The sequence below is a fragment of the Bacillus rossius genome, chromosome 1, assembly GCF_032445375.1.
Source record: "Bacillus rossius redtenbacheri isolate Brsri chromosome 1, Brsri_v3, whole genome shotgun sequence".
NCBI classification, from domain to species: Eukaryota; Metazoa; Arthropoda; class Insecta; order Phasmatodea; family Bacillidae; genus Bacillus; species Bacillus rossius.
In genome coordinates, this window is record NC_086330.1 from 102950384 (window position 1) to 103238741 (window position 288358).

At 39.7% G+C, this 288358-nt stretch overlaps 7 protein-coding genes across 23 annotated transcripts; 3 read left to right on the forward strand and 4 right to left on the reverse strand.

The window, feature by feature from the left end:
* The first annotated feature begins 67458 nt into the window (after positions 1-67458).
* On the forward strand, positions 67459-132779 carry LOC134541042 (uncharacterized). Its single transcript, XM_063384183.1, has 3 exons — positions 67459-67518; positions 91337-91451; positions 131672-132779. Exons 2-3 carry the CDS (start codon positions 91352-91354, stop codon positions 132343-132345), a joined length of 774 nt encoding a protein of 257 aa, XP_063240253.1. The 5' UTR covers positions 67459-67518; positions 91337-91351; the 3' UTR covers positions 132346-132779.
* Positions 132780-133591: 812 nt separating this feature from the next.
* On the reverse strand, positions 133592-181828 carry LOC134541112 (2-iminobutanoate/2-iminopropanoate deaminase). Of its 2 annotated transcripts, none has more exons than XM_063384286.1 (5): positions 181468-181828; positions 157738-157898; positions 150642-150710; positions 135018-135073; positions 133592-133807 (listed from the first exon to the last, which is right to left on the reverse strand). In XM_063384286.1, exons 1-5 carry the CDS (start codon positions 181530-181532, stop codon positions 133739-133741), a joined length of 420 nt encoding a protein of 139 aa, XP_063240356.1. In that variant the 5' UTR covers positions 181533-181828; the 3' UTR covers positions 133592-133738. The 2 variants fall into 2 exon arrangements, with proteins under 2 accessions (XP_063240356.1, XP_063240364.1); XM_063384294.1 differs by lacking the exon at positions 181468-181828 and adding an exon at positions 169306-169340.
* Positions 181829-182017: 189 nt separating this feature from the next.
* On the forward strand, positions 182018-208634 carry LOC134541059 (dynein axonemal assembly factor 4). Of its 2 annotated transcripts, none has more exons than XM_063384204.1 (7): positions 182018-182228; positions 186042-186273; positions 189139-189339; positions 190893-191065; positions 193881-193981; positions 195650-195803; positions 208107-208634. In XM_063384204.1, the coding sequence occupies exons 1-7, from the start codon at positions 182106-182108 to the stop codon at positions 208341-208343; spliced, it is 1221 nt and encodes a 406-aa protein (XP_063240274.1). In that variant the 5' UTR covers positions 182018-182105; the 3' UTR covers positions 208344-208634. The 2 variants fall into 2 exon arrangements, with proteins under 2 accessions (XP_063240274.1, XP_063240281.1); XM_063384211.1 differs by having other exon boundaries at positions 182025-182228; positions 190899-191065.
* On the reverse strand, positions 193006-205025 carry LOC134541050 (uncharacterized). Its single transcript, XM_063384194.1, has 2 exons — positions 196891-205025; positions 193006-193934 (listed from the first exon to the last, which is right to left on the reverse strand). The coding sequence occupies exon 1, from the start codon at positions 204723-204725 to the stop codon at positions 199566-199568; it is 5160 nt and encodes a 1719-aa protein (XP_063240264.1). The 5' UTR covers positions 204726-205025; the 3' UTR covers positions 193006-193934; positions 196891-199565.
* Positions 208429-233623, reverse strand: LOC134541074 (5'-deoxynucleotidase HDDC2). Of its 7 annotated transcripts, none has more exons than XM_063384240.1 (5): positions 226568-227139; positions 222853-222935; positions 218751-218875; positions 217452-217620; positions 208640-209123 (listed from the first exon to the last, which is right to left on the reverse strand). In XM_063384240.1, the coding sequence occupies exons 2-5, from the start codon at positions 222883-222885 to the stop codon at positions 208890-208892; spliced, it is 561 nt and encodes a 186-aa protein (XP_063240310.1). In that variant the 5' UTR covers positions 222886-222935; positions 226568-227139; the 3' UTR covers positions 208640-208889. The 7 variants fall into 7 exon arrangements, with proteins under 7 accessions (XP_063240292.1, XP_063240310.1, XP_063240302.1 ...); XM_063384232.1 differs by having other exon boundaries at positions 222853-222959; positions 226568-227098; XM_063384222.1 differs by lacking the exons at positions 222853-222935; positions 226568-227139 and adding an exon at positions 227215-227325 and having other exon boundaries at positions 208429-209123.
* A 20319-nt stretch (positions 233624-253942) lies between these two features.
* On the forward strand, positions 253943-269549 carry LOC134541122 (NADH dehydrogenase [ubiquinone] 1 alpha subcomplex assembly factor 3). 7 transcript variants are annotated; one of them, XM_063384324.1, is made up of 4 exons: positions 253943-253960; positions 256800-256980; positions 259509-259653; positions 262243-269549. In XM_063384324.1, the coding sequence occupies exons 1-4, from the start codon at positions 253944-253946 to the stop codon at positions 262509-262511; spliced, it is 612 nt and encodes a 203-aa protein (XP_063240394.1). In that variant the 5' UTR covers position 253943; the 3' UTR covers positions 262512-269549. The 7 variants fall into 7 exon arrangements, 5 of the variants coding, with proteins under 5 accessions (XP_063240394.1, XP_063240404.1, XP_063240414.1 ...); XM_063384334.1 differs by having other exon boundaries at positions 253960-254049; XM_063384344.1 differs by lacking the exon at positions 253943-253960 and adding an exon at positions 253968-254053.
* On the reverse strand, positions 264561-286266 carry LOC134541146 (N-acetyltransferase 9-like protein). Of its 3 annotated transcripts, none has more exons than XM_063384360.1 (7): positions 286059-286259; positions 283021-283130; positions 278664-278720; positions 278232-278375; positions 276969-277063; positions 269880-270071; positions 264561-266716 (listed from the first exon to the last, which is right to left on the reverse strand). In XM_063384360.1, the coding sequence occupies exons 1-6, from the start codon at positions 286133-286135 to the stop codon at positions 269949-269951; spliced, it is 606 nt and encodes a 201-aa protein (XP_063240430.1). In that variant the 5' UTR covers positions 286136-286259; the 3' UTR covers positions 264561-266716; positions 269880-269948. The 3 variants fall into 3 exon arrangements, with proteins under 3 accessions (XP_063240430.1, XP_063240447.1, XP_063240438.1); XM_063384377.1 differs by having other exon boundaries at positions 266550-266716; positions 283021-283104; positions 286059-286150; XM_063384368.1 differs by lacking the exon at positions 264561-266716 and having other exon boundaries at positions 269539-270071; positions 286059-286266.
* Positions 286267-288358: the final 2092 nt, after the last annotated feature.

Below are 288358 nucleotides of genomic sequence, written 5' to 3' on the forward strand. Positions count from 1 at the left end.
GATTAACGATACTTCGGAAGTCCTTATTGTTGCTGCAGACTTGCTTTCTTTTTAGCCTTTCACTCTTCATGACTGCGTGGTCGGGACAGAACTAATAAAGATATAACCAGGGAGAAAGGATCGGTTTTTGGAACATCACACACGAGATCTTCCAGCTTCGACTCCGAACGACTTAACGCCGTCTGAAGCATAACACGAAGCATGTGGAAGAGAATGTGCGAGTGAGATTTTTAAACCTCGATCAAAACTCTTGGATAGAAACTAATATAGTATTAATGACGCTAAATAAAGTGCAAATAAAACTATGCTATTTTATATTTCACCAAATTCACTGAATTGGATCCATCCTTCTGCATGTCTTATCTCTTTACCGTAATTACGCTCAATTAAACACGCACACACCCTCCATTCTCCATAACCCCTTTCCAACCCACTGAATACACGAGTATTTCGAAACCGTCGGGATTAGTTTTCGGACAGACAGGCACCACACGTCACGATCGATGGACGCGATTGCATCAATACAGTGGCAGGCAAGTGAAAGCGTGGCAACAATAGAGCCAGCAGCACCACGCAGCGCTGTGCTGCCTTGGAAACGAGAAGCGTGTCGGTCATCAGCAACCAGTAACTATCGCGGGTCACTTAATTTCATGCAGCTTCAAGGTGACATCTATTGATATTTCCATTAACTTGGTCGACGACAAGGACCGTCGACACTGGGAATGACTTGTAACTGGAGGTGGGGAGTTGTCACCCCACGTGACCGACTGGAGGGGGCGACAGCGAGGTCACAAGAGATGGAACACACAACGATAGTTGGATATTGTGACAGGAATAAGTAAGCCATGACCTACTACGAGGAACCTTTCCCTAGGGTGACAGGATGACTGGACCAGTGTTCGAAGCCAAGTTCTCTGCATCATTTTCATACAGTTGCTTACTTCAAGCGCGCTTCTTAACCACATTGTTTTCAACTGTCTACACTTATTTTTGTCTCATTTCTGTATAGAGGTATCTACCAATGTTTAAAATTTATCTTGTTGTTGCCTCACTTCGCTCTCATCTCTGAACGGCAAAGCTAACTATCTATGTATCTTCAGCAACTCTTTGTTGGTTTTAAATCCTCCCAATTCACAATTTGCTAATATCAATTATATAAATTATTTACACTATCTAATTTTTTTAAAGTTTGGCGTTTGTGACGCTCGTTTATTAAAATGTATTGTAAAAATACATTTTGGACTCTTGAATTAACCCAGATATACGCCTCTGAAAACGACTTATTGTGTAGTGTATTTGATAACGATCTCTCTTTAAACCATACATAGTTATATTGCATACTATACCTTAACGTTTCAGCCGTATTTCGTACATCAAATTCAGGAGTCACATTATGTTTATTACATTTTCCATGTTTCTTAAAGAGGAATCATCTCTCAGTGTTTGTCGGGGTTATTTAAGAACTAGAATCAAAATGAGTCATGCCTAAAAATGTCTGACAACACCACATCGTCTAAATAAGTTGACATAGTATAGGTTATGTTGCAAAAAACCTTACAAAATAATCAAAACTTATGATTAAACAACAGGAAAATGTCAATGTCAAGAGTTTTACATCATACGGTTATGCACGGTTGCTTTACAAATAAGCCGATCAGACTTCCAAGATGAGGGTGGTTACGAACCACTCACATACCAACGTGGTACACATAATTTCGAGTGCTGATGGAGGTTGTCTTTGAGCCCTCGACCCTCGATGCGTACGGACCGAGAGAAAAACAAGCCAAAATCATTTGATGTTGAATGTAAAATGCATACACAGCATATAGAATACCGTTATTAAAAACAAAATCACAGAACAGACGAACGCAAGTGATCTGACAGCAACGACACAGTTGCAACAAGAACAGAAACAAACAAATAAACAAATAAACAACAAATAAACTTGGACTTTTGTCACTGTCTTGCCAAAGGATGTTGTTTGTCTGCATTTACTGTTTTTCTAGCAACCATATAGTCTTTGTCAGACCAGTGTTCTTCTGTATTGTGACATTCTTCAGACTAAAATCTTCCATGGAATTTTTTTTGCCGTCTATGCATTTTACATTTGACATCGACTGATTTTGAGTAGCTTTATTTCCGTGTGTGTGTTTGTGTATTCATCTTTCTTTGTCCATTCTTCAGTAGCGGCCTTAGACTTCGCGGGGCCGTGGGGCATTTGCTGTTACGGGGCACAATATTTTGAAGGGGGCTGATGGCTGTGTGTAATAAACCCCCAGCTCTTCCTCCGGAAAATTTGAAAAATAAACTCTTTAAAACAAAGTTTTTTTTCAAGCCGAACTGAACTAAAATTTCAACAATGGTTTTGCTCATTTATTTCAAGAAATGTTTGTGTTCTTCCCTGATAAATTATCCTTGGGTTGCTTTTATAAATTCTTACGATTAAATTCCGGTAAAATCGCGTTATTATGAGATGCAATAAAATCTACGACAGATCTTATACGAATTCATGAATTGCGAAGTGAATTGACTAGCGCTTGGAATTGCATTCTGAAAAGAATTTCATTTTCCTTTTCCCAATAACGTCCATATTGTTAACAACTAAATTAAAAATGATTTGGGCTGGCGCGGGGCTCGAATAGTAGCGGGTTCCTGGCTGTCCGGTTCGCCTGGCGCTGGAGCCTCTGCCGTTCATCAGGGTTTCCTCAATGACATGAATGGTTCTCAGAAATTTACGAAAATCGTGTCTCCACTTAGTTTTATGTGTTATAAACATTGTGTCGTAAGTTTTGTATTTTTTTGCTAAAACATTATAGCTACTCGAACCATAGCATACATAATTTTAATGTACTCATCTCAAAATAAAATATGGCAGTTGACTGAATACTTTAAATACCAATCCCTCATCGTGTCCCATTCTCAATATTACAATTATATTATATCAGTAATTTATTTTGTTTTATGAAAATATACATTTTGATATCATTAATTTCTTTAAAAATACTGTATTTTACAGTAAATATCCTTTCCGTTATATACCAAGAACAAAATCATTATAAAATTTAATTTTTATCTGGGTCCCCCAAAAAATATAATTCCCTCACTTTTTTTTATTAACACTTGCATTGTACTTTTGAATTAGATAGTATATTGCCGCACTTATAACATTTTGTAGTTTTCAGTACTGCCAATCTAACCAGATCAGCATTGTTTTATGTACATCAAGTTTTGTCCCTTCCCGATTACACCCGAACAATTCACCTTCGGCCAACTTCGGGATTTGTTTTACTTTTGCGCATAATTAAAGCAGGAGTCCCACAAGGCAGCATTTTGGGGCCGGTTTTATTCAATATTTATATCCATGATATGCCTAAGCCCGCACACCGATCAGTTCAGTTTGGCTGCTACGCGGACGATACGGTATTGTTTAGCAGATCTAGTATTCTAGAACTCGCAGCAGACAGATTGCAAACCGCGTTAAATTCAATAGAACAGTGGTGCACAAAATGGCGAATTAAGGTAAACCCTACTAAATCAGAAGCTATAGTTTTTACGCGTAAACATCTCCCGCCACTCGAAGATAGACCACGACTAACACTTTTCAATGAGCAAATTCCTCACAAAAATGTTGTTAAATATTTAGGCGTGCACATGGATAGGAAACTACTATGGCGCGATCACATAGAGGCGAAAAGAAAAACAGCTTTCACTAGGCTCATGGCCCTCTACCCCGTCACGAGCAGACGTTTAGGTAGCTCTGTTAAAAACGGAATAATAATTTATAACGCACTAATAAAACCAATAATCACGTATGCAGCGCCGGTGTGGGCAACAGCAGCGAAATCTCACTTAATCAAGCTTCAGAGAATTCAGAATAAGAGTATTCGTATTGCGACAGATGCGCCTGTGTATTGCCCCGTAAGGGCTATGCACAGAGAGCTCAAACTCGAACTTTTAAAACATTATTATTTCCGAACTGCGCAAAAATTCTATGATAAATGTGCCATAAGCAGAAACCCATATATTTCATCACTGGGCGAACAAGATCCAGAGTTGCATGGAAAATATAAAATGCCAAATTCAATCTTGGCTCACAGACCTCCGTAGTGTGCTGTGGCTGGCTGAGCGATCGGCCAATCAGTCTCCCGCGAGTTGAAACTTAAATTATAGACATTATATGAATAATTAGCTAATTCAAAATGGTCCGAAGCACGCAGGTGTATGTACTAACCGACCTCTGGGTTCACTGCCTGTTGTGTTAGGGCTGACTCCCTATGCACGATGGGCATGGCCCGCCTGGCAGGCTTCACCTCCAGTGCCGGTTGTGTTTCTGAAATACATGGGATTTTGAATTACATGCTTGCAACAATGCCAGAATGCGAATAGGTCTTGACTTAATTCACCTGTAACTTTATACACCGACAGTTCCTCTGTATTTAACTAGTAGTATAGTAGTAGATATTAGAGATTTGTAAATTAGTAATAAGTCCTAGATACTTAGTAATAGTCATAAAAAATATATATTTCTAAAATAATAATAATAAAAAAATATTTTTAGTTCTTATTTTAGTTTTATCTTAAGCACTGCACGTCCATCCCTGAGTTGGGTGTTTGCATATTTCGTAACGAAATGCCTAGTTTGTAAGTCATTTATCTTTTTTCTGTTTTAGTTTCTTAGTTTTTTAGGTGCTGACTGGCGGCGGAGTGAGTGGTCAGTGCAACCACTCACCACCAGGGGCGCTTGCGTCCCTGGTCACTAAATCCAGTACTGAACAACTGGAAAAGCGGACCACGAGTCCAAGTGCCCAACCCCCGCATGGTAGACTCTTTTCTACTCTGTCCAACACTTCATCCAGACCATCCTCTGTCTCCTGTAAATTCCTACACGTAATGCATGCCAATTTGCATCCCGCATGAATGTGCCCAGGGTTTTCCCTGTGTCTATGCAGGTTTTACCTGGGCCCAACCTATCTCTAGTTATAGTCTAGATTTAAGAGTGAGGGGAGTTAGTCATGGCGCCAATCGCTACCATGGCTGGCCAATCCCCTCCTAGCACATGATGCATGCGACCCTCTCCTTGCATGGCTAATCCCAGCATGACTAGGCGTATAGGCTTCGGCCTGAGACGCACCTAGGTCCCTCCCTAACCCGGACCCCTCCAAAATACACTTAGTTTTAGTTAGGTTAGGAAAAAATAAATAAAAATCAATCGCGCAGGAAAAATGAATTCAAATATAAGTGGTCGGTTAGGTTAGCTACATTAAAACACTTGAAAACACTATGGACGGTTAGTTAGGTTAGTATAGCTACATTAAAATAAACAGAGAAATATAAATATTGATAAATAAACCCGAGGTTGGCCGAAGGTGAATTGTTCAGGTGTAATCGGGCAAGGACAGAACTTGATGTACATCTTAGGCGCGGTGCACACCAGAGCGATACGATAGACGATGCGATAAGCGATATGATACGCGTCGCGACGTGAATACGACACGGTTCCATGGAATGTGTGGCAACTATATGGAAGCAACGTAAGTAGGTGCACACTAGCGCGATAGCGATACGATAGCGATACCGATCGGCGTCGTATCGTGGAGGCTACACAGCGTGCTGGTCGCACCAGGCAACAGTATCGCTTCGTGTTTCCTTCACGAAACATGGCGAGTTCGCAGGAGGATGTTGTAACGATGATTGCATTTATCAAACATGTAGAAAACAAGCCTTGTTTGTGGAACTACACCCTCAGAACGTATTCTAGGACAGATGTGACTAGTTTGGCATGGAAAAACATAGCAGAAAAATTAAAGACACAGGCAAATGAAAACATGTTGGTATTTGTATTGTTGTTTTTAACAAATGTCAACTTTCTATTTTCCCCTGCATTGTGCAACATGTGTAACATTTATTTTGCTTAATGCATGTTTCTTGTATGTGGTTGTTTGCAAGTTATTTTAATCTTTTTATAACAATGTAAACAAATAATACTAAAATGAACAAGATAGTTTTAATTTTAAGAATTTGTTAATTATTTCAAATGCTACATATTAAAACATAAACTTATAACCAGGGATCTATTAAGTTAAAAACCTAGTGATCCTAAACTTTCGTTCCCTACTGTATGATGTTTTTGCGTCCATATAAAATTTAGCAACCATAGTAAGATGTTCTACATAATCCATTGTTTGTACTACAGCAGTGTAGGTAGGCAAGGGTTTATTTATTTGTCTATCGCAATCCCACATATTTCCACTGTATCGGGATGTCTCCTTCTGGTCGCATAAAATAGTTCCCCAGTCAATTCCGCATGCGAGCAGCATTTGCTTGCATAGGCGTCTCCTCCATCGTACTTCCATCAGGCATTGCAGGCACGGCACCATTTGAGTAGGAGAAATTCGTTGGTTCTTGAAATCGTCCCTCGAGAAAGCGAATGAAATTGTGAAGTACGCACGCCGCTTTTACAATAGCTACTGCGCAATCTTCATTACAGGCGATAGGTCCTTCAAAAACACGGAATTTGGATGTCAGCATTCCGAACGCACATTCCACACTTTTGCGACCCCTGGAAAGTCTGTAATTAAAAATTCGTCTTGCATCATTTAAAACTCTCTTTGGGAATGGCTGCATTAGGTATGGTAATAAAGGGAAAGCCTCATCACCAACCAAGTAGTAAGGGAACAGCTCCGGATGGGTATCTTTTGAAAAACGTGTGGGATTGGGAACGTGAAGTCTGCCTAGCTTCAGCTTTCCAAACGACGAATGCCTAAATATAGCGCCGTCACTGTTCCTTCCAATATCCCCAACTTATATGAGGATAAACATGCCATCTGCATCAGCTACAGCCATAAGCATAATTGAAAAGAAACCCTTGTAATTGATGTTCCTTGATCCTATGTTACGGAAACATTTAATACGAATATGTTTACCGTCACATGAGCCGATGCAGTTCGGCAAATTACATATCTCCGAAAAGCGTTGTGCTGAGTGTTTCCAAATACCTTCATCCGGGATAGGCATATATATGGGTTGCAAACACGCCCACAGTACTTTACAAGTAGATCGTACAATTTGAGCAACAGTAGATTTGCCTCTGTAAAATTGTAATGCAAGGTCCTGAAAGCTGCTTCATGTAGCCAAGTAACTGAAACAAACGCGAGGGTCCATTACAGGTTAACAATGTGTATACAGCTGTTATTAACATTTCTTCGCTCACAGTTAAGGGCTATGAAAAGGTAACGTAGCGGGTTAACTGAAATAAAGTATTGCGGAAAATTACTGAAATACTAAATACAGTTATGTGCCACGCATTATTAATTTGGAAGTACAAGTACAAGGGTGTATTGTCCAATTAATATGCAGTACCTTTATGCATGTACACTTTGTATAAAGCTCCTGCAACATAAAATAAAGTTTCTAATTTATTTGTAATGTATAATATATTATGTAAGTGTACTTTTCTGGTAGATGTCACGTTTTTATTTTTATTTTTCCAGACCAGAACTGCCGTGATCGGTGGAAGAACCTACGGACGGCATTCGGGAGGTCGTTGAAACCACCACCATCATGTCCAGGAAAAACAAAAACAAAAAAAAACCTATTACCTTGCAGCACATCTAGCTTTCCTCCGTCCCTATATGAAGGGAAATTTTTATAAATGTCAGGGAATGTAACCGTACAAGAAGGGGATCACGACGAGGAATCAGAAAATCGTCATGCATCGCAGATAGACAGTGATTTACAACAATCAACAGAGAGTGTCATGGAAGAATCATTGGGTATGCCAGAGGGTACCTACACATTTAGATGTGGATTCTGAAATTCTTCAACAACCCCACGTGTCAAAGAAGAGGAAAGTGGTAACCCCTACACATTACATGGACAAAGCATTTGTTGAATGGCTTGCCTCGAAGAAAGAAAAAAGAACTAGGAAACTGGAAAACGAAAGCGAACAAAATGATACTACTGACTGGCTGTTTTTAAGGTCGTTGCTGCATGATTTCAAGAAACTGGATGACAGGCGGAAAATAAATCTCAAAGCGAAATATATTCTACAGCTGAACGAACAGTTGAATGATGCTGAGAGAGAAGCATCAGGCATGTTTTCTTCACAATGTGATCCGTTTGCTTACAGTACTCCACATGAGATACATTGTCCTATTACAACCACTGTACTCTCAGCCAACGACGTTCACACAGTTTCACAAAACAGATTGTTTACCCAATAACATCGACACAGTTTCATTAACTGTATTGCGTTAACATTTGTGCAATGCATGTAGTGTTTTTTTCTTTGTTTTCACTGTATTGTATTCTCTTCTTTTGCTATACATAATAAATGAATGTATACACTATATACCGCAACTTACTCTATGACCTCTTAATTGCTAATAACATAGTTTATTTACCTTAATGTAATAAGTAATTTCTCAGCAGGTGAAACAGCAGCCTGTATTTATTGTCTTGGCTTCGCAGTTCCTCTTAAACTAGCTGCTACAGAATGTGAAACGTTTCTGTGCTCATCCTATATAGTTCATGAAATTTTTTTTCGTTTTGTCGGAGTTCTCGGCCAACCACAGCCGAACTATGTTTAATATTCATGACATTATACGGATGTACCCAGTACTTCCTTACCCTTTTCCGTTTACGAATTTTTAGGTACCTGTAAGCCACTACAACATCCTCGTCAGAAGAAAACATAATTACAAATGAGGCCTTTATCGCTTTCTGCATTGCCTATAGCATTGCTCTGGTGTGTACCTGAGAGTTGACAAGATAAAAGTTGCGTCGCGCAAAGCGATCCCACGCTTATCGCATCGCCTATCGTATTGCTCTGGTGTGCACCGCGCCTAGGCTTCCCTTGTTTTACGGCGCAATGAGATGTATTGCAGTCAACTAATTTTCGTTTCATTATTTAAATTTTACATTTTTATGTATCTTTCCTTCACCTCAAATTAGAACAAGTTAATTATTTTATTTTGTAATAATTATTATATTGTTTTACATGTTTCGAGAAGTAAACAACTTGCCTTAAATTGCAATTTAATTTGAGGTTATGCACAACCATTTTTTGTAGGCTATGTTCGAATTTATCATTCCCTCATCAAAATTATTAATGAGGGAATTAGAATTTATGAGTGAATAACAATAAAATATTGAAGTTCTCAGTAAATTTGAAAAAAAAAAGTTATTAAAATGTTAATAAACGAGTTTTTGTAAAAATAAATGCATGATTAAAGAACAAGTTCATTTTTAATTGAATTTAATGTAAATTTATAAATAATATAAACAACCTAATTCCCTTACCTATATAACCATTCCCTCATAATTGATATTTTTCATGTCCATACTATTTTCAATTAAATTGAGAAATGTTGGGGACAACATAGTCAGTTGAGATAAGGCACTTGTGTACTGTGTATTTTATACAAAAGTTGTCAATTAAAGCAAATTATATATTTTTTATTTTTAATATTAATTTTTCTTAATTTCGTGAGAACTAGTGCATACTGAATAAACTAGCAATGGCGTATGTCTGAATAATTTTTTAAGTCAGTCTTCCCCGTTGCGAGGATCATCCAAGGAACGTCACTGCAAGTTAACAAGCGGGAGATTGCTCGAGTGTTCCCACTGCTGTTCGAGACGAGCATTCCTCTCCAAGAGCGCTTCTGCGTGACAACCAACAGCTGGGAAGCACCCAGGTGAACTGGGCGAAGGAAAAATGGAGGGAGAGAGGTCTTATCTGCGGCATCACGCCCCGTTTCACAAGTAGCAGTTCCCCGCCCTGACCGCGACTGACCCTTCTAGGGGTCATAGGTCAGCCGCCGGCTAAGGTGTTCTGACATGCCACCGCAAAATAACATGGACTAACAACTCCCCAGAAAATTAACATGTTAACTCCGCTTGTACTTATACAATAACCTTCAGCATTCCTCTAAACATTTGTCAGTATTGCTTCATACGTTACCTACAAGTTGCGAGACGATAATTAATTATAATTAGTGTCGAATGTGAACTTGTAATCTGACGCCCAATATTAACGTTCAGTTAAAAATAGTATCAAGTTGGTTATTTAAGATTTAAGATGTGATGTGTGGTCAAACTATAAATAAGAGTAAGAAAACGGAGCAAACGTAGATAAAAAAACACACAAACTTTACTTTTAATCTAGGCTTTGAATTTTAATTATATTTTAGGTCAAGCCATATTGTTGCATTGCTTTCAAATTATAGAAGAAATCGAGTTCAGACATCAGCAAGCCAGCTTGAAGCCACAACAGCAAAAAAATATCATTTGGCTTGGTATTAAAATCTCAAAAGTAGTAGATACCTATATATTGAGTGCTCCTGGGGCAGGGTTCAGGGTGTGGAGCCGTGGAGACAACACCATCGGGGATTGTGACGTCACGGAGGCCAACTTGGTGTCAATATTCTCAAAATTTCCTGAAAACTGAATTAAAAATCCTCAAAATTCCTAAAAGTTTCCCTATTTCGAGGGGAAAAAATTCTCGTTTTTAGGAAAAATTTCAATTTTTTCCTTCAAACATTCAGAGGGGCCAAAATTACACAGATAGGGGAAATTTTCCTTAGAGTAGGGCAATTTTAATCAAAAAGGAAGGTCAGAGGTGTTGACCTTGACCATAAAACTTGAAATTCTTTAATTTTTGACAAAAAATTCTGAAATGTTTAGTTACTTAATTTATTTCAGTCCTCGTTTCGATTCCTGGCGTGAATAAACATATAATTAATTAATAAAAAATAAAAAATACATAATTACATTTTAAATAAAATTTTAATATAAGCATGCTTACATCACACCCGGCATCTTGGATTCTAGAACCTTCCGTCTTTAGTAATACTGACATCACGTCCGCAATCTTGAAAATCCGTAATTTTTATCCAAAATAAAGAAAAAAATTTAAAATTTCACAAAAAAAATTATAAAAATTGTAATAATAAATTTGGAGTCCTCGGTTCGAAATCGGCGAAGTTATTCGATTAAAAATGGCGACGGATCCTTCCTTCACGGAAGCCACCAGCAGACTGACCTCCCACCACTAATGCCAAGGAATATATTTCGTCAACCAGTATGACTTCATGATGGTCATCTTGGATCCGTCACTTTATTTTTGTCTACTAGAGGGCGCTGCCACCATATTAGTTTAATTTTTACATGCTAGAGTGCAGTGATAGTATTTATTACCAGACCATTAACTGTCATGACGTCCGCAATCTTGTCGGCCATCTTGGATGCCATCTTGGAAATTCGTAATTATTAAACTAGAATTTCGGAAAATTGGTCAAAATAATAAAATTAATCGCTTATTAAAATAATGATTGATTCGTTTGATTCCTGACCACTGTTTCATACCAGGCAGTAAAGAGTTAATTAAACTGGTTAATTATATTTTAAACAGTCTAGGGTCCGGGATACAATAACTAAAAAACATCAATATCACATGAAACAGCAGGACAGTTGAGAAATGAGTCACTCATGTGGTAAGAACCATGTATTCGATACCCACCTGAGGCATACGACCAACTTTAAATTTTATTTTTGTCTTGCATATAAAATAACTTATAATATATGTGAATTTAAATGTATTCACATACGACTAGTCAAAGTACATAAATTCAAGCATGTTAACCACAAAGCATTAAAAAAATTCACAAGGCTGGAGGCAGAGGTTAAACGAAGAAATTACAAAAATTATAAGAACAAGTTATGACAGTTTGTGAACTTCTCCTTTGTTCTAACACAAGCCAGAATTTTTTTGTAATTATTTTTAGGATAATTTTTCGTGATTCACTGAATTTGACTTAGTAATACTTAGGTTGGTTTTCTCCGTGTGATCCTGATTATACATTACAAAATTTTGTTGGTTTTCTCCATCTGCTCTTGGTTATTCCTAGTGTGACTTCTGCTAATATTCTCCGAGTGCTTCTGGTTATTCCTGAGAATACAATCCTTGCATGTTTTTTCTCTCGTTTGATTGGTGAATTTCTGTTACTAAATCAGCACTTACAATATTTTAATGAGGTGGAATTCACACACACAAAAAAAATTCATTACTCAGCTTAATACTATTCCTTAAACAGCTGAGAAACATTATCATGCAAGACGATTTCCCTTCCCCTTGAGATTTAGCGAAGCCCTCTTCTCGCGATTGCGAGTGAGCATCCCGCATCCCACATAAAAATAAAAAAAAATTTACCTCAACAGGACCCGTGGCGACATCTGTTGACAATATTATGAACTAATTGCAACAAATTTCTTGTATTAAATGAATTAACTCTTGCTAACGAAATATTAAAAATTCTATTTAAGTAATGGTTTCAATTTAACACTTTCAGTAGGTATGCATCTGGTATTAATCACAGAAGCTAAGATGGATACTGGTTCGTTTCATGCAGCTGTATCGAAAGGACACATTTGTAATTACTGCAGCAACGAATTTGTTCTGAGAAAAAAATGAAAGAATGCTAGACGTCACGAGAAGAACGATTGTGTTAAAAACCCACTACGCAAAATGTTACGTTGTGATCGGTGTAGCAGGCTGTTTACACGAATCGATAGCTTAAAAATACATGGCAGGACTTAAAAAGTCGTGCCCACTTTCAAGATTGACATCGATAAAGCCACTTCACTAATGAAAAGTGTGTTGCATGACAGCAATAATTTTCCTTGTCTTGAGCATGATAATGTTCATAGCTCTTCTAATCTTGTCAACGAACTTTATTGAAGGACATAGATGATTAAGTAAGACAAGGTAATGGAAGTATTATTACTATGAAAAATGAGAATGCATTCAAGCCCATCTCAAGTAGATCCACCGTACTTAAAATTAAGATCTTAGATGATGAAGAATCTTTGACGACGATTTCAAATTCTGGCAATAATCCAGGTGAAGATGCTGACTTCTACGATGATGGCGACAGTGACTTTGAAGCTCGTGACAAGACCCAAGACTGTGATGAAGCACCTAAAGCTGGCAAGATCGAATACAGTGATGGAGCATTAAGATCAAAACTATGGATTTATTCTGATCAAGCTTACGATGGTCACTGGGACGATAATGACTATGAGAACGGTGTTAAAATAATATACTTCAGAGATCTTAAAAATATTGATAACAAACATACCAGTAAGATGATGGCAGCAGAAGAGATTGATTATTTGTCATGGGAAAATCCTAACTTGTTGGTCGATCGTTACATAAAACTACTTACTCATAAATGAATTAACCTCCATACTCAAAGAACTGAGGGAAGCTGGCTGTATACAATAATGACGTGTTTTAACTGCATGTATATAAAATTTAAAAAATAATTACATTTTGGATTTCAAAAAAGTTTGTTTTATTTCTCGAAAACTAATTTCTAACTAAGACTAAGTTATCTCGACTGCATGTCCTGGATGTGACCATTTTGTTCAATACATAACCATTGCATGTCCAGTGTGTGCACTGCGTGTCAAGTATGTGGATTGCGTGTCCATCGCATGTCCAGTTTTTGTCCATTGCGTGTCCAGCTTGTGCATTGCATGTCCAGTGTGTGCACTGCGTGTCCAGGGGCCCTATTCTTGACGCTGCTGGAAGAATTCCACTAGCGGAATTACTTGATTCCACCAGAAATTTGCTAAACCCTATTCTTGAACACTCGCTAGCGGAATTATGTATCGGAATTACGTCACAAACTACCGGATATATTCCGCCACCTCGTGAGCTGGCGGAATCACAATTCCGGAAGAGATGTGAGCGTTTTTTGTTCTTTGAAACCATGATTTGTCCAAAATGGAGTCTCTGTTATGGTTCTGAAAGATATTTAAATCGTTTGTATGTTTGGTTAGTTTAGGTTAGCTACATATCTCGTTTAATAATGCGTGTGTTTATATACTTATATTAGATTACTTCATTTAAAACCAGAAATAACTTATTCGCCTCATTATGTTACGTGATTATTCAGATAAAAATACGCCATGTGATGCTTTCAACCTTCAAAATTCGTGTGTGCGTGGCGACAAAACGTTTGTAAGAATTTAACTAATATTTAATGTTTTAAGTATTATTACATTTGTTTGTGTGATTTGCAATGGCAGGTATTTAAATATTACGTTACGAAAGTTATATTTACCATCTTCCATGAAGTACTTAATATGGTACCTACTTAGTATTAAAAACATAGAAATTTTTGCTGTGTATAAATTTGTGGCTTATTTGACGTATATTGTGATAAATACAATACCGGTAACATAGTTTCCATATTACGTAATTCGTTTTTGACACCAAACATTGCAATCGTGTGTCATGTTTTGATGGAACAAAACTATAGTGGTAGTTAGATTATGCACATGTATTCGTTAAAAGTACATCCATCCCGGAATTGAAAAGTACTCGAAATGAGTCCATTTATATATGAATTTCCCACAATGATAAGTGATTGTGAAAATAAAGGTTATTCTATTTACCCTTCCCTATCTTGCAAACAGAGCCAACATTCCTACCCCGCAAATAATATGATTGAAAACAACACACACCGATGAAAACCCACACAATTATTATTAAATAAATGATGAAAGAAGATATAGTTGAAAGATTTTGTTGATAAATTCATAAGATTGTTTTCAAGAAGCCCCTACACCAAAAAATAACAAACTTTGGTAAAAGTTCTGTATTGCTTATCCAGATGTATCCAGATATACCTTTGATTCTAATGGCATAATCCTGTACACCTGATCCTGTGTTATATGATGCTTATCTTTTTTATCAGTGGGAAGGCGTGTAGCCCCGACTTGTTTCGCGCGACAGCGCGAAACCTGATGTAAAAAAATTACATATATGATAAATAACTTCACATTTCGCGCTGTCGCGCGAAATGCGTCGGCGCTACGCGCCTGCCCACTGCTAAAAAAAATAAGCATTATGTACCACAGGATCAGGTGTACAGGATCATGCCAACAGGATCACAGGTTAACTTGGATACGCAATCCGGAACTTTTACCCATTTCCCCCCGCACCATGAGATAATTGCCAGATGATGTTCATAAAATTTTATAATTTTCTATTGACTTGCAGTTATAAAAATCTTAATGTGCACATTCACAATTGTTTGCTGAATCAAGAAACACCGCAAAAAATATATATTCACCTCAAATTTTACACTAACATAAAAAGTTGCGGCAAAATAAGCAGAAACAAACTAAGAAACGATTACTTTTAAGTGATAAGAATTTTAAATTCTATCAAGTAAGCAGAAACAATTAACTAAAAAACGAGTACTTTTAAGGGATAAGAATTGTAAATTTTAATAAAAAAAAACCACATGAATTTGTAAATATTTTCGCAAATATTTGTATGTTTGTAGTACTTTTTCTAACATTAAATAAAGTTGTTCATTTCATAACACTATATATTTCCCCGATTTTTTTTCATATAAGCCATACCATTCATTTTTAATTATTAGTTTTGTATTTATTATACATATTACATAACCTCCACGTCCATCAACTAGAGAAAAGATACGAGTATAATGAAAATATTTAACTTTTATTAATATGGTCCTTCCCTCGTTGTGATTGGCCTTCTACCAGTGACGTCAACACAATATTGAACGTTGCCACACTTCCATAAAGACATTCCATAAACCCGACAATGTTGATTCCAGTAGCAGCAGTAGCAGTTTCAAGAATATACATTTAGCTGTCTAGCGGGTTGAAACTTGCGGATCATTCCGCTACCGGAATTATTCCGGCAGCGTCAAGAATAGGGCCCCAGTATGTGGGTTGCGTGACAAGTATGTGAATTGCGTATCCAGTGTGTGCATCGCATGTCCAATATGTCGGCTGCGTGTCCATTGCATGTCCAGTGAGTGTCCATTGCGTGTCAAGTGTGTGCATTGCGTGTCCAGAATGTGGGTTGCTTGTCCAGTATATGGGTTGCGTGTCCAGTATGTGGGTTGCGTGACAAGTATGTGAATTGCGTATCCAGTGTGTGCATCACATGTCCAATATGTCGGCTGCGTGTCCATTGCATGTCCAGTGAGTGTCCATTGCGTGTCAAGTGTGTGCATTGCGTGTCCAGAATGTGGGTTGCTTGTCCAGTATATGGGTTGCGTGTCCAGTATGTGGGTTGCGTGTCCAGTATGTGCACTGCGTGTCCAGTGTGTGCATTGCATGTCCATTGCATGTCCTTTTCTTTTGTTAAATGTTTATCTTTTCGTTAAACATGCGTAGTCAAGACTGTAGTCAGGCCGCATCTATACACCTGATATAGAACATTACCTGATTAAAAATTTCGCCGAGTATCGTTGAAAAATATCTCTTGGTTCGGATTCGCTTGGCCTGTATGAAGATTGGTTGTTTCTTATTATTCATGGCGCTGTATTTTTTGTGCCATATGGCCTGGGTTTGACTCTATATTAGATCACACGCACTGAAAAAAATTTTCGGGGCGCAAATGTGACTTGTTAAGGCTAGTTTTCTACTCTCGTTCCGTTTTTCGTACTTTGAAGCGATTCCAACAAGTACTTATCATGTGCTGGGTTATTATTTCAACGACGTTTTTACTGTTAGCGAGTCGGCCAGGAAGCAAAGCCTCCTGGCAATTCTGCAAGTTTGCAACTCTCCCCGCGCGCGGGGTCAAAGTGTTTCTGCACGCGCCGGAAGGCGGGACTCTACTCGGCTTCGTCCAGCCTCTGCCTCTAGCCTTATGAAAACTTTTTGGTCAACATGCTTGAATTCGGGTACTTTGCCACTAGTCGTATGTTAATACATTTTACTCACATGTATTGGAAGTTATTTTCTATGTAAGACAAAAAATAAAATTCAAAGTTGGTTCTATGCCTGAAGTTGGTATCGAACACATAGTACTTACCACATGAGTGACTAGCACTTAGTGTGTGCTAACTCATTTATCATCTGTCGTGCTGGTTCATGTGATATTGAATTTTTTATTTATTGTATATATTGTATTAGACTGTTTAATATATTGTCACGGGGATAAAATTTCTTTTTGCGGACAGTTTTCCGACTACGTGGACATCACTGCGCGCGGCCGCGTGGCTGCGTGGCCGACTTGTTTTAATAATTTTTCGTGTTTGGAAACTACACGAAAAAAAAAAAGAAAAAAAAAACAACTTCTTGTCAGAAAGTTTTCGCCATAGGGCTTTTGGGGGCAAGAGAATTGGTTAAAAGGGACGCGAAATGTTCCCTCGCGGCTGTAATTTTGTGACAGACTGTGATGCTGCCCGGCCGTGAGTTGTAAGGTGATGGTTAGGTGAGTGGAATGGCATCTGGATTACGCCGTCGTCTTTATATTCCGCACTTTATTTTTATTTGTAATAAACATTAAATTTTATTTGTGGCGTTGAAGTTGTCCTCAAGGATTTGTGAAAAATGTTAAAAGAAACTTTAAAAAGATCACTAGTTAAGTTTTTTTTTCAATACTCGGAAATTAAATGTAGTATCTGTAGTTTTTTTTCTTATATACCTACTTATATCACAGGACGTTATAAAACAAAACAGTCTAATAATTAAAGTTTTTTTAGCTAATGAATATTCATATTAATTTCGATACTTAATTGCGAAATAACTAACGACGGAATGCATAACAAGATTGCGTTGAAGCTTACTAAAAGAGTAAATTGAAGTTGTAAAATGCCTTCAACTTCATCGCTACAGATCGTCGCTGATTATAATTTTTTGTTTATAAGCTATGTTGTAATCTTAATAACTCCTTGTTTAAGTCACAAAAGCCAAGCTTTTAATTTCCTTTATTACTTTGTTAATATTTTTGATGAGTATTTTTATATCTGTTGAAATGAGATCTTGACTGGGTTTATTTATTTATGTTTATGTATTTAATTATTTATTAATTCATTTCAGAGGATGGTGGAAGGTCCTAATATCTTGTTGTTGTTAAAAATAGTTTATTTTTTTAATAAAGTTACTTGTAATTTTTTTTCAGGGTTATGTTTTTTTTCCAGTATAGGCCTAATTATTTTCAGTACTTGTATAGGGATAATTCTACTAAACGAATTCTAGTACCGATATGTTCTATTGCTATATAAAAAGGTGTTTATTTGTCTGAACTATAATTAAAGAGAAAACTCCCCCTCCCATGACCTCCGACCTTACTTATTTAAAGAAAAAATTCCCCTATATGTGGATATTTGGCCCCTCTGATTTTTTTGAGGAAATAAATGGGAATTTTCCCCTCGAAATAGATAAACTTTTAAGAATTTTAAGGATTATTGAGAAATTTTTGAGGAATTTTGAGGAAATTTGACACCAAGTTGGCCACCGTGATGTAACGATCCAAGATGGTGGTCGGCTCAATGGCTCCACTTTATGAACCCTGTCCCAGGAGCCCCCAATATATACTACTCTCAGATAAATATTAATTATTATAAAGCTGAAGAGTTTGTTTGTTTATTTGAACGCGCTAATCTCAGGAACCACTGGTCCGATTTGAAAAATTCTTTCAGTGTTGGATAGTACATTTATCGAGGAAGGCTATAGGCTATATTATATTATCAATAACATTAGGGATCCTTACTAAAAGTCCAATTTAGAATCAAATGCGTTGGAGGGGGTTAGATACAACATGCAGTACACGTACGAAGTGTGTGTTGACAATGCCGCAGGCGCTAGAAGTTTATTTCCTTTTGCCTATTAACATTGTTGCCACGCACTAGATGCCTTATCATTCTTAATTTTCCCATACAAGTAAAAAACACCTGTGTGATATTAACAACGAAGCAATCAGTACCCTCATAAGAGTTCAATTAGTATTTAAATACTTTTTATCACTTTAAATCGCAAACCTAAACTATTGTTTTTTTCCTCTCTCTGTGTTTAATTTGTTTTTTTCTTTTACTATAATTATTTTTATTATTTTTAATTAATTTTCATTTTTCGGGCCATCAATAATTTTCCTCTCCCGTTACAATTCTGACAAGGACTTGTATGTATGTATATGTATATATATATATATATATATATATATATATATATATATATATAAAAGCGAAATACCACTCATTGACTCACTCATCACGAGATCTCTAAAACTATACACCCGATTGACTTGAAATTAGCATAGTTACTCATTTTGTGATGTAGACGCTCACTAAGAACAGATTCTGCGGAAATCCGATCCCAAGGAGAGTTTCGGGGGCGTAATATATCAAAATTTCCAGTTTTTGGAAGGAAATCACCATGGCAACGGCTGTTGCTTTGTTGATGCTTCATTCGTCTCTATGGCAACGACTATTTCATTGTTAGTGCAGTCCTCATCACCGTTGAAAATTGCGGGGACTTTAAATATAAAAAATTGCCCTTTTTTTCAAGTATATAGGCCTATATTTTACAGACTTGAAACTTCTCAGTAATGTTCCTTAAGTTATGCAGGATGACATTTTCCGAAAATTAGATCCCATGGGTGGTTAAAACCAGGCAACAGTGGGTACTTTGTCTGCATGAGAACAGGATTTTGCATTGTTAATGCCTTCTGCGTCTCCATGGCAACGGGCATCGCGCGGCAGTGGCGTACCCACAAGGAGGGGCATGTATAATGAGCGGCGCAAGAGTGATCTGCCTGTAGACTGCCGTAGCGAAGTACGGGTACATCAGTTGTACGTTGCGTGCACGAGTCGGGAAACCATCGGTGCCATTCATTTTCTCTCCGGTACATTATACAGCATTGTAATAAATTTTCACTGAATTTTTTTTATTTACCATTACTGTAAATGGTAGATGTGGCTTAATTTTTTCCATTAGTATAGCCGTGCGAAGCCGGGTCGGGCAGCTAGTGATTTATAAATGAAGTGAAATGGCTACAGCCTATGTATGTACGTATATGTACAATATAATGCTAAAAAATGTAGTGTCTGAACCAGCATATTGATACAATATATCTGTAACGACCTCCACAAACTCCACAAAGAGACAGAAAGATGTAATAAAAATCATGGCATTGGTAAGGAACCATCCCGGTATTTACCTGGATTGATTTCCGAAATCCATGTAAAATCGAAGTCAGGTTGGCCTAACTGGGTTTATGCCACTGCGCCACCTCATGACTCTTGCAGTTGAAATAATGTTAGCAAAACTTTTAAAACAATAATGGCCAAAATCGGATTGAAGAAATAAATATTGGCATAATTTAATAAACAAAAAAATCTCCTTAGTATTTTTTTTTTCATGCCGCATAAGACTACAGGCAAAACTTCTCACGCCTCTAGTCAACAGGCATTTGGCGCATACAGACAATTATCTGTGCTTTGATTGGCTATTTCGATCCAAACTTTATTTTAGATATGAACTTAATATAGTGTTTATATATATATATATCCTGCCTTCACTTTAATTCTAAATGGGCACCAAACTACCTAGCCACAGCCAGCTTAGTTCAAATCCGAAATAATAATATTGCACTGACTAACTTTGGCCAAAGGAAGGAAAGTACCGCGACCGTGTGGGGTGTTAGGAGATGCCCAGAAGCTGCCATTGTATACGTGGGAAACCTTCCACATGGGCGACGGTGGCGCGCGTCTGTGGCGAGCTGACGCAAGAACTGATGCCTACTTCAATAAAATTTTACGAGAGAAGCTTGGAGTGGAAGGTGTGAGCAATTTTCGTCCCAGATTTTGTTGTCATGGATGCTGTAAGAAATAACAAAGCAGGTATAAACCAATTTCTGTATGCGTATTTTAAAGTAAAACGTTTAAAAAATTACATTCATGAAGAAATCTCAACATTTGTACGAATATAAATTGTTGTTAGATGATAAAATGCTTATTACAAATTTCTTTAAACATAACACAGATAATTTATACAATAATTCTTACCATCGCGTTTTGCTACACATGTTGACTGATTAGTCAGTTTTAGAACACACGTAGGCATAATTGTTACTAAAGTTAGCACTCAGCATACTTAAAATTAGCAGTTTCAGTAATATAAGATCTATAACATAACGATAAAACTCAGATTGTGTTTTTAAAAGAAAAAAAAGTGCGATCTCCTGTCTCCCGTTCTCTCAGGTCTGTTGGCTGTGGCGCACAGTCACCATAGTACGGTCAAGTAATGTCCGGTCAAGTCAGCTCCAGTCCATTCTCTGTGGCGCCTTAGCTTAATTTGTAAGCCAGGGCAAAAAGTTTTTAAATTGCTAAATTGCAGCACAGATAGCAACCTAAAATTTTATAGCATCAGAGACGAAGTTAAATTCATGTTCTGTTCAATAACTGTACAACTACCGCAAAGGTACCTACTCAAGTAAGTTACAGTATAGAAACGTAATAGTAGTATAGGATAGGGGCTTCGGGCGCAGGGTCCAGGGTGTGGTGCCTGTGGTGCCGACCACCAACTTGGATTGTGACGTCACGGCGGCCATCTTGGATGAGTGTGACATTGACCTTTGACCTTGACCTTTGACCTTCAAAATTTTCCAAAATTTGCCCAAAATTCCTCAAAAATCGCCAAAATTTCTATTTTTTTTTGGAAAAAATTCGGCCAAAAAATCTCAAAAAATTTGATAACTCAAAAATTAGGATTTCGAAAAACCTCAAAAGTCTTTTTGCCTTAGACAGAACTCAAAATCCTAAAAGCGGCTTAAAAGTCCTAAGAGCTAGCCGCTTTAAGCTGCCGAGGTCATTACCTTGAAAATTAGGATGCCTTGGCAGCCATTTTGAATTATGACGTCACCGTTGCAAATTATGTTACGTCCGCCATCTTGAAAATTATTTATTTATCATCCGATTTTAATAAAAAAATTTGAAATTTATAAAAAAAATTATTAATTAATTATTACTAAAAAATTTAAAAAAATACGTTTACCTACTACATGGAGCTTGGAGTCCACGGTGCGAACCTGGTGAGGGCAAAAAAATAAAAATGGCGACCGATCCTTCTTCCAAGGAAGCCACCGGCAGACTGACCCCCACCACTATTTCATAGCATATATATCATCAGGCAGTATGACATCATTTCCGCCATTTTGAAAATCCGTAATTTTAATGCTATAAATTCGGGAAAAATTCCGAAATTCATTAAATAAATTTTTATTTAATATTAAGATTGATTCGATCTATTCCCGTCCTTGGTTCGAAACCGGTAAGAGCAAAAAATAAAAAAAACTACAGATCCTTCTCCACAGAAGCCACCTACAGACTGAACTACCACCACCAATACCAAGGTTTATATCATCAAGTAGTACGACATCATGTCCACCATTTTGAAAATCCGTAATTTTAATGCTATAAATTCGGGAAACATTACAAAAATCATTAAATAAATTTTAATTCAATATTCTGATTGATTCGATCGATTCCCGTCCTCGGTTCGAAACCGGTAATAGCAAAAAATAAAAAACTACAGATCCTTCCTCCACAGAAGCCACCTACAGACTGACCTACCACCACCAATAGCAAGGTATATATATCGTCAGCTGGTATGATGTCATGTCCACCACCTTGTCTTCGTCCGATGGAGGCTGCCATCTTGTTTTCGTCTGCTAGAGTGAGCTGGCGACATGTTAGTATAATTTTCATACCTTTAACCCCTACTGTTGGTATTGAACTTTGATCTTGACCTTGAACTTTGACTTAGACCTTGAACTTTGACTTAGACCTTGAACTTTGACCTTGACCTTGAAATTTGACCTTGGCCTTGAAATTTGACCTTGAACTTGAACTTCAACCATGAACTTTGACCTTGACCTTGAACTTAATCCCTGACCTTGAAATTTGACCTTGTCCTTGAAACTTGACTTTGACCTTGATGACCATCATGGAGCCGACATTTTGTGTTCAGTACATGTTACCAGTAGCTACCACCTGCTAGAGGACATTGCCACCATCTTGTTTTCGTCTGCTGGAGGACACCATATTGTGTGTGTACTCGTCTTACCATCATTACCATCATGTTAGTTTTATTATAACTCACTAGAGTGCAGTAATCATTTATTATTACTGAGGTGCCCACCATCTTGAAATTTGGCACCATCTTGGAATCGTGTAATTATTTAGCTAGAAATGCGGGAAAAATTCCAGAATTCGCCGAAAAAAATCACTCATTAATTTACATAAAGAATCGATGGATTCCTGTCCTCAGTTTGATTCTTGAACAGTGACAAGTGTCACTAAATATTAAATAAATTTAATATTCTGTAATACATTACCTTTCATGGAGTTTATAAATAATTCTCTCTTCAAAAAAACTCAAGACAATGCACGACAATGTTCGACGAATTAAATATGTTGCCGATAAGCCTAACATGAAAGTCTAGTTTTTAGTTACTTAGAATAACCTCTAATCCGTTCATGTACAAAGCCATCCACACATATAGACCAAACATCTTCGGACCGTGAGACTGGGTCATAAACAATGTCAGACGTATAGACCAGTTATTTCCGAACCTCACGACCTTCTTCATCGACAGCTAATTATATTCAATTAAACAAACGTATCATGTTTTTATGCTTACAATAGGACCAAGAATCCCATGAAAAAAGCAGCACATTTTGGAAGCACCATAAACAAAAAGGAAGCACCATCAACCAAAAGATAGCACATTTGGAAGCACGATCAAAAAGGCAGCGCATTTTGGAAGCACAATCAAAAAAGGAAGCACATTTTTGAAGCACCATCATCAAAAAGGCAACACATTTTGGAAGCACCATCATCAAAAAGGCAGCACATTTGGAAGCTCAATTAAAAAGGCAGCACAGTTTGGACGCACCGTCAATCAAAAGGAAGCACATTCTACAAAACGAAAACTCATTTAACGAAAAGGAGGTATTTTCTCACGTACATTCAACTCGGTAGGATGTAATCGTCAATGTTAAGTAAGATATAATGTCTCCTTCAGTCTATGAATCCGTCAGTTTTTAGTTCCATAAGTCATTGGCTCCAATAGTAATTGGCTCCATCAGTCATTGACTCCAACAGTCTTTTGGCTCCAAACGTCATTGACTACTACAGTCATTGGCTCCGACTGCATTTTGATTCAACAGCTCCAATGATATTTGGCTTGAATGCTACGAGTCTAAAAGAATATGAGGCTACAAGGCTACGAGTCTACAAGGATATAGCTGGTTACGAGTTATACATGGCTGCGAGACTGCATGGCTAAAAGGCCGCGTGGCTACGAAACTACATGTCTATGAAGCTACAATAATACAAGTCTACTCGGTTCCAAATGACTGCAAGGCTACATGGCTACAAGATCACTTGGCTACAAAGCTTCAATTCTACGAGTCTACAAGACTCCTTCAACTGCCTACGAGTGTATAAAGCTCCAACTACTCCAGCAGCATTATGTTAAAAAATTACAAGACTACTTGTTTACGTAGCTACAAGTCTACGAGGCTACTTGGCTACGTAGCTACAAGTCTACGAGGCTCCAAGACATCATGACTACACGACTAGGAGCCATGAGGTTACGAGACTACGTGACTACGAGTCTTCAAGTTTACGAGACTGCGAGGATACAGGACTACAAGTTTACATGAGTAGCCTACTTGACTACGAGCTACAAGTCTACAAATTTTCAATTGCTGCATCTGTCTTCGGCTGAATTTTCTCTTTGGCTCAATTGCTCCAACAGCTCCAAATGCTCCAAATGCTCCAAGGTTCATAGCTCCATGAGCTCCAACAGCACCAAATGCTCCAATGCTCCAATTCTACAATGCTCCAAATGCTCCAAACGCTCCAACAGCTCCAAAAGCTCCAACAGCTCCAAATGCTCCAACAGCTCCAAATGCTCCAAATACTCCAAAGGTTCATAGCTCCAACAGCTCCAACAGCTCCAACAGCTCCAAATTATTCCAAAGATCCAACATCTCCAAATGCTTCAATAGCTCCAACAGCTCCAAATGCTCCAAAGCTCCAACAGCTCCAAATGCTCCAAAGCTCCAAACCTCCAACAGCTCAAAATCTCCAAAGTTCCATCAGCTACAAATGCCCCAACTGTCTACGGCTCCATCAATCAATGATGTCAAAAGTATTTGTCTCCAAATAGTCTTAGGCCTTGCGCTATTTGACTAAAAGACCAAAAGGCTACGAAGCTACGATACTACAGAACTGCTTGTATACATGAGTGCTTGACTATGAAGCTACACATCTACAAGGCTCCAATTGCCGCATCTTGTCTTCGGCGGAATTTTCTCTTTTGCTCCAACTGCTCCAACAGCATTATGTTATAAGATTACAAAGCTAATTGGCTACGTAGCTACAAGTCTACGAGGCTCCAAGGTATCATGACTACGTGACTACGAGCCATGAGGTTACGAGACTATGCGATTGCGAGTCTAAAGGTTACGTGATCGCGAGGCTATAGGATTACGAAGCTTCCAGAACACAATTTTACGAGACTGCGAGGCTACAGTACTACGTAGCTGACAGGACACGAGGCTACGTGGCTACCAGACTACTTGTCTCTAACTGACTACAATAGCACCATTTAGTGATGTGAGTTAATTAATCTCATGCAAAATAACCTGTTTAAAATAGTGTCGATTATTGTCAACAGATGAAACCACATGTTGCTTACAGGTAAATATTATTTAGTTATTTTATGTGGGATGCGGGATGCGCACTAACGATCGCAAAAGAAGGATGGCTTCGCTAGACACCAAGGAGAAGGAAGTTCGTCTTGCATGTTAGTGCTTCACAGATTCTCATGGTGTATTATTTGACCGAGTAATGGTTTTTTATTTTTTGAATTCCACCTGGTACAAAAATTGCAAGTGCTGATTTACTAGCAGAAATTCACGAATTAAATGTAACTCCAAATAAAATGTCATGACTCATTAGGTAAAAAATCCTTCATGCAGAGAGCGGTTTCTCAGAATAGACAGAAACACTTGAAGAAACCACAGCACACGGAGAAAACCATCATAATATTGACAAGAATAATCGGGAGCACACAGAGAAAACTGACACACGTTTTCTTTGATATCATAAAATTGCAAAAATAAAAATTAATAAATAAAAATTAATTACGTAATAAAAAAAATTAAAATGGAAAAAAAATATTACAAAAAAAAATACAAAAAATTCTGGCTTGGACTAGAACTATATCCTTCTACAACAATCAGAAGTTCACAAGCTAGCAGAATCTGTTTATGTATTTTTTTTGTATTTTTTTTTCATTTTAAATTTTTTATTAATTAATTTTTATTTATTGATATCCATGGAAGAAGAATCTACCGACATTTTATTTTATTTTTGATCTTAACATTTTCGAACCAAGGACTTCAAGACGTAAGTGCGTTTTAAGATAGTATTTTATTAAAATGTGATTATTAAAATTTTATTATAATTTTTGCAAATGTGCTGCCTTTTTGATTTTGCTTCCAAAATGTGCTGCCTTTTTGTTGATGGTGCTTCTAAAATGTGCTGCCTTTTTGATTGTGCTTCCAAATGTGCTATATTTTTGTATGATGGTGCTTCCAAAATGTGCTGCCTTTATGATTGTGCTTCCAAAAATGTGCTTCCTTTTTGATGGGATTCTTGGTCCTCTTGTAAGCGTAAAACATGTTACGTTGGTTTAATTCAATATAATTAGCTGTCTATGAAGAAGGTCGTGAGGTTCGGAAATGACTGGTCTATACATCTGACATTGTTTATGACCCTGTCTCGCGGACCGAAGACGTTTGTTCTATAAGTATGTATGGGTTTGTACATGGAAGTTTTAGAGGTTATTCTAAGTATCGAAAAAATTGACTTTCATGTTAGGCTTATCGGCAACGTATTTAATTCGTCGGACATTGTAGTAAATTGTCTTGAGTTGTTTTTGTTGAGTGAATGATTAATAAACTCCGGGAAAGGTAATGGAAAACAGAATATAAAATTTATTTAATATTTAGTTACACTTGAAACTCGTCAAGAGTCAACCCGAGTACAGGAACCCATCGATTCAATTAGTAAATTAAGGAGTGAATTTTTCGGTGGATTTGGGAATGTTTTCCCAAATTTCTAGGTTAATAAATACAAATTTTCAAGATGGTGGTCATAATGGCTTACTGGAGGCTAGTAGTAGATGATTCTAAGCCTCTTTTAGGATTTTGAACATGTTTTATTGAAGTTATGAATTTTTACATAAAATTATTTTTTTTGTATCGACCAGGGATCGACCCAAGAATAGGATCTGATTGAATCAATAAGTATATTAATTGCAAATTTATTTAATGAATTTGGGAATTTTTCCCGAATTTCTAGCTTAATAATTACAAATTACCAAGATGGCACCCAAATGATAATATGGCGGGTGTCACAGTAATAATAAATGATTACTGTACTCTAGCGTGTAAAACTTAAACAAGTATGATGGTAATGAACTCTATCAGACAAGTACACACACACACACACACACAAGACGGAATCATCCAGCAGATGAAAACAAGATGGTGGCAATGTCCTCTAGCAGGTAATATATGTTAACTTATGTTCCTAGTAGCGAGTACTGAACACAAAATGGCGGATCTAAGATGGTTGTCAAAGGTCACAGTCAAATTTCAAGGTCAAAGTTCATGTTCAAGGTTAAAGTTCAAGGTCAAGGTTCAAGGTCAAGGTCAAAGTTCAATGCCAACAGTCGAGGTCAAAGGTATGGTGAACAAAACATTATATTAACATGGCATCAGCGCACTCTAGTAGCTGAAAACAAAATGGTGGCCTCCAGCAGACAAAAACAATATGGCTGACATGACGTCATACTGGCTGATGATATATACCTTGGTATTAGTGGTGGGAGGCCAGTGGAAAGTTTGCTTCCATGGAAGAAGGATCTATCGACATTTTATTTTTGATCTTACCAGGTTCGAATCAAGGACTTCATGACATAAGTGCGTTTTTAAATAGTATTTTATTAAAATGTGATTGTTACAATTTTATTATTGTTTTTCAAGATGATGGCTGTAACGAAAAGTGCAACAGATTTTGAAAGATTTTTTATTATAATTTAATAAATTTTTTTTGTTAGTTTTTAAAAATTTTCTCAATTTTAAAGCATTAAAATTATAGATTTTAAAGATGGCGGACATGACGTCATACTAGATGACGATATATACTTTGACATAAGTGTTGGGAGGTCAGTCTGCCAGCAGCTTCCGTGGAGGACGGATCGGTCGCCATTTTAATTTTATTTTTGCCCTCACCGGGTTCGAACCGAGGACTCTGAGCTGCATGTCGTAGGTGTATGTTTTAAAAATATTTTTATTTTTGTTATTTAATTTTTTTATAAAATTTAAAATTTTTTCATTAAAATCGGATAATAAATAAAGATTTTCAAGATGGCGGATGTAACGGAAATTGCAACGGTGACATGATATTCCATGATGACATATTCCATGATGACGTCAGAGGCTTTTCGGAGGCTGTAGACATGGACGCATAAGCCTCAATAAGGATATTTCTAGCCGCTGGTATTTTTAAGGACTAAAAATGGTAAATTTTCCTTCGAAACGGAAAATTTTGAGTCATTTAGAGTCGTTTTTGAAGAATTTTGAGGAATTTTTGAGGAATTTTTAAGTCCAAGATGGCTGCGCTGACGTCAGATAGGTCGGTCATTGACCCGGCACCCGGCACCAGCGCCTGGCGCCTGTGCCCGGACCGCCTTTTACATACTACTGACAATAAAGATATAATATACCTTGGTTTGCGTGGGTGGAGCCCAAATATCACCCAGGGTATGTATAAAAGTAGGTTGAAAGCGATGGGTTCCATGGTAGGACAAGCATTGGAGTTAGCCCAGCCAGTCAATAGACGAACCCTGAGATATCTCCACACTGCTCTTTCAGCACCAGTGTGGGCACGAACTTGTTAAATGGTGCCCAACTAGAGTGGCCTGAATCTTCAACGATCTTAAACAGCATGCAATGAAAGGCAAGGAAGCAAGACGGTGGATTATGGCACATTAGGAGAACCACCATTTTTGCACGTGACTGTGGTACAATGGAGAGGGATGAGAAAAATTACCATGTTGAAAAGTTTTAATGGTCATCTAACGTCATTGCAGTGGCACACTCAGAAAATCCAATTCAATAATTTCATTAGATTTTACAGTTAGTATAACTATGATGGGCACTGAAGCCAACGGGGCGTGGCACAATGGCAGTGGATTGACATCCCCACGAACGCGAGTGAGTGTAACATGGACCCATATAATATGGAAACTGCCGACGACCGCGAACAATAGATCTACTTACAACTTTCCACCTAAATGCATCAGTATGTGAATGTGCATTAGCAAAGGTGAGACAAAACACGAAGACAGACGGGAAACCAACAGTGACATGGGATGACACAATGATGATTGAAGTTAGCAACAAAGAGTGCGCGACAGGAGCGGTAGACTAACAGCGATCTGTAGCACCTCTAGACATTTGCGACATGTTAAGTGCATGAAAGTGTTTGATTGGTGTATGTATCGGGAGGGTTTTTTCGACTGCAACTTGTGTGTGCAGCAGGAAACAATAGCATCTGATGTCACAGGAATGGCATTTCAATCGTCTATGATGACAAACGCTCGCGTCACAAAACCGAACACACAGAGTATGCTGACCCTTCTTAAATTTGAGGCAATCAAAAATCCAATAACACCATTCCACAGTATAAGCAATCAGCCAGGTATGAATGTCACCGCGGTTGTGGGCAAACAAATAAGCATTCCATCTACGTTTCAAAGTCTTCAAACTTTCTCCAGACTAGACTATGAGGAGCCGCATGCATTAATTTAATCGGTAACAAGAAAGTTAGCATGGTATGGTGTACTAACTGAGAACTGGGCAGTAAATGTAGGCGAATATTTGTTAGGTGATGCTAGAGTGTGGTGGAACTTCTTACAGCTCTACAATGTCACATGGGATAAGTTTCGTACACAGTTTCAGGGCCAATACTCGGATGTAGCTATCGTGAACATATGCCAGGACAAATTGTACAGTCAGATTTTTTGGAAGTACTGTTAGAATACATGAATGATCTGGTTCATATTTACAAACGACTACACCCGAAATTACCACTTAAAAAAAAGAACTCAAAACAATTACGGAACTAGTGCAGCCGCAATAACGAGGTGTTTTAAGGATTGTTATAAGTGAAGGTGTCATGGTTTGTTTACAAACAGCGATGGAAGCAGAGCGTGATGCGAAGGCAATTGCTGCATCACAAGAGCTGCGAGGGGAAACTACCCGTGGTGTCTCCCACCCCTCCACTGCATCGAGTGCAATGCCTGGAAGGAGAGGGGAGACTCCACCTGAACCCCGCATAACCAGAGCAAGGTCAACGACTGTGCATGCAATGAACCACTTCGCAGTATGCACGCCCACAGATCGCGCGGGGGTTATCACAAGCCACAGCAGCAACAAGACACAGTGGATATTTCTCAACCACACCATGCAGGTACTGTGATGTTCAAAAATATAATTGGCACAGTGAATCTGTCAATAACCTACATAATGGCGGATGAAGGGGGATATCAATCCTACGCCAATGAAAATGGGTAAAACTACAACTAACAATCTTTTAAGCCAATTAAGTGATCGTAAATAAACAGTCAAAAACATCTCTGAATGATACTGCCACATAACAAAACTTTCAGAAATCACATTTAATTTTGCCACAAAAGGTATCAGATCAGCCAAAACTGCCATGTTAACAGCCGAAGGCCAATTGTTTGTAACCTGGAGCAAACAAATACTGAATTATGTGTTAAGGATTTGCAGTTGTCTGTGCCAGTTCTTGTGGGTAAAATGTTACAGGAAGATGTTATTTTACGCATGCCATATTTGTTGGCGATAAATGCAATAATTAAGGTGGCGAGTGGACGAGTACATATCGGTTCACAGGAACATCGTACAGTGTATGGACTTTGTACTAAGACACTGTCACAATGACAATGACACTGATACTAGGAAGATTTTGACCATAATATGCCGCAATAATATAAACAAAAATTCTAGCAGGTTTTAAACAAGCTTAGGCAGGTGTTTGCAAGCGCAGATCCCTTATGGAGGATAACAGTAACGGAACATCGAATACAGCTGGAGCAGGTTCGGCCTATTTACACTCCACCGTGGGTGTACATGCCTCAGCCAATAATCGAACAATAGTTGGTGGAGATGTTGCAATACAACGTGATTGAACCGACAGTGTCCCGGTACAATTCTGCAATAAAGCTAGCACCATATCAAGACGGAAATGGAGGATTTGAGTCGACTTATGGCCAATCAATCTTATCACAATCAGCCAGCCATCACTCCTCATCAGTATCAAAGTTGCACTGAATCTCATATAAAATGCAAAAAAATATCAGTACACTTGACATGAATTCGGAATATTGGCAAATTCTGATATGCAGGGAGGATGGTGAGAAAGCTGCCTTTACCACACCAGATGGACGATGGTTCTATTTTAATGCCATGCCATTCGGTCTCAAATGTGCCGCGGCTACTTTCCAGGCTTTGATGGACTCATACGACATATTGTGCTCACATATTTGAACGATGTAATTGTATGGTCACAATCCTGGGAGGAATGTCTCAACCACCTCGCCGTAGTGTTGGAGTGCATGGAAATCAATAGCTTCACTTTTGCTAACCATAAATGAAAAAATTATGGTAACCGACCTACCCTATATGGATCACTACATAAACGAAGACAGAAACAGACAAAACACAGCAACAAGTGATAGAACAGAACCTAGTGCCAAATACACATAAACAGCTACGTAAATTTTTTGGTTTAGCCAACTGGATAAGGCAATACATTCCACAATTTGCAAATTCAACAGCATTCCTAACAGCATTGTTGTAACTGCAAAAACGTTATCAGTGGACGAATCAGATACAAACCGCTTCTGAGAAATGTAAGTGGAGATTCTGCGAATGGAAGAAACTATCACGATATGATCCATGGTGCAGACTAGTGGTCCAGACATATGCGAGTCAGGAAGGCATAGCTTGTATGTTATACAGTGACATACATATCGGTGATAGAGATGTAATAGAATACTACATCTGTGTTCAAACTTATGGTTGGCACCCTCCACCAGTCCTCCCAAATATGTGCCCTTTAGGGTAGATTGAGAGTCGGCATACAGATAATTTTTTATAAATTCCAGAACAAGTAATATTAAGACAAAGATGACTAGGGATAACTCCCCCTTTGAACAGGAAAATGTTAGTGCTTCAGCATGACCAGGCTAGGACAAACAAGCATAATCATTACCTTAGCCCCCTGCCTCACTCAGCTAACAAGACAGTTGGCTGTGTCCTTAGACCTTAGACTTTGTTAGCACTGCTAGCGCATACCTCGATCTCCCAAATCACACTGGGACCTCTCAAAACACTCAGTGAACCCGTGGTCCAGTTGAGGCCTATCCAAACTCTGCTAGCTGTCCAGGCTAGTACTGGAGCTGTGTCGTCGTCCACCACATCGACTCCGCATAGGGAAAGAGAACCCTTGGAGTCTACTCCAAGCGATCGGAGCACCACTACCAAGTACGAGTCCTACCCAATCAGAATCCTGGGCCTAGAGGAAACCTCAGCGGGACACCATTCAATCTTTCATGGATTCTCGCCGTACTACTACCAACTTGGCATATATACGGCATGAGATCATTCGCCAACAATCTAGCCGACCGCCACTCTTCAGAATCACTCCACTGGATGTGCTCGTCTCCTTGGACTACCCTCAGACCTGCCGTACCTCGGCCCGACAGGTTTAAGCCAGTTAAGGCCCGGACGTGCCTGAACTCATCTGGTGGCGACCTCAGAAAGCCCTGGCTAGACATGACAATCCGGTCGTGAGTGGGCTGGAGAGCCTCGAGGTTACCTTGGTACCTCCCCGACCACTGGACTAGGGGAATGTATCGCACCTATTCAAGCAGTTTACAGCTCTTTTTTAAGCCCGCCCCCAAACACGCCAGTGCCATTCTCATTCGTTTACATTACCATAGGCTTTATCTATTCACTATGGGGCCCTTGGGACCAAAACACCGAGGCTCGGCAGTCGAACCGCCCAGAAAGGTTGCAAACACATCTACTGTTGCCCACAGATTCAGCCCATTCACCATTTCTGGTCCCATACATGCAATTGAGGATGCACTGTGGCAGGGTTATGCCCGGTATGGTCCTCTTTAGTTAAGGCGAGGCTATGACCAGAGGCTGAGGCTACCCATCCCAGCTTAGTCACCACCATCGCCCCCAACAATGGTGCCCATGTGGAGGCAGAGGATTACCACTTGGTGCGGAGAGGCTATGTATTCGCATCCTTGCACCCATTCCGTGAGCCTGTTGGATCATGTCTCGGATACTACAGCCGGCTACAGCTCCGACACGTCAGGCGACAATCACCTTCCCCGCAGGGTCAGGCTTACTCCCACCAATAGAATACTGCAGATTAATCCGACCTACTGCCGGCATTCTCAAGTTTCCCTCCCACATATGCACCCTAATAGGGTAGGGTGGGAGTAACATTTCAGTTCGTCTTAGATTAATTCAGAGCTTATTATTTAAAACAGAACTGTTAGGGATCACTCCCTTTTGTTTGATCGGGAGAGTATTAGAGCATCGGCAATGACCAGCAGCTGGAGCCACCAACCCAGCATAGTCACAGCCTCAGCCCCACACCACACTCAGCTAACCAGACAGTTGGCTAAGTCCTGAGCCCTAAGATGTGATCAGCACTGATGGCGCCTTCCCCGATCTCCCACATCACACTGGGACCCCTCAAAAGACCCAGTGAACCCGTGGTCCGGTGGAGGCCTATCCAACCTCTGCTAGCTGTCCAGGCTAGTACTGGAGCTGTGTCGTCGCTCACCACATTGACTCCGCATCGGGCTAGAGAACCCTTGGGGCCTGCTCCAAGCGATCGGAGCACCACTACTAAGTATGAGTCCTACCCGATCAGATTCCTGGGCCTTGAAGAAAACTTCAGCGGGACACCATTCAATCTTTCATGGATTCATCATGTACTACCACCCACTTGGCATCGATTCGGCAGACCATTCGCCAGAAGACTAACCGACCACCACTCTTCAGAGTTACTCCACTCGATGTCCTCGTCTCCTCGGACTACTCTCCAACCTGCCGTACCTCGGCCCGACAGATTTACAGCCAATTAAGGCCCGGGAGTGCCTGAACTCATCTGGCGGCAACCGTAGGAAGATCTGGCTAGAAATGGCAGACCAACCGTGTGTATGCTGGAGGGTCTCGGGGTTACCTCGTACCTCCCCCGACCACTGGACTATGGGAACACATCACACCTAGGCGAGTAGATTACAGCTCTTTTTTAAGCCTGGGTGCACCCAAAAACATCGGCGCCTTTATCGGTCCATCCATTACCATAGCCCTAATCCATTCACTATGGAGCCCTTTGGGGCCGAGATGCCAAGGCTCGGCAGTCGAATCCTCCAGAAAGGTTTCAAACGCATCTACTGTTGCCTGCAGATTCAGCCTATTCACCATTTCTGGTCCCATACATACAATTGAGAATGCACTGCGGCAGGGTTACGCCCAGCAATGTCCTCTTTAGTTAAGGCAATGCTATGAACAGAGGTTGAGGTTACCCATCCCAACATGTGAACACGATTCGCCCCCAACAGTGGTGCCCACGAAGAGGCAGAGGCCACTTGGTGCAGAGAGGCTATATATTCGCATCCTTGCACCCATTCCGTGAGCCTGTTGGATCATGTCTCGGATACTAGAGCTGGCAACAGCTCCGACACCTTCAGGGGACAATCATCTTCCCCGCAGGGTCAGGTCCACTCCCGTTAAGAATACTGCACTGTTTTCCGGCCCGAAGGCCAGCTCACCCGCCACCTCCCCTCCTATGTCTGCGCCCTTTTAGGGTAGAATAGGAGTCGACTTACAGATCTTATTAATCCAGTATGCAGCATATCAAGTTGCATCATGATTAGATGCGACTTGTGACCGGAGGACTTCATGCCCAACCACAAGTAAGCAGCACTGATCCAGCAGTTGGAACAGGTCTGATACCACCAGAAATGGAAGTACCCGAGCCAGGTGATGGGACAGCAGGCGCAAAGACGAGCTGAGACCAAACCAACAGGAGGAAGTAGATAAAGGGTGTGTACATACCATGAGGGAAAACCACCCGAACTCACACCAAACGACTACAGCAACAGCCTGACCTCAGTATTTCCATGTAGCATGACAGATCACCAGCCGATCATGGACAAGAGTTAATAGGTGAGTCACATTTGCTAGTCTACAGGGATCTACCTACACAACTGATGCAAAAGCGGGCTGACAGGATACCATCCCTGCAATGTTCCTATCGATAGGGTAGGTACTTGAAATTATGGCTGCAGGTGCAAGGGCACTCCTGCACCCACTCAAACCAAGCGAGTCGTCAGACGTTGACAGTGATAAGTCTTGACAGCTGGCTGCAGTGAGGACTCACCCGAAATGGCGAATCCGCCTACCAGCACTATTTCATGACAGTGACAGCGATGTTCGGTGGACAAATACCTTTCTGAACAACACAACCTACAGAAAGCAAGCAGAGGAGCATTCAAGCAACATCAGGCAAAGAGGAGACGCAAGCAAACACGTAGGTTGGTAGTCGCAGTAGCTGGCCGGAGCAAGACACACACACAGCATTGGTCCGCAGTCTACAAAGATGCAGGCGTTGGCAAGGACCTCCTTTGTCGGCACTTAGTCTGCCGCCCATCTGGCTGTGTGACGTCAGCTTTGGAGTAGAGGTTTGGCTTTCAGAGGTCGAAGTGATAGGTCGAGAGAAACTGTTAATGAGAAACGAGAGGTACAAAGGAGTGGACACATGTAGTGCGGTGTGAAATATTTTAAAACTCTCTTAACTCTGAATAACAAAAAGGACAATACATATATTGATGACTCTCGTTAGCGCTCCCTTTGCTTGCTTAGGCGGTTACGATCAGTCGTTGCCACGCAGGGGTATGTGCGCGGCTGTGCATGTGTGCTGAACAAACTCAGTGCCAGGTGAGTGCAACGTGGTGCTGCATGCCGAACTAATGCTGTCGGAAATATATCGATTGCGCGACATTCGATAGAATGTACCGAAATAATATACAGTGTTTTCATTGAAACTAAAGGCATATCTCTAAGAATTACTGACCTGATGCTATTCTGCTCAAACACCCTGACCTCGCCAAATCTGTAGTTGTGCAGGTGTTTTTTTTTTTTTAGTGGGAAGGGATCCCTCGAGGTTGCGGTCATTCGGAGTGAGTAGTATAGCTTGGCCGGTCCGGAAACAGGCCTCAGGCGGTGGATAAAAGATTGTCGGTCCGCCATCTTGGATTGTGACGTCACGGCGACCATCTTGGATGGTTGTGACCTTGACCTTTGACCTTGACCTTGAATTTGATCCTCAAAAATCGCCAAAATCCGCCAAAATTGGGCAAAATTTGCCCAAAATTCCTCAAAATTCGCCAAAATTTCCATTTCTGTGGGAAAAAAGTTCCACCAAAAAATCTCAAAAAATTCCACAAATTAAAAATTTCTCTTTTCGAGGGAAAAAATTTCCCGTTTCGAGGGAAAAATTCTCGTTTTTAGTCCTTAAAAATCCCAGCGGCGGAAAATTCCTAAAACTGGCTTAAGCATCCTTAACTCAAGCCTCAGTTAAGCCATTTCTAGGAATAAGGATACCATGACCGCCATCTTGGATTATGTCGTCACCGTTGCATTTTCCGTTATGGTCGTCATCTTTAACTTTTTTATTTATTATCCAATTTTAATAAAAAAAATTCAAATAATAAAATTTTAATAAAAATATTTCCAAAACATACATTAACGACACGGAGCTCAGAGTCCTCGGTTCGAACCCGACGAATGCAAAAAAATGAAAATGGTGACCGATCCTTCCTCACAGTGGCTGCAGGCAGACTGGCCCCCCCCCCCACCACTTTTTTTTTCAAAGCATATATAACATCATCTAGTATGGCGTCATGTCCGCCATCTTTTCTTCGTCTGCTGGAAGCCATCATCATTGTATCGTCGGCTAGAGTGCGCTGACGCCATGTTAGTTTAATTCTTACCCGCTAGAGTGCAGTAATCATTTACTACTGTGACACCCGCCATCTTGTCATTTGGCCGCCATCTTGAAAATCCGGGATTATTTAGCTAGAAAATCGGGAAAAATTCCAAAATTCATTAAATAAATTTGTAATCTATATACTGATCGATTAGGTCGACTAAGGTCCTTGGTACGATCTAGGACGATGCAAAAAAATTAAATATAACATCAATTTAACATAATAGTAACAGGTTCGAGGAATTAAACACCACAAGTTCTTTTACAAACATAATATTTATTACATAATTTCTATTCTACTACAGGATCATTTGCGAAAGCCAGCAATCTTATAATCATTTAGTTCCGCAGCGGTGTGAAATGACTAATTCTTAGCTCCAATCGGTTTGTACTAGACAGAGTCCAGCCAGAACCTTTACAGACATAGTCCACCTCTTCTTGACAGAGTTTCTGGATACCGTTTTTAACAGTTTGCTTCACATCGTTAGAACTGTAAATTACTGCAGCCGATGTCTTGAATGCACACTTCTTCACTTTGTCATCGAACGGATATGGCTTTCCATATATACAGTCCAACCACAAGTTATATTTCAAAGGTCCGTTTGTTGCTACATCATCAGTAAGCTGATTGATTATGTACTCTCTGATATCATCAAGAAAATTACAAATGTCTTTCGACTCACCTAACGTATTTAAATAATAGTAGTCCTTCAATGTTCCACGAAATGCAGACTGCGCCAAGTAGAAGCCATTATCGTTCACTTGTAATGCGCCGAACACAGTCTTAGGTTTATTTTCCTGTTCAGACGTCATACCAATCGGTTGCTGCACATCGGTTTTCTTGCTTGTACGCTCACGAGCCTTCAACCTAAACCGAGGAGTCGAAATTTCTGCAGGTAGTTCAGCAGTAGGCACACGGACTTCACCTTTACAGTTTTTCGCATGTCATCGCAAATTATCAATTCGAGTAAACCATTCATGACACTCATCACATCGAAACTTCATGCGAGATGGATTCTTCGTGCATTTGCTCCGCTCATGTCTTCGTGCATCATGAGCAAATGCGAACGACGTATCACAGTAGCTGCAAGGATACCGTGGTAATGAAGACGAACCTTTCAGACCCGATCCAGATACTGACGTTGCCGCAGTTGCACCATCTCCAGGCATACTCTTATGAACATCAATGCATCGTTGTTGCACCGAAACCTTTACTTTCTGCCGAACAGCAGGACCTTTGCATGCCTTCATGTGCGTTTTCATATTATCTTTTCTGGCAAACTGCTTATGACATTTCTCACAAACAAACATTTTACGATATAGGTTCTTGGCACATTCTCTATTCTCATGTCGTCGAGCATTGCTGTTGTTTGAGAAAATCTTGTCGCAGTAACAGCACCGATGTTCGTTAGTTGTTGTCGATTCGGCATCCATTGAAGTCTCCATTGATGGCGAACCAGCGTTCGCCGAGTTTCCCTGTGCAGCCAGCACTAGCGGCATTAAAGTCTCTTCTGCTGGCGGTACCACGTCTGTTGAAGTCTCCTCCAGTGTTGACATCGACGTTGCCAACGGGATCTGCTCCACCATCGTCGACGCTGACGTCATGGTTCCCGCAGTCGATGGTACAACCTCCATCGAGTTCGTCGTTAAAGTCGGTAAAGATGCCATCGAGTTCGCAAGAACAGGTAATTACGTGATTAATGCACCAGAAGAAACAAACTAGGTGATCCTTACACCGACGACGTCAGTAACAAACTAAGCATCCTGTTGTCTAGAGCTCGCTTATATATACATGCATCGTATGGAACAATACGCTAGTCATATCAAGAACCATTTACAATAATACTAGAGTCAAAACAACATTAAAAATAGAAGGACCATCAACGAAAAGGCAGCACATTTGGAAGCACCGACAACGAAAAGGCAGCTCATTTGGAAGCACCGACAACGAAAAGGCAGCACATTTGGAAGCACCGACAACGAAACGGCAGCACATTTGGAAGCACCGACTACGAAAAGGCAGCACATTTGGAAGCACCGACAACGAAATGGCAGCACATTTGGAAGCACCGACTACGAAAAGGCAGCACATTTGGAAGCACCGTCATCGAAAAGGCAGCACATTTGGAAGCACCGACAACGTAAAGGCAGCACATTTGGAAGCACCGACTACGAAAAGGCAGCACATTTGGAAGCACCGTCATCGAAAAGGCAGCACATTTGGAAGCACCGACAACGTAAAGGCAGCACATTTGGAAGCACCGACAACGTAAAGGCAGCACATTTGGAAGCACCGACAACGAAAAGGCAGCACATTTGGAAGCACCGACAACGAAAAGGCAGCACATTTGGAAGCACCGACAACGAAAAGGCAGCACATTTGGAAGCACCGACAACGAAAAGGCAGCACATTTGGAAGCACCGACAACGAAAAGGCAGCAAATTTGGAAGCACCGACAACGAAAAGGCAGCACATTTGGAAGCACCGACTACGAAAAGGCAGCACATTTGGAAGCACCGACTACGAAAAGGCAGCACATTTGGAAGCACCGACAACGAAAAGGCAGCACATTTGGAAGCACCGACAACGTAAAGGCAGCACATTTGGAAGCACCGACAACGAAAAGGCAGCACATTTGGAAGCACCGACAACGAAATGGCAGCACATTTGGAAGCACCGACAACGAAAAGGCAGCACATTTGGAAGCACCGACAACGAAAAGGCAGCACATTTGGAAGCACCGCCAACGAAAAGGCAGCACATTTTGGATGCATCATCGAATAAGGAAGCACATTTGGAAGCTCCATCAACTAAAAAAGGCAAAAAGGAAGCACAAGTTACGAGATATAAGTCTTAGTAAGAAATCATAATACAAGAAATAAAAACATTACATTCTTATTATTTAAATTATTTATTTTATTGTTTTACATTATACAAATGCAAGTAAAACAAGTCAATATTGTATGTAGCCAGCATTCCTCAGTTCCTTGAGTATGAAGGATATTTCTTTGATGCACGAATAGTTTCCTGCACAAAGCGAACCATGTAGAAGTCTTAGCCGGTCAACCAATATGTTTGGATCTTTCCATGATGTGTAATCATTCTCTTCTTCCACCATCTTCCTTGCACCTTTATAATAAATATTATGATCTCTGATGTCTTCCGTTTTACCACCAACCTCAGGGTAACTTTCATGTTTGAGACGGTGATCATCACAAGCTTTATCAGATTTATTTAATATATCACGTCGTTTCCATCGTTTCGGTCTCAGGACACCGCCACATTCTTCGATCTTGGCAGCTTTAGGTGCTTCATCATAGTCTATGTCTTTGTCAACAGCCTCAGAGTCACTGTAACAATCACCGTAGAAGGAATCGTCTTCACCCAATTTACCGTAATAATTCGATGTTGATGATGTTGAAGTGTCTTCATCGTCTTCATGCTTCCTTTTTAGGAGTCCATCATTTTTACAAAGTAGGAAAGATCTACTTGAATTCGGCTGGAATATATTCTCACTTTTCACGTTAAGGATTCTTCCATTGTCTTCATTCTTCCGTAAATCATCAACCTTCTTCAATTTAAGTTCTTTGTCGAGATCGGAAGAGCCAAGAAAATTATTGTCGTAATGCAGATCACTCTTCCTTAGGCTAGTAGATTCATCGTTGTCCTCTAGCTTGTACGCAGGCTTGGCGCTACAAGTTCTGCCATGTCTTTTTAGGCTCTCTCTCCGCGTAAACGACTTGCTACATCGAACACAACTTATCATATTGCGCAGTGGATTTTTAACACAGTCATTCTTCTCGTGTTGTCTTTTATTCTTTCTCAAGATAAACTCTTTACTGCAAAACTTACACCTATGTTCTTTCGATACAGCGTCAGATCCCAAATCGGAATTCATATTAGTTACTGAGACTAATGCCAGATACCAATTGAGTGTTTTAAATTAGATTCAATACTTAAATAGAAATTTTTTCATATTTCATCAGCGAGAATTAATATATCTCATGCAAAAGTACTTTATGCATGTAGTTCTGCTTTTCAACAACAGATGTCGCCACATGTTGCTTGCAGGTAAATAATATTTAGTTATTTTATGCGGGATGCGGGATGCTCACTAACGATCGCAAAAGAAGGATGGCTTCGTTAGACTCCAAGGAAAAGGAAGTTCGTCTTGCATGTTGGTGCTCCACAGATGTCTCATGGCGTAATATTAATTTGACTGAGTAATGATATTTGTTAATTCCGCCTGATAAAAATATTGCAAGTTTTGATTTAGTAGCAGAAATTATCGAATTAAATGTAACTCCAAATAAAATGACATGTCTCATTAGAACAAAAAAAAATCCATGCAGAGAGCGGTTTCTCAGAATAGTCAGAAACACTTGAAGAAACCACAGGAATGATTGCAAGAACACGGGAAAAACCATCAAAATATTGTCAAGAATAATCAGGAGCACACTGAGAAAACCACTATAATATTAACAATAATAATCGGAAGCACACGGAGAAAACCATCATAATATTGACCAGATTAATCGGAAGCACACAGAGAAAACCACCACATGTTTTCTTTGATATAATAAAATTACAAGAAAAAATATTTAAAAATAAAAATTAATTAATAAAAAATTAAAAAAATAAAAAAATGCATAAATTTCTGGCTTGTACAAGAACTATCATTGCTCAACAATGATAAGTTTACAAGCTAGCAGAAACTGTTTATGCATTTTTTTTATTTTTTTAATTTTTTATTAATTAATTTTTATTTTTAAATATTTTTTCTTGTAATTTTATTATATCAAAGAAAACATGTGGTGGTTTTCTTTGTGTGCTTCCGATTAATCTGGTCAATGTTATAATGGTTTTCTCCGTGTGCTTCCGATTATTATTGTTAATATTATAGTGGTTTTCTCAGTGTGCTCCTGATTATTCTTGACAATATTTTGATGGTTTTTCCCGTGTTCTTGCAATCATTCCTGTGGTTTCTTCAAGTGTTTCTGACTATTCTGAGAAACCGCTCTCTGCATGGATTTTTTTTTGTTCTAATGAGACATGTCATTTTATTTGGTGTTACATTTAATTCGATAATTACTGCTACTAAATCAAAACTTGCAATATTTTTATCAGGCGGAATTAACAAATATCATTACTCAGTCAAATTAATATTACGCCATGAGACATCTGTGGAGCACCAACATGCAAGACGAACTTCCTTTTCCTTGGAGTCTAACGAAGCCATCCTTCTTTTGCGATCGTTAGTGAGCATCCCGCATCCCGCATAAAATAACTAAATATTATTTACCTGCAAGCAACATGTGGCGACATCTGTTGTTGAAAAGCAGAACTACATGCATAAAGTACTTTTGCATGAGATATATTAATTCTCGCTGATTAAATATGAAAAAATTTCTATTTAAGTATTGAATCTAATTTAAAACACTCAATTGGTATCTGGCATTAGTCTCAGTAACTAATATGAATTCCGATTTGGGATCTGACGCTGTATCGAAAGAACATAGGTGTAAGTTTTGCAGTAAAGAGTTTATCTTGAGAAAGAATAAAAGACAACACGAGAAGAATGACTGTGTTAAAAATCCACTGCGCAATATGATAAGTTGTGTTCGATGCAGCAAGTCGTTTACGCGGAGAGAGAGCCTAAAAAGACATGGCAGAACTTGTAGCGCCAAGCCTGCGTACAAGCTAGAGGACAACGATGAATCTACTAGCCTAAGGAAGAGTGATCTGCATTACGACAATAATTTTCTTGGCTCTTCCGATCTCGACAAAGAACTTAAATTAAAGAAGGTTGATAATTTACGGAAGAATGAAGACAATGGAAGAATCCTTAACGTGAAAAGTGAGAATATATTCCAGCCGAATTCAAGTAGATCTTTCCTACTTTGTAAAAATGATGGACTCCTAAAAAGGAAGCATGAAGACGATGAAGACACTTCAACATCATCAACATCGAATTATTACGGTAAATTGGGTGAAGACGATTCCTTCTACGGTGATTGTTACAGTGACTCTGAGGCTGTTGACAAAGACATAGACTATGATGAAGCACCTAAAGCTGCCAAGATCGAAGAATGTGGCGGTGTCCTGAGACCGAAACGATGGAAACGACGTGATATATTAAATAAATCTGATCAAGCTTGTGATGATCACCGTCTCAAACATGAAAGTTACCCTGAGGTTGGTGGTAAAACGGAAGACATCAGAGATCATAATATTTATTATAAAGGTGCAAGGAAGATGGTGGAAGAAGAGAATGATTACACATCATGGAAAGATCCAAACATATTGGTTGACCGGCTAAGACTTCTACATGGTTCGCTTTGTGCAGGAAACTATTCGTGCATCAAAGAAATATCCTTCATACTCAAGGAACTGAGGAATGCTGGCTACATACAATATTGACTTGTTTTACTTGCATTTGTATAATGTAAAACAATAAAATAAATAATTTAAATAATAAGAATGTAATGTTTTTATTTCTTGTATTATGATTTCTTACTAAGACTTAGATCTCGTAACTTGTGCTTCCTTTTTGCCTTTTTTAGTTGATGGAGCTTCCAAATGTGCTTCCTTATTCGATGATGCATCCAAAATGTGCTGCCTTTTCGTTGGCGGTGCTTCCAAATGTGCTGCCTTTTCGTTGTCGGTGCTTCCAAATGTGCTGCCTTTTCGTTGTCGGTGCTTCCAAATGTGCTGCCTTTTCGTTGTCGGTGCTTCCAAATGTGCTGCCTTTACGTTGTCGGTGCTTCCAAATGTGCTGCCTTTTCGTTGTCGGTGCTTCCAAATGTGCTGCCTTTTCGTAGTCGGTGCTTCCAAATGTGCTGCCTTTTCGTAGTCGGTGCTTCCAAATGTGCTGCCTTTTCGTAGTCGGTGCTTCCAAATGTGCTGCCTTTTCGTTGTCGGTGCTTCCAAATGTGCTGCCTTTTCGTTGTCGGTGCTTCCAAATGTGCTGCCTTTTCGTTGTCGGTGCTTCCAAATGTGCTGCCTTTTCGTTGTCGGTGCTTCCAAATGTGCTGCCTTTTCGTTGTCGGTGCTTCCAAATGTGCTGCCTTTACGTTGTCGGTGCTTCCAAATGTGCTGCCTTTACGTTGTCGGTGCTTCCAAATGTGCTGCCTTTTCGATGACGGTGCTTCCAAATGTGCTGCCTTTTCGTAGTCGGTGCTTCCAAATGTGCTGCCTTTACGTTGTCGGTGCTTCCAAATGTGCTGCCTTTTCGATGACGGTGCTTCCAAATGTGCTGCCTTTTCGTAGTCGGTGCTTCCAAATGTGCTGCCATTTCGTTGTCGGTGCTTCCAAATGTGCTGCCTTTTCGTTGTCGGTGCTTCCAAATGTGCTGCCTTTTCGTAGTCGGTGCTTCCAAATGTGCTGCCGTTTCGTTGTCGGTGCTTCCAAATGTGCTGCCTTTTCGTTGTCGGTGCTTCCAAATGTGCTGCCTTTTCGTTGTCGGTGCTTCAAAATGTGCTGCCTTTTCGTTGATGGTCCTTCTATTTTTAATGTTGTTTTGACTCTAGTATTATTGTAAATGGTTCTTGATATGACTAGCGTATTGTTCCATACGATGCATGTATATATAAGCGAGCTCTAGACAACAGGATGCTTAGTTTGTTACTGACGTCGTCGGTGTAAGGATCACCTAGTTTGTTTCTTCTGGTGCATTAATCACGTAATTACCTGTTCTTGCGAACTCGATGGCATCTTTACCGACTTTAACGACGAACTCGATGGAGGTTGTACCATCGACTGCGGGAACCATGACGTCAGCGTCGACGATGGTGGAGCAGATCCCGTTGGCAACGTCGATGTCAACACTGGAGGAGACTTCAACAGACGTGGTACCGCCAGCAGAAGAGACTTTAATGCCGCTAGTGCTGGCTGCACAGGGAAACTCGGCGAACGCTGGTTCGCCATCAATGGAGACTTCAATGGATGCCGAATCGACAACAACTAACGAACATCGGTGCTGTTACTGCGACAAGATTTTCTCAAACAACAGCAATGCTCGACGACATGAGAATAGAGAATGTGCCAAGAACCTATATCGTAAAATGTTTGTTTGTGAGAAATGTCATAAGCAGTTTGCCAGAAAAGATAATATGAAAACGCACATGAAGGCATGCAAAGGTCCTGCTGTTCGGCAGAAAGTAAAGGTTTCGGTGCAACAACGATGCATTGATGTTCATAAGAGTATGCCTGGAGATGGTGCAACTGCGGCAACGTCAGTATCTGGATCGGGTCTGAAAGGTTCGTCTTCATTACCACGGTATCCTTGCAGCTACTGTGATACGTCGTTCGCATTTGCTCATGATGCACGAAGACATGAGCGGAGCAAATGCACGAAGAATCCATCTCGCATGAAGTTTCGATGTGATGAGTGTCATGAATGGTTTACTCGAATTGATAATTTGCGATGACATTCGAAAAACTGTAAAGGTGAAGTCCGTGTGCCTACTGCTGAACTACCTGCAGAAATTTCGACTCCTCGGTTTAGGTTGAAGGCTCGTGAGCGTACAAGCAAGAAAACCGATGTGCAGCAACCGATTGGTATGACGTCTGAACAGGAAAATAAACCTAAGACTGTGTTCGGCGCATTACAAGTGAACGATAATGGCTTCTACTTGGCGCAGTCTGCATTTCGTGGAACATTGAAGGACTACTATTATTTAAATACGTTAGGTGAGTCGAAAGACATTTGTAATTTTCTTGATGATATCAGAGAGTACATAATCAATCAGCTTACTGATGATGTAGCAACAAACGGACCTTTGAAATATAACTTGTGGTTGGACTGTATATATGGAAAGCCATATCCGTTCGATGACAAAGTGAAGAAGTGTGCATTCAAGACATCGGCTGCAGTAATTTACAGTTCTAACGATGTGAAGCAAACTGTTAAAAACGGTATCCAGAAACTCTGTCAAGAAGAGGTGGACTATGTCTGTAAAGGTTCTGGCTGGACTCTGTCTAGTACAAACCGATTGGAGCTAAGAATTAGTCATTTCACACCGCTGCGGAACTAAATGATTATAAGATTGCTGGCTTTCGCAAATGATCCTGTAGTAGAATAGAAATTATGTAATAAATATTATGTTTGTAAAAGAACTTGTGGTGTTTAATTCCTCGAACCTGTTACTATTATGTTAAATTGATGTTATATTTAATTTTTTTGCATCGTCCTAGATCGTACCAAGGACCTTAGTCGACTTAATCGATCAGTATATAGATTACAAATTTATTTAATGAATTTTGGAATTTACCCGATTTTCTAGCTAAATAATCCCGGATTTTCAAGATGGCGGCCAAATGACAAGATGGCGGGTGTCACAGTAGTAAATGATTACTGCACTCTAGCGGGTAAGAATTAAACTAACATGGCGTCAGCGCACTCTAGCCGACGATACAATGATGATGGCTTCCAGCAGACGAAGAAAAGATGGCGGACATGACGCCATACTAGATGATGTTATATATGCTTTGAAAAAAAAAGTGGGGGGGGGGGGGGGGGCCAGTCTGCCTGCAGCCACTGTGAGGAAGGATCGGTCACCATTTTCATTTTTTTGCATTCGTCGGGTTCGAACCGAGGACTCTGAGCTCCGTGTCGTTAATGTATGTTTTGGAAATATTTTTATTAAAATTTTATTATTTGAATTTTTTTTATTAAAATCGGATAATAAATAAAAAAGTTAAAGATGACGACCATAACGGAAAATGCAACGGTGACAACATAATCCAAGATGGCGGTCGTGGTATCCTTATTCCTAGAAATGGCTTAACTGAGGCTTGAGTTAAGGATGCTTAAGCCAGTTTTAGGAATTTTCAGCCGCTGGGATTTTTAAGGACTAAAAACGAGAATTTTTCCCTCGAAACGGGAAATTTTTCCCTCGAAAAGAGAAATTTTTAATTTGTGGAATTTTTTGAGATTTTTTGGTGGAACTTTTTTCCCACAGAAATGGAAATTTTGGCGAATTTTGAGGAATTTTGGGCAAATTTTGCCCAATTTTGGCGGATTTTGGCGATTTTTGAGGATCAAATTCAAGGTCAAGGTCAAAGGTCAAGGTCACAACCATCCAAGATGGCCGCCGTGACGTCACAATCCAAGATGGCGGACCGACAATCTTCAATCCACCGCCTGAGGCCTGTTTCCGGACCGGCCAAGCTATACTACTGGAGTGGCCAGTTTAGTTCATCAACCCTTGTCGGTGGGACTAGACATGTATCGCACTGTGGAGTCCATAATACCTTATGCTCATCAACCTTCTCTGAAATAGTAAGTTTTTGAATCCTTCCTTCTCTCAGGCTCTATGGCTAATCCCTTGGCTGGCCCGAACTCACCAGCTACTTAATATAAATGTATTCGTGCCCTGTGTGGAAGTTTTCTTTATATTATGTAATTCGTCGACCTGGCAGTAGGTTGTGATCTTGGCTTCATTAGTTATCATCAAGTCGCAAGACTCTTTCCTGATCTCATCCACACAGGGCCACTGGTTAAGTGGAAAGTGGATCGTTACATTTTAATAAGCCCTCAGACATTCGGAGCTCTCTTGTCTTTGTGAGACCAAAGTGGTCGGTTTTGGAAACAATAGCCTCGGGCTTCTATTTATTCAGTGCCAGTTAGGGTTTTGTTGCGTGTGGCCATGTTCTGCAGACACTTGCCACAATGCATAACTTTTGTGTTAGGGTAATTTGTTTCTTGACTATGCATAATGAGATACCACATCTTTCAACAAATTGTTACATGGGTTATGTGTTAAGGTAATTTGTAATTTGCTACATAATACCTTTTGCAAAGAGCCTGTGCTCGAGGAATGGGATAGGTTACGAACTCGTGCAGCATTTGAATGAATGTGATGAGCAATAAATCTACATTTCACCCAGACTCCTCTTTGATGGTGCCTTCAGTAGCAGAGCATCCTGGGGGCTTGTACTGTGGGGTATTTTGTCTGTGCCTTCACTACCACCTTGCAACCATTTGGTAAAGTCACACCTGAGGGCACAGTGCTACTTGCTAGCCAATGTACTTTGGCAAGGTGGCTAGGCAGACAATGGCACTCAATCCATATAGCTAATTAAAAACTAGCAAAAATAAAGCCAAATAGAGACCGGAAAAAAATACCCATAGGGCTACAACAAAGCACCAACCAGTTTCAGCATATGTGGGAAGGACATGCTTAGAGCAACAGTGGACTGGTCATTGTGTGTGGGAGGAATCCTATCTGTGCACCAAGATGACAGTCATAATGAGATTCTGCAAATAGGTTACACCACTTCCCACCCCTCTACATCATCTGGCCGAGTGCTGAGCTGAGGATGTGGGACACCAATCCCCTCTACCTGATGGCAGGCACAAGCATACCTGAACCCGAGCGGGACCAAAGCGAGCCAAACATAGCCAAACAGACTCAATCGGCCTCTGCCTCATGCCCTGCAAATAAAAACATGATGCTCCAGCTACGACACCCAGGCACAGTGGCCGCCAAATAGGGATAATGCATTACAGCCTATATACAAGGGTAGATATGGAACCCACCTGCGACCAGTGCCGGAAACTATGCGCAATAGACACAGAAGCTATAATGCAACCCAAACTGTACTGCTTATGCGCGATAGCATGGGTTAAAACCTAGCCAGAAAATAACTGCAGCTGCACTGTGGCTAAGCATTGAGTGACGAGCCATTGTATCGGATATCGAAGTATATGGCCCAGTGCAAACACTCCCACATCAATAAGCACATTGGCACGGGGATTCCTCATGTACCACAACAGACTTTTCATGTGTGAAGTGTGTGGGGCCCTTGTAAATGAATTGTAGTGTCCAGTTAACACATGCACAACGTGCATCCGAAAGATTCGATAGTTCTTCCAGAGTTTGCTGGGCTGGCCCACGAGGACCCGGGCCGGTTTATATGGGTATTTGGCGACAAGCTGGCATGGTATGGGGTAGCCATGAAAAAGTGGATCAAGCAGGTCAGTCGTCAGCTGTGATGGAAAGTGCAGACCAGCAACTACGACACAGACTGAAGTGAATTTCTGAGGTGCTTGTAGATGCACTTTAACAAAGTGGGGGCCCACACTCAGTGGCAAAGCTAGCTTTAATGCCGAGTGCAGACGCAGTGCGAGGGCATCGAAACCATTTGTGCGAAGCTCAGGTTGTACCAACGATTACATCCCGAGATCCAGCTGGAGGAGTTCTTACCAAATGTCATAGAACTGATTCTGCCAGATATTTGTCCATTCTTTATGAATGCGACCGAGGGCATGCTAGACACATTTCTCACTATAATGCATGATGTGGAACAGGATATGAAGGCAGTGCATGAGAAAAGGAGCCCCCAGGATGTGCGGTCCGAGGAAGCACTCGTGGTCGTCCTCTTTGTCTACCCACCATGCGCGCCGACGATGTACTGTCCATGCAGTGGGGCTGTACAACTGTCGCAGGCAGACTGAGCCAATTGCGTCAACCCATTGAAGGAGACCCTCAAGAACCACAGGGACACAACTGAGGATGGCCCAACCCAGTGCCAGTACTGCTAAACCACACAATTCCACTGGTCCATCATGTGTCTGATGTGCGAAACAATTAACCATCAGTGCAAGGAGAGGGGCCTGCAGGGTGGGAAACATCTGAGACACAGAAAACCAGCTGGCCTCCACCCCTCGACTCCCGCCCAGTCCCACATTGCCCGACGTCATACCACACCAGGTTTTCCAGGAGCAGCACTGCCCACCAGGTGTTGTCATCGATCCTGGCAACACCTGCAGGGCACCACCCAGCCTGGACCAATGGGACTGGCAAGCATCGCTTTATGTCGCCTCGCACCAGGTCAACGTGTAAGCGGTGCCACCCACCAGTTGTTGTGTCCGACCCCAGCCACACCCGTGCGGCACAATGGAGTGCTACCCCACATAGCCTGGACCAGAGGCTAGCTAGACTCGCCTGATGTCGCTCTGTACCAGGTAGTAGGCGAGTGGTGCTGCCCACTCGGCATCATCGCCGATCCCACCCCCACCTATGTGAAACAACAACGTGCTGCTCCACCTAGCCTAGACCAGTGGAACTGGCCAGCATAACCCGATGTCACCCTGCACCAGATTTTTGGCAAGCAGGGCCAACCACCGGGCACCATCGCCGACCCTGGCTGCACCTTCAGGATATGATGGCATACCGCCCTACCCAAGCGGGAACAGTGGGGCCAGCCAGCATAAATCGACATCGCCCCTCATCAGGTCATCGGCGAGTGGCATAACCTGCTAGGCATTTTTTCCGACCCTGGTCGTGCCTGTGGGGCACGACGACACACAGCTCTACCTAGGCTGACTGGAGCCAGGAACCAGGATGCTCCTCAGGGTACTGGTTCAACTGAATGGGCAGGCCATGGAGGCCTTGGTGAACATTGTGGTGAGCCACACCTACATCGTGCCCCACCTTGTCTCCGAGGCAGACATGAAGCAGGGGTTAGATACCATCCAACTGGCCACCACTGGAGAGAACACGCTTACAACTGGGAATGTCAAGGTAAAAATTAGCTATCCAAGATCAGACTAATAGAACCGAAGCTCTCATCATTCGCGAACTGCGAGACAGGCTGATACTGAAACTCCCATGGTTGATGCAGGAGGATGCCACCCTCGAGATAAATGAGGGTAATATCTATGTAGGCAACAGAGTATGGTGTACAGTGTATGGACTGAGGCACCAGCCCAAGTGATCCCTCCCCCCTACATTGGCCGACATGAGGAACAGTGTAGCCCAGATTTAGTGTCCCTTTTGAACAGCTGTACCCTTTACTTCCTTTAAGTTAAATATACAAACATACATAGACCTGGAAATGTGCAAAGCATCTCAACAGAGGCAGAAGCCAAAACGACACAATAAATTTTTTTAGGTATAATGCCCACATCATATTGGTAAGAGCGAGATGGATCGTGGGAATTTAACTACAAATTTAATAAGGGAAAGAAAATGGCTCGAATTACTCCCTTCATTTAGGAATATTATTATATTTGTTATAACAAGATGGTTTCTTTGTGTCACCACACATATAACGAACATAAGGCGATTATGAACACAGGAAACTTTTTGGTTATAACATACTCATAGATGAAAATTTGTCGTCAATAAGCAATATGTATATTTATACAATCAGATTGGTAAAGTGAAAAAAGGAACTTCTCAGCTGGCTGTTCTAAAATTACTGAAAAGTTTATAAAATAGGATATCTGCATTTTGGCATTGTAAAATTTTAATATATATAATATTTTATTATAATACAAAACAACGTGCTTGTTTTAGAAATTACTAACGAAATACAAGTAACTGATTACATTTTTTGAGGGTATAATTTTGTCATTTAAAACAGAATTTTTCTTTACAATTCAGTTCTGTTTTCTGCCTGCATGCACATGCCAGGTGGCTCGCTGCAGAGCATCGAAATATGAAAGGGGTTGGGGGAGAAAATTTAAAGGATCGAAGAGAGAGAATCTGGAATGAGGTTATCACAGTGATTGGATACTGTGTCCTGCCACTGCGACCCCAAACAATGTGAGGATGAAACAGTATGTAAACCAAGAGGACTGCCATGTTAACAGCAGATGCACGGAATGAAGAACAGCGCCGTATAACATGGTTGATAATGATCAACCCTAATATTTCTAAACACTACATAATAAATAGAGAATGAAGAGTAGGGATAAATCGCTTTGTGCTCCTTAGAGCTAGCTTTCAAGCATAGTTAAAGGTGGCTGCAGGGCTCTCGAAAGGGGGACAGGGGGTTACAGCTCTCTGATTGGCCCGAGATACTTAGGCGATTGGGCCCTGAAAAATAAAATACAACTTGGGCTGAGCCGACATATAGTTGGTGAGGCGTCCGGCAGATTGTGTGCTGTGTCATGGCACCCGAGCATGTAGTCCATATGCTGAAGTTTGCTGTTAGGCATGGACGTTCCTTGCTCAGGGGAGGGGAATAATAGGGAAAGGATCGGTCATTACCCGACCCTGGAAGTTCCTAGAAGCACAGCGAATCTCACTGGGGGTAAAGGGGAAATGAATGCTGGCAAAGTGCAAATGCCGGCCTACATGGTACTCCCAGCATGTCCAGGAGTGTCCATCACTTGATCCTAGCACAAAAACTGCTTTTGTTCGCTGTCACGAAAGAAAACAGGGATACAGTAAAAGGCTGCCCATAGCAGGACAGTGATATGGGGACTAGGCAGAAGAGCACCCATGGGGAATATCACACAAAAGACATGCACAAAGGTGGGATTAATTTGAAAAGTTTTGCTACCCCTGCATGAGAGCTCTGAACAGCTCATCCGATGAGCTGGGAAATGGTGCAGGGAGCTGACCAACCGGTTTGCCATGGGCTACCTGGATAGTGTTATAAACTGGTCTCGGATGTGGAAGGACCATACCCACTATCTCATACTGGCCCTTGAGCAGCTGGCCATGAATGGACTTAACTGCACACCCTACAAGTGCCAAATCGGGCAGAGGAACTAGCTATATCATGAGCACCAAGGGTTGTCGGCCAGTCATGTGCCAGAGCAAAAATATCCTGTAGTGGTATGGGCACTCGGCCAGTATTGGCACCACCTACAGGGCAGGCGATTTACTACTCACCCAAACATCCAATGGCTGAGTTCAGCCCAGGGGCACAAGTCGAAATTAACTCGGTAGACCCTCATACTGAAAATCTTTGCATTCACAGTAGAGCACAAACCAGGCTGCGAAAACCAGCTGGCAGACGAGCTTATGTGGCAGCCAGATCCCAACCACACATTCCATGAAGACCAGGGGTGGAGAGAACTGCTGCCCCTCTCCTCCAACCCAGACATCATTACTGATACCAACATGCCCGCTACTCTGTTTCCACCTGAGTGGTGGAGCCCAACCAACCACTCGCCATCCCAGCTATGCTACACACCTTCCTAACTGAGGTCTTCCAGGCTCAACATGCCAATGGCATGACTCGGGGAGACATCGCCATCGGCAGCGAAGAGACCTGCCCCCACTTATGGTGCCTAGATGGCATACTGCTTTCACGGGTCCCTGGGAACATAGATGCATGGTGCATCCACGTGACCTTCACCATGAGGGCTGTGGTGCTTAGTTTCTAACATGATAGCAACTTCACCCGACACCACAGTGCTGAACAGAAGCAGCGAGAGGTATGTAAGGCATTTTACTGAGCCGAAGTCGCCTGCGACATCCCCAGCTATGAAAGATGCTGTTATGTCTGCCAACAGCAGAAGTCACGCAAGTCAGATGGGGTAAAACAGCAGAGGCCGAGGCGCATGTACGAACCTTTCCACACAGTTGTACTCGAAATTATGGACCCTTACCCGTGGACCATGCTGGGAAAGCACTTCGTGGCTGTGGTGACGAACTTGTTGGACTCGTTGGACTGAGGCTTTTGTGGTATCACACATGAGGCCCTGCTCAACTCCGAAGTATTTCCCAGCTACAGCTTACCCTGGGTCCTACTTACTGACAACAAAACTCAGTTAAATGTCACAGGTGTCACAACTGTCACAGGTGGGAGCTCGACCACCATACCACCCCATGTATCACCCTCAAGCAAATTCAACCGAACTTTATGACCAAGAAATAAAGATTCAACTGCGACACTTCCTGTGGAACAATCACTCCCAGAGTGTTGTATACCTCCCCAAACTGCTGTATGGTCTGATTTGGCAGATGAACTTGGTGACGGGTGATACCCTTGCAAAACATCTTATGGGAGAGAATCTTGCCCTATCTGGCGAGCTCCGCGAGGCCATACAGAGGCTGAGGGACAATTAAGGAAATGAGCCTCAAATTTATGTAGAGGCACATAGAGAAAATGCACCAAAGCAGCAGGCCCACTTCCTCAAAAACTGAACTCCCCAAACCAGCAAACTATCTCCTCTCCCGGAACCCGGACAGTTAGTGTACATGTAACAGCACCTGCTGTCCTCGATTGGGCACATGGCCATGCCCCAAACCAGCAGTGCCTCACAGGATACTACACTGGCTAGGCCCCATATCCTATGCTCTGCAACTGCCTAGTGGATGAGCAGCAATGGTGCTTCAGGATTACCACTGTCTATTCCCTGCCAATAAGGCAACTCCAACCCAAGGGGACCCAGAACCAACTCCGACCACTCAAAGGGATAACGCACCCACCATTGGAAACATGCCACCCATCACCACTGAAGCCCCACAGTCTGCAGACCCAGAAACTGACATCGCTCGTTTGTGGGTAATGCCTCAACATGCCACCACCATAGCATCACCCACCAGGCCAATGAACCCTCGGTTATGCTCGCAAGTATCATCCACACAGGAGCTGCAATGGCTAATGGATGCCTGCAGTGTTGCATTCTCGGCGAGGCCAACACATCCGACGACCCCATCATTTATAACACATACAATGATGACACACTGACAGGCTCACTCGAGAATAGAACCTCAAGGTGGTCATTGAAAACTAGCCTCACTGATTCAATGTTCACAGTGAGGATCGAAGAACCACAGGAACTGGACTTGGCAGCTGCCCTGCATGCCCGAACCCACCGAATATGTCATTCCCAAACTAGAGTTGTTGCCCCAAGATCAACCCTAAAGTGACAATAAAGATCATGGAGACAGGAGAGGACCCAAACAAGGGGGCAGGGGAAACTTTGCATCATCACCGAGTGATACTACGGTGGTCATCGAAATAGAAGATAAAGTTCTTGTTGTCCCAAGTTCCCCTCCAACAGTGCACAGGTTAGGGCACACATGCACCTCCCTGAGCTGGCTCTGTGATTGCGAGTCGCATAGGCTTTGCCCCACCACCAATGGCCCCGGCGATCCCCAGGGCAGAGTCGGAATGACTGCCCACCACAGGCTAACACCACTGCCCCCTGAGACAGTGTGACTACTATGCAGAATTCCCACACCAATCTAAACCCACTCACATCACCATCCACACATGTGCCCAGTGCCATAAGGGGGCAGGGTCCTCTGTCCAGTATGTGTGAAGTGAGACTTCAACAGCCAAAACAGCCTTGGAGATAGGGGTCATTTGACGACATTCATTAGTCCTCCCTCTGCTCATACAAACCATTATGGCTGGTCATCGCCTCACAGGGGTGTGTGTGTGGCTATGTGCATGTGGCGAACACGCTCAGTGCCATACAAAGGCAATGTGTAGCTGTGCGCCGAACGAACGACATTGCCACTGCTAATCAACCTTCTTTGCAGTAGTAAGTTTTTTAATCCTTCTTTCTTTCAGGCTCCTGTGGCTAGTTCCTCAGCTGGACCGAACTCGCCAGCCTCTTAATTTAATGTATTTGTGCCATGTGTGTGAGATTTCTCTATATTATATATTTCGGCCGCCTGGTCGCGGGATGTGATTCGTGCTTCGTTATATATCATGTCGCAAGTCTCTTTTCTGATTTCGCCCACACAGGGCTGCAGGTTAGGCAGAAAGTTCACCATTACATTTTGTTAATCCCCTGGACATTTGGGGCCCTATTGTCTTTGTGCGACCAACGTGGTCATTTTTGGACCCAATAGCCTCAGGATTCAATTTTTTTAGACCCAGTAATTTTTTAGGGTTTGTATTATGTGATCATGTTCCATGGACACAGCCACAATGCATAACTTTTGTGTTAGGATAATTTTTTCATGATTATGCATACCATCATACCACATCAATTCTCAAATATGTGATATCTGGCTATTGTGTTAGGGAAGTGTTTCATGTCGATGTGTAACTTATTTCACGTCAGCCCCAATCATGAGCTTCGCAACCCTAGAGTGAGTGTAATTTGGTTATGTACTGTACACCTATGCTTGCCAGGTCGACTGTCTACTACATGAACGGTAGCATCCATCCAACCTCAGTGGACCCGAACATACATGGCACAGCCATAACCGTTTTTGTGAACCCATAGCGAGGGCACAGGTCGTCGCATCACCGTATAAATTCCATAACATCCAGCTAAGCTGCTTCACAGTATTCCTAGAAAAAAGCCTGGGCTCGAGGACTGGGATAGGCTACAATCTCGAACAACATCTGTATGAGTGTAAATTTGCCCATGGGAACATGGGGGAAGAAATTAATAAAAGGGTTCAGGTTATGGCAATATTTACTAGAAAAATATTTCGAACTGTAAAGTTGAAGCTACCCCACAGAACATTGTGTCTGTTCCGACCACAGCCTGCGATAAACTGCTGGTATGTGGTAGGATTGGGGATTACCATCACTTGAACACCAAAATTATACAAAAATGGTTTCCTAAAATTACATGATTATTAAATAATTAAACACTGTACGCTTCTTTATAATAAAACAATGCATTGTTAACACAAAGCTAAAAAAAAAATGATGCTGTTATTAATAATAAAACCATATACAAGTAATGATAGGGTGTGCATCTTCTGCCAATGAGACCGGCTACTGCTGGCATTCAAACAGGGTTTCCAGTTCTGCCAAGAAGTACGATGTCAGTACCATAATCTTTAGACATATTTCTGCAATACTGCAGACACATTTCATGCTACCAAGCCTCACACGGTAGTGGTAAGTGTGGTGGATGTATTCGATCATAGAACATGTGATGGAGTAGAAAGATGCCCTTCACCAGCTCAGTGTTGAGAAGCATCACGGTGGTGGAGTGGAGTTGTGGCTTGTTCGGCCCAAGTGGCGATCGGAAATGCTAATACAGTTATTATAGGCGAAATTGCAGAAATATCTTGAAGAAACTCTGCCTCATCTACCATGTTATGGCCCAGAGAAACGCTGCCTAGCCAACAAAAATAGGAGTATGGATCTCACTCAGGGAAATAGAGAGAAACTAAGGGCCCATGGTCAATCATTTTAACGATGCACCCTTTCCACTATGTTCAATTATTTAAATCCCACATTAAAAAATATATTGGTAAAATAATGCATTAAAAATAATCTTGAAACTCAACTGTGCCTCGGAAATTTTCCACCCCTCTTCCGTGATGGACCCTTTCAATGAACCTGATCACATTCACATAGAAAAACATTCATGTCCATCCAAGTTCCAGCAGCTTTTGATGTAGTCCGAAGGGCAATGACACGAATCACAACAATGTGCAACTAATAAATTGGAAACTTTACAATACAGATATGGCACTGGTGAGGCACTGCAAATGCAATGCCTCCATTCCCGATACCGGCTTATGCTTTTTTTGGGGTGAGGGAATTAGAAATTTCACATTGACAGTAGCCTTTCTCTTATTTTGAAGATAAGTTTGCACAAAATATTTAATCTTAGCGGAAAACTATAGTCTAGTATAAAAATAAACCCACATGCCATCTATTGCTAGTTTTTTTTGTTGATATTCTCGCTGTGGTGTTTTCTTGTGCATCGGGCAGTACCACTGAATATGTCCTAGTTATTGGTAAAAAAAAAAAGCACCGTGGGCGACCTCCAGCGCGAGCATTCACATTTTCGCTTAGCTTCTGCACCATGCCGACCAGCAAACAAACCTTTACACCTAACTCAATTTTGGCCACGACAGACTTCTCCTTCAGTTAGGAAATGAGCTTTGCGCTGCGAAAAACATGGCTGTGGCACGACTTCTCGCTGTTGAAGGAGCTTAAGCTCTGCTGGAAGCCTCAAGTGCCACCACGCGCAGCTATACCAGTGTACTGCACTAAGATGAGATGCCAATCTAAGTCTACAAAGAAGCTGCTACAGCTGCTTGAAAACAGCAGCTGCCTTCAGAGCCGTTTATTGGAGTCATCTCCCACACGACCTGCAGGCCCCGCAGGTAGTGATTGTGAGTGTGGGTGCCTTGCAAGGCCTAGAAGAGATCGGTGCCAGAGACTGCACAAGGAAAGCTGCAGATCAGAAACCAGGCAGTAGGAGTGGCCTCTGACACTGCCAGGTATTTCACATGGGAGATCCCAGGTTAATCAAATATCACCAAGATGGCAACATACAAACATCACCACCTGCTGCCCCAAGGAACAAAAGGTCCCAGGCAAAAATCTCCATGGTGAGATAAGAAGTGGGCTCACAAACTGTCATTTTAATGGCTGAGGAAGGTTTTACTGCTGCCCTGCTTGCCACCGCTGAAAACACCACCCTCATCCGCACATCTGTACCGCGTGACGACACAGACCACACCTACCTGCAACAAAGGGACAGCCTCGGCAGCATGGGAAATTATACCTGCTGGGTACTCACAGCAACAATGGCCGCAAACTAAGAGAGGGCCCTGGCACTTTGTTGTCCTCCGTGGTGGCAGAAGAGCAGGGGTCTTGACTGAAGATACAGCTGCAGCCCCTGCGCGATGCCGGACACATACATGCGACGTGATGGCAGATCACCAGCCAGGCTACAGGTTGCCCTACCAGCCTCTATCGTGTGGCGTACACCACCAATTACGAGGCCTTGGATGTCAGGATCACTATTCCAGATCGCGGCGAAGTCGCACACCAAGCAGCAGTAGCAATCAAGATAGCGACACCCTGAGATGCTGCAGCACCACATGCCGAGTGAGGGACTGCTGGTGCTGGCAGCAATGCTAGATTCAGTGTTGCCCCACTTGCCTAGGTACAGTCGGAGTCAACTGTGGGTTGAGAGGACTCATCCTCTCAGCAGGCCTTGCCCCTGTTTCCGGTAAAGGAAGGGGGAAATGGGGAAATGGCTCATGGTCATAGAAATCTCCTAGCTTAAACAAAATACCTATCACATAGACATACAGCTTTAATAAAACATTCTGCCCAATAGCTAAAAAGCTGCTCACTGCGCAGCTAACTTCCTGCGCAGATAACATCAAATCAAAAGCTACATCCTAAAAATGTCCTTAAACAATTATATACCTACTTTAAATTCAACTGGCCAAAAATATTAATGTAAATCCAATAACTGTAAAAATTAAATTAAAAAACAATTCCTTGCACTCAATTTAACAAGTGCTAAAACAAACACATTATCCTTTTTATCAACCCATCATAACTACATTAGCTACACATTTCAACCCTGGAGGTCAGAGGCGGCAATCCACCACCTAGTACTCCCGGTAGACTCCGTGGTTCGATGCCCTAGTCTCGCATCGGCCTCGGGGTCTACATTAGCTGTGATGATAGCCCAGTAGCATCCAGAAATAGCTGTCAGGGAATGCTTTATTATGCAACTATTCTGAACATTTCATCATAGCTAAAAACCATGAGTACCATTCAGAAACTTCTTCCCCTTCGTTGGTGGGGTGCATTAGTATTTTCCTCATGGTATGGTTTTATTCCCTTTTTTCTGTCTTGATGTTGGTGTACTTGGATGCATTACATGCCGATTATGTATCTACGTTAGAATCAGGGCATCAAACGTCTTCTCGTATTCAGCCCAATGAAGGGTTTGATGGACCTCTGGTTCCCTAATTCCATCTATTAATACACTAGAAGCTAGCTGCTGTCACAACTCTACTGGAGTCTCTGGGAAAGCCAAGTGCACAAGCCTCTTGATGTCAGCTCCGAACTCCTGAAGGGTTTCTGAGGATCGCTATTGATGTGTCATCAAAGCATTCCAGTAAACTTTACACATATTTCGGTTACCATACCTCAGTTTTAGGTGTTACACTACCACTGAATATTTATTCTGGTCCGGAAATAATATGGTCTGCATTAGTTCAAGGGGAGATTCACACAGGGTCAAGGCGAGTGCTATAGCTTCGTCTTCCTCGCTACACTTATTCACTTCCACAGCTGCCTACAACTGTCGCCTGCATACTGCCAATGAGGATTGGCCATTGTAGGCGGTGGCTTGATTTTGAGTGGCTTTGTAAGTGCTCTCCTTCTTAACATATCCAGAGACACTCTTCCACCTTGCAGCATTTCAATCTTCCTTAATAATTGTCGTTATTCTTTAGTTACAGTTGCTAAATTTTGGGTGGCTGCTCAAGCAGAGCCATCTGTTGTGCAACTTGCCCTTCATGTTCAGCTAGATATGGCTCCTAACACTGCTCTTTACCTTCGAGCTGAATGCTGAATTCATCCATCTTATTGTTTATTTTTCCTTGAGCAGCCACTAGTTCACTCTAAATATCTTCTTGCACAGCCGTGAGATCATTTCGCATATCTTCTTGCACTGCCACTAGCTCATTTCACAAATCTTCTTGTGCCTTTTTTTCTTTCTTCTCGACCAGTCAGCATTTCGTTAAATTCACTCTTAATGGTGTTCTTCACTTCTTCTTGGCTGTTTCTTATTCAATTCTTCATTTCCTCTAGGCTATTTTCCATTTCATTCTTCATGTCATCCTGGACACTCTTTATCCCCTACAGGCTTCTTTCCATTTTATCCTGATTCCTCTTCAACCTCCCAAAATTATTGTCCATTTTCTCTTGCTTCCTATTCATTTTATTTTTTAATTATTTCTTTATTTCAAGAATAATAGGAATTAAGTTTTTATTTTTTTCAGCCATCATCTTCCTTGTGAACATTCACTGACAGCCTGTCACTTATGTACTATTAACTACACTTTAATTTCACCTATGACCTAGCCTAAACTTTTACTCAAAAATAACTACAGTTTATAACACTAACATTATTTCACCCAAAATTAACTACAGTTCCTAACATTAACTTTACTTTCGAATAGCTAAATTCCAATTTTTTAATGATTTAGTTTATTTATGTTTTTTAATTCACTATTACTTTATTCGTAAATCTATTAATTAAGGCTATCCTTACGACACCAATTATTTAAAGTGTGGAGTAACAGGTCCACAAAGGCTAATCCAAAATAATTAACTAGAGTTTTATTTATTATCTAATAATTACACTATTTGAAGATGCCAGGGGGGAAACTATAAGGGTCAATTGTTTTTAGATATTGAGATTGAGGTTATTTCTTGTACATTATAACACACAGAATCTCGTAGTATATTTGTTGTAAGCATAAAAAATGAGAGTACAAAGTTATTGCATTCTAAAATTGACATCGTACCTCCTACGGTGGTCAAGCCCATTCCCCACCCTGTCACCACTGGATCCCGCTGGCAGAATGCACCCGTCGCGGGGCTCGCATGGAGGAAGTTTGCGACGTCGCCGCTAGCCAGTAGCAAACAGAACGCGGCCAAGGCAGACACTCCATCCCATTAAAAAAAGGCGTGTCCTGATTAGGATGAAGACTACATTCGCAATGGTTTTCCACAGCACATGTTAACGACGATAAAATTTAATAGTGTGGGTGGTGAAGAACAATGTGAATTGTGTGGTGGCAAGGTGTGCTGGCGAGGGGAATTTTTTTTTTTGGTCTGAGGGATTTGGAAGTCTTCCACTGCTTGATTCTTGCTTGGTTCCTGAGCCATACCCGTAACACCAACTCTCATCACCTGTAATGACTTTGGTCAAAAAGTTTGGAGCACTTTCAATTTCTTTCTTCAAGTCCTGGCTCAAATTTAATTGAATGTTTTTTTAATCCAGTTTGAGAAGGCGAAGAAAAAATTTAGTAGCAACACATCTCATATGCAAATCCTCAGTTAAAATCCGCTGGCAGGAGCTCGAACTCAATACTGTCTCTTTTGAAATTGCATCGTTGTGAAACGACGATCCTGGTTGATTTTTTGGCGTTTTTTTTTTTCAACGTTTCATTATTTCGAGATGTTCAACAAGCATGGTCTTCAACACTCATCTCACCACGTTTAAAGCACACGAACAACTCTAAAATTTGTGTACGGCTCATAGCATCCTCCTTGAAAGCATGTCAAAGCATTTGGTAAGCTTCCATTGCCGATTTTTCAAGCCGGAAACAAAATTTCAAACACACTCTTTGTTCTTTTAAATCTGCCATAACGACTTCGCAGGCGGAACACGAGAACAGCAAGAGAAAAACAATAATATGATCAAAGGTTAACCTACAAACTGACACCATCTGGGCAGCTGTTTAGTGGGAGAACTCTACTAAGTCTACGAATGGCAGTGTGCTCTCAGTCCAAATTTTTTGGGTACGCCTCGTATTTTTTGTATATTTTGAGTTTTCTTTCTTTCTCAATTTCTCTAGTTTTATGTACATATTATTATGAACCATAGTTCTGCTTTGTATTAAGGCCTAGTTATATATATTTTTTTAAATGCCACATATTACTTCATGTAATATTGAGTACATTTTGTCAATGTTTGTAAGTAATACCATGTATTGTTTTTGGACTCTCATCTTTTTTCACCTGAAATCGTTACAGATCCTCATCCTTTTCCCTTAAAATATTTTGTTGTCAATAGTTTAAATACCAAATTTATTACTAAAAATAATAATAATAAATTTCCTTGGCAGTTGTATTAGTTAAGTTATATGTTTCTTACAACATAAAATCAAAAAAGTCATTTATTTATTGTGCACTTTAATTTGAGTCTTGAAAGTTTACATTTCTGTTTTATCAAAATGAAGCTGCTTGGACAATCATCTTATTTCACCTGGGCTCTTGATTTCTTAAATCACATAAAAATCTGAATGATTTTCCACAAATGAATCACACTGATAAACTCCCTGGGTACATTTTGGGGAGAAGGTGGATCCTTAAGTTTCAAATGCATAAATAAAAACTGAAATTTCGTCTATATCTGTGCTTCTATTTATTTTTCTTTTATAGATGAGGGAAGATGAGTACACAAAACATTATCTTAATAACAATACATGGATTTGGTAAAGAAGATGATTACTTAAAAATGCATTATTACTAATACATGGATACTATCAAATTTGCTATCTGAGCCGGCCCTAATCAAAATATTTGTAGATGTTTTCTTCATCATTGTATAAAAATAAAAATAAACAATCCGAAAGTTTTAATTTTTAGAACATAGCTTAATTAGTCCTGTAGTTATATAATTTTCGATATCTCAGGATCGTCGAAGTAGTAGCCTAACTGGCTATCTGCATGTATCGCGGAGAATTTAGAGGTATGATGTTTGAAACTAGCTGGCCGAGGATGATGATCTATACTATTGATGGGCTACCAGGGCGCTATAGCAGTCCTTGGTCACCGAGGACGAGGAAGAGCTTGTGGTCGCCATGTCGGCTCCAGGCTCTTGGACCCTGTCTGTGAACAAGCCGAATCCATAAGAATTGGACCTGCTTCACAGACAGTCATTAAACGGGCAAAAATGCCCACAAAAATGGTGATGGTGGGGGAAGATAACGGTTAAAATAGAAAGGTTAAAATTTAGCCAAAAAAATAAAAATTTTTGCATTGAACACACAGACTGTCTTACTATCTAACTTAGGGAAATTTCCCTTGACGAGACTACATTCTCGTACGACAGAAGTGGAATCTTGCTGAGGGCTGGCCGAGAAGCGAAGTAGTCAGTCTGACATCACGCCAAGAGGTCCCTCATACAGCGAGGTGACGCTAATTAAAAACAGGTGCTTGATTTATAAAGAAAAGAGAAGGGGGGGGGGGGATTTGGGCTTCAGATCCGAAAGGTTCCGTAGACTTCCGAGGGGGTGGTCGAGAAATACTAACTTCGATATCTCGATGTTGGTGTTAGTGGCAGATCTCAGCGCGATCTACTGAGGAGTGGCCGAACCGAGAAGAAGTCGATTCGTGCATCTCTCGCACGAGGCTATTCCGAAAGCATGGGGCTTATGGAGGAGACTTGTGGAGCGCTCTGGTGGCTTGGGAGAGTCTTACAGGGAAGTGTTGACTGCGTGCGTCGCTAGGGGGCAGTGACATTTTGAGGGGGTTCAAACACCCCGGGGAAATAACTCACAAATCTGCCACTAGAGGTCAGAGGTGGTACGTTCGAATGCTCATGTCCAGACCTTGACAGATCGTCCCTGCCCGGGGTTAAGGACCAGTCACTGCTCTGGGCAGTGTTCCCAGGAAAGGCTGGAGAGGGGGGGGGGGGGAGGTGGAAATTTGCAGGTGCAGTGGGAAATGTGCTCTACTGAGCCTGGGGACATGCCGGGACGTTAGGGGAAACTGAGTCCTGGACATGGCTGAAACTGCTCGCATAAGGTGGGCTCTTAGAAGCGGGCTGCTCTGATAGCTTGCAGGGCTAAGCAGTTCTTGTCACGGTTGTAGGGACAATTACAGGTGACGGATGTGCGCCAAAGCGAGGATAAGTCGAGCCTGCATGTTGGCTCATGAGATCGTTGCCAAAAATCAGATATGTCGCTGGGAAAGAATTGGGGAACTAGTCTGACAAAGATTAAGTCGGAGTGTGCAGTGAGTGGAAAAAGTTTACGTTTTAGCTATAATATTATGCTAAAATAATAATTTAAAAATTCAAATTTACAATTTTGTCAAAAAAGCTAATTGGCGGCACATCACTCTCACAAGCACACTATTTTCTCACCTCAATTATATAATGGCTCACCCTACTGCTAATCTCTTACCGCCACCTCGGTCTCAACACACGGCCTATCACTACTCATTCGTCTTCCATGCTGCGACACCGACCCCGCTGCTCCAATCTTCGAACACAAAGCCAATTCCTCGTCGCCCACCATCGCTCACCAAAGGATCACTCACCCTCTCCACTTCACAATTGTGTCGCTCCGAGGATTCGCGGATATAGCCTTTAGTCTTTCAGCTTCACTTCACTGTAGCTCGCAGGTCGGTCTACCCTTTTATTCCTCTCAAGTCCCGCCCTGGAAAAGTCTCGTAGCCCTCCGGAGTGTCGCTTCATCCAAGTCCTCAGACTTAACACTCGATGCTGAACAATGGCGTCCTAGTTACGCCACTTCAAGCGACGGGCCTGCTGAATCCCCCCAGAACGACGGAGAGGCACCGCGGACTGATTGCTAATCCCACAGGCTGGCGCGCCGGCTGGCTGACCGGCCTTGTAACTAGCAGTCTCGTGACAATACATATACATACATACAATGTTGAAAGTTTTACTACACAAATAAATATTCCCTACCACTTCCGTCTCGTTTCCTCCTTTCATTGCAATGTTTTGTTTATATGTAAATTACAAAATCAATCGCAAAGCAACTTACAATATATTTTTTTCTATACATTACAAATTATGGATATTATTTGTCGGTTTACTAAAAATTAATTTTTAAGTGGAGTTTCATAATTGCTTATGAACCTGAAATTGTTAGGGAATTGTCGTTTAATCTTTTTTCTTAAATCTTTTCAAACTGCATAATATTTGTGTTCCTAAGACTGTCTGTAGTATTAACGAATGATAACTTAGGATTGAAATCTGGTATATTTACATCGAGGTCATTAGAGATGTGTGAGGGATGAACCTATGGGATTAAACAGTGATGGACTGCTTTGGTGGAGGAAATGAGAACCAAGAGAAACCCCAACTCAAACATACACCAATGTTTTCCACTTGCCAAAAATTTAGGGTTTCTTCCCACGGGGAATAGAACGTGTATATCCTGAGCGTTTAGTTTGACTGTCAAAATACTAAAATAAAAAAAGAAATATTTGGCTTCTTGTTGTTTAACATTGTTATGTTTGGTACTTTAATCAATTTCATTAGCAGGCTGTCACGTCCTTATCGACGTTATCATGTCCTTATTACAGGAATCTAGTGACAAATCAAAGCCAGGAAAGGTTCAACATTAACTTTACTGACAGGTTTTCGCAATAGTTATCAGTGGTTACACTGACTACCGTAGTCGTTACCCAATCAAGTCAATCAAGACCTAACAGCCTCCCTATCGCACCTGTTAAGTCTGTTTCTCACCTTCACTGTGGTGGATCCACAACGCAGTCATCTCTGACGTCTCGACCGAACCCAAAAACCCGTTGTCCCACAGTTTCGGGCTGACGCCGCATCAAACCCAAACCGCCGGTGAGACACGTTTTTGTAGTAACAACATGTAATAAGCTCCTCTTTAATTTTTTAAGCATTAAATTATTAACATTTATATTTGAAATGTAACAGCCACACATTGTCTTTGATATAAAATAACAAAAAAAATTACAAAAAATTTCAAATAAAAACATTACAAAAAATACAAAAACAGATTCTGCTAGCTTGGGAACTTCTCATTGTTGAGCAAAGATAGAGTTCTAGTCCAATCCAGAATTTTTTGTATTTTTTGTAATTTTTTTTTAATTTTTTTTATTTTTTGTAATTTTATGTAATCAAAGAAAATGTGTGGTGGTTTTCTACGTGTGCTCGCGATTATTCTTGAACGTGTGGCGGTTTTCTCCGTGTGCTCCGGATTATCCATGTCAATATTATAATGATTTTCTCCGTGTGCTCCCAATTATTCTTGTCCATATTATGATGGTTTTCTCCGTGTGCTCCTGATTATTCTTGTCAATATTTTGATGGTTTTTTCCGTGTGCATGCAATCATTCCTGTGGTTTCTCCAAGTGTTTCTGGTTATTTCTGAGAAACCGATCTCTCCATGAAGCAGTTTTACTCTTAATGAGATTTTAGAGACAATTTTTGTTACCCAGAAATTGAACCCTCCTTTCAACACCCCTGGCCCCAAAATGAACATCTAGTGAGTGAGTAAATAAAGGATATTTTAATTATATAAAATAACAAGTAGCATAAATAGGTCAGCCAAATTGGTTACAGACACAAAATGCAGTGCTTATGTATTGGAACATCCGAAAATAATTTGATGCTGAAGTCAAAATGATGATTTTATAAGCGCTGGCGGATACGGTGGACATTTCAGGTAATGTGAAAACTCTTGGATCATTTGAAGGTCATTACCGCCACTTCTGCACAACATTCAACTGAAGCATCGCCTGTCTCACGACTTTCACAGTCGACACCGCGTTGGGACGAGTATTTTTCCATATTTCAACGAACTCGAAAGTGTTCGGACTTGGTTAAATGCGCTTGAAGCTCTGTAGTTCTGTAGGCCTCAGAGACGTAATAGATGAGGGCTGTCTAAGGGGGGGGGGATTAACTGGCAGAGTAATTTTTACTATAGATATTTACTTGAATATCGTATTGTTAGAACAAAAAAAAATTAAAGAGAGCAGATGAACTGAATTACGTCTATTGAAAGATACAAACACGTATATAGTCAAATATTTGAAAACTGATATTTTCGCGCTCTATTCAACTTGCGATGTATTAACAATGAAATTCCTGGTAATAAATATATTTATTTACCATCAAATATGAATAAAAAATATTTGTAATAGTGGCATTAATATGTGGTGGTGATGTGAGGGTTGTCGGGAAAGGTTTTGGTTCGGTTGATTAAAATAAAGGTGAGAGGGACGCCAAGATGAGTTTTCCATCGGGTGAAAACTACTCGAGTTACGTCCCTGGTAGGCCTCGGATTCGCGCGGCAGGTCTAGTCGTCGTCGGGGCGTCTGGGCTCCGGGTGTGAATAATGAAAGCCGCGCGCGCGCGGGGGCGTAGGGGTGCCTGGCTAGGTCAAGAAGGGAGGGGGGGATGATGGCAGGCGGCGCCTGCGCACTGACGCCGAGGCGTCTCGGCGCCCCTGACGGGGGGTAGAGGGGGCGTCTCGCCAGAGGGACGCGCAGGCCTGTCCCGCTGACCACAGGGGCCGCCTCGACCACAGCGCCGCACCGGGGTGAGTATAGCAGCCACAGCGCGTCTCATCTCTTGCCACTGCACTGTTGGCGCTGTACTTGTCTTTGTGTGCCCTGCTGCCATATATACGCATAGAGCACAAAAGTTTTAAACAATTTTTTTTAATGGAGGTACTTAAACATAAGTATTTTTAACGGAAAAAATTTGGAATGAGAATTTTAGAAATTCATGTTGTTCTTGTACCAAGAGCATAATCTGATAATATTCTATTCTATCTTCTAAGGATAGACGCCATCTTTGTTTCAACCGTTTTTGTTGTCAAAATTGTTTTATATCTTCAGATAAAAAATGTTAGCTACGTTCAACCATAGAAAATTATTGATAAAATGCGTTGTTAGTAATAATGACTGAATGCTACAAATAGTTTCTCCTGTAAAATAATAATTTAATGTTCAGCATTGATTTTTTCTTTCATAATGTAGGTACCTATACAAGAGTAATAAAAATATCAAACATGCTATTATATGGTCCAAGGAAAACCTACAAAGTTGTAAAATTAAAACTATACTAAAACGTATTATAATTATCGATATTATACAAATAATAATTGTAATGTTAAAAAGATACGTAGAATTAATTGAGCAATAGTGGACGCTATGTACTCTGTGCCGCAGTCTAAGCATGAGACAGACTACTAACAGCCCGCCTTGGAGCCCAGGACCATTCAGGTTGATCGCAACAACTTTTATATCAACCATGGAAAAGCGCCACTGCCCAACACCCTAGGTACGCAATTCAACGCACGCATAGCCTGGTTTACACTATGTCAAGTTGGCAACAGACTAGGAAATGTAGTCCCCACTTCCTTTAAGTTCGGTCTCACACGTCATGTTGGTTTTTTTTTAAAATGTTTAAACATCTTAGCTCTCGGTATACGGAATTTGATAGGAGTAATTTTGTGCTAATGTAACGGAAGTCGATGAAAGAAAATATGTCACAAAGATGGCAGACCCACGGGTAGAAACATAAACCTGTATATAGTCACTATAGTAAACATTAGGGTACATACCAAACGTACTGGTTGGCAAATTAAACTTTATGATAGTGAAACTACCCTGGAATACATCTGGTAAACTAAAAAAAAATCATAGTAAAAAGTAATCACAAGTTCTAAAATACCTAAGAAAATTGGCATTACAAAGATAATAACACTTTTTTTCTTACAATATTCTCAAGAGGTTTACTAGCACAGCGGAAGAGCGCGCACTTATTGACTTCAAGAGACGTGGTTCAAATCTCGACAGTGGAATTGTTTCTTTTCATTTTATCATCAAAACTATTATTCGAGGGCTTTTACTGTAAATACAAGACAGCTCTTTTGCGTTTAATGTTTCCTCTAAAATTTAATCAATATATGTTTACTTAATACTATCTAGTAGAGGTAAAACGTTACCCACGTGTCCATGGTTATACTCACTTGCGCGAACCTTTACAGGTCAAAAATAACGTTTATTAAATATCGGATAAGAAAATTTGTGACTAATAAGAAACGCAAGAATATAATGAATTTACGGGAAAATATCTTAATTAATAGAAATTACAAGAAAATGAAATAACTAACTTGACGTGTGAGACAGTCTTATTGTGGTTTTTCAGAGTACTAAGTTTAAAACATCTGGCCCAAGGAAGGTTTTTTTTTTTAGTTTGTTAACATTAAAGTACTCTAATAATTTATAATCAAATAATTGTTTTTTTATATATTTGGACGATTTTTAACAGTTTCACGTTATCTACACCTACATGATAGTCCCCAGGTCGACGACAATACTGAACTTTCCATTTAGCTGATGGATAGTGAAAGTTATAAGTTTCAAGCAGGAATTTCAAACATGTTCAGTTGAGCTAGCTGCTGGTACACGCTTATCTGAACATTTTCGGGAGCCCTGCTCAAGAGCTGCTTTCAGCATACTTCCTCCACAAGTCTAAACACGGCATTTCTATTAGCCTAATGGCCCCTTGGACACGCATCGAGCTAAGTGAAACTGTTTCATTATTGGGTATATCAATGTGACGGTATTTTCATTTTTCATCAACGAAAACACACTAATGTTTTCTACCGCCAGTTTAAAACATATATCTTCTTGCAAGACTTTAAGTCAAGGAACTTGGCATTTCACATAGCACTTCAGCGTGTTGTGTAACAAGCGAACACAATTCAATTAAACTGCGATCCGATTAGTATTTTCATCATTTGAGCTTTCGATAACCCCGAAAAATAACCGAGGAAACGTATAAGGAACTTTTATGAGTCTGTGCTCGTCGCTGACAGGAATCCCATTCACAGAACGGTTTAGTATATGAACGTCTGGTCAGTAGTCGCGGTTTGGAAGCTGGACGCGTGTATATTGCAGGCCAAACTTCTTGAGTGCTGGCAGCGTGAAGACGAGGAGTGTGAAGGTAAGAGGATGTAGGGGAAGGGAGTACGCAACCAATATCCTTGGGTGTGACATTTTTCTTCGAGCGCTATACCCGTTCAGATAATGTTGACCATGTAGTACTAATTAACGAGTGATACATACACCAGCGGACACGGCTTCGAATCTTGGGAGTGGTGAATGACCGCATACACATTAACTGACACTTCAGGGATTGATTTTCTCAAAATGTTTTATCTGATGTAATTGGGGTGGATAATCCAGTCCAGTATGAAATTTATAAAAATAATAGCCTCTTAAAATATTATTTAACACATTTATGACATATTTAAAATTTATTTTCAAAGATATGAAGTAGGTTATTCGTTGTTTGTTGTTATTCCTACAACTTTTCAGTTCTAGGGGGTGTTTGGGTGGAGGGGAAGGGGAACCTCCATTGGTACCAGCGTCATCAAAATGAATGATGTTTTTAGAACAGTATATGTGTGACCGAGCCGTGCCGAGTTGCCACTTTTGGTTCCATAGAGCTTCGCCTACAGTTTGGCTCTACTAATCGCCAGACGCATTGCCCGTACTATACAATCAAATCTAAGTAAAACCTAACACATTTCATAAATTACTAAAATTACATTTAACGCCACATTGGTTTTTTCTCATCATTTATTAATTCGCCATGGCATCTGAATTATGGCTGACTTAACAGTAGTGTAGTTTAGCCGGTCCGGCGCCAGTGTTCAGGGTGTAATGCCGGTTTCTGTCATCTTGGATTGAGATGTCACTGCGGCCATCTTGGATGATCTTGACCTTTACCATTGACCTTGACCATGAACATCATCTTGGATTCGCCATCTTGGATTTCGTCATCTTGGATAGCACTATTTTGAACTACGCCATCAAAACCAGCATTTTTTCCCCACCATCTTGTATTATAGAACTTTCCGACATTTTTAATTATGATGTAACTGTTGCAATTTTTGTTATGGCCACCATCTTGAAAATCCACAATGTTATGCTATAAAAATGTAAAAAAAATTAAAATTTATAAAAATAAAATTTTAATTAAAAACGCACTTATATCATGAAGCTCGGAGTCTTCAGTTCGAGTCTGGAGAGGGCAAAAAAAAATGGCGACAGATCCTTCCTCCATGGAAGTCACCGACAGAATGACCCCCACCACTAAAACCAATCCATATAATATGTCAGCCAATCATGGCGGCCATCTTATTTTAGTCTGCTGGAAGCTGCCACCTTGGATCCGACATATTGTTTTCGTATGCTAGAGGGTGCTGCCATCTAATTAGTTTAATTTTTGCCTGCTAGAGTGCAAAAATTATTTATTACCTTGACATCTGCTAGGTTGTCGTCCATCTTGAAAATTCTTAATTATTTAGCTAGAAATTAGAAAAAAATTCCAAAAATCATCCAAGTTATTTCATTAATGTAGTGATTGATCCGATTGATTCCTGCCCTCGGTTAGATCCCTGGACGATGTAAAAGAGTTAATTTTAAAATAAATATATTTTTAATCAAATATTACAATAATCAATATTTTACTATAGTGTTGATGACAAAACTGTCGCGACATCTGCCATCTTGTGCCCATTTCGGCCGACATAGTGAACAGTTATATTTATTAACCTAGAAATTCGGAAAAATCCCAAAATTAATTTTAAAATTTACTCATTAATATACTGATTGATTCGATCGATTCCTGTCCTCGATTTGATCCTTCACTGATGCAAAAAAAGATAATTTAATTAAATATCATCTCAATTCAGCATAAGTGATAGGTTTTAAGAATTAAAACAAAATTACAAACAAAAATTTATTACATAAATTCTATTCTACTACAATTACAGTAGTATATGAATGGGGCTCCGACGGCAGGCTTCAGGCTGTGGAGCCGAGAGCCGGCTCCGCCATCTTGGATTGTGACGTCACGGCGGCCATCTTGGAGGAGTGTAACGGGACACATAGTAACGGGACAAGTTTGACCTTGACCTTTGACCCTCAAAATTCGCCAAAATTGGGCAAAAAATGCCCAAAATTCCTCAAAATTCGCCAAAATTTACATTTCTGTGGAAAAAAATTCCGCCAAAAAATCTCAAAAAATTCCACAATTCAAAAATCAGGATTTCGAAAATCACAAAAGTCGTTTTGCCCTAGAAAGAACCCAAATTCCTAAAAGCGGCTTAAAACTCCTAAGAGCTAGCCGCTCTAAGCCGCCGAGGCCATGACCTTGAAAACTAGGATGCCATGGCAGCCATATTGGATGATGACGTCACCGTTGCAATTTTCGTTACGGCCGCCATCTTTAACTTTTTTATTTATTATCCGATTTTAATGAAATTTTTTTTTAAAAATTATAAAAAAAATAAATAATAAAACTTTAATAAATTATTTAAAAAAACAACATACATTTACGACACGGAGCTCGGAGTCCTCGGTTCGAACCCGGTGAGGGCAAAAAAATTAAAAAATGGCGACCGATCCTTCACTCACAGTGACTGCTGGCATACTGACTCCCACCACTTTTTTCAAAGAATATATCGTCACCTAGTATGACGTCATGTACGCCATCTTGAAATTTGGACGTCATCTTGAAAATCTTTATTTATTATCCGATTTTAATGAAAAAAATTCCAAAATTCATCAAAAAATTAACGTATTTGAATTCTGTTTGATTATATCGATGTACGTCCTTGGTTAGATTACCGGCGAGAGTAAACGGTCGATCCTTCCTCCATGAAAGCTACCTAGACTGATCTACCACCACCAGTACCAAGGTATATATCATCAACTGGTATGACATCATGTCCGCCATCTTGTCTTCATCCGCTGGAGACCACCATCTTGTTTTCGTCAGCTAGAGTGTGCCGATACCATGTAGTATAATTATCTGGTCACTAAACTTGTGTCCTCAACTGTTGACATTGAACATTGACCTTGAACTTTAACCTTGACCTTGAAATTTGACCTTGACCTTGAAATTTGACCTTGACCTTGAAATTTGACCTTGACCTTGATATTTGACCTTGACCTTGAAATTTGACTTTGTCCCTGAAATTTGACTTTGTCCTTGTCGACCATCATGGATCCGACATTTTATGTTCAGTACACGCTACCAGAGGATACCACCTGCTGGAGTACGCCATCTTGTGTGTGTACTTGTATTATAGAGTACATTTCCATCTGGATAATTTTATTCTAACCCGCTACAGTGCAGTAATCATTTATTACCGAGGTGCCCCCGCCATCATGAAATTCGACCGCCATCTTGAAATCATGTAATAATGTAGCTAGAAAAGCGGGAAAAAATCCAAAATTCATTAAATAAATCACTCATTAACTTACATATCGATTCGATCCGCTCCAGTCCTTGGCTCGATCCTCGATCGATGCAAAACATTTAATTTTATGGAAAAAAAATAATAATTCCAATAAACCATGTTCAACATTCGTAAAGAGACTTTAAATCCTCTACTACCATCATCCTATCAGACGTCAAGACTACCATATTGGAAATTCGTAATTGTAATGCTAGAGATTCGGGAAAAAGTTCAAAACTCATTAAATAAATTTGTAATCTATATACTGATTGATTAGATCGACTAAGGTCCTTGGTTCGATCCCTTGTCGATACAAAACAACTTTAATTTTAAAAAAATACCAGAAAAGTGTAAGGTTCGAGGAATAAAACACCTAAAAGTATTTTACAAACATAATATTTATCACACAATTTCTATCCTACTACAGAATCACTTGCGAAAGCCAGCAATCTTATAAAAATTTAGCCCTGCATAGACGTACAACGACTACTTCTTAGCTCCAAATGGCTCCAAATGCTCCAAACGGCCTCCAAATGGCTCCAAAAGCTCCAACAGCCTCCAAATGCTTAACACAGATCCAAATGGCTCCAAATGTTCCAAACGGCCTCCAAATGCTTGACAGCTCCAAATGTTTCCAGCAGCTCCAAATGCTCCAAATGCTTGACAGCTCCAACAGCTCCAACAGCCTCCAAATGCTTGACAGCTCCAAATGTTTCCAGCAGCTCCAAATGCTCCAAATTCTTGACAGCTCCAAATGCTTCAAAAGGCTCCAAATGCTCCAAATGACTCCAAAAGGCTCCAAATGCTCCAACAGCCTCCAATGCATAACACAGCTCCAAATGGCTCCAAATGTTCCAAACGGCCTCCAAATGGCTCCAACAGCCTCCAAATGCTTAACACAGCTCTAAATGGCTCCAAATGCTCCAAACGGCCTCCAAATGCTTGACAGCTCCAAATGTCTCCAGCAGCTCCAAATGCTCCAACAGCTCCAAAAAAAGGCTCCAAATGCAACAGCCTCCAAATGCTTAACACAGCTCCAAATGGCTCCAAATGCTTGACAGCTCCAAATGCATAACACAGCTCCAAATGGCTCCAAATGCTCCAAACGGCCTCCAAATGCTTGACAGCTCCAAATGTCTCCAGCAGCTCCAAAATGCTCCAACAGCCTCCAAATGCTTAACACAGCTCCAAATGGCTCCAAATGCTTGGCAGCTCCAAATGCTTCAAAAGGCTCCAAATGCTCCAAATGGCTCCAACAGCTCCAAAAGACTCCAAATGCTTCAAAAGGCTCCAATTGCTCCAAGAGCTCCATCTTCAATTGGTTCCAACTGATTCCTATTACTTTTATCGAACTTGGCATGATTACTAACATGTCTTTATCAGTATACATTTTGACTGGCAGTGGTAACGTTTTTTACACCTTTAAGTTATAAGTTTTATTTAGAAATCAGATTTCGATAAATGATAGCTTCCATCTGGAAAGAAAATATATTAATTTATCTTCAAGTTTATACACATACATTTAATTTAATCCAGTATTGTATGTAGCCAGCTTCCCTCAGTTCTTTGAGTATGAAGGATATTTCTTTAATGTTCGAATAGTTTCCTGCACAAAGCGATCCATGTAGTAGTCGTAGCCTGTTAACCAATATGTTAGGATCTTCCCATGAGGTATAATCAATCTCTTCTGCTGCCTTCATCGTCCTTGCATGTTTATAATAAATATTATCTCTGGTGTCTATCGTTTTAACACCAACCACAAGGTCACTTTCGTCATCTTGCCAGTGATTATCACAAGCTTGATCAGGATAATTTATTTTATTACATCGTTTCCATCGTTTTGGTCTCAAACCACCATCACAGTCTTCGCTCTTGCATGCTTTTGGTGCTTCAGTACAGTACTCAATCATGTCAGCCTCAGATGTGTCACCACAATCTTCAATCATGCCAGCTTCTGATGTGTCACCACAGTCTTCAATCATGTCAGCACCACAAACTTGATCAGGATAATTTATTTTATTATGTCGTTTCCATCGTTTTGGTCTCAGACTGCCATCACAGTCTTCGATCTTGCCTGCTTTAGGTGTTTCAGTACAGTACTCAATCATGTCAGCCTCAGATGTGTCACCACAATCTTCAATCATGCCAGCCTCAGATGATTCATCAAAGTCTTCGACCTTGTAAGCTTCAGGTGGTTCTCCATCTTTCACATTTTCATGGAGACGACTAGATATTGGAGTAAATATATTTTCATTTCTAATGTGGTTACAACTTCCTTCGTTTGTTTTAAATTTTAAATTATTATCTTGATCTAGATCAGTAATTTTAGCATTAGCTTTTTCGCCTTCGTTCCTCTTCCGCGATGTTGTAGCCCAGTCTTCGTTATCTTTATTCATCTTAATTGTACAGGTCTTGTAATGTCTATCCAAGTAATATCTTCTACCAAAGGATTTCTGACACTGACTGCAATGAAATGGTTTTTGACAAGGACCCAAATTACACTCGCTTCTCTCATGTCGTTTAGCATTCTTTCTCAAGGTAAACACCTTGCTACAGTATCTACAGTGATGACGTTTTGATACAGCAACAAATCCCGTTTCAGGATTCATATTAGTTATTGAGACTAATGCCAGATGCAAACTAAGAGTTTTAAATTAGATATATTACTTAAATAGAATTTTTTAATTATTTCATCAGCGAGAATTAATTTATCTCATTCAAAGGTACTTGTTGCAAGTAGTTCTGCTTTTCAACAACAGATGTCGCCACATGTTACTTGCAGGTAAATAATATTTAGTTCTTTTATGCGGGATGCGCACTAACGATCGCAAAAGAAGGATGGCTTCGCTAGACTCCAAGGAGAAGGAAGTTCGTCCATCCTGTTTGTGCTTCTTAGATTTCTCAGAGATTGTTTGACTGAGTAATGATATTTTTTTTTTTTTTTTTTTAAATTTCCACCTGATAAAAATATTACAAGTGCTGATTTATTGGCAGAATTTCAATAATTAAATGCAACCTTGAATAAAAAAAATGACATGACTCATTAAGTAAAAAATTCTTCATGCAGAGATCAATTCCTCATCAGTAACCAGAAGCACTCGGAGAAAACCATCAGATGTCTAGTCAGGAATAATCAGAAGCACCCAGAGAAAACCATCAAAATATTGTCAAGGATAATCAGGAGCACACGGAGAAAACTACCATAATATTGTCAATAATAATCAGAAGCACCCAGAGAAAACCATCTAAATATTGTCAAGAATAATCAGGAGCACACGGAGAAAACTACCATAATATTGTCAAGAATAAACGGGAGCACACGGAGAAATCCACCATAATATTGAGAAGAATAATCAGGAGCACACGGAGAAAACCACCGCAAGTTTTCTTTGATATCATAAAATTTCAGGAAAAAAATAATAATAAAAAATAAAAAAAATAAATAAAAAATTTAAAAAAAAAAATACATAAATATATTCTGCTAGCTTGTGAACTTCTCATTGTTGAACAAAGATAGAGTTCTAGTACAAGCCAGAATTTTATGTATTTTTTATTTTATTTTTTTTTAATTTTTTATTTATTTTTTTTATTTTTTATTATTATTTTTTTCCCTGAAATTTTATGATATCAAAGAAAACTTGCGGTGGTTTTCTCCGTGTGCTCCTGATTATTCTTCTCAATATTATGGTGGATTTCTCCGTGTGCTCCCGTTTATTCTTGACAATATTATGGTAGTTTTCTCCGTGTGCTCCTGATTATTCTTGACAATATTTAGATGGTTTTCTCTGGGTGCTTCTGATTATTCCTGACAATATTATGGTAGTTTTCTCCGTGTGCTCCTGATTATCCTTGACAATATTTTGATGGTTTTCTCTGGGTGCTTCTGATTATTCCTGACTAGACATCTGATGGTTTTCTCCGAGTGCTTCTGGTTACTGATGAGGAATTGATCTCTGCATGAAGAATTTTTTACTTAATGAGTCATGTCATTTTTTTTATTCAAGATTGCATTTAATTATTGAAATTCTGCCAATAAATCAGCACTTGTAATATTTTTATCAGGTGGAAATTTAAAAAAAAAAAAAAAAAAAATATCATTACTCAGTCAAACAATCTCTGAGAAATCTAAGAAGCACAAACAGGATGGACGAACTTCCTTCTCCTTGGAGTCTAGCGAAGCCATCCTTCTTTTGCGATCGTTAGTGCGCATCCCGCATAAAAGAACTAAATATTATTTACCTGCAAGTAACATGTGGCGACATCTGTTGTTGAAAAGCAGAACTACTTGCAACAAGTACCTTTGAATGAGATAAATTAATTCTCGCTGATGAAATAATTAAAAAATTCTATTTAAGTAATATATCTAATTTAAAACTCTTAGTTTGCATCTGGCATTAGTCTCAATAACTAATATGAATCCTGAAACGGGATTTGTTGCTGTATCAAAACGTCATCACTGTAGATACTGTAGCAAGGTGTTTACCTTGAGAAAGAATGCTAAACGACATGAGAGAAGCGAGTGTAATTTGGGTCCTTGTCAAAAACCATTTCATTGCAGTCAGTGTCAGAAATCCTTTGGTAGAAGATATTACTTGGATAGACATTACAAGACCTGTACAATTAAGATGAATAAAGATAACGAAGACTGGGCTACAACATCGCGGAAGAGGAACGAAGGCGAAAAAGCTAATGCTAAAATTACTGATCTAGATCAAGATAATAATTTAAAATTTAAAACAAACGAAGGAAGTTGTAACCACATTAGAAATGAAAATATATTTACTCCAATATCTAGTCGTCTCCATGAAAATGTGAAAGATGGAGAACCACCTGAAGCTTACAAGGTCGAAGACTTTGATGAATCATCTGAGGCTGGCATGATTGAAGATTGTGGTGACACATCTGAGGCTGACATGATTGAGTACTGTACTGAAACACCTAAAGCAGGCAAGATCGAAGACTGTGATGGCAGTCTGAGACCAAAACGATGGAAACGACATAATAAAATAAATTATCCTGATCAAGTTTGTGGTGCTGACATGATTGAAGACTGTGGTGACACATCAGAAGCTGGCATGATTGAAGATTGTGGTGACACATCTGAGGCTGACATGATTGAGTACTGTACTGAAGCACCAAAAGCATGCAAGAGCGAAGACTGTGATGGTGGTTTGAGACCAAAACGATGGAAACGATGTAATAAAATAAATTATCCTGATCAAGCTTGTGATAATCACTGGAAAGATGACGAAAGTGACCTTGTGGTTGGTGTTAAAACGATAGACACCAGAGATAATATTTATTATAAACATGCAAGGACGATGAAGGCAGCAGAAGAGATTGATTATACCTCATGGGAAGATCCTAACATATTGGTTAACAGGCTACGACTACTACATGGATCGCTTTGTGCAGGAAACTATTCGAACATTAAAGAAATATCCTTCATACTCAAAGAACTGAGGGAAGCTGGCTACATACAATACTGGATTAAATTAAATGTATGTGTATAAACTTGAAGATAAATTAATATATTTTCTTTCCAGATGGAAGCTATCATTTATCGAAATCTGATTTCTAAATAAAACTTATAACTTAAAGGTGTAAAAAACGTTACCACTGCCAGTCAAAATGTATACTGATAAAGACATGTTAGTAATCATGCCAAGTTCGATAAAAGTAATAGGAATCAGTTGGAACCAATTGAAGATGGAGCTCTTGGAGCAATTGGAGCCTTTTGAAGCATTTGGAGTCTTTTGGAGCTGTTGGAGCCATTTGGAGCATTTGGAGCCTTTTGAAGCATTTGGAGCTGCCAAGCATTTGGAGCCATTTGGAGCTGTGTTAAGCATTTGGAGGCTGTTGGAGCATTTTGGAGCTGCTGGAGACATTTGGAGCTGTCAAGCATTTGGAGGCCGTTTGGAGCATTTGGAGCCATTTGGAGCTGTGTTATGCATTTGGAGCTGTCAAGCATTTGGAGCCATTTGGAGCTGTGTTAAGCATTTGGAGGCTGTTGCATTTGGAGCCTTTTTTTGGAGCTGTTGGAGCATTTGGAGCTGCTGGAGACATTTGGAGCTGTCAAGCATTTGGAGGCCGTTTGGAGCATTTGGAGCCATTTAGAGCTGTGTTAAGCATTTGGAGGCTGTTGGAGCCATTTGGAGGCCGTTTGGAACATTTGGAGCCATTTGGAGCTGTGTTATGCATTGGAGGCTGTTGGAGCATTTGGAGCCTTTTGGAGTCATTTGGAGCATTTGGAGCCTTTTGAAGCATTTGGAGCTGTCAAGAATTTGGAGCATTTGGAGCTGCTGGAAACATTTGGAGCTGTCAAGCATTTGGAGGCTGTTGGAGCTGTTGGAGCTGTCAAGCATTTGGAGCATTTGGAGCTGCTGGAAACATTTGGAGCTGTCAAGCATTTGGAGGCCGTTTGGAACATTTGGAGCCATTTGGATCTGTGTTAATCATTTGGAGGCTGTTGGAGCTTTTGGAGCCATTTGGAGGCCGTTTGGAGCATTTGGAGCCATTTGGAGCTAAGAAGTAGTCGTTGTACGTCTATGCAGGGCTAAATTTTTATAAGATTGCTGGCTTTCGCAAGTGATTCTGTAGTAGGATAGAAATTGTGTGATAAATATTATGTTTGTAAAATACTTTTAGGTGTTTTATTCCTCGAACCTTACACTTTTCTGGTATTTTTTTAAAATTAAAGTTGTTTTGTATCGACAAGGGATCGAACCAAGGACCTTAGTCGATCTAATCAATCAGTATATAGATTACAAATTTATTTAATGAGTTTTGAACTTTTTCCCGAATCTCTAGCATTACAATTACGAATTTCCAATATGGTAGTCTTGACGTCTGATAGGATGATGGTAGTAGAGGATTTAAAGTCTCTTTACGAATGTTGAACATGGTTTATTGGAATTATTATTTTTTTTCCATAAAATTAAATGTTTTGCATCGATCGAGGATCGAGCCAAGGACTGGAGCGGATCGAATCGATATGTAAGTTAATGAGTGATTTATTTAATGAATTTTGGATTTTTTCCCGCTTTTCTAGCTACATTATTACATGATTTCAAGATGGCGGTCGAATTTCATGATGGCGGGGGCACCTCGGTAATAAATGATTACTGCACTGTAGCGGGTTAGAATAAAATTATCCAGATGGAAATGTACTCTATAATACAAGTACACACACAAGATGGCGTACTCCAGCAGGTGGTATCCTCTGGTAGCGTGTACTGAACATAAAATGTCGGATCCATGATGGTCGACAAGGACAAAGTCAAATTTCAGGGACAAAGTCAAATTTCAAGGTCAAGGTCAAATATCAAGGTCAAGGTCAAATTTCAAGGTCAAGGTCAAATTTCAAGGTCAAGGTCAAATTTCAAGGTCAAGGTTAAAGTTCAAGGTCAATGTTCAATGTCAACAGTTGAGGACACAAGTTTAGTGACCAGATAATTATACTACATGGTATCGGCACACTCTAGCTGACGAAAACAAGATGGTGGTCTCCAGCGGATGAAGACAAGATGGCGGACATGATGTCATACCAGTTGATGATATATACCTTGGTACTGGTGGTGGTAGATCAGTCTAGGTAGCTTTCATGGAGGAAGGATCGACCGTTTACTCTCGCCGGTAATCGAACCAAGGACGTACATCGATATAATCAAACAGAATTCAAATACGTTAATTTTTTGATGAATTTTGGAATTTTTTTCATTAAAATCGGATAATAAATAAAGATTTTCAAGATGACGTCCAAATTTCAAGATGGCGTACATGACGTCATACTAGGTGACGATATATTCTTTGAAAAAAGTGGTGGGAGTCAGTATGCCAGCAGTCACTGTGAGTGAAGGATCGGTCGCCATTTTTTAATTTTTTTGCCCTCACCGGGTTCGAACCGAGGACTCCGAGCTCCGTGTCGTAAATGTATGTTGTTTTTTTAAATAATTTATTAAAGTTTTATTATTTATTTTTTTTTATAATTTTTAAAAAAAATTTCATTAAAATCGGATAATAAATAAAAAAGTTAAAGATGGCGGCCGTAAAGAAAATTGCAACGGTGACGTCATCATCCAATATGGCTGCCATGGCATCCTAGTTTTCAAGGTCATGGCCTCGGCGGCTTAGAGCGGCTAGCTCTTAGGAGTTTTAAGCCGCTTTTAGGAATTTGGGTTCTTTCTAGGGCAAAACGACTTTTGTGATTTTCGAAATCCTGATTTTTGAATTGTGGAATTTTTTGAGATTTTTTGGCGGAATTTTTTTCCACAGAAATGTAAATTTTGGCGAATTTTGAGGAATTTTGGGCATTTTTTTGCCCAATTTTGGCGAATTTTGAGGGTCAAAGGTCAAGGTCAAACTTGTTCCGTTACGCTGTGTCCCGTTACACTCCTCCAAGATGGCTGCCGTGACGTCACAATCCAAGATGGCGGAGCCGGCTCTCGGCTCCACAGCCTGAAGCCTGCCGTCGGAGCCCCATTCATATACTACTAATTACAATTACAAGCACAAACAATTGAATTAATTGTTGGATCACTTAAACAAATTATTTTCACCTTTTATTTCCACATTTCATTTTGTGCATTTCAATACACTTTATAGCTGTAAGGTCCGATTTCGAGGTTTATCAACGAAATACTTAAAGCACGTCTTACATACAGATCTCGCTCTGATGTTTTGTAACTTGAGGTCTCACAAGTCGGGAAAAGTTGTTGATGTATTAGTAGTGTGCAGCATTGATTTTTTTGTCATAAGCAACATATCGAAATGATCTTTCGTTTCTTGTTTAGTTACACGAATCGGACACACATTATTCTCATTTAGTGCATACATATTAACTGACACTTGAGGGATTGCTTTTCTCAAAATGTTTTATCTGATGTAATTGGGGTGGATGGTCCAGACCACTGAAGTCGTACTTATTATCCAAAGCATAATACATCTTATAAACACGATTTTGGTGACTTCTTCGTCAAAGCTTGTCAAAATACTCAATTTAAAACAAAACTGATCTATTAGATTCCCACAGTTAACTACTGCTCTTTTGTCGATGACCGACTCAGGCAAAGCAATAAATGACAATGCCTGATGGTACTGAAGCATACTTGCACTTGTTTGTATTCCTGTGCACATCTTCTTGTGATTACCCAGACTGTTACAAAGTGAAAATTCCTTATCGAATTTGTCATACCTATATGTCTCCCGAGACATGGTCAGAGACATACTTCAGGTTATAAGATTTTTGGAAGCTATTTTTATGGCAAAAAGGTTTATTACATTTAATGCACTAAAACAGTGTTCTTTTTGCATTCTTTGGACATCCACTTCTTTCACGCCGCCGGACATTTGAAGTTTTGGTAAATGACGTACCACAGTATTTGCACTGGTGCGAATAAAATCTATCGTCCGTTGAAGTCTCCAAGGTTATTGGCGAATCTTCAACCGTGGATGTCTACATGTCTCCTCTGCAGTTGGTGGCATACACATCTCTTTCAGTTCTGTCACAGTAGGTATACCTTTTGATATCGTTGTCAACAGGATCTCCACCGCCATTGACTTCGCTGCCATCAGGATCTCTGGTACTGTCCGCTTCACAGCCATTATGTCCCCAAAGTCCATGGTACACCTTCCGTCGGCACCACTGCAGCTGTTGGTTCTGCTGTCAATGAGGCCTGCATCACCGATGGTACAACTTCTATCGACACGTCGTTCAAGATCGTAAAGACGCCATCGAGTTCACAAGTTTAGACAATTACGAGACTTATGGACCAGACTAGTCAAACTGGCTGACATATTATATGCATTGGTTTTAGTGGTGGCGGTCAGTCTGTCGGTGGCTTCAATGGGGAAGGATCTGTCGCCATTTCTTTTGCCCTCAACAGGTTCAAACTAAAGACTCCGAGCTCCATGACGTGTGTTTTAATTCAAATTTTTATTATTTTTTTATAAATTTTAAATTTGTTTCCAATTTTATAGCATAATAATTATGGATTTTCAAGATGGCGGTCATAAAGAAATTTACAACAGTGACGTCTTAATTAAAAATGTCGGAAAGTTCTAGAATCTTAGATGGCAGAAAACAAGATGGCAGATGTGATACCATAATTCTAAATGTCAGAATACGAAATGTAAAAATCCAAGATGGCGGAATCCAAGATGGCGAATACAATATGGCATCTGGGGTCAAGGAAAATATCAAAGGTCTAGGTCAAGGTCTTTCAAGATGGCCGCCATGTCGTCACAACTCAATTGGCGGACACCGGCACCGACACCACACCCTGAACACTGGCGCCGGACCGGCTAAGCTACACTACTCATGACATTGCCTGGTCACCGCGTCAAAGTTCAAAGGTCGCTCTTCCTACTCCGGGGCTCCTGCTGTCAGCTCATTACTGGCTTCATTGCCTCGGGGACACGCCCAAGGCGCCCTTTGGCATTGACTGAAGACATCGCTAAGGGAGTCACACACAGACACTAATCACATGCACATAGTTATAGCCAGTAAACTATATATTAACACCGGTCAGCTCTATAACAACAACTAATGTGACCTAGTGGCAAGATGCGTGACTACAGAAATATGTTATGGATAAATTGTTAAATTATATATTATATTATCTGGTGTCAATATGATAAACTACTTTTTAAGAATTTTGAAGCACTGGGGGTTTAATTCTCCCTATAAATATGTATAATGATTAAAAGAACGTTTTTCTAAAGGCCCTGTCACACTGTCAAATATCTGTCTCTAATATATCTGACAATAGAGTTGTTGGGTAAGAATTGGACGGAAAATGGTTTCCAATTTTCTCCATCAAATAAATTTGGACAGTTAACCTAACATATGTTTTAAATCGATGTCACACTATCAAAGGTTATTTTTGGTCTGAGCTATCTCAAAATAATCAATTTTTTCTCAGTTTTGAAATTAAATTATATATAACAGTACTGGGCGGAAATTTTTAACTTGCATTATGTTTGTGCATTTTTTAAACTTTTGAAAATGAATAAAATTAAATCAAAATAATATTCGTTATATGATTAAATATTTAAAGTTCTAGAAATACAAATTAAAATTTAAGCATAAAATATTTTCCTAAAACAACATTCATATTAACATTATTTTAGTTATTTAACTTTTTTAACCTCTTAAATGGGCCATATTCTCTTCGCCATTTTAAAGAATCGCTGAGATGGAAACGGAAGTCATATCCGTTTTCGCTAGGCACGATTTTAATTGGTCGAACGCATCCGAATCCAACTTATTTTATAACCTGTCCTATATGCAGAATATTTGACGGAAACTCAAGTCATCCAACTTGTAAGACAAACATGGCTGCGCTAGTGACGTTTTCAGTGATGCCATAACTCTCCAACTTTATTTGACAAAACATACTGGAATGTGTTGGTAGCGAAAATTTGACAGTGTGACACAGCCTTTGGAGAAAATGAAGTTGTTTTCATAATGTTGGCACCATATGCATTAAACAGATACATTGTTCATACTGGACATACTGTCTGCCATATTCAGAAATGAATTGACAACAACCTCAGGTTTGCACACGAACATATTGGAGTTGTCCGGTATCAGTCTCAAATGTATTTACTTGAGTACCTAATACTACAGAGCTTCACGTGGTTGTTCGCGTAAGAATTATCCATAACCTTCCTATCAAAATGTAAAAAAAAAAACTTCACAGTCATTACTTTAGAGCACATTAGTCGAACCCGTAAAACTGTGCCGTACAAATTATTGATATAAAAATAATTTCTAGACTAAAGTAAAAATATAAATAAACCTATATTTGTTACGAGCATAAATAATTTATTACCGTTGCTTTAATTGCAAAATAATAACCACGAGCTCACGGTTTACATATCTTTTATCATTTAGATGACTGATTACTATGTAAGCTCTTTTTTCTTAAATATTGAAAGACGTCATTTCTGTGCTGTAAGCAATTCTCGTACAAATATTTTTCACTTATTTTTGTGGATCTATTAATGTTTCCGTGGTAAAGATAGGAACTGTATATTTTACAAGCACATTTTCATTCAAATCCGTTGCATTTTTTGGCGTGATAGAGTAACATACGAACAGATCTTCCAAAAATAATTTTTCCCCTGGATAACATCATGGACAGGATTGAAATAGATGGGTTTTAATTCTCAAGATCTGGGTCCAGAAGCGCCCGGGTGGTTACATGATAGGGCTTACGATGCGCTTATTGCACACTAACGATTCACCTATACCAACAACCGAACATCATTCACATTTTAGTTTAATAACGTGACCCATGTACAAACCGTAATATTACTTTCTTGGTATGATTATTTTGACTTGTACAACATTTTAGTGTTTAGGAAACCATTTTCAAATGTTTTTAAATTAAATTGCTGATCAACAAATGTTAACTGTCAGGTTGAAGACTTTTTTTAAGGTAAATTTAAGAGAAATGCTATCTATTGTAGCCGTTACCATAGTGCGACTTTCGGAAAATTTTATATAGTTTTTCGTTTCATGGTCCATAGAGCCCAAAACCATCGTCACCTCAAACGTATGTATATGTATGTATGTATATATATACACAATTTTCTGGACACGATAAATACAGCAATTTTTCACAAATAACTTCCAAAATGATACATAAAATCTAGTAGTGGAAAATCTCGGTCGAGTTCGTTAATGGGCAATATCCGTTAAAAGGGTTAGAAATGGGGAAGGTTTTTTGAAAAACATAAAAATCGTTGTAACTGCATAAAATGGAAAATATCACATCCGTTTTAACATTTTATAACTCGTAGGAATATTACCAAAATCTTGTGTCTAAATAAGTTTTTTGATACGACCAACCCCTAAACTTTATCTCAATCTGTTGGCTAAAAATATTTTTGATGAAACGAACTATTACCATAAAAACAGGGACTGATATGTAAAAAAAAAAAAAAAAAACTTCCTTAGTATCAATTTCGTCAGAATTTATTAATAACCAACTTAATACCATCTTCAACCTTATCCAAAAAAATTATACGACCATGTATTAGTGCAAGGGATGAAAAATAGTGTGTGGATGACAAAAATAATTGCATAACTACATTAGTAGGGATAATATAATATTCGTTAAAACATTCAATGCTGGATGTATTAAGTTAAAAAATGTTCAAAATAATTTCGCTGCATGGAATATGAGAAAATATTAAATCGATCTTTTTTGAATATTGGCGAACATATAGGTTGTTATGTACATTAATTTCTGGAAATGTTCCAGGAGTTTATAGACGTTTCCAAAACATTTTCAGAAGAAAAATAGGTACTTAGAAATCTACTTACACCTGTAGGCTGTGCCGAAAGGGATTTTTTAAAATCACGCTCGTCAAAAGTTCGTTGTGGTTTGCACATGCCTATCTCATGTATTAAAAATAATATATAGGATGTATAACTATTAAATAATGTGTAGCGCCTCAAATAGAAAAAAGTTGGGAGACCTCGGTAAACCTTTATGTTTAAATACCAACATTTATGTTAATTTTAGTACACCCATTGAAAGTAAGTTGATTCTTTGAAGGCATTAAGTTTACATTTCTATTTGTGTATTTGCAATATGTATAGCTACTACTTTAAATAAAACCAATTTGTGAGTATTGCATTAGATGTACATTTGTGTAAATGGATAGAGCAATTTTAGGAATAAAATATGGCTATGAATTGTGCAACAACTAGATTAACCTAACATTATTTTAGACCATCAACGACCACTACCTTTAGTCTCTAATAAAATCTTAAGAAAATCCTTCATTATTTTGTCATGACTTCCATGACACGGAAATACATATTAGATGATATTTTATTGAAACGTAAAATAAAAAATTATTAACAACAACTAGATCCTGAACACGAGAAATTCTGAAAATAAACCTAGATACTGATATCGTTCGAGACAAATATAAATTTCTTTGGGTTTATGCTGTATAGTTGGTAGTCTCAGAATCGTCTGTGACCACTTTCAAAGAGAGAAAAAAAAGAGTAATGTTCAACCCGAGTTCGGAATCTCTGTCTACTTCTGTACTCCTTGGTCCGGGCTGAAGCTAGTGCACTGCGGGTTGCAGCGGGCGGTGAAGGGGGCGGGGGCTGTGCGGGGTCGACGTGGCATTGCGAGGGTTCTTGACCTTGCCTCGAGTCACCCAGTGATTGATGGAGCCCGTCTGAGCCCAGTGCGCGGCGCGGCGGCATTGTCCCGGCACCAGTCTCCACTCCCACGACGGGCGTCCGCGACAAAAGGCGACAAAAGGCGACAAAAGGCACTTCCGAGCCGGCACTGGCGGGCTTACACGAGCACAAACTCACACTCGCACTCGCACGAGGTGCGCTGTGGTTGGCTCTCGTTTAATTAAGGATGTCTGGAACCCAGCAGCTAAATATTTTATATCTACACGTAACATTTATCTACTTGTAGACATTTTTATTGATGCTATTTTCATGAGGTTAATAAATGCATTGTTGCATATTATGTTTTGGCTGCCAATTACATGACTGAAAATTTTAAAAATATATAATATACCTAATAATATAAAAAAATTATTTGACTTTATTTTGATGAAGTCCTTTATATAATTAAGCATTTTGGCACCTCAATTAAGTCATGCGTATACACTTCACGTCTGCGTCAAAGTACCTGCCCTGCCATTTCCATCGTGTGAGGTTACAAGCTGAGACAATGACATATACGGCTGCCGCCACCCCCTCTCTCACCGAAGTGGGGGGAAAATGTTACTCTTCCTTTTGTTCTTGTTTAGTATTGCATGACGTAGCCAGGGCGAGGTACGTGCTGTCTGGACCCCTCCCTTCCAGGATTTAAAAATACAAAAGCGTAGACAGAATTAGACAAATGTAGCAACTTAGCTACTTATATTTGCATACAAATGATTTTATAAATACTATTATAACCTTTATTGGACTTCAATAATGTATTTCCTCCCATTTGTAGCCCAAAATATGCCTGTAAATACACAGAAGCGGCCGGAATTGTGTTCCCAAGTAGTCCATATTTAATGCCTGTTTGCACACGTGTTACTGTAAGCATATTTTTCATAAACATTTGGAATGTGCGTTTCATGTATTTAATAACATTAATAATATATGTAACTGTGTCTTGATTCTACTATATCACCACACAATTGATTTAAGAACTATGTACTAGAAAAATTAAATTAAAATCTAAATCTAAATTATTTTTATATAATAGTATTACTTAAATTTCTGTGTGTAAAGTTTGGAGTTCTAAAAGTCTGATATTCCCTGATATTTTATTGTGACAGTCATTTTCTTTTAAAATTCAATTATACAGAAACATTACTCATACAAATTATATAATGGTTACACTGGGCACCCTCCTTCACAAAGTCCTTGCTGCGGTTGAGTTCTGCTTCCAATTACGTTTTCAGCTGAACACATCCTTGAGAAAGACCCTGTGATTATCAAGTATATATTTACCAGAAAGCTATAGACTCCACGGGCCTGTGCACATCACCTAGGGATGGTGATCTGTTCGCTGGCGTCCTGGCTGGCCGGGCGAAATGTCTTCTCTCGCAGATGACCGCCAAACACAAATTACGAGTCTTCTCCAGCCACCTAATGGATTTAAAATTTTGTCTAGTTTCTAGATATTTCTGGCTTAAATTAATGTCCATTTTTATGTTAATGTTATAAGGATTTTATGAATCATCAGAAGAACATTGTTTGTGTACAAAAAAAGAATGAGTCCGAATTCGACCGATAAAACTTCGGCCTCAGGTTCATAACGAACATATTCGTTCAAAACATACTTGCAACTTATAGTCTGAAGTGCGTCCCAAGGCTGGTATACGCCTGTTAAGTTGGAGCTGAATTTTTTTATTGCGATTTATAGAGAACATATTTGAGATACAACACGAAGCGTCCGGATAATGTTAATCGAACAAATTTCTTCAACCATTGCAAAACTCGTCGCTGTCTTAAAATGGTTTCGTCGAATGATTTACGCTACTACCCCCAATTATTATGACAGCGACTAGTTTCGTGCCGTTTTAACATTAACCAGAATCTTATTCTCGCTTGCACAGTTGTGACTTGAGTCAAATTTATATATTTAATTAACCTGCAAAGGTTTTGGCTTAGGCCGGTGTGACACTTTGCGTTTCTGTCGCTGCGGCTGAAACTTCCGCAGCGTTATTTGGCTGAGTATTTTTTAAACAGCTTTCATTATAGTGCGAAGTACAGGTCTCTCAAGAATGCACCAGGTACATTTATCAAATTGGATGTAAACAACTGACGTAGAAGGAATCACCGAGTAGAAACTGGCAACAGCATAGCTTGACATCGGCCTAAGGCTTTCTTAACTGACTGTTTACAAGTCTACTTAAGCGTCCCATCTTTAATAATATCTATATTATTTCCAATTGCATTTTTCCAAATGCAAAAACGTTGGAAAGAACGTCGCAAATATATTTTCAACTTATTTTTTCGGCGGTTGAATTCGGACTCGTCCTTCATGGTACGTGCAAATGAAATGAAAGTGTTATTGTACGCTCTTAAAAAAAAAGTCACATTCGATTTACGAAGGGATCTTCGTAAATTTACGGCTATCTTCGTATATTTACTGCTATCTTCGTATATTTACTTAAACTGAGCCCAATTACGTAGAACATGACTCCAAAAGAATATTGATGGTATATTAGCAAAATACCCAAATACTGGTTAATACCACAGCAAGAACACTCTTCTTTTGTCCGCGTGTGTGTTTACCTTTGTTTGGAACGAAACATACAACTCGGGTGTCGAAATACAGCGTAGTTTCTACGAAGTTTCTGTTGTTTTAAATTACGAAGAACCCTTCGTTTATTTCATTTAAATTATTCGTTGAAAAGTCTGTAAACTAACAGTAATATCTAACAACGTAGCAGTTGTTACACTGCATGAGCCACGAATTATGTGTGCAAATCCGCCTTAAGTGGGCGGTGTCCTAAATTATTTTTCTTGTAATATTTCGTGTTATTACACATTATTTGTATTGAATTAATAATAAAACTACAGTTAATCGTTCATAAAAAAGATTTTAAACCAAGAAATTCCTTAGGTATTTAATGGTTTTCATGTCAGTTCTAGAAAGTATTAAATCATATGATGCAGAGTTTTGGATTAACCGTTCGTACACAGCCTTTATCTATAATCTTTTTATTTTTAGTACATCATTCACAAATCAATAAAAATTAGGGTTTCCCAAAACCATAGACATCTGAGTTTTTCAGGATTTTGGAAAAACCTCATTTTTATTGAATTAATGAAAGCTATACTAACAGTGGCAATATACCATATGGTTTAATACTAGGAATTACATAATAATTTACCATTAAGTTAGTAAAAAATTAAATAAGTATTTGTTCAATATAAAAACCTTATAATAAAATTAAATATGGTCATATCACTAAATTATTTAAAACCTCGTGGAAAAACACGAAATATTATACGAAAAACCATTTAGGATACCATTGCGTTAAGAGGGTATGTCCTGTTCCTTGTCATTATTTTATTTTTACGTCTAACACGGTTACACGTATAGACTTTTTGAGTGGCCCAACTTAAAAAAAGTATGTATGTATGTATGTATGTATGTATGTATGTATGTATGTGTATGTATGTATATATATATATATATATAGTGAAACTTATTGCATAATAAGCTGACAAAGTTGAATTTTTTACAGTATGTAAAAGGAGAACCAAATTGAATAAATAACTTATTTTTTTTTATTTAAAGGCAATTCCGGTGGCTAATGAGTGAAATGGTTTAAAATTCTTTCAGAAAAAAATCATTGAATTTTACTAAGCCTTTTTAAATCATTAAAATTATAATGTTTCTAAAAAAAGGCGAGGTAAAATAATTTTTTTCCCTGAAAGAAATTAAACCATAGCAGCCAGTGAAATTGACCTTAAACCTAGAAAGTTCCAGTATTATATTTCCTTGTCCTTGTCCTTATCCGCACTGCACAAGTCCGCCAGCTACTGATGCAGTAGGTAAGTATGTGATGACAGCGGGGCACGCGGGTGTGCCGACAGCGGGAGCCTGCAGAGATGGGGTGCGCGAGCAGTGCGCCGCTGATGGCGGGGCAGAACGGCGAGGCTGCGGGCGTGCTGGACCAGGCCAAGGAGGGGGTCGCCGGCGCGCTGGCAGGTCGGTGTCGGCTCCCCTGTCGCCACTCTCACTGATACATTTGCTTTCGGTCCTTTCGTTTTTATTACATCGCAAAATGGGTAGTACGCGAAAAATACCAGTTTTTAAAAATTGTTTTTTTTTTAATATATTTATTATTTATCTTTCAATACAAATAATTCAGTTCATCGGCCCTACAACTTTTTTTTGTGTGTGTTCTAGCGATACGATATTCAAAAAAAAAATACTCTACCAGTTTAGCCCCCCCCCCCCCCCCCAAAAAAAAAGCTGTTCCCGGGGCACTAGCTCCGTCTGTCCCTCCCCCTTTCTATTGACGCCTCTCAGGAGAAATCTCCCCGGCCCTAAATCATCTGAAGGAGACGGCATGCAGTGAGGTAGTTGTCACTGTTTTTTACCTCGCCACGTGGTCCCACGGAAATAGTGCTTGAACACGTCTGATGTTAGTTAGAAAGTATGAATTAAAATCTGTCTTTAAACACAGTCATTTTCTTTAAATAAAAATAAGTAATTTATAACTTTTTCCAAAATTCAAACACTACATTCCAACCAAAATATTAGGCGTCGAACCCACAAAGCAAAGAAGATTTTAAGTAAAAATGTTAAGCTAATTTTAACTTATTTAAACATTCTATTATGCAATTGTAATACAACAACAAACAAAATATATTTCGTTTTAAGATTTGGTTATCATAGAGGTTTTCCTTTGGTGGTGTTAGAATTTTATAGCCGATTTTTCATACTGATTTATTTATTTTTGTTTCAAGCCCTTATTTGATGAAAAACAGTTGGCATTTTTTAAACTAAACACTGTAGGCCTATTGACTGTTTCTGTACATCCAGGTCTCCGTAATAAAAATATGTAGCCGACAAAACCAACTGCGTCGAATTCCGTCAAGTCGTTCCGATTCTATTATTGTCTTTATATTCTCGTCATCCGTGCACGATGCGACCTTGCCTATCGTCTTCAATAGGGCCGCTCACACTTTTGGTTGATAAGTTGCGTTAACTAGGAATTAATTTACTACAGAATTTTTATACGATCAGCTTTCGGGATGATGATGATAATAGAAGCTGAAAGAAATGTCAACTTTCTTTAACATAATTTCAGAATGCCTCGTATTCAATATTCCAATATATTTGCTAAGTGACTGGTGAGCATAATGTCCCGAATTAGATTCCTGGCTAGGTCGAGGATTTTTTTCCTTGTGGAAAAGTCCTTCCCGGGTCCAGGACTAGGTGTTTTGACGTCCTTTCACCTCCATACTACGGAAGGCAATGACGAACCATTGCACAATGCATAATGCCGTTACCTTGGACCACTTCCCTCAGAAATTAATATCATTAGCAAATCACATTTATTAGGTTATCTATGAGTCGTACATACTGGGCGCTCCAGCGTATGGCTTAATGAATGACGAGAGCGAGGAGCCGAGAGCCATCTTATATTCTGAAGTCACGGCGGCCATCTTGGATGATGACGTCAATGTTGTACTTTTCGTTGTGATCACCATCTTGAATTCTGGCGTCACGGTTGTAATCTTGGATGATCTTGACCTTGACCGTAAACTTGAAATTCTTTATGTTTTGACCAAATAATTCCGAAAAAATATTTAAAAAAAAATTAATTCAAATGTTTAGTTTACTAATCAATTTCAGGCCTCGAATTAATTCCCGGCGAAGGTTAGCATAAATTTAATAATAAAAATTAAAAAATCTTAATTACAATTTAAATACAATTTTAATAAAAATCTTGCTTAAGTTACACCCACGATCTTTGATCCCAAAATTTTTAAAGTTTGACCTCACATCCGCCATCTTTAAAATACTTTATTTTAGCTGAAAAACAGGAAAAATTTTTAAAATTTATAAAAGCCATTATTTAATTAAATTTGATAATAAAATTTATAAACGAGGTACTAGGTTAGAACCCTGCGATGGTAAAAAAAATGGTAATGGATAATTCATCCACGGAAGCCACCAGCTGACCTCCCACCACTAATACCAAGGCAGATATTACATCAGTCAGTATGACGTCATGGAAGCCATCTTGGGTCTGCCTGCTGGAGGTCACCATCTCATTTTCGTATGCTAGAGTTTTGCTGTCACCATATTAGTTTAATATTTACCTGCTAGGGAGCAGTATTATTTATTACCTAGACATCCTCCAACTTTTGGGGCCGTCTTGGCAGACAATTCTGTAGTTATTAACCTTTAAATACAAATAAACAAATCCAAAATCATCAAAAAATGTTAAAATAATGATTGATTATACCGCATACAGTGATCGCATCGGCTATTTGTTATTTCATATATTTGTTTACAAAACGGGATCAAAGAATTTGCATTAAATTTTGTTGTAAGAATGATATAAGGTGTAGCAAAGTTTTATAAATGTTAAATATAGTTTTTGCGACAGGAACACTCAGCTTCAAACGAGGGCTCAGCAAGTCCGAGAAGCAAACGCAGGTCACGCGCCAGCCAGTGCGATTACCTGCAGAATGTCTGTGTGCGGCGGGAAGTCGCCAACTAGGAGTCCGGCCGTTGGACTAATACAACCTGCGAAATTACAAAATTCCTTTTACTTTTTGAACACACTTCGTAAACTTCGCAAGGCGCAATAGAACGATGCAAGCATTGTTCAACGTAAATATATTTTGACTTGACTTTTCGACGGCAGTATTTGAAGAGAAATGTTCCAAAATACTTTAAGACGGAGACGTTACGAGCATAGAAGCCCATGATGTCATTATTACACATCCTGCTTACCACTTATTAAACGTTCACGCAGTGATATAATTTTTTAAAATCGAATTATTGATAATTAGTTTTGTTTTAGTGATAAATAAGAATCATCAAAAGAGGTAAAAACATGTTTTCTACTGTGGGTGACGTTTTGTCGACTTGCTTGCTTTATGAACGGCTGGGACTTTCTTGCGTTGGTTGCGTGTTACGCTCCTTGCGTAGTTTATAAACCCAGATTAGGGAGACGAGAAGAGGCGAACATGACTAAAACAAATGCATATCCGAATATAACGAGGTGGTAGGGAAAATTATTTCAAGTGCATTATAAACAACACAGATACTATTAACATCCTCTCACCATTCCCCGCGATTTCACTCGAAAATGGATGAAAATGGAATTAAATATAAAAAGAAATAACCCATATTTGAAGTTAACTAAGAGGGAGGCAAGATACTGAGTGTGTTAAGAATCTTTCATTTACTTTACTATCCTAATATCTGCACGATTGCCTGTCGGAAAAATGTCTGACCTCGTCTCGAACAGAAAGTGTCCTTAAGCTGAAGTCACAATGCCACGACGAACACGACACTCGACACTACACGACGACTCAGTAGCCAATGAAATACAGGGTCACTGTGACATCAACACGGCAAAATACACCCAGACGGCCCGCAAGAAGTAGATTTTATTTCTATTTTGTCGTGTCGTGCTGCCCGACAGAAAACAAAACGGAAACGGAAACCTTGCGGAACTAAACTTCAAAAATATTTACCTACTTGGCAAATTATGCTGAAAAATGAAATTTATATTTACGTGTGGGTACACTTTAATATACATATGTTGCTTGCCTGCATCTGTTTAAATAAATGGATATCATCGTGTTTATGATCAATGATGTTATTGTATATTGTTGAAGATGTTATTGTATATTGTTGAAGATGTAATTTAAGAATGGACGAGTTCAGCGAAGAACTATTAATTAATAAAGTTTAGGCTCGTGGTATTCTGTATGACATTGGGTTGAAGGACTATAGATATCAGTAAAAAAAAAGGACTAAAATATAGCATGTTCTTTTTCTCTTCTACGCTGTTTTTAGCGCGTTCTATACTGCATTTTATGGAAGTATTTGGCTTGGAAAGATTTGCCGACAGCCAAATCATAAATCGTCGGGTTAACGTTGTCGTGCTATTGAGACCCTACGCTAACAAATCTGTCGTGCTGAAGCTGTAAGTCGTGACATTGTGACTTCAGATTAGGAGGAGGGGGAATGTCCGGCGAGGGGAGCAGGGTGAGCTAACTGCCAAATGCCAACTGGAATATTCCAGTGGGATTCGTGAGGTATCGACCACGGCGTCACGGCCGCGGGTCGGGCTCGAGTTGGCCTGCCACCCAGGGGGTCATTGACCCCTGGGGGGGGGGCGAGGGGTCAGACCACAAGCCGTGTGGGTCGCGTGCTGGTCCTGCTGCCCTCGTGGCCACGTGACTTGCCGGCACACACACACACACACGAGAGTGTTTCACGCTCACGCAGGTCGTTACACACTATGAATGGTGAATTGTTTTTGACGTGTAAACATATTAGCTTCGGTAGACAGCATTTGGTAGGCGTAATTTCGTGAATGCGACGGAAGTCAAGAAACGGAAATATGTAACAACCACGGTGCTGCCATGCGGGGTGGATGGCGTGAACCAAAGTTCACAAAGACCAAGGGAAATGTTATAGTATTGATAGTTCAAAGAATTTTAACTTAATGGGCATTGTTTTAATAAAATTCCTTATCGAAAAAAGGGTTCAAATGCTGGGTTTAGTATTTTTTCGCTCTTATCACAGCCGTTCCATTACATTGTAAAATTTAGGTCTGCAAATCGAATGTTTCGTTAATCGACGTAGATGCTCCGGTAGCAAATTCTAGCGGTGGGTGCGGAAACTACGTGATTCGCGTTCAGAAATTTACAATTTGCGTGCATTTATAACGCTAGAAATTATTTTAAGGAATTCTGCTTTAGATTTCATTTCCGAGTTTTTTTTATTAGAAGCGTATCTGCAACTTCATAACACTTTTTTTTTACCGAGGTTAGATGTTGCACATATTTAAATAGTGAAAGATCGCTCACAAGTTAAAAAATTATTTCTACTTGGTTTTACGTTTCGTTGACAGCGCATCCTTGAAAGTATGTCGAGATGTCGCTATTGTAAATTACTGGGTTCGATTTTATTTGTTTCGAAACCTGGTCCTTGTTTCCCGAAATCACGCTCTACGGTCTATCCCTCCTACCGGTATACCTGCACAGTGGAAACGTTCCGTAGACACCAGGGTGAATAGGGACGATGAAGGGCGATGAGATGCTAACGGAGCATCGACGGATTGAATGCGTGTGTGTGGGGGGAAGCTGGAGCACCCGGAGATAAACCGCAGGCGCGCGGTAAAGCCCGCCGCGAGACCGTGGCCCGTGCGTGGCTGCAGGCTCGCAACATAGCTCGCCGGAGGCTCTGAGGTCGACCCACGAGCTCCGCCACCGCCACAGGAGAAGCCCAGCGTCTCCCACTCTCTCGAGCAAGCCGCGGGTAGCACAACATTCACACATCCTTTCGTACACGCCCGTGTAACTTAGGCATTTTTTTAATTAAAAAAAACTCGCAGGTTTAGGTAGGAACTCACGCGACATGTATGTATGTATGTGTGTATATATATATATATATATATATAAATAAAGTTACAAAATGTAAGCAGGGCCGCGGCGCGCAGGTGCAGAGCTGGCTGGCGGCTCCACGCGGCCACTGACGTCACGCTTCCGCCGCAACGTGAGACGTGCCGCGCGCGCCTGGTGGGTTACAAGGGTCGCCGCTCGCTTCCCCTCCCTCCAGCCCTCCACTCCCCGCGCGACACTTTATCTCAGCGACGTAACTGACACCTGACAGCTGCGGAGTTACGCGAGCCGCCGACGCGTGTTTCGAGAGAATTCTGCCGTCGGGTCGACACGGAATGACGCGACTGGCCCCAGCCGAGCTCGTGAATTCTAGAAGTGGCGCCTGTGATATATAAGACCAGTATGCCGGCCTCCGGGAGGGATCAGTCAGTGAGGAGTCGGGAGTTTTCCCACGGCGTACTTTCCGGGCGATAGTGCCGTGCGTGCGGGGGAGCGGCGAAGTCCCTGGACGAAGGTTCCAGGGCGGAGAGTTCAGTTCCGGGCGATAGTGTCGCGGGTGCGGCGGAGTTCCGGGGCGAGAGAGTCTGCGCGAGAGTGCCGCGAGTGCAGCGAAGTTCCGAGCGAAGCTTCGAGCGGACCTCGGCGAAGGGAAGTGCGATGGCGGCGACGGAGTGCGGCGACGGAGTCCCGCGACGGAGGTCCACGACGGGTGCTGCGGCGAGAGTTGTGCCAGAGGTGCGGCCCAGCGAGGCGTGTGGATTGTGAGAAACGAGTGACTGGAGGAAGCAACATTTTTAAGTGTAATCGATTATAAGGCATTTTTAGAAGATTATTTGTTAGTGATGTAAATATTGGCAATCAATAAAACTGTGTAGTAAAATTTTTAATTGGGCTATCCATTTACGAACCCGGTAGTTTCCCACACGACGATTTATTATTTTATTTTAATTTTTTTAATAAATCGTAACAATATATATATTTATTTATTCATTTTCTTGTGATTACTATTGGTTAATGACTATTTCTGTAAATTTAACACGATACCTCTCTTGCATATGTATTTATGTCAAAAAATATTTCTTACAGTAATTTACCAAAGTGTAAAAAGTCGCGTAAGTGATAACAATAAGTACAAAATCTTTTGAATATATTTGTGACAAAAAAAAAACAAATGCAAGAGAGGTACAATATTAAATTAATTAATAAAATAGAGGATAAAATGAAGAGAATAAAAATCTACATGACATGTGAGACCCCACCTTAAAAGTGCGACATAAAAGTAATAAGAGACGTAACAAAGATACTTAAGCCATTAAAAACGAGAAAAATATTGTTTAATAATATTGGTTTTTAAGTTTAAGCAAGTATATATCTTTGTTATATCACTTGATAACAGGTTCTGTTTTTAAGGTCCCTGTCATCAGTGGCGTAGCCAGGATTTGTATATGGGGGGTGTTAAGAAGCATGCCCCCCCCCCCCCCCCCGTATTAAAGCGGTGGGTCCGGGGGTCCTCCCCCGGGAAAATTTGGATTTCAAGGTGTAAAATAGTGCTATTTTAGCAGTTTTCGGTACTTAAATTTAAATATTGTAATGGTAAAATTTTTATTAATTTTAATATGAAATTTGTTTGAGTGATGAATAAGAAATTAATTAAAGATTTGGTTCTAAGGGAGGGGGGGGGGTTGAACCCCTAATCCCCCCCCCCCGGCTACGCCCCCGCCTGTCATTATTAAGGCAAGCTGTTTTGCAAGCACAGTAGGGATTAGGCAGGAGGTAAAGGTCCAGTGGACCAGGTACTCCAAATCAAAATGCACGAGTCTCTGGGCGGCACTCTACACGAGAGCTGGCACAGGACTCAAGCAAACAAGTAAAAAAAAAAAAAAAAAAAACACAGTAGGGACTAGTGCATGGCGGCACCCGAGTTACTGAATGGGCGAACGTTCAAATGGTTAATCACACTTGGAGATCAAAAAATGACGAAGTTACTCGAAGGCAAGTATTCGGGCGTGGACGAAAGTTTTGCGAATCGCAGGTTTCCCACGAGTGTCTTGTGTTCGGTAACCATGGCGACGTCGATTCACGGTCAACAGGCGGAAGACACCGCGGGCGTCACTCGAGACGCGACAGGCGGCGGGAGTATCGACCAGACCATGGAGGTAAGAAGTGAGAGAGCTGGTGCGTGCGAACTTTGCCGTGCCAATACCTGAAGTCCCACCTCTCTTCCCAGAGGGTGTCCACATCTGCGTGATTACATAGCAAGTGTGTGAAGCCGTTTATTTCTTCGCTAATTGTTGCGCCATGTTTAGACGCCCAAAAAAATTGGTTGAAGTGTAGTTTTTGCATTGTATAAACAGTATTTCATTATTTTTCCTTTTAATGAAAGTGTTTGGTTTTAACGCCGGAGATTATAATTCATATTTATTAACCATCATCAGACGTTATCAAGCACTATTTCCTCAGTGTTTTGGGTGGAAAAATATGGGAATGGTGATGTTAAAAAGTGACTTCATACAAATATTGTAGTAGGTTAATGTAAGAAAGTCGTCTAAAATCCTCAAGATAAGTAATGCTCAGCGATCCTGGTGGCCTGAGCTGTGCCTAGCGTTGTAAACATTATTTTTGGTACAAGATTTTTAAGTTTTTATTTAACTTCAATTGCTATTTATTTTATATACATAATTTTGAAGCATGAATACGTTTTCAGGACATTGGAGTAATACGAAATATCCACAATAGCATTATTTTCTGTAAAAGAAAAGGTTTATTTTTCAGAATTTTCAGAAACCCCATGTCTAAGTCATAGAGATATTACTTCATTTAATCTCTGCTTGTGAACTTCTCATTTGTAGAACAAGGATAAAGTTCTAGCACAAGCCAGAATTTTTGTAATTTTTTCCATTTTTTATTTTTATTATAAATTTTTTCTGTGAATTTCTTTTATTATGTAAAACCCGTGATGATTTTTATCGTGTGCTCCCGATTATACTTGTCAATATTATGATGGTATTCTCCGTGCGCTCCCGATTATTCTTGTCAATATTATGATGGTTTCTCCGTGTGCTCCCGATTATTCCTGTGATTATTTTGATGGTTTTCTCCGTGTGCTCCTGATTATTCCCGTGGTTTCTCCAAGTGCTTCTGGTTATTTCTGAGAAACCGATCTCTGCATGAAGGATTGCTTACCTAATGAGACATGCCATTTTATCCAGAGTTGCAATTAAATTGTGAATTTCTGCTACTTAATCAGCACTTGTAATATTTTTATCAGGTGGAATTAAAAAAAAATAAACACCCATTACTCAGTCAAATAATTTCTGAGACATCTGAGAAACACTAACAGGAATGAAAAACTTCCTTCTCCTTGGTGTCTAGCGAAGCCATCCTTCTTTTGCGATCGTTAGTGAGCATCCTGAATCCCACATAAAAAAAACTAAATAATATTTACCTTCAAGCAATACGTGGCGTCATCTGTTGACATGAATTGGGACTACTTACAACAAGTTTCTTTGCATGAGATAAATTAACTCTCGCAGCTGAATTGAGTTAGAGCCAAGTAGTCTCGTAGCCACGTAGCCTTGTGTCCTGGAAGCTTCGTAGTCCTGTAGAATCGCAGTCTCGTAACCTTGTAGACTCGCAATCACGTAGACTCGTAATTTCATGGCTCGTAGTCACGTAGCCATGATGCCTTGGAGCCTCGTAGACTTGTAGCTACGTAACCAAGTAGCCTTGTAATGTTATAACATAATGCTGCCGGAGTAGTTGGAGCCAAAGAGAAAATTCAGCCGAAGACAGAAGCAGCAATTGGAGCCTTGTAGACTTGTAGCTTTGTAGTCAAGTACTCATGTAAACATGTAGTCCTGTAGTTTAGAATCTTCGTAGCCTCCTAGTATTGTAGTCAAATAGCGCTAGGCATAAAACTATTTGGAGTCAAATAATTTTGACGTAATTGATTGTTGGAGCCAATTACTGTTATAGCTAATGACTGATAACCAGCAGTTATCAACTATGGCTTTGGGGCTGGAGTACAAACTTCTTTCCACTCCCTTATCCTTAAATGGGGGTGAAATAGGGAACCTTCCATTTGCCATAAAATTAAAACAAATTTTTTGCTGTTGATTAGTTTATTAAGAGACTCTTAAAACCAACAACAAGTTTATACATTTATTTTTAACACTTATAAACATCAAATAATGAAATAAATGTGTTAGAAAAAATACTGATAGTTTTACACACCATACACATTTTGCCTTGCCTTACACATTAGGCATTGTATCCTTACGTAAAATTAACGAACGCAACCTACTGAGTTGAATGTTCGTGAAAATGTACGTCCTTTTCGTTAGATGTGCTTCCTGTTTGTTGAATGTGCTTCCTTTTTGTTGACTGTGCTTCCTTTTTGTTGAGGGTGCTTCCAAAATGTGCTTTCTTTTTGATGGGATTCTTGGTCCTCTTGTAAGCGTAAAACATGTTACGTTGGTTTAATTGAATATAATTACCTGTCTGGTGTTTCGAAGATGTTTGGTCTATATGTATGTATGGCTTTGTACATGAACGTTTTAGAGGTCATTCTAAGTATCGAAAAACTAGACTTTCATGTTAGTCTTATCGGCAATGCATTTAATTCGTCGGATAGGTATATTGTCTTGAGTTGTTTTTCGTGGAGTGAATGATTAATAAACTCTGCGAAAGGTAATAGAAAACAAAATATAAAATTTATTTAATATTTAGTTACACTTGACACTGGTCAAGAATCAACCCGAGGACAGGAACCCATCGATTCAATATGTAAATTAATGAGTGGTTTTTTCGGTGGATTTTGGAATGTTTTCCCGAATTTCTAGGTCAATAAATACAAATTTTCAAGATGGCAGTCATAATGGCTTACTGGATGCTGGTAGTAGAGGATTTTAAGCCTCTTTTAGGAGTTTGAACATGATTTATATAAGTTATGATTTTTTACATAAAATTAAATTTTTTTGTATCGACCAGAGATCGAACCAAAAATACGAATCGATCGAATTAATAAGTATATTATTTTAAATTTATTTAATGAATTTTGGTATTTTTTTCGAATTTATAGCTAAATAATTATAAATTTTCAATATGGCACCCAAATGATAAGATGGCGGGTATCACACTAATAATAAATGATTACTGCACTCTAGTGGGTAAAACTTAAACAAGTTTGGTAGAAATGCACTCTATCAGACTAGTACACACACACACACACAAGATGGAGTCCTCCAGCAGATGAAAACAAGATGGTGGCATTGTCCTCTAGCAGGTAATATATGTTAATTATCGTTCCTGGTAGCGATTACTGAACACAAAATGGCGGATCTAAGATGGTTGTCAAAAGTCAAAGTCAAATTTGAAGGTCAAAGTTCAAGGTCAAGGTTAAAATTCAATGTCAAGGTCAAAGTTCAAGGTCAAGGTCAAAGTTCCATGCCAACATGCGAGGTCAAAGGTATAGTGAACAAAAAATTATACTAACATGGCATCAGCGGACTCTAGCAGACGAAAACAATATGGTGACCTCCTGCGGACAAAGACAATATGGCGGACATGACGTCATACCAGCTGACGATATATACCTTGGTATTGGTGGTGAGAGGTCAGTCTGTAGGTGGCTTCTGTGGAGGAAGGATCTGTTGTTTTTTTATTTTTTGTTCTTTCTGGTTTCCAACCAAGGACGTGAATCGATCTAATCAATCAGTATATTATTAAATAATTTTTTAATGAATTGTGTACTTTTTCATTCAAATCGGATAATAAATAAAGATTATCAAGATGGCGCCCGTAACGATAATTGCATCAGTTACGTCTTAATACAAGATGGCGGTTCTGTCTCGAACAGGTGTTGCTATTATTACTTCAAATTTAAAAAAATTTCATATTGACATTTATTTTTGTCCTTAGCAAGTTTGAACCAAGGACTTCAAGGCGTAAGTGCGCTTTTAAATAGTATTTTATTAAAATGTGATTATTAAAATTTTCTTAAAAATTTTGAAATTTTTTCCAAATTTCTACCATAAAAGTTACGGTTTTACAAGATGGCGGCCGTAACGAAAAATGCAACGGAGTTTTTAAAGATTTTTTATTAAAATTTAATTAGTAAATTGTTTTATAAATTTTTAAAAAAATTCCCGATTATTTAGCATTAAAATTAAGGATTTTCAAGATGGCGGACATGACGTCATACTAGGCGACGATATATAATTTGACATAAGTGGTGGGAGGTCAGTCTGCCAGCGGCTTCAGTGTAGGAAGGATCGGTCGCTATTTATATTTTATTTTTGCCCTCACAGTGTTCGAACCGAGAACTCCGAGCTCCATGTCGTAGGTGTATGTTTTTTTAAATATTTTTATTACAATTTTATTAATCGATTTTTTTATAAATTTTATAATTTTTTTCTTAAAAATCGGATTGTAAATAAAGATTTTCAAGATGGCAGATGTAACGAAAATTGCAACGGTGACATCATATTCCATGATGAAACCAGAGGCTTTACAGAGGCTGTAGACATGGATGATTAAGCCTCTATATGGTCATTTCTAGCCGCTGGTATTTTTAAGGACTAAAAATGGTAAATTTTCTCTCTAAACGGGAATTGTTCCCTCGAAACAGGAAATTTTGAGTAATTTTGAGTAATTTTTGAGTAATTTTGGGGAATTTTTGAGTCCAAGATGGCTGCCGTGACGTCAGAGGTCAGTCGATCATTGACCCCACCACCACCACAACCCTGAACCCTGCGCTCGGACCGGCTATCCTACACTTCTCTTATTAATAATTTATTAAAATAATAACGATATATGTCTAGTAGGAATAATTTGATATGAATGGAATAATTGTGTTATACGTTATGCCTCAAAAAATTAATCAGTTTTCGTGATATCACTGCAACAAAAGTAATGGGCGTAAGAACAGATTTTGGAATAATACTGTTAACAATTTTTAATAAAGCCATCTAGCAGTATGTCATAAAAATACAACACATGTTACACTACCTTATGCTATTATTAAAGGCTAGTTGATTGATTACTTAAGAATCAAAAGTCAGTATAGGGAAAAAGGGAAAGCTGGCCCTAGATTATTCTAATGGGACTACAGATTGATGGCTTGATAGATTGTTGGTTTGCCAATCGTGAGGAATCGGCTATTTTCGAGCATTTCCGTCGCCCGTTGCCTATGATCAGGACCTCTTCGACCAACTTATATTACTCCACTCCGCACACTGTGAAAACCAACAAAATATTGGGAGGAATACTCCGGAGCACATGAAGAAAACCAAATAAATTTTAAAATGAATCAGCAGGAGCACACGAAGAAAACCATCAAAATATTGGCAGGAATATTCAGGAGTACACGGAGAAAAATAACACTAGTTTTCCTAAATCAAGATGAGTGAATCACAAAAAAAAATTACAAAAAAAAGCATCTGCCAGCTTGTGAATGAAGATATTCGTTACTTAGACTACTACTATGACTTGAGACAGCTGAGAAACATTGACATGCGAGAAGAATTTTCTTCTCCTTGATGTCTAGCGAAGCTCTCCTCTTGCGATCGTGAGTGAGCATCCCGCATCCCACATGAAAGAGCGACTGCCTGCATAACACAGCATGTGGCGCGAACTGTTGCAAGAATCGGGACTACTTGCAACAAGTTATTTGCATTAAATAAATAAACTCTCGCTGCTGAATTGAGCTATTGTGGCCAGTTGCAGCCTTGCGGACTCGTATTATCGTAGTCTCGTAGCTTTGCAACCTAGTAGTCTCATAGACTTATAGCTTAGTAGCCAAGAAGCCTGTGGCCCTGTAGTCTCGTAGCCTGTTCCTATGTAGCCTCGTAGTCTTGTAGCTTCGTTGCCGCATGATCTCGTAACTAGTTGGGGACTTGTAGTCTCATAGCCCTGTTGCCTCGTAGTCTTGTAGTCGTGTAGCTTCGTAGCCAAGTCGCATTGTAGCCAACAATTGCTGGAGCAGTTAGCCCTAAGCTGAAGCTGATGACTTTTGGAGCCAAAGACTGTATGGAACTAATGACTTTTGGAGACAAACCCTGTTGGAGCCAAAGACATTTGGAGCCAATGACTGTTGGAGCTAATGACTTTCGGAGCCAAAAACTTTTGGAGCCAGAGACTTTTGGAGACAAAGACTGTTGGAGCCAAAGAGTATTTTGGAGCCAAATACTTTGGAAGCTATGACATTTGGAGTAAATTAATTTTGGACCCAGAGACTGTTGGAGTCAAATACATTTGGAGCCAAAAACTGTTTGATCATAAGACTTTTGGAGTCGATGACAGTTGTAGCCATTGAATTTTGGAGTCAATGGTTTTTGGAGCGAAAGACTGTTGGAGCCAAAGACTTTTTGAGCAAAAGACTGCTGGAGACATTATAACCTACCGAAAATTGCTGGTCGCATCCTACTGAGTTGAATGTTCGTGAAAATGTACATCCTTTTCGTTAAATGTATGCAGTAAGCTTGTGTTATCGTATCCTACTGATTAAAATGTATCCCTGTGATGAGATCGTATCCCTGCAATGAGATCGTATCCTACTGAGTTTATTTTTCACCAAAGCTACGTCCTTTTCGTTAAATGTGCTCCGTTTGACAAATGTGCTTTTTTTTTTTAATTTGTATTGATAAGTCTTTACTCAGGCCTTTATTGGCCTCTTTGTTCGGAGACGACTGGTCTATACGCCTGAAAATGAACATAACCTGATTAAAATGTTGGTCGCGTTTCAACGAATAATACCTCTTGCTTCGGAGACGCTTGGCCTATACACCTAACAATGTACGTGATCTGGCCTCGTAGTTCGGAGACACTTGGTCTATACGCATGATTTTGTTCATGAACTGTTTAAAATGTTCGCCGAGAATCGACGAAAAATACCTCTTGGTTACTGACTGGATGCGTTTGGCTACCAACTGGAGGTGGTCTGGCCACTTAATAAACATGCGTTCCTGGCTACTGCATAGACGTGTCTGGCCACTGACTTGGCGTGTTAGCCTGACCAACTGATTGTACGGACATGCGCGCCTAGCCAACCGACCGGCATACATAGCTTAAATCAATACTTGGCTGTTCACCGATTACGTGCCTGGCCACTTAATAGATAGATATGCCTAACCACCACCTGAATGTGCTTTGCCACCTACTGGGCGTGCGTTCCTGGCCACAGAATAGACGTGCCTAGCCATCGACTGGATATTACTGGCCATCGACTGGTCGTACCTTGCCTACCTGCTAGATGTGGCTGTCCAACCGACTGGACGTGTGTGACCACTGATTAGACGTGGCTGGTTAATGGACTGTCATGTGGAAATGCTATGGAAACCCATGTCAAGGCATGCAAAGTACTCGCTTTGCCTTCTAAGATGACTGTAGACATTGAGAAACGCTTCTAATTTTTTTTTCTTGTATAATAATTTTTTTTTTTCATTTTGTTGCTATTTTTCTCGAACCTGTCATTTCGTTGATAAATTAAAAAAAAAAATATTAACCTTTTTTATATTTTATTGCATTAATAGAATATCTAAACAAGGAAGGATGTCGATCGAATTAATTATCATTTTAACAAAAGATTTCTTTTATGGTTTTTGGAATTTTTCCCGATTTTCTAGGGTAAAAATTACAATTTTACAAGATGGCGGCCAAGATAGCATCGGTAGATTACTGACTGCTGGTGAATGAGGAATTAAGCAGTTTTTAGGGTTTTTCATTATATTTCATTGAATAAATATTTTTTTTACCTGAAATGAACAATTTTGCCTTAGTTAAGTATCGAACCAAGGACAGAAATAAATCGACTCAATAATTATTTTAATAAGCGCATTTTTTTTGAGGATTTTTAGAACTCTTTCCGAATTTGTAGCTAAATAATTACAGATTTTCAAAGATTTTGGATTCCAAGGAGGCGGATGTGGAGTCACCCAAGTTGGTCGACGATGTCCTGATAATAGGCAACGAGCGACGAAAATGCCCGAATATAACCGATTCCTCACGATTGGCAATCCAACAAGCCATCAAGCCGTAGTCCCTTAAGAATAACCTAGGGCTAGATTTTCTTTTTTCCTTCTACTACAGTCAGAATCATTGTTATTATTATGATTGTCAACCATAAAAAATTACACTCGTATATGCAATAATATTTTGACACAACTTATTCTTGTGGTTATTTACTTAAGTACTTAATCAACCAGCCTTTAGTACGTATATGTTATTCCTTTCTTTCGACCAATCAATTCATTTCTGAATTGATGATTAATACAAGCATTCTTAATGAGTCAGTGAGTCTGATTCGATTTTCAAGTGTAGTCTAGAGTTGAATAAACTATGTTTTGGGTAATCTATCTATTCCTGCAGAAAAATATTACGAATAAAGTATAAGAAGTATTAAAAATAAGGAAGCATCTAATACAATAAAGATTGGAAAGAATATTAATATTCATTTTTGTTGCGTCAAACTCTGCTGTCACGACCGTCCCCGCCACGAGCAGGGAGAAGTGATTATTGATTGTTTAGCACTCGAGTAAATGGCTCTGCGGACGGGCGTCGGGTCGAACGAGTTACCTTCGCTTACTCTGCAAGTTCACAGAACTCGAGCGCTTGGCGTTTATCGCACAGCGAATAGCAATATTCCGATATGGTTTATACTAAACATTTCCAAGTGGATTCAAAGAGTGTCACATGTTTAATCAAGCATTATATTCATTAAAAAAAATACTTCAAAAAGCATCAGAACATAACTATACTAAAATTACTTATTTATCCCCTCACTAGTGGTTTTCAAAGAAAAAACGCCACAATCTAATTATTTTAACAAGAAAAGCACTGAACTGCTATTTACAACGTTTATTTTAATAACCCCATTAAGTTAAAAGTTCAAAATACGTTAATAAGACTCGTTTTTATTATAGAGATTAAAACCAACAAGGCGTATTCGTAACTTGTGACTATTTATAAATAAAATTTGAGAAACGAATTTATGAAATACGTTATCATTTGTTTAGAACCTGCAAAATCTGGCCATTTTGTCTTTAAAGTCTGTCACTCGGAACAACACCAGATGGGGCTATCTGTACTGAAAAATAAACTACCCTTTGCATAAAATTAATATTAACCATTAATATAACAATAAACAAGACATTTTTAATAATAAACTTCCAATATATATAGGAATAAATATCATTTTACAAACAACAACAATTTCAATAATAACAGGAATAATATATAAATCATTCTAATTTTCATACATTTTACACCTAACATTCATTGGAGGAATAATAGTTCTATTTATCTACATAACAAGATTAATACCAAATATAACACTTTGGGAACACTTACCCCGTGCGAATGGCCGCGTATATTCCAGATATATGCTACTGCAGATCCTCAACACAAACCCTTTAGCATATCTCTACAAAATTGGGCTGTTCCATAACATGAGATGTATCCATCTATTACATAAGAAAGTCATTGACTTCGTGAAACTTTTACACTTAGTTTTCAAATATTATACGTATGTTCAGTACGAGTAAAACATGAAATAAGTTCAGAAAAATAGTACATAAATTTTAATTTTTCACTCCTAAAATAAAATATGAAAACCAACCACAAAACTATTTTTAATGTATATTTAACCTAAACAAATTAAATATATACGTTCCAGACGAAGATAATGAGTAGAGTTCATTCCCGCCCTTTTTTAATACATTTCCGACCATTTTTCTTGATTATTTATTGTGCGCCACCTATTTACCTATTCACGTTAGAATATGTGTCAGACGCCACACGTCTACGGTACCAGAGGATGTTTTTTATGAAGATGCGAGGAAAAATGTTTCAGGCTCCGATAAGAAGTGTTTGACAAAAAAAAAAAAAACTTTTTGAGCAATGATGTGGTCTGACAGCAATTGTGAAAACCAGTGGTAAAATCTGTACATAGCTAGGCTGAAGCTGCTATAAAAGTAGTATAAAGATGAATGATAACTTTGAAAACACCTTCACAACGTTCAATTTCTCACCACCAAATAACACTTCAATAATAACAACTATACGCCAAGAAGCCTAATTTTTTCCCCTTCAAATAATACTTTTTTTCGGTCTGGGATAGGCCTACTTGTTGATGTTGAAATATATGCGTGAAAAAAAAAAAAGTGATCGAGTCCATCAGTAGGTAATCGCTAGTGATGTAACATGTTACCTCGGTAACGAGTTAAGTCATGTGTTCTCATGCTGCAATACCAAACTAGGACACAACATTTAACGTGGAATTCTTAAATACGTAACCTGTATTTTCAACTACATATCTGGGCACAAATCACACGTAGTTTTCGCACCCGCGGCTAGAATTAGCTGCCAGAGCATCATTTCGATTTTATTAGCAGATAGAAATTTTAAACTATATAATGAAATGGCTCCGATAAAAGCGAAAAAGACTTAAACAAAATAAGTACTAAAGCCCGGCTTTGAACCTAATTTTTGACAAAGAATTTTATTAAAATAATGCGCATTCTGTTAAAATTCATTAAACAGTCAATACTATATATTTTACCTTTGTCTTTGTAAACTTTGGTTTGCGCCATCCGCCACAGATGGCAGCACCGTGGTTCTTTCACATTTCCGTTCCGTCGCATTCACGAATTTACTCCCACCAAATTCAGTATACCTAGAGCTGAGATGTTACACATCAAAAAAAAACATGGTTCGATTCCGTGCCAAGAATTTGAATGTATTTAAATGATGTTTATTTATAGTCTTCTTTTCGGCAACTGTTTGGGTCACCAAGCCAGATAGGTGACCCGCCGCGCTGCGTCGAGACAATCGAGCCAGGCGAGGCGTCGAGCGCGGTCAGTCTTCTGCTGTGGGGTATCGACCGTGGCGAGTATCGATGGGGTCAGTTGATACGGGCCGGCTCCTGCGATATCGCGTGCAACACACAACGCCTTGGCGCCGTGGACGCGCGCTGTCCGCCAAGGAGGTCGCACACGGCGATTCAAACCTCCTTGGCTGCCGATTAGGACCTGCCACACTGTCAAACTTTCGCTTCCAACACCTTCCAATGAAGTTGGTCAAATTATGTTGGAGGGTTGTCACGTCACCAAAAATTGTCACTAGTGCAGACATGTTTACTTGATAAGTTGGATGATTTGGGTATTCATAAAATATATTGTATATAGGACTGGTTCTAAAATATGTTGAATGTTTAACGCAATCAACAACCATCAAAATAGTGTCATTTTGGATATTTTCGTAAAAAAAAATCTTTAAAAGGCGAATGGGGGATTAAAAAGTTTATAAAGGGAAAGCAATGTTAATATGAATATCGCACGTAAAAAAAATAATATGGAAATATTTAATTATGTGTATAGCACTTAAAGATACCAGAACATTTATTTTATTGTGTATCGAGATAAATGTGATTAAATTTAAAATCACTTCAAAAGTTTAAAAAAAATTCCTACCATCAATATCATGCGTTATTTTAATTTTTAAACAAGTTAATATTAAAAAGTTTGAGCTAGCCCAGTCCACTAATTGACTTGAATAGTATGATAGGATATATATATATTCTTTAATTTATCTGTAAAACTTTATTTGAGGGGAAAAATTGGAAGCTCTATTTCATCTGACATTACCTCCCAAAGTTTGTTGTCAAATATAGTTGGAAACAAAAAAATACTGACCGTGTGACAGGACATGCAAGTTGCGCAGTAGAAATATTTTCGTTCATCAATGAACGAATAATTAGGCTTGATCGTAGGCCATAGTTTCATCTACGTCTTGGCCTGTGGGTTAAGACCACTTCCAAAGTTGTTAATCGTCCTTTAAGATGGCTACAACGTGGCTAGCCGAAACGTCGGTCGTGGTCCCAACCAAAAATCTAAGAAGTATTTACATTAATTTGTCAGTAGAATTATCAAAATATGTGTCAAGGCATGAGACAGTTAGTGCGTGTTGTGGTTATAAAAAAACTCGCGTAAATTTGAATGTTCAAGTTTCAATATTGTGTTTGATTCTTCATTATAAGTGTATTTAAATATGTCTAGTGTCGAAATACTTCTTGACATGTTTAAAATTCAACAAAACCCTGTCTCTATTGGTGTACAGTCAGAAAAAAGAACCCCACATGGCTTTCTTTACGTCAGCTGAATTAGACAGTTCCGTTAGTGATGAGATGCGCAGATGCCAAGAACAGGTCCGTATTATACACTTAGAACCTTTAGTTTCACCATGAAGGCTGGAAACAGTCCTTGGGTTCCAACGCCTTTATTTGTGTTGGGGTAGCTTACAAATAATTATAAATCCTTACTGCCAACTGAACTGATTTTACTTGTAAACAGGCAAATTTTAAATTAAATTCATTTAAAGGGCAAACGTTTTGTACTTGGGCCGAAAGAGACTGAGGTAGATCAACAAACGTCGGCTGTCGGTTCATCACGAAAAAATAAATTTAAAACAAAAATTTTCTAAATAATTATCAAAAGTGCTTTCCAAGGACGGTACGCGTCTTTAAGTTGGAGCTGAAACACTGATTTAATACAAATAATTATAAAACAAAATGATGTGGAACACTAAGCGTCTGGATAATGTGAGTTGAACTAAACTTTCTTTATTTTGTTTTCTAAAACTCTACCGTAATTAAATCTAAGCAAAATAAAAATAAAAAAATAACACTGGCAGTTGCAGGTATGCAACAGTAAAGCACCCAGTACAAGTGAGCGGCTGCAGATCAGGGGCTCTGATTAAGCGAAGGTGTACGCAAAAAAAAAAATACTTCTAAGAAAACATTTAGTTAAAAAAATATATTATTATTTCAAGTTGTGAACTAATAATCTATATTTTAAAAAAAATGCCTGCACATCACAAACATTTTTTCGAAATAAAGATATTGCCCCTATTATTTCAATATCATTTTTGGACAGCGAAATTATTTGCGGTCAGTGTAGAACTTGTCCAGTTAAAAATTATAGGTGAAGTCTCACACGCTAAGTAGATTGTCTTTTAATTTTCTCGTCATATATTATGGTTAACAGTTATTTCAGTTAATTTAACACTATACTTCTTTTGCATTTGTTGTCATAAATATTTTCAACAGATATTTAATAATTGTTATATAATGAGTGTCAAGTGATTATAATTTTTATCACTCGCGCGACTTTTTACACTCATTATATAACACTTAGTAAGTATCTCTTGAAAATATTTGTGGCGAAACAACAAATTCCAGCGAGGTTGTGTGTTAAATTTAGACAAATAGACTCTAATTAATAGTAATGACGAGAAAGTGAGCTTGTGAGCTTGTGAGACACATCTTAAATACAGTAAGCCCATAAAAGAATGTCCTAGTTATAAATTTTAATAGCATCAAATGTAAGCGCTGTAATGTGATGGTTCAATGTCACAATTAACTCAAACAGTTTTAGATAAGCGCATGCGCGAGTACTGCTTTGTTGTTTTCTCGCTTGCAGCGCCACCTATGTTGAAAGAGTTAGTAGAGCGTGAACCTGTAAACTTTATTTTGCAACAGGATGGAGCCCCTCCCCATTGGAATCTCTTTGTACGAGAGTGGTTGAACGTCGAAAACCTGACCGTTGGATTGGTCGTAATGGTCGCGACGACAGAGTTCTTTTTCACTGGTCTTTACGTTCACCTGACATAACGTCATACGTTTTTTTTTCTTTGAGGCTTTGTAAAAAAATAGTGTCTACGTTCCGCCGCTACGTAATAATTTGCCAGAGTCAGTGGCGTAGCGACAGTGGAGCGAGTGGAGCAGTCGCTCCAGGGCGGAAGGCTCTGGGGGGCGGAACTTTTTGGAGAAAATAATTGTAATTATTACACATATCGGATATATATTAAATTAAATTAGGCTCTTCTTCAATCACGTTTCATTTATAAACTAAATATAAACAATTAAATAATTGTGATAAAGTATAATATTTGTAGCTGAATCACCACCTAAAGGTTTGTCAAGGTTTGGATGTAAACTGAGCCACGTCGCCGCACTGCCGTCTGGCGGCGTATCGGCGCATGCGCACTAGACTTCTGCTACTGCGCATCTCATCTGTTGGGTTTTCACTCTTTCAACGAACTACACGTTAGTGCTCAGTCTTGTGTAGTAAGTGGCTAGTGAGTCATTAGTGTCGCGCAATTTTGTGATCTTTGCGATTGCTTTGATGTTCTTTTATTTGGTCTAATATATGCAGTACGTGCAATTTAGTTTAAAACCGTGGTTATACGGGTAAGTTATATATTGTGAAAGTGGGTAATAATTCGTTATATTTCCATGTTACAATGTCAAAGAAGTGTAGTGGTGCAGAATGCCGCAAACGAAGGAAAGAGAAAGAAAGTGTAGAACTAATTGAACTGAAAAAAACAACAAGAAAGTTATCGAGTTATTTTTCGAAAATAAGTCAGGCGTTAAATAAACAACATTTTTCTGGAGATAATGAAGAAGTAACACAGACTGAGACAACGGCTACTTTACACGTTCCCACTGTTCCCAGCACCAGCTCAGAGTGCGAGTCTGTGGTTGTTCAAGGGCCCAGTGGCACAGTTAAGATTGCAAATGAAAAGGTAGAGTGTGAACAGATTGGTGAAAAACGGGATGTCAGAGAGATGATTTCATGTGATAAAGGAAACTGTCACATCTGAACAAAATAGGTTAATAATAAAGTTAGGTCCTCACCAGCATAAAGGTCCAATCCCGAAAGACCAAGACGGTAGATATAAAAATAGGGGGTTTGATGAGAAATGGTATTTTCAGAAAAATAAAAACAACCAATTAAAAGTTAAACGTAGTTGGTTATACTATTCAAACGTCCTAAATGTTTGCTACTGTTAACCTTGCTGTCTTTTTTATATGTCTTGTAGTGAAGTAGGGTTTACCAAAGGTACGTCCGATTAGGCACATTAAGGACGAAACAAAACAAACCATGAACAATCACACAGTCATGCAATTTCAAGTGAAATATACTTTCGCCGGCAAATGGGTCTGACTATTGACTGTGAAAATCTAGAAGAGATTAAAAAAGCTGCTGATTATTGAAGGAAAGTGCTAAAACGCGTTGTAGACGTAATTATAACTTTAGCTACTAATGACTTGCCACTGGGAGAGCATAGGGTGTCAGTTGACGATACTGTATCCAACTGAAATTTCCTTGAAATAATTCACATGTTGGCTAGATATGACCAAGTCCTAGCAGACTTAATAAAACAACTCAAATGAAGTGTCAACTACCTCAGTCCTCAAATTCAAAATGAATTGATCAGTCTCATTGCCAACGAAATAAGAAAACAAATTAAGGACGAAATTCAGGAAAGCCCCTTTGTAACTTCAATTTTTGACACAACTCAAGACATTTCAAAAATGGACCAGTTAAGTATAGTGTTTCGCTATGTGACAATCAAAACTGACGATGAAGAAAATCCATTTAAGTTGGTAATAGAAAAGCTTTTTGTGGATTTACAGAGGTAGAAAGCCAAAAATCAGAATATTTGGAAAAAACTGTACTAAGTATAATTGAAGAATTCTCGGATGTTTCTAAAGTTCGAGGTCAAGGATACGACGGAGCCGCAAATATGAGCGGGGTTTATTCAGGCCTTCAAGCGAGAATCAAAGAAAAAAATCCGTCAGAAAAATACGTGCACTGTTGTGTTCATGCCCTTAACCTGGTAATTAATGATTGTGTAACAAGTATTCCTGAGATCAGAAACTTTTTCGACAATGTTCAAATTCTCTCTGTATTTTTCAAAGACATATCAATATGGACATTGTTGAGAAAATCATCGATGTTAGAAAAAAAATCTGAAAAAGGTGTGCCCAACTAGATGTTCTTCGAGAAATCAAGCCATCGACGCTCTTCGTAGTGGTTATTTTGATATTATTAAAATACTAACTCTATTGAACTTGGATGGTAAAGGCCAAGAAGAAATGGACCAAGCGAAGTCACTTTCAAAATATTTTAAACAATTTCCTACAGTAATTTTGATTTTGACAGAAAGTGTTGTACTAGAATCAATTGACATCATCTCCAAAAAACTACAAGATGTTGAAGAAGATATATAATATGCAAGCAAGATGCTATCAAATCTCAAAACAAAAATCTGTAAACTCAGAAAAGGGTGGCAACCGTAAAATATGATGCAACTAAACTTTGCTTAAAATGTAATGTTCCGACCACTTTACCGTCTCAAGAATAAGAAGGAAGAAAAGAATGTTTGGTAAAGTGCAGGTTTATGACCCAATTATAGATGAAGAGAAGCGTTTTCAAGTTGAAGTATTCAACCGAATCTTGGACATAATAAGTACCCAGGTTACAGAGCGTTTTATCGCGGTCAGTGAAATCTGTTCAATTTTTAAGTGCTTGAGGCTCTCGTTTTTAAAGGACTCAAATGATGAATCTTGCAAAGTTTTAGTACAAAACTAACCAGCTGATCTCTCTTACAACCTAGGCCCACAGGCTGTTAGATTTAAAACTTGTGTTTTTAAGTCACATTGAAGAAATGAAAAGTGTTACGGACTTAGCTGATATTATAATAGTGCGTGCAAAAGTTAGTTCCAGCTTTCCTGATCTGGTCAATGCGTGCTCAATTTTTTTGACAATACCTGTTACAACTGCAAGTGCCGAGAGGTCATTTTCAAAACTGAAAATCATCAAAAACTATCTAAGAAGCACAATGACGCAAGAGCGGTTAGGCTCCTTATCAACAATCTCTATTGAACGTGCTAGAGTCAGAACCATTGACTTAGATGACGCCATAACACAGTTTGCAAGTGCCAAGTCACGAAAGAAGCTTCATTAAAAACCTCTTAAGTATGTTTATTTTGTTTCTAGCGTAAAAAATATTATGATTGACTATTGTATTAGCTCTTTTACAATGTAAAATGCTTTGCTTTTTTAATTATTACATCAGAAATTTTAATTATCTTACTTTGATTTCACAATTAAATGCAATGTGAACTACCTTGTTTACTTATGAAACTACGATTTAAAAAGAAGAATAGCTTAATTTATAATATTATGCCTTCATATAAAAGCAGATTCCCTTTTGTTGCATAGTATTATTTATGAAAATTTACGACAGTTAAACAAACACGTAATCAAATATAAAAGGCGGCACGAATTTTAAAGCTTGGTCCTGAGCAGCTAATGTGGTATTAATCATTTTACAAACATTTCCCTAAACGGATGTCAAAACTGTCCGTGATCATTCAATCTCAATAATTTTCATATTTCCTTTAAAATAAGTAAATAAAGATAAATAAACATTAAGTTCAGTTACGAAAATGCCAAGCTTCAGAATTCGTGCCGGATACTATATAATACCGGGAGTGCGTCGTTTGCCCTACAGGCGTTTGCCCTAAACGCATTTTCGAAGCATATTCTCGCATTCCTCATTCCAAACAGGCGTTTGCCCTAAAAGCGTTTGCCCTAAAGGCGTTTGTCCTAAAGTCGTTTGCCCTACAGGCATTTGCCCTTTAGGCGTTTGCCCTACAGGCGTTTGCCCTAAAGGCGTTTGCACAAGATGTTTGATAATCCCATTCGGACCAAGCACCGGCATTTGCCCTAAAGGCGTTTGCCCTAAAAGTTTGCGAATTTTCAATAATCCGAAAATGAATGCTTGCCGGCGTTTGCCCTACAGTCGTTTGCCCTAAAGGCATTTGCCCTAAAGGCGTTTGCCCTACAGGCGTTTGCCCTACGAACCTTTTCGAAGATAGATGTCCTTACGTGTGTCGCCCCTGTTGACAAATGTTGGAACCATTCTCCAAATGAGTACAAAGTACAAAATTCACAAATTAGATGGCAGCACATACGGTTTGCTATCCCAACGTTGAAGTCTAAGAATGCAGCTGGTAATTGAACCTTACAACAGATGAATCTCAGTGACTGGATTGTATTTTTTAAATAATTTTTAACAAAGAGGTTGATGATGTAATATTTTCCAAGGTGGGGGGCGGGGGGTTAACTAGCGAACGAATAACTTAATTAAATATTGCTGCTATATATAAAAACAAGCGTTAACAAAAGGAGCTTACAAAATTTTATTATCCTTGCCTGCTGGAATTTTCACTTAAAGTCGTCCTAAAAACGATGACCCTAAAATAATTTAAGGCAGAAGATTATACATATGCATTTATAAAAACATTTTCAGTGTTTAAACGTTAGTGTTAAAATAGCCTCCGAGACCTTCATGCCTATTTTCAATTTTTATATAACATGTGCCCAACTGAATCTGTCGTTTTATTAATATGTTTGTAGAGTGCGGTGAAAATACTTCCATCGAGAGTGTGCATATTTTGCTAATTCGCCCAGACCATCTATAGCTTAACCCCTAATAAGTTTTATGGGAACAAGTGAAGAATAATAAAAGACTGATTTTATGTGTGACAGCCAATGAAATGTACAACATTTCAAAATGCATTTAATCATATCATCTATATTGCCACAATATTTGAATGAATGTCATAGGTATGAGTGTAAACTAGGAACAATTTTGATATGTCGTGGAATGTACAATAATGAATTACGTAAAAGTATAATACACAAAGAAAGATCATTAAATATAACTCTGTTTCAGATGCTAATGAATCAGCAAAAATAGTGCAATTTTAGTTAATATATTTTCAAAACAATTTAGTTTCAAAATTGCTTCGATCTTGTTTTTGAACACTGAATCAACTTCTCTATATTTTTTGCAAGTGAAGATTAGAAAATAAGATTTTAAAAAATAATTCACCGAATTACATAATTTTCAAAATAAACCGTTGCAATTATATTTAGTTAATTACATATTTGTCACATGCCCACAAACAGTCTTACGACTTTAACATATTTATTATTTGGTTAAATGTACGCAATAGGTTTATCCAACCCGACTTGCTTGCCTTGGTCGGCAAATATGTTGGCTGTTTTCTCTGTTAGAACTCTGGGTATCGTGTGTATTGAGTAATGAATTCTTTCTTCACTTCTGCTAATGAAATTTATATACCCACTTTTATACCCATGAGTATAATAGAATATAAAGCATAAATTGGGCGTCGTGCGGGGCGGGCTTACAGGACAGCAAACCATAACAAAAACTGTTAGCATAACAATCATGTATCAAAAATAGTATTAGTTGTGCAAGCGCAGTTCATCTCCACAAATTAAGTTTGTACGTGACTATAATTTTTTTTCTCCTGAGATCGTTTTTAGGTAGATTTCGCAGAGCGACTTACAGAAAATGTCACGATTTTTTCTCCTATCTAGGTCCTATGAATTTCAGAATTTCTAATTGAGGTAAATATGAATGTCTAATGTATTGTTGTTTTGGATTTATATCCCATACATATTGTTGAGCCAACAATTAATTTGCAATTTATTGTTACATTCGATATTCTAGAAATATTCATAAGATTTTACATAGTTATTGAAACTTCTGGAATTTTTCAGAAAGTTTTTTTTATATTCGTAGGCCGCACGGCGAAATCTACCTTTCCGACTGGCTGCCATCGGGGATTTTTCATTTATAATTATGGGATATATGATTTGACACTATTATGCACACAGACGCTTCATATCTAAAACAATCTTGTTCAAACGAAAGGTTTTTAATTTTTTAATAAGACATTTTTTTTGTGACAGATATCTCAAAGAAAACAAAACCAGTAATTCGACAGAATTCTATACGAGCCTCGTTGCCAAATTTAATGGACGCAAAATAATAAATTACCTACACACAGACACAGCGAGGCTCTTTTCAGCGTAAATGTTACATGGCAGGACAAGATTCAAGAATAGTTTAGCTTGGGAGAAAAGTACTTTCAAAATAATGTCAGGTAGGAGCCCTGGTTCAATACACAAGAAAGTCATTCGTAAAAAGATTCGACATGGCACAACTCGGCGTAAACTGGCTTACCAAGGAGATAGTCGGTTGAAACTAAAACGGCGTGATCTCCAATCGACTAAACAAAATGTTGACTATGGATCCTCATCAGGGCAAGTTACTATTGTACAAGGGTGTGATCTTCCTGAAAATGAACTATTAAGTAAGTGTGAACATTACATCGCGTCACTGCAAGTCAGTTTGGAAGAAGGAAGGAATATTGTGGAACAAACAAATATGCATACAATCCCGCAAGGAAAGTCGTTCTGTGTGCGGTGGGCTAAAGTCACATTATTATTATTATTAAGAAATACCATTACGTATCTTCATTATTTTATTTTGGAAATATAAGTGGAATCCACTATGGAAATATGGGAAATATTATGAATGTATTTAAATATATATTATATTACAGATATAGCCTATTTTAAGAATCATGCCAACCAATTATTATTATCGGCCAACTCTTATAACTGAACGTCAAAATGATCAAACACAAACATTACAAACTAAATGCAAATTATGTAAAACCCAGAACAAAACGAACTAGAATACTTCTTCATTGTGTACTTCAGCTGTATGTTGTGTATACATTCCAGAATAAAATAGTATGAACAATGTGTAGGAGTTTAACCGCATTAGTACTATTATGCTAATTAAGAAAATGTTTAACAGCTAGTATTCGCATTATTTACCTATATGATCGTAATATTTTAAGTAATCATAGCGTAATGCGCGTCTGACAGTTGAAATTGAAATAAGCAAAGCCCCGGAAAAAAAATTGAACCTTTTTCCAGCGATATTTTTGTTAAATCGCCAATACTGTTTTTTTATTATACGATTTCTTTTTTTGGTCGAAGACCTTACATCATCTAATGTTCCGAAATATTTTACAGAAAAAATATTCGATAACATTGAACTTAGTGCAGGGAACCATCTGTTGGTGAATCTAGGAAGTTCATACCACATGGATTCCCACCAAATCTTTTATAGGCTTACATAGGTGCCATCTAGCGACGGTTTTGTAAACTTTGCTTTTAGAGGGAAAACATTTATTTAGGTACTGCCACCTGCGGAGGAAATATAAACTACGAGAACACTGTTTGAATGGATACATAATTGAAAAAACCTACATTACCCAAAATAACCTAAGCTTCGTTTACCCTAAGTCATTTGCCCTACAGGCGTTAGCCCTAAAGGCATTTGCCCTACAGGCGTTTGCCCTACAGGCGTTTGCCCTACAGGCGTTTGCCCTACAGGCGTTTGCCCTACAGGCATTTTCCCTAAAGGCGTTGGCACAAAATGTTTGATAATCCCATTCGGACCAAGCTCCGGCATTTGCCCTAAAGGCGTTTGCCCTAAAATAAGTTTTTCGACAGTCGTTTACCCTACAGGCGTCTGCCCTACAGGCGTCTGCCCTAAAAGTTGGTGTGGTTTCGTTAATCCAAAACAAAAGTGCTTGCCGGAGTTTACCCTACAGTCGTTTGCCCTACAGGCATTTGCCCTACGTTTAGGGCAAACGCCTGTAGGGCAAACGATGTGTACCCATTGCTTCCATTACTCCGGACTTGAAAACTAAAGAGTGGGAAGAATTGGACTTTAGGTTGTATATGTACCGTATAACTAAAAGTGCATATAATTAACATTTGTAAAAAAAAAAACTAGGCAAGTTACCTTCAATTTGATATATGATTTGTTGTAAATAGTGTGAATTAAACTGTTATAATATTCCATTGAAACTTTGACATTCTTTTATGGATACCCTGTAATAAACAAGTTGTTTAGCTTCAAATTCAACGGCGTCAATTCTGAACATAAGTATTATTACAACATGTCAGCTTATTTGTTTTGGTGAACAACCTGCAGCCGAATCCAGACCCACTCTGTGTGCAGCGAGACAAACGGACGTCATGGATCGGGCTCCTCACCCCGCGACCTGACCCTCGACTCGGCGTCCATCACAGAGATAATCGCTCGCTGCGGTCAGTGAACCAGCGCAACGCCGCGGCCAGATGGCGCTGATAGCGGCCCCGCGCCGGCGCCATATTGGCGAGCCCGAGTCACGCTACAATCCGTCTCACTGTGGCCACATTCATACTACCAGGCTTGATAAAATTTAAATTATTTTGTATACCATCAATAGTATTATAATAAGTTTTAACTTTTTTATTTTGCTATTTGTTGGTTTTATAAGACCATATAACAGTATTAGGCCTATCACAGATGTAAGTAAGAAAAAAATATCAATTCTAAATTCAAATTATTATTTCACAGGGAAAACTATTTGTTTCAGTTTGTCACTATTAATAACAATGCATCACATTAAATTATGTGATATTGAAAACAGATATAACATTTTCATTATCAAGTGATATAAAAAGATTTGATGACATAAACTATTGAAACCAAGATGGGTTCTTTTAGTAACGTTTACCGACAAGTAAGAATTGAATGTTATAATATGATGCTCTTTAAAAAATACAAGAAAATGTATTTCCAAATTTTAATATATGAAATAAAAGTTTTAAATTAAATTTAAAAAATTAATTTTATTATAAAGTTGTCTAAAACGTTTGGGCTCTTTGGGTATATCTGGTACCACAGTACACAGAATCAAGGACAGCGCTAATGGCAGAAATCGTGCATTTTTTTCATAACGCACCTAAAGACGTATACCAACTAAAAAAAAAAATACTTCAATTCGAAATGAGAATGGTCAGTCCGGAATTCGAGCCCTGGTCATCCGAAAGACGAGTCCATATTCTTACGACTGCACCACCTTTCTCCTTGTAGTCAGGGGCGTTGATGTAGAAGTGAGAGATGCTCCCGGTATAACTTCCCAACTTTATATTAAAAATTAATATATTTATCATGATAATAAAAATAACTAATATTAATTAACCTATAGTTTTTTTACATTGGAAGAATAAAATGATGACAATTTTTGTTTTAAAAATGACTTAACAGTAAGCAATGAACACAGCATATAATTATAGCGCTACAAATGTAAATAAATATCAGTTTATCAATTCGCTGCTTAGCGCATCCTGTACATATACAAATGATGGGATTCTTTTTTTTCGCGTGATTATAGGTGTCACCAAACTGAGTGATACCTGTGAGTAGGACTGAAAGAAAAGGACTTAAAACTCGCTGAAGGCGTTAGACGACGCGGACTGCGAAGTTGCTACTGACAGCACCCACAGCGACCCTCGTTGGCCGTGGTAACAAGTCATCGACCAGCCCCTCACAGGCGAGTGTAGACCGCCATACCTGCAGGGTGTGGGTGCAGTGGGATGATAGGGGCGACGCATCTTCTAGCGCGGCATTGCCTCTGAACTGGCGCGCTGTCTTCTCGTCGCGCATAGGCCAACCACGAGCTTTAAGCATAACCATAACTTTATGTGGCGAAGAAATGAAGATAAAGGTGTAATGCAAATCCCTTGAGTGCTTTCAAGAATCTTTATTGGATATTTCAAGCCCAAAAAATATTCTAAAAACACGCGTTTTAGCCATTTTCGCTTTTCTAAAATATAGTTTAAAAACGAAATCCGGAAACATAACTATTAACCCACCCTAATTATATTCTTAAATGCATTTCGTATAAACAGACACCACTCAATTGTGTTGAGCAGTTGTTAAATGGCATGGTTTCTTCTGAAGCTCAGCATACCATATGAGTGCCCTTAACGTCTCGTCAAACTCCAAGTCATTAGGCACGACGAAGCGGAGATGACATGAGAATGGAGCATTGACGGAATGAATGGGTGGAGGAAACGGGAGTACCCACTGCTCAAGGCAATGTCCACCACGTGTCCGGCTTGCGACCTCGCTGGGTGAGTCGAGTGGCCTGACCACTTCAGACCGTGGGCCCCGTCAGTTAGGAAGAAAACTACGCGAGTCAAAATTCCATTTTGCTGTTTAACAATGCATTATTGTATACGGGTACTTACTGAATGCGCGTGAATGAATGTGTTTGAATATGTATGAAGTATTATAATTAAATGTATTTTGATTTTTAGAATAGTTATATCTTGGTTAGTTGCTATAAAATGTTTGGTCAGGAGTAATATTTATTGTAACTAAAATTATAGAATTAGGTAGATTTTTTAAAGTTGTTTGTAAATATTTAAATTTTTTTAAATTACATTTTTTAAATATTTTGTGTGTTAAATCATGTTTAGTATCTTATAGCTTTTTTGTATTTAATTTGTTTATTTAGTTCGTATTGTATTGCAGAATTTATAATTTTTTTAATTTACTTGGCTATAGTTTTTATTACATTATCTTAGTTATATTTGTTTGGTTTTATTATCAACTAGCTAATGCCCGGCATGGGTCGCAATGCCTGAATCATTTTTATTTTATTTTGTAATTTGTTTGAAGTAGGTACACATAGCTATACAAAGCATCTCTCTCTCTCTCTCTCTATATATATATATATATATATATATATATGTATATACATATACATCTCTCTGTATGTATATACACACACACACACATATATATCTATATATATATATATGTGTGTGTGTGTGTGTGTGTCTTTCTATCTCTATCGATTTTAAATAACCGGGGTAATTGGGGTTGGGGGGGAGGTCAGCACAGATAAGTGAAAATCACGGATAATCGAATTCAAATATATTTAGGTCATGCAATACAGCAAAATTTCGTAAGTAATTTATACAAAACATATGTACAAGTATTACTGACACTAATTATTAATTTTTAGAAATATGTATGAATGAGTGTGAGTGCAGAGTTCCACGAAGAGCAGTTGTTGCGTACTTGTAGTCCAGCTTAACACAGACCAGTATTTCTTCTCACTGGCAATTCTAGTCCGTTTATTTGTCCGTTCGTTTCTACTAATAATACGTAGTTTTTATTTTACTCCTTTATTGTCCCTTCCTTAATGAATAACACTTCGCGGGATTGGTTCTCCCCCCTCCTCCCAAATAAATGTTTAATTTTTAATTGAGAACCCGGTACTGAATGCCTGATTAATCGGGTCACAGATAATCGGAGTTCTACTGTGTGTGTATATATATAAGTATCTGTATATCTCCCTCTCTCTCTCTCTCTCTCTCTCTCTCTATATATATATATATATATATATATATATATATATATAGGTGTATTTAAACCACTATATAGCAATGAAAATATTTAAAGTCTTTTTTTCCCTTATCGATATTTTTATCTACATTTTTACCTATCACAGGTGTAACATAGGTATATAAATCACTCGCGTATTCGAATTCAACGTTTGTCATAATTTAAGAATAACTTTCTGAGGTTTAAAATTTTGAACGAACGAACATTTACAATGTTATTTATATAGATTTACTAATACCTTGTATCTGAACGTGTAAGTGGTTAAGTGTAACCACATGAAATAAGCCCATTAAACCAATAATAAATAATTAAAATGTTCGTATGACGGAGTGTGTTTTCGTGACACTCTCGGCTCCCAGCGCCGACCGGCCGAACAAACCAGCGGGTAGCGCGACGATGACGTCGACCGAGCGGAGGTGGAAGGCCTTGACCCGGGGCACCGCGTGCGTCGCAGCAGGGTCGCCGCCCATGAATAATAACAACCCCCGCCTGGTGTATGGGAGGGGGGGGGGAGAGAAGGTTCGCTATCTCGCGCACGAACAGGGTCGCGGGCGGCGACGCCTTTATCTCCGGTCCCGGCGACCCGCACCTCGCCCCCAGCCGGCGACCGCCCGTGAGTAGCCGCCGCTACGCCGTAATGCCGCCGCGCCTGTCTCGGCATGGAATAACAAATAAAATTATAAATGACCATCGTAAGGTGAGTGTTCCTCTAGGGCAGTGATTGCCAATTGTACAGCCTGCCTAAAGAAACTTCCAACGAACAAATATCGAATGCTAGCCATCTTCGTGTGCGGTAAAAGTTCCGTATCACGTACCTATCCAAGTTCATCCCTTATCCTGTTGGCATGATCCTCCATACATTGATCCTGTGGTACATGATGTTTGCTGTTATAATTTAATACATCGAAAGATCCCCTGAACATAACAAAAACTTGATGATCTTAAAATTTGAAGGGTTGTGTAATATGTGTTAATGAATTGTACATATTATGTTAAAGAACTGTGTTACTGTATTGAGATTTGTTGTTGTATAACATGGCGTTTAATGCGGTTTTGTTATCATTGTTGCCATTGTTATATTTATTAATAAATTGAGATTTGAGTTAAGAAATTTTTAGTTAACGAAGTTAATAGTCCTACACACACCTTCTAGTTATATGTTAAGAAAAGAAGTTGCTTACGTGGAGGAGAGTTTCGCTCGCAAGTGCGAAACGGCACAATTTGGAAACAGAAACAGCAACAAGTGAGTGATTTTGATACCTCATGTCAGGTGGTGTGAAAACCCCTACTGCGAAAGACTCAAAAGAAAAAATTTCCACAAGACTAATGACAAAATTAATTTGTATCCTGATGTTCGAGTTTATGCTACGTCCAGGATATTTAAATGTAATAAATAAATAAAAAACCACAGGAGAAATATATTCAGGATCATGCCATCAGATCAAGGGATAAACTTGGGTGTGTGATATAGAATAACTATTGTGAACTTGGCTATCACTGTCTATGGCTTTCGAGGACTTGAGGTAGGACCCACACGCGCTTATCCCCGGAGACCATAGGATGGATCATCGAAGGAATACGAGGGTGACAGAAAAAAAAGGAAGAGCACTCCGAGAAAGCTACAGCAATCTCTGGCTACGAGACGAGTTGTCTGGTTACCTAAACTCAGTGGCTACCTCGTTTCTTGTTTTACAGATATTTAGCAGGATCTGTAACAAAATTGAAGCTCGCTTACTTTAATACGGAATTATGGATCGAAATTTTGTCATCAATAGATTTTTATTCAAACAGTCGGCCGCCTTCTTTTTTTTATCTTATTTTTAATACTTAAACACTATTTAAAAATAATTTTGACTTCTGTCAGGATTATAATATAATCTAGTTTGAATTTCGAGGTTGCGCTGCGTCGAAGTGGTAGATTGTATACCGACGTTTCGCTCTGCACTGTAGCAGTTTTTTCTCAGCCCTGAAGATGCTTCCTGCAATGCAGGGCGAAACATAGGTACAATCCACCACTTCGACGCGGCTGAATCTCAGAAAGATAGTCTATCTGACAATGGCCGCGAGAATAATATGTCGATTTCTATGAATATCTGGAAGGAAAGCATCTAATAGTACGCGAGGAACGCTTGAGGTCTAGATGAACCCACTCACACCGCTGCCCCCCTCCCCACAAATTTTCCAAAAAAAATAGTCTATGTGTCAAAATGCTAATTATACATTTATTTCAGTACTACTATACTATGTGCAATGCGTAATGGGTGTATGTTTTACGTTCCAAGTAATTGTTTTAAATTTATGTTCCACATGGTTATACCTACTTGCAGACTTTTTGAGTGGTTAAAATTTCACAAAAATGAAATACACATATCGTATTATTTTCACATAATTAGCTAGAAAAGTTGCATTTATAACTTTTTTTTGGACTGTATGAATAAGTAGAATGAAATAGAATATAAACATGGAACCTTTAAGGTTTAAAGTTAATTATACTGGCAGCTATGTGATAAGGTTTAATTAGTTTTTAATTTTTGTATGATTTTAAAAGGTCAAATAAAATTAAATATATATATGACATTTTTTTAAACTATGCCACGCAGTAGCTAACAGTACTACCTTTATACTCATCAAAACTTTTTAAGTTATTTATACCATTTGGTTTTCTTTATCCATACTGCACAAATGTGTCAAAAATTCAAAATGTCCAAATAATTATGCAAAACGTATGCAATATAGGCCTATATATAATTAATTTTGTTGACGTTCGGCCACTAAAAAAAGTTTACAAGTTTAACCGTGTTAAGCGTCAAAGTAAAATAATGACCTGAATAGGACATACGCCCTTAAAATAGCACTTCAAGTATTGTTTTGTTTTCTTAAATTATGGGGCCAACCACCCCTCCCAGCACTGAAGGCCGAGTCCCGCCCCGTGCTGCTAGTCAGCGGTATCTGCCGGCTGTCGGTGGATGTCCGCGCTCGGCTCCTCGGGGCGAGCTCCGGGAATAGAACCCGTATACGGAACCAGTTGCTATAACCGTGCAACACAGCGTGCTGGTGTGCTGGCGTTGTTGCACAGCCGGCTAAAGTGGGCGTTGCGGGGCGAATTTCGCGGACCGCCGAGTCGATAGCGGACGCCTCGTCCATTCTGGGCGAGACTAGGAGGGAAGGTCGAAGCTCCGAGAAATATTAAACTCCCCCCCCCCTCCCCCACGCTTCTGTAACCGCCACTGCTGGAGGATAGTGCTTCGAGTTGCCGAGAGGCCTTCCGCCGAGGCGATCCGGGTACGCTTCCCGATGGAAGCGGCCGGTGGGTTTACTCCCCCTCACCCATTCATTCCGTCAATGCTCTTTTATGATCTCATTAAATTATTTCTTCTTCCTATTACTCAAACGATGCACAAAACAGTCTTGCAAGACCATACATATGCTACCTTTTTTGCAAAATAAATATAAATGTGATAAAATTAAATTAAGTATGTTTGAGCTGTTAACATTGCCCATCTGGTTACATTTTACACGTTGTCATATTTAACTCTCAGCAGTATTAGTTTTTTTTTATTACCACAGCCGCTGCACCTAACGGTTTTTCTGGCCCTGCCATGGCTGAATTCCGTACTCAACGTCACGCATTACGCACAACTGGCGAATTTTTGCACCCAAAGTAGAAACACCTATGCAAAGTCATTCTTCTTCCGGCCAAGCGACCTCTGGAGCTCAAACGACTCAAATAAGTCAATGTTACGAGTTTATTATCCACCGTCACAGTTTATCGTACAGGTATTACTTCTTCATAGTTTCATATTGCTGAAATAATTATATAGTGTGATGTGCATATACTGTTTTATATAGAACACGGCAGTGAACGTTAATGTTAATAGTGAACGTTAACAGTTCCGTTACCCGACGAGCATGATTGGCACTTAATAAAGGGACGAGTTTCGCGTGTTCGCATGTTAGTGCCTTCGTGCAATAATCGGAACACGACCGCAGTGTCGTCAAGTGACGGCAATGACAGTGGCATTCTCTGCCGACGGCCGGGCGTATCGACCACCCACGAAGGGCGATGTTAGCGTGCTGCTGGTTCGCGCGCACAGCCAATCACGTCGCTGCAACATCGGCCCAAGCGGCGGTCGTCGTGAGAGGCGGGCAGTGGAAACGTCAATCCTCTCGAACGACTTTTCGTTTTTGACGTAATAACTCCGCGAAATCGATCCATGACACTGCTGTATACCACAGAAAGGTCGCTGGTTTTTCCCAGACTTCGTAGTTAGCGTATATTCTTTCATGACCGACGATTAACAAAAAATAGTTTAGTAATAAATTTAAAAGAAACTAATACCACGTCCAAAGCAACATTCTTACCACTTATTCTGAACGTAGTAACGTGATATTTAAATATAGTTTTGGAAATTAAAAAGAACTCAAGCGAATAAATCCTTTAAATCCTAACTGGAGTTGCTTTGTCATCTCCTCTTGACTTATTTTTATTTTTTAAATCAACCAAACCAAAACATTTGCCGACAACACCTCATATTGCCACCACATTAAAATATGTTTGAGATTCAAATTAGATGTCTCATTTTTAATACACCGCAGTTAATGCGCGAAAATTATATATATATATATATATATATATATATATATATATATATATATATATATTTAATTTCACGATATACCTACATGTATGTATCTTTCAATGCCCTCCAACTTTTTTGTTTATAAAATTTAGATATTCAAGTAAATATCTATAGCAAAAATGTCCACGCCAGGGACACAAGCCCCGTCTGTCTGCCCTCCTGCAGTTACGTCCCTGAGGCGGACCATGGCCTATCCCACGGAGTAATCAGCCCTCGCCGCACGGCGGGGAACTGCGTGTGCAGCGGGCGCGATATAGCCCAGCCCGATGCATATCGCGGGCGGTCGGCGCAACAGCGCGCCACAGCGAGGTCACAGCGACACACGCACACACCTCACAGGCCCGGCGGGGGTCACGAGTTACCGCCGCGAGTCCCCGATGTCTGGCGGTCAAGACGCGCCGGGCGATGTGTTGTTTCCTTACGCGTCGTTGGAGCTGGGGGTCCTCTGTCACGTCATCGACATTGAAGTCTTGCAAAACTCGGTTTTTAATATAATCAGCAAGAGTTCTGCTGGAGTTTGTGACGCGCAATCATACACACAATCACTTATAATATCATACCAATAGTTTCATTTCAGTAAATCTTGGATGTCTAATAAATAATTTAGTTTTCCTTCCACAACTATGGCTGGCTAGTTAAAGCATGGTGTAAATACCCAAGTTCATTCAACGTGTGAAAATGATAAAATCTTTGTGGTCTAAATGTTTACTTTATAGACACATTCAACGCAAGAATGTTAATAGATGTGGGGCTAAGTGTGCCACAGTTACAGGCATGAACAGATTCGCAGTTTCAAGCCTTCAATTGCCTCCAAATTTAATTTGGTTTCTTTTTAATAAAATGTATGATTTAAAATTTTGAAAAATTACTCATAATTAAAAAGAACAATATTCATTCACATTCTTAAACTGTAAACATTAATCTTATTTCTCAAGTCAATGCAGTACATATGAAATTTTAACATAAAAATTCAGTTGCATAGTAAGTAAAAGTTGTGTCCTCCTTATTTAATAAATTTAATTTAATAATAATGAAAAAAAAATAGACTTGCAACATGAAATAGCTCAAAATGCTGTATATGTTTTATGGTAGTGTAAACACAATGATGACAGCACACAAAGTACATACTCTCTCTTTCCATAACTCTCACACACATACATAAGCAAACTTGAGAATATCATTTTACATAAATGTCCCACAGTGATAATAACTAATATAAAAATTAGGTAGGAAAAAAATTAAGTTCTATGGCTGGACAGCTCTTATGACTCTGTGTCCCATGAGATCTACGAACAAATGATAAATGTCTCTGTGCTTTAACGGCTGTAGTGAGCATGTGTAAGGATACAGCCAACCGGTGCAAAGCACCTAAAGCTGACACCAGTCTGGTGCAACAGTGTAGATGCAAATGAACAATCTGGCCTGCCAGACCTTCGTGCAGTAGAAATAAGCAACACTTTGCTTCTAAATTGCTTTGCCACAAAAATAGAGTATGGAAATGTTCTAGCCTGACAACTTGATTGCATGTTTCATTTAATAACCTTAGCCTGCTGAATGAATTACAGCCATGTCAGATATGTAGCTACTATTGCACGTCACAACATGCAGCATGAAAATTCATAAAAACATTACCAGTGCAAAAAATGAATAATCTCACAACCATTTTAAATGTCTTGAACTGGAACACAATATTTATTTTCTTATAATTGTTTAGTAAAAAATATTTTCTTTAATGCTTAGTACTACAGCCCAAATCCACCAAATATGGTAGCCATTGGGAAAAAAATGCAAAAAGAAACACATTGCATTAAGCAAAAACCAGTTTCATAAATGTAAACAATCCCACCCAATAATCACATTAAAAAAAAAAAATTGCATCCCAACTATACACACACACAAATATTTTAGTGTGCACTATTTCAGTATGAAATATTCAATTAATTCATTAAATTACATAAATAAAAAACACAGTTTTGCACATTACAAAAAAATGTAATTTATAAAAGTGTTTAGTTGCAATGGAAATGATGATTAATTCAAAGTGCAAAGCACAATTCTCCACTAAGGTACAATGTACCCCTCTATTGTGTTGGTAACAGACATTAACTAAATGCACAGCAATGGGATTAAGACACTCTCTACATAGTTATAACATACATACACACAAAATGAAAGTAGTCCACAGCAGTACCCAGCTGATGACAATATGTTGTAGAGCCCCTGATATAAAGATCATTTTTTCAACATTTTTTTTACATTTCAATCAATTACAAACCTTGTTACACACCTATAATAAGGAAAAGGTCAGCAGTCTGATTCCAGCCCTTAGCACTACTTGTTAATGAGCTGCAAATCAGCATAAAGTGTTCACAAACTAGTCATCGAATTATCGTAGTGGTGCATTTACAGAAAATCAATCTTTGTGAATTCTGGGATGGTTCCCAAACAAATTCCTTCCCCAATTCTCTTGATTCATTTTGTCTTTTTCCTTCACTAATGACTTTACTACTTAAATCATGGTTTATACCCTCTTGTGCAATAAAAAAATAGAGGTTTTACTTCACCACCCCCAAGGCGTAGAAAACTTGTATATCAAAAAATCCCTCAAGAAAACAACAATGTTGAATATTACATGCACAAAAAATAATTTTGTTGGTTAGTTAAATCCTTACAGATAAGCCCCTATTGTCCAGAATAATCTCTGGAAATATCTAAAATTTGCAGCCCTAACATTTAATTTGATTACTAATTACATTCACTTATGACAATGTAAGACAGTAAAAAATAACATTTAGTTTAAAGGTCATTAAATTATGCAAAATGAATTCAAAAGATTTTTATATATATCTTCTAATCATGAGGTTTGAAATTCTCCAATTGCACTGTGCAAGTGCAAATGTTGTTTATTGTCATGTTGGAAACAAAAGAACACTAAAAAGCTCCAATTTATCCATTACTTGCAATCAGTCTTTATTAATAAGTTTTTATGGATTCTCAGTGAAAGTTAAAGACATTTAAGGGCCCTTATTCAATTAAAAACAAAGTAACCAATTTTTAAGGATATTAAGGAGGCATATAAACCTAGTAAAAGTAAAACTGTACATGAAAAAAATTATCTTGGCCGTTCTTTCCGTGCAGAGTTGAACAATGTAAGACACTGCATCAATCTTTAACATGTGTTTGAACTGTCTGTTCACAGAACAGGCAGCAGCGGCAAAGGACAAAGTTGGTGAGGCTGCATCTGCAGCAAAGGAGAAAGTAGCAGAAGCTGCAACTGCTGCACAGGAGAAAGCAGGGGAAGCTGTGGCCGTGGCGCAGGAGAAAGCAGGGGAAGCGGTAACCGCAGCGCAGGAGAAAGCGCAGGAGGTGGCTGCCGCAGCGCAGGAGAAGATCGGCTCAGCAGTGCAGGCAGCGAGGGAGAAGATTGGCTCGGCCGCGGAGACAGCCGGTGAGCAGGTGACGGGCGCCGTGGAGCAGGCGGAGAAGAAGCTAGAGGACCTCCTCCCTGGTGAGAAGACACCTGATGCTGAAGCAGGGGAGCCGGCGGAGGAGATGGTCACCGAAGAAGCTACGGAGGTGGTGGTGGTGGAGGAAGTGACGGAGGCAACTGAAAAGGCACCGAAAGAGGAAGAAACAAGTGAACAAGTGGCTAACGAAACAACCGAGGGGACTGTTCCGGACACGGAAGCGGAAACCCAGGAGTCTCGACCAGACGATGCAGCTGCAGAGAGTGTGGCAGTAGTGGATGAACCAGAGGAGACAGCGGTAGAGAGTGACGCAGTGACCGAAGAAGTAAAGAGCGACACAGAAAAAGAAAATAACGCTGGAGAAAGTCCAGCAGCAGATGATGGCAAAACCAGCCCGAGTGCATGACTTGTATTTTCTGTTAAGTGGTCGGTTTTTAATGGAGTGGATCAGACTGTATTTTTCTACAAGTGAAGAAGTGATGTTTATTAAATTATGTACAAAGCTGTGATGACATTTTGGGGATTGAGCCCAGCACATTTTCAAAAAAAACTGCAAAGCACCATTTTTAATATCATGAGCTGTAAGCCAAAAAGTGTAACATTTTGACATTTGTAACAAAATATTGGTATTTTGGCTCCTTTGTTATATTTCTGCCTACTTTGTTTGTTGTTATCTATTTATCAGTTGAGTCATGGTCAAAATGCCTAAACAATTAAAATTTCTGAATGCCAAGATAATTATAACAAATGATTACAATTTTTTAATAAATATTTGAATAAATCACTGTAAATATGTTGAGAATAAAATAATAATGCACCACACATTTATAATCAACAATATGAACAGGAATTTTAATTTATTTTCATATTTTTTAAATTTTATACAAAAATTTGCAGTTTCGTGTTTGTAGTACTAAAGATCCACAGTAAAATTTCAAGTTTTTTATCCCAATAGTAGGCAGAACTCTTGATATTTACTCAATGGTGTCTGTCCAAATAGATGGTATAAATAACAAGTAGAGGTACTCTCAGACAACACTCAACTGCAAATATAATGCCCAAAAGCACAGCCATCTAGATACTGTTTACTACTGAAAGTATACTCTCAGAAGGCACTGGCAGCCAATCACATCTTTAACTCCGAAAGTGCATGGCCCCTTAAGTACTACTGTCACTTTGAAAAATACAGGAGAAAAAAACAATGTGACACAAATTTTTGGGTAGGAAATGGATTAAAAAAACATATACAAGTGATACGCATGTAGTACGTTATTTCACGAACTCGTCATGAAAGATGTGGAACAGTTTTATATCATGAAAAAAGTTATAGCTCATAAGCTTTTTTAAGCCGACATTTGCTCAATGCTTCTCCACCTCCAAAAACATTTTTTATTGTGCATCTGCAAAAATATTAAGAAATAACATTAAAGGTAACAAATTATAATCATAAATTTTATTTGAAGATAATTTACTGCGAAACTATTTTCCTAATTTGCTGTTACCTTGAATGAGAACCAGACATTGATGTTGGTTAAATCGTAAACAGTTACAGCAAGCAATCATGTTCCCCCCCGAGTGGTTTTCAAAAGTTCTAATATCCAAAAAAAAATTCACAAGCATGCTTAACTTTAATGCACACAAAAGAAAACAAATAAAGTGCAAACATATTTATTTCATTGTCTTACATTACATTCTAATGGAATTTAAAAAAAATATATATTGCCCAGCATGAAATCGTAAATAAAACAATAACATCTCTTGGAACGTATTAGTAACGCCCAATCTGACGCATGAAGTGGTCAAACATTTACGTATGTTGTCTCCAACTCCCCAGTTACAGCCACTGCATCAATCTCAATTTCAGCATCCTAAATAAACAAGGAACACAGCATCATTCAAAACTTAACCATTATGATCCAAAAACAATTGTGTCTACGAGGTACATCACAATGACCTCACTTAACAAGTTAAATGTAAAATGTAGGATGCTTACTTGAAAAAAGGGCGGCTCTAGAAAGACTTTTTTGGAAGCTATTATATAACTTATAATGAAAGAAAAGTTTAACACATGAATTTAAGTATTTAACATAAATATACACTACAAAATAAATAAAAAATTCTAGCCTTGAAGCAGTACGTGACTTGGAACATTCTTTTCATAAATTTCAGTCATCACTGCAAAGAGACAAAAGCTGCATTGCAAGAACAAACTTGATTTTCCATGTTATTGTTGTTTCATATCAATTTCTGCAGTACAAAGGTGAGTGGATAACACAACAAAGTCTCGAGGCTTGAGAAGGACTTTATTTGTAATTCCTGAACCAGCTGTGTATTGAACCCAGGAGGCATTAAGTCCTCTAGCTACTTGAGGACTAGAGCCACAATTCAACCGATTTATTCTTTATTGCAGACTTCATTCAAACTGGTTGGTTCGTAAACCACCACTATCAATATTCACTTGACAAGCTGGGCCTTGTAATGAAATGTTTAACATAAACAACTATCTATCTCTCTCTCTCTCTCTCTCTCTCTCTCTCTCTCTCTCTCTCTCTCTCTCTCTCTCTATATATATATATATATATATATATATATATATATATATATATATATATATATATATATATATATACACACAAAACAGTTTTTTTACATTACATTATTTGTAGATTTGTACATACATTATTTGTATTATATATATAATATAAATAATGTAATGTAATGTAAAAAACTGTTATTTAAGTTGTGATATTTACCACAATTTTCAATGAGTACCTATACCTACAAGAAAAAAGAAGAATATTAGCTCGATTTTTTAACATCATATAAAATTAGTTTATGTAACATCTAGAGTGGACAAGCAAGCACAGCAAATCAACAAGTCTCTACCCACCACTTTCCCCACATGAACATGACAACATTTATATGTATTTTGACTGAAATGCTTACAGAGTTGCATGCAAATTAAAATCAAAATCAACAAACTTTCATGGTAAATTTACAGTCAAACATTCTGTTAGAAAAAACGGTTATAATTTGAAACAGATATGCTTTTAATAAATCAACACATGAGATACTAACCAGAGGTAGCTTTCCAACTTGGTATGCAACACGAGCTGGGTAAGGTTCCTTAAAATCTAAAAAATAAAAAAATAAATCAAATATAATTACACCAAAACATATTTTATTGTTTCCGAATTAGCTTTTGCTTCATTTACTTTAGCCAAAGTAGGTATACAGGTACACTCAACACAAATGATAGAATTATATATGTATTTCACACAAAATCCTTGTTCATATTCTCCAAGTGTTTAATCTTTGTTCTAATTCCGCTGGCCCATAAAATGAGTAAAAACCAACGACCTAGAGATATATAGACTGCTTATAGCCCTGCTTTCAGTGCTATTTATTGCTGTCAACGGCAGACTGGAGAACTATAATTCGTGCCAGAGAGAGAATGCTCTTTCCACTTTCCACAGTTTGGTGGAAAAAACGAAGCTGTAAAAGCATTGGTTCTTATGTGAGAGAGTAGTAAGTTGCTAGTAAATCTCCAAAAAATGTAGGTTTTTGCAATTTTACAGTTTTTATACGTAATACATAAAGATGGAATGAGTGAAAAATAATGTTAAATAAGTTTCATTTTAATGTGATGTGTAAGTACGAGGTTTAATGTGCTTAGAAATTAGCTAACCCTTCTTCGACCTAATGTTTGTAACCAATTTGTAGGTCAGTTATTGAACCGGCTACATTTATTTCGGGTACGTAATTTAATACAATACATGGAATTTAACTCATCACTATGTGCTGTAAATTAAAAATAATTAAATGCTATGGAACAAGAACTACGCATGGGTCTTATTATTGTAGTCGTATACGTTCATTACAAGTTTTAGTTGTCTTTTGACTGTTTATATTACAGATTTAATGCAGTTTTTAAACGGGATAATCTAAATTACATAGCAAGATAAAACAAACTGCCATCACTCGCGGTCCTATGTCCAAAACCTTGGGATGAACTGTGTGGCGGATGCAAATTTCCGCGAAGAGCACCAGGCTAGTCTCCAGAGCTAAACACGAGAGAGGGGTGGGTCGTCAGCCCCGTGTGGTACACCGAGTTCGAGGCTGCAATAGTTTGGGACCTATTATAACTATTATTGCAGCACTCCCCTGCTCAGCTTAAGATGCTGATGACTAACTAGCGTGGACAGGTGAAAACACTACATAAATTTAAACTGTTTGGTCAATAAACTTTAATCACATGCGTTTGTTGGGACGTTACACAGCCGGCTGGCACATCACACACTATAAAACGATGTACTGTAAAAACTTATGACCTGATTCTGCGGCAGTCTCTTTAACCATGCATCCTACGCACAGTGTGCGAGATACCATTAACTGGTCAGTCCCGTGGAGTGAGTTCTACACACCAATAGCTGTATTGAATGATAGTGCCGTCAGTAGGTGTGTGCGCAACACAATTACCCGCAGATCTCGGATGGAAGTTGGCCAGTGCCGTACATAAGCAAACAGCACAAGGGAGGGTCACCTGGCGATTGAGCTGTAACCGGACAAGGTTGATCTCTTATTGTGAAATGGTATAGACCCACGATGGTTAGCATAGATCAAGGCTCCCATTTAATTACTGACGGAACAGAACGACTCGATCAAAGTGGAAACACTGAAGGCTCTCCCGCGACATGAACCGCGTGGGCTTCAGACCGCGGCTGGATGCAGACTGCTGAAGACGGGGAAGGGGCTAACACTAAGAGTCTTACAGCACACCTTTGTAATGAACTTTAATTTAACAGGTTTTATGATTTACGTAATTATTTATGTTATGAATAATTATTGGCTGCTAGAGTCAAACGGAAGATTGTTCATCACTTGCTTGGACTATTCCACTTAATATTACATACTTTGACATGGCTGCGGCCTAACTGTCTTTATGCTAAGCGGGGGTTCGCGTCGATACATGTACTGAGATTAATTTGTGGGCGGCACCGTGCAAGGGGCACAGACCCGGGAGAGACTCTTTTTCAGGGCCGTGACATCACCCATGTGAGGCGTGATTTTAACCCCCCTAAAGCCAATCCTAGTACTCGCCACTGGTAAGCTCTCAGTGTCGGGTACGCTCTTCACCTACGCAGTGGGCTCTTACGGCGTCCCACATGCCGTCACACTCAGGATGTTGAAATAAACAAATAGGTACAAATAAAATCGTATGCCCTGGTTTATTAGTTGCTACTTCGCCTACACCTTTGATTATATCACACAACGCCTGTGGCACGAATCTGTTCACGTGGTATGACCTGACCACATAGTCACACTCTACAATTAGGTAATTAGCATAAAAAGAACCATAGAGGTCACTCATACAATTATTTAAACAGCCCCCCCCCCCCCCCCCCCCCCGACCGAGAGAAGCCCCGAGGCATTACGAACGAAAGATCTAAGATGATTAAGATTTAACAGAATTACTTAGCAGTGCAGGCAAGCGGTGAGGTCCTCGGGGTGCTGATGCATCTGCTCTCGGTCGGTGCTGGCGAAGGACTGGGGTGAGCTCAGGGCTCTGCTAGCCTAACATGGCGTCTTCACGCCGAACCAATTACCGTTATATCTATTTACGATTACGTGCCACAGGAAGCTACAGGTAAAACATGAAACAATCTTAATAATTATATTACACCTAATGCATGATAAAAACTATTAACTAAAATTACAACAATTTATAATTAATGATAAATTGTCCGGCTTCGGCGGACTTCCGTTCGTCTCGTGCATGTTCGGTACGTATTTTCGTTGTTTATGCCTTAACTAAATATTAATTACTTAAAGTACATAAAACACTCTTGGCCGATCTGCCATTACACACCACTTGGGGAAAAATAAGCAAAAAAGAGTTACAATGTTTATCTCTAGTTAAAGGGGTGTGGTGCACTGCTGCTACAGCGTCCTCTTGATGTCCGTGGCGCGCTATTCAAACACAACCATCTGACTACGTACTCAAGATGGAGCGGCTGCCAGTACGGGAAGTGGGACGGGGTGAGGGGAAAGGTGGCGGAGGCTGACCAGGCTTCTGGGGTGTAGGCCCGGTTGACGTCAACTTAAACTTCCCCCATCATACAGTGTTGAAGGTGGTACCCACAAATAATGAGAGTTGATTTACTATAATGCCCTGAAGGTGGCACACACATCCTTGCAGTACACTTCCCTTTTCATATTAAAATTATATATATATTCTTATGGGAAGGGGAGGAGGAGATTCGCTGGGTCCTCCCTACCATCGTCCACGGGCCCTGCGCAATGCGAGGATGTGTGGCGCCAGCAGGGACCCCATATTAACGGGCTGGGGACCGGGCTTAGTGACCATAGCAGGTACGACATCAAAACCTATTTCTAGGATGGATTTTAAGAGGAAATCACATTGGATGAGCGCAAACCTAGGCCGTATGTGTTGGTAAGACACAAATATTACAGCATAAATATACAGATATAAATAAATGAATATACAACTATTTTGTAGCTTAACATATATGCTTGATTTATATCAATGAATGTTTATTTTAAATAAAAATAAAATTGGCTTCACAAACTGCTCTACCTTGTGATAACATTATGTACAATTATCACCAAGTGGCATCCAACCATTTTTAATCAATCTTGAAAGTAGTGGTTCTATAAAATAAAGTGCATATTAGCTCAAATAAAAACTTGTGTGTCAGCTACATTAATACGTAAAATCTGTGTTACTGACGTCGTCTGGCCGACGACCACCCCAGAGCCCGACCTGCACCCGCCAGTATACGCTCCCGCTAACGGAACACACCCCTGGCCATGGCCCACCCGAGTCAGGCGAGCCGAACAGCAATTAAAGGCAAAACAGCGGAAACCTGAGTAGACAAGAGAAGAACCGTACCCATTCCTCCTGAAACATTAAATTAGGATTTTAGCGACAATAAAATCTCTTCTAGACACACCCGTTTGGAGTCTAGCGTAATGAGGTCACGCCTGGCGCGAGAGAGGCCGAGCCTCCCTCGGACGCCATGCCAGTTCGGCAGTTCAGCGCAGCTCACGGACCGGGGCGGACCTACGTCCCACGGAGAGGCAACATCCTTTGTCTACAGCGAAAGTAACGTCCGGTAAATATAGTCACTAATTAACAGAACCCCTTTTATTACTTAACCTCTCCGTGAGTACCCGGTCCCTTTTTTCGGTCTAGGACCTAATCCGGCCGCATCAATTTAAAGACACCCCGCACCACACTTGGTCAGCGGGGCTGTTCTTCAGTATACGGCACAGGCCGTCTCCCGCAACTTACAGAACTTTATTTAAGGTCACGCGCACGGCGCTGACCACAAACCCGCAAGGGAACTTGGACAAACTTAATTGCGGTGCGTGTTTCACCACAGTGGGCACAACACCCGCGCCGAGACATTTGCATACGGGATTGGCCGTCTCCAATCACCCGCCCCCTTAATTCAGTGTATTTTTGTATCCCGTATTTTGCATTGCTAACTTACGTTACCCGAGTAACGAGTGCCACGTAACTTGTGCGCGCCCCCTTAATCCAGTGTATTTTTGTATCCCGTAATTTGTATTGCTAACTTACGTTACCCGAGTAACGAGTGCCACGTAACTTGTGCACACCCCCTTAATTCAGTGTATTTTTGTATCCCGTACTTTGTATTGCTAACTTACGTTACCCGAGTAACGAGTGCCACGTAACCTGTGCGCGCCCCCTTAATTCAGCGTATTTTGTGTCCTGCCTTTGTGTTACGAAATTACGTTACCTGCGTACCCAGTGAGACGTCTGAGACGTAACAGCGTCCGAGGCCACGTAACGCGGAACACAAACAATACGGCGCCACGGAATAACGAGTAAACCCCCCCCGGGGACCTCTGTAGAGTGTTGTATTGTGTACGACTCGTTCCTATGAATAAAAGGTACGACACCACCACCTCAACTCCACGCCTCTTATTTAAAATCATCTCACGCAACACCGCCGCCGGCCCTAGTGGGCCACGCAGGGGCACATACATCCACGACCCCAAATTCACGACTAGAAACGAGCTAGTCTGGCGCCCACCCGGACAACACAGATCAAGAACCGCCTTTTCCCACTAGGAGCCACACCGGGACTCGAGCCCGAGACCCCGGACGACGGCATTTGGCGCCCGTTGCGTGGGGCAGAAAATAACGTGAAAATTTTTTTCCCCCCCCCCTTCTGGACATTTTCGAGATAAATTCACCAACAGGCGACAGCGGAGACACGAAACGGCCATTTTGGACACAGGAAGGGTCGAAGGCCAGACAGACCGCCGCGACGAGGCGAGCGGACAAAGGACACTCCAACCACCCCCACCCCCGCACGTCATCACGGCGAGGCGAGCAACGGAGCGACGTCACCACCCCCACCCCGCGCGGACCGTTTTCGCCTCCTCTTTGTGCGGCTGTCCGGGCGCCTGCCCCCACCTCGCCACCCCTCTTCACGCTCTCCGCTTCGGGCAACCATCCTGATACCCCCACCCCGCACGGACTCTTCGCGTTCCCTTTTGTGCGGCAGTCCGGGCACCTGCCCGCCGCCGATCTCAAACCCGCGCGCTACAACACGCGCACAGACTACAAACAGCCCGTCGCAAATGGCGAACTCGAACGTACAACATACGGCTCAACATGCAGTCACCACCTACAGACCTCGTGTGCACGCGTTGCCTATTACCAAGGGAAATAGACCTATTGACGGGATCACTGCCGTGGTATAGGACATGCCAATGCACGAACACCCGGGACAACGTCACCGACCGTACCTGGGGCAAGCCCTGGAGCGAGACGTTACTCTGCGAGCCGCACACCCAATTACCGTGGTCATGGGCACCGCTCAAGACGGAGGCACCAGCTAATGTCACACTAGGAGGCATGCTACCGAATATGGGCCTCACGAGTGCCCGGACCAATCTGGTACCCAAATACATCCCACCACCAAGCGCAATCACCGGACCAAACACGGGGATGCATACACGCAACCCGTGCTACACAGGGAAGTTAGCACTACCCGAGTTCAGCGGAATAGGGCACGAAGTACCCAGAGACTTCCTAACACACTGCGAGGTCAGACTGGCACGGTCCGGAATACCGACCGATGAATGGTCGGGGCGAGCGAGCGAACAGCTGAAGGGGACCGCCCGCCAATGGTGGAACATTTGGGGACGCTTCTGCATGCCCTGGGAGGAGTTTGCCACGTCATTCAACCGCCGATTTGACACGGAACACGCACTGGTCCAATGCACGACACAGTTCTATGGCAAACGCCAACGAGACGGCGAACCCGTCGAGCAGTTTCTGGCCAAGAAAATGCAGCTGTTCAATCGAGTAGCACCTGGCGCCGCGCCAACCACTGCGCTCGCAACCATTACCACCCTCCTACACAACGAACTGCAACCGTTCATGCGGTGTTACCGCACAGAGGAAGTCGAGGACTACGTCCGACAAGCCATAGACACGGAACGGAACATCCGGGGACTGCGGCACTACGACCCCCCGAACACCGACCGGGACCTGGCCAGACGCCCAATGGGTCAAAGAATAGCCAGCGTCCAGAACCGGGAAGCAGGGGGCTACCCACCCGACCGCCCGCGACGAGGCATCGAGGACGCACCACCACCTGGTAGGCCCGATGGGACATCGACACAACAGGAACCCCCACTACCGCGATGCCAGTTGGGCTGCCCCGCAGGTACCCGCCACTGGCATGTCGACTGCCCATGCCGGCAAACACCACCCGTCACCAACACGTCGGGAAACGCCCACCCGGGGGCGCGGCGGTAAAACCCGCGCCTCCGAGCAACCCGAGCCAACCCACACCCGCCGCGGAAACAGCCACACCGCAGCTAAACCAGCTAGTCCGCCCACGCGACGGCCTACTCCGCATCCCAGTGGAAGTCAACGGACGACCCACGGCGGCCCTGGTAGACACGGGCGCGAGCCACGTGTTCGTGGCCCCCCACCTGGTACCCCCCGGCGCGCTGCAGCCCCACCAAGCCGAATTGCGGTTAGCAACCAGCACACAACCGGGAAGGACAGTGGAGCAAGCCGAACTCGAGGTACGCATTCGGGACGACGTCACCACGGTAACCGCCCTGGTAGTAGAGGACTTACACGAAGGGATAGTACTAGGCCAACCATGGTTAGCGAGACAAGATGCGGTGATCGAAATGAAACCCAGACGAGTTTACATTGGCACCCGCGAGCGGCTCACGGTGTACGCCATAGGCACTATCCCCGAGAGTCAGGGGGAGAAGGTAACCTTAGACCAGTTCCGCCACAACGTTCCCCACGAGTACCGAGCAGCAGTGGAACGCGTGTTGGCAGAAAGACAGGACGTCTTCGCGGTAGCCGACCCACTGAAGCGCACCACCATCACCGAACACCACATCCCGACCACCCACGACAACCCAGTACACGAGGCCCCGAGAGGCTACGGGTTCCGGGAGCAGAGGGCCATCCGGGAGCAGGTGGCGGACATGCTTCGCGACGGGGTAGTCGAACCGTCCAACAGTCATTACAATGCTTGCGTCGTATTTGCCCCAAAGAAAGACGGTTCACTACGCTTCTGCGTCGATTTTCGGCCGCTAAACGCGATCACGATTAGCTCACCACCACCTCAAATCAGCGTAGACGCCGCCGTAGCCGGACTCGGCCGCGCGAAAGTCTTCAGTACGCTCGACCTGAAGGCTGGGTATTGGCAAGTGCCCATACGAGCGGAAGACAGGGGGAAAACCGCGTTCACGATACCAGACGGGCGGAAGTTTCAATTTCGCGCCATGCCTTTTGGGCTGAAGTGCGCACCGGCCACGTTCCAGGGAATGATGACCCGAGTGTTGGAGGGGTACCTGGGCCGGTTTGCGATCGCGTACCTCGACGACGTGATCGTCTTCTCCGAGACGTGGGAGGACCACGCCAGACACCTGGCGCTGGTCCTAGAACGCTTGGCCACACACCATCTCACGGCCGCACACCACAAGTGTCATATAGGGACCCAGGAGGTCGAATTCCTGGGCCACCTAGTAAGCGCGGCTGGCAACCGACCCCAACCCGTTCACTTGCGCAAGATCGCTGAAGCGGCACCACCGCGGACGAGGAAGCAACTCCAACGGTTTATCGGCCTAGTGAACTGGCTCAGGGGGTACATTCCCGACTTCTCCCGGACCATCGCACCGCTGACCGACCTCCTGTCACCACGGGCACGGTACCATTGGGGCGAACCCGCACAACGCGCCTTTGAAGAAATAAAAGCCGCCTTCACTCGCTGTCACACCCTCACACGAGTCGACCCCGGACGCCGCCTCTACCTCCAGACCGATGCCAGCGCACTCGGTGTGGGCGCGGTGCTTTTCCACACGGACCCGAACGGGGTTTGCGAGGTCATCGACTACGCTAGCGCGAAGCTCGGACCGGCCGAACGCCGGTATCACAGCAACGAGCAAGAGTGCCTAGCCGTGGTCTGGGCCATGAAAAAGTACCGGCCCCACCTGGAGGGGAAGTGCTTCACACTGAGGACGGACAACAGCTGCCTCACCTGGCTGCGTACGATGCAGGGGCGGAAAGGCAAACTCATACGATGGGCGCTATTCCTCCAGTCGTTCGACTTCGACGTCGAACACGTTCCCGGCACAGAGAACCAGCTCCCCGACTTACTGTCGCGGGAACCCGATGCCCGAACAGAGCTGACGGACGAGGACGAATGGGAGGAGATTCTACCCCCGGACACACCACACGGACACGCATCGCACGACTCGGCATGCGCGCGCATCACGGCCGACGCGGACGGGGACGAAGACCCACCCAACACCGTGGCCGACGTCCAGGACCGGGTACGTCGAGCACAGGAAACGTCAATAGACGCGGCAAGACGCCGCCAGCAAGCGACCGCCGGACATGAGGCGTGGCGCGTGCAAGACGGCCTGATTCAGACTCACACACCCGGACACCAGGAGGACTGGAGGACCTACGTCCCGACGGAAGCCCGAGAAGCGGTCCTTCGATTCTTCCACGACCACGACCTCGCTGGACACCCGGGGACCGATCAGACACGACGAGAAGTCACCCGACACTACCACTGGCCCCGCATCACGTACGACGTACGTACGTACGTGCGCGAATGCGAGATCTGTCAGGCGAGGAAAGCGAGGCGGCGTGACGGCGAGGAGCAACAACGACCCAGGGAACCCACCACCGCCTTCCAAACGATAGCCTTAGACGTGATGGGCCCCTACCCCCTTACGCCGCGCGGCAAACGCTTCCTCCTCGTCGTGACGGACCTCTTCACGTGGTGGACGGAGGCGTATCCATGCGGGAACGTGCGCACACCTACCATCATCAGCCTGCTGACCAGGGAATTCCTGTCACGTTGGGGATACCCCCAGTCGGTGTTGATGGACAACGCCAGTCAGTTCCTGGGGCGACATTGGAAGGGCTGGTGCGACGAACACCAGATCGAGCACCACACGACGCCCGCCTACCATCCGAGAGCGAACCCGACAGAGCGCCGGAACCAGGAACTGAAGGCACAGCTCCGGATCCGGCTGGGGGCGGACCACACGCAGTGGGACCTACACGTGGCTGACGCCCTCTTCTGTGTACGGCCATACACGGTACGGCGACGACTAGGCAGGACGACGTACTTAGTCCGCACGGAGGGACGGCGCCTGAAGAAGGTGCACAGGGACGACATCCGGCTCACAGCCCTACCTGGGGAGAGGAACCCAGACGGAGACGAAGGACCCCCCACTCTGGACGAAAACGGACGCCGTACGCCGGAGAGCGACGCCGTCCAGGAAGAGGACGACTCGCCAGAAGCGACCCCCGCTAGAAGCCGACCCGAACCACGCCCATACCGCACCCTGGTGTTCACGAACACCACGTCCAACAGGCCCCACGACGAACCCGCGGACACGCCCGGGACATCACCCGCAGAGGCCGCATCAGACGACGAGGCGAGGCCACGACCACGGCTGTGGCGGCGCCCGCCCACGTACCTCGACGATTACGCCCTTAGCACGGCCACGGGGGACACCGGGGGCGACCCCGCCCACGACGTGCCAGACGAACCGGAAGAGGTCCACGAGGACGCACCAGAGACGGCAGTGGTACCCTGGGAGGGGAGCGGGGTGTACGAGAGCCCCCCACCGCAATACTACCCACGGGGCGATGAAGCAGAGGCCGTGGAGATCGCCGAGCTGTCGCACAGCATAGGTCAATCCGATGCGTGCAACGACGACGGGCCAACGCCGATCGTCACGCAACCCGGAGAGACCGACCCGGAGATCACCGCCTCAGCATCAGCCGCCATACCCGAACGGGAACGGACTCCGTACCAGTCCACGAACTGTCAACCGCCGGCGAAGGAGGACCTCCGCGGACCGGGACATCGACTGGGGACAAGCGAACCCGCCAGCGAGCCCGCGGAACGACCCCGACGGGCCCACAGACCTCCAGTTCGCCTGGCCGACTACGACCTGGGAACAGGGCGCAGAGCCTGTCAGCCGCAAGGCCACCTCGACGAGTCGACCCCCGGATGTTCGGCGTGGGACGACCCGGGACAGGTGCTCGGGCCCTACCAACTGCGGCCACCGCGAGCACCACCCGGGTGGAGCTGTTGCCGGAGCTAGGAGGCGCCGCGACGCCGCCCCCGGCACGCCTGCCACGACGGCAACCGGGGCAGCGCGCACGCTGGCCCAGTCGGCCACGATCACCAGGTCCAGTGCGCTGGCCCTACCAGCCGCTGACCCCGCCCAGGCGCCACGACGCCGCCCCCGGCACGTCTGCCACGACGGCAACCGGGGCGGCGCGCACGCTGGCCCAGTCGGCCACGATCACCAGGTCCAGTGCGCTGACCCTATCAGCCGCAGACCCCGCACAGGCGCTGCGACGCCGCCCCCGGCACGCCTGCCACGACGGCAACCGGGGCGGCGCGCACGTTGGCCCAGTCGGCCACGATCACCAGGTCCAGTGCGCTGACCCTATCAGCCGCTGACCCCGCACAGGCGCCGCGACGCCGCCCCCGGCACGCCTGCCACGACGGCAACCGGGGCGGCGCGCACGCTGACCCAGTCGGCTACGATCACCAGGTCCAGTACGCGGAGCCAACCAGCTGCTGAGCCGCGAACCACGCCGGGATGGAGCGGCCGGAGCTAGGGGTGGCCCCATGTTAGCGGGACCATAAGCGGCGCAATGTCGGGCTTCACAGGGGGGGGGGGCGTTTGACGTCGTCTGGCCGACGACCACCCCAGAGCCCGACCTGCACCCGCCAGTATACGCTCCCGCTAATGGAACACACCCCTGGCCATGGCCCACCCGAGTCAGGCGAGCCGAACAGCAATTAAAGGCAAAACCGCGGAAACCTGAGTAGACAAGAGAAGAACCGTACCCATTCCTCCTGAAACATTAAATTAGGATTTTAGCGACAATAAAATCTCTTCTAGACACACCCGTTTGGAGTCTAGCGTAATGAGGTCACGCCTGGCGCGAGAGAGGCCGAGCCTCCCTCGGACGCCATGCCAGTTCGGCAGTTCAGCGCAGCTCACGGACCGGGGCGGACCTACGTCCCACGGAGAGGCAACATCCTTTGTCTACAGCGAAAGTAACGTCCGGTAAATATAGTCACTAATTAACAGAACCCCTTTTATTACTTAACCTCTCCGTGAGTACCCGGTCCCTTTTTTCGGTCTAGGACCTAATCCGGCCGCATCAATTTAAAGACACCCCGCACCACACTTGGTCAGCGGGGCTGTTCTTCAGTATACGGCACGGGCCGTCTCCCGCAACTTACAGAACTTTATTTAAGGTCACGCGCACGGCGCTGACCACAAACCCGCAAGGGAACTTGGACAAACTTAATTGCGGTGCGTGTTTCACCACAGTGGGCACAACACCCGCGCCGAAACATTTGCATACGGGATTGGCCGTCTCCAATCACCCGCCCCCTTAATTCAGTGTATTTTTGTATCCCGTATTTTGCATTGCTAACTTACGTTACCCGAGTAACGAGTGCCACGTAACTTGTGCGCGCCCCCTTAATCCAGTGTATTTTTGTATCCCGTAATTTGTATTGCTAACTTACGTTACCCGAGTAACGAGTGCCACGTAACTTGTGCACACCCCCTTAATTCAGTGTATTTTTGTATCCCGTACTTTGTATTGCTAACTTACGTTACCCGAGTAACGAGTGCCACGTAACCTGTGCGCGCCCCCTTAATTCAGTGTATTTTGTGTCCTGCCTTTGTGTTACGAAATTACGTTACCTGCGTACCCAGTGAGACGTCTGAGACGTAACAGCGTCCGAGGCCACGTAACGCGGAACACAAACAATACGGCGCCACGGAATAACGAGAAAACCCCCCCCCCCGGGGACCTCTGTAGAGTGTTGTATTGTGTACGACTCGTTCCTATGAATAAAAGGTACGACACCACCACCTCAACTCCACGCCTCTTATTTAAAATCATCTCACGCAACACCGCCGCCGGCCCTAGTGGGCCACGCAGGGGCACATACATCCACGACCCCAAATTCACGACTAGAAACGAGCTAGTCTGGCGCCCACCCGGACAACACAGATCAAGAACCGCCTTTTCCCACTAGGAGCCACACCGGGACTCGAGCCCGAGACCCCGGACGACGGCATTACATAATGAATATATTTGAAAAAATTTAATTCTTAATAGCTTTAAAACCTATGTTGTTATTTGCCATTTCCCAAGAGCCTCTACTTTTTAAATTTACTGTATTGTCTTCAAGTCCCTTCTCCATTTAGAGATTTAAGTAACATATTTATATTCACCTATTTTTCAAGAAAATTAGAATTTATAGCAGTTAAAGAAAACATTTTTGACTCTCCACCTCGAAAAACCAACCCTAAAATAAGGCTCTATGTACCTAAATGACTTGAAGGCTGAACCAGTAATTCTAGAGATTAGTAACTTCTAGAAAATAATATGAATTATAACTAAAGTAAATGATTGGTTATTTAAGTTACATTAATAATGCATAAAATTCTGATGAAATAGTAATTCAAGTATTATTCACAGTACTTACCTGACTAACACAATCTTTTTACTTAAATTAAAATTTACGGATTTCTCATAAGTCACTAATTTCAACAATTACATTGAAATTTAATAAGGATGTTCACGTTCCTTGCGAAAATAAAATCAACAAGTAAATGCATTAATTTCCTACAAATTTTTTATTTTTTTTTTAAAGGGTATTTTTGAGTACTTCTCACCTTGAAAACTAAATTGGTAAAGTATTTTCAATCTACTAGTCAAAATGGTCAACGACCAGTAATCTACTTAAAATAATATCACAATGCAATTTGATAGTATCATCAAATGAAAACGAGAAACTCAATAATGCAATATTAATTTTTATATTTAAATTTTTTTCTGAACAAAACCTGCTGAAGAAAATGACCTCTTAAGTGTTTTAATTATTAAAAGCTATATATGGTTCAGCTCATTGTTATTGTAAAAAAGAAAATGCAATTTTCGATACTAGAACACAATTTGTCGTAAATCACCATTTTTTTAACACTAGCGTGAGTACACCACCTCGCTACCACCTAACTTGTCAGAACATTTAATAACAAACCTAAACTAAGCTTAAACTACATATTATAAGAAAATTAAATAATTATAGTTATAATTACTGTCTACTTTTAAACTTGTCATATGTAAAAGGCCACATTACATTGTTTGCTTCTTAATAAAACAGCTGAAAAATGTTACTATAACATATTAATTACTTATGGTGTATGATTTATCCCTGTTAATAAAAATTTGTGATTTCAGCCACATAAACAAAAATAATTCATATCAGAATAAAAGACTGAGACTGCCTTTAGTAATTCTGAAGGAATACAATTTTCTAAAGAAAAAAAAATGAAGTTGTGATATTGTGAGAATACTAGTTGTTTTGTAGGTTATCTACATTAAAATACTTCAAAATATTAGGAATGGTGAATGTATATAATTAGCTACATTAAAAATATCATAAAGTAATGTGAGTCATTGGTTAGGTTAGGTATGCTACATTAAAAACATGTAAAATCATTAGAATGGTTAAATAGGAAATAATTTAAAATGTGGCAACCTTAACCTAACCAACCAGCCTTACTACATTATAATGTTCTTAGTGTAGCTAACCTAACAAAATCAATAATTCACACACTTACGAAGTATTTTTAATATGCTAATCAAATCCAACCAACAGTTTAAACAATATCACAGTAGGCCTACTATTAATATGACTGACATAACCTAATCTACCGTGCGCATGATTTCAGAATATTTCTTAATGTACCTAACCTAATCACTTGTTAAAATCATTAACTATTTAAGGTTATCATATTCCCCTCTTAGAGAATGATTAGAAAACATGTAAAGATGCAAAAAAAAATATTACTTTATTCAGAAAACAAGGCCCACCAAACTTTCAAACTGTGTCATCAACATGGCTCCTGGCGATGGTTCAATTGGAATCAAAGATAGCAGTCTATATATCTCAAGGTCGTTGGTAAAAACCAGAAACATAAGCATTTAAAATTTCAAATGTATAAAAAAAACTGATTTAAAAATCATGTTAATATTTTATACATATAAAAACATAACATAAAATTTCTCACAAATAGTAATGTTATATTAACAATATTAAATTCAAAGAAAATTACAACACAAATTATAAATATATTGTTATGAATGCAAGCAGGGCCGCGGCACGTGCAGGTTCGGAGCTGGCTGGCAGCCCCACACTGCCACTGATGTCACGTGGCCGCCGCAAAGAGAGACGTGCCGCGCGCGCTCCTGGTAGATAACAAGGATTGTCGCTTCCTCCCTCCTTCCCCCCGGCTCCCCGCGCGGCGCTGTTAGCTTGACATCTGACATCTGACACCTGACAGCTGGGGAGTCCCGCACGCCAACTGGAAGCTGCCGACGCGTGTCTAGAGATTTCTCGTGTCGGGTCGGCGCGGAATGACGCTATTGGCCCCAGCCGCACTCGTGAATTCTAGAAGTGGCGCCTGTGATTAATAAGCCCAGGATGCCGGCCTCCGAGTCAGTCAGTGGAGTGGAGTCAGTGAGTGAGGAGTCAGGAGTTTTACAGCGGCAGAGTTTCCGGGCAATAGTGCCGCGCGTGCGGCGAAGAGGCGAAGTCTCTGGACGAAGGTTCCAGGGCGGAGAGTTCAGTTCCGGGCGATAGTGTCGCGGATGCGGCGGAGTTCCAAGCGGATCTCGGCGAAGGGTAGTGCGACGGCGGTGGCAGAGTCACGTGACGGAGGTCCACGAGGGGTGTTGCGCCAAAAGTTGCGCCAGAGGTGCGGCCCAGCGAGGTGTGCGGTGTGTAAAAACTGAGTGACTGTGGAATAGACATTTCTTTAGGTTTAATTGATTTTTAGGCATTTGTAGAAGATTATTTGTTAGTGAAGTAAGTAGTGGCAATCAATAAAACTGTGTAGAAAATCTTAATTGGACTATCCTTTACAAACCCAGTAGTTTCCCACGACAATTTATTATTTTCTTATTCATTTTAATCAATTGTAACAATATAAAGAAATTACATATATGCATCAGATTATTTATGGTACATATGCGTCTACATACAAAAATATGCATTGTAATTATTACTGTAAAAATGTGTATCAAAGACTACTTACGTTCCTGGTATATATCATTCACAGCCTTAAAGTTGTTGATATCCTTCAGAAGAACAGTAGTTTTCACAACTGAAAATCAAATAAAAAAATTATATAAATATATGTAATGTAGAACAAAAAACATGTTGCTAATTTACAAGGGTTTGTGAAACTTCAGACAACCTAGGTTGATTTTAAGACTACACAGTAAAAGACCAATTAAATGTGCGTAACAATATAACACTCGCATCATCAGCAAAACATGTTTTATCAGGAAGAGAACCAGTCAAATGGTTCAAATTAGATTAGAACTGTGTGCAGTGATAATGCTTAATATCTGTAAAACAATGCACATCTGCCAAACATTACACAATGCAGGTGTGAAAGTTGACAGTCTTCAGGCCTTTAATGTTTCAACCATTATTGTTTTTGTTTATATTAATTCTACAGAGCAGCATACTGAATCATTTGTAAGTAGTGCCTGCTCCATGGATTAATTTTTTTCAAAATTGGTGTCGCACTGGGGTTGGAAACAGCTATGTGTGTAGTTCTACCGGATATGGGCGCCACCACGTGGTTTAAGGGCACGTGGACCCAGCTATTCCCTCTCAGGGCCATGACATAGCCCAAGTGCGACGAGGCTCGCAACCCCCTATACAACGAAATACAACCTGCCAGCCCGCTCTAAGCGTCTGGCACGCTGTAATCTTACCGAAGGATGGTTGTCTGGGATCTCCAGGCGGCCCACACACCTCAGCCTCGGCGTAAAGAACACGTGTCACAGTTTGAACAGGTTTTATTGACTCCCCATTCTACACATGAATCACCCTCGCATCTCGCAATATCACATTCACAAAGTGCCAACAGCAAAGAAATCAGCTTAGGGCGGGCCAGGATACCCCAGTCCTGACCTAGTAGTTATAATCATTATCTGGTTCGAAAGGTCCGCCTAGGGACTTAAAGGATTATTAAAATAGTCTACGTTTCAGAGTAGGCCCCAAAGCAAAATAAAAGGTTGAAGAATTAATTAATACCAGATGAATGTTAACGGATCAGAGATGAAACAGTTGAAGTCCACGAGGTGTAGCGGCTACATCCTACTCCAGGTGGCGATCAAGAGAGACTGGGGTTTTGCCAGGGTGTCATGGTGGCAGGAAGCTTCCTCTTTACCGTTAGTAGCTGAATACTGTGTAAGAGAACATGTAAAAGAACAAACCTTTTACAACTAGTTACCTAAAAATTATACAGGTTACCCGGATAAAACATTAATTAAAAAGCTGTTTAATATTTGTTTAAGTTTAAATGAGGCAGGCCCGCGCCAGGGCTAGTTCTGGCAACGGCCGCATAGGGCGCTACCCCATCCTTACTTAAGCTGAAAAAAAAACAGACACTACGGGTTATAATTGCATAAGTAAAATTACAAATTATATTAATTAAATATTATTTTAGGGGTGCATGGCACAGACTCTACTCGCCTCTTGCAGGGCGGGCAAACACACACACGCACCACACACACACTGGTTCCTGATGGCGGGAGGTTTGAAACCGGGAGGAGATGGAGGAGGAGGGGTCGGGCGAGATGTGAGGCACATTGGGCTTAGGAAGGGCGTAGCTACGTCGACGTCAAAATAAAGCCAAAGGAGAAAAAATGTGATGATCTAGTGGAAAACATTTAGCCACAAACACAAAGCATTAGGGCTCAGCAATTTTGACATACAATATGTTTTCATGGTATATAATACACAGCAATCTACCGGTGCATGCCGACTCTCACTTGTAATTGTAAAGAATGTCCACACAAATATGAAGAAACATTTCTCTAACTTTTCCATGACTTTCCATGACCAGCATTACAAATTTCCCTGATGAATTTTTAAAAATAATTTATCTATTTCCCAATCTTCAAAAAAATAAAGATAATCAAGTTCTCACCATCCCTATAGCTGTACTAGTTCAAACAGAACCAACCTTGCATACACTATTTTACAGTGTGTATGACCATGATCTAAAACACTGTTTGAAAAAAAAAGTGTCAAACATCTGGGTGATGGCACACCGGAGGATGATATTTCCCCCTCAAATTACTATCACTGAGGAATTTCCATGACTTTCCCAGGTTTTCAAGTAAATTCCCTGACTTTCCAAACTGTGGAGACCCTGAAAGTATTACTGTATTTTTATATAAAAGTAATTTTCAAATATCTTTGAGCAAACCTAGCAACACAAAAAAGTTCCCATGGATACAATAAACTAAACTAACTCCCCTGCTGATGTAACAGAACAGAAGTCAGCAAAAGTCAAAATTAACGAGGCAAAGTCTAAGCCTGCAGCGAACATGAACCAAGTCCCGAACAAACGGATGATAACCAACTTATCTGATGAGAATGGAATACCACTAACAAGATTCTTCAGAAATACACCTCGTGACAAACAACCTGAACTTGGCCCACTGCTGAAAGATGTTTATCTTTTCACAGTTCAGGCAAATATCTTCTCTTACCTGGGTGACAAAAAAATTATGCCACACCATTAAATTCTAATCTTAATTCTTAGCAACAACAAATTTACAGAGGACTAGCTGCCCGACCCGGCTTCGCACGGCTATACTAATACTGGAAAAAAATTAAGCCACATCTCCCATTTACAGTAATAGAAAATAAAAAAAAATCAGTGGAAATTGTTACAATGCTGTATAATGTACCGGAGAGAACATGAATAGCACCGATGGTTTCCCGACTCGTGCACGCAACGTACAACTGATGTACCCGTACTTCGCTACGGCAGTCTACAGGCAGATCACTCTTGCGCCGCTCATTATACATGCCCCTCCTTGTGGGTACGCCACTACCGCGCGATGCCCGTTGCCATGGAGACGCAGAAGGCATGAACAATGCAAAATCCTGTTCTCATGCAGACAAAGTACTCACTGTTGCCTGGTTTTAACCACCCATGGGGTCTAATTTTCGGAAAATGTCATCCTGCGTAACATAAGGAACATTACTGTGAAGTTTCAAGTCTGTAAAATATATATACTTGAAAAAAAGGGCAATAAAAACAAATTAAACACAGAGAGAGGAAAAAAAAACAATAGTTTAGGTTTGCGATTTAAAGTGATAAAAAGTATTTAAATACTAATTGAACTCTTATGAGGGTACTGATTGCTTTGTTGTTAATATCACACGGGTGTTTTTACTTGTATGGGAAAATTAAGAATGATAAGGCATCTAGTGCGTGGCAACAATGTTAATAGGCAATAGGAAAAAAAAACTTGTAGCGCCTGCGGCATTGTCGACACACGCTGCGTACGTGTACTGAATGTTTAACCTAACCCCCTCCAATGCATTTGATTCTAAATTGGACTTTTAGTAAGGATCCCTAATGTTATTGATAATTATAGCCTAAAGCCTTCCTCGATAAATGTACTATCCAACACTGAAAGAATTTTTCAAATCGGACCAGTGGTTCCTGAGATTAGCGCGTTCAAACAAACAAACACACAAACAAACTCTTCAGTTTTATAATATTAGTATAGATATGTCATAAAGTAGGTAGTAGAATTGAATCATAACCTGCAAAGAAGCGGGTTGTGGTCGACTTGTAATTCAGTTCTCATCTCGGATAGGCAGGTATGTGAACGTGAAGCTCAAGTGAGGCGGGCGCTGTCTGCCCGACGGGATGTCAGCTCGTGTCAGTTTCGGACATGGCGTAATATTATTTATTACTAGCTGCAGTACCCGGCTTTGCCCGGGTTGAACACCGGGTGATATATTGTCCGCGAGTTACAGCACAATGGATAGCGATATGTCCAGTGTGGTGGACATTAAGAAATGACACATAAATACTGTTTGTGTATCTGTGACCTATGGTTTTCTGTTTACCCATGGCGATCGGTTGAAAGGTTTAGAAGTTGATGCGCTACAGCGCCATCTAGCGGCGAGTTACAAAAAAAATGGTTAGCATAAAAACCTTCTCCATGATAAAAACACTTCGATGTGCCAACTTTCATGGCGATCGGTCAAACGGCGTAAGAGTTTATTGACGTCATACATGCCAACATCCAATTATATATATTCTTATATTTCGAAAATTTAGGGCTTTCACTTTTGCGGAAAGTGGATGTTCAGGACCTCGAATGGTTTGGAACACTCCATCTCGAAAGAATAGATATTTGAAATTCCTGATATTGTCGAAATTTTGGGGCTTTGTTCCCAGAGGGTGGTGGGGGGTTCGAGGACCCTGAATGGCTCTAAAACACTTAAAATCGAAAGAGATAGATTTTTCAAATTTTTTAAACTTTCGAAATTTTGGGGCTTTAAGCATCTGGGGGGAAGGGGGGGGGGGAAGTTGAGGACCCCGAATGGCTCAGAAACACTCCAAATCGAAAGAGATATAAAGGAATTTAAGAATGTAGGCATTTACTGTATACTCCTATCTACCATAATAACAATATTGACAAATAGAAAGCTTATTACCTACCTATGAATAATTATCTAAATAAATTAATAAATAACTGTATGTTTAAGAATTTACGTACATACATAATATTAAACTTCAAACTATACACACCAAAAAAAAAAAAAACTAAGGATGTTTGTGAAAATATTTTTTATTTGTCATAATGTTTAAAACATTTGTAGGATTTTTTATATGTAAAACTGTCGTGGCAATATTCCGTTTATCCAAAGGAGTATAGAAATTAATAGAGATATCACTCCCTGTACACACCACAAATCTTTGAATTAAGTGAAAAAAAAAAAAAAAAAAAAATCCTAAATGAAACAAAAAATATAAATAACAACTAATTTGACAAAAAAATTTATACAACTGGAATGACAATGTTAACATCCACCTGAAATTTAATAGAAGTAGGTAGGTAAGAATATATATATATATATATATATATATATATATATATATATATATATATATATAAGAAATTAAATGAAATTAAAACATACATAAATAAAACTATCTCACACTCAACCAAACATAATGTATAATATGAAATAAAGGAAGATGGCAATTACACGTAACTATTCTAATTAATAAAAAAATCAACTTTCCTGAAATAGTAAAATTCAAATTTTTCAACAATATATTACATAATTGATAAATATTTCTGGTCTTCGGTCTCAGCAGCCCTAAGACTCTTGACGCTCAGCAGATAAATTATAAACACTAAACCAAACTCCTTGCAAATAAGTAGGTACTGTAAAAAAATATAACAATATTGAAAAATAGACAATATTAGTAGGCCCTTCCAACCTAAGAATGAATTTCGAAGAAATTTATAAGTTTAAGAATTTATGTACCTACATAATATTAAACTTGAAACTATCAACACAATAAAAACCTAAGAATGTTAGTGAAACTATTTTTTTTATTTTTCATAATACCTAAAATACGTATGTTTACAAAATGAAAGAAAGTATAAATAATGACCAATTTGACAAAAAAAAAATTGTACAATTTGAATGACATTGAAAACATGCACGTGAAATTTAAAAGAATTATGAGTGCCCTAGGTAGGGAGAAAAAATATATATAGAAGAAATTAAATAAAAAAAATGGGTGTGTGTACTTAGGTATGCGCATGAGAAGTAATACTTCTTTGGCATCATTAAAAAATAATTTTTAATTGCATGCAAAAATATTGCGTGGAGTCCCTCCGCGCGGAAGAAGTGAAACTTCGTAATGTGGAAATGAAAATAGGAAGGGGTAGAAATTGATTTTTAGTGAAATCATATTGTATCAAATCAAACTAAAAAAATAAAGGAAATAAATTTGTAACGATTCATAGATTGATCTTTAGAGAGAGAGACACCTATTGAATGTCTATAAAACTAACTTTCTTATAAGAGCAGATTTTCATGAAATAAATCATGAAATCATTCAACGATAAAAGCTGTTTATTTAATTAAGCGGACGGGTTCGCCCCAAGGAGAAAATTGACGCTGCGAGACCTCGTGGACATAGAGAAATGACACACACTCACTATTTATGTGTCTATGAAACATGATTTTTTTCTGCAATTTAAAAAATGGTATTGAAAATTGAAACAAATATGGTGACACTACAAACTGTCAAGATCTTTATTTTTTTTCTTACTCTCTACTTAGTTCCTTACAATAGCAAAACGTAACGTAATGGCTTGAAAGCTATTGCTCGGCAGACATAGAGGAATGACACTAACAGTTTGTATATATATGACACACATTACATAAAATTAAGATATATATTTTTTAACACGTTTAAATTTTTTTTTTTGGACAAAAGAGAGCCTATGTCCATCCCCAGGATATAATCTATCTCCTTGCCAAATATCATTACGATCCGTTCAGCCGGGAAAAGGTAACAAACAAACAAACAAACAGACAGACAGACAGACAGACAGACAGACAGACAGAGTTACTTTCGCATTTATAATATTAGTAAGGATAATGTAATAGAATGGTTATTACCAGAGGCGCAAATTTGTAGGATTCTCAAGGAGGGCCCGCAGAATTTTGCATGGGGGGCCCGTGCGGCCCGAGAGTTTTGGGCGTGGGTTTTAACCGAAACATGTCTTCTCTGGATAGGGTGCTTGTATGTTGTATAATGCCCATATGTTGACTTAAATGCATGCAATAAGCAGAAAATTTAAAATATACAGAATGTTTCCCATAAAACATGGTTTTGATGTTTATGTTTATCCACACCATTTCACAGTCACGATTTTGAAAGCACATGCTCCCTTAGCGAGAGGCTTCTTAATTCCTGGGGCCCCTCGCCCCCCTTGATCTAAGACCATGGTTATTACTTTTGTGTACTTAAGCGTAGTGTTAGTGATATTACAAAATTTTGTACAGAAAAAAGTAAATGTCATGAAATACACACAAATTAAGTATAAAATAATTATAAAAAATTAATTGCCAAATTTTAGAATTTTTTTCACTCACATCTCTGTATTACAAAAATGCTTGAACATAATGTCTTGTATGAAAGATAAAACTTTCATGTTATTCCAAGGAATAAAATTATACACTAAATACACAACAATATAACTTACAACTAAAATGAAACAAAAATATTAATGCTACAAAACAAAGAGTGAATGACTGGTAAACTCTGCGCTCACCATTGGCAAAACTGCTGCCGCCAGCTTCCAGCAACTTGCCCAAGTTCTCAAAAGCCTGCTTCGTCTCTTGTACCACGCCGCCACTCACTAGTTTCGCAGAGTCCTTGTCATTCCCGACCACGCCGGACAGATACAGGGTGTGGCCCACCTGAACCGCCTGGCTGCAACCATCAGGTATGCATACTTTAAAACATGTATTATTTAATAACCACTTACTCTTCACAATTAACTAAAATTTTGATAATTAAAAAAAAAGAGCGTGTGTAACTCAGTACACATGATAGAAGTGAAACTTCTTTGGCAATTCAAACCTCGTAAGGTGTAAAACAGCAGAGAGCGATAGAGAAAGAAGACAATTTTCTAAATAAATATTACTCACTGTTGAAATACACCATAAAGAAAAACTGTGCGTGTTACTGTTTTTTCAAACAATTCTGCCATTTGGAACACACCAAATCTCAGAACAAAATATGAAATTCATAAAAAGTAGCGCTATATATGTGAGAAATATAAAGACTGTCTCGAGCGTGCTGGTAGTAAATATAGAATTCAAGGCTTTCAAAGCTGACTCTATAAGATTCCTAAATCTATTTTCCCGAAACATGCACATGCACACACTCTCTGTCTTATTCTTTCATTCATCTATCTCTCTCGGTTCTATTTTTTTTTTTTTGCGGAGGACACAATGAGAACGAAATGAACCCAGCAATGTATATAGCATAGTGCTCTCTTTATGTCTCTTTGATCAAGTACACATTCTCTGTCCTTTACATTTCTGAAACATTCACCAAAATGTTCCACTTAAAAAAAATATCTGAAAATTTTTTTTTATTGAAGCGAAACTTCTTTGCTGAAGGGGTAAAAATTTTCTAGCGTTAGGAAAATTCTTATCACATGAGGGGAAATAGCTAGGTATGTGGTGGGGGAACTGATAGAGAAGATGGCAAGGAAAGGTTGAAATGACGCAGCATAATTGTGCTCTTGTGATCTTTTTCTCTCTCGTGCACTTGCACACTTTCATGTGTGTGGTTGTTTCTTAGGGATGGATGTCGCGCTATCCCCACTGCGAGGCCAATGGCGTGGTCGTTGATTGCTGGAGCAGCCTTGAGCAGGCTACACGTGGTGGTGTGCGGTTCAGGTTGAACTCTACCATACTGCAGGATAGGCGGGTCATGGCACCTGATGCCACCCCAAATTTAGGGAGTATTTGGGCCGAGGGCAACACAATCGGGTTAGAGCTTATTGTGCACCGTGCTATGGGTCATATTCAAGAAAATTTTGTTCTTTCATGAATGTATTATTAATTTAATTACTTGTATAAATCAGTATTGTTAAACTGTGTTATGTGAGTATTGTTTTAGCTGTGTAACTAAATATTACTGCTGGTATAATACTTTTCACACTTTATTTTGACATGGGTAATTATTTGTCACACACAAATTATTATTTGATTAACTAAATCACACACCATATTAGGTATAGTTACGAGCCCATGAATGTGTAAATATGTTAAGTCCAACTAATATTTCTTGATCGGAGTGTAGCTGTGGATGACTGTGGCTCAACAAAGTATCTTTGAGCTAGGTCCTATTCGTATGCCATGTTGTCACTTTCACATGCCAGATACCTAGCCTATCTCAGACTAAACATGTGCATTTGGACAATTAGTTAAGCTGCATAAACTACCTCATTATCGACAACCTTCAAGTTTAAGAATTATTTAAAATCAAAGTTTTTTTTAAATGTATGAGAAAAAAATTAGTACAAATTTTTATTCAAAAAATCTACAATTTATTTATTCATTTGGAAAAAGAGTTATTTCATTTGAGATCATACCTGCATCCTTACTATTCTCAATTAATATCTCTTGTTCTATTAAAAAATATTAGAAATGTATAACTAATAAGCAAGAAGTTTCACTTCTGTCGCACATGGACTCCACACACACACATTTTTTTCAGCATTACTGTTCCTTAATTTTCCTAAAAAAAAACTGTATTTTTTTTTATTCTTACTAAATCCCAAAATATTTAAATGTCTCTGATATAACCTAACCAAAATTTATCGTGATTTTACAGCATTTTCAATGTCCCTGACCTACTCTAACCAACCTTTTGCACAAATTTACTTTATTTTTAATGTTGCTCACCCAACCTAACAAATCTTTCACTCGCAAAATATTCACGTATAAGTGCAGAAGAAACCTATTTAGAATTTAAACATTAATGAAGTAAGAACATCAATAAGGTAACTCAAAACAAATTAGAACTTAAAAAAAAAAGAAATTTTTTCTCAAATAAGTTGCTACTCTATAAAATTACTGAACCTTATAAAAACATTATTTTAAGTGAAATAATGAGGGTTTTTCAGGATCTATTGATTGTGGTTGGTTATCCAATAAAGCATATTCATTTTACTTAACTTTAACTGGATTAAGAAATTTGTACTTTTTTTTACAGCAAATCTGCAGTGCAACTAAACAGTATGAGTGCAAAACGTACACCTACAATATTATTCTTTATTTTATACAATTAATTATACAAGTATAGAAAATGCAGCTGTTTGCGGTGTACAGGCCGCCGGGTGATGGGGGTACAGAGGTGGAGGCTGTACTCGAAAGGCTTGATAGGGTGAAGGAGGACAGCATGGTAGTTGTAGCAGGTGACCTCAACCTTCCAGGGGTCAAATGGCAGTGTGGTAAGGAACTGGTGGGGCTACTGGGACAACGGAGGACAACTAAACTGGTGAACATGGGGTTACAACAGGTGGTGGTAGAGGAAACTAGGATGGGTGGGGGAGCTAGAGGATCACTATTGGATGTAGTGCTGGTAAGACCCGAGGAGCTAGTCACTCACTCTAAAGTGGTGGATGGGATAAGCGATCACAATATTCCCGTTGTGGAGATTTGCCTGGACAAGAAGGTCATGAAAGGCAGCAGCAGGCAAATATGGTTGTATGGGAGGGCAGTACAGACAAGGGTGGAGGAGTTTCTGGAAGAGAGATTCGACCAATGGAGCATAGGCATCGATGTGCAGGAACTGTGGAAGGATTTCAAAAAGGTGGTGGGAGATGCTCAAGAGCAATATGTACCTAAAAAGAGGATTAATGTGGGAGGGGACCCACTTTATTATGGAAGGGAAATTCAGAAACTAAAGAGGAAGGGTAGACTGTTATATGCGCTGGGGAAAAAGGAAAGAAGACAGTAACAGAGGAGCTAAAAGAAATAGGGAAGCAACTGAATAGAGAGATAAAGAAGGCGAAGGAGTATCTCGGGGAGCTGATGGTACAGGGGACAAAAGGCAACTGGCAAAAGCTATACGGGTTTGTTAGAAGCACGAAGGGCACAGGGACAGGGGTACCAATTTTGAGGAATCAGGAAGGTGAAATTGCAGTGGGATCCAAGGAAAAGGCAAACTTGTTGGCCATGCAGTACATGTCAGTGTTCGAGAAGGGAAAACAGTGGGAAAGGAAACATGCTGAGCATAGTACAGGGCGACACGAGAAACGGCTGGAGATCAGGAAGGAAGAAATTGAGAAAGTAGTGAAAAGGTTAGACAGCAGGAAAGCCATAGGTAAGGATGGCATAGGGAATGGGATGATAAAGCTGGGGGGGCAAGCCATGGCGAAGTACCTGGAGCTGCTATTCAGTAGATCGCTGCAGGAGGGCAAGTTGCCGCAAGAATGGAAGGAGGCGGTGGTGGTACCGATATACAAGAAGGGGGGTAGCAAAGAGGACCCAGCCAGCTATAGACCAGTTAGTATCACGTCGGCAGTAGGCAAGGTAATGGAGAGGTTAGTGCACAGGAATGTAGTAGGGGAGCTGGACGGAAGGAAGTGGATTGACAGGAGACAGCATGGATTTCGAAGGGGATATTCATGTGAAACTCAGCTGGCTGGCCTTTTGGAGGAGCTGGTGGAGGGGGCAGATAATGGTCTACAGATTGATGCCTGTTTCATCGATTTTGAAAAAGCATTCGATAAAGTTCCTCACAAAAAAATGATGAAAAAAGTGGAGGGAGCTATAAGTGACAGGAGGGTGGTGGGTTGGATTGGTGACTTTATATGCAACAGGACACAGAGGGTACGTGTGGAGGAGGAGATGTCGGAGGAAGGAAGGCAGGGTTACGTCAGGGGTGCCACAGGGCAGTGTGCTCTTCACCATAATGATGAATGATATAGGAGAGGAGATACAAGGGCATATTAGGCTTTTTGCAGACGACTGCGTGGTTTACATGGATGCGGAGAGAAATGGGTTACATGACGATCTGGAAAGGCTGGAAGAGTGGGTGGAAAATAATGGTATGAAAATAAATGTGGGAAAGACGAAAGTGGTCAGGTTTACCAGGAAGAGGAAGATTGTCAGGAGGGAATATCGCTAGAGGGGAGACGTGATAAGTGAGGCCGACAGCTATAAATATCTAGGGGTGGTGCTGCAGGGTAACCTGGGGTGGGGGGAGCATGTAGACAAGGTAGTGAAGAAGAGCAGACATGCCCTGGGCATGCTGGGATGAGTGCTCAGGGGGGGAAGCAGCAGCATACGTGACAAGGCCTATAAAACTATGGTCCGCCCCATGCTGGAGTATGCCGCAGCAGTGTGGGACCCATACACGGCAGTTCTTGAGAGGGAGCTGGAGGGGGTGCAGAGGAGAGCAGCTAGATGGGTGAAGGGCAAGTGGAGGAGAACGGACAGAGAAGGGAAGGGGGAGTGCAGTATCACAGAGATGATGATAGGAATGAGATGGGAGAGCTTAAAGGATAGAAGACAGAAGGAGTGATTGGTCAAGATGTACCAGGTGCTGAGTGGAGTGGGAGGATGGGGAGAGCTGGGGGGTAAAGTCAAAATGGGAATGCCTAGAAGTAGGAAGGAAAATACTAGGAAGGTTTTCAAAGAGAGGAGGAGAACAGAAAGGGGAAAAAATGTGATGGTCGTGACGACAGTAGGGGAATGGAATAGGCTGGAGGAGGAGTGTGTGTCGGCTGGGAGTGTGGACCAGTTCAGAAGGAGAGTGAGGGGAAAGTAGGGAGAATGCTTGCCACCGGGCACTTTGTACCCAATTGCAGCTATATATTAAATAAATAAAATAAACAAAGGTTAAAATGCTGCTGGTAGACTGGAGTAGCTGTACCTTCCATGCTCATTCCGTTTACAATCAAGTTAGCACAAATAACAATCTTATATAAAATAAAAAATGCACTTTTGCAGATATTCAAGCAAGATAGTCAACATCCCAAAAACACAATTTCTAGATATCTTACAAAAATTTTTTTTAAGCCTTTAAGACTCCCAAATTACTCATACTGTGTAGGGCTAAGAAACAGAGAATTAAGCATGAATTTTATTTACAATTATAATGATCCCTTGTGAGCCATACAAAAATCAATTGAGGTGAAGTTGGCTTTATCCCAGATTTATTCTGCTTCCCCTCCATTCCCCCACTCCAACTACCAAGCGCCAGAAGGCGGAGCTAAATCACAGGATGCCGCAGCAATGGGCGGAGCAAGCCCACTGAAGAGCACAAAAGAGGGCCGAGCTTAAGTACAGGATGGCGCAGAAGTGGGTGTAGCTTAAACACAGGTTGTCCAAAAATAATTTCAGAATTTCCGTAAATAAATTTTCATAAATATTTTACATCATATCAAATCACAAAAAAAAAAAAATATGGTGAACACACCCCGTAAAGCAATAGCCAAAAGCCTCTAAACCATTTGACATAACAAAATCACGAAATTTGGATTAAAACAATTTTTTTGAAATAGAAAGAAAGAACGAAGGGATGAAGCTGATATGCTAATATGTTGAATGAAATGTCAGCTTCACACCCATATTTTAATTTTCGAGCAACACCCCGTACAGCAATGCCCAAATGCCACTGAACCATTTGACATCACATAATCACGAAATTTGGATTATTACAATTTTTTTGAAATAAAAAGAAAGAACGAAGGGATGAAGCTGATATGCTAATATGTTAAATGTAGTGTCAGCTTCACACCCATATTTTAATTTTCGAGCAACACTCCGTACAGCACTGCCCAAATGCCACTAAACCATTTAACATCACATAATCACGAAATTTGGATTATTACTTTTTTTTTAAGGTAGAAAGAAAGTATGAAGAGATGAAGCTGGTATGTTAATATGTTGAATAAAGTGTCAGCTTCAATCCCAGATTTTAATTTTCGAGCAACACCCCGTACAGCACTGCCCAAATGCCACTAAACCATTTAACATCATATAATCACGAAATATGGATTATTACAATTTTTTTAAGGTAGAAAGAAAGTATGAAGAGATGAAGCTGATATGTTAATATGTTGAATGAAGTGTCAGCTTCAATCCCAGATTTTAATTTTCGAGCAACACCCCGTACAGCACTGCCCAAATGCCACTAAACCATTTAACATCACATAATCACGAAATTTGGATTATTACAATTTTTTTAAGGTAGAAAGAAAGTATGAAGAGATGAAGCTGATATGTTAATATGTTGAATGAAGTGTCAGCTTCAATCCCAGATTTTAATTTTCGAGCAACACCCCGTACAGCACTGCCCAAATGCCACTAAACCATTTAACATCACATAATCACGAAATTTGGATTATTACAATTTTTTTAAGGTACAAAGAAAGTATGAAGAGATGAAGCTGATATGTTAATATGTTGAATGAAGTGTCAGCTTCAATCCCAGATTTTAATTTTCGGGCAACACCCCGTACAGCACTGCCCAAATGCCACTAAACCATTTAACATCATATAATCACGAAATATGGATTATTACAATTTTTTTAAGGTAGAAAGAAAGTATGAAGAGATGAAGCTGATATGTTAATATGTTGAATGAAGTGTCAGCTTCAATCCCAGATTTTAATTTTCGAGCAACACCCCGTACAGCACTGCCCAAATGCCACTAAACCATTTGACAGAACATAATCACGAAATTTGGGTTATTACAATTTTTTTGAAATAAAAATAAAGAACGAAGTGATGAAGCTGATATGCTAATATGTTGAATGAAGTGGCAGCTTCACACCCATATTTTAATTTTCGAGCAAAACCCCGTACAGCACTGGCCAAATGCCACTAAACCATTTAACATGACATAATCACGAAATTTGGATTATTACAATTTTTTTAAGGTAGAAAGAAAGTATGAAGATATGAAGCTGATATGTAAATATGTTGAATGAAGTGTCAGCTTCAATCCCAGATTTTAATTTTCGAGCAACACCCCGTACAGCACTGCCCAAATGCCACTAAACCATTTAACATCACATAATCACGAAATATGGATTATTACAATTTTTTTAAGGTACAAAGAAAGTATGAAGAGATGAAGCTGATATGTTAATATGTTGAATGAAGTGTCAGCTTCAATCCCAGATTTTAATTTTCGAGCAACACCCCGTACAGCACTGCCCAAATGCCACTAAACCATTTAACATCACATAATCACGAAATTTGGATTATTACTTTTTTTTAAGGTAGAAAGAAAGTATGAAGAGATGAAGCTGATATGTTAATATGTTGAATGAAGTGTCAGCTTCAATCCCAGATTTTAATTTTCGAGCAACACCCCGTACAGCACTGGCCAAATGCCACTAAACCATTTAACATCACATAATCACGAAATTTGGATTATTACAATTTTTTTAAGGTAGAAAGAAAGTATGAAGAGATGAAGCTGGTATGTTAATATGTTGAATTAAGTGTCAGCTTCAAACCCAGATTTTAATTTTCGAGCAACACCCCGTACAGCACTGCCCAAATGCCACTAAACGTTTTAACATCACATAATCACGAAATTTGGATTATTACAATTTTTTTGAAATAAAAAGAAAGAACGAAGGGATGAAGCTGATATGCTAATATGTTAAATGTAGTGTCAGCTTCACACCCATATTTTAATTTTCGAGCAACACTCTGTACAGCACTGCCCAAATGCCACTAAACCATTTAACATCACATAATCACGAAATTTGGATTATTACTTTTTTTTTAAGGTAGAAAGAAAGTATGAAGAGATGAAGCTGATATGTTAATATGTTGAATGAAGTGTCAGCTTCAATCCCAGATTTTAATTTTCGAGCAACACCCCGTACAGCACTGCCCAAATGCCACTAAACCATTTAACATCACATAATCACGAAATTTGGATTATTACAATTTTTTTAAGGTACAAAGAAAGTATGAAGAGATGAAGCTGATATGTTAATATGTTGAATGAAGTGTCAGCTTCAATCCCAGATTTTAATTTTCGGGCAACACCCCGTACAGCACTGCCCAAATGCCACTAAACCATTTAACATCATATAATCACGAAATATGGATTATTACAATTTTTTTAAGGTAGAAAGAAAGTATGAAGAGATGAAGCTGATATGTTAATATGTTGAATGAAGTGTCAGCTTCAATCCCAGATTTTAATTTTCGAGCAACACCCCGTACAGCACTGCCCAAATGCCACTAAACCATTTGACAGAACATAATAACGAAATTTGGGTTATTACAATTTTTTTGAAATAAAAATAAAGAACGAAGTGATGAAGCTGATATGCTAATATGTTGAATGAAGTGGCAGCTTCACACCCATATTTTAATTTTCGAGCAACACCCCGTACAGCACTGCCCAAATGCCACTAAACCATTTAACATGACATAATCACGAAATTTGGATTATTACAATTTTTTTAAGGTACAAAGAAAGTATGAAGAGATGAAGCTGATATGTTAATATGTTGCATGAAGTGTCAGCTTCAATCCCAGATTTTCATTTTCGAGCAACACCCCGTACAGCACTGCCCAAATGCCACTAAACCATTTGACAGAACATAATCACGAAATTTGGGTTATTACAATTTTTTTGAAATAAAAATAAAGAACGAAGTGATGAAGCTGATATGCTAATATGTTGAATGAAGTGGCAGCTTCACACCCATATTTTAATTTTCGAGCAACACCCCGTACAGCACTGCCCAAATGCCACTAAACCATTTAACATCACATAATCACGAAATTTGGATTATTACAATTTTTTTAAGGTACAAAGAAAGTATGAAGAGATGAAGCTGATATGTTAATATGTTGAATGAAGTGTCAGCTTCAATCCCAGATTTTAATTTTCGAGCAACACCCCGTACAGCACTGCCCAAATGCCACTAAACCATTTAACATCACATAAACACGAAATTTGGATTATTACTTTTTTTTAAGGTAGAAAGAAAGTATGAAGAGATGAAGCTGATATGTTAATATGTTGAATGAAGTGTCAGCTTCAATCCCAGATTTTAATTTTCGAGCAACACCCCGTACAGCACTGGCCAAATGCCACTAAACCATTTAACATCACATAATCACGAAATTTGGATTATTACAATTTTTTTAAGGTAGAAAGAAAGTATGAAGAGATGAAGCTGGTATGTTAATATGTTGAATAAAGTGTCAGCTTCAATCCCAGATTTTAATATTCGAGCAACACCCCGTACAGCACTGCCCAAATGCCACTAAACGTTTTAACATCACATAATCACGAAATTTGGATTATTACAATTTTTTTGAAATAAAAAGAAAGAACGAAGGGATGAAGCTGATATGCTAATATGTTAAATGTAGTGTCAGCTTCACACCCATATTTTAATTTTCGAGCAACACTCTGTACAGCACTGCCCAAATGCCACTAAACCATTTAACATCACATAATCACGAAATTTGGATTATTACTTTTTTTTTAGGGTAGAAAGAAAGTATGAAGAGATGAAGCTGATATGTTAATATGTTGAATGAAGTGTCAGCTTCAATCACAGATTTCAATTTTCGAGCAACACCCCGTACAGCACTGCCCAAATGCCACTAAACCATTTGACAGAACATATTCACGAAATTTGGGTTATTACAATTTTTTAGAAATAAAAAGAAAAAACGAAGGGATGAATCTGATATGCTAATATGTTGAATGAAGTGTCAGCTTCAATCCCAGATTTCAATTTTCGAGCAACACCCCGTACAGCACTGCCCAAATGCCACTAAACCATTTAACATCATATAATCACGAAATTTGGATTATTACAATTTTTTTGAAATAAAAAGAAAGAACGGAGGGATGAAGCTGATATGCTAATATGTTAAATGTAGTGTCAGCTTCACACCCATGTTTTAATTTTCGAGCAACACTCCGTACAGCACTGCCCAAATGCCACTAAACCATTTAACATCACATAATCACGAAATTTGGATTATTACTTTTTTTTTAAGGTAGAAAGAAAGTATGAAGAGATGAAGCTGGTATGTTAATATGTTGAATGAAGTGTCAGCTTCAATCCCAGATTTTAATTTTCGAGCTACACCCCGTACAGCACTGCCCAAATGCCACTAAACCATTTAACATCATATAATCACGAAATTTTGATTATTACTTTTTTTTTAAGGTAGAAAGAAAGTATGAAGAGATGAAGCTGATATGTTAATATGTTGAATGAAGTGTCAGCTTCAATCCCAGATTTTAATTTTCGAGCAACACCCCGTACAGCACTGGTCAAATGCCACTAAACCATTTAACATCACATAATCACGAAATTTGGATTATTACTTTTTTTTAAGGTAGAAAGAAAGTATGAAGAGATGAAGCTGATATGTTAATATGTTGAATGAAGTGTCAGCTTCAATCCCAGATTTTAATTTTAGAGCAACACCCCGTACAGCACTGGCCAAATGCCACTAAACCATTTAACATCACATAATCACGAAATTTGGATTATTACAATTTTTTTAAGGTACAAAGAAGGTATGAAGAGATGAAGCTGATATGTTAATATGTTGAATGAAGTGTCAGCTTCAATCCCATATTTTAATTTTCGAGCAACACCCCGTACAGCACTGCCCAAATGCCACTAAACCTTTTAACATCACATAATCACGAAATTTGGATTATTACAATTTTTTTAGGGTAAAAAGAAAGTATGAAGAGATAAAGCTGATATGTTAATATGTTGAATGAAGTGTCAGCTTCAATCCCAGATTTCAATTTTCGAGCAACACCCCGTACAGCACTGCCCAAATGCCACTGAACCATTTGACAGAAATTAATCACGAAATTTGGATTATTACAATTTTTTTTAAGGTAGAAAGAAAGTATGAAGAGATGAAGCTGATATGTTAATATGTTGAATAAAAGTGTCAGCTTCAATCCCAGATTTTAATTTTCGAGCATAACACCCCGTACAGCACTGCCCAAATGCCACTAAACCATTTAACATCACATAATCACGAAATTTGGATTATTACAATTTTTTTAAGGTACAAAGAAAGTATGAAGAGATGAAGCTGATATGTTAATATGTTGAATGAAGTGTCAGCTTCAATCCCAGATTTTAATTTTCGAGCAACACCCCGTACAGTTCTGCCCAAATGCCACTAAACCATTTAACATCATATAATCACGAAATATGGATTATTACAATTTTTTTAAGGTAGAAAGAAAGTATGAAGAGATGAAGCTGATATGCTAATATGTTGAGTGAAGTGTAAGCTTCTCATCCAGGGTTCTTAAGGCCCGTCTACAATATTTTCCTTACCTGTGCGTGGTCCGCATCCTTATCCGAATGTGAATGACGTCACATTGACGCACGGAAAACAGCTTTGTCTTACCTTAAAAAAATTGTAATAATCGATATTTCGTGATTATATGATGTTAAATGGTTTAGTGGCATTTGGGCAGTGCTGTACGGGGTGTTGCTCGAAAATTAAAATCTGGGATTGAAGCTGACACTTCATTCAACATATTAACATATCAGCTTCATCTCTTCATACTTTCTTTCTACCTTAAAAAAAAAGTAATAATCCAAATTTCGTGATTATGTGATGTTAAATGGTTTAGTGGCATTTGGGGCAGTGCTGTACGGGGTGTTGCTCGAAAATTAAAATCTGGGATTAAAGCTGACACTTCATTCAACATATTAACATATCAGCTTCATCCCTTCATACTTTCTTTCTACGTTAAAAAAATTGTAATATTCCAAATTTCGTGATTGTGTGATGTTAAAAGGTTTAGTGGCATTTGGGCAGTGCTGTACGGGGTGTTGCTTGAAAATTAAAATCTGGGATTGAAGCTGACACTTCATTCAACATATTAGCATATCAGCTTCATCCCTTCGTTCTTTCTTTTTATTTCAAAAAAATTGTAATAACCCAAATTTCGTGATTATGTGTTGTTAAATGGTTTAGTGGCATTTGGGCAGTGCTGTACGAGGTGTTGCTCGATAATTAAAATATGGGATTGAAGCTGACACTTTATTCAACATATTAGCATATCAGCTTCATCCCTTCATACTTTCTTTCTACCTTAAAAATTTTTTAATAACCCAAATTTCGCGATTATGTGATGTTAAATGGTTTAGGGGCATTTGGGCAGTGCTGTACGGGGTGTTGCTCGAAAATTAAAATCTGGGATTGAAGCTGACACTTCATTCAACATATTAGCATATCAGCTGCATCCCTTCATACTTTCCTTCTACCTTAAAAAAAATTGTAATGTTCCAAATTTCGTGATTATGTGATGTTAAATGGTTTAGTGGCATTTGGGCAGTGCTGAACGGGGTGTTGCTCGAAAATTAAATCTGGGATTGAAGCTGACACTTTATTCAAAATATTAGCATATCATCTTCATCCCTTAATACTTTCTTTCCACCTTAAAAAAATTCTAATGTTCCAAACTACGTGATTATGGGATGTCAAATGGTTTAGTGGCATTTGGGCAGTGCTGTACGGGGTGTTTCTCGAAAATTAAAATCTGGGATTAAAGCTGACACTTCATTCAACATATAAACATATCAGCTTCATCCCTTCATACTTTCTTTCTACGTTAAAAAAATTGTAATATTCCAAATTTCGTGATTGTGTGATGTTAAAAGGTTTAGTGGCATTTGGGCAGTGCTGTACGGGGTGTTGCTCGAAAATTAAAATCTGGGATTGAAGCTGACACTTCATTCAACATATAAGCATATCAGCTTCATTCCTTCGTTCTTTATTTATTTTCAAAAAAATTGTTTTAACCCAAATTTCGTTATTATGTGATGTTAAATGGTTTAGTGGCATTTGGGCAGTGCTGTACGGGGTGTTGCTCGAAAATTAAAATCTGGGATTGAAGCTGACACTTCATTCAACATATTAGCATATCAGCTGCATCCCTTCATACTTTCCTTCTACCTTAAAAAAATTGTAATGTTCCAAATTTCGTGATTATGGGATGTCAAATGGTTTAGTGGCATTTGGGCAGTGCTGAACGGAGTGTTGCTCAAAAATTAAAATCTGGGATTAAAGCTGACACTTCATTCAACATATTAACATATCAGCTTCATCCCTTCATACTTTCTTTCTACCTTAAAAAAAATTGTAATAATCCAAATTTCGTGATTGTGTGATGTTAAAAGGTTTAGTGGCATTTGGGCAGTGCTGTACGGGGTGTTGCACGAAAATTAAAATCTGGGATTGAAGCTGACACTTCATTCAACATATTAGCATATCAGCTGCATCCCTTCATACTTTCCTTCTACCTTAAAAAAATTGTAATGTTCCAAATTTCGTGATTATGTGATGTTAAATGGTTTAGTGGCATTTGGGCAGTGCTGAACGGGGTGTTGCTCGAAAATAAAATCTGGGATTGAAGCTGACACTTTATTCAAAATATTAGCATATCATCTTCATCCCTTAATACTTTCTTTCCACCTTAAAAAAATTCTAATGTTCCAAATTACGTGATTATGGGATGTCAAATGGTTTAGTGGCATTTGGGCAGTGCTGTACGGGGTGTTGCTCGAAAATTAAAATCTGGGATTAAAGCTGACACTTCATTCAACATATAAACATATCAGATTCATCCTTTCATACTTTCTTTCTAAGTTAAAAAAATTGTAATATTCCAAATTTCGTGATTGTGTGATGTTAAAAGGTTTAGTGGCATTTGGGCAGTGCTGTACGGGGTGTTGCTCGAAAATTAAAATCTGGGATTGAAGCTGACACTTCATTCAACATATTAGCATATCAGCTTCATCCCTTCGTTCTTTCTTTTTATTTTCAAAAAAATTGTTTTAACCCAAATTTCGTTATTATGTGATGTTAAATGGTTTAGTGGCATTTGGGCAGTGCTGTACGGGGTGTTGCTCGAAAATTAAAATCTGGGATTGAAGCTGACACTTCATTCAACATATTAGCATATCAGCTGCATCCCTTCATACTTTCCTTCTACCTTAAAAAAATTGTAATGTTCCAAATTTCGTGATTATGGGATGTCAAATGGTTTAGTGGCATTTGGGCAGTGCTGAACGGGGTGTTGCTCAAAAATTAAAATCTGGGATTAAAGCTGACACTTCATTCAACATATTAACATATCAGCTTCATCCCTTCATACTTTCTTTCTACCTTAAAAAAAATTGTAATAATCCAAATTTCGTGATTGTGTGATGTTAAAAGGTTTAGTGGCATTTGGGCAGTGCTGTACGGGGTGTTGCACGAAAATTAAAATCTGGGATTGAAGCTGACACTTCATTCAACATATAAGCATATCAGCTTCATTCCTTCGTTCTTTCTTTTTATTTCAAAAAAATTGTAATAACCCAAATTTCGTGATTATGTGATGTCAAATGTTTAGTGGCATTTGGCCAGTGCTGTACGGGGTGTTGCTCGAAAATTAAAATCTGGGATTGAAGCTGACACTTCATTCAACATATAAGTATATCAGCTTCATCCCTTCGTTCTTTATTTATTTTCAAAAAAATTGTTTTAACCCAAATTTCGTTATTATGTGATGTTAAATGGTTTAGTGGCATTTGGGCAGTGCTGTACGGGGTGTTGCTCGAAAATTAAAATCTGGGATTGAAGCTGACACTTCATTCAACATATTAGCATATCAGCTGCATCCCTTCATACTTTCTTTCCACCTTAAAAAAATTGTAATGTTCCAAATTTCGTGATTATGTGATGTTAAATGGTTTAGTGGCATTTGGGCAGTGCTAAACGGGGTGTTGCTCGAAAATTAAATCTGGGATTGAAGCTGACACTTTATTCAAAATATTAGCATATCATCTTCATCCCTTAATACTTTCTTTCCACCTTAAAAAAATTCTAATGTTCCAAATTACGTGATTATGGGATGTCAAATGGTTTAGTGGCATTTAGGCAGTGCTGTACGGGGTGTTGCTCGAAAATTAAAATCTGGGATTAAAGCTGACACTTCATTCAACATATTAACATATCAGCTTCATCCCTTCATACTTTCTTTCCACGTTAAAAAAATTGTAATATTTCAAATTTCGTGATTGTTTGATGTTAAAAGGTTTAGTGGCATTTGGGCAGTGCTGTACGGGGTGTTGCTCGAAAATTAAAATCTGGGATTGAAGCTGACACTTCATTCAACATATTAGCATATCAGCTTCATCCCTTCGTTCTTTCTTTTTATTTCAAAAAAATTGTAATAACCCAAATTTCGTGATTATGTGTTGTTAAATGGTTTAGTGGCATTTGGGCAGTGCTGTACGGGGTGTTGCTCGAAAATTAAAATATGGGTTTGAAGCTGAAACTTTATTTAATATATAAGCATATCAGCTTCATCCCTTCGTTTTTTTTTTTTATTTCAAAAAAATTGTAATAACCCAAATTTCGTGATTATGTGATGTCAAATGGTTTAGTGGCATTTGGGCAGTGCTGTACAAGGTGTTGCTCGAAAATAAAAATCTGGGATTGAAGCTGACACTTCATTCAACATATTAACATATCAGCTTCATCCCTTCATACTTTCTTTCTACCTTAAAAAAGTTGTAATAATCCAAATTTCGTGGTTATGTGATGTTAAAAGGTTTAGTGGCATTTGGGCAGTGCTGTACGGGGTGTTGCTCGAAAATTAAAATCTGGGATTGAAGCTGGCAATTCATTCAACATATTAGCATATCAGCTTTATCCCTTCGTTCTTTCTTTATACCTTAAAAAAATTGCAATTTTCCAAATTTCGTGCTTATGTAATGTTAAATGGTTTAGTGGCATTTGGGCAGTGCTGTACGGGGTGTTTCTCGAAAATTAAAATATGGTTGTGAAGCTGACACTTCATTCAACATATAAGCATATCAGCTTCATCCCTTCATACTTTCTTTCTACCTTAAAAAAATTGTAATAACCCAAATTTCGCGATTATGTGATGTTAAATGGTTTAGGGGCATTTGGGCAGTGCTGTACGGGGTGTTGCTCGAAAAATAAAATCTGGGTGTGAAGCTGACACTTCATTCAACATATTAGCTTATGAGCTTTATCCCTTCATACTTTCTTTCTACCTTAAAAAAATTGTAATAATCCAAATTTTGTAATTATGTGATGTTAAATGGTTTAAGGGCATTTGGGTAGTGCTGTACAAGGTGTTGCTCGAAATTTAAAATCTGGGTGTGAAGTTGACACTTCATTCATCATATTAGCATATCAGCTTCATCCCTTCATACTATCATTCGACCTTAAAAAAATTGTAATAATCCTACTTTCGTGATTATGTGATGTTAAATGGTTTAGTGGCATTTGGGCAGTGCTGTACGGGGTGTTGTTCGAAAATTATAATCTGGGTGTGAAGCTGACACTTCATTCAACATATTAGCATAACAGCTTCATCCCTTCATACTTTCTTTCTACCTTAAAAAAATTTTAATAACCCAAATTTCGCGATTATGTGATGTTAAATGGTTTAGGGGCATTTGGGCAGTGCTGTACGGGGTGTTGCTCGAAAATTAAAATATGCGTGTGAAGCTGACACTTTATTCAACATATAAGCATATCAGCTTCATCTCTTCATACTTTCTTTCTACCTTAAAATAATTGTAATAATCCAAATTTTGTGATTATGTGATGTTAAATAGTTTAGGGGCATTTGGGCAGTGCTGTACGGGGTGTTGCTCGAAAATTAAAATCTGGGTGTGAAGCTGACACTTCATTCAACATATTAGCATATCAGCTTCATCCCTTCATACTTTCTTGCTACTTTAAAATAATTGTAATAATCCAAATTTTGTGATTATGTGATGTTAAATTGTTTAGTGGCATTTGGGCAGTGTTGTACGGGGTGTTGCTCGAAAATTAAAATCTAGGATTGAAGCTGACACCTTATTCAAGATATAAACATATCAGCTTCACCCTTCATACTTTCTTTCTATCTTAAAAAAATTGTAATAATCCAAATTTCGTGATTATGTGATGTTAAATGGTTAGTGGCATTTGGGCAGTGCTGTACGGGGTGTTGCTCGAAAAATAAAATCTGGGATTGAAGCTGACACTTTATTCAACATATTATGATATCAGCTTGATCCCTTCATACTTTCTTTCCACCTTAAAAAAATTCTAATGTTCCAAATTTCGTGATTATGGGATGTCAAATGGTTTAGTGGCATTTGGGCAGTGCTGAACGGGGTGTTGCTCGAAAATTAAAATCTGGGATTAAAGCTGACACTTCATTCAACATATTAACATATCAGCTTCATCCCTTCATACTTTCTTTCTACCTTAAAAAAAATTGTAATAATCCAAATTTCGTGATTGTGTGATGTTAAAAGGTTTAGTGGCATTTGGGCAGTGCTGTACGGGATGTTGCACGAAAATTAAAATCTGGGATTGAAGCTGACACTTTATTCAACATATAAGCATATCAGCTTCATTCCTTCGTTCTTTCTTTTTATTTCAAAAAAATTGTAATAACCCAAATTTCGTGATTATGTGATGTCAAATGTTTAGTGGCATTTGGCCAGTGCTGTACGGGGTGTTGCTCGAAAATTAAAATCTGGGATTTAAGCTGACACTTCATTCAACATATTTGCATATCAGCTTCATCCCTTCATACTTGCTTTCGACCTTAAAAAAATTGTAATAATCCAAATTTCGTGATTATGTGATGTTAAATGGTTTAGTGGCATTTGGGCAGTGTTGTACGGGGTGTTGCTCGAAAATTAAATCTGGGATTAAAGCTGACACTTTATTCAACATATTAGGATATCAGCTTCATCCCTTCATTTTATTTCTTTCCACCTTAAAACAATTCTAATGTTCCAATTTTCGTATTTATGTGATGTTAAATGGTTTAGTGGCATTTGGGCAGTGCTGTACGGGGTGTTGCTCGAAAATTAAAATCTGGGTGTGAAGCTGATACTTCATTCAACATATTAGCATATCAGCTTCATCCCTTTATTCGTTCTTTTATTTAAAAAAAATTGTAATAACCTAAATTTCGTGATTATGTGATGTCAAATGGTTTAGGAGCTTTTGGCTATTGCTTTACGGGGTGTGTTCACCATAATCTAATTTTTTTGTGATTAGATAGGATATTAAATATTTATGAAATTTTAATTACGGAAATTCTGAAATTATTTTTGGACAACCTGTGTTTAAGATACACCCACTTCTGCGGCATCCTGTACTTAAGCTCCGCCCTCTTTTGTGCTCTTCAGCGGGCTTGCTCCGCCCACTGCTGCGGCATCCTGTGATTTAGCTCCGCCCACTGGCGCTTGGGAGTTGGAGAGGGGGAATGGAGGGGAAGCAGAATAAATCTGGGATAAAGCCAACTTCACCTCAGTAAAAATCAGAACTGATTTCTTAACACACTTATAAGAGTCCTAAATCAAACCCTGTGCTCTACAAGTAAAGAAACTTATTATTATTACTTAACCTGCAATTGGGCTTTCACCCGGTGGCAAGAACTCCCACTCACTCCCCTCTCCCCCCCCCCTCCATCAGCTTTCTCCTCAGCTCCCTCCCATCCCTGACCTCCACCATTTCCTCCCCCAGCCCATTCCACTCCCTCCCCGTCCTCACCAGGAAGGTGTTCCGCCCTCTCTCTGTCCGCCTCCACACCCTCTGGAGCTTACATCTGTGGTCTCTTCGTCCTCTGTACTCCCCTCTATGTACTTTGCTTCCCAATTGCCCCCATCCCCCTTCCCCCTTCAGCACCTTGAACATCCTGACCAACCTTTCCACTCTTCTTCTCCTCTGTAACGTTTCCCACCCCAACTCCTTAATCATTTCCGTTGGGCTATGCAGTTTCCCATCCTGCCCCTCCCTCCTTCTCCACATTCCCATCACCCACCTAGCCGCTCTGCGCTGCACCCCTTCCAGCTCCTTCACCTCAGTCACCAGGTAGGGGTCCCAGACCGCCGCCGCATACTCCAACATTGGCCTGACCAATGTGGAGTATGCCTTCTCCTTTGTCCTCCTCCCAGCTCCCTGCAGGGTCCTACCAAGCAACCCCAGCGCCTGCCTTCCCCTCCTGACCACCCCCTCTATGTGCTCCGCCCATCCTAGGTCATTTTTCAGTGTCACCCCCAGGTACTTATATCCTGCTGCCTCTCTTATCTCCTGCCCTTTCCAGTAATATACATTTCGTGTGACTTTCCTCCTCTTTGTAAATCTGACAACTTTTGTCTTACCAACATTCAAGGACATTCCATTTTTCTCCGTCCATTGCTCCAACCTTATCAAGTCCTCTGTTAAACATCCCCCTTCCCCCACAACCTCATACACTACACAGTCATCTGCAAATAGCCTCCATCTGGCTTTCATGCCCTCCCCCAGATCGTTTATCATAATTGTGAACAACAGAGGCCCCAGCACACTCCCCTGTGGCACCCCCGACGTCACTTCCCCCTCCTCGGAGCTTTCCTCACCCACTCTCACTCTTTGTCTTCTATTCCTCAGGAAATCACCCACCCAGTTTACCACCCTTCCATCCCTCACCAGCAACTCAACCTTTTCCATTAACCTCCTATGGGGGACCTTATCAAACGCCTTTTCAAAATCTATAAAGATTGCATCTATCTGCTTCCCCCCGTCCACCGCTTCCACCAGGTCTTCCAACAGCCCAGCCATCTGGGTCTCGCATGAGAACCCCATCCTGAATCCATGCTGCCTGTTATCCACCCACCCCAGATCTTCCATTTCCCCCTTTACGTACCTTCCTACCAACCTCTCCATCACTTTTCCTACACAGGACGTCAAACTGACCGGCCTGTAACTTCCTGGCTCCGCCTTATCATTTCCCCCCTTGTAGATGGGAACTACCACTGCCTCCTTCCATTCCATTGGTAGTTTCCCCTCCTCCAGAGACTGCTTGAAAACCTCCAACAGGTACTTCCCAATCTCCCTATCACCCAACTTCAAATGACTATTCCCTATACCATCTGGCCCAGCTGCCTTTCTCCCTTTCAACCTCCTGATCACCTTAATTACATCTGTCAGTCGCAGCTCAAAGGCCTTCCTGCCCATTAAACTGTCGTCCTCTTTACCCTCCCATGCCTCCCCCTTTGTAAATACTGCCAGATATTGCTCCTGCAGTAAGTCTGCCTTTTCCCTGTCCTCTGTATATTCCTGCCCCCCTCCTCCTCTGAGAACCCCTATTCCCTCCTCACCCTTCACTCTTCTTATGTATCTGTAGAGCTCCGCCCCATTTACCGTCCCCCCTTCCCCCATCAGCTGTTCCATGTAAGCATCCCTTGCTTCCCGCGATTTCCTCCCTAGTTCCTTCCCAAGCGCCTTCATTTCCGCCTCTATCTCCTCTCCCCCAAGCTTCCTTGCCCTCGCATGCAGCCTCCTACATTTCCTTTTCAACACTTTCAACTCCCTTCCATAGTAGGGAGGGTCACCTCCTTGGCCTACCCTCCTCTGAGGTACAAAACGTGTAGCCATCTGCAGCAGAATATTTCTTAAGGCAGCCCATCTACCTTCGAGGTCCTCTATATCTACCCATCTACTGTATTCCCCCTTCAGGAATGCCTCTGCCCCCACTCTATCAGCCTTACCCCAACAGTTTACCACGTTTCCCCTCCTTACCCTTTTCTCCCTCCAGCCCACGTCTAACTCCACTACTGGGATCCTGTGATCACTGATGCCCTCCATTACCACACTTCCCCTGACCGCCTCCATTGGTCTCACAAGTACCACATCCAACAGGTTCCTGTCATCCTGCTCTCCTCTCCTGGCACCTTTTCTGGTGCTTTCAGTCACCACCTGCTCCAGTCCTCTGTTTGCCAGTTGAGATGCCCATCTCTGTTCCCTTGACCCCATCCCCTCCGGCCCCTTTTCCCATGCCACCCCTGGCATGTTCAGATCCCCCGCCACTATCACCCACTTGCCTTCCCCTAGCATGTCCAACCTGTCCTGCACCTCCCGTATGGCTTCATCCCCTTGCCCTGGTGGCCGGTACACCGCAATCAGCCGTACATTTTTCTCTCCTACCTGGAACTGCATCTCCAATAACTCCGCTCTCCCCCCAACCCATACAACCCTACCACAGAGTCCCTCTCGCATGCACACCATTACCCCTCCTCCATTCCTGTTCCTGTCCCTTCTAAATATTTCAAAGTGTGCTCTCTTCAGTTCCCCATCTCTAATTTCCTCGTCCAACCATGTCTCCACCGCTACAATGATATCCGCCCCATAGGCTTCCACCCTGCCCCAGAACTCCTCCACCTTCTTATATATACTTCTACAGTTTATAACTGCGACTTTTACATATTGGCATTTTCCCCTTTGCGCCTCTGTCCCTTCCGCCCTGATACGAGTGCCCCTTCCCCTTAGAACCCCGATTTCCAGCACTCTTGCAGCCCTATCCTACTCCACCCCCCTCTTTCCTCCTTCCTCGCTCCCCGTCCAACCAATCTGAGTTTTGTTGACTTTAGCTGTCACCTCCTCCCTAGCATTGCTATCGGCTCTATATTCACAATCACCCCCCTTCTCTCCACCTTCCTCACTATCTAGTTGCTATCTTCTTCCCTGCTGCTCAAACCTTGCCCTTTCCAAATGGCCAGAAGTCTCCCTTCCTAGCAGGTCTCCTAGCATCCATTTTCCCCTCTCTGTTAGGTGAACCTGATCCCTGCCCACACAGTCCTGCCCCACCCATTTCCTGCTATCTACCAACATGGCTCCCAAGTCCCTACACACCCTCTCATACACCTCGCTGACCGCCGCAGCCTTGACATAGTTTATACCCCTCCTTACTAGTACCCCACTGACCACAACTCTGGCTACAGGGAACTTCTCCTTCACCTTGCCCACTAGCCCCCTCATATCCTCCTCTACTTCCCTCCCCACCACTCTACCAGCCACATCATTTCCCCCTACATGAACAACCACCACCTTAACTTTACTGCTTCCTTTCATGCAGCCTACCCTCTCCCCCAAGTTCCTAATCTTTGCACCCCCAAACGCAGCTTTATATATACTTCCTTTCCCCACCCCCTGCAATTCTACCCCCTTCACAATAGAGCTGCCCAGGAAAATCACTTCGGGCTCCTGTCTAACTATTGTACCCCTTTTCGTATCCCTGCCCTCTTCATGCCTGTTCACATCTACGTTGCTTGTACCCACAGCCTTACTGCCGGCCTCCTCCCGCACCCTCCTTGCTACCCCTTCATTCTGCAACCTGACACCTGTTTCCTGAACTTCCCCAGTACATGCCTCTGCATATGTGGCCTTAACAGCTTGAGTCCTTACTTTCTCCCTCCCTTCCAGCTCCTCCACCCTCCTGCGCAGCCTATCTACCTCCACATCAGCCTCCTTTCTCATCTGCCTTTCCTTCTCAACTTCCTCCTTTGTCCTCTTCAGCTCGCACTCCAGCCTTTCGACCCTTACTAACACACTTCTCAACCCATCCTCCCTTTTTACTTCTTCCTCTACCCTCTCTAATCTATGTTTTATTTCCATCTCCTTCCTGTACAACACCTCACCTAATCCTTCTTTCAAATCGACTTCCCTCCTTGTCCCACTCAGACCCTCAACAATCTTTCCTCCCAGAATATCACCAATGAAATTGAGTGCCCAGTCCTTACCCACATCTACATTCCCTCCTTCCCTCTGAGTTCCTGACACCCCACCTACCAGCTCCTGGCTACCACTGCTTCCTGCCATTGCCACTACACTTCCTGAACCCTTGTTATCCTTGTCACAATCCTTACACATCCACTCCTGCCCCAGACTACCCAGCTCCCCCTCCTCTAGTCCTGCACACTCCGTATGGACCCAGCCTTCGCATTTGTCACACCGTACACCACTCTCTCCATCTTTCCACACCTTTTTACAACCCACACATTTAAGCTTCAACTTACATTTCACCCTACCCATTTTGTCACAATTCACTATTCTACACTAACCTATTACCCAAATAACTTAAACTACATATATTATTCATCATTTAATTTAACATCTTAAAGTTCAGGTTGGTTTCCTATGTGCACAAAAATCCAAAATAACTTACAATTAACTTCTATTCTATAACCTACGTTAACATTTTAAAAATAACCCTAACTAGATACTATATAGAACAAAATATTTAGCACATTAAATTATTTTCAATACATAAACTTTTTTTTTTTTTTTTGTGATTTCCTTCTGTAAAAGTTAGTCTAAAATAAATTAATATCCTGAACTTGACATTTATTGTTTCTCTCACAATGTGTGATGATTCTGAAAAAAAAAAAAAACTGTTTTGAAATAAGGTATCGAGAAGTTTAGTAGTAAAACATTTTGAACAGTTTGATAGGTTAGGTTAGGTTAGATACATGCAAACCACTATTAAATCATTTGAAAGGTTGGTTTGGTAAGGTAGTATTTAAAATGTTAAATCGCGTGCAAATGCATTTTTTGAGACAGTACTAATATTTTTTTAATGAATATTATTTTAATGAGCGCCGACTCTACAAATTGCCAAACTTTTTACTTAAATCACATACCTGTATGGAGCCACTGGCTTGGGGGCAGCTTTAGTGCTAATAATTTTTCTTATTATTTTCGACATTTAGGCAAGATGAAAGACACGCCGTCACTGTGACATTCACTCAACACTTAACAATAAAATACAAAAAAATTAAATACGTGTAAATATATTTTGCTGCCGAGCCAACGAAATTTCCACAAAGAAGGTAAAAGTTCACTGATTCTATCGTCCACTACGACCACTGGCTTGTAGTCTGACAAAGTTGAGTCTATTATGTAATACAGAAATAAAAATTTAAACTTATGCCCGCGCTTTATATTCTTGACTCCTCAGAGTAAGGTTTTTGCTGATTTGCTCCTAACATTACACTCGGTTATGGAAAAACAGCAAATAAAAATTACCGTTATAAAGAGGTATTTTTAATATATTCTCATTACTACCCCAAAGGTACGTGATTATGGTATTGATAAATAGCTTTTGATTTTGATAACTTTCTAGTTAAATAATAATATGTTATTTTATAGGATGAATTCATTAATATATATTTTTTAAAAGCTGTCAACACTGAATTGTAAACAGGTAGGTTGTATGATTTAAAATTGTGACTCATGATATGCGATTGATGGTGTGATTTCAAATTATAATTACTAAATCATGCCCATTATCGTTAAAGATTATACGTGGAAACAAACGGATTCGGTGGTCTTGATATATGTACCATTAAAAGGGGTACATCCATCAAAAGTTAATATTTTTACCACAGAGAACTATATTAAGGTATTTTCACAGAAAAAAAATTCCAAAAGTGATCTACAAATTGCATTAATACTGTTCTCTGGCCCACAAATAAGTTGTGTAGTTCGTACAGGAACAATAGCACACTTTTAAGCTATAGAATTTATAAAATTTTAATGCTTTGTATTTAAATGTGAAAGGAATAATGTTTGAATAAGCCCTAATTAAGGTTTGTTTCCTGAGCCATTCCTGTGGGGAGTTGGCTTTAATGTGACTAGAGCAGGCTACGCAATATGATTTTGTGTTAGTTCACAATTGCCAGCAAAGAGGTGAAACAAAAACACCCAGAATGGTAATTTCCATTAGAGAAAAATTCCTGACCTGGTCAGGGCAAACCCCAGACCTTAGCTCACCAGTCAAAAGCTCTAACCAGTAAACTAACAAATAAGGCATGGACAAAGAGTCCATGAATAAAATATATATTTAAGTCAAAAAAAACATAAGGAGTTTTAAGTTTCTAAAGTTGTCAAATTAAAAATGTTAAGTCATTTCTGAAGTACTTACTAGTGACATTTCAGTTAATGCAAAATAGTTGTAAACTCACTTTTTTTTATTTGTCCACAAAAATACTTATTATGTGTGTATTTCCAGTTACCCCCTGAATGGTTATACTTGAAACACAAATGAAAATCTTAAATTGTATTACTACACACTTATTTAGTGAACACAACTTTAAATGCATGAAAATTAATTTAAATTGTCAGTGTGCTTTAAATGAGATAAATGGTGATATTTAAAATAGGTACAAAAAGTGTAACAAGCTAGGTATAGTATTTAAAACATGAAAATTGAACTACAGTAAATTAAACAGTTATAATGAAGACAAAGCTTTATATGTAATTATGAAAAGAAAAAAAGAAAACATCCTTTTCTTGCAAAATTTGTAGCTACAGACCCAATAATACATTTTACATTGACAGCGCTCACATCATCTAGAGGGAATATGTCAATATTGTTCACTTAACTTTATTTTATTTGCTTACTTGATCGTGAATTTATACATATACATATTTTATACATATGTATGTATCACCATGAATTCCTAAAATCTGGCCTACAAAAGCCTTAGTTGTCTCTTTATTTGTACCTTTATCATAATATGCCTGACACACCACAATAAAATAATTTATCTTTAGTTATCCGTTGTCATTCATTGTCATTCATTGTCCCTTGTCAGAAAATATTCCTCTTAATTAAAATTGGTGTTAGGTTGGTCCTGTTGAAGTTCATACTACTGGTAGAATCGTGTATGCTATAGTGATTATCATTATCACTACTATCATCATCAATTGTCTGTATCTTTTTCTTCATTGTTATTTTCCTTTTTTTGGCGCTATATTTACAACAGCATATCTTCCTCACACATTGGTGGAGTTAGTGGTTTAGATGTATTCTGGATACATTTTCTTTTGTTAGCATGCTGTATATTCACCTGGTTGTTTTTGGCCAATAACAATCTCTGAAGATCTTTACAAACACTGTTTCCTGGTGTAACCAGACTTTTTTTTTCTTTATGGTTACATTTATTTGAGTTTCCTTGAGTGTGTGTGCAGTTTGCATTAGTGCATATACTTACTTCAATAATTTCAGAAATCTTTAACTCTTCAAGAAAATCTTAAAGAGAATCATACCAAGAAAGTTCAGTTGCATTCTGGTTGATTCCTTCAGAGACTACTGGTACACATCCAGGGAGTTGCTTCAAAACTATCAGATTCATCTCAGAGGAACCATTTCTTGCTAATTCATCCAAACATTTTTTCAACAAATGAAGGAAAAGTCTTTTCTCAATGGTCGTCAGTGCTTTGTCATTCATTCTTCAAGAACTTTGTGCCATGTCCACTTAAGGGGCCTGAAATATGCTGTGTCAAGTGGTTGACACCAATGAATACTGTTTGATGCAGTAAAATAATAGAATGTTATCTTTGCACTCTTGTATTACTTGCAAAGAAATGTGACTGCTGAGATGATCACCAATGAGAAGTTTGGGAGACTGTTTATCGAATGTCTTGAAGTATGGCAAGATGATCGTGTAAAACCAATCCACAAAAAAAATTACATTGAACCATGGGTGAAACTCTCAAGGATTCCCAGCGGGGCCTGTGGGATCACATTTATCATTACTATTTCAGTTACAATTTTGCAAGCAAAAGTGGGCCCCCCCTCAGAGTGGGATCTATGCTCATGCATTGAACCAACCATTTTTTTGAATTGTTATGCGTAGCACCTTGAAGCCCCTCTTCTGACCGAGAGCCATAAAAATGTTCCGCTTTATAATGTACGTAATGTGGCAGGACACCTGATGCTGAACCACTGACCATGTTGGATGTACTTATTTTGAATGATCATTCTACCTGGGTGCTTACAACCTATGAGTAATAATTTTTTTTCCTCTTGAGGATCATCTGTCATGTTTGTCTCATCACAGTTCGCAATTAGTTCCAGAGTTACTCCATCCAGTAAAAACTTCAATTTCTCAAAATATTCTTTAATCATTTCAATACTGACACCTGACCTTGCTCTACTTATATTCTGACAAACGTTCGGGTAGAAATGATTTATTTCTTTCAAGAAAACCCCTTACCCATTCTATTCCAAGCATGTTACCTTTGAATTGCTTTTCTTCATTGTCTTGTTTTTCCGGAAACCCATAACTATTAGTCGTATATCATACTGTGTGAGCGGAAAACCTAGTTCACTTGCTAATATAAGTGAGGCACATCTCAATTACTGGCGAAAGCCATTAGTTAACTAACCTTTTAAGATGCTTGCCATGTAATTTCCTGCTAAGCTTTTCTGCAAGTACCCCCTACATCTTACTTGCTTTATTCAAAGAAATGCAACCCTTACCAATTTTATCCAAAGATTTTAGTAAGGTTTCAACTGAAAAATTCTTACAATTTCGAGCATCAGGTGGTCTATTGTATTGTCTTGGCATCTTGAAACTGAAGAAAAAAAATTATATGAAACATTATTATTGCTACCGGTATTTATTCTATAAAATTGTGAAAATAATAAATACATCATGGAGTAACTTGAAACACATGTTTCTAGTTGGCATTTATAAAAATAAGTAATTAATAACTAAAATCTAAAATCTCCAAAGTGATAAAGGAATCTGTTTAAGTTGCATTATTTAAAAGAGTATTTTCAACCTTAATTTATCAGCACAATATGTGAAACTAAGATGATGCCAAAAAACAAAGGAAGCAGTTTAATATTTGTAGTTTTTAGGTAAACATATTTAATGGGGGTGAAATCTGTTGAAAATATAATAAACACTAACAATATATCCAGTAATTTTAAGAGTTAAGCTATGAAGATAATATTGTTGCAGATTCTTTCTATGTCAATTATTCGTGATTTTAAAATCTCACTATACGAAAGTAGAGAAAATTCCTTATCTTTCAGATTTTGCATTTGCAGCATTGAAAATGGCCAACCTTTATTTACATCTGACATGTGAAATAATTGTGTGGCCAATCATAAAGACTAATAAATATGCTTATCTCTTTAAAAAAAACACTCACTGTGATTTAGAAGTCCCCATCATCTTCAGCCTTTTTAAACTGTACAAAGTATAACTTTAAAATTATTTTTATGCATTATAAAATTTTATTTTTATTGAGCCCTGTCCAATTCACATTTGCTTCCAAACCAGAAATCAAACAATACCCAAAAAATAGAAATACAGACGAGGTATTTCAGTAGTCCTTTCAGCGAAATAATTTATTTGCGACTGGAGGGCAAATTTTATTGCAATGTAAATTAACGGAATGACTGTGCCGTGCATTGCAGGCTCATTTCCCACCGTTCCTGTTCGAAGTGTTCTTGTGGGCTGCGGTGGACGAGGCAGAGAGCCAGTGCACCATCGCTGAAGAACAGGCAGTCTTCCAGCTGTGCAAGAAGGAGGCGGGGGCGTGGGAGAGTCTGCACTTGGAGCTAGGCAAGGCAGAGATGGTCCAACTGCGGCAGAAAGCCATCGAAAGAGCGCAGCAGGTGGCAAAAGAGCGCAGCAAAGAGAAAGCTGGTGAGTCAAGCATTCAAAGAGAATGTTTATATCATGTGGTATAAAATGACAAGCTGCAAACAACATCAGTTTCTGGTTCGGTTTGTGTTATGGGAGTATATCCGTATGTCACAATGCAACATTGTATTCATAACACTCTGGCCACACATGTTACAATATGTATCAATAAAATTACCACCAAAGAAAAGAGAGCTACAAATATTTGCCCAAACAATTCTCAAGGGTGCACCAGTTGATTTGATAGTTCAAAATATATGAGAAATTTTAATGAACACATGAACAAAACATTAATTTATTACATATATTGAATCACAATACACCAAGTCTTCAACATAGAATGCTTATTTGGAAAAAAATGTCTGATTAATAACAACACAGGGCCCAGTTATTTATCAATCTAGGATGTGCCCATGTTAGTGCTGAAATAAATCCATTAATACATAAATTGTCATTATAAATATTTAGAAGCTGAAATTTATATATATTCTTTATTGGTTGTCCCACATTGTGGTGATTACTGAAGTTTAAACTACTGGTTTAAATTATCCAAGTTGTGTTAACACTGTAGTTTTCCTACACATTAATACATCTGATGTATTTTTATGTAAGTATAAGTCTCAATAAATAAAATGCCCGGTCAGGTAAAATATTACTGATAAGAAAATACTGCTCTGGCAAAATAATCACTGAATTGAAATTAGCGCTAAATTAATTTAGTTGTATTTCCTAAAAACTTCAAATTAAGTAATACCATATTGAAACACATATTCTTTTCAGATCGTCATTGATAACAAACTTTACCTATTAACTCAATGGTATTCTAAAATTCATCAATGAAAAGAAAAATATTTCAAGAAAAATTCTTAAATTTTAAGTAAATTACAATTAATTAATTACTTGTATCCAAAACTGGTTACTGGTAGATACTTAAATAATATGAAAATCCAAAAGAAAATCAATTATATTTGCTCAACAGTAATTCGCCTCAGTAAAAAAAAATTTTTACCTTTATCAAACTAGCTCCTTTCAATAGCACAAAGAATCTTTTAAAATCTATCAAGACTACTGAGGGAAAATGCTAAGTTTATCTGGAATAGTTAAGTATACAAAATTGATCAAAGTTAACTTTAAACTATTAATTACCCAAACTTTAACAGAAATAAATGAAAATAAGTAGAAATTTAGATACAACTAAATATTTCACAATATTACTCTATTACAAACTAAAACATTCATATACCTGTAGCAACACTATATCATTACCATACATATATTTGAAGAAATATCTCGTCAATACAATATCTTCAAGAAATAAAATCTGTAGTCTTTCAGAGTAGTTAGACGAAGTTGGTGTACTCAAAGAATGATGATACTGCTACTGAAGAAAACTATCACAGTCCAGATAGTACGTAGCGAAGTATCAGATGCAGTCTTGTAGTAGTATGTGGTAGAAATTAGTTTAAAATCAACTACTCTTTATTTAACTACTCGCTTATTAATGTCTTTACTAGTGTCAACTTCCCATTCACTAATCTTGCTTCATAGATAGTCTTTAAAACTTCGGTGTAGAACTAAATTAATAAATATATTAACACATACAAATTGACAGTCCTTTTTCAGTCTTGTTCATTCAACTTTTTCCAAAGCTAATGTTCTTAATAAAACCTTCACTTTTTTGTCCCCCTGCTCTTGTTTTAAAGTTAAAACATTTGATTACAAAGAGTATTTAGTCTATAGAACAAAACTTAACAGTTTCCACAGAGATGTTAAGAAAAAGCATAGAGTAATGCTGTAATTTAGAATCAAAAGAATATAATTGGTGTTATCAAAAAAAAATACAATAATTAAATTGTCTATTAGCAAAATTCAGTACAATTTCATTACAAAGACTTTATAAAAATACATTTTACAACTCATGAGACCCTTTATTATAGCTAGGGCCCAAGGCAGAGTACTTTGATTTGCTCCAACTCATTGGCCAGGCCCGATCCTTCGTACCTACGTAGTGTTAGAAATTGATTTTTTCACTGCGTCATCACCTAACCTTGCCACCAACAAGTCCAGGGACAGAAAAATCTCCTACATGTAGCTCCATGTTGTTCTGTCGCTTGTCAAGCCAATCAGACTGACTTGCACTTGGGATACTGTGCACTACAGCTAATCCCAACATGCTAAATCAACTTCCGACAGTCACTCTCGTCCATTGCAGCATAAAAATCCATTTTAAACATAGCCTGCTATACGCCTGTTCAAAGTTGACAGCATAATAGGAGAATTAGTTTAATATTTTAAGACATGACACGAGGTAGTCGTTGACTTCCGTTTATTTATATAAAAACAATGCACACAGAATCAGATGATGCATGATGCTACAAAATTGTTGCATTCAGATACGAGGCAACATCAAATGACTTCTCCAACTTCGTTGTGAGCGACTGTCATAATTGTTAACAAAGGCATGCTGTAGTGTGTTTGTAGCTGACAAGTTAAAGATTGTTTTTCATAGTTCCTTTAATTTATTTTTCCTCAGTATGGGGCTGTGTGCAGCTAGATTAGTATTTATATTACAGGAAAGACCTATGTTATAGAATCTATCTTTGAAGAAGAATAACAATTTGATTTTAAAAATGCGGGAAGACATAACGTAATGAAAATACTATGTTAAGCTTTCATGATAAGTCAGTGTTAAGCTGCCGCAAACATTGTGTGATGCGCCATGTCGCGTCGCTTCTTGGTGATTCTGTGTGTGCTCAGACTGACTGACTGAAGGAAACCAATCAGAATGTTTTTGAAAGCATTGAGGTTGACTGGACTGCTCTGTATCTTGTGTGAGGAGCAAATGTGGATGAGTGCATGTGACCACAGTGAGGAAGGACCAGCTGCAGAAGCTATCCGTGCGGGAGCAAATACAGCTGGACAGCGAAGTGCGGGCTCGCATAGAGGAGCTGAAGAAGCGAGCCACCGATGATGCTCTCGCGGACCTGCAGCTGTGGAAGGAAACGGCCGTGCCCCACCGCACAGTTGCAAGCAGCTCGCACCACCCAGCAGGCGGGGCTTGGTCCAAGAGTAAGTTCCCGATGGTTCGAGATTCCAGAGACAGTTCTGCGACTTCCCCAACATCAAAAACAAAGCTCTCTCTAACCATCTGGCATCTCTGATAAAAAAACTGCTGAGGCTTTAAAAAAAAACACGATTAGGCCAATGTGCCAAGATAAATAAACAAATTTATTAGTACCTTCACCCAGGACAATTTTTCCAGCAGATATGATGGTAAATCTCAAATGTAATACATATTTCAAAATTTTTAAATCTGAAATGAAGTTAACTACTTGAAAAAAATATTAAGTTTGTCTAAGATAAATATTGAATAAGGTACATATGCAGGGCCGGATTTAGAGGTCTGGAGGCCTCGGGGCAACAGAGGAGCGGAGGCCCCCTGGCCCCAAATTATTTTCCAAATAAAATGAACAATTTTTTTCAGTCTAGTTTTCCAATAAATAATTTATTGTGAAATCAAGTAGATTCTCTTAGTATTTAAAAACATACATAAATATAATCGGAGACAAGAATTATATGAAGTTAAATTTTAGTGTTAATGAATATTTCTGTTAATATTTAACAATAATATAATCATGTAAGTACAAAGTACTGTAGGTAAAGGTAAAACAGCAAAAAAAGAATATCAAAGGAAAAGATGATTACTAGTGTTTACTTGTCAGAATTTGAAAGATTGTTTTTCCGAAGTCTCTATTGTGGGGGCCCTCCGTTTGTGGAGGCCCCGGGGCTTTCGCCCCGGTTGCCCTCCCCTAAACCCGGCCCTGTACATATGCACAATGCTCAATTGGGGTTTATACACAAAGTTTCACCTACTGATTATAATATACAATATCATACAAATACTAGTTCAAACCTGATACAGGATTAAATATGTGGTAGTAGTACCATTATTTTTCAATGATTCCATAATTAATTTCCAAGAACAATTAAAGTATATTTATGATGGAGCAGTTGTCTCTCTCTTTGCAACTTATGCTTTAAACAAAATACTGCTAATCAAAAATTATAGCAGTTTTTTTTCTCCAAAATAGTTTTTAAACTTATAATATTCTGAATCAACCAAGTTGCCGGAATTGCATTTCAAAACATTCTGGAGAAGAAAATATTGACTTTACAAGCTAGTGTGTTAGCATTCATCTAACTAGGGCAGACTGTATTTGGTTTGAGCCCAAACCACAGTAAGACTTGCACTCACTAGTAAGCACTGAATCCATATACTGTGTGGTTAAAAACCCAGTATTGTCTTGGAAGATTTAGTCATATTAAGCATTTCATTACATAATATTTAGAACCATTTAAACCTTTTTCTTTTACAACTCCTATTTTTATTGCTATCACATCAAAAAATGGCTTATAACACCCATCAGGTTATATTTAAACCTGATATATTCTTAACCCCACTGGAATATAATTGAATTGGAAACCAAGTACAGTATTTAATTTCATATCAGGCTCATTTATGATATACAGTTGTTTTGTGCATTGAAGTTCAATACTTTCAAATGAATTAACAATAAAATGATGTACTACATGTATTGTTTAAATGTTATTTACTGTTGGAGAATCAGGTGAAAGGAAGATTGAATCCAAAACTCCTAGCAACATCTTCGAACTGACAGAAAGTGGCTGTGTGCCAGTACCACTGCCTCGTCGTTCAGGAAACATCGAAGTGAACTTTACGGTGCGTGAATTTCCAACTCCATGTCGAGAGTCCCAAGCAGAGGAAGAGCAAGCAGTAAGTCACTCTTAAAGTTGCACACGTAGTATTTATAGATTTACTCATCAATATTATTCATCACCTTTTAAGTTCCATACAGGGACAAATCTAGAGGGGGCAGTTTAGAGGGGGTGCACAAGTGCCTACAAATTTTTTATTGGATCTTGAATATTTATAGGATTTAGGTAAATTAACAATAAAAGTATGTTTGGTTTTTATGCTCAATAAAATTCTTTTTTTAATAATGTAATTTTAAATTAGTAGGGTATCACAACTAAAACATATACTTTTTTTTTTTTTTTTTCATTTTATGTGTTTACATTGTACCTTGAACCCTATATTATTGCTATAAATACAGTTCTATGTGACATAAAACTTACACTCAAATAATGGCACATACACAGGTTTGATCAAATTCAACTTAAAATTTTACAAAGAATATGCATGGATGCCAAAAATAAGTGCCTGTTACAGTAATTGCTGTTGGGCGGTAATGAATTGGTGGTACATATTACAATATCTGCCCCAGGCGAAGGAAAGCCTAGATTCGCCCCTGGTTCCATACTCAATTTGAGACTACATCCTACTAATATTATAAACGCGAAAATTTGTAAGTATGGATGGATGGATGTATGTTACTCTTTCACGTAAAAACTACTTAATGGATTTTAATGAAACTTTACAATAATATAGCTTATACATCAGAATAACACATAGACCACCTATTAATATGAAATTCCATCCCTAAGGGAGTGAAAAAGTGATAATTTCATTTTATAACAGAAAAAATCACAGGTCATAGACATACAAATATTGAGTGAGCGTCATTTCTCTATGTCTGCCACATGATCATACACATAGTAAGGTCTGGCAAATTCATATTTTTCTCCTTGGTGAGACCAGCCCGCTTAGTGGAGCTCCCAGCGGCTAGCAAAATAAAGGCGCTAATAACGGTTTTGTTCTTAACTTCGTCAATAGATAGAGTTGCCTTGAATTTTAAACGCACCATCGTTTGATGCGTTTCATGTCTTTAATTTTCGTTTGTTTGTGCCGTATGCGTTCCTATACCATTCATCCGATTGCGATGAAATTTTGTTGATTTGTTATGCGCATGCCCATGAAGGTTACTGAGACGGTATAACTATTTTTCAATAGTTGGAGCACGAATCGTGTCAAAAAATGTGTTTATTTCATTTTATATAGCGGCACTTCGTCTGTTTTTGTTGTATAAGTGTGCACGCATGACAGAATTTATTTAAATATAAAAGAGAGACAGAGATAGTGTGATAAATATATATATATATATAGTGAGATAGAGACGGAGAGATAAGTTGAGATAGAGCGAGGTATAGAGAATGAAATGGGTTAGATAAAGAGATACGGTATACCTATAGATGTATAGAGCTATATAGATACTTATATATAGATGATATAGAGATAGTGGGAAGTATATACATATGTAGATATAAAGAGATAAATAGAGATAGAGAGATACATAGATGTAGATAGAGATAAATATATATAGAGAGATGGATAGATGATTTGTATATATGGAACTACTTGAAACATTTATTACAAAACAAAATTGAATGAGGCATTGCAATGCAGGCCGAGCATTAGCTAAATAATGGAATCTTTTCAATATTATTAATCTCTTATTTTTCAGCTTTTTTCTATAGTGCTTTATAGAGTCTAGATTACATATAGACCACCAATTTTTAGATGTATACAGGTAAATAACTATATACTGGCAGAACAACATCTGTCGGGATCTGAAAGTGATATAAATTATTTTGCATACTTGACATTCAAATTACGAAGACAATTACTAACTACATCTGATTTCGAAAAAGGTCCCCTTCACCCTGTGTTCAGCCCGGGCAACACGGGTACTGCAGCTAGTACCAAATATTAGACAAGCAAGGTAGGTATTCAATAACCAATAAGTCCTACTTAATCATCTTTAGAAATGTTTATTTACTGTACAACATACTCACAAATCTGGGACCGTCTTGTAAACACATTACACATTCAACTACACCACTGTTATATCATATTACTTTTATTTTAAACTCAAGCAACCCAAACTTTTAAAGGCACCAAATAAATAATTAGGAAAAATTATCATGTCTAATGCATGAACCAACATTATAGAAAGATTTTACATGTTTGAAACTTTTATTTTGCCTCATGCTTATTACCCCTCTGTCATCTTTGCTTCTAGAGCCACATATAGTAGACATCAATTACATGACCACATGTATTTATACTGTAAATACCGTAAGCATGCTCAAACCAAATTTTAAACCTCTTAGTTTTGTGAACAGTAAAATAACATGCTCTACTCATAATATATAAGTTTTTACTAATAAGTTGTTTACATTAGTCAAGTCTGTCCCAAGAATCTGAGACTTAATCAATTCACTGTTTGCCACTGGGGTAGATTTCCTATGGAGTAGATTTTCACCACTAAAAGAGTAAATTCAGCTAGCAAACATCACATCTAAAAAAATTCAACATGAATTTCCTAACTATATTCAAATCATTATCCTCGCACATAAGCAGTTTTTATCCGTATTTGATCACACATTTGATGCATGTACACTTTTTTTTTTAAATTTAATATTCAGATATAACATACATAAATAAGTTTGTGGTTTTAAAATTTTTCTGCTAATAGTTTTGGAAAATTCTGCACCTTGGCTATTAAATCACACACAAGAAATAAATCCCTTTAAATAATTATTGGTGGTAAATAAAAAAACCAACATGTAAATGGTATGAGATCTTGTTGACGTGCGAACGTTACTGAAGGACTACCCTCTTGCTCTAGTGGCTGAAGCAGCAGGCCGAAGCACGCAGACAGGTGGGCTTCGTGGAAGAGGACCTACGACCAGAGGAGCGCGACCCCGTCTGGCTCAAGGACAAGGGAGAGTGAGTGGTTGCGACGAGTGTCTCAAACACACAAGCTTTTATGGTTTTATTTTCAGTACAATTTCATTTTTAAAACTGGATATTTAGATGTTATTGTTCTTATTTTTATGAAATCTGTTTATTAAAAAAGATAGCGTATTACTGAACAAATATGATACTTTAATGTTCCATGATACAAATTTTCTTAAAAAAAATTGTCATTTTGACTGATACATGATGCTATCTCAATTTGATTTGTAATAAGCATGACTAACTTTGCAAAAGAAAAAAAATTAATCTAAGTATTTCTGTGTTTGAAAAATGTTCCATGGTCATAATTTAAAAATGAGCCATTAATAACAGTTGCAGGATTCAAAATAGTTAACTTTAACCATTCTTTTTTTTTTATTAAGTTGTTGTACAAACAAATTACTTTCATTGAATTTAATATTTAAAAATTTAGGTATGTCTTTAGAGTTTAGTTTTAATTGAAACTGCTGATGATTTTCTTAATTTTAGTTGTTTAGCCATACTTTTTGGTACATTCACTTGAATTTCTATGTTATATGACGTATTGAAATGTTTTTCAGTTTCATATCAGTTTTATTGCAATTCACCATATAATCTTGACACTACCTATACAGCCTTACAAGAAAACTATGCCTGAATGAATGAATGGTGCTTTACTTCTTGGGTATCCTCAAAATCAGGTCATGGAGAGGTTACGGGAGCATTGACGGAACGAATGGATTGGGAAATGGGACCCTGATAAAACCCACTAGATCATGGCAATGTCAAAAATCCAGGGTTGACTTTGATTGGTATAAAAAAAGGGGGGGGAGGGGTGTAAAGGATTCAAAGGGGAGTCTTTGGTCATGAGTCAAATTTGGTTCATATTATTGTTTGAAAATTTTTTTATCTGTAATATGTAATATATAGGGACAAGAATATATGGATTATTGCGATAAAACTGAAATAACACCAAAATGCTACTAAAATTACAAAATAATTAGCATGTTTAAATGAAAATTTAACTAAAATCACAAAAAAAAATATCTTTTAATATAGGAAATTCAATAAATGTTTATTATTTAGCATGAAATTTATACCAAAATGAATGCACTAATTTTTTCCATGCCTTTTTTGGATTTTGTTACTTTTTTTTTAACATATTAATAACTCCTTTTTACATTACAAGGTTGTAACATTTTTCAAACACACAAATATTTGCTGATTTATTTTTTTTGTTCCGAGTAATTAGACAATGCTTATTACAAATTAATTACTCCTATTATATTGTAAAGGTGCATCATATATCAGTCAGAATGACACTATTTTTGTGAAATAAGTATCATGAACCATTTAAGTACCATATTTATTGAATAATGTGCTATATTTATGAATAAACAGAACTGATACATAATAACACTGAAATTTCTTGTTTTATAAACAAAATTGGCCTAAAAATAAAAACATAAAACTTGTCTCTAATTATGTATTTCTTTTATCTTGCCATGTAATTTCAACATGCCTGAACTTTAACCAAGGAAATGTGAATTTTAATAATTTGCATTATTCTTCTCAAATCATATGTCCTTATTTGAAATTCCTTTATTAATGTACTTAAGCAAATAGTGACTGTATGTCATAATGAAAAGAAAAATATTTAATAATATCTCTTGTTTTCAGTTCTTTTTTTCGAGCTGGAAATTACTTGGGTGCAGTCAGTGCATACAGCCATGCCATAAAGTTGGGTAGCAAGATGCCAGAAATATACTCCAATCGTGCTGCAGCACATTTCGCCCTCAACAATCTTCATAAGACTCTCAACGACTGCACAAAGGTGAGTCATCGATATACTAAACTTGTACACAACAAAAGCTGCAGTTTATATGAGTTCCAGGACGTATTCATGAGCCAGTGTGCATTCTTAAGAATTCCCAGTTCTCCACCCCTCATTTCTTCAATGTTCCATTCTCATCTCATCCTCATCTTCACTAATGACCCCAATGTTGACAATCAGGGATAGATTTTAAGGATTTAACTGGACTGTCCAACGGACAGGTATAATTGGACACTTACCTGTCCGTAACTAATTCCACCTGTCCAGCTTACGTTAAAAAAATTACTGGTTATAAACTTGATATGTATATGCTTAAGAACATTACTGTACTCAAAACAAGTCAGTTTTACACTATTTTAATATTAATAATAGAGTTTTAAATATTGATTTAAGTGTTTTGCACTAAATCACTGGTTTAATGTGTCTGAACTACTATCAGATGAACTGTCATCAGATGCCTCTTCCTCATCTTGCTGCAGCCTAGCTATGCACTTTCTGTATGGGGGCTGAAATGGTCTGCGCTCTCTCTCACCACGATTAAACCAAAGTTCAATAGCCGGGGTAGGATCAAAATCACAGACACTACTTGATTTCATCTGGATACGCATCAGTGATGATAATGTATCATCATTAAGTTTGTTGCGCCAGTCTGTTTTGGTAGACTTCATCAAAGAAAATCCTCTTTCACAATCTGCAGTGTGAGCAGGTAGAGACAACACAAGATCCACAAGTGAAAGAATATTAACAAATTTGCTCTTGTGTCTTGTGTTTATTTCCCTCCAACTGGCTTTGTACACAGGAGTACAATCCTGGTAAACAACAATTTTCAGAGCTGTCCATTCTGGCTCCACCATTTCACACTGAACATTATTGTTCACAAGGGATCTTGAAAAAAAATGTAACATCTTAATGATGGATGTGTCACCAAAGTGTTGTTCATTATTAGAAGGCCATGTTTTGAAATTGAAAATATTGGTTGCAACAAGTAATTCAGACATTTCAGTGTCTTTATCTGTGAGTCGAGATTCCAGACATCTAACAATGATATTTATAGCACCAGTCTTGTTTGAGGAATGTAAAGCAATACCTTTCAGCTGTCTTCCGTCCGGTTCCATCGATTTTCTCCAAGAACGTAAATGAAAACCTTCACTGATTCTCAGTTTCTGCAACATGCAAATAGTCTCTTGTATGGTTGAATTTGTCTCTGCTATTGTCAAACCTGAGACCTGGAAAGACTGTGATAAGTAACTCAATGCACAGAGTATGTCACAAAAGAAATGCAGGTACTGTACCAGGGGCGTAGCCAGGGGGGGGTTTTAGGGGTTCGAACCCCCCCCTTAGCACCAAATCTTTAATTAATTTCTTACTCATCACTCAAACAAATTTCATATTAAAATTAATAAAATTTTTACCATTACAATATTTAAATTTAAGCACCGAAAACTGCTAAAATAGCACTATTTTACACCTTAAAAACCAAATTTTTCCGGGGGAGGACCCCCGGACCCCCCGCTTTAATACGGGGGGAGGGGGGCCATGCTTCTTAACACCCCCCATACGCAAATCCTGGCTACGCCACTGTACTGTACCAATTCAAAACTTTGCAAAGATTCTTTAACTAATTTGCATGTTAAATTGGTGGATGCATCACATTTGGAGTCTTGCAGTAGATTTGTTGCAGTCAAGTGAAGAGCAGGAATTATTTTGATTACATTTGTGACACATGATTTCAAGTGTGGAATCCAACGAGTTCCTCAACTCTTGTGGGCGCGTAAAACTTGATCTTAAGTGTTTCGCAGGAATTCTTTAGAAGACTGCGATGAACTGGGCTGTGATGGTAAAATGAATAAACCTTTCTCAAGAAAATGTCAATTTTAGAATGTAGTGGTATTTGGACGAGTGCTGATTTTACAGCGAGCTCCAAGCAGTGAGCCATGCAGTGAACAGCAACTAAATTTGGTTGCATGTTTTCTTTCAATTTCGCTTGTACACCATTACGTAAACCTCTCATTACAGCTGCACCATCACTGGCAAAGCCTACCAAGTGTTTCTTCATGTTCACACTGTCATAACCACAATATTCATGTAAAACGGTTAAAATGCACTCAAATATCTGAGTAGCATTAGGCCTGTCGACATGCCTGACTGCTACAAAGTCAGTATGGATCTCCCCTTCAAGTGCGTACCTCACATACACAATGACCTGCTCAAGCACAGCACTGTCGGTCGACTCGTCACACATCACAGAAAAATAATTTGCACTTTTCAAATTATTTTCTAATGATTTCAATTCAGTTTCAGCAATTACACTCATGACAGACTTGCCAACCTTTACGATTTTTTCGTAAAATGTACGAAAATCATGTCCGTTTTACGATTGTACGAGGATGTCTGCATTTTTTACGAATTTTAAGTACGAGACGTTTATTAAAACATGTATTTTCCGTTTGCCTTAAATGTTTTATTGTATGGTTTGTGAATGCTGTTGCCATGTGTTGTTGCTGTGGAAACGAGTGCGGTAATTGAGTTATATTATTGGTCGAAGGCCAGCAAATCACGTAATTTGTTGTTCGATTGTATATCTTTCCTTATTGGCCGCCTCAGTTACATTGATGCGCTTACAACCAATCACGAACCAGTTTAAATAGCATTTTTAGTTTGGCAAGATGGTGTCGTGCATAAGCGTATGTTGTGATTCTTCAGTTAAAGTTGAGCCAATTTTGATTTTGTTTATTACAGGTTAGGAAACGAATTTATTGCATGTTTTTAATAAAAAGTGTTATGTGCAGAATTAACGGAAGTGGAATCAAGTGAGGAAGAAAATGCCCCCGAAACGTGATACGCATTCGTGATACATACACGCGGGATTTTCCGTGTATTCTTAAATCAAGCAAGGGAACACAGTTCGCATTTTTTTTTCAGTGTGTAGATGCGACATCAACATTGGGCACGGCGGAAAATATGACATCAATCTCCACGTGAACTGTTCATAACATCTCGCAAATGTTAAAAGTGTCGCAGTCAATTCAAAGGTTAGTGATTAGTTCGCTAAAAATAATAGCACAGACAATGCTGTAATACGTGCAAATGTATGTTTACAAACTTTTTGGTTGAACATAATATTCCTTCAAATGATTTGGATCACGCGGGCCCGTTATTCAGAAAAATGTTTTCAAATTCTGAAGTAGCAAAAAAATTTGGTTGCGCAAGAACAAAGTCGACGGCTATCGTGAAAGAAATGGCAACAGATGCAACTATAAAATTTTTGTAATTTACAAACTGTGGCATTTACAGTCGCGACCGACGGCAGCAACGACTCTGACTCCAAATTATATCCACCACTAGTAGTAACATTTTGTGATGCAAGTTTGAAAATGATAGTGTCAAGGTTGCTTTCATTACCAGTACTCCAGGGAGATTCTACTGGAAGTTAACTGATATCAGTGTATGTTCATTAATGGACTATAAAACAGTGAATTGCACAAAACTATTTAATTTGGCGACCGATGTCGCCAGATAGCAAGAGTACCCGATAGCACCACTTACCACCATGCCTTTGTAGAACAACTGACTTCCGGAGGAAGCAGGGCAGCCAACTCACAGCAGCCAAGTAGCAGCGCCACTATCGCCAGCAGCGCGGCGCGCGAGATTCAAAACTCAAGTGTGTTGACCAATGCCAACAATGTTTATAATGTCCAAGGTCTATTTACACGGAAACTATACAATATACATAACATACCGCCCACCTTGAAATCACCGATTTCAACAGTCACAGGGGAGCGGGCATAATTTCACTGCTGGCCGTTTGACAGTGCCTGTGACAGTGCGTACAGTGGCCACTCGTGCCACGCCGTCCGTTCCATGATGAAGATCAACAATGCGCCCCAGCGGCCATTGCAGAGGTGGAAGCCTGTCTTCCTTGACCAGCACCATCTGGTTGGGGGCAAGACCTGACGCCCTTTTCTGCCATTTGCTACGTTGTTGCAGCGTGTGCAGGTAATCCCGATGCCAGCGATGCCAGAAATCTTGATGTAGTCGGGATACAAGCTGCCAGCGATGCAAACAGTTCATTTTTACCTGACGTAAATCTGGTTCGGGTATTGTCACTAACGGTTCCAGCGTCAGGAAATGGCCTGGGGTCAGAGGAGTGAAGTCCTTGGGATCCGCACTGAGGGGACACAACGGCCTTGAGTTCAACACTGCTTCAACCTGAGCCAATACTGTGTTTAACTCCTCGTACGTTAGGATCTGCTCTCCTATCACCCTCCTCAAATGGGACTTGAACGACTTGACACCCGCTTCCCATAAACCCCCAAAGTGAGGAGCAGCTGGCGGGTTGAAATGCCAAGTCACACCAAGATGTGCGAGCGATGAAGCCACTGTTGTTTGATGGGAAGACGACGTGAGGAGTTGTTGTAGTTCGGAGAGCTGATTTCGTGCCCCAACAAAGTTGGTGCCACAATCGCTGTAGATGTCCGAGGAACGTCCTCGACGTGCAATGAAACGTTTATAGGCAGCCAAAAACACATCTGTCGATAAGTCCGAGGCTAGCTCGATATGTACTGCCTTTGTTGCGCAACAGACAAACACGCATAGATATGCTTTCAGCACAGCAGCCTTGCGAAGACGGGCCATCTTAATCAAGAATGGACCAGCGTAATCAACCCCCGACCTTGAGAACGGTTTTACCTGCTGAACCCGCATAGCTGGAAGGTTTCCCATCAGCGGAGCAACTGATGATGGAGATGCACGAAAACAACGCACACAGCGGTGCACAAGGTTGGTGATTGCACGCTTGTCCCCCATAATCCAGAACTTCTCCCTGAGAATGGCCTGGAGTGCTTGTATTCCCGGATGTTGATTAACTTCATGGTAATGACCTATGATCAGTCTTGTCAGGGGATTCGATTTAGGAAGAAGGGCTGGGTGCTTCTGCTCAAAGGGCAGATCCGAATGAGACAGTCTGCCGCCCACCCTAATCACTCCCTTGGAGTCAATGAACGGTAGCAATCTACGAAGTTGTGGGGAGGTGATTTGATCCTTCTTCAAGGCAATTAAATCACTTCGATAGCACATGGACTGAACATAACGTATCCAGAACTCTAGGGCAGTGTTTAGATCCTTCGATGACAGCTCTTCTATGGCCCGTCCTTCCAGTGGATGACGACAATTGTTGATAAATCTGAACAAGCAGGCAGTAACACGCAACAGCCTTGTCAACCGACTGAAACGTTCCAATAATGTGTCCAAGTCCCCAGGGGAGATAAAAGTTCCCAATGCCACTACCTTCCTTTCAAGCAGGATTACGTCAGAAGCCTTAATGCACGGAATACCTTCAGGCCACTGGTCCTCAGCCTTCTTCAGCCATGAAGGGCCAGACCACCACAGAGGATGAGATACAATTTGTGCTGGCAGAAGCCCACGGGATCCACAGTCTGCCGGGTTATGTTCAGAACGAACATGCTTCCACCATTCTGGACGAGTTAGCTCTTGAATGTGACTAACCCGGTTTGCCACAAAGGTCTTTAACTCATGTGGAGAAGAGTTTATCCAGGCAAGAGTTACCTGTGAATCAGTCCAGGCAGTAACCGAACTGAAGTGCAGTGTCGCTCCATAGGCATCAATGACATGGTGAAGCAGGCGAGCCAACAAAAGGGCCCCACATAGTTCTAAGCGAGGCAGCGACTGAACCTTGAGTGGCGCTACCTTCGACTTGGCAATCAGCAAGTGTACCAGAACTGTACCATCAGGGTTGTCAATGCGCAAGTACACAACTGCTGCGTAACCAATTTCGGAGCTGTCCGAAAATCCATGCAACTGGTAGGAACCTCCTGCCTGTCCTCGAATCAGTCGGGGAATGGTAACTGATGACAGTTGTGACAGCTGAGTGTTGAAGTTCTTCCAGTTGCTTAGGATGTCATCCGGTGGTTCAGTATCCCAGCCCAGGTTCCGTGCCCACAAGACTTGGATCAGGTGCTTTGCAAACATACTCAGTGGGGTGAGCCACCCAAGAGGATCAAAAATCCTAGCCAGATTTGACAGGATTGTCCTTTTTGTGGCATTGCCAGAACTAGGCTGTATCTTGTAGGAATATGTGTCCGACACAGGATTCCATTGCAGACCCAAGACCTTAATGACACAATCGTCCGAATCCAATGAAAATGGTTGTGGGATCTCAATATCCTCCACTGGCAACCAATCCAGAAGAGCTTGGTGGTTGCTCATAAATTTGCGCAGCTTGAAGCCTCCTTTTCCTAGGAGTGTTATAAGCTCCCTCTGAATGGCCAAGGCAGAATCAACCGAATTAGATCCAGTGACAACATCGTCAACGTAGACATCTGTAAGTAAGACCTGTGATGCAGTTGGGAAGTGCTCGGTTTCATCCTGTGCCAATTGTTGAAGTGTACGTAATGCGAGAAACGGTGCTGCAGAGACACCATAGGTTACAGTCTTGAGACGATAATCCTTCACAGGTTCAGCATCATTAAACCTCCAAACAATGTGCTGATAATCCTGATGAGTGTGTACACCTATCTGTCTGTACATCTGTTTGATGTCACCAGTGAAGACTACTACATGCAGACGAAAACTCAACAATAGGTCAACTATGTCCCGTTGAAGCCGGGTGCCAGTAAAGAGCGCATCGTTCAGCGAAACACCTGAAGAGCTCTTGGCGGATGCATCAAAAACCACCCTCAGTTTTGTAGTTGAACTTTCAGGTTTAACCACACAGTGATGGGGAATATAATACGACGCTGAAGGAATCTGTGACTCTGTTACTTCTTCCATGTGACCACTAGCTACATAATCACTCATAAACTCTGAATACATGGCCTTCAATTTGGGATCAGACTTGAGACGATTTTCAAGACGAAGAAATCTGTTAAGAGCCTGCGGCCTTGACGCACCCAATTTCAGAAGAGGTTGCCGAAAGGGCAGTGATACACTGTAACGCCCATCTCCAGACCTCAGATGAGTTTTACTGAACCATTCCTCACATTTGACATCTTCAGGAGACTTGTGTGTTGTCGCAGGAAACTCCTCTAATTCCCAGAACCTTTTTACTACCTCATCCAAAGGAGGGTGTGAAGTGAGAAGAGAGATACACAAAGATGTTGCAGTCAATGATGGGACTTGTGTGTCCACCTGTCCCATCAGTATCCACCCAAGCACAGAGTCCAGAGCTACGGGTGAACCGTCAATTTTGGCCCCAGTAAGGAGTCTAGGAACTAACTCTGCACCAATTAACAGATCAACAGGACCAGGGGTGTCAAATGCAGGGTCGGCAAGTTTCAAATGTGCCACTGCACCACGGACCCTGGCGCTCAGCTTGGCACTTGGCAAATTGGAGGTGATTCTCGAAATTACAAATACATCTACTGCAAACTGGGGGCTCGTGCTACCAACTGGTGCCATAACAATGGAGGCGCATGACTTGGCCACATTCACTGAAGTGTTAGCTAAACCTTGTACTGGTAGATGAGATCTTCTACGAGTAAGCCTCAATCTTTGCAGACAGCTCTCTGTGACGAAGCTAGCTTGGCTGGCAGTATCCAACAGAGCCCTCACGACCATTGGAGTTCCACTTGAATCAAACACGTGTACCTGTGCTGTTGATAATAACACTGTTCTTGCTTCACTTGGTAGAGCGGCAGCAACTGCAACAGTTGCAGGGTTTGGTTCAATGAGTGTGGTTGAAGCATCCTTGCCCGGACCAGGGTTGATGGCTGTCTGTTGCTCGAAGTGCAACAGAGAATGATGCCTGGATCCACAATAACGACACGATGATGATGAACAATCCTTGGATGCGTGAGATGGTGACAAGCAATTCAGGCATAATTTGTGCTCCTTAGCTATCTTATATCTGTCCTTGGGACTACTCTTGATGAATTTAGGGCACTTAAAAACAACATGGGTACTGTTACAAACGCAACATGATTGTGGAGAGCTGACCAAACTTTTCACAGATTGACGAGCCTGTCTCCAGCTTGGCATTTGGTTCCTTGACTGTGTAGGTCCTGCACCTGGAACATGTGACCGAGAAGCTGTCACAGTTTCCTGGGCCCGACAATGGGTTTCGATAAAGGACAAAAGGTTTTTTACAGTTGGAAGGGCATCGGTTTGAGTAAGCTCCCACTGTGTTTGAAGGACAGAGTCTAACCGCTTGCACAAAATAGGGAGCAAAATCAAGTCCCATTGGTCTACAGGGACATCCAGTGCCCTAAGGGCCAAGAGGTTCTCGTTTACAATGGTTAACAAATTGCGCAGAGCCTTGGGTGAGTCAGACGCAGCCATTGGGGCCTTCAAGAGGGCCTCTACATGGACTGAGACAATTAGCCTCTTATTCTCGTAGCGGCCAACAAGAAGCTTCCACGCGACCTCGTAATTCGCTTCAGAGATCGGCAGAGATTGCACCATTCCAAGTGGTTCCCCATTAAGGGCGGTCTTGAGGTAGGCCAGTTTTTCCACTGATGATATATCAGCATTGTTGGCTACCAGGGTGACAAATAAATTAGAGAAATTAGCCCACTGCTGAGGGCTCCCATCAAACTTGGGAAGAGAGATTTTTGGAAGAGCCACACGAGATTTGCTCACCTGAGTAGTGGGTGTGCCTGGTGATACTACCTTGACCTCCTCAATGGCTTCCAATGTTGACATCACTTCGAAATATTTTTCTTCAAAGTCAGCCAAGTGTGCGGTGTGCGCCTCAGCATCGAATCCATCTTCGGTCGTTGCGGTTGTTTCAACGATGACGAAGTCCGTTTCGAACCTTTCTCGGACGCAGTGAAGGTCGCGCGCTGTGGCGCGAAACAAATTTATTTTTGAGCTATCACTGGGAACCATCTGCGCGAGATCAAAGGCTCGCTTAATACGACCTTCAGCAAGACGGATGCGCACCAGCGCCGACTGCCCTTCAGCCATGGTGATTGACTACCAAAGGGTTCAACGATCGTTTTCAAATGAAACGGAAGACATAACCTCAACCTAGAGGTTAGAGTCGTCGAACGAACTAGTTAAAACGTTTCAACCACAGCCGAGACACTGATCGCTGCTCCCGCCAACCAAAACGAGCACTTCAGAGTCACAAACTGTTAGTCAATGTGCGAGAATTCACTTCACACGAGGCTAACAACGCCGCGATAGCACGAACGAAAATTACACAAAAAAATGAACGAAAATACCGGAACTAGATCCGGCCCGGAGGACCAAAAATGTTCATTAATGGACTATAAAACAGCGAATTGCACAAAACTATTTAATGTGGCGACCGATGTCGCCAGATAGCAAGAGTACCCGATAGCACCACTTACCACCATGCCTTTGTAGAACAACTGACTTCCGGAGGAAGCAGGGCAGCCAACTCACAGCAGCCAAGTAGCAGCGCCACTATCGCCAGCAGCGCGGCGCGCGAGATTCAAAACTCAAGTGTGTTGACCAATGCCAACAATGTTTATAATGTCCAAGGTCTATTTACACGGAAACTATACAATATACATAACAGTGTATATTGTAACAAAGGTACACTCTGTTGATTTGTAGGGTACCACAAGGAACAGAGTTTTTTCTTTGATGTGATACTAAACAAAAATGTTTCCATAATGGTAAATAATGAGAATGATTGTTGGTCTGCAATGTTAATGTATGTTAAAACGATTACATAATTTCGATTACTAGAAAAAATGTGATCATGAAAGTTTATTAATTTTTCAATTGCCGCGAGCAGTTTACGCGTGTTATATTATTTTTTATGTATTTTACTAATTGAGGGTTTCGAAAGTTGGCAAGTCTGTCATGAACTCTTTACACTTTTTGTCTGTAAGGTATGTATTGCCTACATCGAGGCCTTTCTGTTTATCGAGTGCACATTGCCACTTAAAGTCTGTAAACGGTCGTCCATGTTTCGCCAGTGCATGAGATGTACGAAAAAGCAACTGCATTTTTGCTAGTGCTTCTTTATTTATGCTCTGCAAAGCCTTTTCTGCCAGAGATGTACTTGATGTGGACATTTGCACATTTTGTAATTCTTGACACTGCCTGTGACAACTACTTGCTGCATGGGACGTCAAGTTTTCTTTACGAAAACTTGAACATCCTTTTACCAATGCCGACTCGAATGCTAGTTTGGGATACACTTCACAGACTTTGCAGTACATTTTTTTCTGAGCATTATCATACCGAACCCATTGAAATTCTGTACACCAGTTCTGAATAAACTCACGTGCCCGCACTTTTTTATCATATTGATTATCGTAGTCTTTCTTGTCGTCGTCAGTTTTCCGTTTTTTTTCCGGCTGCTTTGAAGCGCCACTTACAAATCGCCACATTGCTGCACAAACAACTCTAATGTATAATATTAAAATATTGCGCACCTTTACGTCATAAACACCTGTCAATATAGACACGTTAATTGTTTGGGGTGCCAGTTCACACGTGAAACGAATGAGAACGAAGGCATGTGAAGAATTTGTGACGGGAGGAAGAGAGAGATTGATGGAGGGAGGGTAGCAGGAAGGGAGGGAGACAGGAAGGGAGGCAGGAAGGGTGCCAGGAAGGGAGAAAGGGTGGCAGGGTGGAAGGGCGGCAGGTAGTGAGGGAGGGAGGGAGGGAAAAACCGGTTATCACTGCCACATGGCCGCACGCACGCACACTCTCTTTCGTCTCTCTGGCTGGTTTATTTTTAGATTTCCCCATCTCCCCCTTCTACAACAGCCTTGCTAGCGCCACCGGTGGAAGTCGTAAAAGAGAAAGGGAGTGGAAAAAAACGTGGAGTAAAATAACTGCGCTGTAAAAAAACTCCCGGAAGGATAGCACCATATTTTATTACTCAATAAATCGGCATAAAATGTGCGACCCTCGACCCTTATGCGGGTAAATACGGTACTCCTGACAGACTTAAGTGGGCTACTGAATGTTACGTTGAAATTTAATAGTAACCTGTCCCCCCCGGACAGGCACGTTTCGTTATATACCTGTCCCGACGGAAATTTGCCTGTCTCGGACAGGCGGACAAGTCGAACCCTGTTGACAATACATTAAGCATCAATTAATAATTAAGTTTTTTTTCTTAGAATTTATTAATTTATTTTTAATTTATGAGTGAATTATCATTTAAGTCAATTTAGTAATACATATTTTAGTCTAATTTTCCCCACAAAAAACCGAAGGAAATATCCACTGCAGTTACGTAATAGATAAAATATAGAATAGTATTGCAATTTTTTTTTTTATCCAAATGGCTTGGAATATGGATTTATATTGATTTACAAACAATTAACTACAAAAATGTGCAGGAAACCAAAAACCTTTTAACAGGGTGTCTATAAATTCCTGGTGAACCAATTTCGTAACTTTTTCCAGACCTTTCAATAAAATTTTCCTACAAGTTTATTTTATCAATGGGTGATTTTTATATAATTATACATCCAAATTAAACATGAGCAAATGTTTTGATGAAATTTTCTACAGTTCGCATGAACGTACCCACTTTTAAAAACCTCTTTTCAGAGATGATTTCCACATAATTTAAGTAGATAGTCACCAACTACTTGATTTATTTGTATTTAACATGTGACAATAAACTGTAGAGAGGCATCAAAAAATAAATCACACGTTAAGATAACGCTGCTGATAATTTAGTTTCTCAACTTCCAGCACCACTGCTTTTTATTCAGAGATTTCCTGTGAAGAGTGGGGGGGAAAAAATGTTTAACTGTAGGTTAAAATTTTATTAGAAAAATATTTATTATTTGGAATTATATTGATTTTCAATTTGAATAAAAACAAACAGTATTCTCAGAAGCCTAAACCAGTCCTTATCTTATGTGGGATAAGTTTGTAGCTTGTATGGAACATGAGCAATGTTGTGATTGTCTCGTGTGGGGAGCAAGAATGAGATGGTATGGCCATGTGCAGAGAATGGGTAAAAAAGAGGCTGCCTAGAATAGGATGGATTTGAAGTACACATGAAGGAAGACCAAGGAAGAGATGGGAGGAGCAGATAGATAAAGGATTGCAGGAGAGAGAAGAAGGATAAAATAAAGTGAAGGATGAGAATTGGTGGAGGGATAGAGGAAGATGGAGACATTTCACTTTGGTGACCCGGCCACAAGCTGGAAGCAGATGATGGTGGCAGTGAACTTTTTGACCAGTCTTTCAATTTCCTTTCTTTTTTTGACTTTTGGAACTTTAGTGGCCCTAGACACTCTGTTCCCAAGTTAATTTGTTTTATTTCATTTTTCAATATATTTTAAATAATTCTCTGCTTTAAAGAATGAATGAGCTCTGAAGCCCTGCTTGCCGCAGGCCCTGGAGCTGCTGGTGCCGGCAGTGCCCCTGAACGCCCTCCAGCGCGCTCGCTGCCATGCCCGCCGGGGCTCCGCCCTGTGCCGCCTCGGCCTGCCCGAGCGAGGGCTGGTGGACCTGAGGACCGCCCTGGCCTTGAAACCTGGCGACCAGCAGTTGCGCGAGGACGTGGAGAGGACACAAGCCCTCGTCGACGGCCTTCCCAGCGACTCAGACTCCGACGAGTACGTGCACTGACCCTGCTTCCTTGTCATGCACATTTACTTCACAATGAAGGATTCAGATGGCCTGACAGTTAATACACTTAATACTTCCACCCAGTTTTAAAGTTTTTTTTTATTATTTTCTTTATAAGCCGGTAATCCTGATAAAAGTATTAAAATTCATTTCCAAAGATGACAGTCTGCATCAACATATTTCAAACTTTTGGGTCATCTTAATACGTTGAAGTTATTAGTTACCTACTTCAGTAATAATAGTAGCTGTAATGTGCTATAATATTAACACGAATAAAATAAAAAATAAAAATGTTGATGTATTCTTGGATATATTTTTTCAAATTTTCTTTAGTACATATCTATCCTAAAATACTGTTGAAGTTACAAGTTGTTACTTATTAACTTGAAAACACAACTATTACATTTAATGATATTCATGTGACCAATGAATTCAATAAAAAAATAATAGATCTGTTAAAAGAATCTCACACTATGTCAGTTTGATAACTGTCTCTAGATAATAAAAGGAAGGAAAAAAACTTTTTAAGTTAAAAAAAAAAAGCATTCATTGCTTATCAGATGATGCATTATTGTGAAATTCTTCTCTTTGTTTTGCTATTTCCTTTTTCAGTGACACCATTGATGGATGTGAAAATTTATCTTCAACCCGATCGAAAAATTCTTGCAAATCAGCAGTCCCATCCGTTTGCACTTCGTACTCGAACGCCTGAAGAATCATATCCATTCGATCTAGCTGTTTCACAAACTTTGCTTCTGGCGTGGACTGGCTTACGTATTCCTAAACAAACATCTGTGCGTTAATACCATAAATATATATTTTTTTAAAAGTTCACCACTAGTTTTGCACATCATAGCGAAACACATTCACAATGTTAGGATATGCTACATTGACAAACAGTAAACAAGTGGCAATGACATAAATACAGTCTATCCCAAAATTTGTTCAAACTAATTCCCCAGCAACCCAAATACATTACCATGCACTAGATGTTTGCAATTCCATATGACTGTCATGTCACCACATACTCAGAATGTTAAAAGAGAGTTAAGTTTTTTATATTTTAGCTTTACATATTAATGAGTTCATTACATACCAATTTGGGAATTGATTAGGAGTCTGTCAGTATTCAAAAAATATTCATACAGTAGAAAACGGATTTAACGAAAACAGCGATTTAATGTAAAGGTTTTCAGGAACCATCAAAAAACACCAATTTATTAAAATTATAATATATATTTCCAAAAAAATGAAAGTAAATTGTAATGGAAACTTATTAAAAAATACACTCTGTGTTGTCAGTAATAGAATGGAGGTACTATATATTAATATGTGCCTTTGCATCATCTGTCCAAACACGAAAAAATAAAAAAAATTGTTAAAATTGCTTAAAAACTCTGGGCGCTGTAACTGAATTGCGTAGGTGCGTGCGCCTGGATAGATATACTGTCCGCGACACATCACGTCATGAAGGGTTTCTTTGTCCGCATCCCCCTCCCCCTTTCTTACCCTGGCTTGACTCACCACATTATCTTCCAATCACGCCCGCATAGTAACAGTGCTAGCCAATAATCACACGTTTCCAAATATTCCCTTTCCCATCCTCCAGGTTTTTTCAACTTGTGAACACCTCACACCAATACGCCATTATCATTATTCTCAGTAAGAGCTTTGTGCGCGGTGTTTAGTTTTTGGAATACATTTTTTATAAGTGCTGTTCGGACTTAGATTTTTTGCTTTTCTTCTTGGATTTTGACTACAGATTGCGATTGGAATTGACTACACTGCCTGTTGACGACCTGCTTAGCTTTTTAATTGGTACAGTAGAATCCCGCTGATGCGACCACTCACGGTTTCCAGAAAAACAGACTTATAAACGGAATGGTCGTAATAGAGATTTCGGGCCAATTTTTACCCCCCCCCCCCCCCCCCCCATACATAAAATACTCGCGCTAAATGAATTCGCGTCATACGAGTTCGGCTATGCTAGCCGGCTGGTTATTTTCGTTCAAAACGTGTCGAAGGAACTTGTGTGGTTCAGGTAGAAAACATTCGGATATAAACGAAAGATATAAGAACAATACTATCCTGAAATGCTGTGACATGTTTTTGGAGTAGATAATCACAACGACAGACCGACAGGATGCGCTCCCGCCCTTGCCGTCAGCGATGTTTATTTTGACAGCTCAAGCAATTATCTTTTCCAAGTCCCTTCGCAGCGTAAAAAAAGAAAAAAGAAAACACGCTGGAATGCTGATGGAAAAGTAACTATGCATTAAAATAAATATATTTACGGCCCTGCTAAATTTTTCTATTCAATAAAATTCGAGGTATTAGTGATTTTTCAGCAGAAACTGCTGTGAGACTAATAAACAAATTGTATCATAATAACTTAAACTTATAAATTATTTATTAACGGTGGACAGTCATATAAGGCCATAAAAATTTTTATTTTACCGAGAATGGACTATACAACCTGGCTTTTGTCGCACGCGGTGTGGGTGGGGAGGAGGATGCTGACAGTTTCTCATGCAGAAGGTTGAAATAAGGGAGGGAATGTGTTGAAATGTTAGTTGGTAAAAGGGGAGGGGGTGTTTTTACATGGTTTGTGGCTCTAGAAGGATTGAGCCTTGAAGAATTAGCAGGGGATGGGAGAGGTAAGCGTCGCGTCGCGTCACGTCATGTATGACGTCAAGCCACCGCTACCACCAGCCTGGCCGGACGAGTTTCTTACGCTCTCGCAGAAGCTACCACAGCAGCTTTTCGTGCATGCGGGTAAGATAACATGACAGCTGAGATGGCTTTTCGTGCGATAGTGGACGCGCCGAGCTCGGCTAGACACTGCCGCGTGCATCGGCGGGATTCTACTTTACATTAATTTATTTACTGTTTTTGGATATCAGCTTTGTTACGTTTTTTTGACGATTCATTTATGTTACTGGTATTAGAACTGGACAAAACTGGGACACGGGCGGTGGAGCTTTTATTTTTTTTCCGCTAAACTCGCGTCTATTGGCTGGCTGCTGATGGAAGGTCACGAGTCTGGGCGGAGCGTTGAGTGAGTTATACTGCGCATGCGCAGCTCAGCGAACATAGAGAGCCCGGCGGCGGCTACGCCGCGCCGTAACAACAGCTGACAGAGTACAATTAATTACCTTTCTCCACGTACTGCGCGCTATTGACAGTAAATTTCCATCAATTTGCGGCCATTTTTTTTAAATTTTTTACTGTGACGCAATGTGTATGTATCTCGTATTTGTTATAAACGCTGCAGGTTGCAACTGTATTTTAATAAACTTTAACGTATTTCTTACACTTTTCTTTTTTTTTTTGCCTAATTTTTCACGGTTTCTGAAAATCTGTAAGTACGAGCGAGGTGTAAGTACTAAGTACGAACCGGGGGCCGTACGAGCGAGATCAAAAACGTTTAAGATGGAAAGTTGACAAAGTCTGAGATAGCACGGCAGCACAAGATATAGGCGTTGACCCTGTCTATGATATGGAAACGTAGGGACGCGATTATGAGTGCGGGGGTCATTGAAAATCGGTAAATCGGATTTAACGAAACATTGATTTAGAGTAAACATTTTCGGTAACCATAGCACTTCGTTAAATCGGGTTCTACTGTATTTGTGCATAATTTGATACTCAATTCAACATTACAAATTAAATAATTATTTTAGTTATTTGATACCAATAGATGTATGAAGTGGGACTCATTAAAAAAATATATGGAAAAAAAAATTAATATACATTCTTTTTATATATAACAAATAATATTGATTATGATTTTAAATGATTAATAATACTTTTTTATGTATATAATTAGTTGGATCAACAAAATAATATTCTCGGGAATTTGAATGTGAAATCGGTAATAAGCCTGTAAAGTTCAACCCGTTAAACCGGGTTAAAAAATATTCGTAAACGATGGAAACGGGATTTTTTTAACATTGTTCTTGCGGGATTTTTTCGGGACCACGGACATTGAACAATAAAACCGGGAAATTCTACAATGCGGGAACGAATAAACGAGGTTTCACTGTACATAACCAGGTATCTTCCGTTACGCTGTGTCGTATTGGTCCTACAAAGTGCGATGGGAGGCATATAAAGATTAATGGTGTGACATATTTATAGTTGAGTGTTATTCTACGCATTTATATTACATAAAGTATATTTTTCTTCACAATTTTGGAACACATTAAATAAATTAGCCTTGCTATTTATGGAAACTAATGCTTCAGAATACGTGATTTCAAATAATACGAGCATTTTTAGGAACAAATTAGTCGTGCTAAGTGATGGATAGGTGTACAGTGAAACCCCGTATTTATGTTATCTGTATTTGTTTTCCCACAGTTACCAGCATTTTTCCTTAAATCCAATTTACGTTTCATTAAATGTAATGCAATACTTTAGCTCAAATTACATTGGGGAAATTACTTCCTTTCCAATATTCACGTCTCACATACAACTAGTGGATTCAATCTCAGGATCGCAGTCCATTTCCAGTTACAAAATTTTCGGGATATAAGTTTCCTAAACCTTGGAATTTTGGGATTGACAAAGAAAGAAAAATTGGTATGAAAAGTAAATCATAAAACGAAGAATTTCCAAACGAAACACACTCATTATATCTGTCACTATCACATTGGCTTTCTTGTCCGCCATCTTGTTTTAACAGTTTATTTAAGTCGTGTTTGCTCCGGCACATAGAGAAGTTGTGACTTGAGTAACAGTTTATCTAAAAAGGCTACACCTTGCATCACGTAAGTAGAATTATTTTTTTGTTTTTGGTTAAAAAAACATTAATTACCAAAAATAATGGTTATGTACTAAATTTGGAAATCAATTTGTTATTGTTTACAAGTGTGAATAGTAAATAGACAATATTTTCTTGCAGTTCATGGTTTCTTTTTAGTTATGGTGTTACATTTGATAGAAAATTGCTAAAATTTTTTCTCTCCCGTTCTTCCAGATTGTACCTCTGTTTCATTTTTTTTTTCCCTTCTTACCCAATACCATAAGTCACCATCCCAATCACTCACTTGAAAATAAATAACTTTTACTTAGATAACATATGCCACATTCACTGTAAGAAATGTAAGTTTGACAGATTCTTATTTTAATACATGAGATTTTTTTTTGTTATGTAGCATTCAAATGCTTACTAAAATTTATAGGGATGGTATATTGGTTGATATGTATTTGTTTAATCTATAAATTACACATAATATTGTTAGTTTATTATTTAAATTTAAGATCATCTCTTTGATTTTTGTGGAAAAACTAATGTGACTCTCTGAATTAAAGCCTGAGTGCTCATAAATGACAATTGTGTAAGAACATATAATTACTGCATTAATAAAATTGATGAAAAAACTGATTTTTACATACTTTCTGAATGTTTTTATTTGCAATCCCAAATCCTGGGATTACCCAGGGATCCTGTGTGCACAATCCCGAAATACCAGGATTACAAAAATAAGGGCCAGGATTGAATTCTCTTCATACGACGTAAAAACTCTTTTTTATTTATGTAAAACTCAAGTATGATTTCCTCGCACATTACAATTTCCTATCATATACGATCAAATGTTTCAGTCCCTCTTTTCTTTCTCCACAAGATGTACACGTTATTATTTTTGTGTTAAAGTAGCCCAAAAACTTTGTTTTCCCTTATAAAACGTTTTTAGACATTGCAATCAATTATTTATGTAATCACCATATACTTATGTAATTAATGAAAATACAAAGATGTTCAATGCGTAAATACTCTTTCAGACCTGTTTTCAATTACAGTGAAACCTCATTTATTCGTTCCCGCATTGTAGAATTTCCCGGTTTTATTGTTCAATGTCCGTGGTCCCGAAAAAATCCCGCAAGAACAATGTTAAAAAAATCCCGTTTCCATCGTTTACGAATATTTTTTAATCCGGTTTAACGGGTTGAACTTTATAGGCTTTTTACCAATTTCACATTCAAATTCCCGAGAAATATTCCAGTTTATGCGTGTCTACACGACACGCAATACCAATATTTACATATGGCGGCCATTACTAAAAGAAAACGAATAAAGTGAGCATGACGCTGTTGCTAACAGGTTCACCAACTTCGATAAAACAACAGACGAAAGCTAACGCTCGCACGATAGTTCTTGCTTTGTGCGATAATCGACACAACAATATAACCGTGGTCGATATACTGTACATACTAGCCCAACGTAAACACGTTTCTATTTAGCGACAGTGAAATCCTGCGAGAAACATAGACAATATTGTTCATCCTAGTGTTTCCGTGGCCGGCCGTATATGCGCGAGATTTTCTTTGTTTACGGTAAATTAGCTTTACGAATTTATAACTCTAATGCACGTGTGAAATTTGTAAAGGTTCATTGATATGTATCGGCCTACAAAAGAGGTTAAAACCATTAAAGAGCGTTCAGAAATTATAAATGCCGTTGAAAAAAATCCAGGCGAAAAACGGGTTGATTTGGCAAAGCACTATGGTATTCCTCCATCGACTCTTAATTCTATCTTCGCCAGAAGAAATGAGATTCGGAAACAAACAAGTCAGTTCGGCCAGTCTTCAAAAAAACGGAAAATGGCAAGACAGTCGAAATACAGTGAGCTTGAGAAAGTTTTGTTTTCTTGGTTCCAGCAAGTTCGGGCATCAAACATCCCAGTGGATGGCACACTGATCAAAGAAAAAGCTCTTCAAATAGCTTTACGACTTGGAGTTGAAAACTTCACAGCTTCCAATGGGTGGATTTGTAGATTCAAGGAACGACATGGGCTTGCCTACAAACAATTGTCTGGAGAAAGTGCTGTAGTAAATAAAGATACTACTGAGCAGTGGCTGGAACAACTTCCACAGTTATTAGATGGATATTCTCCAAGGGACATCTACAATGCTGATGAGACAGGGCTGTTCTTCAACTGTCTCCCCGACAAAACCCTTTCATTAAAAGGTGAATCTTGCCATGGAGGAAAGCAATCGAAAGAAAGAATAACTGTGTTGTTATGTGCAAATAGTGATGGAAGTGACAAAAGGAAACCCATTGTAGTGGGAAAATCAGCAAAGCCAAGGTGTTTTAAAAATGTTAAAACACTGCCAGTTACATACCACGCCAATAAAAAGGCATGGGTAACTGCTGATATTTTTAGATCATTTTTGTGTGAACTAGACTCCAGCATGGGCACTTACTGTCGCAAAATCATTCTGTTTGTGGACAACTGCGCAGCTCACCCGAAGGACATGTCTTTTTTACGAAATGTGCGAGTAGTCTTCTACCCTGCAAACTGCACTAGTGTGTTGCAGCCATTGGATGCAGGAGTAATAAAGTGCTTCAAGCAACAATACAGAAAAATGCTTGTGCGGAAGGCAGTGGGTCTGCTAGATGCCAGAGAGGAGAAGTCAGGTAAACCATTGAAAATCAATGTGTTCCAGGCCATCCACTATTTGTCAGTTTCGTGGAAAAACATAACAGCGACAACAATTTCCCACTGCTTCCAGAAATGTGGCGTTGGAAAGGTAATTTCACCAGTTGATGAAATTGTGACGGAGAGTGACAAGGAGTTCGAAAAAAATTGGGAAAAGCTGGGTGAAGATGTTGGCTTCGAAACCTACTGCAGTCTGGACGATGATCTTGCTACGTGTGGTGAGGTGAGCATTGAGATGTTGTGTAGCAATGCTCAAGGACAAAAGGAAGAAAGTGAAGAAGAAGCAAATGAAGATGATGGAGAAGAGGTACCCTCATTCTCGGAAGCACTAGCTGCTTTCGACAAAGTGAAGGCATTTTGCTATGCACAGAAGCTCGGAGATTTGGAAGAAGACAGAATTTCAATGATGCAAACCTTGCTGTTCAGTCTTAAAAGAAGTTCTGATACCAAGCAAACAAAAATACAAGACTTCTTCACTAAAAAATAAGTGTCAAGGAGGATGTGAGACTTGTGTTAATTACAGTTCATTTGTACATTATTTCCCCCTTTTATTTGATTTAAATAAGTGTATTTCTTATTGTACATTGTATTAATGATAACAAACTTGTGATTACCAACACCAAAAATATTTTGCTGCATAAAAACTCATCTTATAATTTCTCTGCATTATAAATAAGAAAGAAGTGTGCATCTTATAACATGTGGTGAGTATGTACCTTTTAAATTTTGAATAATACATACGTAATTACTTGCTTAAAACATACAAATTTGAAGTTTATTTTGTTTTGTTCATTTAAAAAAATTAAGGAAGTATAATTTTCCAATATTGATAGTGTATATACAGTGTGCTGCTGGTGTCAGTTTATGGAAATACCTAACTGATTAACTGAAAGTTTTTGCAATAGTACATACATTGTGCATTTGGTAACTTTAGAGTGTGTTCCCACATTGTAGGATTTCCTGGATTATCCATTTTTTACTCATGGTCCATTGGAAAACGGATAATCAGGGTTTCACTGTATCTGTTCTGAAGATGCTGTGAAGCGCATATAAAAATGTTAGCCAGCACTGGTTTTTTGGTTAGGCTGATTCTTATTGGAATATCAACGATAGCTCGCTAATTTCATTCAACACCTGCACTCTCATCTTGTGCCGAGTAAACTACATTTGATAGTCCACTCTTTTGTGGTTAGAGAATACTATAACGATAGTTATTGGTACGCTCTGTTAGTTCTATCTCACATGAGTGTCACAGTTTCTGCTGTTAGTTTATTTTAAATTGATACACAAAAATATTTTTGTTTTATAATGTTTATTTACTAATAATATGGGTCAACTTAAATTGAGATTAAATGTAAAAATAGAATATTTTATAAGTAAATTTTCTTTCGGAAACTTTTTAGACACCTCAGTTTATTTCATACATATTTATTCAGCCTTATAATAGAAGTGAGAATTAATATGTTCAATAATACATTTTAACTTTTTGTCAGGTAATGTGTTTACTTTGAATGTTATAGCCTGTCTAGGGATGTTTGTGTCAATTTCAAGAACCAGAAACCTTTATTTCTGCTGGAAAACTTGGCTAAATTGAAAAGTTAAAAGTACCCACAGAAACGTGAACGATACCAGCCAACCCAAAGTGCAAGCACTGCACAATCACCTTAAACAACTCCGACATCTCCGTCCCCGCAGTACCAGCAAGCTTTGCTAGCCTCTCCATTGCTTCTATCTCCAGCCTCTTCTTCTCAGCAGGGTCCACACCACAGTACGGCGTGATGTCTCCCACGATGCACTCGGGGAGGTCGTGTATCAGGGCCATCTTCATACACCTCGCAACAAGAACCAGCGACTCACGGCACAGAATAGCAACAAACATCATCACCTCAATTCTCTACATCTAGGTATTTCACTATTTTTATTTTAAAGTATATTAATGCCCCCACCTTACGCCAGCTTAGAAACTCGAAACCATGACTGTCAAACAATATTTAACTGAAAAATAAATTTGCCTAAAATGCTACTTATAACTTTACTTGACAATGGGGAAATAATTCAAATTATTTTATTTAAGAAAATACACTATTTAAATGAAATAGGATGATAGGTACAGTATTTTTAAGGGTGAAACTTATAATAAAGCCTCAGTAAAGGATTTGGGAGGAACAGAAGTTGAATACTGTATCTGATTTCATTTTAAGTTACCTAATGAATATTTTAAGACAGAATAGTGCTTACATAACCAATTGAATAGTTATCACAATAGATATCTAATCGAAAAAATGTGAAAACTGCATTTTTAGTGGAATAGTTACCTATAGGTAACAGGTAACAATGCAACTAATGTACAAAGCCCAATTTCCTACATGAGAATTTTTGGTGTTTGTTGTAACGTTGACATTCCAATAAAAACAGATCTAATTGTGCCAATGTTTTATAAATTTCTTTGAAACAATGTGTATTTGTGGGTTAGATCTATATTTTGGGTAACTAATAAATTATATAACAAAAATATAACTGTTCTGTATTAAATGTATCCAAGTTTATCCCTTCATCCTGATGGCATGATCCTGATCACGTGGTACATGGTTATTGCTGTTTTAATTTAGTACATAGAAATATCCTGGCCAAATAAAAACTCTAATATCACAGTACAAATAAATTATATAAGGTCTTATGGAAAGTTATTCTTTTGTATTTAACTTAGATCATAATTCTTTGTTATATCACAAGTTTTTGTTTTGTTCAGGATCTTTCAACGTACTAAATGAAAACAGCAAGTATCATGAACAACAGGATCAATTTATACAGGATCATGCCATCAGGATCATGGGATAAACTTGGATAAGTGATAAATTAAAGTTTAATATGAAAAAACACTACCACAATATGAATACAAATACCATTGAATACAAATATTCTCATGATCAAAACACACAGAACTGAATCAGCTAAGTTGTACCTGTTTGTATCCAGACTGTCGTTCTCATCCAACAGGAAGGTCATGATCGCCATCCTGTACATGTGACCGGCAACGCTCTCCGGGTTCTGGATGTTCCTCAGCTCCCATCCTCTACGAGGTGTTTTCTGCACAGCACACGCTACACAGAGTAATGTCAACATTTACATGTTACACTGAAAAAGATTTTTATTGCTCATGAACTACTTAAATTAATTACACTACCAGTTGTTAAAAATTGAGAAATGTGCTTTGCAGAACTATTTAAACAATTTAAATATTATTTAGGACATGCACCATTGCTAGAGACACGATTATACAGTGAATTGCAATAAAACCAAAATAACATTGAAATACAAGTTAAAACACCATACAGCACCGAAATGCAAGTTGTATCATGGAATTTAGTAGCATTTACCAAAATTTAATTCAAATAAAAAAAGGACTCTTATATTGTTTGAAATTCAAAGAATGTCGTTATTTCCGAATAAAAAATTAATTTAATTTGTTTTATGATACATCTCTTATTGTTTATTGAATTTATTTTAAACCATAAATACTTGCTCATTTATTTTTGTTCTGAATGTATCTGTTTTAAACCAATTTATTATAAATTACTTTACCATAAAAATGCAGCATATAAATTTTACCCCTATTTTAGTGAAGTAAGTATTACAAAACAGCTTTCATAAGAATAAAAACAACACAGAAATACTCTTTTTGAAAAATAAAATTGGACTAAAAATAAAAAACATAAAATCTTGTCTCTAGCCACTGTTAAATTGTGTTGTTTGACATTAAAAAAAAACTCAAGAATGGACAACAAAGATGGATACGTACTTAAACATACGTAAAACAAGTCTAAATAAACTTATGCCAAATGTTAAATGCATGGATTTCCTTGAGCTGTCTAGGCATTTGACATTTATATCAGCTGATTTTGGCTTGTTCTCTGTGTCTTTATCTGTTGTCGATTGCTGAGGTTTTTCTATGAAAACCAGTGTACATGCCTAATAGCAATGTCCATAAACTTAATAAACATAAATCCTCCACTAGAACGTAACCAAAAAAATATTTCAAAAAAGTACAAATACAATTTTCAATAATCTGATGTTTCACTAACAATGTTCAGTAGCAAATTAACACACACACAGTCCCGGCAGAGCTATCTCCTGCCAATTATTGGCAAGATGGAACCAGTAATAAGATATGCCTAGCCTTAAATCTATTTCCACATCTTATACAATAAGCCTACTGTATAAATTGATAGCTATTAAGCTCAGGGTAGCACATTTAAATTTTAAACCACACACAACAATTCATTGAAGTCCAACATCAGGTTAAGTAAAAAAAAAAAAAATACTTAAGTACCACATTGAAATATTATACTTAGTATGAAAACAAATTATTAACACATGTAAAAGTAAGAGTGTTGTGCTCTGTTAATGCTTTCATGATTGATCTAAGTTTTTATAGTAATTGGAGCTGAAGGCCTCCCCAATGGGTTTATGTGCTGCAGTGAATATACTGGCACTTGGTTGAAGTGCATCTATGATGTCAATTTAAAACAATCACAGAAATTTAAATTGAGATAACTAAATGCAAGACAATTGTCAATAACATTTAAGGGTAAATATGTATTGTACGGATTAGCGCCAAAAAAAATCGTACAAATATAAAATAACTTTCATTATATGCTCTTTTACGTCCTCTTTTCATAACCGCCTGCGGAGATAAAAAATTCCAATTACTTTTGGAGATATCGCCGTTCTTATTTTGCAATACAAGCGCTATGTAATCATTCAACAGACGCCATTTTATATTTTGCCGTGTGTGCGTGAATGCCTAAATAACAGAAATTTTCCATTAGGTAAGGTTAGTTAAATTATAAATACTTCAAAATAAACGGAAATTAAAAATAATATCAATTAATTTTACTTGTATAGTTTTAAGTATTTATAATGTAACTGACCTGACCTAACAAAACGGGACAAAGGTAGATTAGGTCAGGTCAGCTACAGTATAAATACTTTGAAACTGAACGGACATTAAAAATAATAAAAATTAATTTTAATGGTTGTTTAGTTTTAAAGTATTTATAATGTAGCTGACCTGACCTAACAAACCGGGAAAAAGGATGAACAGTAGGAACTCACGTAATTTTCTTTTTACGTGATGTAGTCGTTCAACTACGTCGCGAAAAAAAAAAGAAAAAAAATCATACTTGTAAACAAGCAACAATGGTAAAACGCGGGAAGCCTACGATTCACTCATCCTTCTGGACATACCCGAATACTCACGTTGGCAAGCCTTCTTTCAATATACGAGAGGCAAACGCCCGATCGTGCATCTTCGGTATTTTTTTTTTTTGTTTATTGTAAATAAATATGCAACTAATGAAAACTAATGGTCAATTAGGTTATGTTAGCTACATTATAAATACTTTAAAACATTGTGGATGGTTGATTTGGTTAGGATAGCTACATTAAAAATACTGTGAAATCATGTAAATGGTTTCCTAGCGTTGGATAGCTACATATTAAAAATTTATTTGCTAAGCAACCATAAAATAATTTTACAGTTTTTTTAATGTAGCTATACTTACCTAATATAACCAACCATCCACAATGTTTTAAAGTATTTTTAATTACTTCTTGCAAATTTTAAAAAAAGAAGGCTTGCCAACGTGAGTATTCGGGTATGTCCAGAAGGATGAGTGAATCGTAGGCTTCCCGCTTAACGCCTCATCAGTGCACCGCATGAAAATTAAAAAATTCCATATCTCCTAAAGTATTTGGAATTTATGATCTCCGCCTGGTTTAATGAAAAGAGGAAGTTAAAGAGCACAGAATAAAGGTATTTTTGGAATTTTAAATTTTTTTTTAACAAATATTGCCCAGATATGAAAATTAAAAAATTCGTTATCTCCTAAAGTATATGGAATTTCTTATCTCCGCAGGCGGTTATGAAAAGAGGACGTAAATGAGCATATAATGAAAGTTATTTTATATTTGTACGATTTTTTTTGGCGCTAATCCGTACACTACATATTTACCCATTTAAGTATCTATAAATGGATCAGGTTTTGAAAAAGTTTAATAAGTAAAATTTAAAAAAAAGCACATAATTGTTACATTTTTGACGCACCCAATCATGATTTGTAGAAAGGTAATCAAACATGTTTCTATATTATAACAGACTAAGTGTACCTAATATTTATCATAAAGGGTCATTCCATATGAAATCAACCAGAGGCCTTAACCTCTACACCTTAGATTTTCATGTTTTTTTGTATATTGGTAATATCAACTAAATACAGTATAAATCTATTTTTTCTAAAAAAAATTTTGAGTAGTTTTTTTTGTATAAATTTTTGAAAATTGCAAAAATAGCCCTTTTTAGCAATGTTTTGGATCACTCAAATACTTGTAGGTTTCCAACTAATGGTGCTAGAAGGCTGTTTGACAGCTCATTTTAAATGTCATTGAATGGGCTTCAATTTGATATGTAACATGACCAACTTTGAAAAAAAATATAATTTTTATTTGTTTTCAAAATTTGTAATATTGAATTTCTAAAAAACACCATTTTAGATTTTTTTTAAAAAAAAGTATGTTATTCCTACATATATTGGTTAGATTTGTGCCAAATTTCAAGGTGGAGAATCAATGGGATCATGAGTAAATAAAAATGAGAAGTTTAGTAGATGCTTAAGGGGGCATGTTAGATAAATAAATGCTTTAAGCGTCAGTTGGACGTTATTTTTGGAAGACAACATTGAAAAACTGCAAAACAAAATCCTACATAATGTTATTTGCCAACTTTATTAGCAGACGTCCTAAAAAGACAATTCTCGAGCGTTGTTTCTTCCGCAGCAATTAAATGTTCGAAATTACCAAGGCAGAAGTTTTGGCTTCAAGTAATCTTCAGTTTTTAATTAATGCATTTAGCTCTGGTTTAGATACCATGCCGCCTTAAGAAATAGTTGCAGCAAGGAAGAGTAGCATAATTTTACATAAACTTTTGACTTAGTAAAGTATTCAAATTTTATTTTTATAGACTAAAAATTTTTTACAAATTATAAAACACGGATAACAAATCTTACCTTACATTCATCCAGTGTTCTGTGATTAAACATTTGATCAATATGATAATACAAAGCACGTGATCTTGCTGAACAGATGTAGCCTAAGTTCAAAGCACATGATCTTGCTGAAAGGATGAAATGTCAATCCAAAAGAAACACAATGGGCACACCGAAAATAAATTGTATGAAATACAAACGTATAAATAAACAAAATATCGGTAAATCTGTATTGTACGGATTAGCGCCAAAAAAAATCGTACAAATATGAAATAACTTTCATTATATGCTATCTTACGTCCTCTTTTCAGAACCGCCTGCGGAGATTAAAAATTTCAATTACTTTTGGAGATATCGAATTTTTTAAAAAAAAATTTTAAAAATCCGAAAATACCTTTATTCTGTGCTCTTTAACTTCCTCTTTTCATTAAACCCGGCGGAGATCAGAAATTCCAAATACTTTAGGAGATATGGAATTTTTTAATTTTCGTGATGTGCACTGATGCATTGTTGAGCGGGAAGCCTAAGATTCACACATCCTTCTGGACATACCCGAATACTCACGTTGGCTAGCCTTCTTTTCTTAAAATTAGCAAGAAGTAATTAAAAATACTTTAAAACACTGTGGATGGTTGGTTATATTAGGTAAGTATAGCTACATTAAAAAAACTGTAAAATCATTTTATGGTTGCTTAGCAAATAACTTTTTAATATGTAGCTATCTAGCGCTAGGAAACCGTTTACATGATTTCACAGTATTTTTAATGTAGCTATCCTAACCAAATCAACCATCCACAATGTTTTGAAGTATTTTTAATGTAGCTAACATAACCTAATTGACCATTAGTTTTCATGAGTTGCATATTTATTTACAATAAACAAAAAAAAAACCAAAGATGCACGATCGGGCGTTTCCCTCTCGTCTGTTGAAAGAAGGCTTGCCAACGTGAGTATTCGGGTATGTCCAGAAGGATGAGTGAATCGTAGGCTTCCCGCGTTTCGTTCCACCATTGTTGCTTGTTTACAAGTATGATTTTTTTTTTTTCGCGACGTAGTTGAACGACTACATCACGTAAAAAGAAAATTACGTGAGTTCCTACTGTTCATCCTTTTTCCCGGTTTGTTAGGTCAGGTCAGCTACATTATAAATACTTTAAAAGTAAACAACCATTAAAATTAATTTTATTATTTTTAATGTCCGTTCAGTTTCAAAGTATTTATACTGTAGCTGACCTGACCTAATCTACCTTTGTCCCGTTTTGTTAGGTCAGGTCAGTTACATTATAAATACTTAAAACTATACAAGTAAAATTAATTAATATTATTTTTAATTTCCGTTTATTTTGAAGTATTTATCATGTAACTAACCTTACCTAATGGAAAATTTCTGTTTTTTAGGCATTCACGCACACACGGCAAAATATAAAATGGCGTCTGTTGAATGATTACATAGGGCTTGTATTGCAAAATAAGAACGGCGATATCTCCAAAAGTAATTGGAATTTTTAATCTCCGCAGGCGGTTTTGAAAAGAGTACTTAAAAGAGCATATAATGAAAGTTATTTCATATTTGTACGATTTTTTTTGGCGCTAATCCGTACAATACAGATTTACCAAAATATCTTGTCTTGTTAAAACAAACTCACAAACTTTTGTTGGCTCAAAATGTGCCTGTGAACAAAAAATGTGGCAATCACATTCATGCTATTTTTTTTAAATATTGTAATTTATTTAAATACACAATGAAACAATTTTACTAAAGGGTAAAATGTGCTGTGAATACCAAACGGAATCTCAATGTTAAAAAAGGTTCGGTAAATATGTATTGTACGGATTAGCGCCAAAAAAAATCGTACAAATATGAAATAACTTTCATTATATGCTATCTTACATCCTCTTTTCAGAACCGCCTGCGGAGATAAAAAATTCCAATTACTTTTGGAGATATCAAATTTTTTAATATTAATTTTTTGGCGATTTTTTTAAAAAAAAATTTTAAAAATCCGAAAATACCTTTATTCTGTGCTCTTTAACTTCTTCTTTTCATTAAACCCGGCGGAGATCAGAAATTCCTAATACTTTAGGAGATATAGAATTTTTTAATTTTCATGTTGTGCACTGATGCGGCGTTGAGCGGGAAGCCTACAATTCACACATTTTTCTGGACATACCCGAATACTCAAGTTGGCAAGCCTTCTTTTCTTAAAATTAGCAAGAAGTCATTAGAAATACTTTAAAACATTGTAGATGGTTGGTTATATTAGGTAAGTATGCTACATTAAAAAAATGTAAAATCATTTTATGGTTGCTTAGCAAATAACATTTTAATATGTAGCTATCCAGCGCTAGGAAACCGTTTACATGATTTCACAGTATTTTTAATGTAGCTATCCTAACCAAATCAACCATCCACAATGTTTTGAAGTATTTATAATGTAGCTAACATAACCTAATTGACCATTAGTTTTCATGAGTTGCATATTTATTTACAATAAACAAAAAAAAAAAAACCGAAGATGCACGATCGGGCGTTTGCCTCTCGTATATTGAAAGAAGGCTTGCCAACGTGAGTATTCGGGTATGTCTAGAAGGATGAGTGAATCGTAGGCTTCCCGCGTTCACCATTGTTGCTTGTTTACAAGTATTATTATTTATTTTTTTCGCGACGTAGTTGAACGACTACATCACGCAAAAAGAAAATTACGTGAGTTCCTACTGTTCATCCTTTTTCCCGGTTTGTTAGGTCAGGTCAGCTACATTATAAATACTTTAAAACTAAACAACCATTAAAATTAATTTTTATTATTTTTAATGTCCGTTCAGTTTCAAAGTATTTATACTGTAGCTGACCTGACCTAATCTACCTTTGTCCCGTTTTGTTAGGTCAGGTCAGTTACATTATAAATACTTAAAACTATACAAGTAAAATTAATTGATATTATTTTTAATTTCAGTTTATTTTGAAGTATTTATAATGTAACTAACCTTACCTAATGGAAAATTTCTGTTATTTAGGCATTCACGCACACACGGCAAAATATAAAATGGCGTCTGTTGAATGATTACATAGGGCTTGTATTGCAAAATAAGAACGGCGATATCTCCAAAAGTAATTGGAATTTTTAATCTCCGCAGGCGGTTTTGAAAAGAGGACGTAAAAGAGCATATAATGAAAGTTATTTTATATTTGTACGATTTTTTTTGGCGCTAATCCGTACAATACATATTTACCAAAGGTTCTTTTTACAAAAAAAAAAACATGCAAGTATTTGATGAGCACACGAAAACGTGCATTACCAATGTTTTACTTCATTTACAGACTCGTAATATGGATGAGCACGCGACTGTAACAAACATTTGCTTAGTTTTATTTTTAGTGTTGTTTAGTGCAGTACAGTACTTTACTCTCCGCAATTTATATAGCATATGATATAAATACGATCACCTTGTCACCTATACTAGGATGTGAAACTAGACTCACAGTCCAAGCACCGCCATTTATTGTTGCATGCAACCACTTTGGGGTCAGCACCACCCGCAGCATCAGAGCTGCATCTGCTAGCACTGTCCTATTGTATAAGGGCCTTTACTGGCTAAATAAAAAATTACAATTAAATAACTTGGTAATATTTACATAAAAAAACTGTAGGCAACAGTAATTTATTAGCATTTGTCTTTGTGATACATAAAACCGGGGCATTAACTAGACTCATTTTCACCCGGGGTGAAAACTTACCTTGGGGCCACTATTCCCTCCTTTTTTTAAACCAACCAAACCAAAACCATTCCCGACAACACCTCTTATTACCACCACATATTAATTACACTATTCCAAATATTTGATTCAACTTAGACTTCATTTTAAGTACAGTGCAAGTTGGACAGAATGCTAAAAATTCCTTTATTTTTATATATTTTAGGATATATATGTGTGTGTCTTTTTCAATACAAATAATTCAATTTTTCAGCCCTACAAATTTTTTTTTGTGTTGTAACACAATATTTGAGTAAATATATATCATACAAATTCCTCTGCAGTTTAACGCCCAGGGCACAAGCCCTGTCTACCCCCCTCTTGTTTCGTCACTAATATAAAATTGAATATGCTTAATTGGCCCATGCCTTCCTCCCATTTATACATACTCGTACAATACTAAACAAGAATGACGTAAAACTTTTGGAACTACAAAGTAAACGGTAAAGTAAATCAAGAACAGTTTTAAGTAATGGAATTAACTATATAGAGAAACCATCCTTTCCCAAAGAAAAAACTAAAACATAACCTAAACGTTAATTTGGTTTTGTTGAGAGGTATCCCGAAATATGTTATAAATTAAATATCTAAAACTGTAAATGCATTATTTCCCTTTCAGAAATATTTACTTTCAAAATTCCTGCGAGTTTTAAAAACTCCAAAGTCATCGATGCGCTTCTTGACATTTCAATTGTTACGTTATGGCAAACCTTGCTTTTACACCAATGCAACTACTAAACATTTACGCCCGAGCGTGTAAATAAATTTAAATTATATATTAACATATATAATATATAAACTATAGTCTAATTTGTATTTTAATGTATTCATATAAGTGTCTACAAAATACAAATTATACTATAGTTAATCAAAATTATAAATATTATAAAGGGATAAATTCTGGACAGTTCGGGACAAAACAAATTGTTTTTTTATGCTTTCTGGTTGGTAGTGTGAGAATCATTAGTGACCAGAACAAAGTAAATAGAACAGATGGAACATAACCGATAGTTCTTGAAGCTGGCATTCACTAAGAAATATGGCGCCTATGTAGCAGAGAGATTGTTTCAATGAATAGCTGTTTTAAATAACAAACAAACTCACACGTGTTGTTATATTTCTAAAACCATTAAAATCATTAAAATAATGATTTTGGACTGTTAATTAGGTTAGTATAGCTAAATTTAAAAAAAATTGGGAGATTGTGTGAATTGTTTGTTAGGTCAGGATCACGGCCTTAGAACTACAGGTCTGGACACTTGTCTATCTTGCCATGCATTCAACTTGACCCCCTTATTGACTGATTTAGTTCATGAAACGGCCGCTGGCGCCACAAGACAGTGGTCCGGTTTTAGCGTGTTGACAATAGGAATTGTTTTATATAAATCAGAAATACTCGTTTGTCAAGAAGGGTAGTTGTTTTATATTTTTGATGTTTATTATTTATATTAAAAAAGTTATGTATGCGCACCAAACTGAACATTGAAGTGTGCAAGTTTTGAGTAATGTTGATTTTTCTGTTTGGGGCGGGATGGTGGAGAGGTTATTGGAGGCAGTTTTTAAAGTAATGTGAACCTTCTAATTTTTTTAACCAAGTTCAAATAATTCATCGTGCTGTACAATGCCAAATCGCGTTTTTGCTCTAGGTTGTAAAACAAATTGCGACCGTTCATTTGACAAGTGTCGTGTTCAGTGCACCCAAACATGAACAAAGCCGATTGTTGTGGCAGGCAGCAATTCCGAGGAAGGACTTTATATTAAAAAGTAGTAATTTCGTAGGCGAGAAACATTTCATTGAAGCTGCATTGCTACATAAGTATTTTGTAATTATTTCTTGCTGATTTGTGTACATGTAATATGTTTATATATCTATACATATTTACCATGTAGGGTTATGAAAATTAAATTCTAGTGAGTTTATTTGTCTATAGTTTCTGTAAACGAGTTATTTTATCTATTAGTTCAGTTTTTCCTTCGCAATATTTTGTTTGGTATATTTATCAAACAACTTGAAAAATGTACATGAAAATGTTGTCTCATGATTATCATAAAAATGAACACTTTAAAAATTGATAATCAGTACACTAGCTAAACTTTACTTTTTATTCAAAATAACATAGTAGCTCAAATAACCCTATTATTTGCAACCAAAGTAATAACAGTTATTTAGTGATAAGTCGACTGTTTCCACAGTTGCATAATACCTTCAGGGCTGTCAAAATAGTGGCAAGTAAGCTATACGTATAGGTTTATTATGTTTTTTCGTAGAAAAGTTACTATGTATAAAGAACTCAATAGAGGGATTGTCTATCATCTGCAATCTCCTGGATCAGATCTGTGGTGCTTAGATACGTAGAAAGATGTTGGGATGACCCTTTCTTCATTATTAAATGAGAATACTCACCAATTTAATAGTAATGCACTGGTATAGGTTTTTTTTTTTGTTGTGGATGTTTGTTAGAATTAATTGATGTTTTCGCACAGAAAATATGTCATGTGCAAATATACATTTAAGGCTGTTTTAGTTGTATATTTGCAAATTATGAACTGATGCACTAAAATATCAGTTCAAAAGAAGTTTTTTTTATGAAATTAAAAATCTGTTATCAGTGATAATAGATATTAAACAATCCGAATTTTTAAACCTTTAGGAAGTAGGTAGTGATGTAGTTGAATAATAAAATGTTTTAAAAATTCATAAACCTGAGTAGGGTTCATGGGTATTGAAGGGTTTATTCTTCCTGTAAATAGTTAATCTGCTTTCTCTTTATTTTAAACTGCACACAAACGATTGAGCATAATATTTTTATAATAATTTTTAAAACAGACTGTGTTTTTGTACTTAAGTTCGGCAGGGAAAATTGGTTTAGTTCATTTCAAATTATTGTTCTAAAATCACTTACATGCTATGGAACTCGTCAATATTGTTCTGAAGATTGGTGATGGTGTTCTCAACAAATGATCAAACATTTTTTTACATAAATTTTATTAAACAAACAATATTTTTGTACCAATGTTCAGGGACAGCAGACTGGTGATTGGTTGATGCAATTTTGGGTTGGAAATAATTTGCTATCACTTAAGGAACTTTTCCTTTCATTCTTAAATACCATTGTGCCATCAGGAACAAATAAGAAAGTGACTAATTTCCCAGCATTAATAACAATAATAATTGAAGGGGAAAAATAATGTTGGACACATAAAAATAGTTATTTTGTTATACCAGATACAGTTTTTTTATAGACAGTTGGTACTGGGACTTAACATGTATTTCCACCTCCCCTTCCATTATCAAAGTTTTATTACAGTTTTGTTTGTATTTTGGCTTGAAGACTATTAAGTTGTTAAGTATTTTCTATAGATCATAAATTATATATTAACAAAGTAAGTGAGCATGTTTTTCATAAAGATATTGTAACAGCTTGAAGAATAAAAAGCTTAGTAACAATGCTGTTCAGTTATATTTTAACCAAGCAAGATGGTAGGTACTGCATTTGTGTTATTGAAAATAATTGAGAGTTCTAGAATTATAAGAGTACATCTCCCAGTGGTAGGACTAAAAAATGTTTTTTTGTGTGAGTATCTATGAGTACCAACCCACGAGTACTCGTGCATTTATCTTTGTAATTATGTAGTACATCTCCCTAAATAGTCTTAACATAATTTATTTTCTGTAAATATATAATATGATTTGTAATAAAATTTTCATTTCATAACATGTTTTTAAATAAGTACCTAAACTCATAAGTTTTTTTTATGCTAATAGCAAGTTAGGGCACATGGCAATAGTTTATAAAATTTTGATAAGTTATGTTCTGCTGATCTTTGTACTCTGCTCAAAATGTTTCACACCATGTAAACATGTCATCATTTTATTTATATTATAATATACTTATGTAAGTATCTTAAGATTATGTAAAATATTATTTTAATTGATAACATGTATTATTTGATGTATGTTTAATTGTAAAACGTGGCTTGTCCAATACCATTGTGTGTATTTCACTATACAGGAATAATCTGGATTTGATGCAAATAAACAAAATAGCAAACCAAAACCTAACTGAATTAGCCCTCATTTCCTGCTCCTAAGACTGTTCAAGCACGTGTTTAATCACACACATTATGTCTCGTGCATGATTACAGCTCACTCTCATTGAATGCATAAAAAAATTATTTAGAAGAATACACAACACATATTCATTCCACAAATGATACATTTGACAGACTGTGTAATAGCATGCCATGAAGGATGATATCTACACAATTTTTCAAGAAGTTTACATATATGGATTTTAAAATATTTATTTGTACTTACTTGCTATTAAGTTACGTAATTCCATTAGTTATATTAAAATCCCTACATTGCAAATTAGAGTTACTGGACATTACATACTGAACATTGACTTGTGAGAGTAATGCAATACGCTGTGTTTTTGTACCAATGTTCAGCGGGGAAAACTTTTTCAGTTCAGTTAAAATTTATTGTTCAAAAGAGCAGTTACCATTACATGCTATAGAACTGGTCTATTTTTCTGAAATTCGGTGGTGGTGTTCCTGATTTTGTGGTAATGCTAAAGTGCATAACTTAGTATAGTATTATGGGCATGGTCATAATTTCAACCTTTCTCATTATTCAAACAATAGTCGCAAATGATTTAGCATTGTTTGTTAATTTGTTATAAATTTGTTTTACAGACAATATTTTGTACCTATGTGTGGTGACTGTGTACTAGTGATGAGTTGATGTAATTATGGGTCAGAAATTATTTTAAAACACTTTAAGTAACTTTTCCTTTCAGCTTTAAATACCACTCTGACATGAACAAATAAGTTAGTAACAATTTTGCCCTGCATTAATTGTAGAGGGGGAAAATAGTGTTAGGTGCATCAGAATATTTTTTTGCTCCAGATATGGTTATTTATTACCAGTTAGTACTGCAAAATAACTGCACTTCCTAGGTGTATTTCCACCTTTCCCCTTCCATTTTGTAAAATTTTTAGTTTCCTTTGTATTTTCGGTTAAAGACCATTAAGATGTTTCTAAGATTTTCTGTAGATCACAAATTATATATTAACCAAGTAGTATGTATAAATGCGTGACAAAGGCCACTAGGAAACTAATTACGTATTAAAAATAAGACAGACATACATATACAGATCGGTACTTGTAGAAACTAAACATGCACACAGTTTGGTTGACATTTTTGTGCGGAAGCGCGGTCGCAATGGTTTTGCTAGCTTAAGCGAGCTTCATCTGTTGAGTACCTAAATGTGTTGTACAAAGTGTGTATTTTTGCTTTCTACAAGTACCAATCTGTGAGTACTTGTGTGTGTCTTATTTTTATTATGAAAGTAGTATGTTTTTCATGAAGATATTGTGACTGCTTGGAAAAAAGAAATCCTAGGTAACAACATACCTAGTCATCGTTGAAACAAGCAAACTGCATCTGTGTTATTGAAACTATACTGAAGTTCCTTTATTATGTCTTGATTTTCAAAAGTGAAAAGGTTATGAAATGGGAGGAAATGTGTTATCTCAATATCTGCAAAATACAATCTAAATATAATGAAATGAAGTACGATGTTAAAAGGTTGCAGTGAATGCCAAATCTAAAACAGTATGTAAGGGAAACTGTTAAGTCCAGGAAAATAGCTGGCGGATTGTAAGAACAATTTATTTGTGTCACTCTGATTTCCAAAGGGTCACACTGTCAATGAACAAAATTTTTAAACCTTGCACCCACATGCTTGCACTTACAAATTTTGAAGAAATCTTAATACTTTTTTTACAGCTGCATTCTTACTTATAAGTATTTTAAAAACAAACATCAATGTTGATTATTAATATTATTTTTCCATTCTTTATCACATTACTTGGTAAGTTTTCCAGGCATTCTAGGTGGTGGTGGTCTGGAGCTAAACATTTTTGGGGACCTAATTTGGACAAAAAGTACTTTGGGTGGCAGCTTAGATAAAAACATAATAAATATTTGGTATAAAAATTACAAGTTCAGAAGAAGAGTGCGGGAAAAGTAGGGCGAATGCTTGCCACCGGGCACTTCTGTACCCAATTGCAGCTATGATAATAATAATAATAATCATCATCCACAGCCTGGAACACTCCCCGGCATTCATTTGCTGATCATCCAAAGTACTACAAATAAGAGGAATGGAGGAATGAAATGGCCTGTAGCCAAGCCACTGTTAAACAATTTTTTACTAGGCAAACTTTTCACTGCAATTTTATTTTGCGACATAGTTTAAGCTCTTGTTATAATTAGTTTCACAGAAATTGGTACTTTTACACAAACTGTTACTTTATTTTCGTAGCGGAAATTTTGTATATAGGAGAGTTATTAGACTACTGTGTCTAATTAAACACTACATATATAACTCCCGGAAAAAAAGCATTAAAATATTAGCATTACGAATCACGATTTTCAATAGCGCGTAGTTGACCGACGTTATAAAGTTATGAAAATAATCTTTCAAAACAATAACAAACATAACCTATCAAACATCAACATTAGCCATTTTCTTGAACTGTGCACATAAATTCTTTATAACGTTGGAAAAATGTTTTATAATACCTACATCTCTCATCGAGTTTTTAAAAAAAGCTGCCAAGTATGTGTAATTATCATTTAAATGCAATTAACTAAAAAACGTTCATAAAGCACAATGTTAAAACCGGACCACTGTCTTGTGGCGCCAACGGCAGTTTTATGAACTAAATCCGTCAATAAGGGGGTCAAGAAAATACGCTTGTGTCCAGACCGTGGTCAGGATAGCTACATATTAAATTAGAAATTCCTAAACAACCATTAAAATGATTTTACAGTAATTTTAATATAGCTATACTAACCTAAATAACCGTCCGCAGTGTTTTAAAGTATTTATAATGTAGTCAAATGACCTTTTTAAATATAAGTTGTCCAAAACATACATACACACCGCCACCGTTTTTAATTAATGAATACGTTGACGCCAACCACCGGTGCTCCCTCTGGTTCGCACAGGCCGCTATGCCACAACAACACCTCTTAAGTGCATCGAACACGCACGAGCGTGATTCCCGCCGAGTGTGTAAAAGTGCGCCGTGACGAACACCAAAGCGACGACAGCGCTCGGCCGGGTGTGGCAATGCGCTCAATTAAATAACTTACGTAATTATTCTGTTCAAATCAAAAACAACCAATTTAATAACAATTTAAAACATAATTAATTTAAGGGAAAACATGTCTAATTATTTTATAATCATATAATGTGTAACATGTCTTTTAAGCCCAAAACTGGCCGGATCTGTTTTCCCGCGCTCCACGCGTTTAGGCGCGAGGCCGTAGGCGCTCTCGAACTCAGTTACCATCGGAAGCTCGCAGGGGTCGGACGCTCCGCGAATGCAGAGCCATCAACTTTCGCGCTACATCCACATATCAGCAATGGTGTAAGTTTATTAAAATCCTTTTACCAGCTCTGCACCGACCCCACCCAGTCGCACGATATTTCGTGCGACTCGTAACTAATTAATTTTATCCCAACAGGGAGTTTTACATATTTTACATAATTCCATGTCCAGTTTAAGGACAGCGTAATTGAGGTACGCAGCTTTTCGGCTTCAAAGCCAATTAATTATTATCGTCGAAGACTCTTAGCAACGTGTGTCGAGTTCTTACTCGTTAATTTACATCTCTTAACTTTCATCGTCTGTAAATGTGTAACTTGTAACGTGCAATCTAACCGAGTAATTGCTGATTAATAAGTGACTGTAACGTGTATGATTCCAGTGTACCGGGTTACGTACTTTTCGGGACCTTAATATTTCGCCACAGGTTAGATTGCAAATAACTTTGGAACGTCCGTTTGTATGTGCTACTTTCCATGTTAACGTAATTGCCTGTAGAAGTTCTTGCAGCACAGGAGATCTGTGGCTATCCGCCGCGCCATTCACATTTATAATCGACCACTGTAGAAGTCCGTGTACACCACTTGGCAACCTATCCTGGTCGCGCGTACCGTTTACGTAGAGAAATACGCGTGTCGCAGCGGTCAGACAACAGAAGCGGCCAGTACCTGGACCAACAAGTGTATCGGTTCTGAATAAATGCAGTGTCGTGTCAAATCGTTTACCAGTTATTTGTAAGGCGTCCTGGGTGGCCTGAACAGCCCGGGTAGGTTTCGAACAGAGACGCGCTCCTGCCTGCAGCCACGAGGCCGAACCCCCATTAAAACCTCTGAGATCACTTTCAACATTAATAATAATTTTAAAAACTTAGACAGGCAGCAGGAGTGGCTTCAACGTAATCACCCATTGGCTCACGTTCACATGACAACATTCTCCAATTACAAGGAAAAACATTTGATACTCGCAAACAAGAAATAGCTACCTACCTACAGCTACAAGAATACAGCAACGTCGTGATTTGAGCATAGTAATAATATTAATGTAAAAACAAGCTGCAAATCAAGTAATTTGTTGTTACACTAAATTAATAAACGTTAGCATAATTGAAAAGTATGCAGGATAACACTTACCTAACTACACAGAATCGCAATAAATGTCAGTTTGCACCTTACTTAACGGGTCCTGTACAGTTACATATCAACATCTATTTCTCAAAAGTATTATGAATTTTGTATCTTCGCTTACGGTAAAAAATAGTGGAAGGTCCATTCCACAAAATAAGGGTATTATTCGAAAAAAAATTTTTAAGGAGGCACCCCTCAAAGTAATATTTACCAAAATATATAAATTCAAACTATGCCTTCAACCTTGAATCCTCCCCCCCAGCCAACAATTCAGGGTAGCCACCGCCCACACTAATATCTCGTTCTTTAACAATTAATCCATCCAAAAGTTTGACGACAGTCGTCGTGCCCTCCTAGGCTTAGAGGCAGTTTCTGCCCATCGTCGGGTACCTGAATGGGCACACCCTGTCTCCCCAGCCCAGTGCAGTGCAGTGTTTCATATGAGGGACGCACCCGCGTGCGCCATAATTGTCTACGTTAAAGACCGCTCAAAGACAGACAATTATTGTATAATTGTAATTATTGTTTAATTAATAGTGTTATGTTTATTAGGGTTCATGTGTAGCTATGTAGAGGCTGCACCTGGCTCGCGGCGAACACGCGGTCTTGTCATACCGACTTCCCCCCTCCACCATTCTCTCCTCAAGCGGGAGGGAGTCAGTCACCACTCGGCTGCCGAGGAGTGCGGACCTGCGTCGCCACGCTCCGCGAGCTTTGGCATCCGCGACCACGTGCGGACTTACGTTTCCGGCTCGTAGCGTTCGACGGTCGAACGTATTCGCCTACCTCTGTCAACAGTCGAGAGTTTTCGATAGATTACCTTTTCGTAGTGCGACGAGAGGCATGCGTTTCTGTTAATGAGTGTGTGAACAATTAGTGGACGTTTCCTAATTTTCGACCTGACTTCCCACTCTCACCAGTCCGTCCGAACCTTTTCTCCTCAGTTTCCATGCCCGGCCACAGTAGGCCATAACCTCTACCCTCTTGCTGAATTAGCCGGGCAATTTGTAATAATCCATATTTCAGTCATTAATCGGGGACCGGGAAGGGGCTAAGAGCCCTGGGGATGTCAAGTTATTAACATTTGATGCATAACACTGATTTTTCAATACTGTCTTGACGTCGTACCGACCATGGCCTTTAAGTCCGTGCTCCGCACCGCCGGTACTGGATCCCGTTTTCGGAGCGCACTCCTAGCCCAGCCGGAATGAGTCAAGCGAGTGCCCCAGGCGTGACCTCAATTAACTGAATTAAACATCAGGACACGAAACCCCGGGGGCTCGACTACAGAAAACAATTCCCAAACAAGACATTAAGACAAAATTAATTAATCACAAGCAGTGAGCATGTGCGTCGCAGAGACTTCATGCGTGCGCGGCACGCACGGAACAGAAAGCAAACCTCGTTACTAGCCACATCGGCTACTGGCCTTGATTATTTGGCCTGTGATAGTAGTTTAGCAAAACTAAGGGAATTCAAACCCAAACAGTGCACATTGAGACAATTTATAGTTAAATTTACAGTCGCCAACTTGGTGCCGCTTTTTAAATTATTAAATCATTTATACAACTGTGAAGCCTTAGGCAACTATTTACCAGGAGCAAAGTTTTAATCAAGTACCTGGAACATATTTTTTACTAATAGTATAACAAATTAGGTTATTATAAGTTTTTGGCGCCGACTCATAAAGGAGGTGAAAGTTGCCTCCGTTGCGAAGCGGCCATCTTTCGGCAGTCTCCAACCTCTCCACGCCGGGAACAGACGTGTGTCCGTGGGCAGCATTCAAGGTAGTTTCACTGATTATTTGTATTCTGCACTATACCTTCATAACTAAATCCTTTTATTAATTCACCTCTGCTCACGTCGACTCGGCACATATTTTGTGGAACAAGGCCTATCCCGACCCTCTTCATTGTGATACCACGCTGCGTATCGGATCACGAAACTTACGGTACTGACCGACTCCAGCGAGAGCATTTTATTTAAGGACGCCTTGCATATGCCTGCCGGTTGCACTATCCCATAAGTGTTACTTCGAACTTAGGAGCCCGCTCATTGAGCACCTGTTAACATTCGGTGCTGACCGTCTCCAGCGAGCATTGACCCACGTCCTGCGAAACTGCCGCAGTAATCATTTCAGTGTCGCGTAGTGTTGTGTTTTTTTTTGTTTTTAATCATTTTATAAGTGTAACTGTGTAACCGCTAGACATTGCCAAGTGTTGGTATGAGTGTTTGTAGCGGGACAACCACGGAGCGAACGTGTATAGCGTACCATGTACCCATGCGGACCCCCGGTGAAGCTCTTAAATTAAACGTAATTCTCACCAACTTGTGTTACAATCATTTCCATAGTCTTCCGTCCTCCACACGGCCGAGCGGCCTTCACAGCCAAGGGAAAACCATACAGGTTATATTTCAAGCCGTGTACCTGGCGAGGTATGCGGGGGCAGAGTACCCACGACCCGACATCAATGGCCTAGCAGCCCGCTAGCCTGGCGCCCCTCCGGACAACAACAGCATCGCGAATCCCGTAGCGCCCATCAGGAGCCTCCCGGGCCTTTCACAGAGGTTGGGTGACGGCAGTCTGATTACATTTAGTCCTACGGAATTGCGACATTGTCTAATGTCTATTGTATCTTAAATATCATATAGATAGCAACTAATAGAGCCGATAAAAATAGTATTTCACTAAAATAATCAAACACAATTTACCTGTGAAAGGTTATCTCCTTATGCTTTTCCTTCATTAACTAGCTCTCAGTTTTCCTAGAACTTCTGTTCATACAACCATACTCAACAGACGATGCCATAATATATTAATATAACATGATTTACAGATTGTCACACTGGTTCAAAATCACACATTCTACTTCTAAAACAACCAAACTTTTGAGAAATTACAACAGATTCACCTACAACACTAAGAAACTAAATTAACGATACGTAAATTAACAAACTTTCAACTACCGCAATGTAATCGAATGGCGAAATCAACCAATTGTCATGTCCACCATTTTGGCCTCGGCTGGTATGATAGCACAAGCCCCAAGTGCGCCACCCCTCCTACACAATCTATGGTGGCGAACGTTAGTTCGCCACCCGCCCCTAGATGGCAGACAAAGGGGAATGTGAATTAAGGTAACTTTGTCTCTCTGCCCAGCCTAATTCAGGACAAATATGTAAATATATAGTGTTGTGACAAGAAACCTGTTAATGATACAAGTGAATGTAAAGAGTATTGTAATTCGAATATGTATGCACAGGAAGGGTACAGATGTGCCCTCCCTACTGAATATGTACATACATTGTATATTTATCCTGGCTGAGCTAAGCCAGGCAGAAAGAGAGCGAAAAAGGATTCCGAGCTGCGCTGCCAAGGAGACAGGTCGCCTGAAGGAGCTGCTCTGCCAGACCATCCAGATCTTCAAGGAGCTGCCCTGAAGTGAAGAGCGAAGTGATTCGACAAGTTGTGCTAGCACTTATCAAGTGCTACACAGCCACCGAAACAATTCCTGTGCGCCCAGTGCGCACAGGGGGAAAGGTTAATGCTGTTGCTGTTTAACGACTGACTCGGACTCAACAGCCAAGCAACACTGATTAAACCCGGGGTTAATTCCCCCTTGGCCTAGCCGCTTGCGGTCAGTGGGTGATTCGGTGTGAAAGGCAGCGACTGACTGAGACAAGACCACAACGATGGACACCTCGGAGATGGCTCCCATGCCCTCCGGTGACACCTCGAGTGACTGCCCATGGCAAACGGTCCAGGGCAAGCGGCCGAAACGCAACCACGACGACATGGTAGGCGTGGCCAGGGGCCCCTCACCCCCCGCGCCCTCCGCAGCGCCCTCAGCGCCCGGCGCGCCCGCAGCGCCCGCACAGCCGCAACAGGCAGCGACCAGCAAGAAACAGGCAATTAAGCCGCTCTTTGTCTTCCTGGACAAAGGGCACAACTACACGACCATCTTCAGCGCCCTGAAGAACTCCCTTCAGGAGAAATGGTCGGTGTACAACCGAGGCCGCGACCAACTTCAGGTCCAAACGGCATCAGTCACCGAGTACCACACCGCGATCAGGGCCTTAAAGGCGATCGGCGCCCAGTACTCCGTCCTTCTCCAGAAGGACGAAATTCCAAAGAAATTCGTGTTCCGCTGCGTACATCGCGAAACCCCGGCCGAATTCCTGACCGAAGTCTTCACCGACATGCAGCTCCCAGTCCAGTCCTTCTGGTTCCTGGAGAATCGCCAAACGCGCCAGAAGTGCGACAAACTGGTTGTCGAGGTCCCTCAGACCTGCGACAGGGACACAATTCTCGCGATCAGAGAATTCGCGGGCATGATCATCCGCGTTGAGGACTACCGTCACCCCGCGGGTCCTTCACAGTGCAGCACCTGCCAGCGGTTCTCGCATGTTGGCAGAGGCTGCAGCGCCAAACCAGTGTGAAGCTGGTGCAGCGGGCCCCACCGCGCTCCCGACTGCCCCCACGGAGGACACCGCGACCACGTGAGGTGCGCGAACTGCGGCGGGCCACACGCGGCCAACTACCGCGGCTGCTCGGTGTATAAGGCCGAGACTCGCCGACACCTCCCCCCTCAGCAGAGGAAGGAACGCGAGCGCCAGTCCAAACTGGCCATGCGCGAAAATCGGTGGGCTGCGGCTGCCTCACAGGCGCAGCCCCAACATCCAGGCCCCTCTGGCCAGCATCCAGGCCCGTCAGGCCAACAGGGACCACCGAGGCCCAACCCATGGGGCCCGCCCAGGTACCCGGAGCCGCACCACTTCGGCCAATACATAGCTCCGGCGATGCAAAACCGGTATGCTCCGATTGCGCAGGAGACTTCCTACAACGAGATCGACTACCCGGCCATCGCAAACGATTACCGACCGCGCTGCCAAAATCGTGGACAACCGAAGCCCCACTTCAAGAAGCACCACAGCGGCCACAAAAATGGCGGTGGTGCTTCCCCCGTGACGCGTGCAGAGAGAGACAGGCAACCGGCCACACCCGCGGCACCTGCCCCCTCACCCAAACCTACCCCGCGGGCCAAGCCACAAGCTGCCCCCGCCCCACCACCTGCCGAAACAATGGCAGTAGACGGGGCCCCAGGCCCATCGACCGAACCACAGGCCGTGCCTCACAGTGAGCCCGCACCTGCGCCAGACATGTCGCAGTTCCTCCAGGTCTTGGAACAGTCTGAGACCTTTAAGGCTGACCCAGTTCTGGCCGCGACCATCCTCCCTATGTGCCAACTCATGGCCATATGGTGCAATCCCGCAACGGAGCTTAAGAAAAAAATCAGAGCCACAATGGGCTTCGTCCAGGTCATCACTGCTCGCCATAATGGCAGCAAATAATCAGGGACCCGACATAACACAATCGACCAATAACACCAATTTACACAAAATCCTTTTCTGGAATGCAAATGGAATTAAAAATAAAATGAACGAATTTATTCATCACCTCGACAAATATAAAATAAATATTGCGGCAATAAATGAAACCCACTTGCAACAATCCGATCGGTTCACAATTTTAAATTACGTCACATACAGATGCGATAGGCAAAATAATAGAGGAGGAGGCGTGGCCTTAGCGGTGCTTAAGAGTATAAAACACTCAGAATGCCAGCTTCCTCCCTTTCCAAATTTAGAAGCAGTAGGAATAAATCTGGTAATAAACAGGCAGCAAATTAAATTAATTTCTATTTACGCGAGACCTGGCAGATCACTAGCAATAGCAGACCTAGATTTATTATTTGATGTAGGCCCTTCGTTTTTAGCTATCGGCGATATAAATGCGAAACATATAGAGTGGAACTGTAGGTACCAAACAGCGAATGGTAGACTACTCTACATGCACCAATTAAATAGAAACTATCATGTCTATGCTCCCTCAGAGCCCACGCATGATTTTGGTAGACAAAACACACGACCAGACATTTTAGATATTGCACTTAATAAAAGAGTAAATTCTGGATTTGAACTTGAAGTTGTACATGAAATGTCTTCCGATCATTTTCCGGTACACATTGTATTTGATGACGCAAAAACAGAGTCAAACACGCCTCGTAAAATCAAAGATTATAAAAAAGCCGACTGGGGGGGTTTTCAAAATTATCTCCGCAATAATCTACCGGACGCGGCCGAAATAAACATAACAGACAGTGAAAATCTAGAGGCAGCAATCACTGAATTAACAACAAAAATTCAAACCGGAGTAACCAGGTGCATTCCAGAAAAGGAGATTAGGTTAATGCATGACGAGCTGCCAGCACACATAGGCCAATTAATCACACAAAAAAGTCGACTGCGCCGCGAATACACACGACGTAGAACGGCCCAAACCAAGCGCCGAATAAATGAATTACGAATAGTAATATCAGACGAAATTGCCCTTTGGCGAGCGAGCACATGGGACGCAAAAATATCTAGGCTCAAAATCCAGGACAATAGTGCCTGGAATATGACCAGACGTCTCCTAAATAAAACAGATAAAATACCACCACTACAAACAGAAACTGGTATTGCCTTCCAACCCCGTGATAAGGCAGAAGCCTTCGCGAACACACTTGAAGCTGCGTTCCGGCCTCACAATCAGCCGTGCGACAGACAATTCACTGCCCAAATATACAGGGAATTGCGCCTGAAACTACAACAACCTGTAGTTGCAGAACCAGTCCCTACACTAGCGCAAGAAATCAAACGTGTTATCAAACGCATGCGACCTAGAAAAGCCCCGGGGAATGATAGTATACAGGCTATCGTCCTAAAACAACTACCAGATGAAACACTCGAATACTTAGCAGCATGCATAAATGCTATGCTAACACTACACTACTTTCCGACACAATGGAAAGAAGCTAATGTTATAGTATTTCATAAGCCAGGAAAAGATAAATCCTTGCCGCAAAACTATAGGCCAATTAGCCTACTAAATACACTCTCTAAAGTAGCAGAATGTATATTATTGAACAGACTTAAAACACACATACGAGAAAATAACATATTGCCTGACGAGCAATTCGGTTTTCGTAGTGCACACTCGACTGTACAACAGCTAGTCCGCCTAACGGAAGAAATAACTAGCGCATTTAATGTGCGGGATTATGTAGTAGCTACATTCCTGGACGTAGAAAAAGCCTTTGATCGAGTCTTTCACGCAGGTCTAATCTATAAAATGTATGAAACAGGCTTCCCTGACTGTTACATTAAATTAATAACATCTTACTTAGCCAATAGGACATTTAGAGTCACAACAGAAGGCTCTAAATCAGACATAAAACCTATAAATGCAGGCGTGCCACAAGGCAGCATTTTAGGCCCTGTTTTATTTAATATATACGTGAGCGACATGCCAAAACCTGCACACCGCCTTGTAAAATTAGGCTGTTATGCGGACGACACAGTCCTATACAGCCGATCGCATAACCTACAATTAGCCACAAATAGGCTACAAACCGCACTGAGCTCCATGCAAGATTGGTGCACAAAATGGCGCATAAAAATAAACACTACAAAGTCAGAAACTGTAATTTTCACGCGTAAAAATCTACCACCACACGATCGCAGGCCTGAATTAAACTTGTTCGGCGACCAAATTCCCCATAAAGACGTTGCTAAATACTTAGGTGTTCAAATGGACCGCAAACTACTATACAGGATTCACATAGATTCGAAGAAGGGACAGGCACATGGCAGAATGTGTGCATTGTACCCAGTAATGAGTAGGCGCCTCGGAGGCACAGTTAAAAACGGACTGCTGCTCTATAACGCCCTCATCCGCCCAATAATTACATATGCAGCCCCTGTGTGGGCTATTGCAGCTGAATCACACCTTGCAAAACTACAGCGAATACAGAACAGATGCATTCGCATCGCCACAGACGCTCCCCGATACTGCCCAGTCGAGGCACTCCATCGGGAAACGAACACAGAAACATTACACGAATTTTACGTCCGAACCACACAGACATTTTATGACAAATGTGCAACACATGAAAATCCACTTGTTTTGACGTCGTCTGGCCGACGACCACCCCAGAGCCCGACCTGCCCGCCAGTATACGCTCCCGCTAACGGAACACACCCCTGGCCATGGCCCACCCGAGTCAGGCGACCCGAACAGCAATCAAAGACAAAGCCGCGGAAACCTGAGTAGACAAGAGAAGAACCGTACCCATTCCTCCTAAAACATTAAATTAGGATTTTAGCGACAATAAAATCTCTTCCAGACACACCCGTTTGGAGTCTAGCGTAATGAGGTCACGCCTGGCGCGAGAGAGGCCGAGCCTCCCTCGGACGCCATGCCAGTTCGGCAGTTCAGCGCAGCTCACGGACCGGGGCGGACCTACGTCCCACGGAGAGGCAACATCCTTTGTCTACATCGAAAGTAACGTCCGGTAAATATAGTCACTAATTAACATAACCCCTTTTATTACTTAACCTCTCCGTGAGTACCCGGTCCCTTTTTTCGGTCCAGGACCTAATCCGGCCGCATCAATTTAAAGACACCCCGCACCACACTTGGTCAGCGGGGCTGCTCTTCAGTATACGGCACGGGCCGCCTCCCGCAACTTACAGAACTTTATTTAAGGTCACGCGCACGGCGCTGACCACAAACCCGCAAGGGAACTTGGACAAACTTAATTGCGGTGCGTGTTTTACCACAGTGGGCACAACACCCGCGCCGAGACATTTGCATACGGGATTGGCCGTCTCCAATCGTCCACCCCCTTAATTCAGTGTATTTTTGTATCCCGTATTTTGTATTGCTAACTTACGTTACCCGAGTAACGAGTGCCACGTAACTTGTGCGCGCCCCCTTAATTCAGTGTATTTTTGTGTCCCGTACTTTGTATTGCTAACTTACGTTACCCGAGTAACGAGTGCAACGTAACTTGTGCGCACCCCCTTAATTCAGTGTATTTTGTGTCCCGCCTTTGTGTTACGAAATTACGTTACCTGTGTAACCAGTGAGACGTATGAGACGTAACAGCGTCCGAGGCCACGTAACGCGGAACACAAACCATACGGCGCCACGGAATAACGAGTAAACACCCCCCGGGGACCTCTGTAGAGTGTTGTATTGTGTACGACTCGTTCCTATGAATAAAAGGTACGACACCACCACCTCAACTCCACGCCTCTTATTTAAAATCATCTCACGCAACACCGCCGCCGGCCCTAGTGGGCCACGCAGGGGCACATACATCCACGACCCCCAAACTCACGACTAGAACCGAGCTAGTCTGGCGCCCACCCGGACAATACGTAGCAAGAACCGCCTTTTCCCACTAGGAGCCACACCGGGACTCGAGCCCGAGACCCCGGACGACGGCATTTGGCGCCCGCTGCGTGGGGCAGAAAATAACGTGAAAAATTTTTTTTTTTCACTTCTGGACATTTTCGAAATAAATTCACCAACAGGCGACAGCGGAGACACGAAACGGCCATTTTGGACACAGGAAGGGTCGAAGGCCAGACAAACCGGCGCGACGAGGCGAGCGGACAAAGGACACTCCAACCACCCCCACCCCCGCACGTCATCACGGCGAGGCGAGCAACGGAGCGACGTCACCACCCCCACTCCGCGCGGACCGTTTTCGCCTCCTCTTTGTGCGGCTGTCCGGGCACCTACCCCCACCTCGTCACTCCGCTTCACGCTCTCCGCTTCGGGCAACCATCCCGATACCCCCACTCCGCGCGGACCGTTTTCGCCTCCTCTTTGTGCGGCTGTCCGGGCACCAGCCCGCCGCCGATCTAAAACCCGCGCGCTACAACACGCGCCCAGACTACGAACAGCCCGTCACAGACGGCGAACTTGAACGTACAACATACAGCTCAACATGCAGGCACCACCTACAGACCTCGTGTGCACGCGTTGCCTATTACCAAGGGAAATAGACCTATTGACGGGATCACTGCCGTGGTACAGGACATGCCAATGCGCGAACACCCGGGACAACGTCACCGAACAGACCTGGGGCAAGCCCTGGAGCGAGACGTTACTCGGCGAGCCGCACACCCAATTACCGTGGTCATGGGCACCGCTTAAGACGGAGGCACAAGCTAACGTCACACTGGGAGGCATACTACCGACTATGGGCCTCACGAGTGCCCGGACCAATCTGGCACCCAAATACATCCCACCACCAAGCGCAATCACCGGACCAAACATGGGGATGCATACACGCAATCCGTGCTACACAGGGAAGTTAGCACTACCCGAGTTCAGCGGAATAGGGCACGAAGTACCCAGAGACTTCCTAACACACTGCAAGGTTAGACTGGCACGGTCCGGAATACCGACCGATGAATGGTCGGGGCGAGCGAGCGAACAGCTGAAGGGGACCGCCCGCCAATGGTGGAACATCTGGGGACGCTTCGGCATGCCCTGGGAGGAGTTTGCCACGTCATTCAACCGCCGATTTGACACGGAACACGCACTGGTCCAATGCACGACACAGTTCTATGGCGAACGCCAACGCGACGGCAAACCCGTCGAGCAGTTTCTGGCCAAGAAAATGCAACTGTTCAATCGAGTAGCACCCGGCGCCGCGCCAGCCACCGCGCTCGCAACCATTACCACCCTCCTACACAATGAACTGCAACCGTTCATGCGGTGTTACCGCGCAGAGGAAGTCGAGGATTACGTCCGACAAGCCATAGACACGGAACGGAACATCCGGGGACTGCGACACTACGACCCCCCGAACACCGACCGGGACCTGGCCAGACGCCCAATGGGTCAGAGAATAGCCAGCGTCCAGAACCGGGAAGCAGGGGGCTACCCACCCGACCGCCCGCGACGAGCCATCGAGGACGCACCACCACCTGGTAGGCCCGATGGGTCATCGACACAGCAGGAACCCCCACTACCGCGATGCCAGTTGGGCTGCCCCGCAGGTACCCGCCACTGGCATGTCGACTGCCCACGCCGGCAAACACCACCCTTCACCAACACGTCGGGAAACGCCCACCCGGGAGCACGGCGGTAAAACCCGCGCCTCCGAGTAACCCGAGCCAACCCACACCCGCCGCGGAAGCAGCCACACCGCAGATAAACCAGCTAGTCCGCATTCGCGACGGCCTACTCCGTATCCCAGTGGAAGTCAACGGGCAACCCACGGCGGCCCTGGTAGACACGGGCGCGAGCCACGTGTTCGTGGCCCCCCACCTGGTACCCCCCGGCGCGCTGCAGCCCCACCAAGCCGAGTTACGGTTAGCAACCAGCACGCAACCGGGAAGGACAGTGGGGCAAGCCGAACTCGAGGTACGCATTCGGGACGACGTCACCACGGTAACCGCCCTAGTGGTAGAGGACTTACACGAAGGGATAGTACTAGGCCAACCATGGTTAGCGAGACAAGATGCGGTGATCGAAATGAAACCCAGACGAGTTTACATTGGCACCCGCGAGCGGCTCACGGTGTACGCCATAGGCACTACCCCCGAGAGTCAGGGGGAGAAAGTAACCTTAGACCAGTTCCGCCACAACGTCCCCCACGAGTACCGAGCAGCAGTGGAACGCGTGTTGGCAGAAAGGCAGGACGTCTTCGCGGTAGCCGACCCACTGAAACGCACCACCATCACCGAACACCACATCCCGACCACCCACGACAACCCAGTACACGAGGCCCCGAGAGGCTACGGGTTCCGGGAGCAGAGGGCCATCCGGGAGCAAGTGGCGGACATGCTTCGCGACGGGGTAGTCGAGCCGTCCAACAGTCATTACAATGCTTGCGTCGTATTAGCCCCAAAGAAAGACGGTTCGCTACGCTTCTGCGTCGATTTTCGGCCGCTAAACGCGATCACGATTAGCTCACCCCCACCTCAAATCAGCGTCGACGCCGCCGTAGCCGGACTCGGCCGCGCGAAAGTCTTCAGTACGCTCGACCTGAAGGCTGGGTACTGGCAAGTGCCCATACGGGCGGAAGACAGGGGGAAAACCGCGTTCACGATACCAGACGGGCGGAAGTTTCAATTTCGCGCCATGCCTTTTGGGCTAAAGTGCGCACCGGCCACGTTCCAGGGAATGATGACCCGAGTGTTGGAGGGGTACCTGGGCCGGTTTGCGATCGCGTACCTCGACGACGTGATCGTCTTCTCCGAGACGTGGGAGGACCACGCCAGACACCTGGCGCTGGTCCTAGAACGCTTGGCCACACACCATCTCACGGCCGCACACCACAAGTGTCATATCGGGACCCAGGAGGTCGAATTCCTGGGCCACCTAGTAAGCGCGGCTGGCAACCGACCCCAACCCGTTCACTTGCGCAAGATCGCTGAAGCGGCACCACCGCGGACGAGGAAGCAACTCCAACGGTTTATCGGCCTGGTGAACTGGCTCAGGGGGTACATTCCCGACTTCTCCCGTACCATCGCACCACTGACCGACCTCCTGTCACCACGGGCACGGTACCATTGGGTCGAACCCGCGCAACGCGCCTTCGAAGAAATAAAAGCCGCCTTCACTCGCTGTCACACCCTCACACGAGTAGACCCCGGACGCCGCCTCTACCTTCAGACCGACGCCAGCGCACTCGGTGTGGGCGCGGTGCTTTTTCACACGGACCCGAACGGGGTCCGCGAGGTCATCGACTACGCTAGCGCGAAGCTCGGACCAGCCGAACGCCGGTATCACAGCAACGAGCAAGAGTGCCTAGCCGTAGTCTGGGCCATGAAAAAGTACCGGCCCCACCTGGAGGGGAAGTGCTTCACACTAAGGACGGACAACAGCTGCCTCACCTGGCTGCGTACGATGCAGGGGCGGAAAGGCAAACTCATACGATGGGCGCTATTCCTCCAGTCGTTCGACTTCGACGTCGAGCACGTTCCCGGCACGGAGAACCAGCTCCCCGACTTACTGTCGCGGGAACCCGACGACCGAACAGAGCTGACGGACGAGGACGACTGGGAGGAGATTCTACCCCCGGACGCACCACACGGACACGCATCGCACGACTCGGCATGCGCACGAATCACGGCCGACGCGGACGGGGACGAAGACCCACCCAACACCGTGGCCGACGTCCAGGACCGGGTACGTCGAGCACAGGAAACGTCAATAGACGCGGCAAGACGCCGCCAGCAAGCGACCGCCGGACACGAGGCGTGGCGCATGCAAGACGGCCTGATTCAGACTCACACACCCGGACACCAGGAAGACTGGAGGACCTACGTCCCGACGGAAGCCCGAGAAGCGGTCCTTCGGTTCTTCCACGACCACGACCTCGCTGGACACCCGGGGACCGATCAGACACGACGAGAAGTCACCCGGCACTACCACTGGCCCCGCGTCACGTACGACGTACGTACGTACGTGCGCGAATGCGAGGTCTGTCAGGCGAGGAAAGCGAGGCGGCGTGACGGCGAGGAGCAACAGCGACCCAGGGAACCCACCACCGCCTTCCAAACGATAGCCTTAGACGTAATGGGCCCCTACCCCCGCACGCCGCGCGGCAAACGCTTCCTCCTCGTCGTGACGGACCTCTTCACGCGGTGGACGGAGGCGTATCCATGCGGGAACGTGCGCACACCTACCATCATCAGCCTGCTGACCAGGGAATTCCTGTCCCGTTGGGGATACCCCCAGTCGGTGTTGACGGACAACGCCAGTCAGTTCCTGGGGCGACATTGGAAGGGCTGGTGCGACGAACACCAGATCGAGCACCACACGACGCCCGCCTACCACCCGAGAGCGAACCCGACAGAGCGCCGGAACCAGGAACTGAAGGCACAGCTCCGGATCCGGCTGGGGGCAGACCACACGCAGTGGGACCTGCACGTGGCTGACGCCCTCTTCTGTGTACGACGCCGCACCAACGCCGCAACCGGCCGCACACCGGCCGAAATGATACAGGGCCACAACCTGCCCTTACCGGGAGAATGGGCCACACACGGCACTCCACACCCCGACGAGACGACGGAGGAACGCGACCAACGACGGGTGACTCTGCACGACGAGGCAAGACGTAGGCAGGAGAGGTACGCCAACCGGATCACCCCAATCACAGATCATCCTCCACCCGCCGTGCAGGTCGGCGATCAGGTGTTCGCGCGGCTACACCCACTTTCAGCCGCACCCCGCAACTATTGCGCGGGCCTGGCCCCGCGCTGGGGCGGGCCATACACGGTACGGCGACGACTAGGCAGGACGACGTACTTAGTCCGCACGGAGGGACGGCGCCTGAAAAAGGTGCACAGGGACGACATCCGGCTCACCGCCCTGCCTGGGGAGAGGAACCCAGACGGGGACGCAGGACCCCCCACTCCTGACGACAACGGACGCCGTACGCCGGAGAGCGACGCCGTCCAGGAAGAGGACAACTCGCCAGAAGCGACCCCCGCTAGGAGCCGACCCGAACCGCGCCCATACCGCACCCTAGTGTTCACGAACACCACGTCCAACAGGCCCCGCGACGAACTTGCATACACGCCCGGGACATCACCCGCAGAGGCCGCGTCAGACGACGAGGCGAGGCCACGACCACGGCGGTGGCGGCGCCCGCCCACGTACCTCGACGATTATGCCCTTAGCATGGCCACGGGGGACACCGGGGGCGACCCCGCCCACGACGTGCCAGACGAACCAGAAGAGGTCCACGAGAACGCACCGGAGACGGCAGTGGTACCCTGGGAGGGAAGCGGGGTGTACGAGAGCCCCCCACCGCAATGCTACCCACGGGGCGATGAAGCAGAGGCCGTGGAGATCGCCGAGCTGTCGCACAGCATAGGTCAATCCGATGCGGGCAACGACGACGGGCCAACGCCGATCGTCACGCAACCCGGAGAGACCGACCCGGAGATCGCCGCCTCAGCATCAGCCGCCATACCCGAACGGGAACGGACTCCGTACCAGTCCACGAACTGTCAACCGCCGCCGAAGGAGGACCTCCGCGGACCGGGACATCGACTGGGGACAAGCGAACCCGCCAGCGAGCCCGCGGAACGACCCCGACGGACCCACAGACCTCCAGTTCGCCTGGCCGACTACGACCTGGGAACGAGGCGCAGAGCCTGTCAGCCGCAAGGCCACCTCGACGAGTCGACCCCCGGATGTTCGGCGTGGGACGACCCGGGACAGGTGCTCGGGCTCTACCAACTGCGGCCACCGAGAGCGCCACCCGGGTGGAGCTGTTGCCGGAGCTAGGAGGCGCCACGACGCCGCCCCCGGCACGCCTGCCACGATGGCAACCGGGGCGGCGCGCACGTTGGCCCAGTCGGCCACGTCCACCAGGTCCAGTGCGCTGACCCTATCAGCCGCTGACCCCGCCCAAGCGCCACGACGCCGCCCCCGGCACGCCTGCCACGACGGCAACCGGGGCGGCGCGCACGTTGGCCCAGTCGGCCACGTTCACCAGGTCCAGTGCGCTGACCCTATCAGCCGCTGACCCCGCCCAGGCGCCACGACGCCGCCCCCGGCACGCCTGCCACGACGGCAACCGGGGCGGCGCGCACGTTGGCCCAGTCGGCCACGTTCACCAGGTCCAGTGCGCTGACCCTATCAGCCGCTGACCCCGCACAGGCGCCACGACGCCGCCCCCGGCACGCCTGCCACGACGGCAACCGGGGCGGCGCGCACGCTGGCCCAGTCGGCCTTGATCACCAGGTCCAGTACGCGGAGCCAACCAGCTGCTGAGCCGCGAACCACGCCGGGATGGAGTGGCCGGAGCTAGGGGTGGCCCCATGTTAGCGGGACCATAAGCGGCGCAAGGTCGGGCTTCACAGGGGGGGGGGGCGTTTGACGTCGTCTGGCCGACGACCACCCCAGAGCCCGACCTGCACCCGCCAGTATACGCTCCCGCTAACGGAACACACCCCTGGCCATGGCCCACCCGAGTCAGGCGACCCGAACAGCAATCAAAGACAAAGCCGCGGAAACCTGAGTAGACAAGAGAAGAACCGTACCCATTCCTCCTAAAACATTAAATTAGGATTTTAGCGACAATAAAATCTCTTCCAGACACACCCGTTTGGAGTCTAGCGTAATGAGGTCACGCCTGGCGCGAGAGAGGCCGAGCCTCCCTCGGACGCCATGCCAGTTCGGCAGTTCAGCGCAGCTCACGGACCGGGGCGGACCTACGTCCCACGGAGAGGCAACATCCTTTGTCTACATCGAAAGTAACGTCCGGTAAATATAGTCACTAATTAACAGAACCCCTTTTATTACTTAACCTCTCCGTGAGTACCCGGTCCCTTTTTTCGGTCCAGGACCTAATCCGGCCGCATCAATTTAAAGACACCCCGCACCACACTTGGTCAGCGGGGCTGCTCTTCAGTATACGGCACGGGCCGCCTCCCGCAACTTACAGAACTTTATTTAAGGTCACGCGCACGGCGCTGACCACAAACCCGCAAGGGAACTTGGACAAACTTAATTGCGGTGCGTGTTTTACCACAGTGGGCACAACACCCGCGCCGAGACATTTGCATACGGGATTGGCCGTCTCCAATCGTCCACCCCCTTAATTCAGTGTATTTTTGTATCCCGTATTTTGTATTGCTAACTTACGTTACCCGAGTAACGAGTGCCACGTAACTTGTGCGCGCCCCCTTAATTCAGTGTATTTTTGTGTCCCGTACTTTGTATTGCTAACTTACGTTACCCGAGTAACGAGTGCAACGTAACTTGTGCGCACCCCCTTAATTCAGTGTATTTTGTGTCCCGCCTTTGTGTTACGAAATTACGTTACCTGTGTAACCAGTGAGACGTATGAGACGTAACAGCGTCCGAGGCCACGTAACGCGGAACACAAACCATACGGCGCCACGGAATAACGAGTAAACCCCCCCCGGGGACCTCTGTAGAGTGTTGTATTGTGTACGACTCGTTCCTATGAATAAAAGGTACGACACCACCACCTCAACTCCACGCCTCTTATTTAAAATCATCTCACGCAACACCGCCGCCGGCCCTAGTGGGCCACGCAGGGGCACATACATCCACGACCCCCAAACTCACGACTAGAACCGAGCTAGTCTGGCGCCCACCCGGACAATACGTAGCAAGAACCGCCTTTTCCCACTAGGAGCCACACCGGGACTCGAGCCCGAGACCCCGGACGACGGCAGTTTCATCACTAGGACAATATGATACAGATGAAATAATTAAATTTAAGCGACCGAAAATGGTACTTGCGCACCGACCACCGTAGAGCGCTGTGATTGGCCGGACCCTCCGGCCAATCACAGCGCGCGCGCGCCCAGAGTCCGGACCCCGACCAAATGGTTGCGGACTGTTCAGAGAATTCCGTCCAGCGCCGAGTGTGGCTATACTGTTATGGGTGGCCATGCTGCTGGACACAATACACGAGCCTGCTGGCAGCTCAAACACTTACATCAAGCTCTCACACAGCCCGTACAACACCGTTAGAAATAAAGCGTAGGAGTTGTTGTTAGGGATCCGCGATGAAGGAGTGGGCAATTTCTCTAACCGACCGACTGCCTTTTGCTGGCGACAGGCGATCTGAAGCTATGTCCTCTCCAGAGTGTGTCCCGACACATCAACTTGCGGGTAACACAATACAAATTAATTATTCGTAGCTTCATAGCGTAGATGTTGCGGCTAGGGTCTTGCAATGACGGATCAGGCAATTTCTCTAACTGACCGACTGCCATCTTGGCGACAGGCGACCTGAAGCTATGCCTGTTCCGGAGTACGACCCAGTGCCAATACTCGCGGTTAATTAATGCAATGAACAACACCGTGCGTACACAACATATAACTCTTCTTTTTTATTTTAGGTACGCGAGCTGACTGGCAGCTTGGTGGGAACAACAACATGTTGCCCCTAAAGACCAGTGCCCACCAAAACAAATGCGGACAAAAGGTCCAAGCTCCCAAATTGCTTAGTAGAATTTTTCTATCTGCCCAACTCTTCTTCCAGGACCATCCTTCTTTTCCTGTACTCAACCTGCCTGGTAATAATGCATGATATTTTGCATCCCGCATGAAAGTGCCCAGGGTTTTCCCTGTGTCTATGCAGGTTTTACCTGGGCCCAACTTATCTAGTAATTAGTCTAGAATTAAGATAGGGGAGTTAGCCATGGCGCCAATTGCTGCCATGGTTGGCCAATCCCCGAACAAAGCACACGATGCATGCCTCCTTTTCTGCATGGCTTAAACCCAGCATGATTAAGCGTAAGGGCTTCGGCCTGGGACGCACCTAGAGTCTTCCCTAACCCAGACTTCTCCCAAACAAAATACATTTAGTTTTAGTTAGGTTAGAAAAAAAAAAAAAAAAAAATTGCCAGGCAGAAAGCTCTTCCCAGTAATTCTGGGCCAATAAAAGTGGCAGAATACTTGAGCTGTATTATTTAGGCAGCGACCTCTCTGGAGGACTGCTCCTACCCCCACCCCCTCTAGTAGGCAGCGACCTCTCTGAAGGACCGCTCCTACTCCTTCCCCCTCTGGTAGGCAGCGACCTCTACTTGGGGACCGCTCCCGCTCCTCACCTCTGCCCGATCTTCCCCTGCTCTTGGGCAGCGACCCCTGTTCGGGGACCGCTCCCGCTCCTCCTCTCTGCCTGGGACAAGTCACAATTTAATCACTAAACAATATGGCGGATCTTCCCCCTCACCTTTCCCACCCTTCAACAAACCCCTCTTCTAAACGATGTGTTTATGTTCCATCTGTTCTATTTATTTATCTCTGTGTGCGACCCAGAGGGAGCACCGGTGGCTGGCGTCAGCAGGAACTAAGGACTCTTTCAGACCCACTGTGTACAATCGTACACATTAAAATTACTCTTTAGTTTATGAAGCCAAAAAAAATTTACACAGTTGCTGCGAGTTGTGTACGATTGTACATTCTTAGCTACCAGTCTACTACATGTATAACTATCTATGGTCAGTAAGCTATTTTGTTTTGCTTACAATTTAATGTGATTGTTTGAGGTTCTTGTCGAGGTGGTATTTTGATGGATTTTGATTGTATAGTAGGTGTGGTTTTATCGTATTTTCTGTACTAAATTAATATTTTCTAATATCTATGAAATGTCCTCTTTACCGTGATGTAATTATCTGTAAACACATTATTTTAATATTTTGCAAGCAAAAACTTATATGTGCACAATTTTACACAAATGGAATCACCTGAACTTTTCCTAGCGATGAACATAACCTGTAACTATGTTGGTGTAGGTATCTGTGCTTGACTGTTTTGTATTGTGTTAGCATATAAAATATCCAGAGAAACAAGTTATGGAGCCACAAGGTGACATGGGATTTGCTGCGTCTATACTTGACATGATCGAAAGTGGGGACATTTCTGACACTTGGATTTCAGATGGTGAAGATGACCTTGTTGAGGGACTTGTGAACAAAAACATTAGAGTGGGTGCTGACCAAGTGAGAGTGAGTGATTTAGTACCAGGACCTTCTGACAGTGAAGAGGAAGTTGAAGATAACCAGATGTCAAGATGTACAGATGCACACAAAGAGAATGTAACCAGGAAAAAGAGGGACATTCAGTGGCGGCATAGACCACTGTCGGTCTTAGTTGCACCATACGAAGGTGTAGATAAAAGTGGTGATGCAGAATTGTTGTCACCATTTTCTTACTTTCAAAGGTATGTACCTTTGACCTTGTTTGATACTATGTCAGAGATGACAAATCTGTATGCTGTACATCAGAATAAAATAAGATTTAGGCACACTTGTCCTTCAGAGCTGCAAATTCTCTTCGGTTTACAGATTGCAGCAGGCTCGTTGAAATTTCCACGTGTGCCTATGTTTTGGGAGAAAGCTCTTGGCATCAACATGTTTTTGGACAATATGACCCGGGGTTGTTTTTACGAGCTCAGATCAAATTTGCACATCGCAAATGTGTTGGATTTGCCAGCGAACTGCAAGGACAAGCTGTACAAGGAGAGGCCTTTGTACGACGCAATTTGTTCCAGATGTTGGGAATTAGACTTGGAAGAACATCTGTGTGTGGACGAGCAAATTGTTCCCTTCACTGGCAGTTTCTGCCTCAAACAATATGTGAGATGCAAGCCTTGCCCATGGGGCATTAAGATTTTTTATTTGTGTGGCAAGTCAGGTCTCGCCTAAGATTTTCTGGTATACCAAACAAACATGGAGGAAATCGTTCCTGAAAATATTAAATTGTATGGTGTAGCTCCATCCGTTGTACTTCATTTAGCTAAAAGGATTGGAGGGCAAAAAGGCGATAAACTTTTCTTTGATAATTACTTCTTATCCTACAGTTTGTTTCAAGTAATGTTAGAGAAGGGAGTATATTGTGCTGGTACTGTTAGAATAAATAGGTTTGGGAAGACTCCAATCATTTCAGACAGAGAAGCGATGAAAAAGGAAAGGGGCTATGCAGAAGAAATAACTAACCTGGAAGAAAACGTCACACTCGTAAAGTGGGTTGACAACAAGTCAGTAGTGATGGCATCAAACTTCGTTGGAAAGGGTGAATGTGACAAAGTACAGAGATGGTCCAAGAAAGAAAACAAGTACATCACTGTGGAACGTCCTGAAATTGTGAAACTGTACTATCATGGGATGGGAGGGGTCGATTTGTTCGACGAGCTAATTAGCTACTATAGAACATTTATAAAGTCCAAGAAGTGGACTCTGCGATTAATTTTTCATGCTGTAGATATGGCAGTTGTCCATTCGTGGCTGGAATATAGACGCGATGCTGAGTTGCTAGGTGTTCCAGAAAAGAAGCAGTTGGACTTGCTGCATTTCAGAATGCGTATTTCAGAAAGTTTAGTCTGTGCTGGAAAGAGTGTTCCATCAAAGAAACGTGGACGCCCATCCCTAGAAGAAACCTCTGCAGCTCAACCAGTTCTTCAACGGAGGAAGGGCGAAGTTAGGCCAAATGTGGATATCCAGATTGATGGAGTGGATCATCTGCCACTTCATGATGGCGATAAATTGGGCTCGCGGTGTAAGATGCCCAAGTGCATTGGGCGATTGCACATTTCATGCAGGAAATGCAAAGTACACCTGTGTTTGTCTAAAGACAAGAACTGCTTTGTGACATATCATACAAAGTGATTGCCATTTGGTCCTTTTGTACTTTTTTTTTAAATTTTTGTAGGAACTTTTATTAGTTTTTTAGTGGTGTAATTTTAGATATTTGTGTCAAAGCTGTGTTTTATGAACATAATTCTAAGAATGTGTGTGTCCTCAAATGGAAAAAAAATGCTTTGCTATACTAAGTTATAAAATGATTGAAATTATGCCTAATAGGTACCATGTTTTTTAGATTAATAATTCATTTGAGTGAGGGTGTGGTGTCGTAAATTAATTTTGTAGTTGGTTTGTGTATAATTAGTGTTTTATAGCTATTTTTGTGTATTGTTAGATGTATTTCGATTACTAATTGGATGTCATGTTCAATTTCAGGGCTACATACATTTTGCATCACTTGAATCGTTTTGTGTACAATTGTGCACATATTTTTTTTCAATATAAAAATAAAAAAATTGAAGAAAAAAAAATAGTGCATGATTCTGAGAAAAATGTACTGATATCAACTAAACATAAATAATTTTTTTTCAGAGTTTTATAAAATCAGTTCTGAAAGGGTTAATAATGTCCACGATTTTTGGTAATGGAAAAGGAAAATTGTTTTATATTCACTCTTCGGTTATTTTGCTCTTTAGTCTTGATTGTTTATTTTTAAATATTTTTTTTCTTCAGTAACTCTATATTGTCCTTGCTCCAGTATAAACATGAAGCTGGGGTGTGCTGCAAGTAATTTCTTGAAGAATGTTAAGCGATTTGGATTGCGCTATTCATTAGAATTATCAGTCCGACACTATGGTTATGAAGCCAGTGGTAAAACAACAGTTACTATATTGAACAAAGAATTGAGTCTGGGGTTAATGGTAGATTCATTTAGTCAGGTAAGTAATATTTTATTTTTATTTGTATATTGATCGAGTTAGGTTTTTTATTAGTCCTGTAGCAACTTACCAGGAAAACTATTCTGGAAACAATATTTCCAGTTTATGTTCTTTGGTGGTTCCTTGAAACTCCTTTTATTATTATGAAAGTTACCTAACTGTTCCCACCATTTACAAACGTAGCAAACCGACCCTAACAAATATTTTTTTACATTATTTAAAATGTTGTTACTTGACCAAAACAATTGTATAAACTATTTTAAAGTATTATAAATGTAGCTAACCTAACCAATCGTTAAAACAGTAAACTATGGACCGTTAAATTACTTGAATTATCACATCGTGCTTTCACAAAATGGTTAGTTGTAAATTAGAAACCAAAAAGTAATCCATTTTCCAAATTTTTTTTTTTTCAGTTATAGTGCTCTTGTATAAAGTCACTTAAATATTTCAATAAATTCTTAATGCAAGTGCTTTTTGAAATAAAGAGAATCAAGCATATGCATATATATATATATATATATATTTATTTTTGGATTTTTCAATCAACACTATGGTATATTATTGTGGGGCTTTGTAATGTTTCAGGGAGGTATTTCCCTGTAAATTTTGATATTTTGGATGTGTTACTCTCTCAAAGTACTTATTCTCCATATTTACATATTTTATATGGATTTCATGTCATTGTCATTCCTGGCCTGTAATGAACAACAGAATGAAGTGCAGTTGCCATAATTGGTTAAAGATATTTTGTAAATCTAAATATATATAACTCAAAGGTGACTGACTGACTGACTGACATAGTGATCTATCAACGCACAGCCCAAACCACGGGACGGATCGGGATGAAATTTGGCATGCAGATAGATGTTATGACGTAGGCATCCGCTAAGAAAGGATTTTGATTAATTCTACCCCCAAGGGGATAAAATAGGTACCACTCACTGACTCACTCATCACAAGATCTCTAAAACTATACACCCGATTGACTTGAAATTTAGCATAGTTACTCATTTTGTGATGTAGACGCTCACTAAGAACGGATTCTGCGGAAATCCGATCCCAAGGGGAGTTTCGGGGGCGTAATATATCAAAATTTCCAGTTTTTGGTAGGAAATCACCATGGCAACGACTTACTTTGTTGATGCTTCATTTGTCTCTATGGCAACGACTATTTCATTGTTAGTGCAGTCCTCATCATCGTTGAAATTTTGGCGGGTACTTTAAAATATCAAAAATTGCCCTTTTTTTCAAGTATATATATTTTACAGACTTGAAACTTCACAGTAATGTACCTTATTTTATGCAGGATGACATTTTCTGAAAATTAGATCCTATGGGTGGTTAAAACCAGGCAACAGTGGGTACTTTGTCTGCATGAGAACATGATTTTGCATTGTTCATGCCTTCTGCATTTCCATGGCAACGGGCATCGCGCGGCAGTGGCGTACCCACAAGGAGGGGCATGTATAATGAGCGGCGCAAGAGTGATCTGCCTGTAGACTGCCTTAGCGAAGTACGGGTACATCAGTTGTACGTTGCGTGCACAAGTCGGGAAAGCATCGGTGCTATTCATTTTCTCTCCGGTACATTATACAGCATTGTAATAAATTTTCACTGAATTTTTTTTTATTTACCATTACTGTAAATGGGAGATGTGGCTTAATTTTTTTCTATTAGTATAGCCGTGCGAAGCCGGGTCGAGCAGCTAGTCATATTATAATATAGTGTTTGTATTTTAATGTATTCATTATTGTTATAATGTGTGCACTTTTCTAGAGAAGCTACTTCAGCCATTTCAGTACTTTAAATGTCTCTTAAAGAAATGAAACCAACCATTCAAGGAATTTTACCAATTTTTAATGTAGCTAATCTAACCTAATTAGCAGTTATAACATTAAACTACTCGTGGACTGCTTCAAATATCACAATGTCTTTACAGAATCGTCAGATATAACTAATGAAACTCATAAATATCTTTATGGAATTTTATTTGGGTAAACTGTTTCAGAAGAGCATCTACTCAAGAGAATTTGCAAATTTTTTCACATGTTTATTAATATCTTCAGTTTATATTATTAGCTATTAAGCTAAATAATTCAAGTTTATTCTTAGGATATTTGTAGTCGTGTTAAGGTAGGTAATTTTCTTGCACTTTCTTCAACACTGTTTACAGTGTGTAAGCGATAGCAACTAGTGTTAATAAGAAATTTGCATGGTTTAGAGGTCCATTTCGTTAAAAAAAAAAAGCCTTAATTTGGCCTTTTTTACTACATATAATTTGTGAATGTGAGAACTACCAATTTTTTTTATCCTGATAATAAGCCACTTATATATTTTTTTAAGAAGATTTTGATGAATACTTACTATTGTTTAAATTAATAAGTAGATGCACAAATTTTAGTGCAATGGAAATTCAAAACAATGTTATCATGCGAGTATCAGAACGATTGTGTGTGATGGATATTTATAATAAAATACTGAAAAGACATGTAAGTTATGTAAACTGTGTTTGACATATCTTTCAGCTTGGCTTTCGGCTGAACAATGGAATGAGTGTTCTCGGACCCATGGCTATCTTCCCACGCTCAGTTCTTAGTTGGAATGTGGAGTCGTCCCGTGACATCAACGAGGATTCACTTTCATTGTTTTTTGTACTAGAACCAAAAATAGGTAAGCTTTATGAATAATAAAAGTCTTTAACAATGGTTTGTATACAATTTTGGTAATTGATAAGTATATAATGTTAACATGTGGTATATTACATAAGCAATAGTTTCATAAAGAACAGTGTTAGTTTTTTTTTTTTTTTTGCCATAAAACAAAAACAGGAAATTATATTGAAGGTTTAACTGTCACAGTAAAAGTTTTCATTATTTTATTGTTAAAATTGGTTAATGGGTACAGTTTTAGAAATAACATTAGTTTGTAGATTTTTACATCTTTTTTTATTGATTTGCATGAAGTTACATAATTGTAATTTATTATTTCTATTCTAGACGACTCAGTTCCTGTAATGTTTGCTAGAATATGTACAACTTATTGCTGGAAAAGGTTGTCATTTTGATTCAGTAAAAAATATAGCATGTCAAAAAATACATGCTTTGTTAGCCTGTGTTCTAATGTGCATTTGTTTATATATTGTGTGAGTGCGTGTGCTGCTTCATCACAGTTTATCCCTTTTTAATTCTGTGACATTTTAATCTGGTGAATGAGATGCAGGTTCCATACCTGCCAACTTGTACGATTTTCCCGTAATTTGTACGGAAAATAATTCATATTACGATTGTACGGAAATTCGGAACATTTTACGATTTTTGTCTGTTCAAAAATGCAGTATAATATTTTAGTGCCCATATATATGTACCATTTGAGCAGCATTTGTTATTGTTTAACAACATGGCGTCTGCGATAATATGAGAATAATGGAGTCAGAGAAAACCGTTCCGAAAGGAAAGTAATTTTTGTAAGTTTCGTTGGTACACAGCAGGCTGGATGGCAACTGATCTTGCTAACCTTTTGTGCGGAAGAGTCATGAAGGTAAATATTTTATATGTTAGCCCTTGTACGAAAAGTAAGATAATATGATTTCATAATGGCTACGAGTAGTAAAAAACAATATGGACAGGTGTTTCGGTCATCTTACTCAGAATTATTTCTTTCATTACTAAGAGTGAAAAAGGCTCTAATTTTGCGTTTTGTAGTGTTTGTCGTTGCGACATTAATGTTTCCCATGGCGGCAAGCACGATATTTCCTATCACGCCAAGAGCTTTAAACATGCAAATAACGCAAAGCTTGCAGAAGAAAACAAAAAAATCAGTAGTTTCTTTTCCGTGAACCTTAACAGTGATGGTGATGTGATTAGGGCGGAATGTTATTTTACAAGCTTTTTAGTGGAACATAACCTTCCATTCAGCGTCGCCGACCACGCCGGGCATTTGTTTCGAAAAATATTCCCAGGGTCTGATATCGCCAAAATGTACAGCTTTGGGCGCACTAAAACAGCAGCAATAGTAAAATAAATGGCTTCCAATACTACTACTTCAGTAGTAAAGTGCTTGCAAAGTGGCCCATATACACTAGCTACTGATGGAAGCAATGACACAAGTAATAAGTTATATCCTCTCGTGGTAACTTATTACAACCCTGACTGCAGGTTAGTAACTAGTTGTGTTTTGGCCATACCTTCATTGTAAGGTGCTTCTATTGGTAAAAATATTGGGCAGTTATTGCTATCAGAACTTGAAAGTATGAATGTGCCAATTCATAATTGTATATGTTTTGGCTGTGATAATGCAGCAGTTATGGTTGGAGTTAAAAATGGTGTTATATCTGTATTAAAAGAAAAGCAGCCAAATTTAGTAGTCATAGGTTGTCTGTGCCACTTTATTAATTTGGCTGCAGAAAAGGCTTCTGCGAGTTTGCCAGTGAGGGTGGAAGAAATACTTGTAGACATTTATTACTTTTTGGAAAAAAGCTCCAAAAGAAAGGAAAGGTTGCGTGACTTTCAAGGTCTCCATGCTACTGTACAGTATCTGCAGAATTCCAGTGCACAGTCAAGTGGTCGTAGGGAATAAGTCACTGTTTTTTTTTTCCCTACACTGTGTGTTTGTGTGGCAGTTTTGTGTACATATTAACATTAACTCATAAGTAGCAAATTGAACTACATTGGCAAGAAGTGATATTTTTTTTTCTGAACTGATAGTAATGACATGCTCTAAAGTGAACTTAGTTTTATGATTTGTGCTCCAAAGGGAAGAAACTAAAGGACTTATGATAAAGGCCTATCTCAGTAAGAAAAAATATATATATACATTAACTTGTGTACAAGTGTATTAAATCATTTATTTTGCATTCAAGCTGTTAAGTTTTAATAAATTACAGTAACTTTTTATTTAACGTTCGTATTTTGGGTAGAGACGTGGTGTTGTCAATGCAAAATAAACACATGTTTTCCGGATCACTTATTTTAAACATCGCGCCTGATTTACGCTATAGATTTGTTAATTTGGAAATCTTACTGCTTGCACTCCTAACAAGTTGGCAGGTATGAGGTTCCATCTATATTGTCCCTCTCTTACTGCTTGTGTCTTGAGCACGTAGGAGGCATTCAAATGATGTCTGCACCCAGTGTTTACATTTTAATAGCACTATATTTTTGAACATGACTGTCTCTAAGAGAAGCCTTTGCTCCTCAACCTGTGTGTGTGTGTGATGGCGAAGAATTATAACATTATTTGTGGTGTTTTTTATTTTTACAGATATTCTTGTACTTGGCATTGGAGACGAAGGAAACAACTTTCGTTTGTGGGAAGACTTGTACAGAACCATACACAGGCACAAAATTAACGTAGAAATATTGCCAACAGAACAAGCTTGCAGCACATTTAACTTCCTCAATGTCGAAGGTCGTTGTGTTGCCGCCGGCCTTATCCCGCCAGTGACTCTGCGTCACAGTGACGATGATGTGCTACTGACCAAACTGAATCAAAAAAGACTTTTTGAATTAAATGTGATTGACGATAAGTGACTCGCAGGAAACGAAACTAAGTATAACACAGTTTGTTTTTCCAAGGTACTGAAAAATTGGTTATGCATAGCAAACAAGAGAAGTGGTTATCACCCATTTTCAGGCTGTACTAACAGCTTAAAGGGATTTGTGATATTGCTTTTGATGCCTAGAAAGAGATTTAGAATTTAAAATAAAATATTTAAAATCATTCAAAAAATGTAATTTTTGGGGAATCATTCAGTAAGAAGATTGAGAGCAAGTAGCAGACTTAATTGATTTTATTTTGTTAAATGCACAAGCAGATTGTATTTATAAACTTTTAATTTAAGTGGTAATACGAATCATGAGATAAAAATTATACAAGTAAGTATTTTAAATAATCAAATTGTACGGTTATGTTTATTTGGGACATAGGCTTTTTATTTGTTGAACGTATTTGGTTACTATGAATTGATTCTGCTGGAAAACAGTGATAATTTCACTTTTTCATAAAAGTGTATGCACACCATTCTTTACATCTTCTCTCAGGCAAAGTTCATAACTTTAGTGAGGCAGTTCCTCATAAAAAAAAAAAGATGGAATATATACTTGCTATCAGTGGCGTAGCGTGCCATCTCGGCGCCTGGGGCGAAAGACCCATTTTGCCGCCCCCATTCTATAGGTGCTTAATTAAAATTAAATTTCACATGCAATGAGGTACCTTTTATTGAAGTTAAAAATAGGATGAGCGGTTTTACAAGCGGATTCTACGGGCCTTATGAGCAGCGAAGTCAGAAATAACTTTGTCAAAATCAATATTAGCAGCCAATTACTGTTCAATCGACAATATAGCCAAGTTTGATAGTCTAGCGGAGCTCATAGTAGATCTGAGGTAATTTTTTATTAGCTTCAACTTCGAAAAACTTCTCTCACACTTGCAACACTAATCGCCAAAGTCAAATAATATATACGAATCAAGATGACTATATTTGGAACCGAAATTCCGAGATTCAGTTTTTGAATGAACTGGAGGAGCTCCAGTGGTCCTTTACCACTTATATCTTCCTCTGATTCAGAACAGGCAACAACAACAAACTGCTGAGTGCGAAAGAGAGGCATCGACACGGGCCGACGCGTGAAACAAAAGATTTTTTATGGGTAATTAACATAATAAGGAATGCCGCTCAACTCGGCTCGCGGGCGCCGGGCGGCGCGGCGTGATGCGATGTTGCCGTTCGTATGTAAACAAACAAACGTTATAAAGAGCTCTGTCAGTGATTTCGCAGTTTTTCTTTTAAATAAATATTAAAAAATAGTTGGTGCGCAAAATTTTAGATAAAAATGGAACATTATAGTGTGTCTGACACATGTAATGAATGAATCATAGATCAGATCTCAACCCGCTTCACCGGCGACCCGCCCCCGCGGGCTGCCGCCCGGGGCGGGCCGCCCCCTCCGCCCCACCCACGCTACGCCACTGCTTGCTATCTTATTAATTTACCATTCAAGGCAACTTAAAATTTGAACTATTAATAAGGAACTTTTTGGAAATCATGGAATCTGTTGGAATAATTTTAAGGAAAATGAAGATTAAAAATTTGCAAGACTGGTTAGTAATGCCATTCCCCTCTCACAGTGCCAATGTGGGTTGACAACTGCCTTCCAGCCTAGTCACTACAAAGTGAAAATTACTGTCAACTCTGCTCAAGAAACTACAAGTTCGTAAGTTGTAATGTGTGTTGCATATTTTTTTCCTATGTTCAACATTGTAAGCACCAATCACTGAATACATTTGTAATGGTTTTGCTATTTTAATGCAAAGGAATAATTTTTTTTAATATAATAGAACTGCATATCTATCAAGCAAATGATCAGTAAGTACATACACTAGTACATTTTATAATTTATTTTTCATGAAGAATCATCACGTATCCTGAATACCCCAAAAAGGACCATTGCTGTACTTGTAAGTCAACACAATGAAACAATAAACCAATAGTCTTCACATAAAAGAGTAAAGTGCCAGTGTTCAAAACTGTAGTGATAATCACTCTTAATGTTTACTTTCATAAATAATTCAACAAAACAATGTTTATACAAAATATATTTCTTCAAAATGATGCACATACATATTTATTATATAGACACAATCAAATTCAATATTAGAAATAGAAAGATTGTATCTAAAACCAACATTTTAAAAATAAATATATATAATTTGCATTAGCGGTGGTAAAACAAATAGTTTTTGTCATAATGTTAACTGCAGCTGGTACAGGAAACTTTTTTTTTAAGATTTTTCAAAGTCGAGACTTAAAAATTGACATACTGTAATGTGGGTATACTTTGCACCTACAGGGGTAACATTGTACTATACTCAAAAATATTTATAGTATATTGGTGGGCTAACAATAAACTAAACTATTTGCACCAATTGAGTAAATCCGAAACCTTTTTGAGAGCATATTTTGCAACCATGTTGGTATATCTATGACTTCGATATCTGTCAAACTGTCAGCTGTTATGTCAGCTGTTGAAAGAGATTTTTTTTTCTGGCCAACAATACACTGCAGAACTTTCCATCTCCATATGTTGCAAAAAAAAGTAATTATAATGTTATATTATTCTTTAATTCACCCTCCACAAGGATAAGTATAGTTACATTTCGCAAGAAGTCGCTAAAATTTACTATGAGCAAATTTTGTAAACATGTTCATTTTTGAGGTTATGTCAGGTTACATTGGAACAAACCAAAAAATTAGATTTTATTTAAAATACATAAGATATATAAGTATGTAGAAACACCTTTAAAACAATACAGTAGAATCCCGCTGATGCGACCCCTCACGGTTTCCGGAAAAACGGACTTATAAACGGAATGGTCGCAATAGAGAATTCGGGCCAATTTTACCACCCCCCCCCCCCCCCCCCCTAAAATTATAAAGTGAATTTGCGTCACGCGAGTTCGGCTATGCTAGCCGGCTGGTTGTTATTTTCGTTCAAAACGTGGCGAAGGAACTTGTGTGGATCAGGTAGAAAACATTTGGCTATAAACGAAAGATATAAGAACAATGCTATCCTGAAATGCTGTGCCATGTTTTTGGAGTAGATAATCACAGCGACAGACTGACAGGATGCGCTCCCGCCCTCCCATCAGCGATATTTATTTTGACAGCTCAAGCAATTATCTTTTCAACATCCCTTCACAGCGTAAAATAAAAAAAATAAAAAAACACGTGTGAACGGGTAAATGAGGGGAAGGAGAGCGGAACTGCTGGCTGCTCACGCATCTACTCGCCAGTCGCCACTGTCTGGCGGTGCGCGCGCGCGTGCGTATGTGCGCGCGCATGTGTGTGTGAGGCTGGCGACCAGCAGCATCGTTAGCTAGCGAGTCTGTGACGGTAAATGTCTACCTTGACCACTTCCGCTTACTGCAGGGCTCGCTATTTTTTATCTCTGTCTCCCCCTCCCACAAATATATTGGCTGGCAGGTCTCGCCCTCTTCACCTTCTTTATCTTATCTCTCACACACACTTGAAGCACCTAATACGTCGCGTCCCTCAAATTTTTCAATTTCAAATTGCTGCCTTCCTTCTGTACTGCATTTATAATTTCTTCTCTCTTTTTAAGAATCGTGAAGAGAGTAGACTTCGGAATGCCATATTTCTGTGCTATCTTCGTCTTGGAAATTGTCTTCTTATCCACTTGCTGGATATCCTCAATTTTTCATTAGCGACAAACTGGCTCGCTTTATACTCATTTTCACGAATCTACGAGTCCGTGTAAATTGAAAAACGAGTCACAATCGTCAAACGGGACCGGGACTGGGACGGCAATAGACGCGCGCGTAGATGCTATCAGGTGATGCACGCAGTTTACCGGTATTGGCTAGCGTGGATAGTCTAGAGGGGTGGTATCTATTTTTAGCCGTCTTTTGTCTGCCTGCTTACAGTACAGCGCTCGCCAAGATAAACGTGAACACACAGCGCCCGACAAAGTGTAACAGACTTGTTTTTCAGCCGATTTTACTCAAATTTTCGACTTTCTCTGCTTAAATTTTTCACGGTTCCTCAAAAAACGGTCGTATAAACGGAATGGACGCATCAGAGGGGGGTCACATCGGCGGGATTCTACTGTACATACAATTAATAAATTTGTTTATAAATTGTTTTAGACATGGGCAGAAAATACACTAGACAGTCTTGTTCTCGTTAATATGCAGACTACTCTTCTGCTACTCCTGCCTGAAAGAAATCAGAAGTGGACGGATCACTCGGAGCTGCAGCTCTTAAGTACAAAATTCCTAGACGCACTATCACAAACAAACTAAAGGGCAAGTACACTAACAAAGTAGGTAAACCAACTTTTCACAGCAGAAGAGGAAGTGGCCTTCGTTGAATGTATAATTGTGAAGAGTGTGTATGGTTTTCCCTATGACACAGAACTATGTTACATTGTTCACTGTTATCTTGCAAAATTGGGGAGGACAGTTCGCGCTTTCAGAAAAAACATCCCTGGAAAAAAGTAGGCAAAGAGTTTCCTAATGCGACATCCACAGCTGACCGTTCATTTTGCTGCGAACATCAAAAAAAGTAGAGCAGCTGTAGATGAGATCATTCTGAAGGAATGTATTTCCACTATTGTAGAATCTTTAAGGATGTTGACCCCCTCTAATGTGCATAACTATGACGAAACAAACCTAACAGACAATCCAGGGTCAAAGAAAGTGTTTACGAAACGAGGTATGAAATATCCTGAAGCTATCTGTAATGCATCTAAAGCCAGTATTTCGATTATGATGTGTGCAAGTGCTACTGGTGAATTACTTGCACCCTTTGTTGTATATCGATCAAAACACTTGTGGTCAACATGGACTGAGAGTGGGCCTCAGAATACACAATTTGGGAACTAGAGTTCAGGATGGTTTTATTCAGAAATGTTTGAATTCTGGTTTATGAGTGTAATTTTGCCAGTTTTGAAGAAGGAAGAGAAAAAGGTGTTGATAGGGGACAATCTTCCTTCACACATGACTGGAACTGTAAGAGGAACAATACTTCCTTTATGTGTTTACCACCCAATAACACCCATCTTACCCAGCCATTAGATGTGGCATTCTTCCATCCCATGAAGTGTGAATGGAGGAAGATTTTACATGAGTACAAATGCAGTCCAGCTGGATTATCAAGCAGTGTTTAGCAGAAACAGGACTTTCCTAAACTGTTGAAGACTTTGATGGACAATATGGCACAAAATGCAGAGGAAAATTTGAAATCTGGTTTTAGAAAATTTGGAATTATACCCTGTGATTTTTTGCCCTTGCTTGAACATTTACGTACCAGGCCATGTTTCTGATTGTTCTGTAATTGAAGGAATTTTTAAGTCATTTTTTGAGAAAAAGAGAGCAGATGCTACATTTTCAGGAGTGCGCAAGAGAAAGTTAAAAGTGTCTGTTGATGCTGGGAAGAATCTTGCTGCTGAACTTCATTTGGACATGTCTAATTCTTAAAATATTCCCAACATCTTTTCATATTCTATGCCTAAGAAAAGAGCATTGAACAAACACATCATAAGTTCAGACTTTACACTTGGACTCTGATGATTCTTTTTCCATTCACAATGAGTCTAAAAGCTCAGAAAATTCTTCTGATGTTGAACAAGAAGATCCTGGAGATGGTATAAATGAGAACATAGATCTTGCGCTCAAGCCAATCAAGAAGAAGATTGGGACATTTGTGGTGTTTTCTTATGAAGATGAGTTGTACACTGACAAGATCATACAATTTAATGACGATGAAGATATTATTTTGTCCATGCAAAAGTCATCTTCTAACTGGAAGTGGCCAACAAATCCATACAAACTGTCTTATAAATGGGATGCCATTCTTGGGTCAATAAACCCTCCTAAACCTGAAACAGAACCTGTTACAGAACTGAGTTATCATGGTGTTTGGAAGTTTTAATTGTACCATACCAGCTCCTGATAAATATTACAAATATTAAATTATTAATGATAAGAAGTTATTGTTCTTGTGGTTTGTTTAGTGACTCGTAGAATTATGAGGTTTTGTATCATACTGGGCTGGTTTTGATGGATGTACCTAATGTCTTGCCAGTATAGAGTCATTATGGTCAAAATGAGTGTGCTGAAATGAGAATGGAGCATTGTTAAATTGTTAGTTAGCAGCTTGCTGCAAACATCAGCCACATTTTCCCTTTTGAAATAACTTGCTTACTGTCCTCCCCACTTTCTAACATTGTTTACATTAATTTAAGGTTTTTAAATTTTTTTTTATTTCTGATGGTTTGATTGATTTACTGTTATTAAGTCATTTAAGGTGTTTTTACCTATTTTTGCTTACTCGCTTCTTAAGTTATTATGTGCTTTCACGTATTTATTCTGTATTATTTCTTATTTGCTTTGGTGCTATGACTAATGCAATAGTTTGCTAGTTATGTAAGCATTGGAGAGAGACAGAGGTACTTGTGTGTGGAAAAGACTCGTTGAAATGCTGTTGCCATGCACCAGTACAGTATTGGCTGATGTTTTTGTGTGCCTTTTTTTGTGATCGGTAGGAAATTACGTCACACGAGAGCCCTTGGCCCATGGAGGACGAAAGGACGATCATGGAGTCAGTCAGCATTTGTACAAGGTACCAAGAGGTGGCTCGTCAGGCAGTGGCTCAAATTTAACAAAGAATGTAGTAGAAAGACAATTTTGCAGTCATGATTAGGACACTACTGTTTATGTTCAACATTTTTTGGTAGGAACTTTTAATTGGAGATTTTGGCCATAAGTCACTGATAACAGTCTTCAAGGATGATAAAGTAACTCCGTCATTGTTCCGAAGACAGAGGGGTTATACTGTGAGTTGCAAGCAACCACAGGATTTACTTATAAACTGTATATAATTTTTAATTTTCGGTGACCACGAACAGTCAACTTATGTTTTAGAATCGGTGCAGATGTTTTGTGCAACAAGTTTGCATTTTCGACATGCACTTATTTTCGTGGTTAAAGATGGTGGACATTGTGAATAGTGAATTTTTGTGAAGGTTAAATAAAAACTTTAAAAATGACAATTGTTTATTTTAGGAACTTAAAAATTATTTTTTCAACATTAAATAAAAAGTTTTAAGTGTTTATGTATGAGCACTTCAGACCAATTTTGAGCTAGCCGAAGGTCTGGAGTGTTACAACTTGTGAAAAAAAAAATAATGATTTGACCCCAGACAGGAATTGAACCCGGATCACCTAGAGAGAAGACAAATCATCTGACCACTCAACCAACACAACAAAACATGTTATATATGAACTGACACAATATTAGTTATGCCATCACTTAGTGCCATCCCATTGCGCATATGGCATATGATTACATTTTCACAAAATTTATGTACTATCCATACTTTTTCAGCAATGACTTTTGGTGTCCACATCTTCACCAGCAGCAAATGTCATGCATCATTGATGCATCATCAGAAGTCTGGTTCTATGACTTTTGTGACAGAGTTGCGTGTTTCTCGCTGCAGCCAGTCAGACCACTCGCAGTCCACTTCCTTCTCAAGGGTAACTTCTTTGAACACATTGCTATAGCTAACCTATAAGAAAACATGGATTGACATCACCTATACAGAAAAGCAAACACAGGTAACGTGTTAACATTTGCTTAGTATCCAAGTTATACATAATGAGAAGTAGACAACGAAAGGGATCTGGGTTGATTTTAATAGAGTATGTGAATATAAAGGATTTTATTCAACTAGGTTCAAGCACAAAATGTCTTTAGCAATTGGTGCCTTAAAACTATTGAGGGTTCTAAACCATGCTGGGACAAGATCTTTATAAATTTAATGAAGTTAGTAAATATGGTATTTTGGTCTTTACAACTCTATTAATGACTGTGACTGGTCACACCTTTATAGATCTACTGATGTTAATGACCTCGTGGATCAACTAACAACTTGTATTTCTGAAAAAATTGATACTTATATACCTCTATCTAGTAAAAAAAAATTGAAATATCCTCTTTGGTTTTCCAGCGAATTAATACGTGCTCTTAAATCTAAAAATCATTTCCACAAGCTGTACAAAAGAAACAATAATCTACTCTACTATGCGCAGTTCTCATATTTGAGAAAATCTGTGAAATCTCTAATTAAGCGCGACAAAATCCATTGGACACAATCAACAAACAACAATATCAAGAAAAACCCTAAAAGTTTCTGGAGATATGTTAAATTAATGAAAGATGGTTATTACGAACAACTTTCTCTTAAAGTAGATGGTGATATATCAAATGATCCGAACGTGGTAACGAATGTGTTTGCTCAGTATTTCTCTAGTGTATATGTAACCCCAAATACTTCTCCCCCAATAACTACATCGGTCATGTCTTTTGAGACTATAGCTGTGCCTAAAATTTCTGAAAGTCTAATACATTGGGCAATTAAGGACTTAAAATCTACTAAATCCACAGGTCCTGATGGCATTCCCAATTTTATTCTTAAAGGCTGCGCCCAACTTTTAGTACCTCTACTTTATCACATTTTTAACACCAGTCTGAAAACGAATATATTTCCCAATAATTGGAAAATAGCAAAAATGATTCCTATTCATAAAAATGGTTCAAAATTAGATGTCTCAAACTACAGGCCAATATAATTACTTAATGGGTTCTCCAAAATTATTAAAAAAATTATAGCCAAATTTTTAAATTTTCAACTTTGTAATATTATCTCCAATAATCAACATGGTTTCAGGTCTGGTATGTCTACTACCACTAATCTTCTTACCTTTCTTAATCCTGTATATAATATAGTTACTAATAGGGGTCAGGCCGATGCCTGTTACTTCGACTTAGCTAAAGCCTTTGATACTGTAAACCATTCCTTACTACTTATTAAATTATCCCATTTGGTCTTTGTGGAAACTATATCAATTGGTTCTCAAGTTACCTTTCCAACAGAAGTTTTTTTGTGTCGATCAACAATCATAGATCTTCTCAGAATAATGCGTGTTCTGGTGTTCCCCAGGGAGGTACTCTTTCACCTCTTCTCTTTAATATATTTATTAACGACATTACACAAGCACTTTGCTACTCTACTGGCATTCTTTTTGCTGATGACCTAAAAATCTATAAAACTATTATTTATTTCTTAGAGGATATTATTAAAGTTAATAATTGGTGTCTAAAAAACTTGGGTCACACTCAACAAAGATAAAACCAAGGTCATATCTTTCACTAGGAAATACCATCCAATTAAATATTCATACAAATTAGTGAATTCTATTATCTCTCAAGCCCACTACACAAAGGATCTCGGTATCATTCTTGATTCAAAATTATATTTCCATAAACATATAGATTACATATATGCCTATGCACGAAGAACTCTAGCGCTTATAAAATTTATTACTTCTTATGCAACCAAGTCAGACTCACTTATCTCTCTTAACATGGCACTTATAAGATCAAAATTAGAATATGGTTCTGTTATCTGGAATGGCATCAACTTAATGGATACTGAAAAAATTGAAAGTATTCAAAATAAAGTTATAAATTTAATTATTACGAGGAACCTCCCACGCCCACTTGGACACCCCTGGTAGACCGTAGGGCCTATCATGATGCCCTTTTTGTTCATAATTGTTACATTCATAAATTCAGATGTCCTTATTTTCTTGACAATACTGCCTTAAGAATTCCTCAATTCAATTCCCACTTACGCTCTACTCTGTGTACTCTTCATACTCATAATGATATTATTTATAGACTTATAACAAACTACAATAATCTATATTTGAATTCCATCAGTGTTTAATTATAAATTCTGATTTATGTCTGTCATATCTATATTATTTTTCCTTCAATTGTTCTCTTAACATTTAATAATATGATTTTACCTATATGTTTTCTGTGTTATGGTTCTTTACGCTTTGTTAGTGTTTTGTCTGTTTTGTTATTATCACTGCTAGTGTGTGGTACTCTTGCTCTCGTTTGCTGGTGGGAGTCCAAACACTGGTAGTGATAACTGTGTTCCTGTTATTACATGTAGTGCCCACCACTAAAGTCTACGACTGTTGGTGGGCATGTGACAAATTCCAAATAAATAAATAAATAACAGTGCTGCCAAGTGTTACAGATATAGATAACCAGTTAACTGAATTATGTAGTGCTATGTATTTAACATGGAACAGAGACATTTATAATAACGTTTCAATAGCGTTTGTCTTGTCAGTGTTTTGAATGATAAATGTTTCGTGCATATAGCCAGTTCAATGTTGGCTGCACGTATGGCACAATACATTTTGGTAAAATACAGTTTTGTTAAATCCATTTCAGCTAATTACGGGTGCCATAAAAACAAATTCACACACATAGAGTCAATTATGAAGCTGTTTATGGTTGGATTAGCTCTTTATTGTACTTGTGTGTTAATTATTTCATAGAGAGTAATATTCTGTGTAAACTATTTCTTATTTGCTTATGTTTTATTATATGTGATTACTGATGTGTGTGCCTGGAAGCTGGCAGCACCGGTGTAAGTGGGCGACGTGTTTCTGTCCACACACAACGTAGCCACCGAGACTCCTGTCAGCCGCACAATATCAAAAGCGATTAAAGAGTACCAGAGCTGCCAACCTCAAATCACACCCATCAGTAATGGCAATTAGGTATATGAAAAAAGTACGCGTAAATCATGCACGATAAATTTTTCATTGGGCATTATAACTTATAGGCTTGCCATACGTCCCGGTTTGACCGGGACAGTCCCGGTTTGAAGCTGTTGTCCCGGTGTCCAGGCCGGTTTTGTCCGTGTCCCGGTCAGCGGTAAGTAACAACGAAAAAATTGTATTAAAAAAATGGAAACAGGTTGAACAGAACTACCAGCCAATATACGCAGCTCTTTAATCACTTCTCTGTTCAAGGGGTCAACTTTCCAAATCTTGGCAGGGTTTTAGAATATATGTTTTGTTTGCCAGGTACATCGGCAATTATTGTAGAAAGAAAAATTTTCATTAGTGAACAACGCTTTGGGGAGACAGGGATTTTTTTTTCGACACGCAAAGTAAATTTGCATCCCTATTGCTCAGACTTTTATGAACTATTTAGAAGTAAAAAGTAAATGTTAAAAGAATTACTTTCAAGTCTGTCTGAACTGTTTGGAATGGGGAAATAACTTTTTTGTTTTGTTTTATTAACATATGAATACTAATTTAATGTAAATAATTTTAATGTAAAACATAATACAAAAAAGTTGTCCGAAAAATGTGTTTATCTTTATGGGAATTTCAAGGTTTAATTTTTAACATAATTTTTCCCAGGGGCTGTCCCAAACCCCCCCCCCCCCCCCCGGGTCAATCCGCTGTCCCGGTTTGGCTCAGAGAAGTTATGGCAAGCCTAATTATAACACACCCACAAGATAAAACAGGGACAATAATATGCAAAAGAAAAAGAAAAATATGAATACAATGCAAATTAATGAATAAAAAAAATCTATTTGAACAATACAATCATCTGAATATGTAAGAAATATTAATAATTTTACTGGATATTTTTAATCTTCAATTCAAAGTATTCAAAGTTAAACTTTAAAACAACTGTATTTTTATTTGCTTCTTTTATCCTGGTTGGATAAGAAATGTCATGTAAACAAACAACAAGACAAACACAAGGACTTGTAAACAATAACTGCGTTCGTTACTTTCGTTTCTTCAGATGTAGAGAAAAAACGAAGATATAGATTTACTGCTCGTCACGGCTTTAAAATGTTCTGCATGTTTCTTTGATTCAATATGCCGTTTACAGTCATCCCTTCCACCATGTGCAATCGAAAAGTCACACGTGCATACATTACAAAACCGTGGCGTTCCAAACATTTGAAAACGACAAGCATGGCCATTCTTTTGAATATTTAAGTCGAAAGTTCTGAAGACTTGCGTGTTTTTTTTTTTTTTCCAGATACACATTATTCTGTCACACGCTTCATTTCTACAACCGGCACTGAAGAACACAACACTATCGAAAAACATAAAAAAATTACACGTCTGTAGACACGACAAAAACCGGACAAAAACACTATGATGAAAAAAATGGCTTTCAAGAAATAAAATAACACAACACAGGTTAGCCAAAGTACCGTACAAAAATTATCGTGATGTAAGTAGCCTTCAAACGATAAGTCCGAGAATATGTACTAGCTGTATCGTACAACGGACGTAATACCATCCCATTATTATTTAAAAACACGAGAATTAATTTACTTATTTCGACAGTACATCGTACATGCGCACACTTACTAGTTCCATTATTTGAGCAACCAAGCGATGTATTGAAACTGCGTTCACGAAACACGCACAGCAGAAACGGAATTTTCTCCGTTACCATGCAACACAAAGCCTCGTTTCCGTAATAAACCAGCGATGTTCCGTAATTCCGTAATTCGGGGTTAAAATCCGTAATAATTACGGAAAATCCGTAATGGTTGGCAGCTCTGGAGTACTAATGAAGCTATGGAATGGAGGAAGTCTTTATTTTTAAGTAAAAATCTTGAACTTGGTAATGGTAAACTTTTTTTGCGAAGTGTTAACGTGGCAGATGTTGCAGTGGGCCACTGGGTTTTCTCAGTGTGCTCCTTTTTTCCTCACCAATGCATTCCATCACTGCTTCATCCCCATCACGTCACTCTTCATCAATTCTAATGATCTCAATGTCTGCAAGATGTTAAGCTTCATTCACTGTACACAGTAAAATGTCTTCTATCCATTATAGGCTTTAGGCTTTCTTTCCTCCAGTCTGATAAATGAACTAAACAAAACTAATCTGATCATCACATTTTTTAAGTCAAGAGTCGCATGTATTGTAGTGCTTTCCTTAAACTGGAAGACAACTAAAATACAGTTGACTGAACCATACTCCCAAACAGACTAAATAGTTATTAGAAGTTTTAAGATTTCCACTAGAAGTCTCAATATCTAAGGGAATTTTTTTTCCCTTCATTTCAGGTAAGTTAAGCTATTTTTATAAAACTTGTGTGTTTTTTGGTAAAGCTGACATTCGTCCAGTGAATATGGATGTGAGAGAGCTGGGAAAATATATTTTGGTATCACAAAATAAGGTTTATATGTACATAGCAGTACAAACAACTTGATAACCACTTTTGTAACCAAATTTCATAAGATCATTCAGAATAATGATTGGCAAATTTATATAGAAGTTTTTTGATCTTGGGTTAACATTCCCCATTGAAATTTTTTTTAATTTCTAAACTGCCAAGCTACTTTTTCAACTTTATCTTTACAATTTCGTATATAGCTTCTTTTTCCAGTTTTATTTAATTATCCAAAAAAAGATGGTATAGCTCTGTTTTGTCATAACTCTTGAGAAAAGGGCTTTTATTGACAGTTTTAGTTTACTACATATCTACTTCACATTTTCATATAATCGCCATTCAGTTCCAAGCACTTTTTGTAATGCAGCACCAGTTTCTTTAACTCCTTTGGATAGTTCGCCGCCTGGGAATGGAAACGGATGCCTTGGTAAAAGGCATCATAGACTTTGAATACGCAACGTGTGTAGTCCAAGACAGGCGCTTTATAGATATCTCCGGAAAACATTTAAGCAATCTCCGTACTCAAGTCGAAAGATGATGGTTACTTTTTTTTTGTACGAAAATGACACCATTTTAATTAATTTAATGAAATGTGGGTCAACAATTACAGAAAAAATTACAAAAATATGAGTGTAAACTGGTTTAATTTCCAGGCAGCAATCTTCTATGCAGAGGGGTTAAAGAACTGGTGCAGCGTTGTGAAAAGTGCTTGGAACTGAATGGAAATTATGTTAAAATGTAAAGTAGGTTTGTAATAAACTTAAACTATCAATAAAAACATTTTCTCATGAGTTTATTTTTTTTAATGACCAAATGGAGCTTACTTTATGAATAGATTTCAGACATCATATAGTACTAACTTTATTATTTTGTCTTCAATACACTTTTCATTCACTCCTTTTGTTTATGTGTAACATTAACATGTATTCCACTGATATTGTTAAGTCTCTCCACAAAACACACTACTTTTTTTTATCTCCTTCAAATTTTTCTAGCAATAAGAGACTCATGAAAATAAAACATCTAGATTTATGTTCAATGAAAATTATTTAGGATAAAAAAACAAATAACAAGGAAGAATATATGTATAATTTAACTGTTGCTTTGAAAAGATGATAAATGTACTTTTGAAAAAACACATTTACAAGGACTAAATTAAATGTCACAAAATAAAAAACAGTGCCAAGTTAAACTTGTCCAGTACTTCAACATTTGGACACACTGGCTTATATTAAATTTACAAGTTCATTTATATAAGATATTCTGTGAGAATAATCATTCAATTCAATGACCTTTGACTTCCCTAACATACTTTATAAGAATAAGATGCTTGAAACAAAATTTGGCTACTTTTGAGGGAGTATTAAATTTTTTTGCACATACCTGGTTAAACCTCATTTTAGTGAACATGGAAATACTACGAGTGTTGTCTGAGCCAATTTTTGCCACAAACTTTTGTATCCTAAGTGTTTCAGCACCTGCAACATTAAGTTGTTTATATAATTGCTAAGCACTTGTAAAGACAAATACTAGTAAAAAACTACCCAGAAAAAATCCTGGTTTCTCAAATATTGTCATTTGAATTGTTTATAGGAAAGTATAAGAACCTCATACTAAAATCTTAAAAAACAAAAAAAAATCAAGTGTGCATTGAAATTCAAACTAAAGTGAATTCACTGCATAAGAACAGACAGTTTAATTAGCAGTTAAATCAGGATTTAATAAGGGTCCTTAATATTTCTTTGATTTCACTAAGTATCCTTAAAATCTCCTTAACAAAGACTAATAGCTTACAAGTAATGGATAAATGTGGGTAATTGATTGTTCTTTCATTTCAGTCTTGACAGCAAACAACACTTTGCACAGTATGATTGGTGAATTTTTGCCTACGTTGATTACATTTTATGTTTAAATACATTTTGATTTTTTTTTTTTCATATTTTGCATCTCACCTTTAAACTAAGACAACACAGTCTTACTTTGAACTTATGAAGTAAATGTAATTAGTGATCAAAGTAAATGTTATGGCTACAATTTTACAATAATCACTATGCTTGGGTTCACTATGAGTTCCAGAGATTATCATTGACAATAGGAGCTTATCTATAAGAATTGAACTAACCAACAAAATTAATTTTTGTTCTTTAACTATTTATAGTAATTTTCTTGAGAAATTTGTTATATAATTTGTTTTCTACCAGTTAAAGTGGCGAAGTTGATGAAGTAAAGGTATCCTTAAAAACTCCTTAATTTTTTATTGCACAAGAAGGTACAGACCATGTAAATTAAACTTATTCATTCACTGAAGTAGACAATATATATCTCAATTATAGGTACATGGAGTTAATCAAACTTTGAATGTGAGAGTCATTGTGTACATTATAGTCATCATCATACTGTACGCTATGAAAATTAAAAATTATTTATTAATTTATCTATTATAATGTAATAATTATATATAAATATAAATGACAAAGTATGACTGAGAGGGTAAAAAAACACTTTTGGGAGGCACGTTATGTTTACTGCTTCTAAAAGCTTTCAAATTAGTAGAAAATTAAATGTTACAAACATTCTAATTACCTGTGATTCATTGCTCAAAGTAAAGAGTTAATAGAGAGTGTGAAATGATGTTAAAATTCCTACCATATCTCAGCATTAGGAGCATTGCCTCCCAGCCACAGTGTTTCCCTCTAGCTGCTGGCTCAGCTATCATTATCTCTGCTTCAGCAACTTTCTCCTTCGAGTCCTTGTTCAGCAGGAACAAATTAGTGTCACCGATCATGGCCTCTGTGAAGAAAACATAGATTCTATTGGTGTAATTGCATAGTTGGCAGAGAAATATACAAGTTAAGGGTAGTGGAGTACAGTTTGATAAAGGCAGTTAATTTAGGATGAATGCTATAATATTCTCTAAATATTCAATGTAATTGTATATGCACACCCATGAATATATGCACATGCTGATAGCATTGATAGCATACTATCACATGTACTATGCAGACATTTATTTACCTATATTAGCCACCCTCACAATAAACACAATTTTAAAGCAATTTCATGTTAAATAAAACTTACCAATGTCATTGTTGGTATCTTCCAGAACATCTTTGTCCAATATTATAAAAGTACATTCTGAAATAAAATATAAACATTTAATTAGTGTGAATACATTTGGCTTCAGCTGCTTATGCCAGAGGTCAAATTTCTTCCAGAACATCTTTGTCCAATATTAAAGGTACATTCTGAAATATTTTATATATATATATATATATATATATATATATATATATATATATATATATATATATATATATATATATGTGTGTGTGTGTGTGTGTGTATGTATATATATATATCTGGGATGACACACACACACACACACACACACACACACACACACACATATATATATATATAGAGAGAGAGAGAAGAGAGAGAGAGAACTTAAAGCTACTAAACTATAACACATTTTAGCTAGAAATTCAGAGCCAATGTTTAAGGGACCCGCCTACCTGAGCATACATACTGTGTGCATGGCTTCAAAACTGCTTAAGATATCCTAGTAGTGTCTGTTTACGAAAAGCATTTAAGAATTTGCTGAGGGCGGATGGATAGTTATATTTCTGTATTTCGTTTTTAAACTGTATTTTTAGGAGTGAAGAGGGCTAAAACATGTGTTTTTAGAGTAATTTTTAAACATAAAATGCTTGTAAAGATTCTTGAAAGCACCCAAGGGCCTTGCATTATACTTTATCTTCATTTCTCAGCCATCTAATAGAATTGTTACAGCTCGAATTTCATAGTTGTCTAAGAACGATGCGAAGACTGCATGCCAGTTCAGATCCTTGTGCTTGGAGGTGATATCATGTTAGAAGCACCAGCAAACGTTACACTTATCATCCTGCTTCACTAACACAGATACACCCCTGACTAGGGAAAAGGGGGGGGGCTTAAATCTTCGTAGTTTCCAAGGCACATTTTAATTGCATAGCATGAGTCAATTAAAAAGAAAAAGAACTACAGAAAAATACAAATTAAAAAAAAAAACACAGATAACAAAATAAAAAGTAACAAAGACCTAGGAATTCAGCAGAGAAACAGCAGTAAAACAGCTATCGGACAAATAACAGAAACAAACTCAAAACCAAAGTAAATCAGGCACATTCAGGAATAACATATGTTTAGAAGACAAATCTTTGTCAATAATGTTACGCCGTGACTAGCGACGAAGCTGGCCAGACAGCCATTGCACCAGCCCTGCAAGAGGAGCGCGATGCAGGTAGCAACTGCCCGTCTCCTACTGGCACGGGTAATCAGATCAGTGCGGCACCTCTCTCTACTTCCCCTGAAGGTTCGGCACATTTCCAGAGCCTAGTCTGCGTGAAGTGGTGTACCTAGAACAACATTATTCTGAGAGCATTAAGTGTTAAGTTAGGGATTCTGATGACACAACTCTTCGAAGGCTACGAGACCTTTCCAGAGCGGGACAGAGAGGAATAACAGTGAGGCCTGTCTACGAGGCAGTGAAGTGAAGAATGCAAGTGATTTTGGTGAGCGATAGCAATAAGATATGGGCTTCGTGTGCGAAGGTCGGAGCATTGGGGACTGAAGCATCTGGGATGGTGATCAGTAGAGAGAGCCACTGTCAAGCCAAGCGCCGGTGGAAAAGTAATGATTGGATTTACAAAAGTGTGATTAAATTGTTGACAGAAATTTGGATTGGTGTAATTAAAAAAAAAATAGTGTTATTGTTAGTTATTAAATAAAACTAAAGTTAATTAATTGGGTTATCCTCCTGAACCTCTTTTCCTCACTTGTAACATCAATATAATTATGAAATAAAATAAACAGAAACCTAATAAATATTGAATATGGCAAAAAAAAAAAAAAACTTTGCCAACAAATAAAAACAGGAAAAAAGGAAACAACAGCAATTCCATAATGCAAATTCAAAACAACGATGATACAAAAAACAATTAAGACAACAAAAATAAAAATATTGTATGATGCTTCAAGCCCTGCAAGCTCTTCAAGCGAGACAATGCATGCAGGTAACAATCACACAAAGGGGTTTACGTAGGATTGTAGCACGCTTCCCAGCACACCAATCGGTAGGAGGCAGTCTCTGATGTGCTGAATAGTGTGCCCACTGAATAGGCAGAGATGAATCCCATAAGGCCGAGTAAATACAATATAACAGAATAAGGAACGACATGACACAACAGTCTGTCTGTTAGTAGTTGACCTCTATGTATTTATATAAAATCAGAAGCGGCCCAGTGCCACAAAACTATCGCGATGAGACACAAGGCGATCATAACATTGAATGAGTGTTCCAATTTTTTCGGGAGCAGACTGTCTAATGGATGCAGTGTTCTACGCATGCACGAGTAAAAAAATTTGTTAACAAAAGCTGACTGGTTAAAGACTAATTTTCATTGTTACTTTAATTGGAGTAGATACTCACTTGTAATGTATTTTAATTGATTTTTCCTCAGCATGGGGCTACCTACAGATAGATTAGCATGTTTAGTACAGGAAAGACCTATTTTATATAATACATCTATGAAGGAGTATAATGAAAATTTAATTTTAAAAATGTGGGGAAAAATAATGAAAATAAGATGTTAAGCCGCAACAAGAAGATGGTGTTAAGCTGTTGCGAGGCATCGTTTGGTGTCGTGTCTTGTCTGATTCCGTGTGCGCCCAGCTAAGATTGCAAGACTGAAGGATAGTGAAACTAGTTTAATCTGTAGCAACATTATCTATTTTTAACAACTGTGTATCTGATTTAGGTCTGTGTCTCTTTCTTGAACTGTAGGATTTTAAATATTTGTGCTGTCCTGCAGTACATTATTTTTTGTTGGCTCATGTTTGGCAATGGAAAACATATATTTAAATTCATACAGTGGTAAGCTAAGAGCTCGCAGTCGTCTACGTCTCAGAGGCTCGGCTCTACTCTCACACTGTGAGGAAAGTTGTCTGTATGCTGATTTCATGCCTTGCGCAAATCTGGCTGAGTGTTTTACCTTATATGACGTGGCATGTAGCTCCATACCATTTGATAAAACCGTAAAAAAATTTACTTATATTCAACAAGGGACATTTGTGTATATCTGTTAATATTTTTTGTTAACTTGCGGTAGACTGCATCAAAACTATCCACTATTTTCAGAGAATGGCACCACTTTCCAACCTTCAAGCACTTAACTTTAATATAAAGAAGCTGGACCCCACAAATAATTGTACAGAATATTGATACGGATAAATAAGGGGCAGCTTTCGGACTTTGAACTTAGCTCATTGGCTGGCAAAAGTACAGGAACAAATATTTGGTTTAGGACACACGACGTATGGAAGTTCAGGGACGAACATAGGCTTAACACAGTGATATATAAAAAAAAGTTGCAATATGTAAACTTCTCTATGGCAAGGAAAAAAATACACATGTGTGTAACTGTTTGAAAAAGTCTGGTATTAAAAGTTAACAAACACCCGAATCCACCTGAAAAATACGAACTTTCGCTACTCTATTGTTGTAGGGTTATGAACAAGCCGAACATTAAGAAAAAATTTGTTTGGTCAACAATAATGTCTAAATTACATTAGGGATTAACTTAAGCTAGGGATTTGAATAAAATTTTCATGGAGATAATACATAACCCAAACACAATGAACATAAAAAACATTTTTATAGGCAGCAATGATCCATTTAGTTTAGTGCGTAGACTATTATAATCTAATCAGTAACACCTGGTAAGTAAACAAATGATTGAAAACATTTTCATTTAGCTTTACAACTACCTATTCAAAATTAGTGCCTGCAACTTCATTTGCATGGACAGAATAATTCACACAGGTTATTTACATAGACAAGATGTATGAGTATGAGTATTGTTTACTTATATAAATACACTAGTAAGATTAAAACTTCCCTATAATATATATCTAATATATTTAAGTTTTATGTTCAGGAGCAAGAATTGCCATTGAAAAACAGCAATTAAAAAGAAATGGACATTTTTTAAACTGAGATATATAGTTCAAATGGTGTAACTGTAATTCTAAGTACGATATGTAAGCTTTTTATCCTTGAAATACTTTAAGACAATCTATTTTTTTTTTGTTATTATCATATCTTTAAATGATACTAATATATCACAAAATGAAAACATAATTAATTGTGGGGTTACTGTACCTACCATCTAAAAACTTGTTTGAATTAAAAATTCAAAAACATTAGCAGTTGGTGAGTTAAATAATTTTGTACTGTTGGACAAATTATTTTTAACATATTTGGTTTAGGTGGGTGCATAATTTGGTAACAGGAAAAATATTCAATGCCTGATGGTACAAGAATGCCAGACGGACATTTTGTTTTTATTTTATTTAGTGGTGAAGTGGCTCACACGGAGCTGATCTGAAAACTCACTATCTTGGTCGGTAGCCCAGCTCTCCTGCATTCCAAACTCCTCCTCCAATGACAATGGCTCGGAGGCAGTCAGCTTCTGGAGTTCTGGAGATTCCATCCACACGTGATATCTTTAACACCCAGCGTCATAGAAACTACAACCACTGTTGGCTCAGTGAAGATGATACCTAGGTAAGTTTATTTTAAATTCTTATCTGCCTGTCATTTAGAGCAGGAGTATGGCCATGCGAGGTTGCCTACAAAAATGCTGGAGTTGAAGTACATAGGAAGAAGGCCTCAAGGAAGGCCAAGGAGGAAGTGGGAAGAGTGCAGGAGACAGGAGAAGAATGGAATAGAGTGAAGGAGGAGGAATGGTGGAGTGACAGAGGAAGATGGTTGCATTTTACTTTGCTGACTTGGCTGCAGGCTGGAAGCAGTTTATTTATGTATCATTTATAAAGTTCCTTTGTGGACTGCTCAAAAATGGTAGTTGAAACAGATGAAATAGTTATTCACAGTTAGTAAACTATACTTAGGTAGAGCATACTTAGGTAGTCCCCTAGAGCACAATTAAACATACCTCGTAAAAATTACTTTCCTTTGATTCCTAAACAATCATAATATATAACTGTATGTAAGTTGGTTCTTTCAGTTTGAACTTAAATGCACACTTGATTTTTTGAAGTAATAATTTTAATGTGAGGTCCTTATACTGTCTTGTAAACAATTGAAATGATATTTGAGAAACCAGGATTTTTCTTGATGATATTATTACTGATGCATAAATTACACAAGGGATTTGAATAAAAATTTTCATGGAGATAATATATGACCCAAACATAATTCAGGAAAAAAAAATTTGTTGGCAGCAATCAAACATGGTTAGTTCTCTTTGCCTCTTGTGAAAAAAAACTATTATTAAATATATTTTTCCCATAAACAAGACAATACAAAACAATTTTGCATGATAACTTCTAGCTTATGGCTGTTTCAACACAGCAGCATGGGTGAAGTGTACTTTCCAAACTACTGAGCTTCTGGTCAGGGGGAGGATAAGGACTTTGGGGGGAAAGGAAAACAAAAATCTTAAAAATGTTAACACATTAATTTTAAAAAACTTACATTAATATTGACTATAATACACTGGCTTATGGGCCTTGCATCACCCGAAATAACACTGTCACTGATATTTTGTAAAAAATTTTTTCATAACTCTGGAGGGGAGAGTTGTCCCCCATCCACTACTGCTGCTGGTTGCATCCACAAGGGGCTGCATCAGACTCAGAAAAATAGAGTACAGCCCAGTTGACATAAGTATGACCATGCAAAACTACAATCATGTTGAAACCTTTCCTGAAACATTTACAAGATATGAAAAATATCCTAATAGTGCTATGATCCATGGTAAAAGTTCCTTATCACATATCCAAGTGAATCTCTTGATCCTGATGGCATGATCCTGTACCGGAATGCATTGATCCTGTGGTACATGATGCTTGCTGTTTTAATTAATTAGATTGGCAGATCCTGGACTTAAGAATAACTTATGATGTAAAAATTAATTATGATCAAAGTTGAATACAAAAATAAAATTCCTCATGACCTGACATAACATGTTTGTAATGTGATATTTTTTTTATGTTCAGGATCTGTCGACGTACCAAATTAAAAGAGCAAGCATCATAAACCACAGGATAAATTATACAGGATCATGCCATCAGGTTAAAGGGATTATCTAATTCACAATTATCAAACATATCAAATGTTTTACCAGGGAAAACCACTCAGTGGTAGAGATTTGGAAGATCTGGTGGAAGCGGTGGTTGGGGGGAAAGGAGGGGGGGGGACGAAAGCAGATAGAAGCGATATTCATTGATTATGAAATAGCATTCAATAATGTGCTACACAAGAGGCTAATCGAGGAGGTAGAGTTGTTGGTAAAGGTGGGTGTTAAGTTGGGTAGAAGACGGAGGATGAGGGTGGAGGGGGAAAGGTCTGAAAAGGGGGAAGTGACATCAGGAGTGTTGCAGGGGAGTGTGTTGGGGCACTCTCTCTTTCTTGATAATGATAACCTGCAGGGGGATCTGATTACGCTAGAATGAGGGGCAGGGAAAAATGGGATGTCTCTGAATGTTGGAAAGACGAAGGTAGTTATATTTGTGAGAAAGATAAAGGTAACGAGAGAAATGTATAGCTGGAAGGGGCAAGAGATAAAGGAGGTATAAGAGTAAACACCAGGGGTTGAACTTGCAAAATAACCTGGAATAGGCAAAACAGGTTCAGCAGGTGGTAAAGGGAGGACCTTACAGGGAGCAGGGAGGAGGGTAAGGGAAAAGGCATACTCCATGTTGGTCAGAGCAATGGTGGAGTATGCAGCTGTAATCGGGGATCCCTACGTAGTGACTGAGGTAAGGGAGTTTAAGGTGCAGCATAAATAAGCATGGTGGGTGATAGTTATGTGGAGGAGAAAGGAAGGGCAAAAGGGGAAAATGCATAGTCCATCTGAAATGATTAAGGGGTTGGGGTGGGAAGCAATTCAGGAGAAGGGTGAAAAGGTTAAGTCAGTCTGCTTAAGGTGATAAAGGGTGAGGTGAGATGAGGACAGCTGGAAACTAGGGTGCACAGAGGTGGGTGTAGAGGGCGGAGACATCAGGAGTGGAAGCTCCGGAATGAGTGGAGGTGAACAGAAAGAGGGGCGGACACTTGCCTTGGGAGGACAGGGAGGGAGTAGAATGGGATTGAGGAATAAATGCTGGGGGTAAGAGTTGCAAGGGACCTGAGGAGACAACTGAAGTTTAGAGAGAGGACGGGGAAAGTGAGAAATGGGGGGAACTCCTTGCCACCGGGTGAAAGACCAATTGAGTGTAACAAATGAAATATAATAAAATCTATTTTATCGGCGCCAAGAATTAAAACTAGTTACTAATTTTATAAGTTTACATAAATATTATGAGTATAAACAAGCTGTAAAATTTTAGCCACAAGAAATGCAATTCACTTAATATTTCGTTGGAAAAATAAAACCTTCAGTAACAACCTAGCTGTGTTAGTATGCTTACTTGGGGACATGTTTCTTCAGGTATGGTACAAGAATAACTTTATCGCCTACAATGTTGGTCCGTGAATTTTCTTTCATTTCCACCGCGCAATTTTAAATACACCAAGTTTTAATTTATTTGTTTAAATTTTTTCCTTCTGAAACATTAGTTCATCAACAAATGAAAAATTTGTGAAAATAAACAACTGTTGAATTTCAAATACGGAACTGCCAACTGAACAGACAGTCGTTTCAGCCATACATCATCCATAATGGGTTCACAATATGAAAAAAAAAAAAAAAAAAAAAAGGAAAATAAAAGGTATGTACATGCACAATCGAAAGAAGATTGTTTCTTAAAGAGAATTAGCATTTTTCATTCTTTAACGAATATAAGTTATTAGATTAATTAGACAGTTTTCTATATTTGAATTCGATTTATTAATATTTTGATCTATAACCCTACTTGACTCCAATTCCTTTTAGCTTTATCCACATCTGTCCTTCGCATCTCTCGCTTTAAATACCTTCTCTTAAAGCTCATTCCACTCTTTCTCTGACCTGCCCAAGATATCTATTCCCTAACTATTAAAGATGATCTTATATCCAAGTTAATGTCAGTAGTCATGCGAAGACTTCATCTGAATGAGTGGAGATGTGGCCCCATGACATCCAGGGCGATGAACTGGAATGGGGTGGTGGGAAGACGAGGCTGTTGCTGCTCTGTTCCAACACTCGTCGCGCTTTCTCACCTGACATGTCTTGCAAGTGCATACATACTCCCACATGTCGTGTGCCATTCCTGACCAGTGATAGTGCTGGCTCACCGCTCTTCGCTTCTAATATCACCATGGTGCCCCACCAGGTTATGGCCATGCAAAATCGGAGAAAAGCTTTCCCTGGTTATAATGGTATGTACAAGTGCCGTTCTTGTTTTCCCCAATCATCCAGGCATAGATTAATCCTTCTCTCACCACCACCCACATGTCACATGGCTCGTGTTCGCATAGGGTTCGTTGGTACATGTCATCTGGAGACACATGGTAGGCATGTAGGACCTGTTTGAGCTCAATCAGGTCCACCAGTGGGGTTCATCATCCATATGCAACATGAGCAGCCTGCAAGTCGAACGAACCGCCTGATGCGACACATATTGGCACTCGTGTATCAGTGGGAGAATTTCCTCTCATACTACATCGGTGTCAAACTGCTCTGGGCAGTAGTCGAAGCCCGGGAACCAGTAGAGTTAACCGCTCGTTGAAGCTGAGTGCACCTGGTGACGTCGCCGCTGTATTCATCAACCATTCCATAGTGTATTGTACGTACGTACTGACATCGTCCCGACCATGGCCTCTAAGCCCATGCTCCACACCACTAGTACCAGATCCCATTTTCGGAGCGCACCCCTAGCCCAGCGGGAATGAGTCAGGCGAGTGCCTCGGGCGTGATCCCAATATACTCAAAGAAACTTAAGGGCACGGAACCCCAGGGGCTCGAACCCATGAAACAATTGAGGGACAGGACACTAAACACAATTATAAATTCGTAGGCATTAGACAAGTGCGTCGTAGCCACTCCGTGTGAGCACCGCACGCCCGGAGTGGACAACGAACCTCATTAACATTCACCGCAGCCACTGGCCTTAATTAAAGTGCCCGTGAAAATGACCAAGTCGGATTAGAAGAAATCCCACTAAAACAATTCACAGTGAGACAATATGTGAATAAATTTACAGTCGCCAACTTGATGCCACAATTCAAATAATTAAATACCATAAAACCATTGTTAAGCCTTAAGCACTCAATTACCACGAGCTACCTTTTAATTGGGCACCTGGAACGTGTTTTTAGCTTATAATAGAGTAAATGAAGTTAATATAAATTTTTGGCGCCGACTCACAAAGGAGGTGAAAGTTTCCCTCCCTTGCGAGGCGGCCATGTTCGGCAGTCTCCAACCACTCCGCGCTGGGTTAAGACGTGTGTCCGTGAGCAGCCTTTCACTTTGTTACACCGATCGTTCATCCTGTAGTCACTTTAATATGTAACCCTTTTCTTTTTACTTCATTGCTGCTCACATCGACTCGGCGTGTATTTTGCGGACCCGGGCTTATCCCGAACATTTTCCTTAGTGGTTCCACACCGCGTCGTGGACCACGCCATTTACGGCACTAGCCGACTCGAGCCAACGCGCTTTCGCTAATACCGCAGCGCATACGCCTGCCGGCTATTACCACAAGTAAGTGTAAGGTGTAATTTAGGATCACGCTCACTGAGCCCCTTAAGACAGTTAACGTTCGGTACTGGCCGTCTCCAGAGCACTAAT

What these genes read in the sequence shown, in the direction of transcription:
- LOC134541042 (XM_063384183.1), top strand. Translation starts at nt 91,352, where the DNA reads ATGGGGTGCGCGAGCAGTGCGCCGCTGATGGCGGGGCAGAACGGCGAG. An exon ending in GGTCGCCGGCGCGCTGGCAG is followed by an intron (nt 91,452 to 131,671) that starts GTCGGTGTCGGC and finishes GTCTGTTCACAG; the next exon opens with AACAGGCAGCAGCGGCAAAG.
- LOC134541112 (XM_063384286.1), bottom strand. Translation starts at nt 181,532, where the DNA reads ATGTCGAAAATAATAAGAAAAATTATTAGCACTAAAGCTGCCCCCAAG. An exon ending in CGGCAGCAGTTTTGCCAATG is followed by an intron (nt 150,711 to 157,737) that starts GTGAGCGCAGAG and finishes TTTGATTTTCAG; the next exon opens with TTGTGAAAACTACTGTTCTT. An exon ending in GAATGATATATACCAGGAAC is followed by an intron (nt 135,074 to 150,641) that starts GTAAGTAGTCTT and finishes TTTATTTTTTAG; the next exon opens with ATTTTAAGGAACCTTACCCA.
- LOC134541059 (XM_063384204.1), top strand. Translation starts at nt 182,106, where the DNA reads ATGCCCATTATCGTTAAAGATTATACGTGGAAACAAACGGATTCGGTG. An exon ending in GCGCAGCAAAGAGAAAGCTG is followed by an intron (nt 186,274 to 189,138) that starts GTGAGTCAAGCA and finishes ATGTGACCACAG; the next exon opens with TGAGGAAGGACCAGCTGCAG. An exon ending in TGGCTCAAGGACAAGGGAGA is followed by an intron (nt 193,982 to 195,649) that starts GTGAGTGGTTGC and finishes TCTTGTTTTCAG; the next exon opens with TTCTTTTTTTCGAGCTGGAA.
- LOC134541050 (XM_063384194.1), bottom strand. Translation starts at nt 204,725, where the DNA reads ATGGCTGAAGGGCAGTCGGCGCTGGTGCGCATCCGTCTTGCTGAAGGT.
- LOC134541074 (XM_063384222.1), bottom strand. Translation starts at nt 227,271, where the DNA reads ATGTCAAGAAGCGCATCGATGACTTTGGAGTTTTTAAAACTCGCAGGA. An exon ending in GACAGTCTGGATACAAACAG is followed by an intron (nt 217,621 to 218,750) that starts GTACAACTTAGC and finishes TCTTGTTGCGAG; the next exon opens with GTGTATGAAGATGGCCCTGA. An exon ending in AGATGTCGGAGTTGTTTAAG is followed by an intron (nt 209,124 to 217,451) that starts GTGATTGTGCAG and finishes ATGTTTGTTTAG; the next exon opens with GAATACGTAAGCCAGTCCAC.
- LOC134541122 (XM_063384324.1), top strand. An exon ending in TGGTAGATTCATTTAGTCAG is followed by an intron (nt 256,981 to 259,508) that starts GTAAGTAATATT and finishes CATATCTTTCAG; the next exon opens with CTTGGCTTTCGGCTGAACAA. An exon ending in TGTACTAGAACCAAAAATAG is followed by an intron (nt 259,654 to 262,242) that starts GTAAGCTTTATG and finishes TTATTTTTACAG; the next exon opens with ATATTCTTGTACTTGGCATT.
- LOC134541146 (XM_063384360.1), bottom strand. Translation starts at nt 286,135, where the DNA reads ATGAAAGAAAATTCACGGACCAACATTGTAGGCGATAAAGTTATTCTT. An exon ending in CTGAAGAAACATGTCCCCAA is followed by an intron (nt 283,131 to 286,058) that starts GTAAGCATACTA and finishes TGGGTGTTAAAG; the next exon opens with ATATCACGTGTGGATGGAAT. An exon ending in AGATACCAACAATGACATTG is followed by an intron (nt 278,376 to 278,663) that starts GTAAGTTTTATT and finishes TTTTCTTCACAG; the next exon opens with AGGCCATGATCGGTGACACT.